General features: G+C 41.2%; 3 protein-coding genes and 1 non-coding gene across 17 annotated transcripts; 2 read left to right on the top strand and 2 right to left on the bottom strand.

Moving 5' to 3' along the window:
- Positions 1–56,256: 56,256 nt before the first annotated feature.
- Positions 56,257–66,983, bottom strand: KPNA2 (karyopherin subunit alpha 2). Its single transcript, XM_060081857.1, has 11 exons — positions 66,867–66,983; positions 65,419–65,516; positions 65,130–65,267; positions 63,000–63,088; positions 61,849–62,117; positions 61,484–61,578; positions 61,124–61,387; positions 60,692–60,925; positions 60,268–60,450; positions 58,021–58,170; positions 56,257–56,606 (listed from the first exon to the last, which is right to left on the bottom strand). The coding sequence occupies exons 2-11, from the start codon at positions 65,491–65,493 to the stop codon at positions 56,514–56,516; spliced, it is 1,590 nt and encodes a 529-aa protein (XP_059937840.1). The 5' UTR covers positions 65,494–65,516; positions 66,867–66,983; the 3' UTR covers positions 56,257–56,513.
- Positions 66,984–70,919: 3,936 nt separating this feature from the next.
- TRNAR-CCG (transfer RNA arginine (anticodon CCG)) lies at positions 70,920–70,992 on the top strand. The gene has a single exon. It is a non-coding gene; the product is annotated as a tRNA-Arg (tRNA).
- Positions 70,993–84,877: 13,885 nt separating this feature from the next.
- On the top strand, positions 84,878–90,423 carry C18H17orf58 (chromosome 18 C17orf58 homolog). The gene is made up of 4 exons (XM_060081782.1): positions 84,878–85,004; positions 87,301–87,837; positions 88,087–88,278; positions 88,950–90,423. The coding sequence occupies exons 1-4, from the start codon at positions 84,929–84,931 to the stop codon at positions 89,138–89,140; spliced, it is 996 nt and encodes a 331-aa protein (XP_059937765.1). The 5' UTR covers positions 84,878–84,928; the 3' UTR covers positions 89,141–90,423.
- A 3,708-nt stretch (positions 90,424–94,131) lies between these two features.
- BPTF (bromodomain PHD finger transcription factor) lies at positions 94,132–238,483 on the bottom strand. Of its 14 annotated transcripts, none has more exons than XM_060080477.1 (32): positions 237,665–238,483; positions 202,918–203,740; positions 188,519–188,742; positions 184,825–185,028; positions 184,083–184,271; positions 173,954–174,139; positions 169,910–170,097; positions 167,625–167,980; positions 167,350–167,481; positions 154,108–154,237; positions 153,555–153,693; positions 151,218–151,397; positions 147,834–150,144; positions 143,511–143,635; positions 142,619–142,747; positions 140,738–140,888; positions 139,886–139,928; positions 135,083–135,329; positions 134,561–134,722; positions 134,185–134,336; positions 133,182–133,290; positions 122,195–122,412; positions 119,186–119,408; positions 117,566–118,458; positions 115,869–115,951; positions 115,353–115,578; positions 111,475–111,803; positions 108,465–108,638; positions 107,517–107,709; positions 106,316–106,400; positions 100,377–100,563; positions 94,132–95,034 (listed from the first exon to the last, which is right to left on the bottom strand). In XM_060080477.1, exons 1-32 carry the CDS (start codon positions 238,275–238,277, stop codon positions 94,998–95,000), a joined length of 9,441 nt encoding a protein of 3,146 aa, XP_059936460.1. In that variant the 5' UTR covers positions 238,278–238,483; the 3' UTR covers positions 94,132–94,997. The 14 variants fall into 14 exon arrangements, with proteins under 14 accessions (XP_059936460.1, XP_059936469.1, XP_059936459.1 ...); XM_060080486.1 differs by having other exon boundaries at positions 117,992–118,458; positions 173,954–174,142; XM_060080476.1 differs by having other exon boundaries at positions 173,954–174,142.
- Positions 238,484–243,793: the final 5,310 nt, after the last annotated feature.

A 243,793-nucleotide genomic window follows, 5' to 3' on the forward strand; every position in this document is an offset into this window, starting at 1 on the left:
TTGCTGGATCATATGGCAACTCTATTTTTAGTTTTTTAAGGAACCTCCATACTGTTTTCCATACTGGCTGCACCAGTTTACATTCCCACCAACAGTGTAGGAGGGTTCCCTTTCTGGAGCCCTGTCTTAAGTTCTTACTTAGAGCTCCTTGCTGCCCTGCCTTAATCCTACTTATCAAGACAAGTCCAGTCTCCGCATGCTGGGAGCCCCGATACCCTAGAATTGCTACTCAGAATGCAGTGCTCTTGTCAAGATGTCCAAATGTGGTACAATTTGGTGATCTCCAATAAGTTGATGGTGTTAGCACACCACACACACACACACAAATTTGATTTCAAGAACTTGCCAATGGGCTAGGATCCAGTCTCCTTTCTATGGCTTGGAAACCAGATGGGACTAAAAATATTCATGTATTTATTCAGTCAATTGTCTTCATTCTTTCTTTGAGGGAATGAATTTCTAAGCCCAGAAATGTAGCTTTGAAGACCACAATAATCATTCATTGAAAATCCGCTCTATAGGTCAGTCCCTGTCCTAGACCCTATGAAAATGCAAAGAAATACAACTCCTACCTCAGAGCTAGCTAGACTATTTACACTCCTTTTAAAGATCTAAGCGTTCTTTTCTCAATGAGGGCGGGAACCATGTCTGGCTTATTTGTGCTGTATATTGCATTAATTCATCCAGTAAATATTTACTGAACACCTACTATGTGCCAGGCCCCGATTCAGGCACTGGAAATACAACAATGAATGAAAACAAAGTATCTATTCTCAATCTAGATTCTAGTAAGAGAGATAGACAATAAATTAATGAAGAAAGAAACTGTAATATGTAAAGCAGTGATAAATGCTTAAGCAAGATTAAGAAGGGTAAGGAGACAAAAGTGGTGGAGTACGTTATTTCGCAGAGGTTTGTCAGGGGAGAGTTCTCTGATGAGGAGAAGTTCAAGCAGAGACTTGATTAGGCTAGGAAGCAGGCTGTGTAGAGATCTGGAAGCAGAGGGAGCTGGAAGCACAAAATCCTCAAGGGAGGAACAACCAACAGTGTATGTTGGAGAACAACATATTGAGTGGAGTGAGCAAAGTTCGGGTGCAGTTGGAAAAGGGGGTTGGGGAGAGGGCGTGGCATTGCCCATGTAGGGCCTTTTAGATAGGACTTTGTGTAAGCTTTGTATAGAAATACAACACAGGTAGAGAAAAGTACACAAATTGTAAATGTACAACTCAACGAATTTTCACCAACTTGACCCACTCTTTTAAACCACCTTCCCAACTGAACTTCAGAACACTGCCAGCAACCCTGAAGCCTCTCTCATGCCTCCTTTGTCATTATGACCCCAAGGATAGCCACAACTTCAACTTCTATTACCGTAGATTAATTTTGCCTATTTTTGAACTACATGCAAATGGAATCATACAGTATTACCCTCTGGTGTCTGACTTTGTTTGCTTAATATTATGTTCGTGAGATTTGTCCATGTTGTTATGTATAGTCATGGTTTGTTTTTTTCGTTACTGTGTGGTATTGCACTGTGTGAATAAATTACCATTTCTCTCTCTATTCTACCACTGATCAACATTTGGATTGTTTCCAATTTGAGAACTATTTCGAATAATACTGCTATGAGCATTCTCGTTTGTGTCTTTTGGAACACGTGAGTATGCATTTCAGTTGAGGAGCTATCAGGGATGGGATCTGGGGGCATGGGTTTCTCTTTGGTAGACACTACCAAACTGTCCTCAGATTTTCCTTTTTAATCTGAGTGAAAAGGGAAATCATTTGAAGGTTCAAAGTAGAGAAATCGCATAATCTGACCTACATCTTTAAAGGATCACTTACTAGAAGTCTTTAAAGATTACATTTTTCAGAAGTTCAGCACATGAAGTAAAACCCAAGCTAGCTGGAGCCAGCACTAAAAGCATGACTCCACAGTTATATCTCTAGCCAGGACCTCTACTCTGAACCACAGACCCATGTCTGCATAGCCTACTCGACAACTCCACGTGGATGTCTAACAGGCATCTCAAACTTTCTGTGGCCAAAACCAAATTCTTGATATTCTGCCCTGGACCAGCTCCTCCTACAGGGGTCCCCCTCTTAATTAATAGCAGCTCCATTCTTCAATTTACTTGGGCAAAAACATGGGTGTTATCTTTGTCTCCTTGTATTTTTTCACACCCCGTATCCTATCAGCAGATCCTGTGAGCTCTATCTTCAGAATATTCTGGAACCACTGGTCACCATACCCCCTGCCCTACCTCTCTAGACCATCATTATCTCTCCCCTAGACTATTGCAGTGCCCATCTAAGTGGTCTCCTGGCTCCCTGTCACTCTTCTATTAAAATTCTCCTGTGGCATCCCATATCACAGAGTGACAACCGAAGTCCATACTACTACTCACAGGTTACAGCATGGTATGGCTCCCTTTACCTCTCTGACTTTGACTCCTGTGCCTTTCCCCTCCTCACTCCATTGTAGACACACTGGCCTTTCCCCTGTTCACCAAACATCTCAGGCACACTTCCACCTCAGGGCCTTTGCACATGCTATTGCCTCTGCCTAGAATGCTCTTGCCCCCCACTGCTCACTCCCTTGCCTTCTACCAGTCTTTACTCAAAACTTCCTCTTCCAACAAAGACTTCTCCAGCCACCTTGCTGAACATTTCATGCTTCTCTCTGTGCTCAGCATTTCATATTTGCTTTCCCAGCTTTGTTTTCTCCACTTAGCATTTATCACTATCTTACATGCCATAATTTTTATATGTTTTATCTTGTTTATCAGCTGTCCCTGCCAGTGGATTATACCTAATTGCCATGAGGACATTGATTTTTATGTTTTGTTTACCTCCGTAGCCCAGCATCTAGAATAGGCTTGGCACATAGTAGGTACTAAATAAATATTTATTGTCTGAGTGAATGAATGGATGGAAAGGATCCTTGCCCCAGGTCCTTTCTTGATTACCTGTGCCTGAGAAGCTGATGACAAATCAGAGGTGGTTTCTAAGCATCTCCAGTAAGTTGGAGTTGCCGATAGAAACATTTTCCTTCTATACTCTCCCTTCCTGGCATGCAGGGACCTGGGAAAAGCGGAGATGCTGATCGATATCTCTGACTGGGAAGGAAGATGGGATTAGGTACTAGAAATTAGAGGAAGGATGTCTCCGCCCGTCTGCTTCCAGCAACAGAGGCTGCGATCTGCCTGGCAAGTCGCCTGCTCCCAGAAACAGGATGTGTCCAGAGAGGAAGTGACTGCAGACATAGTTGGGGGGGAAATGCCCTGTGCCTGAGACAGAACACTTGAGGCTAGTCATTCTGGAGCCTTCCAAGGGTCCATTCCTGGGGGATGAGTAAATTCTGCTCCATGGTCTCATGGTGACTCACTGTATCTTGGGGAATGTGCAGCCCATCCCTAAGACAGGGCCAACAGGTGTTTCCTTCTTTGGGGTTCCCAGCTTGGGGACTGATGGCTGAAGGGGAGAGAATGCTGATTCTAAGCGCACAGCCAGCTCTGGTGGGCTGTGAGATTAACCTGCTTCTATGCCAGCATCTTCCTGGGGATGATATGAGTGAGGAAGGGAACAGTTGGCAAGGCAGCACGTCTTGGTGCCGTGTCTGCCATCTGGGGGAGGAGTAACTCAGTGGCAGAGAGGATCGAGAGCGGCTGGGTTAAGGCTCTGTAGGAAATGTCAATGACTTTCTAGCAAGTCATTTTACTAATCTTGATTTGAGGTCAGAGGTTAGACGGCCTAAAAGCCCATTGCCCAGGGATCTCTAGGAAACCTGCTTTCTGTGCCTTTCCCCAGAGTGGGCAAGGAAGCAAGCTTGGCCTGAACGAGCCCGGGGCCCACACTCAGGGGCCCCAGCAGAGGAATCTCCCAGCATTGCTGAGGTGGTCTAGCCTCAAGACCATGGAGGCTGTGGCCTGAAGTCTTATTTGGCAGCCAGAAGAGAGAAAAACAGTTCCTGCAGACTCTCCACAGCAGCTCTGCCCTGGTGGGCTCAAAAATTTGGACTCTGCATTTTGGCCAAAGGACATTAATGTCATAAAACCCGTACCAGGAAACTTTTGATGAAAAATAGCTTGGCTGTTTAAGAAAAGAACCACAGGGCTTCCCTGGTGGCGCAGTGGTTGAGAATCCGCCTGCCAATGCAGGGGACACGGGTTCGAGCCCTGGTCTGGGAAGATCCCACATGCCGCGGAGCAACTAGGCCCGTGAGCCACAACTACTGAGCCTGCGCGTCTGGAGCCTGTGCTCCGCAACAAGAGAGGCCGCGACAGTGAGAGGCCCGCGCACCGCGATGAAGAGTGGCCCCCGCTCGCTGCAACTAGAGAAAGCCCTCGTACAGAAACGAAGACCCAACACAGCCATAAATAAATAAATAAATAAATAAATTTAAAAGAAAAAGAAAGAAAAGAACCACAAACACAGCGCTCGGCATAAAAATGGGCAGATGCTTAGTTCCCAGAACAGAAAAAGCAAGAAAACTCTCTCAACACTTGGCGTGACCACGGCAATCTCCAGACAAGCTCTGGGCCTTGTGTTTATGGTGAAATGCAGTGAGCAGCTCAAAGCTTGGAATGTTATTATGAACATTATGATTATTATAATAAAAGCTGAGGTATTTTTTTTTCTTCCTCTCTGAAAACCAAAGCAAACATCTTTAAGCTTGCCTTTGATAAGACATTAAAGGTAGCAGGAGGTCTCATCCTGGCAGGCTTCTTCTAATACATTTATTTACAGAAAAGAGCTCATATGGTGCAAAGCATCTGCAACCTACTTTTTTTGCTTAAGCAATTTGTCATGAGCATCTTTTTACATCAATATGTAAAAATCTACATTCTTCTACGTGCTTCCTGTAGACTGAGAAACAAAGGGATCTTTCTTGATGGAAGACATGGAATCATCTTGGGAATGGCCTGGAGGTGGGCCCCAAAGCAGGCATCCATTCTGCTAAATTCTCTTTTAAATGCTCCCACAGGAGGAGCTCACCACCCCAGCCCTTGGTCACGTTTAGCAGAAACTGGTCCATCTTTTTTCTGAGCCCCCTCTTCTGTGTGACAGCCAGAAAGGTGGGGATACCTCTAGGTCGTTTTGAGTTCTCCTCTCCTGTAATTTCCCCTCACCTTACTGCCATCTCACTTTTTCCTTTCTAGAAGCTGGAGATGGAAAGCTAAGCAACCGATCCTTCTGGTAGCATGAACAACCCTTCCAGTTTGCCTGAGAATGAGGGTTTTTCCCGGGACATGGGACTTTGAGTTTTAAAACCAGGAGAGTCCCAGGAAAACCAGGAGGGTTAGTCACCCTATTCCCAGAATCATGGGGGGTGAGGGGAGACACGGTCAAGTTTGACTAAGTTGCTAGAGATCCCCTTTTCACAGTTCTACCCAGGTGAGGTTGGAAGTTTCTGAAAGGCACGCTCTCTGAGATTCCACTGGGCCTGCTTAGGTCCCATGTCCACCCTGGAAACAGTCGCCAGGACAGGGGGTGGATGCTTGGGAGGCAGAGGAGAACTAGCCACCAGGAGGGGGACCCGCTGAGGACGCTGACCCCTTCCACTCGGCAGAGGCTTCACGGGGCTGAAACCAGCCACAACCTCTCCCCAGACTCTCCCATTTGGCCTCACGTGAAATGGCTTAATCTCACTGAGCCTCTGTTTCCTCATCTGAAAGTGAGAAGAGGATTAGAATGCGGTAGCATGTGTGTGGCCCTTAGCAATATTGAGAAATCTCCAGTGACATGTGGAGGGTGCTCCAAGGTGCTGGAGTGGAGGTCAGGGGATGGTTCAGTAGAAGGTCATGCTGTCACCTCCCACTCAGCCGGGCAGTTCCCCTTGTCCTCCCAGAGCTAGCCAGCCATTCACTCATCCTCCACTAAAGGCAGCAAGGTCAAGGGCCATTCAGACCCTCTGGGTCAGTTTGGTTAGGGGGCGGTTTGCACAAAGCCTTGCTTGTTAACTTTATTGGGCCCAGAAGGCACACATTATAGAACACAATGTTCATGCCAGTGTCTCCGACCACAAACCCCAAGAGTCCAAATGTTGAGACACTCAGGAAGTCTAAAGGGTCCTCTCGTCTTCAGAGGCCCAGCCCAGCTCACAGGAATGGCATGCATCAAAAGGCAGGAAGTCCCTACAAGTCTGTCCCATCAAGCCACCAGACACTGGTCACCTTTCTGTGGCTGCACAAGAAGTCGAGTTCTCAGGGAGGGGTGAGGTGATCTGGGACCTTTGGGGCCAGGGTGGAACCCATGCCTGAGAAACGAGGCCACCACAGGAAGCGGGCTCCCCTCTGCCGATAGAGGGACTCAGAACTGGGCCTCAGCTCCCTCATGGTATAAGTGACATTTTGGTTCCTGTTTCCTTCCCTCTCTGTTTTTCTTCTTTTTTTTTTTTTTTCTGCATACATCCTCCAAGGAAGTATCAAACATGTACTGCAACTCCCAGGAACAAGCCCCCAGAGAAACATGGAGAAGAGTGGGTGGCCTTCCTTCAAGATCTGATGTATCAAAGGCCCGGGACAGTCCTGGCCCATCACTCTCCACTGCCAGCCGTGCCTAACCACTGACTTGGTGGCCCAGGGCGCCAGCTCCCTGTCCTGGGCTTCCTCAGGGGTAAGAGGGAAGGTAAAGGAAGAGAAAGGGGATGGCTTGCACCGACGGGATGGCCTGGCGGGTCACAAAGTTGGGCTTGGTCACGACAGCGCCGGGGGGATTTCTCTGCAGCCCATGGTCCAGTCCCGTGAAGAGAGAAAGAAAGAGAGAGAATCTCCTAGTGAGCTGAAGCAGCATCTTTGCAGAAGAAGGGAGAATAAATAACAGGTCGGCCAGGAAGACCTCCTGGCCTCCTGAAGGCATCTAAAGGTAAAACACACCAACTGGTCGTAGGAGTCCTGCTTAAGGCAGAAGCAACCCAGAAAGTGAAAGTAAAGAAAGCACAGGAGATCAAGAACAGGATGGGAGGAAAAGAGAGGCAGAGAGGGAGACAAATCCCTAGGGAGAGAGGGCAGTGGCGTGCAGCTCCTATTGGCTAAAGCCCTGTCTAGGCCACTGAATGCTGCTAGAAGATTTAGTTATCACAGCATCTTACACGTAAGAAAAATGAGCGAATTCCCTGGCCGTCCACTGTTTAGGACTCAGCGCTTTCACTGCCAGGACCCGGGTTCAATCCCTTATGGGGTAACTGAGATCCCACAAGCCATGCAGCACAGCCAAAAAAAAAAAAAAAAAAAAAAAAAAAAAAAGAACAAAGAAAAACAACAACAACCAAGACCCATGAAGTTAAATTCTTCACCCTAGGACCACAGGCAGGTATTAGCTGAATCAGAATTTGAACCCAGGGCTGTCTGACTCCAAGGTGCAGGCTTTTAATACAACTCTACACTTTATCAGTAATTGCCTCAGAACTGCCTGCTTTGGGTCCACACTTGATCCATGGCTGCTTCTCGTTGCTTGTAATTTTTAAAATAATCACCATGTAAAAGAAAATTTTAAATCATAAGGTTAAGCCAATATATACTGAATGGTATATTAAATAGGAAATGGATTTGGCTGCTGTGACAGAGAATCAAAATAACAGCGGTTTAAAGAAGCTAAGTTTCACTACCTAGCAGCATACACAAAAATAAACTCCAAATGGCTTAAAGACTTAAATGTAAGACCAGACACTATAAAACTTTTAGAGGAAAACATAGGAAAAACCCTCTTTGACATAAACCACAGCAAGATCTTTTTTGGCCCACCTCCTAGAGTAACAGAAATAAAAACAAAAATAGGGCCTCCCTGGTGGCGCAGTGGTTGAGAGTCCGCCTGCCGATGCAGGGGATACGGGTTCGTGCCCCGGTCTGGGAGGATCCCATATGCCGCGGAGCGGCTGGGCCCGTGAGCCATGGCCGCTGGGCCTGTGCATCCGGAGCCTGTGCTCCGCAACGGGAGAGGCCACAACAGTGAGAGGCCCACATACCGCAAAAAGGAAGAAAAAAATAAATAAATAAATAAACAAATGGGACTTAATTAAACTTAAAAGCTTTGGCACAGCAAAGGAAACCATAAACAAGACAAAAAGACAACCCTCAGAATGGGAGAAAATATTTGCAAATGAAACAACAGACAAAGGATTAATCTCCAAAATACACAAAACAGTTCATGGAGCTCAATATCAAAAAAACAAACAATCCAGTTAAAAAATGGGTGGAAGACCTAAATAGACATTTCACCAAGGAAGACATACAGATGGCCAAGAGGCACATGAAAAGATACTCAACATCACTGATTATTAGAGAAATGTAAATCAAAACTACAATGAGATATCACCTCAGCCGGTCAGAATGGCCATTATCAAAAAAGCTAGAAACAGTAAATGCTGGAAAGGGTGTGGTGAAAAGGGAACACTCCTACACTGTTGGTGGGAATGTAAATTGATACAACCACTATGGAAAACAGTATGGAGGTTCCTTAAAAAACTAAAAATAGAACTACCATATGACCCAGCAATCCCACTACTGTGCATCTACCCTGAGAAAACCATAATTCAAAAAGAGACATGCACCCCAATGTTCATTGCAGCTCTATTTACAACAGCCAGGACATGGAAGCAACCTAAGTGTCCATCGACAGATGAATGGATAAAGAAGATGTGGTACATATATACAGTGGAATATTACTCAGCCATAAAAAGAAACAAAACTGAGTTATTTGTAGTGAGGTGGATGGACCTAGAGTCGGTCATACAGAGTAAAGTAAGTCAGAAAGAGAAAAACAAATACCGTATGCTAATGCATATACATGGAATCTAAAAAAAAAATGGTACTGATGAACCTAGTTGCAGGGCAGGAATAAAGAGGTAGGCATAGAGAATGGACTTGATGACACGGGGTGGGAGGGCGAAGCTGGGGAAAAATGAGAGTAGCATCGACATATATACACTACCGGATGTAAAATAGTTGGCTAATGGGAAGCAGCAGCATAGCACAGGGAGATCAGCTCGGTGCTTTGCGATGACCTAGAGGGGTGGGATAGGGAGGGTGGGAGGGAGGCTCAAGAGAGAGGGGATTTGGGGACACGTGTATGCATATGGCTGATTCCCTTTGTTGTGCAACAGAAACTAACATGGTATTGTGAAACAATTATACTCCAATAAACATCTATTAAAAAAAAAAAAAGAAGTTAAGTTTCTCTCTCTGTTAGCAGTCCTTAGCTGTCGGGGCCAGCCTCTTTCTGTCTTGTTGCTCCTCCATCGCAAGAGCATGGTTCATGATGGCTCAACCCGTGACATTCACACTCTAGCCAGAAGAAGGCGGCGAAATGAAGGGGAAGGCACAACTTTCCTTTAAGGGCACAGCCTGGAAGTTGAACACATTATTTCTCCTCACATTTTACAGACTAGAACATGGTCATAATAACCACATCTAGGGGCAAATGGAGTAGAGGTGAGCCTGAGAGGGTGGTCCCCTCGGCCCTTCAGGCAATTGGGGGAGGCCGGCATGGTGGGTATCTCCAGCCACAAGCAGCCTGGTGGATTACCCCAGCACACCATGCAAAAGTCCAACTTTCTGTGTGTATCATGATGTGCAAATGTTGGGTTCCATTGACTTGTAAGGCTATAACTAGGTGGCACAGAGATCTGGAAAAGAAAACATTAAAAAAAAAAAAAGAACAGGAAAATATTCTCCTGGTATTGTATGGTGGGGGATGGATATTAAGGACAAGCACATTAGGACAAACCCCGTTGACTCTCACAAAAAGAAGAATCACCAGTACAAGGACATTTCCCTCAAAACTAATTGCAACTGGGGGAACGATCCTTTAGTTGGCTAGAAAATAAAAACAGAGAATTAAAAATCCCAAACAACATATTTGCCGAGTGGAGTCATTAGGGAATAGAAAATAAATTCAAAGGATCAAGTAAGATTGATCTCAGGAATTCAAGAATTGCTTAACATCAGAATTATACATATGATAATAATAACAGTCTTGCTGGACATTTTGACCCTTCAAATCCACTCTTCACCCTTCCCCATCCTGTTTTATGTCCCTGGTATCTAAGGGCCACATCAATGGGCTTCCTCACCCTGGCTTCTGATAGGCTCAGCCAGTGGGGGCACCAAGAGAACACCAGAGGAAGGGACCATGGTCGGGGTGCTCATTCCTCTAGCTGCCTGTCTGAGTGCTTGCCACTGGGCTGCTACATCCCTCGACTGAAGGTCACGGCTCCTGTCAGGCAGCCCTCTCCATCTCCGGATTTCAGTCACCACTCCTGCCCTTGCCCTTTCAAGACCAGGCACGGCAAAGCATTCCACTCTTCCTTGTTGTTTTCCTTACCTTCCTTTCATTAAGCTCTCTTCATATTATCCAATTTGAATGGGCTACCTGTTTCCTGCTACTCATTGGTACCAGGGGTGGCCCAGTACCAAGGGAAGCCCCTCAAAATAGAATCCTGTGATGGATTGCTTATATAATTGAGGAAAGCAGCAATAACCTCCTTGTAGGAGTGGTGGGCACAGATGGGTCATGTGTAATCAATGGCATTCGGTGGCATTATCATCACTCAACTTACTGGGGGTGGCATGGGATGAGGGGCAGGTAGAGGATAAGGCACTAGGATCTGGAATGACTTGGGCACCTTTATACTATGGCAATAATGGTCATTATAAAGACTGTGGAGTCACTTGGCTTCTACTGACATCACCAGAGAAAATATGTGGGGAAAGGAAAAACTGAAAGCTGTGAACGTCGAACTGAGAATCCAGTGGACAGTGAGAAAGGCTTGGTGGCAGCTTTGAAGGAGCCCTCATTTCCTGTCCTTGCAGACTGTATATGGCTGAAGACTGAACCCAGGACCTCACTCTATATAAAGCAGAAATGCAGCTCCAATTAAATGTTCAGAGAAGGGCACAGTGGGGAAGTGGTGGGACCCTGAGGCTTAGGATGGGGACATCTGAGTAGCTACGGAGAAGGGCGAGAAGTCTGAACTCTCAAACCCCCCTGAACTTCCCTCATCTTCTCAGGTAACCCTTCCCTGCCTTCAGTGATTGCGTTTAGCATGGTTGCTTCACAAAACGGATGTCCAATCTCCTCATTCCTCCAGGACCAAAAGGAGTGTTAGATTCCCAACTTAGCCCAGCTGGCCTGCTCCAGAAGGAGACGGCCTACACACGGAAAGAGCTGCAGGACCTTGCCAATTCACAGGAAGAGTCCTGGGAGCATATATGCCTGGGAATGGATTATCAGTACAGTAACCTAAGGAGGGTAAATCAAGGTTTGATTGGGTTGAATACACTGACGCGGATGTAGCCAGGTTCGGGCATTGGAGTTTGGCATGAATAATCTCCTACAATGGCTAATTCAGACTGAATTTAATTGTGACCTAAAGTTAATGAGGTTGAGATGCTGAACATTCCCTGGCATGCTGAGTGTAGAAGAAGCAGTCTGAAAACTCAAAGAAATAGGGATGTTTAAACAAGTCAATTATATGTGACCTCTCAGCCGACCATATCTCCCTTCCTCTACCTCAAGGCCTGGAGGATACTTCCTTTACCGAGACATTTACAGAAATGTGACGGGGGCACCAGTCTCCTTCAGGAGTTCTGTGGTGACTGTCGCTGTGGACTGGAGATGAGGTCAAGGGTGCCACAGAGGAATAGGAGTCTTTGATCTCAATGAGAATAGCCAGATGCCAGAAGGGTAGAGGCCAGGTGGGTGTCTGTCAGACACCACATGGCACAATTACTACTTAATAAACAACAGAGAGGAAGAGTAATCAGACTACACTGACCTGCGGGGATCTATACTGATGGCCAATTGATCACAGGGTTCCTGGGAATTAAGTAGGTGGGCGGCCTCATAAGATGCTACTTGACACGTAAGGAGGAAAAATTCCAGGTCTGGTGGGTAGAAATCCAACTCAAGTTTCCCTGATAGTTGCCATGGCCTCCTGTGCAGTTCCCAGAGCTACCATTTTACAGATCCAGGTCCTACTGACTGAGAGAGAGGCCAAGACCTTTTGAGACAAGGTCTGTAATGCAGTCACAGGTATGTACTGTGAATATTTCCCCAAACCCTCCACAGAGGGCCCCAGGGCCAGTTACCATGGTGGCTGTGCACTAGGGGAAAAGATACACCCAGACTTTCTCGGGGTTCTTAGATATTGGCTCTGAATGGATGTCTCTGGAGACCCCAAAGACCACTGCAGTCTACTGGTCAGAATAAGAATTTATGGAGACCAGATGTAAACGGAATCCTGGCCCAAGTCCAGGGCCTTGTGGTTCTTTTCCTAGTCCCTGAATGTATCCAAGGGAGACACACACTTCGCGTGGCAGGCAGAATAATGATCCTCCCCTGCAGAGATGTGTATGTCCTCATCTCCAGGACCTGTGAATACGTTACTTTACAGGGCAAAGGAAAATTAAGGTAGCGCGTGGAATTAAGTTCGCTAATCAGATTTCCTTGAAATAGGGAGATTATCCTGGAGAATGTGCTCCCAATGTAATCACAAGTGTCCTTAAATGTGGAGGAGAGAGGCAGAAGAGTCAGTGTCAGAGTGATGCAGAAGGATTTGACCAGCCATCTCCGGCTTTAAAAATGAAGAGGAGGGCTTCCCTGGTGGCGCAGTGGTTGAGAATCTGCCTGCTAATGCAGGGGACATGGGTTCGAGCCCTGGTCTGGGAAGATCCCACACGCCACGGAGCAACTAAGCCTGTGCACCACAACTACTGAGCCTGCGCGTCTGGAGCCTGTGCTCCGCAACAAGAGAGGCCACGATAGTGAGAGGCCCGCGCACCGCAATGAAGAGTGGCCCCCGCTTGCCACAACTAGAGATAGCCCTCACACAGAAACGAAGACCCAACACAGCAAAAATAAATTAATTAATAAACTCCTACCCCAACATCTTCTTTAAAAAAAAAAAAATGAAGAGGCCACAAGCCAAGGAATGCACACAGCCTCCAGGAGCTAAAAAAAGGCAAGAAAATGAATCCTCCCCTAGACCCTTCAGAAAGGAATGGAGCCCTGTGGACACCTTGATTTTAACTCATTGAGATCCATTTCAGACTTCTGACCTCCCAAACTGTGAGGTAATCACTATGCGTTGTTTAAAGCCACAAAATTTGTGGCAATCTGTTATAGTGCCATACACTCTGTAAAGGGCAGAATTCCCACATTGGTGCTCTGACCCACGCAGTGAGGATATTATGGTAGGAATGTCCAGATAGAAGCTATGGAACTTCCCTCTTACCCAATGCCCCACCAGGATGGCAAATCAAAACCAGGACCACACCCCAATGTTCACTGCAGCACCATTTACAATAGCCAAGCCATGGAAGCAACCTAAATGTCCACAGACAGATGAATGGATAAAGATGTGGTGTATATATACAACAGAATATTACTCATCCATAAAAAAGAATGAACTTATGCCATTTGCAGCAACATGGATGGACCTAGAGATTATCATACTTAGTGAAGTAAGTCAGACAGAGAAAGACAAATATCATATGATATCACTTATATGTGGAATCTTAAAAAAAAAAAAGATACAAATGAACTTATTTCCAAAGCGAAAAAGAATCACAGACATAGGAAACAAACTTATGGTTACCAAAGGGGAAAGGGAGGTGGGGGGAGGGCTAAATTAGGAGGTCAGGATTAACACATACATACTACTATATAGAAAAAAGATAACCTACTGTATAGCACAGGGAGCTACACCTGAATACATATATGTATGCATGTATAACTGAACCGCTGCGCTATACATCTGAAACTAACATGATATTGTAAATCAACTACACTTCAATGAAAAACAAAACAGGACTTCCCTGGTGGCACAGTGGTTAAGAATCCACCTGCCAATACAGGAGACACGGGTTCGAGCCCTGGTCCAGGAAGATCCCACATGCCACAGAGCAACTAAGCCCGTGTGCCACAACTACTGAGCCTGTGCTCTAGAGCCAGCAAGCCACAACTACTGAGCCCACGTGCCACAACTACTGAAGCCTGCGTGCCTAGAGCCCATGCTCCACAACAAGAGAAGCCACCGCAATGAGAAGCCCGCGCACCGCAATGAAGAGTAGCCCCCACTCAACGCAACTAGAGAAAGCCCACGCGCAGCAATGAAGACTCAATGCGGTCAAAAATAAATAAATAAATAAACAGAAAAATACAAAACAGGGAGTTCCTGGCGGGCCAGTGGTTAGGACTCGGCGCTTTCACTGCCACGGGCCCAGGTTCAATCCCTGGTCAGGGAACTAAGATCCCGCAAGCTGTGTGGTACGGCCAAACAAACAAAAACCAAACAAAAAAACAAAAACCAAACCAAGACCAAACCCCTAGGGAAACTGCAGTAATTAGTGCCACCATCAAAGACCTGAAATATGCAAGGACAGGCCCTATAACACCCCTGTCTGAATAGTGTAAGTCCCAAGTGGTTATGGAGAATGTCAGGAGATTTACCCAGATGTAATCAGGTGCCAGCTGTGCCAATTATAGCTACAATTCTAGGCACTTAATACATAGCTACTCACCAGAAAAACACTTTTTCCCTATGCCCATCAGGAAAGAAAATCACAGGGAGGGACCAATACAGATGATCTTCACTGTTTTGCCTTAGGGCTCCCTTAGCTCTCCTTTCTCCCTCATATTCTAGTCCAGAAAGCGTTGATAATCTTGATTGCCCACAGACATCACGTTGGTTCATTACAATGATGAGCTGCAAGTAGTAATCACCTTAGATATCTTAGTAAACCAACACATTCAGAGGGTTGAAGATAAACCCCATAGCTTTTCAAAGCCTACCATATTGTGAAGTTTTTAGGGTCCAGCAGTCTGGGGCATGTGAGAACATCCCTTCTAAAAAAATAAAAGATAAGTTTTTGCACTTTGCATTGTTCACCATGAGAAAAAAGGTGCAACCCTGGTAGACCTCTGAATTTCAGAGATGGCATATATCACATTTGGACATGCCACTCTGGGTGACCTGAAGTCTGCCAGTGTTGGTGGGGCATAGAGTTAGCAAGAGCTCTCTAGCACTCCAGGCTACGGTGCAGACTGCCCTGCCTTTGGGCCTTATGACTCAGCACACCTAATGAAACTGGAAGAGTGTCTGGCCAACAGAGATACTCTCTGGAGCACTGACAAGCCCCAACAGGAGAGTGATAGATTGGAGAAAGGTCATGTCTTCTTCTACCAGTAACTATTCTCCATTTGAATAGCAGCTCCTGGTTTGCTTCTGGGCCCAGGTAGAGCGTCAGCACCTGATCACAGGCCAAGTCACATGCACGGCAGCGTTCCAGCATTCCACTATAAAATGCAGTTGGTATACCTGGATCCAGGCCTCAGAGGATCCAGAAGGCACAAGTGTTCATATGAGCAGGTGACAAGGAATTCCTGCTGCTTCGTCATCTTTCCCTCAATCCTATACCTATGGACTCATGGCAGTTTCCTTATGACCAGTTAAAAGAGGAGGAAGAAGAAACAGTAGGCCTGGTTTCTGGCTGAGTTCATACTGTATGCTGGCATCAGCTGAAGTAGATGACAACTCCATCCCACTCAGGCATAGCCCTGGACAACAGCGGTGAAGGAAAATCTTCCCAGTGGGCAGAGCTTCAGACCAAACAACTGGTTTGTCCCCTTTGTGTGGAATGAAAGGTGGCCTGTGATATGGATCCACACTGACATACTGCCAGTGGCTAATGGGTTGGCTGACTGGTCAGGGGCTTAGAAAGTACAAGACTGGAAAGTTGGTGACAAGAAGTTTCTAGAGAATAAACCCACATACCTACAGTCAATTAATCTTTGACAAAGAAGGCAAGAATATACAATGGAGAAAAGACAGTCTCTCCAGCAAGTGGTGTCGGGAAAGTTGGACAGCCACATGTAAATCAGTGAAGTTAGAATACTCCCTCACAGCATACCCAAAAATAAGCTCAAAATGGCTTAAAGACAAATATAAGACGTGACACCATAAAACTCCTAGAAGAGAACATAGGCAAAACATTCTCTGACGTAAATCGTACCAATGTTTTTCTAAGTCTCCCAAGGCAATAGAAATAAAAGCAAAAATAAACAAACTGGACCTAATCAAACGTATAATCTTTTGCACAGCAAAGGAAACCATAAACAAAATGAAAAGACAACCTATAGAATGGGAGAAAATATTTGCAAATGATGCAACTGACCAGGGCTTAATTTCTAAAATATATAAAGAGCTCATACAACTCAATAACAAAACAAGAGAACTATATCCAATCTCCTGGGATAAACCATAATGGAAAAGAAAGAATGTCTCTATGTGTATAACTGAGTCACTTTACTGCACAGCAGAGATTGGCACAGCATTGTAAATCAACTCTACTTCAATTAAAAAAAAGTTAAAAGACAAAAAAAAGCAAAAAAAACCACCCTAAAAACAAACAAAAAAAACAACCCAATCAAAAACATGGGCAGAAGACCAAAATAGACATTTCTCCAAAGAAGACATACAGATGGCCAATAAGCACATGAAAAGATGCTCAACATCACTAATTATTAGAGAAATGCAAATCAAAACCACAGTGAGATATCACCTCACACCAGTCAGAATGGCCATCATTAAAAAAGCCTACAAATAACAAATGCTGAAGAGGGTGTGGAGAAAGGGAACCCTCTTAGGGACTTCCCTGGTGGTCCAGTGGTTAAGAATCTGCTTTCCAATGCAGGGGATGCAGCTTCAATTCCAAGTGGGGGAACTAAGATCTCAAGTACCGCGGTGCAACTAAGCCCATGTGCCACAACTAGAGAGAAGTCTGCATGCTGCAATGAAGATCCCATGTGCTGCAACTAAGACCCAATGCAGACAAATAAATAAATAAATTTTTTTAAAAAGGGAACCCTCCTACACTGTTGGTGGGAATGTAAATTGGTGCAGCCACTATGGAAAACAGTATGGAGGTTCCTTAAAAAACTAAAAATAGGGCTCCCCAGGTGGCACAGTGGTTGAGAGCCCGCCTGCCGATGCAGGGGACGCGGGTTCGTGCCCCGGTCTGGGAAGATCCCACATGCCGCAGAGCGACTAGGCCCGTGAGCCATGGCCGCTGGGCCTGCACGTCTGGAGCCTGTGCTCCGCAACGGGAGAGGCCACAACAGTGAGAGGCCCACGTACCGCAAAAAAAAAAAGAAACTAAAAATAGGGACTTCCCCGGTGGTCCAGTGGTTAAGACTCTGTGCTTCCACGACAGGGGCCGTGGGTTCGATCCCCAGTTGGGGAGTTAAGATCCCACATGGCTTGAGGCCAAAAAACCAAAGCTTAAAACAGAAGAAATATTGTAACAAATTCAATAAAGACTTTAAAAAATTGTCCACATCGGGCTTCCCTGGTGGCGCAGTGGTTGAGAGTCTGCCTGCCGATGCAGGGGACACGGGTTCGTGCCCCGGTCCGGGCAGATCCCACACGCCGTGGAGCGGCTAGGCCCGTGAGCCATGGCTGCTGAGCTGGCGTGTCCGGAGCCTGTGCTCCGCAGTGGGAGAGGCCACAACAGTGAGAGGCCCCCATACTGAAAAAAAAAAAAAATTGTCCACATGAAAAGAAAAAAAAGGTTTTTAAGTTTCTGGGGGAGACCTATGTGGATGGACCCTTTGGAATGGGCCCAGGATGTGAAAATATTTATGCCCCACATATATGCTTAATAAGAGCCACATATATGTCCATAAATGAGGTGGATAGGATGACCCACCCTGTGGATGTCATTTGGGCTCTTTTTCCATTCACCCCAGTGCTTCCTCAATGCCCATGGCCAAAGTGGCCATGGCAGCCAGAATGGAATCTATGCCTGGACTCAGCAACAAAGACTTCCCCTTACCCAAGCTAATCGGACTACTGCTACTGCTAAGGGCCCTTTCTGCAAACAGAGGTCAACACTAATCTCTCAATATGGCATCCTTCCCAGGGTGGAGAGACCAGCCAGCCACCTAGTAACATGTGGACTCCTTCCATCATGGGTAGGGCTGTGCCTTATCCTCACAGGAACAGATGTATATTCCAGGTTCAGATTATCTTCCCTGCTTGCAGTGCTTCTACCAATACCATAATTTGTGGATTTACAGAATAGCTTATCCATCACTGTATACTCCACAAGATGTCATCTCCAAACACTTTTAATGCAAAAGAAGTACAGCAATGGGCTCACATCCACAGAATTCACTGGTCTTAACACATGTCCCACCACCCAGAAGCAGCTGGTTTGGAAAAGAGAAGAATGGACTACAGAAGCCTCAGTTACAGGATCAGCTAGGAGATGACACCCTGTGGGGTAGGTGTGTTGGCCTACTAGGTGTGACTTTATGTTTTAAGAAGCTGCCAATACTTGGAGTTGTCTTCTTCAAAACTAGAAAGCATATGTCTAGGAAACAGGAGTCGCACAGGAATGGCCACTCTCACTCTTATACCTAATAATGCACTTGAAGAAGTCTTGCTTTACCTCCCTTTGGCCTTGGATTTGGGGGTTTGAAGGTTCTAGTGCCTGAGGTAGGGATTGTTTCCACTAGGTAATTGTTCCACCACACTCATGGTTCTAAGGAATTGGAAGCTTAAACTTCTCCCTGGCCATTTGGGGATTTTCATGCTACTAAACCAGTAGGCAGAGAAGGAGATTTCTCTACTGGATGGGGTGATTGATTCTGGTTTCAAGGGAAATTTTGATTTCTGCTGCAAAATGGAGGAAAAGAAGGACCATGTCTGGAACCCAGGAGATTCACTGAGGTGTCTCCTAGTTCTTCCTTTCTCAGGGATACTGGTCAATGAAAAACTGTGGTGCCCAATAAAGACCAAACCACCAAGGTCTCATCAAGCAAAGACCCTGTCCAATGGAGCTGGTAGAAGGTAAGGGGACAATGGAATTAGTGGTAGAAGCTGGTGGCTCTGGGAGCAACTTGGGCCTCATGACCTGTTACAGAGGCTGGGGCTGTCACCTCTTTTTTCTATCCTTAGCTTATATGAAGAAAAGCTGAAGTTTCAGCTGAGAGAAGTAGTAGGACCAAATTGACATCACTAGGCAATGACACAATATTAATGAGACTCAGTGGGCCCCCTTTACCAAAGCCACTCATTTCTCAATGGATGAAGCAAGAGTGTCTGCTGACAGGCAAAACTGCAGACTGGGATGGTATCTTCTGTTTGCCCTCTCCTCCAGATTCACTTTCCATCCTCCTTTGTGCCCTGCTCTGTGCCATAGGAGGATGCCCTGTGTGAACTACAACGATGGGGCCCCTCACCTCTGGTGACCACTCATGTTTGACCAAAGGGAGTGCTCACAAGAGATAGGAGAGTGGGTATAGAAGACCCATTCCCTTTTCTCCCTCCCTGAAGGGTCACTGTAGATTGGCTGCATCCCTTGACCAAATGCCTTGCCAAATGATCAGTCAAGGGACCCAATCCACACAGCCTTCTCTACATCTATATCCCAGTAACTGCCCCTCTTCTTACCCCTCCAGGTCTAAAGGTGGTAAAGGCTGCCCAATGTTCCTAATCCTGGCGACCTCTACAACTGCCCCACACCGTAATGGTTAATTTTATGCATCAACTTGACTGGACTTAGGGATGCCCAGACAGCTGCTAAAACATTATTTCTGGGTGCACCTGTGAGGGTGTTTCTGGAAGAGATTAGCATTTGAATCAGTAAACTGAGTAAAGAAGGTTGTCTTCACCAATGTGGATGACCACCATCCAATCCACTGAAAGCTCAAATAGAACAAAAAGGCAGAGGAAAGGCCAATTTGCTCTCTCTGTTGAGCTGGGACATCCATCTTCTCCCACCCTCAGACGTTGGCATTCCTGGTTCTCAGGCCTTTAGACTTGGACTGGGACTTACACCATTGGCTCCCCTGGTTCTCAGGCTTTGGGGTCTCAACTGGAACTTATACCACTAGCTTTTCTGGGCTTCCAGCTTGCAGATGGCAGATTGTAGAAATTCTCAGTCTCCATAATGCATGAGCCAACCCCTCATAATAAATCCCTTTCTATATATCTATATCTATATCTATATATCCTATTGGTTCTGTTTCTCTGGTTCTATATCTATATATCCTATTGGTTCTGTTTCCCTGACTGATACACACACCTATGGAAATAATCCCTTTATTAAACTCGCCTCTAATTTCAAGTGGGATCCTAACCAATATAATAGCTTATATAGCTTAAATAGCATTTTATATGCCAAGTATTGGTAATAAGATCTTTACATACATCAATACATTTAATCCTCCCTAGAACCCCATGAAGTAGCTACTATTGTTATCCATAATTTACAGATGGGAAACTAAAGTACAGAAAAGTGAAGTAACTTATTCAAGATCACACAGCTACTGACCTAATGCAAGTTGGTTCCAGAATCTATGCTCGTAACCACTGCACTAATCTGTGTCCCTTAATGACCAAGCTAGCTAGTGGGGACTTGAGTGTTATAATTATAGTGGGCATTTCTCATTCTTTTTGGCCACCCAGCATCTGAACCCACTTCCCATGTATCTAGGGTACAAGCATATGACCTAGGCTTAGCCATTCAAAAACATCCAGCCCAGAGTTGTATGGGCCATGAGTAACTCCACCTCTAGTGACACAGGAGAGAGTTCTTGGCTTAACTGTTGCAGTCCTGCTGGTGGATTCACCACCATTTAGTGCTTGAGGTGTCAGTGATGTATCTAGAACTCAAAGGACTGGTCCTAAAATTCTGAGAGAGGCCACTCTCCTCCTCAAGAATTGTTTTTCGGGCTTCCCTGGTGGCGCAGTGGTTGAGAGTCCACCTGCCGATGCAGGGGACGTGGGTTCGTGCCCCGGTCCGGGAGGATCCCACATGCCGCAGAGCAGCTGGGCCCATGAGCCATGGCCGCTGAGCCTGCGCGTCCGGAGCCTGTGCTCCGCAACGGGAGAGGCCACAACAGTGACAGGCCCGCGTACCAAAAAAAAAAAAATTGTTTTTCTGCCTAAATCAGCTAGAGTTGATTCTTGCATCCTGCAACCAGGAACTCTGATTGGTGCTCTTGTTTGTTCTCTATTTCTCTATGTTTGGTGTATTTCATAATAAAGAAAATGAATGTAATCTACTATATTAATAGATTAAGGAAGAAAATGATCATCTCAATAAAAGCAGAAAAAGCATTCAATAGCATTCAATATTTGTAAATAATAATAAACTCATAGGAAACCAGACTAGCTGCCAACTTCCTTAACCTGATGAAGTTTTCTATCAATGTGTTTAGGAAAAATAATGAAAATTCAGAAAGCCTTCTCTCTGAGACCAGAAAAAGAAAATGAAAGCCCATTGTCAGTAATTCTCTTTAACAGTGTATTGGAAGGCCTAGGCAATGCAATAAAGATAAGAAAAAGAAATTAAGAGGTATCAGAATTAAGAAAAACAGCATTTATTTGCAGAAGATATAATAACTACATAGGAAACTCCAAGAGAATCTTTGGACAAAATACTAGACTTAAAAGAGTTGAGAATGGTGTCTGGATATAATATCAGAATACAAAAACCTGACAGCGTTCTTAGACAATGGAATAATCAATTAGAAAAAAAATCCCTTGTACAATAACAACATAAGCTCTAGGATGCTTAAGAATAAATCTATCAAAATATGTTCAAAACCTCTGTGGAGAAATCACCTACCATTATTGAAGGGCATAAGAATAAGACCTATATCCACAGACAGAGAAATATAACCTGTTCACAGATGGCTCAATATTGTAAAGATGTCATTTTCCCCCAAAATTAATCTATACTTTATAATCTATAATGAAACTTCAGTAAAAATCTAAATAGTTTTTTCTTATTGAATTGAAAAAATTTTTAAAAGGCTAAGAAATAGCTGAAGAAGAACAATGTAGTGAGACTTGCCCTTCCAAATGCTGTAATAATAGTACAATAAAGACAGAGTGGGCGGGAGCGACGGGAGCGGTGGCGGCGGTGGCAGAGGCGGTGGCTCCGGCTCCGGCTCCGGCTCCTACTCCAGCTCGGGTGGCTGTGGCGGGAGTGGAATTCGGTGGCGGTGGCGGCAGAAGAGGAGAGGGAGCAGCGGCCCCAGAGGCTTTGGGGGGACATGCGGACCGACGGCCCCTGGATAGGCGGAAGAAGTGGAGGCCCCAGTGCCCTGCCCTCAGTGCTGGTTGTCCAAGAGTGACAGGCGTGAGCAGTCAGAGACCTGGTTGATTGTCCTGGACTGTGGCTGGCTGTGGTGCTGGAGCCCTGGATGGCCCCTGAGCCAGCCTCAGGGAGGACGATGGTGCCCCTCGTGCCCGCGCTCGTGATGCTTGGTTTGGGAGGTGGAAGATAAAATAGTGGAAATAACTGCTGCAGAGCAAAATAAAGAAAAAAGAATGAAAAGAACAGAGGACAGTCTCAGAGACCTCTGGGACAACATTAAACGCACCAACATTCGAATTATAGGGGTTCCAGAAGAAGAAGAGAAAAAGAAAGGGACTGAGAAAATATTTGAAGAGATTATAGTTGAAAACTTCCCTAATATGGGAAAGGAAATAGTTAATCAAGTCCAGGAGGCACAGAGAGTCCCATACAGAATAAATCCAAGGAGAAATACGCCAAGACACATATTAATCAAACTGTCAAAAATTAAACACAGGGCTTCCCTGGTGGCGCAGTGGTTGAGACTCCGCCTGCCGATGCAGGGGACGTGGGTTCGTGCCCTGGTCCGGGAAGATCCCACATGCCGCGGAGCGGCTGGGCCCGTGAGCCGTGGCCGCTGAGCCTGTGCGTCTGGATCCTGTGTTCCGCAACGGGAGAGGCCACAACAGTGAGAGGCCCACGTACAGCCAAAAAAAAAAAAAAAAAATTAAACACAAAGAAATCATATTAAAAGCAGCAAGGGAAAAACAACAAATAACACACAAGGGAATCCCCATCAGGATAACAGCTGATCTCTCAGCAGAAACTCTACAAGCCAGAAGGGAGTGGCAGGACATAATTAAAGTGATGAAGGAGAAAAACCTGCAACCAAGATTACTCTACCCAGCAAGGATCTCATTCAGAATTGATGGAGAAATTAAAACGTTTACAGACAAGCAAAAGCTGAGAGAGTTCAGCACCACCAAACCAGCTTTACAACAAATGCTTAAGGAACTTCTCTAGGCAAGAAACACAACAGAAGGAAAAGACCTACAATAACAAACCCAAAACAATTAAGAAAATGGGAATAGGAACATACATATCGATAATTACCTTAAATGTAAATGGAGTAAATGCTCCCACCAAAAGACACAGATTGGCTGAATGGATACAAAAACAAGACCCATATATATGCTGTCTACAAGAGACCCACTTCAGACCTAGAGACACATACAGACTGAAAGTAAGGGGATGGAAAAAGATATTCCATGCAAATGGAAACCAAAAAAAGCTGGAGTAGCAATTCTCATATCAGACAAAATAGACTTTAAAATAAAGACTATTAGAAGAGACAAAGAAGGACACTACATAATGATCAAGGGATCGATCCAAGAAGAAGATATAACAATTGTAAATAGTTATGCACCCAACATAGGAGCACCTCAATACATAAGGCAAATACTAACAGCCATAAAAGGAGAAATCGACAGTAACACAATCATAGTAGGGGACTTTAACACCCCACTTTCACCAATGGACAGATCATCCAAAATGAAAGTAAATAAGGAAACACAAGCTTTAAATGATACATTAAACAAGATGGACTTAATTGATATTTATAGGACATTCCATCCAAAAACAACAGAATACACATTTTTCTCAAGTGCTCATGGAACATTCTCCAGGATAGATCATATCTTGGGTCACAAATCAAGCCTTGGTAAATTTAAGAAAATTGAAATTGTATCAAGTATCTTTTCTGACCACAAGGCTATGAGACTAGATATCAATTACAGGAAAAGATCTGTAAAAAATACAAACACATGGAGGCTAAACAATACACTACTTAATAACGAAGTGATCACTGAAGAAATCAAAGAGGAAATTAAAAAATACCTAGAAACAAAGGACAATGGAGACACGACGACCCAAAACCTATGGGATGCAGCAAAAGCAGTTCTAAGAGGGAAGTTTATAGCAATACAATCCCACCTTAAGAAACAGGAAACATCTCGAATAAACAACCTAACCTTGCACATAAAGCAATTAGAGAAAGAAGAACAAAAACACCCCAAAGTTAGCAGAAGAAAAGAAATCATAAAAATCAGATCTGAAATAAATGAAAAAGAAATGAAGGAAACGATAGCAAAGATCAATAAAACTAAAAGCTGGTTCTTTGAGAAGATAAACAAAATTGATAAACCATTAGCCAGACTCATCAAGAAAAAAAGGGAGAAGACTCAAATCAATAGAATTAGAAATGAAAAAGGAGAAGTAACAACTGACACTGCAGAAATACAAAAGATCATGAGAGATTACTACAAGCAACTCTATGCCAATAAAATGGACAACCTGGAAGAAATGGACAAACTCTTAGAAATGCACAACCTGCCAAGACTGAATCAGGAAGAAATAGAAAATATGAACAGACCAATCACAAGCACTGAAATTGAAACTGTGATAAGAAATCTTCCAACAAACAAAAGCCCAGGACCAGATGGCTTCACAGGTGAATTCTATCAAGCATTTAGAGAAGAGCTAACACCTATCCTTCTCAAACTCTTCCAAAATATAGCAGAGGGAGGAACACTCCCAAACTCATTCTACGAGGCCACCATCGCCTTGATACCAAAACCAGACAAGGATGTCACAAAGAAAGAAAACTACAGGCCAATATCACTGATGAACATAGATGCAAAAATCCTCAACAAAATACTAGCAAACAGAATCCAACAGCACATTAAAAGGATCATACACCATGATCAAGTGGGGTTTATTCCAGGAATGCAAGGATTCTTCAATATACGCAAATCAATCAATGTGATACACCATATTAACAAATTGAAGGAGAAAAACCATATGATCATCTCAATAGATGCAGAGAAAGCTTTCGACAAAATTCAACACCCATTTATGATAAAAACCCTGCAGAAAGTAGGCATAGAGGGAACTTTCCTCAACATAATAAAGGCCATATATGAGAAACCCACAGCCAACATCGTCCTCAATGGTGAAAAACTGAAACCATTTCCACTAAGATCAGGAACAAGACAAGGTTGCCCACTCTCACCACTCTTATTCAACATAGTTTTGGAAGTTTTAGCCACAGCAATCAGAGAAGAAAAGGAAATAAAGGAATACAAATCGGAAAAGAAGAAGTAAAGCTGTCACTGTTTGCAGATGACATGATACTATACATAGAGAATCCTAAAGATGCTACCAGAAAACTACTAGAGCTAATCAATGAATTTGGTAAAGTTGCAGGATACAAAATTAATGCACAGAAATCTCTGGCATTCCTATATACTAATGATGAAAAATCTGAAAGTGAAATCAAGGAAACACTTCCATTTACCATTGCAACAAAAAGAATAAAATATCAAGGAATAAACCTACCTAAGGAGACAAAAGACCTGTATGCAGAAAATTATAAGACACTGATGAAAGAAATTAAAGATGATACAAATAGATGGAGAGATATACCATGTTCTTGGATTGGAAGAATCAACATTGTGAAAATGACTCTACTACCCAAAGCAATCTACAGATTCAATGCAATCCCTATCAAACTACCACGGGCATTTTTCACAGAACTAGAGCAAAAAATTTCACAATTTGTATGGAAACACAAAAGACCCCGAATAGCCAAAGCAATCTTGAGAACGAAAAATGGAGCTGGAGGAATCAGGCTCCCTGACTTCAGACTATACTACAAAGCTACAGTAATCAAGACAGTATGGTACTGGCACAAAAACAGAAAGATAGATCAATGGAACAGGATAGAAAGCCCAGAGATAAACCCACGGACATATGGTCACCTTATCTTTGATAAAGGAGGCAGGAATGTACAGTGGAGAAAGGACAGTCTCTTCAATAAGTGGTGCTGGGAAAACTGGATAGGGACATGTAAAAGTATGAGATTAGATCACTCCCTAACACCATACACAAAAATAAGCTGAAAATGGATTAAAGACCTAAATGTAAGGCCAGACACTATCAAACTCTTAGAGGAAAACATAGGCAGAACACTCTATGACATAAATCACAGCAAGATCCTTTTTGACCCACCTCCTAGAGAAATGGAAATAAAGACAAAAATAAACACATGGGACCTAATGAAACTTAAAAGCTTTTGCACAGCAAAGGAAACCATAAACAAGATCAAAAGACAACCCTCAGAATGGGAGAAAATATTTGCAAATGAAGCAACTGACAAAGGATTAATCTCCAAAATTTATAAGCAGCTCAGGCAGCTCAATAACAAAAAAACAAACAACCCAATCCAAAAATGGGCAGAAGACCTAAATAGACACTTCTCCACAGAAGATATACAGACTGCCAACAAACACATGAAAGGATGCTCAACATCTTTACTCATTAGAGAAATGCAAATCAAAACTACAATGAGATATCATCTCACACCAGTCAGAATGGCCATCATCAAGAAATCTAGAAACAATAAATGCTGGAGAGGGTGTGGAAAAAAGGGAACACTCTTGCACTGCTGGTGGGAATGTGAATTGGTACAGCCACTATGGAGAACGGTATGGAGGTTCCTTAAAAAACTACAAATAGAACTACCATATGACCCAGCAATCCCACTACTGGGCATATACCCTGAGAAAACCATAATTCAAAAAGAGACATGTACCAAAATGTTCATAGCAGCCCTATTTACAGTAGCCCGGTGATGGAAACAACCTAAGTGTCCATCATCGGATGAATGGGTAAAGAAGATGTGGCACATATATACAACGGAATATTACTCAGCCATAAAAAGAAATGAAATTGAGCTATTTGTAATGAGGTGGATGGACCTAGAGTCTGTCATACAGAGTGAAGTAAGTCAGAAAGAGAAAGACAAATACTGTATGCTGACACATATATATGGAATTTAAGAAAAAAAATGTCATGAAGAACCTAGGGGTAAGACAGGAATAAAGACACAGACCTACTAGAGAATGGACTTGAGGATATGGGGAGGGGGAAGGGTAAGCTGTGACAAAGTAAAAGAGCGGCATGGACATATATACACTACCAAACGTAAGGTAGATAGCTAGTGGGAAGCAGCCGCATAGCACAGGGAGATCAGCTTGGTGCTTTGTGACCGCCTGGAGGGGTGGGATAGGGAGGGTGGGAGGGAGACGCAAAAGGGAGGGGATATGGGAACATATGTGTATGTATAACTGATTTAATAAAAAAAAAAAAAAAGACAGAGTGGTATTCATGCAGGGAAAAAGAAAGAGACCAATGGAACAGAACAGAGAGGCCAGAAACTGACCCATATCATATGGCAGAGAGGACATTACAAATCAGTGAAAATAAGATGACTATATCAGTTAAAAGTGGTGCTGGAAGAATTAGTTATACAAATGGGAGAAAACAGATCCTTACTTCACAGAATACACAAAAATAAATTCTGGATGGATTGGAGACCTAAATGCTGACGCAAAACTTTAAAACTTTCAGAAAAAAATATAGAGAATAGTCTTTATAGCACTGGGTAGAAGATTTCTTAAATAAGACACAAACAGGATAAACTATAAAATTGGGAAAAAAGAAACACTTCTGTACCAAAAGAAAGAAAATAAGAAAGAAAGGAAAATAAAAGACCATAATCACAGCGAAAATAAAGCCACAGACTTTAGGATTCATTTTCAGAAGAAATAAAGAACTCCTATCAAAGCAAGAAGAAAATGACAAAAAACCCAAGTGGGAAAATGGACAAAGTATTTTAAAGGAAACTCAGAAATGGTCAAGAGTGTGAGGGAAGAGTTCCTAAACTCATTAACAGGAAAATGGAAATTTAAATCACCCTGAGAGACCACTTTACATCCTTCAGATTGGCAAGAATTTAAAAGACTGACAATGTCAAGCGTTGGCAAAGATGTGCACAAATAGGAACTCACGTGCACTGCTGGCAGAAGTGTAAATTGGTACAACCACTTTGAATAAAAAGTTGGCCACAGCTAGTGAAAATCAATGGTGAACAAATCCTTCAATCCAGCAATTTCCTTCTGGGTTTACACCATAAGCAAGCTCTCACTCACTTACCCAAAGAGGGAGAAACAAGAATGTCCACTGCAACTCTGTAATAGCAAAAACACTGCAAACAACTCAATTATCCATCAAAAAAATACTGGATAAGTAAATTGCAGTAGAATTGTACATGCACAAATACCATGCAGAAGCTAAAAAAAAACTAGAGCTACATATATCATCATGGATAAATTTCAGAAGCATAAATTTGAAAGCATGCTGAAATAGGGACTTCCCTGGTGGCGCAGTGGTTAGGAATCCACCTGCCAATGCAGGGGACACAGGTTCGAACCCTGGTCCAGGAAGATCCCACATGCTGTGGAGCAGCTTAGCCTGTGCTTCACAACTACTGAGCCTGCGTTCTAGAGCCCGTGAGCCACAACTACTGAGCCCACATGCCACAACTACTGTGTGAAGCCCACACGCCTAGAGCCCATGCTCCGCAACAAGAGAAGCGACCGCAATGCGAAGCCTGTGCACTGCAACGAAGAGTAGCCCCGGCTCGTCACAACTAGAGAAAGCCCGCGCTCAGCAGCGAAGACCCAGTGCAGCCAAAATATAAATAAATAAATAAGTAAATTGAAACATGCAGAAGTATAATATATACATGATGTAATTTAAATAGTTAATAAATAGCCCAAACAACAATTCTATATATTATTTGTGGTTGCCATATATGTTGTAGAATTATGAAGACATCATAGAAATTCAGGAGAGTAGTTACCTCTGGAGAAGGGAGGAAAGGAAACAAGATTGGTGAGAGTTACACTTCAGGACTAATGGTAGCAAACTCTATCTGTAATGCTTCATTTCCTTAAAAATAAAATTAAAAATTGGAAGCAAATATAGCAAAATGCTAAAAGTTACTCAGATAGTAGGTGCAGAGGATACTATGTTAAACTCTGAACTTTTGCTTAAAGTGTTTAACAGTTTTTTTACATGGAGCCCTTTTTTGCAGAAATTGACAAGCTGACCCTAAGATTCATATAGAAATGGAAGGGACACAGAATAACCAAAATAAACTCAAAAAAAAAAAAAAAGAACAAAGTTGGAGGACTCACACCTCCCAATTCCAAAACTTACTACAAATCTACAGTAATCAAGGCAGTGCCCTACTGGCATAAAGACAGACATAGAGATCAAAGGAACAGAATTGAGAGTCCAGAAATAACCCTTACATTTATGGTCCATTGACTTTCAACAAGGGTCCCCAGACAATTCAGTGGGGAAAGATTAATCTTTTCTATAAATGGTGTTGGGACAACTGGATATCCACATGCAAAAGAATGAAGTTGGACCCCCTACCTCACACCACATATAAAATTTAACTCAAAATGGATCGAAGACCTAACTGAAAGAGCTAAGGCAGTAAAACTCTTAGGAGAAAACAGAGACATAAATCTTTGTGACTTTCAATTAGATAATGATTTCTGAGATATGACACCAAAAGCACAGCAATAAAATTAAAAATAGATAAACTGTACTTCATTATAATTTCAAACTTTTGTGTTTCAACGGACACTATCAAGAAAGTGAAAAGACAACCTACAGAATGAGAGAAAATATTTGCAAATCATATATCTGATAAAGACCTAGTGTGCAAAATATACTAAGAACTCTTAACAAAAATAATCCAATTAGAAAGTGGGTGAAGGATCTGAATAGACATTTCTCCAAAGAAGATATACCAGTGGCCAATAAGCACATGAAAAATACACACAACATCAATAGTCACTAGGGAAATGCAAATCAAAACCACAATGAGGTACCATTTCACACCCACTAGATTGCTATAGTCAAATAGATGGATAATAAGAAGTGTTGGTGAGGATGTGGAAAAACTGGAACCCTCATACATTGCTAGTGAGAATGGAAAATCTTTGACAGTTCCTCAAAATATTAAACATAGAGTTGCCCTATAACCCAGCAATTCCACTTCTAGCTATATACCCAAGAGAACTGAAAACGTATGTCTGCATAAAAACTTGTACACAATGTTCATAGCAGCATTATTCATAATAGCCACAAAATGGAAATAACCCAAATGTCCATCGACTGATGAATGGATAAATAAAATGTGATATGTCCATACAACAGGAATATTATTTGGCAATAAAAATAAATGAGGAACTTATATCTCAAGAAAGCTGTTGAAAAATTTTTTAAATGTTAAAGCTCAAAAAATAAATAAATAAATGAGGAACCGATACATGCTACAACATGGATGAACCTGGAAAGCATTATGCTCAGTGAAAGAAGCCAGACATAAAAGTCCACATATTGTATGATCCCATTTGTATGAAATGTGCAGAAGAGGCAAATCCAGAGACACAGAAAGCAGATGAGTGGTTGCTTATAGCTGGGGAGGAGGGGTAAACGGGGAGTGACTGCTAATAGGTACGGAGTTTCTTTGGGGAGTGAAGAAATGTTCTGAAATTAGACAGTGGTGATGGCTGTATAACTCTGTGAATAGACTAAAAGTACTGAATCATACACTTCAAAAGGGTCAATTTTATGGTAAATGAATTATACTTTGATTAAAAAAAAATGCATTGGGGCTTCCCTGGTGGCGCAGTGGTTGAGAATCTGCCTGCCAATGCAGAGGACACGGGTTCGAGCCCTGGTCTGGGAAGATCCCACATGCCACGGAGCAACTGGGCCCGTGAGCCACAATTACTGAGCCTGAGCGTCTGGAGCCTGTGCTCCGCAACAACAGAGGCTCCGATAGTGAGAGGCCCGTGCAACATGATGAAGAGTGGCCCCCGCTTGCCACAACTAGAGAAAGCCCATGCACAGAAACAAAGACCCAACACAGCCATAAATAAGTAAATAAATACATTTTAAAAAAATGCATTGCAGATCCTACGTTGGAGTTTGTAAACTGCTCTTCCCCTCCCCTCCTTCTCCCCCGGAGAAGGCTCAGGACAGCATACAGGTATATGACTTAGAGGTTGCTCAGATGCCTGTCCTCCCTGGGAGACCATGAGGAAATGAAGCTGGAGCCCTGTGTCAGAAGTCCAGTCTTACAGGCTGCTCTGTGGCATCAAGAGTGTTTGCCACTTTATCCTATAGCCAAGCAAAACACACGCTCGATTGCCGGAAACAAATGAGCTCTGGAGTGCATGTGATGGCTTAAAAAGTTGCTCCATATTTAAGACGGCATCATTGCCTTGAACGTACATGTGAGACTGCTCTAGTCACATCATGATAATTGGTGGTGGTCTCTCGATGCGCAATCACTTTCACTCTTCTCATGAGCAGATCTGAATACAGTTGCATTTCAAATATCTAAACTATTTGTAAATAAAAATATGCGTATTTCATATGTGTGTGTATTCATTCACTTATCCATCCATCTAACAAATAGATGTACCTAACAAAGGAGCACCTATTACTTGCCAGGCACTGTTCTAGGCACTGGGGAGATGAGATGAACAGAGGAGAAAATGCTCTGACTCTAATGGAGATTACGTTCTAGTCGGGAAGACCGAAAATGAACATAGATCATATAAAGCAGGTGGTGATAAATGCTATACTGTCAGCGAGAGCAGGTTGAGGGGATCAAGTATCTGGATAGCAGATAGGACATTCATGGTTGGCTTCTCTGCCAGGGTGATGCTGAGCAGAGATCTGGATGAGAGGCATGGGGAGCAATGACAAACTGTGCGTACAACCAAAAGCACACACATCCCGAGGTGGAAGCAAGCTTGGTGAGTCTGAATCACAGAAAGGAGGCTAGCATGGCTGGAACAGAGTGAACGAGGGAGAGAGGTGGTAGAAGATGCAGCTGGGGAGGACGCTAGGTGCCACCCATGCCTAGATGTCACCATCTGGACTTGGCATAAATACAAGGTGACATGGGAGGTCCGGGGAGGGTTGCAGGCAGGGAAGCCATATGTTCTGCTTCGTATTAAGAGGCCGGCCCACTGTGACTCTGTGCAGAGGATGGAGTGTAGGGGGGCAGGAAGGGAGGCAGAGAGACACAGCTTTCCATGTACAAGCAGAGATAAAGGTCAGATGGATACATAGCCAACTCTCAGTGCTGTTAACATCCAAGTCACATTTAACTTTCTATCCTTTTTTTTTTTTTTTTTCGGTACGCAGGCCTCTCACTGTTGTGGCCTCTCCCGTTGCGGAGCACAGGCTCCAGACGCGCAGGCTCAGCGGCCATGGCTCACGGGCCCAGCCGCTCCGTGGCATGTGGGATCTTCCCGGACCGGGGCACGAATCCGTGTCCCCTGCATCAGCAGACGGACTCTCAACCACTACGCCACCAGGGAAGTCCCTAACTTTCTATTCTTTGATATAGTTTGGATTTGTTATAATGGGTATGCATTAATTTGGATGTTAGAATACAGATGTTTTAAAAGGTAACCTCTCATCTGGAACCCTCGTGCATTGCTGGTGGGGATACTAAATGATGCAGCCACTGTGGAAAACAGTATGGTGGTTCTGCAAAATGTTAAGCATAGGGACTTCCCCGGAGGTCCAGTGGTCAGGACTCTGTGCTTCCAATGCATGGGGCACAGGTTCGACCCCTACTCAGGGAACTAAGACTGCACATGCCGCGTGGCCAAAAAAAAAAAAAAAAAAAAAAACCAGTTAAGCATAGAATTACCGTATGATCTAGCAATTCCGTTGCTAGAGAACTGAAAGCAGGGACTCAGATACTTGTAAGTTAATGATCACAGCAGCATTATTCACAATAGTCCAAAAGTAGAAACAACCCAAATGTTTATCAACAGATGAATGGATAAACAAAATGTGGTGTATATATGCAATAGAATATTACAGCCTTAAAAAGAAATGAAGTTCTGATACACGCTGCAACATGGATGAAACTAGAAAGCATTATGCTAAGTGAAATAAGCCAGATACAAAAGGACAAATATATGATTCCACTTATATGAGGTACTAAGAATAGGCAAATTCATAGAGACAGAAAATATAACAGAGATTAATAGGGGCTGGGGGCAGGGAATGGGGAGTTCTGTTTAATAGGTCCAAAGTTTCTCTTTGGGATGATAAAAAAGTTCTGGAAATGGGTAGTGGTGATGGTTGTACAATGTTGTGAACACACTTAAAGCCAGTGAATTGCACACTTTAAAATGGTTAAGATGGTCAATTTTATGTTATGCATATTCTACTGCAATTTTAAAAATCTGAGCAAAAAGAAAGACGATAACCATTCAGGAACAGTTAGGAGACAAACCCCCTTTCCCCACATTTATCAAAGAAGGGCGACATTTAAAGACGGTGGGGAGAAATCTGCATAAATGCTGTCTAGAGAGCAGACACTCGGGATGAATACGCTTTTACAAGATAATGACATCATATGTCTAAAACTCTCCTCTATTAAGAAAAAATGCCTGTGATGTGGTCTACAGCAGCACTGTCCAGTAGAAATACAATGTGAGATGTGTGTAATTTTACATTTCTAGTGGTCACATTAAAAAAAAAAGCCAACTGGGAGGAGGATTTATTTTTCCAAAATATTTGTTTAACCCAGCATATACAAAATATCATCTCAGCTTTAAATAATATAAAAAACCAGTAAGGAGATATAGTACGTTCACTACTTTTTTCACACTAAGTCAAGAGCCGATGTGTATTTTGCTCTTGCCATCCATCTCAGTTCTAACCAGCCACATTTGAACGCTCAAGGGTCACATGTGGCCCCTGGCTTCCATACTGGAAAGCTCCAGGCTAGTTTGAGGGGCAAGATTCTGAACGAGCACTCAGTCCCCTGGCTTCCTGCTCAGCTCCACCGCTAACAACCATGGGACCTATGGAAAGTGCCTTAGTAGCTGAGAATCTCAGTCCTAGTCCTGAGAAATTCCTAATAAAATGGAGTTAAGAGTTCACCTGCCTAGACCATAGGGTTATTGGACGACTCCAGCGAGACAATATACAACTATAAAGGTTCATACAGTTGTGATGTCTGATTGAACCTATCTATCAATACCAAAATGCAATATATTAAAATTATAATCGTGACTTCCCTGGGGTTAAGAATCCACCTGCCAGTGCAGGGGACATGGGTTTGATCCCTGGTCTGGGAAGATCCCACATGCCGTGGAGCAACTAAGCCCGTGTGCCACAACTACTGAGCTCACATGTCACAACTACTGAGCCCGCATGCTGCAACTACTGAAGCCCAAGCACCTAGAGCCCGTGCTCCGCAACAAGAGAAGCCACCGCAACGAAGAGTAGCCCCCGCTCGCCGTAACTAGAGAAAGCCTGCGCACAGCAGCGAAGACCCAACGCAGCCAAAAAAATTATAGTCTTAGATAATCATAACCATAGGCAAGATCAATACTTCTGGACAGGAATTCCCTGACAGTCCAGTGGTTAGGTCTCCATGCTTCCACTGCAGGAGCATGGATTCGATCCCTGGTCAGGGAACTAGGATCCCGTGTGCTACGTGGCATGGCCAAAAAGATAAAAATTAAATTAAAAAAGTACTTCTGGACAAGTGAACTTGGGGGGAGGCATGCAGGGAGGGTAGAAGGAGAAGGTCATGGCAGTAAGCATCCGTAGACGACTCCAGACTAGTCTCCTCCAGGAAGAGAAGCCCCAAAGCCACAGTCACTGACTTGTGAGTGTGTGGAGCCTGAGAAGCACATGGTCATAATTGCTCTGCAAGTGGATTTTCTTCCAGGCTCTAAGATGCTATTTCTCAAAGGAAGGAGCTCAGAGCTTTCTTGTTTATGAATTTATTTTTCAGGGGTGGGGTGATTTAAAGAGCCGGGGCTGTTTCCTGACAGTGTATGCTGAGCCGGCCTGGAAGCCTCAGGCCCCAGCCAGGCTGACCACGAGCCAGACCCAGAGTAAGCTTCGTCCCACACTTCCTGTCGGGTCCAGCAGCCTGAGTTTCCTGGTGACCCTTTCCTGCACCCAGCTGATTCAAAGGCCTGGCAAGACCTGGTGCCAGCCAAGAAAATCTGAGGCAGCCAGGTTTGTTATTTCAAATCTCTAACCCTGCAGACCTCTGTGCTTGGCTGGTAAATAGAAAGTTAAAACAAGGATGCACGTGATAGCTGCAATTTATAATACAAGTGGGCAAAAATCCCTGCATGACCAGCCTTCATTAAATTCGAAAAGTGTCAGCCCATTTCAAATTTAATGAATTTAACTAGTATAGTAAAATAATAAAAATGATGAACAGTGGGAATGTAAAGATGATACAACCATTCTAGAAAACAGTTTGTCAGTTTCTTATAAAGTTAAATATACACTTAACATAAGATGCAGCAGTGGCACTCCTGGGAATTTATCCCAGAGAAATGAAAACATGTGTTTTCCTGTGTACCAATGTTTATAGCAGCTCTGTTTGTAATAGTCCTGTATTAGTCAGTGTTCTTCAGAGAAACAGAACAAATAGGGAGAGAGTTTGAGAGACAGAGAGATTTATCATAAAGAATTGGCTCACATGATCACAGAGGCTGACAAGTTCCAAGTTTCCCAGTTGGCGAGCTGGAAACGGAAGAGAGACAATGGTGTAGTTCCAGTCTGAGTCCAAAGGCCTGAAACCCAGAAAGAGCTGATGTTTCAGTTTGAGTCTAAAGGCAGGAAAAATCGACATCCCAGCTCAAGGCACATCAGGCAGGAGGATTCCCCCTTATTTGGAGGCAAATCGGCACATAAAATTTCATAGAATTACACACACACCCCAAAAAAGAATGCATGGTTTTTTTTTTTTAAATGATGATGAGTGTCTGTAGTGAGTTCATGTTCCCAGCACTACTCTTGCAATTTTACATACATAACACATGAAATTGAAAGTAACCATGTGAATAAACACTACTGACCCATTTTATTTTCTTTAAACTTAAAAAAAAAATTTATTTTATTTATTTATTTTTGGCTGTGTTGGGTCTTCCTTGCTGCACATGGGCTTTCTCTAGTTGCAGCGAGCAGGGGCTGCTCTTCATTATGGTACACAGGCTTCTCATTGTGGTGTCTTGTTGCTGAGCACGGGCTCTAGGCGCGCAGGCCTCAGTAGTTGTGGCACGCAGGCTCAGTAGTTGTGGCTCGTGGGCTCTAGAGTGCAGGCTCAGTAGTTGTGGCACATGGGCTTAGTTGCTCTGCGGCATATGGGACCTTCCCGGACCAGGGCTCGAACCCATGTCCCCTGCACTGGCAGGCGGATTCTTAACCACTGCACCACCAGGGAACCCTACTGACCCATTTTAAAGAGGAAGAAACATGCTCAGAGAATGCAAGTACCCACATACAATCACACAGCAGGGAAGCGGCAAAACCAGGACTTAAACCGAATCTGTGTGACTCCAAGCCTTTTGCTCTTTCCCCTGCCTGCCTCAAGTAACCTCCTAATCCATAAACAAACTCCAAAGAATGGAGCCTCCATTGCTCACACAGTAGATCATTCCAGCCCTGATGTCATCTCAAGCCACAGCTGAGCATCCTACACTTGTCCTTCTCATACGCCCTGAACCCCTCACAGCTGCAGCTGGGTCTTGAGATAAATGCAGAAAATCCTACTCTATGAAGAGGTGGTAAGAATTAGCAGAAAGTTGAGGCCACTGAAGAGTAAACTACACGATGAGTCCAGATAGGCAGATGGCTCAGCCCAGGGTCAGGGGTCCCCAAGTAAAGGGAGCAGCTTTCCTCCATAAACCTTACTTAGATGGTGACTGGCTTTTTAAGGGTGTGTGTGTCTCCTTCAGGATGTCTCCCCTGACCCCCTCCAGGCTGAGCTAGGAGCCCCCGCTTCAATGCTCTCATCAACAGGATTTATCAGGGACTTACCATATGGTTCTAGAATCACTAGTGTGTATGCTGATGATCTAGGAGCCTAGCACAGAACTTGGCCTGAGGAGGGGCTCAGTGAGTGTTTGTTGAGTGAATAAATAAACTATAAGAATCTAACACAGGGGTTGTGGACGAAAATGCCTTCAGAAGCCAGGCAGGATGGACCAAGACATCATCATACTGAGTGAAGTCAGACAGAGAAAGACAAGTATCTTATGATATCACTTATATGTGGAATCTGAAAAAATGGTACAAATGAACCTATTTACAAAACAGAAATAGAGTCACAGATGTAGAAGACAAACTTATGGCTGCAGAGGGGAAAAGTTGGGGGGGGATAAATTGGGAGATTGGAATTGACATATACACACTACTATATATAAAATACATAACTAATAAGAACGTACTGTATAGCACAGGGAACTCTACTCAATACTCTGTAATGAACTGTATGGGAATAGAATCTTAAAAAAAAGTGTATATATGTATATGTATAACTGATTCACTTTGCTGTACAGCAGAAATTAACACAACATTGTAAATCAACTATACTCCAATAAAAATCAATTTAAAAAAAAGAAGCCAGGCAGACAATACAAGTGATTGAGGTTGAGGGTGGTGAGTAGTAGGGAGTGGTGAGGACTAGACTGAAATGGAGCACATGCACCATGTCTAAAGAGGCAGCCACTACTCAGCTCCAGCCACTTGCTGCCATGGGAGAATGCGGACCACCTATTGCCTCATCTGATTTTTCAAGAGAAGCCAAAATCCAGACTTTTATGATGAGCTCCTGATTTTTTTCATGTTGTGAACTAATTTTACACTTTTTAAATTAAGTGAGGGCCAAACAAAACACATATGCTGGTTGACCACTACCCAGAAGACATGTTTAGAACTTCAACTCTGAAACTTAGGATGTTCTGTAGTTTCTGATGCAGTGATAGTGATTTTGCTGATAACTGATAGGCAAAGAAGTCAAGAGCAGGCAAAGGAAAGCCAATGTCACCATCATCCATAAGCCAATTCCATTTGGATGGCCTCCTCTGTAGGTATCCCACTGGGAGAGGTCCAAAGAGCAGGCAGAAACTCTGAAGGCTGGGAAGGAGGGTGGGGGGAACAGATGGCCTTGTGACTGCTAGCTGGTTTGGTTATAGGATTCTTATAAAATTCATGGAAAATGCATCTTTTCTGAATTATCAAATTATTTTCATTCTGGCACCAGAGGCACAAAGACCAGACAATCTCATCTAATGGACAAAAGATGGACTTGCCAGATCTATTTAAAGAGGACCCCTCATTGCCTCTTGCACCAGACACAGAGAATTTAAGACAAGACTGGACAGGGCTCTGGGGAAGAGACCATGGGTGGTGAATCACCCTGGCTGACAGAACTAATATGGATGTAAAGTCTCCCCACATCCCACCCTTCACTTCAATACCAGGGACCTTTTTCATCTCCCACACTGGCCAGTTCTTCTTCTCAAACAAGGCCAAGTGGCACAAAGCTCAGAATGGCGCAGTTTCAAATCCTCCTTCCACCATTTGCTGGCTGTGAGTTTAGGCAGGTGAAACCTTTGGAATCTCAGTTTTCTCCATCTTTAAAATGTAACTAACACGTGTGATATGACACACCCCTTGATAAGCTATAATAAGAAGGGCACTTCATCTCTTCGGTATCTGTTCCCAAAATCTACATCCTCAGTCTTACCATGAGAAAACATCTGATGAGCCCAAATTGAGGAAGGTTATACAAAATGTCTGAGTGGACTCTTTGGAAGTGTCAAGATAAAGAAAAACGAGGATCGACAGAAACCATCATAAATTGGAGGAGACTAAGAAGACGGGACAACTCAGTGCAACGTGGTACCTGGGATTGGATGCTGGGATCGGAAAAGATCGTGAGTAGAACTGGTGAGACCTGAATAAAGTCTGTAGTTTAGTTTTTCAATCATGGGACTAGTAGCTCTTCCTCTTCAAATCCCTTTCCCCTTTCTCTTCCTTTCTCAAACAATTCAGTCCTCAAACTTAGCTGGGACAGAGCAAGGTGGGCGCCCACCGTCGAAGGAGGTGGGGAGCTATGGTGACCCAGAGTGGGTGCCCACGTAGGGGGGAACCTGACATAAGGAGTCAGAGCCCGAGCAGGGTGGGAAGAGTGTCCATCCAGGAGTGGCCTGGAATGAGGGGTCAGAGGCCAACAGTGAGAGGAAAGCATGGCTGTTCGAGCAGAGAGTGACAAGTATGGAAGGGAGAAGCTGGAACGAACCCTGTGGTGTTGGATGGGAATCGGACGCATCAGTGTGAACTCATGGCTTGCAGGATATACAGAGAGATACATGAATCATTACAGAGATGAGTGTTTAATAGGTCGAGTTTCAGTTTTGCAAGATGTGGATGGATGGTGGTGATGGTTATATAACAATGTGAATGTACTTAAGGCCGTTAAACTGTACACTTAAAAATGGTTAAGATGGGGGACTTCCCTGGTGGTCCAGTGGTAAAGAATCCACCTTACAATGCAAGGGGCTCGGGTTCGATCCCTGGTCAGGGAACTAAGATCCCACATGCCGCGGGGCAACTAAGCCCGTGCACCACAACTACTGAGCTCGTGCGCCTCAATTAGAGAGCCCTCATGCTGCAAACTACAGAGCCCACGTGCTCTGGAGCCCGCACACCACGACTAGAGAGAATCCTGTGCACCACAACGAAAGATCCCGCATGCCTCAACGAAGATCCCCCGTGCCGCAACTAAGACCCGACACAGTCAAAAATCAATTTTAAAAAAATAAAAAGGTTAAGATGGCAAATTTTACATTATGTGTATTTTACCACAGCTTTTTAAAATGATAAATAAATATAGATGTAAATGATTGTGTATGTGTCATGTTGTATGTGTGTGTCATATTGTGTGTGTGTGTGTGTGTGTGTGTGTACACACCTACATTCCCTCCCTCTGTCCACTGAAAGGGACTGGGAGGCCTTGCCCTGGTAGCCATGAGCACAGTCAGTATTCAGATCTTGACTTCTAAATACCATTTTCACTAAAACCAACCCTGTTCCTTGGAGAAATGGCTGATTCCAGGGTTGAAACAGGAAAATACAAGATGAGCCTAGAACATCTAGTGCTAGAAAGCTCAAAGAATGACAGGTCATGGCCAAAGGACACAGCAACTAGCTTGAATGGGCTCCCACCAGCCACACGGGGGACAATTTAATTATCAAAGTAAGTAATGAGAGTAATGGACTGTAACCCACTGAATCCACAAGCCCATGCAGTTGTAAATAAAGTACTTGCCCAACATCATGAGGGGGTAAGGTGGACACTCACTCTCTTTTTCCTGTTTCATTTTTTCCTGTTTAAAAAAAAAATGCTTTGAGTGGAAAGGATATGACACATGGAGCAAACTAGAGGCCCATAAAATTCCTAGAGAGACAGTCCAGGACATATGGACTTCTGAGATCTGTCCAGTGTCATTTCCTGTTGGTGGGGAGGGAAGGGGCAGGAGGTGCCAGTGAGGCATGGGATGTGGGAGGGGAGTGGGAAAGAGGGGATGGGGCTGGGCTACCAGCTGCTGCTTCTGATGGCCCCCTGCAGTGGTCTCTGCCCTGCAGAGTGAGGTGCTCCACCTCTGGTACACATCGAAGGGTAAAAGCCAACGGGTTTCTGGGCTGGAAGAAGCCCAGAAGACTTGGCCAAGCCTGCTGCTTAGACACGAGGGCACAGCATCACCTCTTCTGTGGGTCACCAGGCCTGGCCAGCTCCCCGGGGCCTGCAAAGGGGCCGTGGTTGGAATGAGGCCATCTGCTTAGAACCCCATTATCTGGGCCCAGTTCTGCCTAATGTACAAAACAGCATCATCATGTGTACAGAGGGGCAGGTTCTATGACTTGCTGATGACTCATTTCAGGACCAGAATGAGGCTGGATCTATGCACACACCAAATGCAATCGCCTCCACCTACAGGGCTTGTCTGTGCCTCCCGTGGTAACTCTCTTGGCTGGGAAGGCACAACTGCTTGCTGTGGAATCTTGAGAGAAATTTCTTAACTTCTCTGAGCCCCAGTTTTTCCAACTGGAAAATGGGAACAAAAATTCCTTCCTCACGGGCCACAGTAAGCCTATTAGAGTCACGGGACAAAAGGCCCATTCAAACCCAGAGAGCTCTCCATCCGTGTCTGCCATTCCTATTGGTCATTTTGATACCAGTATTCTCACTTCTATTGGGTAGTAAAAATCTTAGGGGGGAAAAAAGGACTTTTTCTTCCAGGCTTTGTACCCCAGCAATTAGTACCATCTCTGACAGTATGAGGCAGGAGACAGACAGATGACATTTCATTTTCTGGTTTTACTATTGGGTGGCTGTGTGACTCCAAAAGGAAGCTTCCTTAACCTCTCTGACCCTCAGTTTCTTTCTCTGTAAAGGTGGAATCCTTGCCCCTGTGACCCACGTGTTTGTGAGAATTGAGAGAGGCAATGCATGTCAGGCTATATGTGCTATTTTCCTTCCCAGACTCATATTAAAGGCTCAAAGAATAGCTGTTGAGTTGAAGGAACGCACATCAGGAAAACATCTCTTAAAACCATCCAGCTTTGGCCCTTTCTCCGCCTGGCATTAGTTCTTTCCTCTTCAAAAATTGGCAGCTGCCAGAAAAGAGCTGATTCAGTCTGAGGAGAGCTCTGAGTCTCACATCCCAGCCAGTGGAGGTCTCAGTTTCCTACCTTGGTCTCGCCTGTTGCTGTCCTCAAATATATAGAAAGGACATCGCCTCTTTGCCAGATGCAACCAGCTTCTCTTCTCCGGTGCCCTCCTGGGTGTTCCCTGGGAGCCACGCGGCTTCAGTGGGACTCTCATTTGTGGCTAAGAGCCCCGGCCAGAAATCAGGTCTGCAGAGCAAAAGGGTCTGGGTTCTGGGGTACCACCTTCCTTGGTCCTTTGGAGAAGAAGGTGAAACCAGAGAGGCTGGTTACACCTTAGCAAACCATTTGGCCTCCTTGTGCCTCAGTTTTTTATCTGTTAAAAGGGCTCATAGATACTACCCACCTTACAGAGTTCAATGAGGCTTCCTCAGAGGTTCGAGTATGTAAGGGGCGTACTTAGTACAGTACCTGGCACATAATAAGTGCTCACTCAGTGATCACTATTATGAATGTTAGTTCTCATTTGGAATCTCTCCAGCCCTAAATAATTCCTCCTGAGTAGCTTAGAAGTTGCCAGGGTTCAAGCTCAACTCTGCTTTACCAGGGGAACTGTGGGAGAGAGTTAGTCTCTCACTTGGTTTCTCTCTCTTCCTTTCACAAGTGAGGAATCCAGGGACTTCCCTGGTGGTCCAGGGGTTAGGACTCTCAGCTTCCACTGCAGGGGGCACGGGTTCGATCTCTGGCTGGGGAACTAAGATCCCAGAAGCCACACCATGCAGCCAAAAAAAAAAAAAAAAAAGTGAATCATCTGATCACCCAGATCCCAATACACCCAATTAACCCCTCTCCTCCTCCAAAAATTATATCAATCCCTCAAACAATCACCCACTTAACTACCAGCCACAATCTAACTATACCCTTGAAACTTGGACACTGTTCAGTGTAATCAACACACAAAATTGAAAGCTTTTGCTTTAAGCTCTTATTTGAAACCTTGAAACAAGAAAAAGAGAAGAAGCAGCCTTCCCCTTCTCTGTGAAATCCTAAATTAAAAAAACCTCAAAATAAAAAACCAAAGATAAATTTTATACATAATTTAAAAATATAATTGCATACTATATTCCATAATATAATTATTATATATTAACAAAATAATTCTAGAATATACATCATTTCCATGTGTGTGTATACACTTAACCAAAGGCTAAGAGAAAGGCTGTCACACTCAAAAGCGAAATGGAACAAATTACACAGCCTTTGCATGACAATAAAGAGCTAGAGGAATAACTTTGTGGAGGGCCGCCAAGTTGTCTCTGAAGCAGCTGTTGAAATTTGCTTCATGATTACAGTGGGATGTGATTGTAGGTGAGGATTGGGGACAGGTTCTTTGAGTAACTGATTTAGATCATTTTGCACAGCCTTAAATATATTGTGCTCTCAAAAACATCTATTCACTTATCTGTCTGAAATTTGTCTCCCTCCATCCTTAAACTCCTGCTTTTTAAAATTAACACTAATTGAGAGCGTACTTGTTGAGCTGTTTAACTATTCACCCTTAAAACATCCCTAGGAGTCTGATACTAGTTTCAGCCGCAATTGGCTGACTTGGAAAGTGAGGCACAGAGCAGTTAAGTAACTTTCTGGAGGTCACACAGCTATGCAGTGCCAGAGTCAGAATTCAAACTCAAATCTGTCTGATTCCAGAGCACACACTCTTAACCACTAGGCTCTACTGCCTCCCTGTGGTGGGTTTTCCAGTCAGGAGGAAGCCACCAGCTTTCACAAATCCCTCCCTACCCGATAACACACAGAACTCAGTGCCCCCCTGTTGCTTCTCATGACAAGCCCCACACCTTGTGTTTACATTTTCAACACGCATAAAATATTAATCCACCAGGAGAAAAAAATACATTGGTTTGAGTTTTTTTAAACCAATAACTTCCACTTTCTCTGACTCTAGGCCATCGTAAGGAAAGCATTTTTTTCTCACCCTCCTATGTGAAACCAAAAGAATTCACTCACTGTCAACTCTGGATCTGGGGTAGGTTACATCTCCGAAGTTTTAGAAACATCTTATTCTTCACATCGGTGTTTCAGATACCTGCAGATGGCAGGGAGGCAGGTTTATTTTCTTCCTGTTAAAACTTTTAAAGTTTAAAGTAAAAGTTTTTGGCCTCGGAGGCTGGTTTTGTGCTACGATGGGTGAGGCTTGTGGTGGCGGGGAGGAGGGTCCTGGTGGGTGGGGCTGGTTTGATGTATCTGGTGGGATTAGGAACAAATGTGTAGAAGGTTAGAACAGAGCCGATGGGGTCTGTGTGAGATGGATTGAATTAAGGTTTGATTAGCTATTTGGTTCCTTACTATTTACCAAGTAATGTGGAGGGTGACAAAAAAGCAGCCCAAGAAAAGGGCAAAGAAGAGAGTAGGGGAAGTGATGCCACCTGGGATGTAGCATTCCCCTTCTCTGCGTCTTGGTTTACCCATTTGAGAAAGAGGAGGTGGAATTAGTCTCTTCTCTCCCTTGTGGATCTAATTCCATGACGGATATGTGCCTTCTCTTCATTTCTCCCAAATTGTTGTCCCAGTTTTCTGAGTTTTCACTGGTACCATCATGAAGGCACTTTGTGCCCATCTATTGGGAAAGTAAGTGTGTGTGTGTGTGTGTGTGTGTGTGTGTGTGTGTGCGCATTCAGTGTGAATGACTGTTTTATGCATATCATATGCCTGCCACCACTGTGGGTACTGTGATGAGTGCAGCAGACAAGGTAAAACCCTGTACACACAAATATCCAAGTCCTCCTCTTCCTGGACACACCACTGAACTACACTTCCTGGCCTCCTGGGAAGTTAGGCAGAATCACGGAACAGTTCTGGCTGGTGAAATGTGGGCAGAAGTGATGTATGTGATTTCCAGGCCTGGTCCCTAAGAACACAGCTGTGGTCGTCCATGCTCTGTCTATCTTCCCTGTTTGGTTGGTCAGATATTAAACCCTAGAAAATGACAGAGCCATTTGTGGATGGAAGAAACCTGAGTCCCTGAAAGAGCATGTGAAGCAGAGTCCCCCCACTCCCGCCCCCCACACAGACACACGAACCTGCATCAGAATGTGATGTGAGCAAGAACTAACCTCTTTGTGTTAAGCCACTGAGATTTTAGGGTTCTTGGGCCTATAAGCAATGCTTTTTCTCGGGAAATCAAAGCACTGCAAACAAAGTAAAGGGATAGTGATTAGGGAAAGGGGTGATGTCATGAAGGTTTTAGGAAGAGATAACATTTGAGGCAAGACCTAAGGATGAGAAGAATGAGTCACATGGAGATGTGTGGGGAGACTACCTCAGGAAGAAGGAACAGCACAAGCAAAGGCCCTGTGGCAGCAGCAAGGTTACAGTTTGAGGAATAGAGGGAAGGTCAGTGTAGCTGGAGCACAGTGAGCTTGGGAAAGTGTGAGAGATGAGGTCAGAGGGGTGGGTGCCCGACAGCAGATAGTTCACAGAAGGCCTTGCAGGCTGCAGTGGGTTTTATTCTAAGTGTGATGTGAAGCCATTGGAAAGTATGAAACTGAGGCGTGATAGGATTTGATTTGTGTTTTTAAAAGACCCCTCTGTGGCTGAAGCCAGATTGGCGGTTACTTCTGGCAGCTGGGGAGTGGGGACTAAGGGTTAAGGTTACGGAGGGGAGGGTTGAGGGAAAGATTAGTAGGTGACTGACTGTAGAGGGGCCTGAAGGAACCTTCTGGGGTCCCAGAAATGTCCCATATCTTGATCCAGATGGTGGTTACCTGGGTGTGTCCATAGGTAAAAATGCATTGAGCTATACGCTTAAGATTAGAGCATTTTATACACATTACTGTGTGTATATTTATCTCAATAAAATCAAATAAAGACAAATGAAGCAACCTGATGTCCATCAACAGATGAATGGATAAAGAAGATGTGGTACAGGGACTTCCCTGGCGGTTCAGTGGTTAAGACTCCATGCTTCCACTGAAGGGGGTGAGGGTTCGATCCCTGGTCGGGGAACTAAGATCCCACAGGCTGCACAGTGCAGCCAAAAAAAAGAAAAAAGAAGGAGATGCAGTACATATATACAATGGAATATTACTCAGCCTTAAAAAATGAAAAAATGCCAATTTCAGCAACATGGATGGACCTAGAGATTATCATACTAAGTGAAGTAAGTCAGACAGAGACAGACAAATATCATATGACATCACCTATATGTAGAATCTAAAAAAAAAATTATACAAGTGAATTTATCTACAAAACAGAAACAGACTCACAGACTTCAAAAACAAACTTACGGTTACCAAAGGGGAAAGGTGGGGGGACGGATAAATTAGAAGGTTGGGATTAACATATACACACTATTATATATAAAATAGATAGGATTTCCCTGGTGGCACAGTGGTTAAGAATCCACCTGCCAATGCAGGGGACACGGGTTTGAGCCCGGGTCCAGGAAGATCCCACATGCCGCAGAGCAACTAAGCCTGTGCACCACAACTACTGAGCCTGCGCTCTAGAGCCTGTGCTCTGCAACAAGAGAAGCCACTGCAATGAGAAGCCTGCACACCGCAATTAAGAGTAGCCCCTGCTCGCTGCAACTAGAGAAAGTCCGTGCACAGCAACGAAGACCCAACCCAGCCAAAATTAAATAAATAAATAAATAGATAAAATAGATAGCCAACAAGGACCTACTGTATAGCACAGGGAACTCTCCCCAATACTCTGTAATAACCTATATGGGAAAAGAATCTGAAAAAGAATGGATATATGTATATGTATAACTGAATCACTTTGCTGTACACCTGAAACTAACACAACATTGTAAATCAACTGTACTCCAGTATAAAATAAACAGTAAATTTTTAAAAAGCCATGGGAATTCCCGGGCTAGTCCAGTGGTTAGGACTCCGAGCTCTCACTGCTGAGGGCTCGGGTTCAGTCCCTGCTTGGGGAATTAAGGTCCCTCAAGCCGTGTGTCACAGCAGCGCCCCCCCCCCAAAAAAAAGTAAATTAAAAAAAGACAAATGAAAAGGAGAAATCCAGGGGAAGATGTTGTAAGAGTGAGCAAGGTTCGCCAAAAAGCCCCGGGGACTCCCTGGTGGTCCAGTGATTAGGTTGCGAGGCTTTCACTGCTGAGGGCCCTGGTTCGATCCCTGGTCGGGGAACTAAGATCCCACAAGCCAGGCGGCTCAGCCAAAAAACAAACAGAAAACAAGTCCCTTTGGCTGCTGCACGAACTGGAGGGGTACTTGCTGTTCCAGTTTTACTCTGTTAGGGAGACAGGGAGAAGAAAGGGAGCATGTCTTTCTCATTGCCACCGGCTTGAGTTTTACCTTTTAAAGGCAAATTTGTTTCATGTTCTTCTTTTGCCCCGTTCTATCTCAGGAGACAGAGTCTCTGCCTCTACTGTCCACATCCTGGCCCATCTCTGCCCTCCACTGCCACGCGCTGCCCTGCCTCTGTGCTGTTTCCATCCTGCAGTGCAGCAGCATCCATCCGGGAGGCCATATTCAAATGTTGCCAATGGCCTCAATAATCCCTTTAATGTAATTTTTCCCCCAGTCAAGGATCCAGTCCCAGATCAGGGACTGCATTTAGTTGTTGTTATGGATTGAATAGTTTCCCCTCAAAAAAAAAAAGATATGTTGAAGTTCTAACCACCAGGACCTCAGAATGTGACTTTATTTGGAAATACAGTCTTTACAGAGGTAATCAGGTTAAACTGAGGTTATTAGAGTGAGCACTAATCCAATATGAATGGAGTTCTTTTATTTTATTCTTTTTTTAAATTATATTTACTTTTTTTTTTTGGCCACTCTGCACAGCTTGTGGGATCCTAGTTCCCCAAGCAGGGATTGAACCCGGGCCCTTGGCAGTGAAAGCACAGAGTCCTAACCACTGGACCACCAGGGAATTCCCGAATGGAGTTCTTTTAAAAAGGGAAATTTGGACACAGAGACAGACACGCATCGAGGGACAATGACGTGAAGAAAGGCAGGGAGAAGACGCCATCCATCTACAAGTCAAGGACAGAGGTTTGTTACAGACCCCTCCCTCACATTCCTCAGAAGGAACCAACCCTGCTGACACCTTGACCTCAGACTTGTGGCCTCTAGAACTTGAGACAATAAATTTCTGTTCTTTAAGCCCCCCAGTTTGCGGTATTTTGTTACTGCAGCTCTAGGAGGCTAAAACAGTTGTCAGGTCATTTTAATAGCCCTTCTGACTCGACTAAAAATGAGCAGATGATCTACCATGGGCCCTGAGGCCGTAGGCTGCCTGGCTTTTGGAGCAAGTTTTCGGGCATCCATAGCACCCATCTGGTGAGATCGGACTGGACTTTCTGCCTTTAAATGTCCACCTGGGGTGTTGGGTGGGCCAGGGCCCAGGGCTGGGCCCTGGGGGAACCCAGGGGGCACCAAGACTTGGACGCTGCCCTCAGGCTGCCCATGGGCAGCAGGATGGAGGGGACACCCTTCCCCCAAGGAACAAGATAGACACAGCTTGGTGAGGGCGGCAGGAGGAGGAGGCCAAAGGGGGCAGCAGAGAGAAGGGAGGGGCCACATGGGGATGTCCGGGGGCTCCCTGGGGAGGTGAAGGTTTCTCAAGTTTTCTCCATGAGGGACAGTTTTTAAGGTTTTTTTTGTTTGTTTGCTTTGGGGTTTGGGGGCTTTTTTGGCTGTGCTGTGCAGCTGGTGGGATCCTAGTTCCCTGAGCAGGGATCAAACCCACGCCCTTGGGAGTGAAAACACAGAGCCCTAACCACTGGACCACCAGGGAATTCCCCAGTTTTTAAGTTTGCAAAAAAGAAAGATTGAAGTAAAATTCCTGGTCTGTCTATTGGCTGAATTTCCCTGTGGCTGCCTCTTGCTGAAGGTGGGACAAACGGTGACAGCCTGGGGTCTCCCTGGCAGCTGGGCCTTGAGGAAGGAGAAAAGAAATAGCTGCTTGCTGAATAGGCCCTGTCGGAGAAACAGAGCAGCTCATTCACTGCAGGAAAAACAGGACCTCAAAGCTCTGGGGCCTGACCAGGAACCGTGCAAAAAGTGGTTCCTTTTCCACAAAGATCGCTCACAAGATGCACAATGCACCCGATTCCCAGGGCACCTAGGTGCGGTGAGAGATGTGTCTTCAACACCCCATGGTTTGGGAGATTGTCATCACCCGCAGGGCTGAGCCCAGGAACCCAGGGTGCTTCCAGGAGCTTAGACCTAGATCTGAATGGGCTGAAAGTTCACCAATGTAAGATATATGGCCAAGAGGGAGGACACAAGCCAACACTGAGTCACTTTGAACCTTCAGACCAGGGTTTTTCAACCTCAGCACTATCGACATTTTGGACAAGATCTTTACTGACATTTGGACAAGATTCTTTATCGCGGGGGGTCTGTTCTGTGCATTAGAGTACATTCAGCAGGATTCCTGACGTCTACCCAGTCAGATGCCAGTAGCGTTCCTTTCCGCAAGATGCGACAACCCCAAACGTCTCCAGATTGTCAAACATCCCCTTGGGGGTTGCAAAATCACCTTTGATTGAGAAACACTGCTTTAGATAAAAATTCACCTTAGACTTGTTAAATTTTTTTGCAATTACCTGAAATCTACCTCAAAAGTCTAAATGACCCAATTTCAACACCAGTATTTGAACCCCACTGAATGCAACAGAAAGCAAATCAAGGAGGCAATTAATTACATACTGCCTAACTTGCTGCTTCCTCGTAGTTCCAGTTGCATTTGGCTGTTGGCTTTCCTTCCTCTCCACTGTTTGAATTGTTGCTGTGCAGGGCAAAAACAGCGTCGGCTCCACCTCAGAGCTGGCCGCATTTCAACAACGGCTGGGAGGACTCTCATGGGGCTTTCCAAGCTTAATTAGTTCATATTTGTCAAGTTCCTTAGGAAGCTCAGGCCAGGATGCTATGGGAAGTCCAAGTTACTGGGATTCTTGCCACACTCTTTAAAAGAACATTCCCACATAAAAAGGCTGGGGTAAGCCAGAAAAGAGCTCATAGGAGCGTGTGTGTGAATAGTGAAGGCGTCCTTGGGAAGTGCATTTGAGACCATAAAGAAAGAGAGTAATACTTTCCAACTTTCTGGCCCTCCTTCTATTCTCTAGAGCAGGAAATTATTTAAAGTATTTCCTGAACAGCTGAAGTATGTTAGAAACCTGCTAGCATTCTCTACATTATCTCCAGGAAATAGACCCCGAAGAATTTCTTTGCAACAAGAAACTATTTGGGCTGTTGCTCATTTCCACCTGAATGGGATGGATACTCTCATTCTGGGAACTGGAGATAGCAATCTTGTTAGATCATTTTGATGTCATACTCAGTGTCCGAAAGAACATTCCCTCAAAGAGAACTCTCAGCATGTGTGTGTGTGTGTTTGTGTGCGTGTGTGTGGAGACAGAAACTTTCTTTGCCAGGTAATTTAGCATCATCAGTAATAGCTCACTAGTTATCTAGTTACCCCCACTTAATCTCCAGGGTGGGGTAAGAATGAGGTCAACCTCTTCTGTTTTAGGCAGAATTCTAGAATGTGCAACAAAAGGAAACTGATTAGTCCCATCCCACCTCTAGAGATTTGCTCTCTCCAAGGCTTGAGCCCATAAATCTCTCAGGGTGGGGGTCCACAGGCATCCTGCCCCCCAAGCCAAGTTTAAGCCTCCCAAGCAAATCGATGTTGGGATGTTGGTGAGGTCACAGGACGGACAGCCATCTGGGAGCCAGCTGTGACTTTGGCTAGCAAATTCCCCCAGCCTCCTAGGAGAAGGGCAAGCGTGATTACCACAGCAGAAATACCAGGGGGAAATGGCATTCGTTACATCCAGAGCAAAGCACAGGGCCTAGAAACAAAGCCAGTTTCTGAAGAGAATGACAGATCTGATTATGCTGGTGAAGGCCAGGCAAGTTCCCTGCTTCCTTAAGAACAGTTAGGAACCGTTCCCCCTGTGGCAGCCGTGCTCAGGATCCAACCCTGGGAAGTGTGTGATTTGCCTCTCGGAGACCCGGCAGCAGGGTGGGGAGCCAAACAGTATTTTTGTTGCCGCCTGCACTCTGGGGCCTCCGGGGAAGCCAAACTTGAGGCCAAAGAGAGAAATACAAACCCCTGCCATCTTCTCTTGCCGGGGACAAAGGCACCACATTCTTTGTGTGCTTCATCATGCTTTTGGAATGAATGTCCACCAAATGCCATCTTTTAGGGACAGCAGTTAAAACTCCCGTTCAACCTGATCTCTTTAGTCAAATTACAGCTAAATTCTTGGCTTGGCCTGAGGTCTTAAAGAACTGCGTGAAGTGGGCTCAGATGGTGACGTTAAAGAAAATAAAGCACACCTCAAATGTGTAGAAAATAAATTGGAAAGATCTACACCTGAAGTTTCTAATATTTTGCAGGTGGCTACACCTTTAAGAACCTAATTTTCATCAGCGTATGAGCCCCTTTCTCAGAAAAGCTCATATCACATACCTAACAGTAAACTTTGCATACGATTTCAGGGGTTCAGGGGCCCCTTAAGGTGTATCTTGGATCTCACATTATTCACATTAAAAATTTCTATCTCTACAATCTACTATGTATAAAACAAATAAGCTACAAGGATATATTGTAGAGCACAGGGAATATAGCCAATATTTTATAATAACTATAAATGGAGTATAATCTATAAAAATTCTGAAACACTATTGTACAATTAGTTGTACACCTGAAACTAATATTGTAAATCAACTGTACCTCAATAAAAAAAAATCTAATACTGTTCGTGTGTTTAAGTAAATGCCTTGCGGTTATATTTTTTCCTTGTATTCTTTTTTTTTTTTTTTTTGCATTAAGCGGGCCTCTCACTGTTGTGGCCTCTCCCGTTGCAGAGCACAGGCTCCGGACGCGCAGGCTCAGCGGCCATGGCTCACGGGCCCAGCTGCTCCGTGGCACGTGGGATCCTCCCAGACCGGGGCACGAACCCGCGTCCCCTGCAACAGCAGGCGGACTCTCAACCACTGCGCCACCAGGGAAGCCCTTGTATTCTTTTTTAATAAAATTTAAAATAACTTGAAAAAAAGAATTCCTATCTATGAAAAAATATACAATCCAATGGTGGGACTTTAGGCTATTTTTATCTTTGTGGTGTTGTATTTTTTAAATTTTCCAAAATTAGCATTAGTTTTGTAACTAGGAAAAGTTATTTTACAAAGTTACCAAAAAGAAAGAAAAGAAAGAAGTTTCATATTCACTAAGTTAATGTTTCCTTGGAATGACAGACATTGGCTGAAAAGATGGGCAAAAATGTAGTAGGGGGATAGTCACTGGTCACCTAAAAGTTTGGTCCAAGACAAAGAGCTTGAAGAGGGCTTCTCATTTCTACGTGTTTTTCCACATTTCTCCTGTTGTCCAACAGTTTTGCTAAAAAATCATATGTGTCTTTCGTAGCTACAATCAGAACAGCCTTCTGATACTTAGATATTTATATTATCCTTCCACTTTTCATTCATTTTGAATGAATTCAGTTTTCTGATTCATCCAATCCTTCTTCAAGGTCCCTTGTTTTTGTGGTTAAGCTTCCAATATCTCTACCTGAACCTGTTTTCTAAACATTCAACCTTTTTCAAAGCAGAAAATACAGCTTTGTTTGGCTGTCTCACTGTGAAATGTTTGCTCACTTAAGGAACTTTATATCACTCTTAAGTAAAGGCCGATTTGTTGTCTATACTGACAAGTTTCTAAGCAAACCATCACCAAGTTGGCTTGGGTGGCTCAGATGGGGCTGTTCTCATGGCTGGTGAGACAATAGATGAGGAGGTGCCCCAAATAAACTGCTCAACAGAATTCAGAGAAAGGGGGATGGGGGCGGGGCACAGGAAGAGAACTCAGAGCTCTTGCAGGGTTTAGCTGCAAAGGCCAACCCGGAAAAAGCTGGTGAGCCTTGGGCCAGTTCCAGTTTGGAAAGCTCTGGCAAGCCTGTAACAAAAGTAAAGGCTGACAGAACATCCAACGTTGGGATAGACTCCTACCATTGAGTATAGAAACAAGTCATGTAATGTCTCATGTTGATGTATATCTGTGACTGATAAGAGGGGGGAAAAAAGGGAGAGTAATAACAAACTTAGTCTAGGAGATAAAATGTGCCAAAATAGAGGCCTGTGGAAGAACTGAAGGAAAACTTTGCTGTTAAAAGGTTGGGAATAGCTGTTCTATGACTACAATACTTAGCTAGGATATTAATACTATATAGTAATTAGTACCTGTACTTATATTTTACATCAGAGATTGTGCTACTTTAACAGCCCAAAGGTCACTCACTCACTAAAATATAGTAGAGACAGGTTTTGAACTCAGGCTGATCTGGCTCCTAATTACTAGTCCATTCCATAGCACTACCTCTCCAAACTAGGACAGGGAAAGACATTTTTGATTGTGAAAAGCGTGGGAGGAATGAACAAACTGATCAGTTTAAGAGGGTTTGTTGACTACAACTCCTACACAGTGTTATGAAACTGTCCCAAATATTTAGGAGGAACTGGGCATTTGTGGACACCAGAATTGTGCTTTCAAACTATGCCCAAAACATGCCATTTAACATACAAGTGCTCAAAATTAAAATGCTCTTCTGCCCTCAAAAAGCCCTACTTGATAGCTTGAGTGTTTTTTATCATCTTTATTAGCTAGGGTTACGAAAGGTAAATCAGCGATGTCACTAAAACACTTTCCACAAGCACTTTCCCTTGGGGGAGGGGAGCACCGCATGATTTGGCCAGGTTTTGTTAATCACAAATTAGGTCAACAGCCCAACCTCAAAAGAAAGAACCATTAATGACACATTTCAAGGGCTTTGCAAAATCAGCCAGCTGGGTCTTGGCAAGCTTCAGGAAGGGTGGAGGGAGGGAAGGAGTGGCCAGCTACACTTTCCTTAATGATCTTTTGAACTTGGGGTCCTGTAGCTCCAAGGTTTCCAACTGCCCATACAAACAAAACTGAAGACTTTGCTTCCACTGCTATTTAGAATGGAAAGGAACCTGCCACTTTGGTGACCACAATTTTGGTTTTAATTCTTGGTTCTGGAAAGCTCAAAAAAATAAATGAATAAACAAGAGCAATTTAAGAGGCCTAATGCTGAAGCAAAAATCCTATTTAACAATGAGGATTTACTGTAACAAATTATCCAGAATTTATTTTCAGTGATGCAGCCACAGAAAGGCTGAAGAGAGGGACAGAAAAAAAATCAAACATCAGTAAGAAAAGGAATGTTTATTTCCTATCTTAATTCTAAAAATAGTTAAGTGGCTTGATAGGATTTAAAGCCAAGATACAATGTAGCAATTTAAAGAATCAGGGACTTCCCTGGTGGCACAGTGGTTAAGAATCTGCCTGCCAGTGAAAGACACATGGGTTCGAGCCCTGGTCCGGGAAGATCCCACATGCCGCGGAGCAACGAAGCCCATGAGCCACAACTACTCGGCCTGCTTTCTACAGCCCGCAACACACAACTACTGAGCCTGCGTGCCACAATTACTGAAGCCCGCGCACCTAGAGCCCGTGCTCCACAACAAGAGAAGCCACCGCAATAAGAAGCCCGTGCACCGCAACGAAGAGTAGCCCCCGCTCGCCACAACTAGAGAAAGCCCACACGCAGCAAAGAAGACCCAACACAGCCAAGAAAAAAAAAAAAAAAAAAAAGAATCAATACTCCGGGAAATATTTAACACTGACGTTCAATCTTCTAATGATAATGTTAACTTTTTTTTTTTGGCTGCGTGGCATGTGGGATCTTAACTCCCCAACCAGGGATCGAACCCACAGCCCACTGCATTGGAAGCACATAGTGTTAACCACTGGACCACCAGGGAAGTCCTGATAATGTTAACTTTTTAAGGATTTTTGCAACAAGCAAAATAAGTGTCTGCAGTTTTTACTTTTATATTTCACTAAAATTTTGTGTTACCTTCCCACCCTTACTTACAACTAATACAAAAATCAAAGTTATAGGCAAAGGTAATTAAAATCTTAGATGAGATTTAAAACTGCTAGCTTAAAAATGTAGTGCATTAATAAAAGCAATTTAGACATTATCATTTTATGAAAGAGGGCAAAGTTGGTGGCTATAGTGTTTTATCACTTTTTAAAATCAAGCTGAATATAAAACCTCAAAAAATACCTCAGATTTTATCCAGTTAAGTTCAATAAAAACATACAAATGTCTCTCTGGATTTTAACTCCAAGGAAACTAGTATGTTAAGAATTTTATCTAAAATATGAAAATGTATTTTTAGAAATCAGCTGCCTCCTGTCCATTACTTCACTGAGTCATGCCTTTACCCTAACAAATTCAGGCCTTGTACTCTTATCAAAGTGTATATTACACTAGTCCCTTTAAAGACATAAAGCTCCACCTACCTTAAAGCAAAAGCCTAGGATGTCCAGGTTTACTTCCACATTTTCTCAAGTGAAAGACTTCTGGATGCAGCAACCAAGAAGGGACTTATGCTGGGGAAAGGGGAAGGAAGGAGGGGAGTGGAGCACGAGGTAGGCAGGGAAGGGAGGACGGGCTGCAGAGCCGCAGTCTGGTTACTTCTCTCCTCCCCCTCCCACCCACCCCCCACCCCGCTTTTTTAAAAAATTTATTTATTTTTGGCTGCGTTGGGTCTTCATTGCTGCGCGCAGGCTTTCTCTAGTTGCAGAGAGCAGGGGCTACTCTTCGTTGCGGTGCGTGGGCTTCTCATTGCGGTGGCTTCTCTTGTTGCAGAGCATGGACTCTAGGCACGTGGGCTTCAGTAGTTGTGGGTCGCGGGCTCTAGAGCGCAGGCTCAGTAGTTGTGGTGCACGGGCTTAGTTGCTCCGCGGCATGTGGGATCTTCCCCCACCAGGGCTCGTAGCCATGTCCCCTGCATTGGCAGGCAGATTCTTAACCACTGAGCCACCAGGGAAGTCCCAGCTTTTACTTCTGTGGTGGAAAAAGGCAGTGAAGGCTTTGCTCATCACTTTTCCACCAGTCAAAAAAGCAGCCATAAATAAACTAATTCAAAAAAAAAAGGCAGAAACTAACAGTTGTACATTTCGTTTTCCTGAGACTTCTGGGATACTGTAGCTAACACTCCACCCTCCAACCCCTTCCTTTTCTGCTAACAGCATAGAAACTCCTTCAAGTAGTGGCTTTCACAACCCAGGCTGCACAGATGGAGCACCTGGGGATTAAATTAAAAACTTAAGTACACTATTTCAACCCCACTCCTTACCAATTAAACTTTCCCAGTTGTTGATGCCAAGGTGCAGCCTTGAAACCACTTTCAGCCTTGAAGTTCAGAGGAATGAATTCCACTTGTAGCTCCAGGAGAAATTTATGATTAAATTTAAGATTTTTATCCCACCTCCCTGGCCAGTAAGCCTTGAGAAGACATTGGCTGAGGGCTTCTGCGAAATTTTATTTGTTCTTTGGTGAAAACTTGTGAAAAAAATTTTTCTGGCTGGTGTGAAATGGATGTGAAGACTGGAAGTGCCAATGGCCATTTTCACCAACCAAGAGGGCAAGCAGCCTGGAGCAAAGCCAGAATTCAGAAGTGGGCAGGAAGTCACCAATCTTGTATCCTTGATGACATAACAAACCTTACATTAAATGATGTCTGCAACCAAAACTACACCCCTGGTTAGAGTCACATCCGTTCAGTTCAGCTCCCCTTCATTTGCAGCCTTTAAGAGCTCTAAATCAGAAAGTAACACGTTGGCATGGTGAAGTAAAGAAAAGGGTGGAATTGAATCTTTATTTACAGGACACTGCAAGATATGAAATTCCACATAGAAATAAGAAACCCACTGAGAGGAGAAGCTTCATATAGTATGTACAGTTTGGAACTGTTCAAGTATAGTTTCTTTGTAAAAAGTGCTACAATAACAAACCACGTGTAAAGAGTTCTTAGTAGAGGAACAGTAAGACAAACTTCTACCAAACAGTACACAACAAACAACTTTATACCTCAGATGTACAATCTAAAAGTTGAAGGTCCCAGCAGTGCCATCCTGAACTTGGAATGTATACTCTTCAGAGGTAGTTTCTGGCACAACATTTTGATCTTCCTCTTCCTGGAAGTATTTAAAAACAAACAATATAATCCCATAAATATGGCACATTTCTAAGAGGTAGCTGCCTAGAAGTCTATATTTACTCTTTTTTCTTCTTTTATCTCAATTTATTTAGGCTAAAAACAAAAACAAAAAAAAGTTTACACATTTCTCCCACCTCTGGCAACCACCAATCTGTTCTCCATATCTATGAGCTTGTGTGTGTGTTTTTTAACATTCCAAATATAAGAGAGATCTCATGGTATTTGTCTTCCTCTGTCTGACTCATTTCACTTAGCATAATGCCTATAAGGTATTCACTCTTAAAGCCTTCATTTGTGTATTTCACCTTTAATCCTGAAACACTTCAATATCTCAAATAGTGGAGGGAGGGCTACTGAAACTTGCCTGAGAGGGGAAGGTTCTGAATGGGTTAAGAAATGCTACTACAACATGGATACAACTAGAGATTATCATACTAAGTGAAATAAGTCAGAAAGACAAATACCGTAGGATATTACTTACATGTGGAATCTAAACTATGACACAAATGAACCTATCTGTGAAACAGAATCACAGACATCAAGAACAGACTGGTGGTTGCCAAGGGGGAGGGGGATGGGGGAAGGATGGAGTGAGAGACTGGAGTTAAGTGTAAGCTATTATACATAGAATGGATAAACAACAAGTTCTTACTGTACAGCACAGAGAACTATAGTCAATATCCTATGATAAACCATAGTGGAAAAGAACATATACAAAAAAGAATATATATATGTATAACTGAATCACTTTGCTATACAGCAGTAATTAACACAACATTGTAAATCAACAATACTTCAATAAAAAATTGTAATATTAAGAGAAAAAAATTTTTAAAGAAAGCTTCTACAATTAACAGAAAAATAGAGATTTTTTTAACCTGTCACTTTTCAGTAGGCAAGAGCAAAACCGATTAGGCCAGAGGATGGCTGTGGGGTCGGCCTACTTCTCCAACTCCTACACAAACTTAGTCTCAAGATATTCCAAGATTCATGGGACTTCCCTGGTGGCGCAGTGGTTAAGACTCTGTGATACCACTGCAGGGGGCCCGGGTTCGATCCCTGGTCAGGGAACTAGAGCCCACAAGCATGCCGCAACTAAGACCCAGCACAACCAAATAAATTAAACAACAACAACAAAAAGATATTCTAAGATTCGTGAGGCTTTTCATTCGAAAGTAAATTGGTGACTTTTTAATATCTCAAGTTACAAAGATGGTATTATCATCAAGCCAAACATTAGAGGAGCAAATATGTATGTCATCTCCTACTACACTAATATTTTACTGTATTTATCAGGGCTCATTAAAAAAGTATGAGGAAAAAAAAATCTTACGGGCTTAATCCTAAGTGTGTATTTTCCCAGTGCTTATTAACATTACCAGGTTACTCACCTCCACAGAGAAATACTTCTCAATCAAGTTTAAAGAAGCTTTGTACACAGACTCATTTTCATGGTTTTGTAGAGCTTCAATTTTGTCCAAACCTCCACATTCTTCAATCATTATACTAAGTTTCTCAGTTTCACCTAGTTTCTCAGCAGCCTGAAAAAAATTTCCAAGTTTAGTATCTTAAACTTTGAATGTTCTGTTTTAATGAAGAAAACAATGTCTACGTTTGACTATCAATATATATCAGACAGAAATAAACACAACAGTTCCTTCCATAATCCTATGAGATAAAACTATCTACATTTTTTTTTTTTTTTTTTGCAGTACACGGGCCTCTCACTGTTGTGGCCTCTCCCGTTGCGGAGCACAGGCTCCGGACGCGCAGGTTCAAAGGCCATGGCTCACAGGCCCAGCCGCTCCACGGCATGTGGGATCTTCCCGGACCGGGGCACAAACCCGTGTCCCCTGCATCCGCAGGCGGACTCTCAACCACTGCGCCACCAGGGAAGCCCTATCTACATTTTTATCTACATTTAACATTTTTTAAAAATTCAAGGGAATCAGACCTGTACTTGCTCTTAGCAACTACTTCTGTAGCCTTCAGCCACAAAGATCTTAGTATAGTTCTCAACCTTTTCTGTGGATCAAAATCACCTTGGCAACTTTAAAAATGACGGCATAGGGGCTCCCCTGGTGGCACAGTGGTTGAGAGTCCACCTGCCGATGCAGGGGACACGGGTTCGTGCCCCGGTCCGGGAAGATCCCACATGCCGCGGAGCGGCTGGGCCCGTGAGCCATGGCCGCTGAGCCTGCGCGTCTGGAGCCTGTGCTCCGCAACGGGAGAGGCCACAACAGTGAGAGGCCCACATACCGCAAAATAAATAAATTAAATAAATAAATAAATAAATAAAAATGACGGTATATCCAGGTTCAATTGGTCTGTGATGGGAATAGGAAATTACTAGTGTAAAAGCACCCCAGATAATCCCAAGATGTATGTAGTCAAGAAAGAGAACCATTGTCCAAGAGTAAAGAGGGCCTACAGTTTGTAAAAACAAATTCCCTGGACTAGATTAGTTGATGATATCAAGAACCTATTAGGTGTTAAGAATGATATTGTGGCTAAATATGTTTTAAAGTTCTCAACTTTTAGGAGAAACATCAATTTTTACAAATGAAATTACTTACTTGCTTCAAAATAAAATTTTAGGGCTTCCCTGGTGGCGCAGTGGTTAAGAATCCGCCTCCCAATGCAGGGGACACGGGTTTAAGTCCTGCTCTGGGAAGATCCCACATGCTGTGGCGCAGCTAAGCCCGTGCGCCACAACTACTGAGCCTACACTCTAGAGCCCGTGAGCCACAACTACTGAAGCCCACATGCCACAACTACTGAAGCCCACGTGCCTAGAGCCCGTGCCCCACAACAAGAAAAGCCACCGCAATGAGAAGCCCGCGCACCGCAAAGAAGAGTAGCCCCCACTCGCCGCAACTTGAGAAAGCGTGCGCGCAGCAACGAAGACCCCATGCAGCCAAAAATAAATAAATAAATAAAATTTTAAAACCCAAAATTTTAGGTAAGGCGAGTAGAAAAAGAGGCCAAATGTTGACAATTATTTATGCTAGGTGATGGATACACTAGGGATCATTATTCTAAACTCAACTTTGATATGTACAAATTTCCATAATCTGAAGTTTCAAGTTGTTGAGTAAGACCTACCTACTACCAAACACTATGACAAGTGCCATGTGCTAGCATGCTTGGATCAATTAGGAATGGAACCAGAAGAAAAATATAATTAACTAGGTCATTCAAATTTAATTTCACCAAAATTCAGTATGAAACCGGGGAATTAAAAATTCTTGACAAAATAAATAGGTATGAATAGTGACCACATATGTACCTGACCTCAATTCAGGTGACATCATTCACCTGTCATCTCCTTTATCTCTCTTACAATCCGTTGTCACACCTTTTATCAAGAGTGTGGCCCCTCACTTTGTTATAAAGCAGAAACTAATAAAAATAAATAAATAAAATAAATAAAATAAATAAAAAATAAAAAGTATAACTGATTCACTTTGTTATAAAGCAGAAACTAAAAAAAAAAAAAAAAAGAGTGTGGCCCCCATAAATGTCTCTCTGATTCTGTGGCCCCCTGAGTAAGGTCAGCTGCCCCCACCCCCGTCACCTACATAGCAAACCAATTATCAAGTCCAAATTCAAACACATGCCACCTTCTTAAGACTTACCTGAAAGATATTTGAGATGGCATCCAGAATAACCAGAATAATTTTAGTGTCTTTCGTAGTCAGGAGGTTCATCAACGGTTCTATTATGCCACAATGAACAAGGTATACAATCTGCTCAACTGTTCCGCCGCTTGTGTAGTTGGTCACAGCCCATACAGCTTCCTTTTGTGTCTTAAAGTCGGCCTAATTAACATAAGGAAACAGGTTTATTTCAGAATGGTCATAAAAATAAGATTCCAAAAGTACTGTTATAGAAAAATGGTGACTAAAACTACCAACTGGTTCTATCCAAGTTTAAGTAAAAGAAATGACTATTATTTAGCAAAGGCAGTTAAGTAGAACTTAACATTAGTACATTAAGAATCTACCAAGTGCCTGTCCATAAACACTAACAATCCCTTATTAAGTCCTAAGACTTCATTACCTTAGAGAGAACGCCAACAAGGAGTGGGACTAATCCATGATTTACAACTTGCTGTATCTGGTCCTGGCGGCCAGCCGTGATGTTTGACATTGTCCACGTAGCTTCCTTCTGAATATTAGTTTTGGAGTTTGCTAGGAGGCTGGGAAAGATGGCAAGTGCTCCTGCATCTATTACAACCTGAGTCTGTTCATCTGTCCCAGTGACAATATTCCCTATGGCTCTTAGCGCGGGAGTCTGAAAAGGAAAAAAATGTTGACGCTGGCGGTTATCTTTTATCTTTTCCATTTTCCAGCACTGCTCAAAATCTCTATATCCTAAAAGTTTTGACAAGTAAGAGGCTCATTATATAGCCTAAAATAGACAAGATGTCAATATTAGTACCAATTCATTACGCTCCTTATACTTTATATTCTCACCTGAAAGTTAACTTACCACTATTGGCAATTCAGTAGCTCCTAAAAGCTTCACAAGTTGGGGTACAACCCCAGTTTTCACAACCATTTCAATCCGTTCATTTGGACCATCGGTAAGGTAGGAAATAGCCCAGCAGGTATCAGCTAAAACTTCTGGATCATCGTGATGCAGGAGACGAACTAAAGTAGGAAGAATTTGCTCAACAGCATCTAAGGGGGGTGCAGGATTCTTGTTGCGACAAAGATTTGAAAGTGTCCAGGTAAGATTACGTAAGTAACCACACTAGGGGAAAAGAAAAATGCAATGAAGTACTCTGTTTTTTGAGAAGGTGGGAAAATTAGAATCAATGAATAACTTGATGTATGTTAAGTAACTTACCGCTAAAGATGACAAATCAGGAACTGCCAAAAGTGCCAACAGCGGGTCAACTGCACCATACTTGATAACCAGGTCTCGGAAAACCGAGCCATCACCTTTAAAAAAAAAAAAAAAAAAAGGCAAAGTTAACCGTAACTACTTGTCTAGCACCATCAATTTCAGTGACTGAGTGCACCAGTGTCTTGACACAAAGAAAACACTCTCAGAAATTCCTTATATTACATGCCACTTCCACCCCTTATATGCACTGGAAGCAAGTAAGTTCAAAACCCAACACAGACGTCACTATTACTTATGACAAGGCACTTCTACCAACCTCAGTATGACTGAAGACACTCAGTCAAAAGAATTTTAAATCCAAGTACCTGCAATGTTTCCTAGAGCCCATACAGCTTGTTCACTGATGTGAGTGTGGGGAGATGCCAACAGAGAAATGAATGCTGGGATAGCACCTCCATCTACCACAGCCTTGGTCTGTTCTGATGTCCCGGAAGCAATGTTAGTGAGGGCCCAAGCAGATTCAAACTGAATGGGACTACAATCAGGTCTGCCCAAGAAGGACACAAATTTTGGAATCAAACCAGCCCGGATTATGCTGTCTATAGGGGGCTGTTTTTCCCTGGAAAGCAGCTTCCTAAGGGTAAGCAAAAAGAGAAACAAAAATTAAAGGTGATTATCAAAACACGTTCATATAGAAAAAAAATTTAAAACGCAACTCAAGAGTTTAGAACTTTAAAAAACCTTTTACAGTAAAGCACTAAATGCTGAGACATCCTGGAATTTAAGAGGAGCTGAGCAGACTGGCTGCATGGTACTACCATAAGTTGCGTCGTAAACTACTTTTTTTCCAAAACTGAGATATTACCAATAATGTAGAACCTTCTCTCTGCATCTCTGCAGAAATCTACTTTAGATCTTATCACTTTTTAAAAACTTTGACAATCTGATAGCATTGCACTCTCATTGTTAATTTAATTTGAATTTCTCTGACCACTAGTGAAGCTAAACATCTTTTCCATGATCATTTGTCAACTGGATTTGCTTTTCCCCACACTGTCAAGCTACAGAAATTATTAATCCTTTCTATTATGGATATCACATATATTTGCGTATGGTGGGAGATAAGAGTCTACATATATTTATTTCCTAAATGGATGGACCACTCTAAATAAATGGGATAGCACCTCCATCCCATTAGCTATTAGGGATAGCTAATCCCACTTCCTGAATAATTCCTCCTTTCCCTGACACTGACTTGAAATGCCACTCTGACAAAAACTTTGTAATTTTGTTAAAAAGTACACCAAAAGGTTAACAGTGATTATCACTGGAGGTAGATGGAATTTAGGCAATTACAGAAAATTTTACATCCTCCTAAGGGAAGATTCTAATGAAAATACGCCTAGGCCTGGCTTAACCTTTACTTTACACACACCACCTGCTCATCACTTTCCCACCAAAAAAGGTAAAAAGGCTGATTTCTTAGGTTACCCATGCTATAACAGACAAGGCTTACCTAGCAGCTTGAGTAGCTTGGAGCTGGCTTTCCAAATTGTTGCTATTTATGCCTTTGACAATGTCATCAACAGACCAATTTACAGTGCCCTACAAGAAAAGTGGAATTAATTTTGCAAATTATCATTTTTAAGATTAAATACAGTGTTTCCCTGGTGGCGTAGTAGATAAGAATCTGCCTGCCAATGCAGGAGACGTGGGTTCAAGCCCTGGTCCGGGAAGATCCCACATGTCGCGAAGCAACTAAGCCTGTGCGCCCCAACTACTGAGCCTGTGCTCTAGAGCCCGTGAACCACAGACTACTGAGCCCGTGTGCCACAACTACTGAAGCCCACGTGCCTAGAGGCCGTGCTCCACAACAAGAGAAGCCACTGCAGTGAAAAGCCTGAGCACCGCTAATGAAGAGTAGCCCCTGTTCACTGCAACCACAGAAAAGCCCGTGTGCAGCAACAAAGACCCAACGCAGCCAAAAATAAAGTAAATAAAATAAAATAAATTTATTTTTAAAAAAGGATTAAATACAAACAATAAAACCCCAACGTGAAGACATTCCTAAATTTATAATCAGTTACTAAGAGTTTAGCCCTACATTAAAATTTGCCTGTTAATGAAATATTCATTTTTAATACGTAGAACAATTCTCAAACTTGGTGTCATGATTAAACAAAGTCTCAAGTAATGGAGTATCCCAGCATTTAGTCACTAGGTAAAGTAGCTGTGAACAACTTTAAAAAAATGAATTAGGGCACTGTGAAGGTTATTCCTATCTTAGTCTAAATCACTTGTATTTAGATATGCTGGGATTTTTCATATCTAAGTTTGTTATCTATTCATTTCCACAGTAGTGTTGCAAATATAAATGTATAGGTTGTGATCATAGGTTTGAGTTAACTGTAGCATTGCTTTGAGAACCAATGCTACCGTTAGCTCAAAAAGACAGTGCCCCTTTCTCCCTATAGGCTTACAACTTAACAAGGAAAATGTGACAAGTAAACAACCATATAATAAATGGCTATGGGCTTCCCTGGTGGCGCAGTGGTTGAGAGTCCGCCTGCCGATGCAGGGGACACGGGTTCGTGCCCGGGTCCGGGAAGATCCCACATGCCGCGGAGCGGCTGGGCCCGTGAGCCATGGCCGCTGAGCCTGCGCGTCCGGAGCCTGTGCTCCGCAACGGGAGAGGCCACAACAGTGAGAGGCCCGCGTACCGCAAGGAAGAAAAAAAAAAAAAAAAAAAAGAGGCTATATGTATAACACTATATATATACATATATGTAGTGTTATATGTATATAGTGTTATACAGAATTTACTCCTTTTTTGGTGCAGAATGGCGTGCTACAGGAATTCTGAGAAGGGAGCATTTTTCCTGTTAGGCTAACCAAAGAGTGCTATAAGGAGAAGATGGGATTTGAGTATAAAACTCAAGAAACAGCGCATAGGTAGAATTCAATTAAAAAAAAACTGATAAAATAAGGAGCGCTAAAGCAAAGCATAACGTGAAAAAAAGTAGGAAAGTGCCCAATACCTTTGAAAGATGAAATACATAAATTTGAAAATCTAAGATGGGTCTAATTTACAAAAAACCTTCAAAAAATAAGGATTTAAAACCATAAAGTTTCTAAGATGTTTAAAGCAGTATTTTAGGAAAATTTTTAGGTAAGTAGTATGTGGCACAGAATGAAGGGAAAGATAAAATTAGGGGACTACTGAAAGTATTTCAGTACTGAGGAAAAAGACCTGAATAAAGCTGGTGACAAGTACAAAAAGTAGAGAAGAAAGAAAGGGAGAAAGAGAAAGAAAGAAGTAGAAATAAGATGGTTCTGGACACCATTAACTTTCAATTAACAGTTAAATGGCCAGGTCAAGGTATGAGCTCGCAACTGGAAATGCAGGGAAACTTGAAGGGAGATCAGAGCTAAAGACAACCTTAGAATCAGCTTCAGTAGATTACGGAGGGTGGGCAGGAAAAAGACAACTCATCAGAATTACTGACTGGGAGCACACAAAAACAGATGTTCACATTTGATAGTTAAAACCACAAAGCTAGGAATGTTATTTAAATTTAAATTTCTAAGAAAAGCTAATATTGATTTTTCTGGGTTTACCGTAATTCATAAGCTAAAATGTCCTTACCTGGTTGTTGCGGTTTTCCTGCAGTGGAGAAGCAGCATCATCTGGAAAAGAGCTGACATTTCTCCTTTTCAGCATCTGGTCATCCTTCTTAGCTTTCCTGAGCTCCACGTTAACTTCTATTCGGCGCCGCCTCATTTCCTTGAGAAAAGACAACATATCATCTCACCTTTTACATCAGTTTTTGTTGCCAAGTGAGGGCACTTTTTCAAATTCGCTCAAAATTTTGACCCCCTTTCCAAATATATTCCCGTTTAAAAAATACCATAGGAAAGCAACAGAAGGTACTCACTGTACTGTCTTTCCCCTTGTTCTTGAATCTGTTAAGGCGGGCAGCTGGTGAATTAGCATTCTCATTGGTGGACATGGTTATGAGACAAAGGGAGAAAGCTGTAAGATGAGGGAGAGAAAAAAATTTCCCTTTTATCATTTTGATGTGCAATAAGATGAACATTAATGGAATTATCAAACACATATTGAGTCTACATTTCTATATTAGAGGAAGAACTTCCTTTTTCAGCACTATTAAACAGCTTTGGCCAACTGATCTTTGGCCCCTCCCCTCTGAAGGGCTGCTACTTCCTGGAGCAGTACTGTCCACCAGAAATACAATGCGGGCTGCATAGATTTAAGTTTCCCAGTAGCCACATTTTAAAAAAAGCAAAAAAGAACAAATGAAATTAACTTTAATAATATATTTTATTTAACCCAACATATATTTTCTCATTTCAACACGTTACATCAAAAAATTACTGAGATATTTTACATTCTTTTTTCTTCGAGATCTTGCAGGGACTTTAAGCTTACAGCATAACTCAATTCAGGCTAGCCACATGCGTTTGGGGACTACCACATCAGACAGTGTGCCTCTAAACTCTATATTGGATCCATAAGTAGTTAATTGAAGACAAAGTAGGGGAAATGAGGTTACAGTTAAAATCTATGTCCTAGGGGCCATAAATTCCGATCCTCTGGAGCCTCTACTGTCTTTAAAAGGCCAAAACAGGTACATTCTCCGAGTCTGAAAATTTTTAAAAATCGGATTCATCATTACATTGTGGAGTCTTTCATAAAATTTCCTGCCCACCCACCCTGAACACCTGCGACGCAGTTCTGCATCTTCAGCATCTCGCATACATTTTCATTTCCAGAAATTCTGAGTGAATCCACTAAATTAGGCTGATATCAGCTGTGCTTCACTCAAACTCACCTACTTAAAAGCATTCTCCAAAAGAGCACAAAAGTAAAAGTCCTCCTTACAAGTGGCTATCTTTAATTCCATTCTGTTCCTTTACGAAACTGTGACACAGCCAAACCAGGGCCTACGTGTTAAGAGACAGAACTTGCAACTGCCACCTCCATCTCCAGTCCCTTCCCCTGCCCCACCCCCCCACCCCCGACCCCATTTCGGGGAAGCAGCAGCGGGAACGGGCGGAGGAGGAGCCAGAGGCCCTACCGCTAGGCCCCCTACCGAGGCTTTCCTCCTCGGGCCTCACTCTGATTCTCTCTCAAAGACGATCCGGCCGTTCGCAGGGCCTCGAGCCCTAAAGCCAACCACTCGCATCGTGCAACGCCCGTCTCGTCAACGAACTACGCCCCCGAGGCCTCGTCAACCAGAGAGGCCAAAGCCAGGCCGGGCACCTACCCTGGGCCTCCCCTCCCGCCACCTGCAATCCGAGCGCGGCCTTGCGGGCCAGCCGTTGCCGCTCGGGCTGGGCTGCGGCCTCAGTTCGTACTTACACAGCCGGCTCGAGCTTCCACAGGAGGCGGTGCGGGGCGCACAGGCTGCGGATCGACCGCGCTCAAGTCGTCCACCACGGTCAGCCAGAGGACGGTGTGGCTCGAGCAGCCGGCCGGTGCGATTTAAATTTCCCGGTGGCCCCGCATTCCGATTGGCTGGTTCGAGCTTACGCTATGCGCCCATTGGTGGATTTGAAAAACACGTTGGGGAGGGGGTCAGAGGGCCCCGAAGAAGAGAGGATAGCATCGCGAGATAAGGGAGAGGCCGGGCTATCCCAGAGCGCCTTGCAGTTCGGAGAGGAAAGACTCCAGATCCCGGCATGCAGCGCGAAGGGCCAGTTCCCAGTCAGCCATGCCTGGAGCGTTGGCTCTTAGCAGTGGGTTTATGCCTGTACGGTGGATGGTAGTTTCCCTGGATGTTTGCCTTAAACAAGTACCACAAATGATTCCCAAAATAATTCTCTTTCAAAATCTTGATATAGAAATATATTGCTATGCATTTTTCCCCTGATAGGACTCAGAAGGAACTTGGCTGGGGTTTCTGGCCATCAAGGAGGGGAGGGGTAAGGCAGATATGTGCTGCATTTTTTAGGTGGTGTTGATGTTGTTGTTGTTTAACTTGCGTCATAAAAGACTGCATAGAAGGCACAAATATGGTAACAAAAGGTTTATTATGCCTGTTTCTCCAGTCTTATTTTTAATAATTTCAAATACAGTAGAGCTGCAAATCTTTATCCATATTTGCCAAATGTTAACATCTGCCACATTTACTATTTCTCTCTCTATGTAAATATATATATATATATATATATATATATATACACGGCTTTTACATATTACTTTTTGAACCATTTGAGAGCAAGTCTGAGAAATCATGTCCCTTTACCCCTAAATATTTCTGCTCGTATCTTTTAAGAATTCTATTATATAACCACAACACAATCATCAAATTCAAGACAACTGAACTTCGATGCGATTACTTATAGTCTGTGTTCAAATTTTGTCAATTGTTATAGTAATGATCTATGCTATATTTTATACATTTCTGAATCAAATGTTTGTATTTTCTTGTAGTGTTTAAAAAAGCATCAATGATGGTTATCAGAACCTCAGGATTATGGGCCACTTTGTTGTCTTTTTGCAACTTTTCTGTATTCTAAAAAGGGTATTTTTAAGAAAAGCTGTATTGGCTTATTTTTTACTATAGATAAATTCAAACAATGATCTTCATCCCTTCTCGCAGGCACTTTTGCCAGCCTCACTCATTGTGTAGCAGCTATGAGAGTCATAGGAGGTTGATTCTACTCCCACCTGACCAATCAGCACAATCCTATCTCCCTAAATGCAAAAATGTGGAAGGATTTCACCTCCAAACCAGTCACTACAAGGCATTCTCTTGGCTACTGTGAATGGTTCTGGGGCAGTCATGTGACCTAAATTCATCCAGTTGGGAAGCCTGTGCCTTTTGTTTAATGATTAGAGGTTGGAAAGCAGGCTCTGTTCTTCTGAACGGAGAGATGTGAGTCCTAGAAATCTGAATTAGACAGTCGTAGAGAAACCAGGATCAACAGCCTGCCTTACCTCAGAAAGCTGCAATTATATGACTTTGAAATTACATCATCCAATACATTTCCTTTGTTGTTTAAGCTCGTTAAGTTGGCTTTTCTTTTTTTAATTTATTTTTTGGCTGCGTTGGGTTCTTTGTTGCTGTGCGTGGGCTTTCTCTAGTTGCAGCTAGGGGGGCTACTCTTTGTTGCGGTGCGCAGGCTTCTCGTTGCTGTGCGTGGGCTTCCTCTAGTTGCGGCTAGGGGGGCTACTCTTTGTTGTGGTGCGCAGGCTTCTCTTGTTGCAGAGCACGGGCTCTAGGCGCGCGGGCTCAGTAGTTGTGGCGCACGGGCTTAGTTGTTCTGCAGCATGTGGGATCTTCCCGGAGGAGGGTTCGAACCCATGTCCCCTGCGTTGGCAGGTGGATTCTTAGCGGTTGGATTCTTAACCACTGCGCCACCAGGGAAGCCCCAAATTGGGTTTTCTTTTGCTTGCAAATATTGGGTACTATGTGCCCAGAATTGTTCTAAGTGTTTTACCTTTATGAATACATTTAATCTTCACAATTCTGTGAGGGAGTAGTATTATTTGTTCCATTTCACAGAAGAGTGGGTGGTTAAGTAACTTGTAGAGGTTTGCACAGGAGTAAATGGCAGACAGGATTCAAACCCAGGCCATCTCATTCCAGGATCCGTGCTCTCTGACCACTATTCTGTGCTTGCACCTGAAAATAACCTGAAACAGAAGTAAAATGTCAAAAGTGAAAGTTGCCTTTGAAAGATACAACCTTGTCCTGGGAAAGCATACACCCCCAACTCTTCCTATTGTAGTTTGGATGGAGATTCAGGAGAGGGTCTGTCTGGCCTAAGCCAATCAGTACATTCCATCCCCCAGACACAGGAATTTGGTGATGAAGATGTAACACAATGCAGTAAAGTATTTACTGAGACTTTTGTGAGATATCCCCTCTCTTCCAGTGGACTGCATGCTGTGATGATGTGAGCCTGAGAATGAAGCTGCTCCAGAGAAGCAAACCCAAGTGTGCCCAAGTCTGAATAATTATAGTTTACCTGTCAGTCATTCTTTCAAGAACTATGTTCCACTGAAAAAGCAGCCAGTTTCACCTGCAACTCAAACATTGGACAAATGTTTTCCTCAAGAGACAACCATTGAATTCTGTGGTAAAAGTGATTTATGCATAATTCCCATTTTGTCACACAAAATATTAAAAAGATGTGTACTCAAGGGTCGAGATTTAAATCAATAATTCTCATAGTGTCATCAAGGATGTTCTTAAGTGAAGCTGGCCCAAATTCCCTCCCCTCCCTCCATTGCACAAAGGTGAAGAATAACGATTATTGCTAACTTAGTGTCACTGCCTTGATTCACTGTGTCAGTTTTACCCATCATTGCTTCTGCACCATCGTTGCTATATGATTATTTATTATTCACTAATAATGTCCTAGTTTTTGTGAAAAAGCCATTTCCTGGATGACTCAGGATCCACAGGTAATAAAACTGACACATGACACACAGACACATAAGATTTGAAAGATGCACACCAAAATGTTAATAGTGGTTAACTCTGAATGGTAAAATTATAATCAATTTCAATTTTTGTTTGGCTTACCCCCATTTTATACAATTTTAAAATGAACAGGTATTATGTGTCTAAGAAGAAAACGAAATCGTGTATTTTTAAAAATAACAAATGCAGCACCTTTATATGCAACAAGCATACAGATACTATACATGGAACCAGAAAATCTCTAAATCTATTGAAGACCTAGCTTTAGGATAAAAACAAAACAAAATGCATATTATTTTGTATTTAAGGACCTCGTTATATTTATTTTCCCTTCAATTCGGAGGGAAAGAAGGGATGGGGAGAAAAATGTTTGTAGGCGAGTGGGGGAGGAGGGCAGATTTGAAGAAAAGCCTGTTCACCCTGGAAACTCCCAACAGCCCCCAGCACATAATGTTATCCAATTAACGTACTTTGAATAAATGCAGGGGGAAAAAGGGAAGGAGGCAGATGTTAGGGGCGGGAAGGTTGGGGGGATGCGGTAGGACCTCACCCCAGAGGAAGGTCGCAGGAGCTCTGCAAAATGCAGAGGCCCGGGACCGCCCTGGTAATTAGAACGGGGAGAGGCCAGGCATTGGAATTTTGTTTAGAGTTCCCCCCGCCACAAAGTGCGCCTAGTATGCTGCCAGGACTGAGACCCTTCCGAAAACCCAAGAGGAAACAGCACCCCCAGAGACACCCAAATACGCCCGCGTGCGGGCCACGCAGTTCCAGGGCAATGGGGTGGGGCAGGCCCTGCGCATGCGCGCGGAGGCTCTGGCGGCGGGACGGGTCGAGGGCGCAGGAGTGCGCAGGCGCGTGCTGCAGGCACTGGGGGCGGCTCCCAAATCACACACCGCCGGAAGGGAGGCCGCAGAGCGCGAGGGCGGTGCGCGATGATGGTATTGCGTAAGGGGACGGTGTGAGAACCCGGATTCCGTGGTGACCCAGTGGCCTAATGGATAAGGCATCAGCCTCCGGAGCTGGGGATTGTGGGTTCGAGTCCCATCTGGGTCGCACGGAGATTAGTTTTGGTGGAGAGAAACGCAGTGATGAGCACGAAAGTAGATTTTGAAATGTAGTAATTTCGCTTTCTCTACAGCGATCTCGAGGGCTATCCTATTTACAAATTAGGAAATGCATCTCCGAGTTCTAACAGCGCTGGAATTGAGACCTTGAAAGTGAAAGCTAAAATCTGACCCAAAAGAGGAGCATGTACTCTTGCTTCGTTTATACTGATCTTTAAAAGAGAAAAGCCTTAGGAAACAGCAACTGCCAACTGGACAGATGGCATTCATTTCTTTTTCTGTCTTTTAAAAATTGGGTTTCATCATGGGCAGCCACACATGCAAAACTTCCTCCCCATTCTTATCCCAAGGGGTGTGTGAGCAGATTCAACTGTGCTGGGTCCAAACATTTATTTCCAGTACTAAGGAGAATATATCAGCAACTGTGTTTTTACCTGTGTTAAAACATACAAATATAATAAATATAATTTATGGTTTCTGCCCCTAAAGTATAATGAACAACAAATTGTAGTTGGAACGTAAGGTTTGTGTGTGTGTGTGTGTGTGTGTGTATTTAATTTGCAAATTAGTGTAATAAAAGAAATACAATCAGAGTTTAAGTTTGTCAGACTGGTTCAGTTGACTAGCTTGAAAAGTTTAAACTCTTCTTCTAAAACTTGTACAAGAGGAATATCGTGGAGTAAGTCCTACTTCTGAAAAACAACTTAAATACTAAGTGCGATGTGGTATCCTGGATTTGAGCCTGAAAAGGATAAAGGACGTTAGTGGAAAAACCAGTGGAATCTGAATACATTCTGGAGTTTAGTTACCAACAGTATGCCAATGTTGATTTCTTAGTTGTAACAAGTGTACATTGGTAATGTAAGATGTTAGCATCAGGGGAAACTGAGTGAAGGGTATATGGGAGCCCTCTGTTCTATCTTTGCAACTGTCATGTAAATCTGAAATTATTCCAAAATTAAAATTTATTAAAGAAAAAAACCCCTAAACAATCAATGGGGAAATTTAGCTGATACCTTTACCCCCCACCCTTCTTTTTTCTTTTTTGGCCACACTGTGCGGGATCTTAGTTCCCCGGACCACCCATCAAACCCCTGCCCCCTGCATTGGGAGCGCAGAGTCTTAACTACTGGATCGCCAGGGAAGCACCCCCCACCTTTTTTAAGATTAGAAATGTAGTGCTGAATTTAAAAACCGGAACACATGAACAAATAAATAAGCCCAGGACATAATTTCCAGCTGCATTCTTGGTACCTCAGGGCTGACGGCCACATTAGGTCCTTGCTACAGTAGGTGCTCAAAAAATCGGAGCTGCATTGTCTCCTGCCTCCTACCTGTAGGCAGCATCTGGGGACAACGGACAGTGACAATGTCTCCGTGGTCCAAAGGCAAGATTGCTCTCATACACAATACTCAGCCTGAGGACTGGGCAGGACAAACTCCTCACAGGTCCTCCGCTCTCTGGGCTTCTGACTGGCCTGCTCAGCCTCCAGCAAGCTCACCTGACCCTCCCACCTAATTTCTCTCCTTCAGCCTCTCCTCTCAGCCCAGCTCCTTCTCTCTGGCAGATGTTTTGTGACTCATTCACCATAGTTCATTTGGCTGAAGTCAATGCCTACTGAACACCCCACATTCAAGTCATTCCATGCAAATTCCACATTCTCCTCTTCCCTCACCTCCGCCATCTCCCCCATGTTTTCCCTCTTCTGTCTCACATGAAGAGATGTCTCTCCTCTGGTCCCAGGCCAGTCCCTCCCTCAGATTTTGCTTTGAACCCCTCTCTCCTCAGGAAACTTGACTGACACTTAGTAAACACTCAGAAGGTGGAAGCCCGTTAATTCCCCCCCTTGACTATGTCTTTCGTTTGCCTCTACTGGCTGTTTCCTTTGAGCCCCAAACATTCTACAGATTCTCCAGTCCTTAAAAGCTCACCCTTGGTCCTGGGCGCCTGGCATGAGTCCTGGGTACCTCCCTCCATGCAGTCAGGTTGCCTCAAGGGCGGCTTCTGAGTCCCCAGGGTCTCCTTCCCTCCACCTGCCATGTTCCCTTCATTCCTCTGTCACCGGCCACACTCCTCCTGGAGAGGGACCTCTTAATTGGCAAATTAAAGAAATACCTTTCAGTCCTTTTCTTGCTTGACTTTGACCTGAAGTTTGAAATTCTTTTTATTCTTTATTTATTTATTTATTTTTGGCTGCGTTGGGTCTTCATTGCTGCGCGCGGGCTTCCTCTAGTTGCGGCGAGCGGGGGCTACTCTTCGTTGTGGTGCGTGGGCTTCTCATTGTGGTGGCTTCTATTGTGGCAGAGCACGGGCTCTAGGCACGTGGGCTTCAGTAGTTGCGGCACGTGGGCTCAGTAGTTGTGGCTCGCAGGCTCTAGAGCACAGGCTCAGCAGTTGTGGCGCACGGGCTTAATTCCTCCGCAGCATGTGGGATCTTCCCAGATCAGGGCTTGAACCCATGTGCCCTGCATTGGCAGGCGGATTCTTAACCAATGAGCCACCAGGGAAGCTTCCGGTCCTTTCTTCTTGAAACACACACTTTTCCCAGGCTTCCAGAAAAATGTGGTTTTTCTCAGTCCTCCAGTCAATTTCTCAATCTCCTTTGCTACTTCCATCTTGTTTCCAACAATGGAAACAAACCAGCCCAACGTGAGCAAAGCAAATGAGAATTCATTGGAAAGACATGGGGAAGGGAGGTGCTACTGAATAGGGGGGCAAAACTGGAGGACCAGTCATGGGAACCAGCAAGCATAAGGACACACCAGTGGCCCCCCAAAAGCAAGAAGCTGGAAGCACAGTGACTCCCAGAGCCAGGGACACTTGTCAGGAGGCCACCACTGCTGCCATCATTGCCGCTTGTCATGCACCTAGACCTGCAATAGGTGCCTCTGATAGTTTTCTTCATCCTAGGGTCACTTGCTCCAGAATCAAATTTCCCAGGAAAAGCTTGCAATTGGCCCAACTTTCTCCTGTTGATTCATGGGGCCACAAAGGAATCACCCTCCCACCAATTCTTCCCCAAAAGGGGAAGAGGTAATTCCTTAAAAAGAAAAAGAGGCATGAATGCTAACTAGCCATGCAAAACACCAGCACCTATCCTCAGCACAAATGTCGTACATTTTATTTTGAGTATTCCATATTAATTGTTCCACCATGACTGTTGATTTTAGGTGATGTAGACTGGGTTTTTTTTTTTTTTTTTTCCTCATTCAACTTCGTTTTAATGAGTCTCAAAATCCTCTGACAGATTTTTGGTCCAGTTGCTTCCATTAAAAACTTCCGATTTTAAGAACTAATAACTGGGGCTTCCCTGGTGGCGCAGTGGTTGAGAGTCCGCCTGCCGATGCAGGGGACACGGGTTCGTGCCCCTATCCCGGAAGATCCCACATGCCGCGGAGCGGCTGGGCCCGCGAGCCATGGCCGCGGAGCCTGTGTGTCCGGAGCCTGTGCTCCGCAACGGGAGAGGCCACAGCAGTGAGAGGCCCGCGTACAGCAAAAAAAAAAAAATAATAAAATAAAATAAAAAGAACTAATAACTTAAAATTGCCACAGACAGACACACACACACACACACACGGTCCACAAAACGTTCTCCTTTCCGTCTGAAAGTTTTACAATGCATTGTTATCATCAACTAGGCTCATACTATTAAACTTAAATGGCCCACTGAGACAGTTCTGAGACCGTTCTTCCACCACTGATTAAGACTGGGGGTGGGGCTTCCCTGGTGGCGCAGTGGTTGAGAGTCCACCTGCCGATGCAACGGACACGGGTTCATGCCCCGGTCCGGGAAAATCCCACATGCTGTGGAGCAGTTGGGCCCGTGAGCCATGGCCGCTAAGCCTGTGCGTCCAGAGCCTGTGCTCCGCAACAGGAGAGGCCACATCAGTGAGAGGCCCGCATACTGCAAAAAAAAAAAAAAAAACACTGGGGTGGCAGGTATTGGGGATAACACTCATTTAGCCTCCTGCACTTCTGGGCAGACCTGGTAACCTTGCCATCTTACAATGCACAGGTTAGCCCCATAACGAAGAATCATCTGGCCCCTTGTCTAGGAACTGCCTTAGAAGCTTGACAAACAGGGATGGTATGACTATATTATTGATGGACCTCATGAAAAACATTTTAGGGCCTTATTAATTGTCCCCCTTTTTATCATTTTTCCTTTGTCCCCAAGCAATCTCAGGGGCAACGTGAGGAGTGGGTCAAAGGGTACAATATTAGTATTGTATTAGTCCAAATTTTCAAAACTCATTTAACAATGTCAGAAAGTACACCAGAATTATTATTAAAATACAAGCCAATGATATTAACATTCAGAATGATCATACGTTTACATTTTACCAGATTTCAGTATTAAAAACTACAGTAGGGGCTTCCCTGATGGCGCAGTGGTTGAGAGTCCGTCTGCCGATGCAGGGGACACGGGTTCGTGCCCTGGTCCGGGAAGATCCCACATACCGCGGAGCGGCTGGGTCCGTGAGCCATGGCCGCTGAGCCTGCGCGTCCGGAGCCTGTGCTCCGCAACGGGAGAGGCCACAACAGTGAGAGGCCCGCGTACCACACACACAAAATAAAATAAAAATACAAACTACGGTAAAGTTGCCATTTTTCTCCACTCCTCTCGAAAAATCCTACAAAAGCACAAGGGGAATGAGAAGCAGAACCACAAACAACACCATCAATGAAACTAGGAGATATCTGCAACTCCTCAAATAAAAGGAGAAGAAAGGGCTACCAAAAGCAGTGAGGAACCAACACGGATAGATGCCAATTAGAAGAGGATGCTCCTGGACGCAGATCTTAGGAAGTGCCAGCAGAGGGCGCTTCTCCAAGGGGAGGGTCGCACCCTGACAGGCAAAACAATAATCCCTTGTTCGCAGTAAGACTGGGATGTGCGGACAGCGTCCCGTCCTCACAGGGACAGACACGTGTTCTGGGTATGGATTTGTCTTCTTTGCCTGCAGGGCTTCTGCTAGCATGACCATTCCTGGACTTAGACACTGCCAGAATGCGCAGGTCCAGGAACCAAGGAGAGGAGGTAGGGGTGGCTTCTCCCACTATGACCCCTAATAATTCCCTGGAAGAACCTTTTTGCTTTCCTTGACAGTGATCTGAGACTCAGTGGGTCTAGAGGTTCTAGTGCCCAGTGGAGAGATCTTTAGGCCAGGAAATACTATCATGGCTCCATTCAATTGGATCGGAGGCTGCCCCTTGGCCATCTGGGACTCCTCAGGCTGCTGAATCAATAGGCAGAGAAGGGGGGAGGTCACTGTTATGAGCTGAATGTTTATGTTACCCCCAAATCGATGGGTAGAAGCCACAGTGTTATGGTATCAGGAGGTGAGGCTTTTAGATGAGGTCAGGAGGGTGCAGCCCCAGGATGGGATTAGTGTCCTTATAAAACGAAGAAGGGTCCAGAGCCCTTTCTATGTCTCTGTCCCTCTCTGTCTCTCTGTTGCACTCTGTCTGTCTGTCTGTCTCTCTCTCTCTGACGTGTGAGGAGACAGCAAGAAGGCAGCCATCTGGGAGCCAGGAAGAGAGCTCTCACCAGAGCCTAGCCATACTGATGCCCTGATCTCAGCCTTCCAGCCCCAGAACTATGAGAAATGAATGTTTGTGGTTTAAGCCATGCAGGCTGTGGTACTTTGTTATAGCAGCCCCAGGTATGACAGTCCCTGAACTAAGCCTTGGTGAACGATGTGATTACCAACGGGAAAACGGTCTGCTACTTAGTGGAGGATAGAGGAAATGTCTGGAATCCAAGGATTCACTGGGGGGCACATCTTAGTGTGCCCTTGTCCCAAAGACCCAGTTAATGGGAAAGTACAACAATCCAGTAAAGACAGGACCACCAAGAACTCAGGCCCTACAGGAAAAAAGTTTTGAGTCTCCTTACCAGGCATAGACCCCTGCCCAGCTGAGGGTAGGAGGAACAGGGAATATATGATGGAAGAAGGCAGTTAAGATGATCAACTTAGACCTCATGGCCATTTGCAGAGGAACCTTCTAACAGCTACATTTATGTCAATTGGATCTTTTCCCTTCTCTTTAATTTCTACCTTATATAAATAGCACTGGTAGTAGCTAATAGTTTTGGAATTCATTAATTACTAGCTGTATAACCTTGGGCAAGTTACTTAACCTTTCTCTTATCCCTAAACTGGGATAATAAAAGTATAAGCTCATATGTTTATACAAAGACTTAATACTTGGAACGGTGCTCAGTAGATGGCAGCTATTATTATTGTTATTAACAATAGATTTTCCTTTACATTTCATTGTAGTATTAGACAAGGCAGTTCCCAAATTGAGAAGGGAAAGATTTCCCAATTTTATTATTCATTTCAGAGATGATTTATTGAACTGGAATTGCATATTTATATGGAATGTTCCAAAATATGTAATTATAATTTTTAAACCCCTCAAAATTAATTTATAAGATATCTTTTTACTATAGTTGACAAAATCATAATAGGAAAAACATCCAGGAGAATGGTAGAGACCCCAAGTTCAGCATAATGATTACCTCTGGGAAGGAAAAGAAATTGGATGAGGGAGGAGCCTAAGGGGCCTTCAACTGTGTATTAGTTATTTATCGCCACAAAATGAATTACCCCAAAAATTAAGAAGCTTAAAACAATGAACATTATTACTCACACTTTCTCTGGACCAGGAATCTGGGAGTGGTTTACCTGGTGGTTCAGGTGTCTCAGGGGGAGGTTTCATCAAGCTCTGCACTGGGGCTGCAGTCTTATCTGGAGGCTCAACTGGGAGAGGATCTGCCTTCAGGCTCACTTACTAGCTGTTGGCAGACCTCAGCTTCTCACTGACTGTTGGATGAAGACTTCAGTTGCTTCCTTGCTGTGGGCCTCTCACAGACTGCCTGAGTGTTCTCCCAACATGGCAGCTGGCTTCCCCCAGAGGAAACGATCTAAAAGAAAGAGGTGAGAGTTCAGTCTTTTCGTAACCTAGTCTTGGAAGTGTATATTATCACTTTTTCCATATGCTCTTGGTCACTCTGACCAGTCCTGCTACAACTACAGGGGACTTGTAGTGGGAAGGGACTACACAAGGTATGAATACCAGGAAGTAGGGATCACTGGGGACCAGTCATCCTGGAGACTGGCTACCACTAACTATATATGTAATATTTTAACATTAAAAAAACATGAAGCAAATATGGAAAAAATTATTAAGATTTAATAAAACTGGGAAACTGGGTCATGCTTATGCAGGTATTCATTATATTATTTTCAATAGCTTTCTCTTTTTTCTTTTTTCTTTTTTGGCCACCCTTCATGGCTTGTGGGATCTTAGTTCCTCGACCAGGGGTTGAACCCGGGCCCACAGCAGTGAAAGTGCTGAGTCCTAACCACTGGACAGCCAGGGAAGTCCCTCAATAGCTTTCTGAATGTTATTTTCCCCTTAAAAATGCTCAGAGGAAGGCAAAGCTCAAATAATGATGACAAAGAATCCCGAAGACAATTTCAAGAAACAGACATTTTCACAAAAGCACAAGAAATGGTCTTTGTGAATCAGGAAATTATAAGCAGGGAGTAGACAGATGAAAGAACAATAGGATGAACAACAAAAAAGCACTAACTAATAATAATTTCTTAGGATTAAATTCCTTATTGGAAGGAGCCAAATGCATAGTTGATGCTCTGAAAATGAAATCAGGATGAAAAGGAAAAAGATAAAGATAAAAATGATGAGTGAGAAGATAAAATACGTGGAAGACACAATCAAAAGATGAGTACTGGGCTTCCCTGGTGGCGCAGTGGTTGAGAGTCCGCCTGCCGATGCAGGGGACACGGGTTCGTGCCCCAGTCCGGAAAGATCCCACATGCCGCAGAGCGGCTGGGCCCGTGAGCCACAGCCACTGAGCCTGCGCGTCCGGAGCCTGTGCTCCACAACGGGAGAGGCCACAACAGTGAGAGGCCCGCATACCGCAAAAAAAAAAAAAAAAAAAAAAATCCGCCTGCCAATGCAGCGGACACGGGTTTGATCCCTGGTCTGGGGAGATTCCACAGGCCTCAGAGCAACTAAGCCCACAAGCCACAACTACTGAGCCTGCATGCCACAACTACTGAAGCCTGAGAGCCTAGAGCCCGTGCTCTGCAATGAGAAGTCCATGCACCACAAGGAAGAGTAGCCCCTGCTCGAGGCAACTAGAGAAACCCATGAGCAGCAATGAAGACCCAACGCAGCCAAAGATAAATTAAAAAAAAAAATTAGTAGATCAAACTATACAACATTTCAACACCACAGAACACCTCCCCCTCTGTATTCTTTCCAGTCACTACCCATCCCCAGGATAACCATAACCTGACTTTTAACTCCATAGATTATTTTGTCTATTTGTGAATTTATAGACATGAAATTACATAGTATATAGTCTTTTGTGTTGGACTTCTTTTACTTGATATCATGTTTATGAGATTCATCTATACTTTGCTTTTGTAATTGTAGCTCATTTAATTTCATTGCTGTCTAGCAGTGATTATCGTTCACAATTTTGTCCCCAGGAGACATCGCAATGTCTGGAGACAGTTTAGATCGTCACAACTGGAGGTGGGGGGCGCTACTGGTATCCAGTAGATAAAGCCAGAGATACCAGTTAACAACGCATGACAAAGAATTATCTTGCCCAAAATGTCAGTAGTGCCGAGGTGGAGAAACCCTGCTCTAGAATACTTCAGTATGTCTCAATACATTCATTCCTTTGTTAACGGGGACACGGAACGTTTTACAACAGCAAAAATTGAAAACAGCCTAAAGTGTTCACAAGTGATGGTTTGTCTAAATGAGAACATATTATGGACTTATGAGATTTCGTATCTACAAAGAGTTTGTAATAATATTTTAATTTTCATTGAATAAAAGCTGAATACAAAATTGTATACCTGACAGGTAAAATGGGGAGGTGCCCTTGTCATGGTGTCATGTGAACAACACAGGATCCAAAATAGTGTTGGTCCTCTGATGGCATCTGTGTGAAATGGTATCTAAGAAAGATCCTGGAAGGAAAAACATGGGAATATTGCAGTGATTGTTGTTTTTTTTTCCCTTTAATTAATTAATTAAGGCTGCGTTGGGTCTTTGCTGCTGCAGGTGGGTTTTCTCTAGTTGCGGTAAGCGGGGGCTACTCTTCATTGCAGTGCACAGGCTTCTAGGCACACAGGCTTCAGTAGTTGTGGCATGTGGGCTCAGTAGTTGTGGCTCGTGGGCTTAGTTGCTCCGCGCATGTGGGATGTATCCCGGACCAGGGATCGAACCCATGTCCCCTGCATGGGCAGGCAGATTCTTAACCACAGTGCCACCAGGGAAGTGATTGATGGTGGTAGTTCTTGTGTCTACTCTATTTTTATTTTCCAAATTTTTCATTAGCGTAACGTAGAGTGATAGGAAAACAAAATCAAGAATTAAAAAGCATCTACTTAGGGAATTCCCTCGAGGTCTGGTGGTTAGGACTCGGTGCTTTCACTGCCGAGGGCCTGGGTTCGACCCCTGGTCGGGGAACTAAGATCCCACAAGACGAGTGCCATGGCCAATAACTTTTAAAAATTAAATAAATAAAATTAAAAAATAAAAAGCAGCTACGGACCATTGTCTGTGGAGAGTCCACCTATAGGGCATCGAGGCTCTCGGCATCTTCCCCCACTGGGCCTCCTTCCTTGGCGTGCCACCATGCCCCCTGGGCCTGGGTACATTCCCATGCTCTCTTGTACCCCCGGTGCCACTGCATGTGCCGTTGTCTCAGCCTGCAATGCCTGCCCTCCTTGGTCTCTCTGGTGAGTCCCAGTCATTCTTCAAACCAGAGTTTATATGATGTCTCCTGTAGCCTTTTTTAAATTTATTTATTTATTTATTTTTTTGTGGTATGCGGGCCGCTCACTGTTGTGGCCTCTCCCATTGCAGAGCACAGGCTCCGGACACGCAGTCTCAGCAGCCATGGCTCACGGGCCCAGCCGCTCCGCGGCATGTGGGATCTTCCCGGACCGGGGCACAAACCCGTGTCCCCTGCATCGGCAGGCAGACTCCCAACCACTGTGCCACCAGGGAAGCCCTCCTGTAGCCTTTTAATATTGCACTTAACACTATAACGGAACGTTATTCCCCACAGCAGTCTGTCAGCCACTTGAGGGGAGGATTTATGTCCCAGTATTCCAGGATCTAGCCTGGTGCCTGTGGGAGTAAACCTAGCAGCTATCTGTGAAAGCCTGAAGAATCTGGGGAGACCTCGGCCCCAATCAGGATGGTCCTGAACTCGAACTAGAACATGACCCTAATTTACCTACTGGGAACCAGAGCAACAGTATTGTACTCTTTTTGAAGAAAGATGATGACGATGGGTATTTCCAGCTTCTAAAACGCCTGGCACATGGTGTTTCTTTGTTTTTGTTTTTCCTTGGCCGTGCTGCGCAGCTTGTGGAATCTTAGTTCCCCAACTAGGGATTGAACCTGGGCCCTGGCAGTGAAAGCGCCAAGTCCTACCCACTGGACCGCCAGGGAATTCCCGGGGCACATAGTGTTTTGATACCAAGTGGTGGGCTGCAATTCAGTTCTGACAGTAACCACTCAGAGTTAGCGCAGGCCTCACTAGTTAAAGGGCAGATGACCCAGAACAAGACTGCTCTCATTTCAGACAGCTGGGTATAAATCTAGGGGTTCTCAAGATTCCTCTCAGGCTTGATAATTCTCTACAACAACTCACAAAACTCGGGAAAGTGCTCTACTTATGATCAAAGTTTTATTATAAAGGATACAAATCAGACCCAGCCAAATGAAGAGACACAGAGGGCAAGATCTGGGAGGGTCCCAGATGCTTCAGGGTTTTCTCTCCATGGATCACAGCGCATCACCCTTCTAGCACATCAATGTGGTCACTGACCAGGAAGCTCCACTGAGCTGTCAGTGGGTTTCATTAAGCAGGCATGATGGATTAAATCATTGACCATCTGATTGAACGCAATCTCCAGACTCTCTCCGCCCCCTGGAGGTCAGACAGGCTCAAAGTCCCAACCCTCTAATTACATGGTGGTTGGTCTTTCTGATGACCAGCTCCCAGCCCAAAGCTATCAAGGGGCCCTCCAAGAGTCACTGCATTAGCATAAACTCAGGTGTAATCCAGGCAGCTCGTGAATCATTAAGACGCTTCCATCACTTGGGAGATTCCAAGAGTTAGAAGCTCCATGCCAGGAACCTGGCACAAATCCTTTACTATACAACGCACAGTAGATGCTCAACAATTATTTGCAAAGCAGAAAGATACACTCAAAATGCCAGAAATTGGCAGGGGAGAGGGAGGCAATTAGGCTCTTAGGTTCTTCCACCTGACACGTGGAAGATAGGCACGTAAAGGTGGACATATTAGGTTATGAGAAACAAATACCTTTAAACATTCCAGTTGTAGGACGAACTCCCTGTGCTCTGGCTTACCAAGCACTCTGATGGTAATTTGGCTTCTCAGGTGACTTGTTTTTAGAAAGAGAACGCTAGCCAGGCTGACACGAGCCTGCAGGTCTGCCTGAGTCGATTTCTTGTTGTAAATTAATAAAGTGGCATTCTGACTTACGTAGTTCAGTCTCTTCGAGCTCTCTGTGCTTTCCACCATGAATATGGCTTCTGCTCCTGCAAGCCATGTGCTGCCCAAGACACAGCCTTGGACCCTGGCAAGTTCTTCCAGGCTGGTGCCACCCTGGGAGCCTCGAGGAGTCTTCCAGTCAGCTCTCTGCCTCTACATTTCAGGGTGTGGGCTTCAGGGCATTCACAACATTCCTGCAACAGAAGAGTTTCGGGAACACCCCAAACTGGATCTGGGTGACTTGAATAGTATCTCAGGCAGCTATGTCTGAGATGTGGTTGTAACTGAGAAAGCTTAAGCCTAGTTAATTTTATTCAACTTGACTTAAAGAGTACGTCAAAGAAGGGGATCTAAGGACATCTATAAATTATAAACCCCAAAGCACGAATTTCAGTGTTTTTTGGTCTTGGCCAGAATCTGGAGACACTGACTCTGGTGTACCCAAGCCTTGCAGTGACTGAAGAGATATACTCTTTTGGAGGAAATAGAGAATTTGCTCCTCTAAAACTCAGATGAGGGAAGATTAGCCCACCTTCAACTGCAATTTGATTTAGTGCTCAACAGGCAATCTCCTGATTAATAATTAGACCTCTGAATCACCTTTGCTATATCCTATTACAAATTAATAAGTGACATTCTGGTTTATACATCTTCTTTTTATGAGTTTGGTTAACATGAGTTGGTCCCACAAATCTAATCCATTGACAAAACTGAGTTTCAAGCTGAGGAAAGTTGAGAACCAGACTACAGACATAGTGACCCCCTCCAACATATTGTCAGCCTGTGACTAGACAGCCAACTCCTCCCTAGAACACATTTATCTCACCACATCCCTCAAACCAACACACACCGGATTCAGGAACCTGTTCTACAGTATCCCTGAGTCACGTTCTCTTTGGATACCCCCCCCCCACCAATGCCCAGGACCTCATTGTCACAACACCTCAAAGCAGCCTGCTTTCTTGGAGATCTCAGTTGTTAGAATATTGTTTCTTAAACTGAAATTAAACCTGTCACTTCATAACTTCTACTTACTGATTCTTTCCCAAAATATAACAAATGTTTTTCTGTGCCTAGGCTGCCTATTCTCAGTTCCTCCAAAAGAACTTGACCATGATGGATTCCAGCCCTCTCACCACCCAGTTGTTTTCCTTCTACCTTTCCAGTGTCTTTCTTGAAAACATGATCCCCCCCACCCCAAATCTGATCGGTCCATTAGCACTATTATCTTTGAGACATAAGATATTAGTGCAGCAAAAGTTTGTTATTTCTTTTAGCAGTTGCATCACTGTTGGCTCACGTGCTTCAGATAAAAATGCCTTCATCTCAATGCATTTCCCCTTCCTTTTGGATTTGAAGCTGTTGAAATGAGATACATGTTGGTAAGGCTGTGGGTTTACTATGGTGAGCTTACTTCCCCCTTTGGTGAATGCTGTTTCTGTTCAGTCTGAGGGACAGGGTCCTTAGCTCAGGACAAATATACAGAGCCATTTCAAGAATTCAGACCTAAGTAGTGAATGAGTTTTTCTTAGAAAGAAAGAAAAAAAAAACAATCCACCTTTCTTGAGGAAATGAGCCATCATTAGAGAGCTGGGAAGGATTTTTACTTTTTTATTCTCTAGCTCCTGGTGGGTAAAAGACACTCACATGGGCTTGATGAATCTAGCCAACCTGCTACCAATTTCAACCGGGGACAGGGGGAGGGAAAAGAAAAGCTATTTTACTGAGGCTTTTTTCCTTTCTGATTCTAGAATACAAATATTGTATATATAGTAAAACAGTGTAACCAGACCTAGGATGTAGTGACTTGGTTCCTCTCAGAATCCCTGAGACAATCTGGGATGAATTTTCTGTCATCTGGAATCTCCTCCTTTCCACAAGCCCAAACTGTCTTAAGCTCTAATTTGCCTATTTGTTGTTGACTTAATCTAGACAAATCTCCCTATCACTCACACTCCCCCATCCTGTCCCTCAGCCCCTCAACATCCTTCTCCTCTCCACTGGCCACCCCACCCTCTCCTCCACCCAACCCCGGCCCGCAAAACCCACACGGGTTTAAAGTGTAGGTTTTGATGCTCTCATTGCCCACAGATCGCAGGACAGACGTTCCCAGGGACAACTTTGAGAGGCCACGTGCTCGTCCCCCTAAGGAGGTGGGAGAAATCCCTGCAGCTCGGTTTTGTTCCAATGGTCTGTTCAGTGAGTGATTCCCGTTTCCCCAAAGGCTGCCCCTCATTAGCATGAACGGGGGTTGGGGGGTGGAGAATGGGTGGGGGGAGAGAAAGAGCAAAAGCCCAGGCTCAGTTTTAGAGCCTGGGAACCGTGTCTACAAACATGACAGCTAGAGCTTTCTGGCTCCTCTGTTTGATCGTTGGATCATCTCCCGAAGCCCCAGTGGCGGAGAGAAAAGGTAAGATCGATGAAACGCTGAGCCCTGGGAGAGGGGCTGGGATCCGGGGGCGAGCTGGGGAGAGGGCGCGATGAAGGGCGGGACGAGAAAGGGGTCAGGGCTTGCCAGAGAGGAGATTCCAGGTCCGTGTTCGTGTTCGAAAGGAGCAAAATGTGTCCCCAAGATTGTGTGTGTCTTGGCAGCCTTTATCGGAATGAAGCCAGTTGTTCAGCTACTGAAATGATCTCGAGCGAGCCGGGCAGGCTGGAGAAACTTTGCATGTTAAGTAGTTGCTCCATCACAGAGGAGGGAAAGTGTCAAAAGGGGTCGCGGCGCGCCTTTCGGGAGCCGTGCGGGCCGGGCTCGCGGGACGCGGCGGGCGGCGGGCGCCCGGAGGAGCGCGGGGTCCGCCCAGCGCCCGGGTCCCCGTCCCGCCGGCGATCCGAGGAGCTGGGTGCGCCCCACCGGGGCTGGGAGCGGAGGGAGCCGAAATCGGACCTTTCTCCCCTCTCCCTGCAGCCGCAACCAATGGCCTTGGGACACTTGAGTCTTTAAAACACACACACACACACAATTTCATGCCTGAGATGAAAATTACTGAGGGAATGAAGAAATAAGAGGTTCTCTGCGGGGAGGTGTTTTTGTCTGGCTTTTATTTGGATGTTCTGTTTGATTCACTATCTCTGGGAAAAATAGCTTCCGCACCTCACAGGGTAATTTACTTTGGGTTATTTTTCCACATGGAAACTGAATGACTTCAGTGGCATTTAACCCAAATATCAGACAATCTTTCCCATGACAACAGATGGTGATATCAATGGGGAAGCAGTTGTGAGGTCAACAGTTGACAGTCAGGAATTGGATATCCACCAGAACTTTATTCAGCTGTGTATGGGCAAAGTTGAACATAATGAGCCAGAATCAACCTCTCTGCAAAAACATGAACTATAACCAGCTATTATTGCTGGGTGAAAGCTGATTTTAAAGGAGACTGTCAATTTGGCAAGATAAATCACTTTAAATGAAGTGTTGCAAGAACTGAAAATGGGCAGACCAAGCTCTTCGATGCCAGAGAGAAATGCTGAAAACCAGCCGTTAAAATAATAGGGAAAAAAAAAAAAAAAAAAAGGGGGCTCTTGTGCCCGTCTGGAGGGCACTGGGACCCAGGCAAACGGAGAGGTGATATTGTGTAACTGGGCATGGAAATTGGCCCAGATTTTAAGCTTGCTGAAGTTTGCTCACCAACCTGCCTGCAGAGCTGGGGAAAATCACGAATAATTTCAAAAATTTGTTTTCATGCCGTTTGCCATTCAGGAGCTTTTCCTCCACCTTGGGAAGGGGTGGGGGTCGGGCAGTGTAAGCGATGCGGGTGCTTTTACACTTAACCAGGGGCCTCTGCGCCCAGCCACGCTTTAAACCTCCTTCTAAGCTGTGGTTTACAACTAAGTGGTGTCCAAGAAGCCAGATAAAAATCCACTCACAGATGCTCGACTCTGCACAGACCAAGATGACAGTGTAAACACGGATGGGAAAACCAAATAGTTCTGTTGTCAGGGGCGCTTAAACAATTAGGAGAACCTGTAATATGAGACCTTTCCCCCTGGGGTTTGCTCTTGGTACTTTCTCAACAAACTGTACATAGCAAAAAGGCGGATGTTTACATATATATTAAAGAAAGGGCAAAAGAGTTTGTTATTTAACCAAAGTTGTCAGTTATCTTTAGTCCTAGAACAAATAGGTGGTTGTAATTTGAAAAGCTATTGATTTGCAAAGCTTCCTTAACAAAATGAAATGTTCCCATGTGGTGAGAAAAATGTTCTTAGTTGCCCTCATTCTTAGAGGGCAAGACCCTCATCTCCGTCTTCTTGGGGCCTAGGAAACCTGTGCTCACCACAAGCCGGGGCGCCTTCCTCTTCCTCCTCCCGTTCTCTTTCCTTCACTTCCATGTCTGCTGCCCTCTCCACGTCGCCTCTCGCAGGTGTACGCTGCGTTTACATTGTCCCCCATCTCCTCTCCCCTCCCAGAGCCATTTCTTCTTCCCCCCTGTCGGCCTCTCCTCCCCTCCACAGCCTCATCTCTGCCCACCTTCCCTCCTCTCTCAGCCTCCCCGGCCTCGCCTCCCCTCCCCTCCTCTCGGCCTCCCTCCCCTCCTCTCGGCCTCCATCCCCTCTCTTCTCTGCCTCTCCCCTTCTCCCACCCCCGTCCCCTTCCCTCCCCTCTCAGTCTCCCCTTTCCCCACCCCTCCCCTCTCCTCTCAGCCTCCCCGGCCTCTCCTACCCTGACGGCCTCCCCGGCCTCTCCTCTTCTCTCCCTACAGCCTCGCCGCCCCACAACCGGAAGCCCGACCCCGGCGGCGGCCCGAGTGCGGAGACGCCTGGGCCCCGGCCGCAGCCAGTCCCCGAGACCCCGCGGCGGCCGCGCGCAGCCGAGGCCGCTCCCCGCGCCTGGTCCGACCTGCGGCGCCGGAAGCCCCAGCCGGCCGCCGAGAACCGGGCCGGCTTCCGGGAGGCCGCGCGCGCGCCCGCCGGCCCGCCGAGCCCGCGCCTCTCTCAGGCCGAGAACCGTGCGTCGCCGCGCCGCGTGCCCGCGCTGGAGGACTCCCCGCGGCGCGCGCGCGCCCGGGCCCTGCGCCTCCCGGCCGCGCGGCCTCCCACGCGCGCCGCCGAGGCCCCCGCCGGCCCCGCCCACCCCAACCGGCCGCGCGCCGCCGCGCCGCCCCCGGAACCCGCACCCGCGCCGCCGCCGCGCCTCAGCCCCCAGCGGAGGGAGGATGCGGAGCCCGGCGCCGAGCCCTGCGCGCGCGCCTGCAGGGCGGACTTGGACGAGCGCGAGTCCTACTGCGCCAGCGAGTTCGGTGAGCCCCGCCCGCAGCTCCTCCCGGGCCCGGGCGGCCGAGCCCAGGCCGCGGGGCGAGCCTTTCCGAGCCGAGAGCGCCGGGCTGTGCATCGGGACCCCTAAACCAAACCCTAGAGAAACCCACCCACTCGGTCCTGCAGCCCCAGAGCCGTGTGGACTATTTTGTGATTTGTTAGAAACGCACTGGGGAGAGAAAGAGGATGTGAGCGCTATGCATTTCTCCAAACTCTTTGTTTTTTGAAAGCAGCAGTCAACGGAATCGTGCATGATGTGGACGTCCTCGGTACAGGGATCCGGCTGGTGACTCTGCTGGTGGACCGGGACGGGCTGTACAAGATGAACCGCCTGTACATCACTCCGGACGGGTTTTTCTTCCGAGTCCACATATTAGCCCTAGACTCCTCTAGTTGCAATAAGCCATGCCCAGAATTTAAACCTGGTATTAAAACTGATCTAAGTGATCATTTTATATATGTTCTTTATGTCACCATTGTAACTTTGACATGCCACAGCCCGGTCTCTATCGGTTACCCCAGTACCTTTTTTTTTGGGGGGGGAGGGCTATTCTAAAATGAATAGAATTTAGAAGACAGGTATTATTTCGGCCACTCTGTGATTTAAATTCCATCAGCGCCTCCGGTTAAAGATGGGAACTGAGCGGATTGGCACAAAGCAAACACTCAATATTTGTTGACAAGTGGAGTGAATGACGAAACACCGTTGCCAGACAGGATGCCTAAGGGGCTTTTAAAACTGAGTTTAGAGACGTCTTTTGCTGGGCGCGTGTGTTTGGGGGGGGGGCGGGTAATGCCCACTCCCACGTCTTTCTAGAGATGTTCTCTGTAAAATACTGCTGGCACTGTTGTGATTAGGACCTTTGTTTCTAGTGCTGGCTGTTTACAGGCTGAGTAATCTGATTATCTTATAAAGGTCACTAGGCTATTTCCACCTGCTGTCTGAGGTTTAAATGTCTGAGATTCAACATGTGCAGCAAGATAAGAGAGTCAAGCTTAGGCATTTCTTAAAAGCCTTACATTTTCTTATTGTTACGTGGTATTTGAAAGATAACTATGAATTTATATTTTGGCTTTTTTTTTTTTTTTTTTTCAGGCAGCAGGTATATTGTGATGGGCCACATCTACCATAAGAGAAGGCAGCTACCTACAGCTCTGCTTCAGGTCCTGAGAGGGCGCCTCCGACCAGGAGATGGACTTCTCAGGAGCAGCAGCAGCTATGTGAAAAGATTTAACCGGAAAAGGGATGGGCAAGTGCAAGGGGCAATTCACACCCAGTGCATTTGAAACATACCAGCCTGGCATTTCTGGATCATAAGAGACTTGGAATTCAGCATCAAGACAGGAAAGGCCTATCATTAAGTAACTGGATTTTCCTTTAGAACAGGGCACACAGCTCCTTTAGGAACTACTTGCAAAGTGCCAACTCTCATCTTCAAGTTGGCACTTTTTTACAAAGTTCTTCTTAAATGGTTATGCTTCTGAGGTCTGTGGTGAAGTTATTCAACTGGTGTGCCAGTTACTCACACAAGCTCAGATAACTGACCTGTCCACTTAACAGATCACTGCTTCATGTTGTTTATTTTTAATTATTTTAATTTAAATACATTCTTCAGTAGAAATAGTTCACAAAAACATTTCCTTGATTTTAAATATACAATTTTGAATAGTTTATATCATGTATCAAACCAAATTTTATACTAAAACCATCACATTTTAAATTCTGTACATAACAGTAAGTGCACTAGTCAGACGTATGAAATGTCATTTAGAACACATTTAGATCAAACACTAAAGTCAGAGCCCGAGACAATTATTAAAGTTTTACATTTAGAGTACTGAAGGGCTTATTCAAGCAAACAAATGTGTGTTCAAACAAGTGTTCCTGATGTACCAAAATATAAGATACAGTTTATTTTCATGACTCCCTGCTTCTAAAATCCTATGTTTTGTGCCATACTGGCAGCTATCCCAATACCAAACATATTCTGGGTGTATCTGATGTCATTTTTCTATTAAGACCAAGTATCATGTTTGTGTTTGTAAAGCAGTAAATCTTTCTGTGAAGTCAGATCTTGGATGCACCTGGTTTTTTCAGCCTCACTGAGCCCCAAAAGGTTTGGGAAAAAGCATTTCTCAAACTTACTCCAAAAACCCTGGAACCAATATTTAATGACGGCTTGCAAGCACGTGAATTTTAAACGTTTTCCAGTTGGCTTTAAAAAGATTTAATCACGAACTGAACTTATTATTGATTTTATATCTCAGCCCACAAAGACATTAACAATTTTTTTTCAGAAGACCAAGCTGTGCTTTAATTTGAAACGCTGTGAATAGAGACACTGATAATCCATGGTTGAAGATTACTGCCTCAAGAAAGATAGAAAAAAGAACTCCACTGAAGAGATAAACACAGTCCATTTGGTCTCAGATGAGATTCACTCTGGAGCTCAGGATGTGTCATTAGTCTGTAATGGCACAGAGTCTTTAAAGGCCTCACAGAAGCACTATATACACACAGGATGTCAGGACAGCACAGAGAGACTGTAAGACATAACAACTGATTGTGATGGGAGATACTGTTATCTTATTTGTCCCAAACGGGGCAAAGAGGTAAAATAAAAGTTGAGAGATTCTGACTATGCCGTGATAAAGCATTAACTGAGGGATTTTTTAGAGGATTTGCCAAGAATGAGTTGTGCCCAAGCTTATTAAAAATTATCTTAGAATTGCTTCTTGGGAATCCACTGCATTATTACACAAAACCATTGGCAGTAGATTAGAGTATGCAGTGAATGAAGAGCTTCTGGGCTAGTTTTCTTTAGGATAAAAATTAACGAAGACAGAAGTAGCACCAGTCACAAAAACCAAAGCCAAATTTTTAAATGTCAGATGGCTAAGTGGTGATCCTGAGTAACATGGTGGGGAAAATTACAAAATGGCCAAATAGATAAATTATTAGTTGGATGGTCAGATGTCAGAGCATAAAGGGAAGTGTTATAAATAGCTCTAGTTTAAAAGATAGAAAAAAAGTCACTTTGATATAAGCCTGAGGGTTAGGGTTTGATTAGATTGCTTTGATAATACTGTTTCTAAGAAGTTTTGGAATCACACAAAAAGTGCCAAAACTGTGATCTGTGTGATACTGGGAGGTTAGTATGTACACCTTGGCAAACACAAGCAGGCCAGTTTCTTAGAAACGTTGTTAGACTTAAGGCCATCATTCAAGACCAGGTTTGCAATGAAAGATGAGCGAGGCTCGGGACTTCCTTGACGGTCCAGTGGTTAAGACTCCGTGCACTCCCACTGCAGGGGGTTCGGGGTCAATCCCTGGTCAGGGAACTAAGATCCTGCATGCCAAGAGGCACTGCCAAAAAAAAAAAAAAAGTGATTGAGGCTCAAATGAGGTAGAAAAGTGGTGCATATGGGGATATATGCACGGGAGGTGGTGCACAACAGACTGGGAATTCCAGGTAAGGCAAAAAAAAAAAAAAAAAGTATAAGAAGAATCCTCTCAATATTCAGTCGGTACCTTCAGTACAATCTTTTAATTTTATGGAAAATTTTAATTCCCAAATTCACTGTAGTTCCGAATCCTTTTCTCCTGTTGATAGATTTTCCTTAGCACATGGTTTGTGCTCCAAAGACTAAAGGATCATGGGCACAATAAAATACCCTGTTGCCTTCAAGAGGAGCTCAACACACCCCTCCTTCCATTAAGCTGTTGGAACTCAAGCGGAAAAAAGTGTTTTTCTTTTGGTAGGGAAAGGTCTATAAAACATCCATTTTTTTTTTGTACTAGCTTTTAACTGTCTTTGAAAGGTATCACTTAGCACAGTTTATATTTCTCTGAAAATCATTTTTAAGGTTGATCAAACACAGGTATATGCAAACACCTAAAAACTGACCCACTACCTACAATGAGTAACTTCAATTTCGGGTACAGGACTCTATCATTTAAAAAATATAGCACTTATTTCCTTTAGTTGAATTTGGTCCAAATTGGATCAAGCGGGGTGTGATCTAGGAAATGTCTCTTTCGGTGTCTTGTTCCAAGTATCCAGAAGTACTTCAGAATATTTCAGTTTATTAAAAATCCTTCCCCCAAGACATTACTTTGCTCATGAGAGATCACCATTCTCATTTTAAGGACAAGAAATCTGACACTTGTGGGTAATGGCCTCAGTCATGAGGCTAAGTGTGTAGATTTAAAAGGTCACCACACTGGCTCTTTAGTATCAGAAACACACAAAGATGCAGGGAGTTTGCCTAACAAATGAACAGAAATAGGGAAAGAACTTTTATTTGCAGATTCCAGGAAGGTAGATTACAAACAGCAGCAAATCTCAGAGTCTCTTAATAACACTCCAGGCCACTTGAAATATAAAAAGGTAATTGTTTTACTTTAGAAAATATCTCTGAAAGTTCACAATTTTTAAAAACTACCGCAGGACATTAAGTGCAAATCCTGCAGAATTTGGGTAGGAGAAAAAAGCCTTACCAATATTATGAAAATACTTTTTATGAGATGGTTTCAAGGATTGTGAACCTGGCAGATGAAATATAACAAGCATTGAAAATACTTTTAGCAAAGGAAATCTGTTGATGCAAATTAAACATATATACAGGCCCAAAGACTGTGTAGAAAAATCCTAACAGTATAACAAATGTGCATTCTACTACTTGGATTATTGAAAGCAAAATAGCTGTAATATGTATATTTTATTGAGTAGCAGAAGCTTGTCAAATACTCGTAGAAAAGCAGCTTTTGAAACTCAGTATGTTGTAAGAATGCAGGTTTTTCCAAAAATTACTTTTGAAACACTAAAGCTCTGTAGTTGATAAAACTATAAAATGTCTATGTATTTTTATGGTGATAGAAGCTGCAAAAGGCTTTATACTATTAAATACATATATGAAATTAACATATTCCTGGCCTGAGGATTTCCACAAAATTTACCTTTTTTGTACAATTTGGCAATGCCAACACCTACAGAAAATGTTAACCAACCAACCACTGTTTCATTAGAAACCGCACCAAATCCAATGTCAAAAACATTACTTTATTTTTCTAGGATGAAATGTCCTATTACGTACAAAAAGAACTGCTGTTTAAATTTGCCACAATCTCGTAAAAACATAGCAATCTATTGCCTACAGGTAGGAAAGTTCTTGCTGCAACAAGTTTTAAATGATTAAGCCCATCTATATCCATATATATGAATAAATAGTACAGAAATACTGTGACATGATGAGATGCAGAATAATTTTATAATTCATTAAAATGTAGGATTCTTGCATCAGCACAGTGCATACAATATGTAACATTTTTTAAAAGTAAAAGGACAAAATAACCTATATTAGACTACTTCCATGTTAGTATTTTAAGCAAAAACTGTTTCCATGTTTTCAATATTGAGCAATTAAGTCTCTTTAGTTTGTAAGCGTAAGTTTAAGTGATTATTTTTATGTACAAAAAGGAATGGGCTTCATTAGATAAAATTAACCCAGAATAACTTGCACACCTGAGCCTGTAAGAAGAAAGAACTGGGAACTGTTAGCAACGTCTTTCTTTTAAGAAACTAAGGTCTGGGAAAGGTTTTGCATAGCAGGGTGATATTAAACAGAAAGAAACTTTTAAAAAACAATAATTGGATAAATTCCAGAACTTGGTAGGACAAAGCTAATACGAATTAGTGCAAAATCTAGTAAAATTTTTGCAAAGCTGCATAAACCAACTATGGCAGATCTCACAGAAGCTATTATTACAATGAAGAAATACAACATGTAAGATTAGAACACTGAAAGGAAAAACATGCAAAATACGCCTTCCTCTGCTGCTTCCATTTTTTCCCCCTACTGCTTACACTACTTCTTCTTATGTGGGAAAAAAACCCAAAAAAACTCAACCAACAAACAAATACAAAAAGGATGAAGTCATTTTAAAAAATGCCCTTCATAAAATATAAGTAGTGGTCTGTAACTGATAATTTGCCTGGTATCATATAATGTACAGATGAAGGCAATGTGTATTTTGTCACATTACCTTTTTTATTAGTCTGATCAATTGATGCAACAGGATTAGCACCCTTGAATATTTTTCTTCGATGTGATGACAGTGGGCTGGGAATTATAAAATGAAGGACCACTACTACCCTGGAGAAATCCAGGTACAATCAGATCCTTCTGCCTTTTATTTATTTATCTTGCTTGCAGCCCTCCCTTTCCCCTCAATGGCTTACACAGAATCATTAGCGCACATTCAAAGACACCGTCTGTGGGAGAAAAATTATCTCCATTTATTTTGTTTCATATACATCCATAGTTGAATTTTAATACAAAAAGAAAAAAAATTAGAATCTGACAAATGTTTACAAACAAGATACCTTCAAATAGATTTTACTCATTTTAACCTGGTGCAGAGTAAATGACAAATTGTACTGTTATATTCAAGGCAACACAGTCTGTAGTCCAGGACCACTTAGCCCAACCTTTATGCAAGCTTAATTTTTATCTACTATGAACAATAAACTCATTGTTGATTCCCAGTTGTGTGTGTGTGCACATGTGTACATAGCAGCTCCTTTCATAGAAAGAAAAGACATCTAGAGGTCATCTTGTACTTTTACCTACAGGAATCATGATAAGATATAGAATGGATTACATGTAACCAGGGCTGGATTTTATAAGAAAAAATAATTAGCTGACAAATGAGGGCAGCAATAAAAAAGCGTCTTTTTTGCAACAATAAATAAATACAGTTGAAAGTTTTCTGTGAGACTCTAAACCAGCTTCTTCACTGAAGAGCAGACGTGGCATTTCCATGGAGTTACACTTGACCCCATATTATCTTTTTTTCTTTCTTTCTTTCTTTTTTTTTTCTTCAATAAACAAAGTTTTCCCGCTTCTGCCACAATAGTAAAACCATTTGATCTTGACAAGATAATGGTGTCGTTGACTTTGCTTTTTCCCTTGTCCGTTGGACAAAATTGGCCAAGAATATAATTGGACTGTTATGACCAATAAAAACGAAGTTTAGGTCAAGTCTTGTCAGGATAACCTGACTAAAAACATCTGGCTCCTTAATTTAAAACAGTTCAACCAGATTCTTGCTGTGTTTTATGCTAGGTTAACACGCTGAACTTTAAGAAGCTGTAGACTGCAGTTTGTTGTTATGAGACCTACAGAATACAGAAAAAAGGGAACAATTAAGCACCCTTCATTTTTGAAAACAGTGATGCTTTATGTGGATGCCAAGGTCAGTCTGTCTGGGGAAAGCAGCCATGTTCTTTCATTCACCCTTGGCAAGCAAATATGAGAACAAGTAAGAAATTTTTACCCTATAAAATTAAAAATTTTTATTGTACAGTAAACATGATAATTCACTGGAAAAAGCCAATATTAAAAAAAGAAATATAAATATATATACATATATATATGTCCAATACAACATTTTTAGTCAAAGGAACAAATAGAGACATTTACAGAAGCATTACCATTGTGGTAAAAGGTGTGTGTGTGTGTGTGTGTGTGTGTGTGTGTGTGTGTGTGTGTGTGTGTGTGTGTGTGTGTGTGTGTGTACGTACGTACGCGCGCATTTATTTACATTGAGTTGGGGAATATGAAGGAAAAAAATATTAAAAGGAGAGAAATAACAGTATTAAAATCACATTTTTCTATTAAATTTCAGAAAGTGTCCTCTCTAGTTTCACAGTTTTATTAACAACTTTTGTTAGTAAACCAAGTTACTGTACAGTTATCAAGTATGTTCTATTGCAATAGTGTATATAAATACAGTCTTCTCGGAGTTTACAATTCTTAAATACATTGTTCAACATGGCTGCTAGAATAAATTGTTTACTACTATACATCTTTTTTTAAACATTAAAAAATTATATTAACTCATCTGAACTCTGGGGGGCAATTTTGAATTAGGTAATCAAGTGGTACAATAAAAGAGTGACCCCAACATCCAGTTCTGATTCCAGTTAAAAATTCAGACTAAAGATATCACAATCTGTAAGAAAAGAAAGAACATGGATGATATAAATGATGAATTATAACAAAGAACAGTTATGAAAATAATGCTGGAGATCACAAATTAAAAATGGGGAAAATACGGCAAAGGAAACCCTGGAAATCCATAAAAAATAATATTTCAGTGACTGGCTACATATATGTTCATTCTGCTCTAAATTTGGAAATCAACAAAAATCCCCTAACATCTCTTCACATGTCATTTTATTTACATAAGCAGACTTGAGCAAACTTCTCAGTTGGCTCCCATGTTCTTTAATAAAAATTACATAAACCAGAATATAATAAAAAGCTACATGAAACCACCAAATGGCAAGCTCTCCCGAGCAGCCCCTTCACCGTGCAGACCCAGCCTCTGGGCCTCCTCTCCTTCCCCCAGTCCCTTGGTTTTGCAGCAGGCCCACCTCAGCAGCTGCCGCCACCATCCCCCCACTGCGTCCTGCCAGCAAGCCTGGCAGCAGGGTGGGATTCAAATCCCCCAGCTTCCACTTCCACCAAAGGCTAAAGCCTTTTCAGCTGAAAAAAGCAGTTTTAGAAATTTAGTTGGAGTAATAACTACAAGAGGTACGAAGCAAGAAGCAAAAAAGCACGGAGGGCTTGTAATAAGTTGTGGTCCTCTGACCTATCTTCACTCAACCTGAAAACCATGCTCTCTAGGATGAATTACTTGGAACTTTCAGTTCTTAAGTAGTTAGATTTCTTACACTGCTATTTCTTATTTTATCAACTTTATATTGTTTAAATCCTGCTATGGCAAACGAGAACTGAGCTCATGTAACCATTTTCCCTCCTCCCTTCTTGAGTACAAGTTTTATTTCTCTGTAATTTAAAATTAAATCTTTCCATGCTTTGTCTGCAGACATTCCAAAAGTTGAAAATCAATGTACTGTTTACATGACTATGTAAATATTTTTCTCTGTAGCACCTAATCTTTCGCTAGGAGGGCATTCTTAGTAACCTATACAACTTTTTGCCTTTCATGGAGTTTCTAATTGACTTTCATTTCCCCCCTTACATTCTTAAGTTATCTAAGGTATGAATCAATTTTTTTCCTCCAGACGCATCCCTCTTGGGAGTGCTCCATTCTCCTGCTCCAATTTGAACTGCCTGCTGCATGGGCCTGCTGTACAAATGTCACTCTGGGTCAGAGTCCTTCTCTTTGCTTTCTTGAAATTCAAGGTCTTTTGTTTTCTTGATTTGCTTATATTGCTACTGCATATCTTAAAATAACTTGGTAAGAAAGTATGCAAGGAAAAGAAGCCCTTTCTGAATCCTTATATGACTTGAAAATGTACTTATTCTGCCTCTATGCTTGACTGGCTAGACACAGACTTCATTTTTCCTCAGACTTTTGGATTTATTCTTCCATAATCCTCTAGCATTCCACGTTGCAAGAGAAAAGTCTGATACCAGTCTAATTCCTGTTAATTTATAAGTTGTTATAAGCTCTTTACAAGCTTTCAGAAGAGCTTCCGCCATCCTTAGCCTCTGGAGATTTTACAGTGATGTGTATGTGCGGTGGACCTTTTCCCACTTGTCCGGCTGGCTTAGTCGTTTGTTTATCCACTCCACTCCACGACCCCGGACCCAGTCCACCTCCCTATCCCACAGGAACATGAGCTCCGTGGAGAGCGGGAACTTGGTTTGATCTGCTGCTACAGTCAATTCTGACACACAGCCGGGGCTCAATAACCATTTTTTGAATGAACAGTTTTGCTTGGATTTGAAGTTGTGTGCCTCTCACTGGTTTGGAAATTTTTCTTATATTAGAGTAGTCTTTTGATATTTCCTCTCCTCTGTCTTCTCTGTTCTTTCTTTCTGGAATTTCCATGAAATGAATATTGGATACTTTATAACATTTTTTTCTTTCCTATTTTTCATCCCCTTGTTGTTTTGCTCTTTACACTGAGAGTTCCTTGATTTTAACTTTCAATGTGTGCAATAAGTTTAAAAAAATTTCCAGTTACTCTCTTTTTCTCAGGTTGTTCTTTATTTCTAATATCCTGTTCACTATTTTGCAGATGCAGTATCTTCTAAAATTTCTCTCGGGACATGACTTAGAGGCTTGTTTTGTTTTTTTAAAGCTCTCTTTTGTTCTCTCCGGAATCTATTTTTCGGTTACACCTTGACCTTTTTCTCCTTTACACTGCAGGCTTTCCTTACCTATCCGTCCGTCCCTGTCTGTTCCCACTTATGAAGAGTAAGTTAACAGCCTAGACGGGTGCCTGGAGAACCCTGTGCCTGTGTGCAGGGCTTACTGACTGGCAGGCTTTGCTTTAGATCAGAGTTTTCAGTCTCAACACAACTGACATTTTGGAGCTGGATAATTCTTTGCTTTAAGGCTATCCTACGCACTGTGGGATGTTTAGCAGCATCTCTGGCCTCTACTGATTAGACGCCAGTACCACTAACCACCTCCAAGTGTCACAAACAGCAATGTCTCTAGGCATCGCTAAATATCCCTTACGGGGTGAGGGTGAGTAAATTATCCTGTTGAGAGCCCCAGCGTTAGAATGAGGGAGCCGATCCTTCAGAGATCAGGGGATTTTCCTCTGGGTCGCATTCTCTTCTGTCTACTCTAGTTCTCGGCAGACGGTTTATTCTCCTTCTTTGGAGAAGAACCCTGTGTTCTTCCAGTTCTTTGGGCTTCCTACGCAGGCTGCACACTGGGGTTAAAGGAGGGTGTGACTGGCCCGGATTTAGATCTTCAGTTAGCCCCCCTCTCCTCCTACTCTCTAGAGCCTTCGATTCTATTTCAGAGGCTCCGTGTTGGAGGCTGTCTGGGGTCCTACTGGTCGGTGGGCTGTCGCGTCTGCTGAGGAGCCCGCGAGGAGGAGTCTGGCTGCGCGTTGCCCGCCTTCATCGGTCAGTCGCCGTCCATCCGCTCCGCCTCACAATCTGCTGAAATCTCATCAGCTAACTGACTTCTACCATATTCCTTTCACCACTCTGAGTTCACCCCTCTTCCTTCCTTTATGATTATTTTCCTGCGGACTCTGTTATATTAAGTAAGTCCTCTTCCATTTTAAGTTTTACAGCTAACGGGTTAACAGAGAGGCAACAATAAAAATGGGGAAGTTTTAGAGATGCTGTGAAGTCTCTTGGTTGGTGGTCTATACAGCCTGCCCGCCCACCTGCTCTCCTTCCCTCTCTGCCTATAGTTTCTGACTCCTTCGCTGAGAAGGTGATTGGATACTTCAGTTGTGCTTGTCTTTCACTTTTGGTTTACGCAATCTGACTCTGAAGGACAGTTCTGGATCTACCTTGTTACAGGAGAAGGAGAGAAAATACCCTGAGGATTTTCCTCAGAGAAAAATGACTAGGTCGAGCACTGATTCTTATGCTTTGATCTGCAGAGTCTCTTGGGAGTTCATTGGGTAATACAGATGCCCAGACCCCAGCCCAGCCAAGATCTACCCAATCTGACTACGGAGGATCAGGCTTGCGGGCTGGTGGATGGGGGATAGTGAGCAATGAATCTCAGGGCTACAGAGCAGTGGCAGCTCTCAGAGAAAAGGGAAATAGGCTTCCGTTGAAAGGAAGAAAGTCATGGGCTTGGGAAGGAGCAGGTGCGGAAGGTCAGAAACAGAAGGCGCGAAGGTCACGGTACCTGAATAGCATGCAAAGCTGCTCAATGTTTTTATGTCACTAGAGGTTCAAAGAAAAGGTCTGTGGACTTGGATTAAAGTTTAGTCCACAGAAAAAATCCAGGAGAATAAAACAATTTATGATTTCAAAGATACAGCAAACAGGGCTTCCCTGGTGGCGCAGTGGTTGAGAGTCCACCTGCCAATGCAGGGGACACGGGTTCGTGCCCCGGTCTGGGAAGATCCCACATGCCATGGAGCGGCTGGGCCTGTGAGCCATGGCCGCTGAGCCTGCACGTCCGGAGCCTGTGCTCCGCAACGGGAGAGGCCACAACAGAGAGAGGCCCGCGTACCTCAAAAAAAAAAAAAAAAAAAAAGATACAGCAAACACAAATGAAAGAGAAAGCGCTTAAATCCCCACTTCGTGGTCTTCCCCTTACTCTACCCTACAGAACAGTCCTTTTTTTTAAACATTATTTTGTTGAATTCTACCAGTCTTTGAGCATTTCACCTACTATATGCTGTGTTGAGTATTAGTCTCACAGTTTAAAAAAAATTTTTTTTGGCCACACGGCTTGCAGGATCTTAGTTGCCCGACCACGGATCGAACCCCGGCCCCCTGCAGTGAAAGCGTGGAGTCCTAACCATTGGACCGACAAGGAAGTCCCAGAACAGTCATTTTTATACTTCTGTAAACTCAGTGAGAGCAAGAACTCTTACTACTACTATCTTTGTATGTGCCCCATGGTATTTAAGACAGCATCTTACATCCTGTAAGCATTTGATAAATGCTTTTTGAATTTTAAAAAGTGACTATAATTTTAAGCAGATCATAAACAAACCCAGCAATTTCTCATTAGGAGCTGAATTAGTTCAGAGCGCTGAACACATCTGCTTACCTGCTAGCCTTGAATCCTTTCAATTTCTGTACAAAGAATGACTCAAGAACTTCTGCACACTGGTAAAAAGGAGAGTCACTTGGATTGTAGTAACGACAATTATCAAAAATTTTGGTCATGTCTGCTACAAATTCCGTCAACTTTTCATAGTATCTTCTTTGTACTCTTTCTTCCATGGTGGCAAGGTCTTAAAAACAAAATGTAAAAGATTTTCAAAGCTTTAAGGTTGTTCCACTGTGAATACTGCCTGCAGTTCTGACAAATAAGAATACATAACATCTTGCCCAAGCAGTCCTGGAACCAGGCTGGTTAACCAGTGAAGACTACATAGCAATTCTTGAAGAAAACAGAAGCACTTTTCCAATTTTGTTTTTGATTCGGGGTCTAAAAGATAAATCTTGGCTACCGTTAAGAAGGGTCTTTTACTTTCAATTAACTACAGAGAATAGCTCTTTATTCAATTGGTTTGAAACAAAGGAAACACTACAACAACATGAACAATACATATCTAAGTATAACACATTTTCACATGCAAACAACTGATTAAATACCTTACATGTACAAAGAGAAGGAGGAGTCCAGAATTAAGAATAAAATCTCTGTGGTTTTGTGATCCTTGTATTAGGCTTTAATAATATAATTTTGTTTCCTTTTAAATTTTTATTGTTACCTTTTATTGGTGACAAGTGATACTGACTTACCGATTATGTTGGTAATGATATAAAGTGTCTACTTAAAATAAACTTAAGGGAAAAATATTAGCTGATATGAATAAAAATAGTAGTACGTAATAGTAGAGGTAGTATACAGAAATGAAAAAAATTACTAGGGTGGTACACAGGTAACTGCTTTGGAATACTGAGCTAAATCCACCCAAAATAACAGTGGGTCCCAGGAGACAGCTGTGCTTGAAGGAGAATTCCATATACAATATGACATAAAAACCTGGGAGAGTAAAAGGTCAGTGATCTCAAATCAATCTAGGATTGATAGATAACACAATTCCTAACTAAATCTCAATAATTACTTTAGAATTTGAGAAAATAATTTTAAAGTACATTCGAAAAATAAAAGTGTAAGAATATCTAAGAAACATTTGAAAAATAAAAGTAAAGGGAGAAAATTTAATCTATGAGACATTAAAAAAAATTATAGGGACTTCCCTGGTGGTGCAGTGGTTAAGAATCCGCCTGCCAATGTAGGGGACATGGGTTCGAGCCCTGGTCCGGGAAGATCCCACAGGCTGTGGAGCAACGAAGCCCATGTGCCACAACTACTGAGCCTGCGTGCCTAGAGCCCATGCTCCGCAACAAGAGAAGCCACTGCAATGAGAAGCCTGCGCACCGCAATGGAGACCCAATGCAACCAAAAATAAATAAATAAATTTATATGAAAAAATTTATAAAGCTGTGATAACAAAACGTGTGGCACTGCACAACATGATACAAACATTAATGGAACTGAATTCAAAACAGGAACAGACCTAACTGTATTCAGCGTAAGAATTTCACCTATGTTGAGGATGTCATTTCAAATAAGCAGAGACAGGAAGAATTCATTAATAAATTGGGTTGAGGCAACTGCCTACCTATATTTGAAGAAAAATTCTACCTCATACCATATGCCATATATACCAAAGTAATCCGAGGTGGATTAAAATTTAAGGACAAAAATGAATGTAGTTAATCACTGAATTGTGCATATAAAAGTAGTTAAAATGGCAATTTTATGTTATACATATAATATTTTAACACACAAACACGTCTTTGATAGTTCCAGTTTACGCAGGTAGGGGGAAAACGTGTAAACAAGAACAGCTGCAAAAATGCACCCAGTCTGATTAAATTCCACACAAGACTTGGGCACATCCATTCTGTGTAGGTCACATAAGCTGTACAGGTAGGCAGAAAGCTTAAACACAGCCTGCCAGAATATCACCATATTCAGACTTAAGTTCTGGGCACTTCCTGACTAATTGTAATGAAGTATGTGAGTAGTGTTTGGACATTTTATGATTTCAACTTAATTAGTATCCCTTAAAAAAAAAAAAAGTACTAGGAGAACATACAGGTAAGTATTTATATATCTGGGGTAGGGAAAAAGGCTAAAAATACAACTCTTAAAGGTAGAATTCATAATAATTAATAGATTTGAATTTAAAAAATGTTAAAAACTATCATATGACCAAACAATTGCCATAAAACATTAAAATATCCTTAGTTTATAAATAACCCTTAAGTAACACTGACAACAGTATGAATATATCAAGAGCAAAATGGCAAAATACATAAATAGGGAACTCATGCAGAAGTACAAACAGTAATAAGCACATCACTAGTTACTGAAGACAGGCAAAGCCTAACAGTCACTTCCTTTGCCCAAATTAGCAGAAATTAAAAATTATATAACATCAGCCTATTAACAGAGGCTACCTCTAAAGGTGGATGAAAGTGGTGGTAAATTTTACATTTTACTCCCTATATCTCTGTAACATCTGCATTTGTACATCAAACATATTCTTTCGAAATAAGTCTTTACAAAGAAAAATTTTTCTCCTCGAAAGAGTGATAATGCTCAGGGTTTTCAAGTGTGCAGAGAAAAGGGTACAGATATATGCTATCAGTGGAAACTGGTTCAATCTGCTGAAGTGCAATTTGAAAATACTTACCAAAAGCCTAAAAAGTATACATACCCTTTGGTACAGAAATTCTATTTCTAGAAATTTTTTCTAAGAAAACAAACAAGAACAGGGCAGACGCACAAGGATGTTCACAGAAGTGTCATCTATAGCAGCAAAAACTGCAGACAGCCGAAAAATCCATTATGGAGGGGTGATTAAATAAATTACCTTAACGTCATACAATTAAAACGATGTAGGGGGAACGTCCCTGGTGGTGCAGTGGTTAAGAATCTGCCTGCTAATGCAGGGGACACGGGTTCGAACCCTGGTCTGGAAGACCCCACATGCCACTGAGCAACTATGTCCGTGTGCCACAACTACTGAGCCTGTGCTCTAGAGCCCGTGAGCCACAACTACTGAGCCCCCATGCCACAACTACTGAAGCCCATGCGCCTAAAGCCCGTGCTCCGCAACAAGAGACGCCACCACAATGAGAAGCCTGCACACCGCAACAAAGAGTAGCCCTGCTCACCGCAACTAGAGAAAGCCCACGCACAGCAATGAAGACCCGACACAGCCAACAGTAAAATAAATAAATTTATAATCAATCAATCAATCACGTTAGTCTGTATCTTTCCAGACATTTGCTATGCATCTCTAAACACATGTACGTACCCTTAGAAAACATACAACTGTTTACTGCTTAAAACCTAAGAATTGCTCTGCAACTTTCCTATTTCTTTCAACAATATGCTTGGGAGACCTGTATCATCTGTATGTACATACCCACATAAAATGCTGTTTATCTTGGTGGTATTAAGAAAAGAAAAGAAAAAGACAGGAAAACATTCTAGCTCTTCAAGAGAAGAATTTTGGCTAAATAAGTTAAGGCATATTCAATTTACAGACTATACAAAGCCATTAATATCATGTTATTGAAGATTAATGACACAGGAAAATGAATGCCAGACACAAACATTTACTATATGATCTCAATATTTTTCTTTTTTAAAAAAATGTTTTTAATTTACACACACACACAAACACACCAAAATGTGATACCATTCAGTGAGAAAAAGATCAAAAGTGCATTTATCTTTTCTTACTTTTTTTATTTCTTAAATTTTCTATAATCAAGTTATTTTTAGAAGCAAAAGACATCTATTTATTTAAATAAACACCTCAGGTACTTTCTCAAAGGAGATTATTCAAATCTGAAATGTGTACAATGATTAGTTTCTTCTATCTTAGACATGAGGAGGATAGAGGTAACAGCGACTTACGTATTTATGGTTTTTCTTCCCAAAGATAAGCCCTCATTTATCTCTTCTTCATGGTTCTGCATCTTTGAAGTTGCCATCAATACAACCCGTCTTTTCTATTTTTTTTTTTTAAAACCTGGTTGAACTTTAATTCCTTTAATTTTTTCCTTTTATTTTTAAACTGAGGTATAACTGACACAGAACACTGTGGTACCTTTATGTATACAATGCGATGATTTTTTTAAAAAAATTATATATTTTTGGCTGTGTTGGGTCTTCGTTGTTGCGCGGGCTTTCTCTAGTTGCAGTGAGTGGGGGCTACTCTTCGTTGCGGTGCATGGGCTTCTCATTGAGGTGGCTCTTCTTGTTGCGGAGCACGGGCTCTAGGCACACGGGTTTCAGTAATTGCAGCACGCGGGCTCAATAGTTGTGGCGCACGGGCTTAGTTGCTCCGCGGCATGTGGGATCTTCCCGGACCAGGGATCAAACCTGTGTCCCCTGCATTGGCAGGCGGATTCTTAACCACTGCGCCACCAGGGAAGTCCCAATGGGATGATTTGATGCTTGTATATATTGAGAAATCATCACCACAATACTTTTATTTAACATCCATCACCACATATAGTTACAAACTTTTTTTTTTGGTGATGAGAACTTTTAAGATCCACTCTCCTAGCAACTTTCAAATATACAATAAAACCATACCCATTTAAAAAATGCTTAGCTAGCCGTTTGGAATATTTTCATCAGCTAGAGCTAATTTTTTGGCAGTTTTGGAAGCTTTTAGCTATGTTTTAATTTCTATAACTTCTTTCGTAGATAAAGTATTTTTAATATAATCACCGGTAGCTGTTCATCTTAATACAGTAAATCCCCTACATATGAATGAGTTCTGTTCTGAGAGCACGTTCGTAAGTCTGACAAAGTTAGCCCAGGTACCCAACTAACACAATCAGCTATGTAGTAATATACTATAATAGGTTTGTAATACTTTTCACACAAATAATACATAGAAAACATTTTTAATCTTACGGTATAGTACTGTATACTTGAAAAGTATACAGTAGTACCAGCCACATCACTGATGCTTTTATGCTTGCTTCCAGACATCCTGGGCTTGAAATAAAGATACTGTACTACTGTACTCTATACAGTACTGTACAGTAAAGTACACAAAAGCACAACCACTTGTAGAGGATGCACACATGTGACAATGGACACCAGACCCGTGAACTAACTTACATGACTGGACATGCGAATGCACATTCGCATCTTTGAAAGTTCGCAACTTGAAGGTTTGTTATGTAGGGGACTTACTGTACAGTTACTTGTAGCTGTTATTTAGTACCATTTTTATTTTCTGGGCAATGAGGCTATATTCTCTTGGATTTCTTCCTTTGCTCTCCTTCAGGAAAAGATGAAGAAGAGGTGACAGGAAAGATGAGAGGCTCACAAGGACCCCAATCCGTTCACTGACTTCATTCATTATACAGTAGAGAATACTCTGCTCATCCTTTGATTTTTTTTTTTTTTTTTTTTTTTCTTTTTGCGGTATGCGGGCCTCTCACTGTTGTGGCCTCTCCCGCTGCGGAGCACAGGCTCCGGACGCGCAGGCCCAGCGGCCATGGCTCACGGGCCCAGCCGCTCCGCGGCATATGGGATCCTCCCAGACCGGGGCACGAACCCGTATCCCCTGCATCGGCAGGCGGACTCTCAACCACTGCGCCACCAGGGAGGCCCTCATCCTTTGATTTAGCTACTCCTCTACTGATGGCTATTTATTTCATTTTCAGTATTTCTGCAATTATGAACACTGCTGTGATGAACACCATACCTGTGCACATGTAAATCCTAAGAGATGAGATTGCTGGGTCCAAAGGTACACATACTTGAACTTTAATACATACTCCCAGTTTATCCTACAAATGACCATATACCAGTTTGGACCCTCACCAGTCTTGCTCAGCATATCTTCATGATATATCAATTTTTTGGATGATAAATGAAGTAGCTGCTGAGACTTCTGAAAAAACTCTGTGTCCAACTCAAGCACTTACCCATAGGTTCCTTAATAACACCGTAATAATCTGGCGCATCATTAGGATCCACTGGTTCAAGGAAAGGCCAGGCCATCTTATGGGCCTATAATGAAACAAAAAGAAGACATCATTATTGTCAGGTGGAAATGACAATTTCACTTAAGTTTCCCATTTGAGTTCTTTCATCCATCGACCTTTAAACTGGAAAAGTCAGTTTTAAACTTGAGAGATGAAATTATTTATACTTAGATGATTTTTGCTGTAGTCACAGATTATCTCAGATGAGCATGCTCTGTAATAATGGTTCTCAAAGAGAGGTCTGGGACCTTGGCCTGGAGCGGGGATGGCGGAGCACTAGCTTAGGAGTCAAGGAACCTGTACTGTGGTCCCTTCACGATAATCTGCCAACTGAGCGATGCTGGCACTGCAATCACACCTATTAAACTGGAGTGGGATGGGTTCCAAGTGTGGAATGGTTACCTCTGCAGGCTAATGATGTGGCAGAGGTGTGATGGTGATGTTAAATAACATCCAACCACATATTGAGCTATTGTTCTCGTTCCAGTTCTTTCAACGCTTCTAATTATGATTACAACAGGAGGAAGTGTCAATCTAGCACTCCTATGTCTGGAATACATCTCTAATACTTGCTCATCTTAGAAGCCACCCCCACCTTCCTTCTTATTTTTAATAAGGGAGGGAAGGCTTTGGCCCAGAGCCTTAGATAAGCATTTGTATCTCACTAGAATTTAATCAAATTGCTTTTCAATCAATGGTGGTAAGATAGCTTTCTTTAAAAATAAAATTTAGGTTAAAAATAATGAGTCAGGGCTTCCCTGGTGGCGCAGTGGTTGAGAGTCCGCCTGCGGATGCAGGGGACACGGGATCATGCCCCGGTTCGGGAGGATCCCACATGCCATGGAGCGGCTAGGCCCATGAGGCATGACCACTGAGCCTGTGGGAGAGGCCACAAAGTGAGAGGCCCGTGTACCGCAAAAAAAAAAAAAGAAAAAAAAATAATAATGAGTCATTTTAAACATGAGCATTAGCTAAACAACAACAGTCGGCACGGGAAGGACTGAAGTCTGTGGAGCACTTCAGCTGGGAGTCACTAAATAGTCAGGTGCTCTAAGACTGTAACGGTCAAACCCCAGGCGTGGTTCCAAGGTCACGCTGACTGACTTCATCTTTAAATGCTGCACAGAGAGCGGTTTCTCACCTGTAAAGAACGCAGCACCCTCTTCAAGCCCTCATAGTCTTTCTCTGTTAGTGGCGTGAGCACTGTCATGGCATCCTCTGTTGACTGGCACTGTGGACAGACATACTCGTCAATGAGTTCTGCCTCACTTTGCAAGATGCCAACGCAGCGCCCATGGTACCAATTCTGACACCGATCACAGCCAATATAAAATCTGCAAGATCCGAAATGGAAATGTGAGTTCAAAACAGATGGGATCACGTTACTTATAATTTACTTTAAAAAGTAATAAAACATGCATCGAAAATATTCTAACCCTGGGATATAAAATAGTTTTAGTATTATAATTGTTTTAATACTTTTGAAGATTGACATTCCAATGAGTTACTTTAGTATTTCTGATGTTAAGAACAAGCATTAAAGGTTTAAGAACACTGTCAAAATTGGAGAACCAATATGAAGAAAAATGTAAAACATTTAATTGACTTTAAAGCTCAAAACAAAATAAGGACAAAAATCTTTCAACTAATGCCATATCAAATGGGAAGCTGATACTGGCCACCCAACTGGGAGTTCAAAATCCTAAAGCTGTTTAACAGAGTCTTGGAGCTTGTACCCAAATTAGTGTTTTTCTAACCTGCAATAAAGCACCATTTCAAAACACTGATAAAGTCCAAACGAGTCAGGCTATTTTAATCTCATTAATTTCGATGTTACATATTGAAGAATCAAGTCTACCATTAAACCACATTTTTCCCAATGTATCTCAAACATTCACTATGAAGCAACATAAATTTTGAAGGGGAGGTAAAGAGGGAAGAAGAGAAAAATATTGGAAAAGAATTTGTAATGTAAGTGTATAATATATGCAGAAAAATACCTTGCTTTTTATTTTAAAACAAATAAGTAACCAGTCAGAGCAATTTGGCTTCCTAAATTATTAAATATGATGCTCTTATCAGAACTCACTGTGACTCATCATAAGGTGTTCTGCAGATACAGTACAATTCCTCACTGTTGCCCTCTTGTGCCCGTTTACAATCATTACAGATGTACACATCCATTTTCTTAGCCTCCTTTTCTGTGATGCCAACACATTCTCCATGATACCAGTTAGTACAAAGATCACAGCCAATATAGAACCTAAAAGCATTCACAATGAAAATGACAATGTAAATTGTCATTTTGAGCTGCATGGTACGTAAGTCTGTCTTCCCTGTCCTGATTCACGTTCTTACAGGATAACTTTCTGCAATGAGTCAGCTAAACATCCTGAATCCAACCATTCTAACCCTGACAAACTACAGCATCTGATACTATATCAAGTGTGGGGACACAGAGTCGCTCACATCAATTTCAACAAATACACTATTTAGTGAAACGTGGGTCTTTAAAAACACACTGGAATTTGAAAAAATAAACAACACGCTGATGGTAATGTCTCCCTCTTAATGAATGTGTGTAAAACTGTAACAGGCACAAAAACCAAAGCCAAAGAATCAAAGACTTACATCTGTCAAACCTATGCCACAGAAGCCATTTCAAAATCAGGGCTATTTCTTAGATAGGTTTGAAAATGTATCTCACGATTTAAATTTGAAAACAAAGCAAAGCGCAAACACCAAGTAGAAGTTACACTACAAGGAACATGCAGGAGGTCAGCCAGTTGTAGAAGATAAATGGTAAAAACATGGTATGAAGAAGAAAACTAAAAAAGGTACATGTAGTAATTCAGTTTCTACCAAGTTTTCTAAGTAAATATTGGAATTTAATCTAATTTTAACAGACTATGACATGGGCCAGTTTTTCAGTTAATAGAATGTGTGTGACGATGTGGAGTGGCCAGGTTAATTAGCTGGTGAGGAACTACTTCAGTTCAAAAACAGGGACACACGGTGTGGAGTGATGTAAGGATAGTTAATCTAAAACCACAAGAGGGTCTACAAGATGGGGCCGTATGAGTGTGTAATTGTGGGTAATCAGTTAATTAATCCTCAAGTCTTTTGTAATGTAAGATCCCAAATGGTAAAGTGAAAAGCATCTCTATGACAAACACACAGTGTATCAAAGTGTTGACGAATGCTCTGGAGTAACGCCTTGTCAAAGTCACGGCAAGAATAAGTGTGAATTGCAGGGAACGAGACTGGCCTTGCTGATACCATTGGTTCTACGAAGGTGTTTCTTGGCAGACGCGCCTACAGGAATCGAAATAGTCCTCAAGCTTCCACCTAACCTGCTTTTGAACGTAAAGGAATAATGGTTGTGTGGTGTATCCTATTGCCACTAACTTTTTTCTTTTGAATTATGACTCCCGCATGATTTTCACTGCCGCATGTGGAGGCCTTCAGGGCATTTTGGTATGCTGCCTTCACCAGGTGGTGGGCTGTGTGTTCTGGAAGTGAGCTCAGGACTTGAATTTCAGGTTTTAGTCACTCTCACTAGATTCCCAAAGCAGCCTACTTTGGAACAAGAGATCACTAAATACTCCTTAAAAACCACTAACTCTTCTCAACTATAATAGGGAATGAATGAAGCCAGTATACTGAAATGTGAATAATGAAAAACTAAAAAATATGAAATATCCCCCAAATAATGAGGCAAACTCAATAGAATGAGCATATGTACACGTGTGCCGCATTTTATGCAATTTAGGTGTTAAAAAAAGTTGTGTGTGAAATGAATTTCTATGATCTGAATATTTTAAATAGGCCAAAACGTCCTGTTATTTAAGGAAATTCCATAAGCAGATCTTTTTGTAAAGAAAGAAAATCTTTTGTAAAGAAAGTAAATTTACAAAAATTGTATTGGACTTGTACTGGACTAAGGAGAAAATCAATCAATAGGGTTCTACTTTTTATATCATGTCTAACTTGTTATAAATAAGACAATGAAAAGTGAAGATGCCTACACTGATCTGTGTTTGATTCAACACACAGCTAAATCTACCAACAAAAAGTTTTGATTTAGCACTTGCAAACAGACTGTAATTTAAATAGCACCACTAAAGCAGCTTCAATGTTACAGCTTAAACATCATTAAACAATTTTAGTTTATAAATTGATTAGGCATCCACTTACAGTAGACATTAAGCATTCCTAATTCTAAATGATCATACTTTTTTATCACAATCAAATAAACTTTTGGGTACTGTAAAATTAACACTGTGGTTAATTTTTGGCTTTAAAAAGTTGGCCTGCATTTGAATGTTGCAAATGGAAGCTAAATACCTAGTTGAGTGATAATAATGATAGGAAAAAAAAAAGTGTAACCACGTTTATAGATTACTGTCTCTAAAATCTTGTATATATCACCAAATACAAGGTACAAGTGTCAAAAGCAGCTTCCAGCTGCCATGCTTATCAAATTTTTGAGTGTAGTACTTGAGGAATGAGTGAAAGAATTACTTTTTGTATTTTTCTGACTTTCGTCCCCAATAAGAAAGTGGGAACTTTGACAAAAATAATATTAGGTTACAGTATTCTAATACAAAAAACATAGAATTTCTTAAAATTAAATGATAAAAATCCAAAACCAGTCAAACTCAAAAGCCCCTTGACACCATTCGTATGTAGGTGGTCTTTAGGATTGGATGTAATCGTGGGGTTGGGAAGATTCCAGAACAGATGATCTCAACTCTGGGCGGTGACAGTAATACACCTTTCTCCAGACAGCATTACTAACTGATCTGGAGTTGATCCAGAGAGAAGAGGAGACAGCAAAGGAGCAACAGAAAGCTTATCTGACAGAAAAGAATATGATGAAGGACAAACACGAATCATGAACACATGGAAAAAGAACCAAACTTTTATTCTAGTGTCAAGGTTAAAAATATCAGCTGCGAAACCACAGATGAAATATTATTATCCTTATTTTTAACTATTTTTATTTACATTGCTACTGATATACTCATTTTCTTCAAAACTGGAAACTGAGCTAAACTTTTAAGACAATAAACTAGAGCTCAAAAAGATCTACTCACTTAGATTCATCGTAAGGCGTTTTACAAATACAGTAAAGCTTCGTGTCCTTCTTCGTTTCCTTTGAGGTAGTAGAGATCATTTTCTTCTTCTTCGACTTGGAGCTTGAGTCTCTTTCCTCTTCTCGCTTCCTCTTCTGGGAAGCCACAGGCAGCGTGGCCGTGGCCGTGGCCGTGGCTAGGGGGCCTGAGTGCTGCGGCGGGGGCGGAGGCGGCGGGGAAGGCGGAGGGGCTGGAGGTGCCGGTGCTGCGGCGGGGGAGGTGGCAGCGACAGCTGTGGCCTGCACCATGTCTTTTTCCTTCTTAATTTTCAGGTCCCTCTTGAGCTCTTCCTGTTGTCAATCAAAGAATATAAGACCATCAACTGACTTATGTAACGTTCTGGCCAGAGGACGTTACATCACCTCCCTTGTCTGAGTAGCTCCACGGTTTACTCTAAAGTGAGGGGGTCTTGCTAACTCCAAACAAGAGGGTTCTTACTACACCTTAAACCCAATTAAAACAACTAGAAACAGAAGATGAAGATTACACAACAACTAGAAAACTGTTAGCTCTCTTCAAAGGAGGTCTGACAGCAAGATGAGCACGTCTGTAGAAAGAACGGCCCCTCCCGCATGCTAGGGTCCTGGCCTGGTCATTGCAGTCATCACTCAGGACATGATTTCAAGTGTCCTCCTCGCCCACTGGCTGCTTCCTTCCGGCCAATCTCCTTGTGTGTCCTCAGAGTGAGTCTCGACATGAACTGGACATGATACTCCAGATGTGGCCTGACCAGCCCAGAGCAGAGTAAGACAGATGTGCCTTATTTACTGTGCTCCTGTGGCTAGAATTTAAGACTGCAAGGAGAGCTATTTTCTCAATACAAATTTTGCATAAATTAAAACACTTTTTCCCATGTGAGGTATTTTACAGACACACCTCTACTACCTAGTGCTACAACTTATTCTTAGAAATGATGATGAAAGAACTTGGACTTCCCTGGTGGCGCAGTGGTTAAGAATCCGCCTGCCAATGCAGGGCACATGGGTTTGAGCCCTGACCCAGGAAGATCCCACATGCCGCGGAGCAACTAAGCCCGTGCGCCACAACTACTGAGCCTGCGCTCTATAGCCCGCGAGCCACAACTACTGAAGCCCGTGCGCCTGGAGCCCAAGCTCCACAACAAGAGAAGCCACGGCAATGAGAAGCCTGCGCACCGCAACCAAGAATAGCCCATGCTCGCTGCAACTAGAGAAAGCCCATGTGCAGCAACGATGACCCAACACAGCCAAAAGTACATAATAAATAAATTTAAAAAAAAAGAACTTTTATTTCCCTAGAGAAAAATCACTGTGATTGGCATTCATGAACAAGCTTGGTGTAATTAAACCAGAGCTATGACCAAGTTTTTGAACATCAAAAAAATTCTAGCAAATAAACCAGAATGATCCTGGTTTAATGAACCTCTGTCCTCTATCTGGAGTCTAAATAGTCTTATAACTGAGAAGATGTGCTGTGTGACAATTCTACAGTCCTTCTCTATTTAAAAACAAAGTCTGAACTTTTTCCTAGGGAAGAAAGTAAATCTTGAGTTTCATTTTCCTAATACTATGATGTGTTTATAGCATAAAGAGATGGATTTTAGGAAAATCAAGATCGTCAAGGCAGTGTAGTAGGTACATACTTTGACATACCTCTTCAAGAACATTCCCATGGTAGTAAGATATAAAAAAGAGAAAACTGAGAAGACAGCCATGCTTGAATAAGATATAAATGTCTCTATGGAACGGAAACACAAAACCATGACCAGGGCTAAAACTGCAGGCCTCCTGGGCTCCAGATTCAGAACTGGGAAGTGCAGGCTCCCTGCTGGATGTTAAAGGCTGGCTGTGCTACACTAGGCTTCTCGAGGGAGGAAACCAAAACAAAACTGCTCTCACTTAAAATTCCAAATGCAAAATCAAATGAAAAACAATAAAAACATGTAATGTAAAAACAAAAAAAGAAAAAGCAACCAACAAAAATCAATAACCGAATCTGAATTTACTCCAAGTGAATCTTTATGTTTTATAGAACAATATGACAACAATATGACAAAAAACTTTATAATATGTATGATATTCAAAGAGTTAAGTTCTATTAAAAATGAGCAAGAAATATTGAAAAGGCAAGCAGAGGGGGATGGAGGAGGGAGGAAAATGTAGAAGCCAACACATTTTTAGGACGGTGAAACTATTCTGTATGATACTGTAATATGATTCTGTATTCTGTTATGTAACGATTATATGACATCACACATTTGTCAAATGCACAGAACTATACAACACAGAGTGAAACTTAATGTAAACTATGGACTTTAGTTAGTTAATAATAATGTATCAATACTGGCTTATGAATTGTACAAATATGCCACCCTAATGCAAGATGTTAATAATAGGAGAAACTGGGGTTGGGGGTAGCACATGAGAACTCTCTGCTTTCTGCATAATTTTTATGTAAATTTAAAACTGCTCTTAAAAATGAAGTCTATTTTTTAAAAAGGCAAGCATAAATGATATAAGAACAGGTAGATATAAAGGACCAATCACATATGTTGAAAATAAAAAATAAAATCTTTATAATTAAAAATAATTTTTAAAATATGCTAGTACATATACGTTTGAATGTTGTTCCTCAAACTAAATCTTAGCAATAAATTCTATAGTTAAAATAATGCTGAACGTTTCCTTTAAGTATAATTTTTCTTCCTCATTAGATAAGCAATACACTGTCAGAAACAACACCACGACTGTATACTAGAGTATTTGCAGTAGTTGTTAACATTTTAAAATGGCTGCATAGTATGTACAGTGCAGAAAAAGAAAAATGTTCAGTATATGTTGTCTCCAGCGTGATTCTGATTTTGTTTAAAATGTATTTGTATGTGAATACATTTATTAAAAATAATATATATAAGCTATATCCTAAAATTATTTTAAAACGGTCATCTTTGGAGGGGGGATGATCAAAGATTACCGACTCTTATTTTTGTTTACTTGGACAATGGTCGTGATCTCAGTATTTATCTAGCAGTGACTACCTTACTGAACTCTCTCTTAGATCTTAATAATTTTTCTTTGGGGTTTTGATATAATAATCATAACATACACAATAACAAATTTTACCTCCTTTCTTTCTTTGGCTTAACCTTATCTAGAATTTCTAGAGATGCTAAGCAATAATGTTGATTCTGGGCACTACCGTCTGGTTTCCGACTTCAGTGGGAAGATCTCTAATGTCTCAGAATTATGTGCAGTGTTTGTTAGTAGGATGATCAGTGTTTTCTTAACATCTCTCACCTTCTTAAAATGTACAAGGCACTTCTAGGGATGCTTTATATAGCCCACTTCTCTTTTAAAAAACTGTTTAAGTATGTATGAATAGATGTCTTCTTTCAATTTTCAACAAATTCCCTAAGTAAGCAGAGGATTAGCCATGCCTGCAGATCATTTACAAGTCAAGAAAGAAATCTGGTCCTATTTAATGAGCACATTTTATTTTTCTTTCAACATTATTTTGCAGTTTCTCTGTCTACCTTTCTCAAGAAACGTGGCTCCTGATAACTTTTGGCAAGACTGCGTCACAGACAATAAGGGCTATTGCCAAGAGGGTCCTCGAATGTTATAATCAAAAGACTAACCTTCCCGAGTGGCTAGTTTAGAGATTACAATATACATGTAGATACAAAAATCTCTGTCATGTTTTAAAAGACATATGTCCCACTGCCTCTCACTCTAGGGACAAAAATGTAAAATCTAGAAAACAAGCTCAAATTTTAAGCTTAATCGAAATTTCAAGGGGAAAAGAGGAATAAAACTTGATGCTGAACACTGGACACAGGAGGATAGAAAATACCTTCTTACCTGCACTTCAATTTGTAGATCTTTGTCCAGCAGCGCCCTCTTTTTCAGTATTTCGGCTTTGAGTTGCTCTTTGTGCTTGAAGAGCAGTGCAGAGAGCTTGCTGGCATTCTGTTTGCTACGTTTCTGTTCCACACTCTCCTCTCGCTTCCGTTTTTTTGCTGCCTGTTTTTCTTCTTTATCTATCTTATCCAAAATATACTTCATCACCTGGTTACAGACAATCATTCTAGAGAGAAATATACAATCTATGTAATGCTGGGCATTTCATTCTGAAAGGCTTAAGACACAATTTTTCTATGTCTTTACAGTTGGTACAAACTTTCTGTGACTGGGAAGCTTCAGAGCGATTGGAACCAGTTATGAGCATCTATTAGTACTGAGTGTTCTCATTTAATAAACTTCAATCAAGATAAAAACAACACAAACTCAAAACTCCTGTGTGTGTATGTGTGTTAAAGAGAAGAGACTGATATACAGTGAGACCCAGTGTAATGGGTTATAAACATTTCTCCTTACCTTTGATTCTCTTCTCTTTCAGCTGGAGTCATGGTCTTTTTCTGTTTTAAATGTTCTATTACAGCATTATGCTTCATCACCACCTTCAGGACAGAACAAAATCCAAAAATGCATATTTTATAATGACTACAAGTTGGTACACAGGTAACAACAGTAGAAATCTGAGCACATGTATGTGTTTCCCAAAGAAACTAAGAATTTTACATTGTAATACAAATAAAATGAGAGCTACTGTGTGGCCCGGGTGCTTATCACGTACCCGGCACTGTGCCCAGGGAAGCAGCTGACATTACCTTGTTTATTCACCGTAACAACGCTGAAAGGTAGGGACACTTTTATAAATGAGATAGTGAGACATAAAGAACTTACTAACTTGTTGGAGATTAAAGAATTAATACAGCTCTAATTTTAACCCAGCTATCATCCTCCAATAACCATGTTTTCAACATTATGCTCTCCGTCCCAGGCATTCATTTTAAAGATCACCCCACCCCTGCCCCACTGCCACCTTGTACAGAGATTAGGGTAAAGACAGACATTGTAATAATTCTCAGTTCATGGACCATACAGTGCTAAAAGCTGGGTAATAATGCATTTTAACACATTATATATGACGTTAATTTTTTAAGAATATTACTATACATCTTCAAAATCCCTCTGCTGCTGAAAACACTTCTAACAACATTACAATCATCAAAGTTGCTAAGAGACTAGATCTTAATTATTCCAACCACTAAAAGGAAATGAAAGTTCTGTGACATGATAGGGGAGTTAATTATTGCTACAATGGCAGTCATATTACAAGATGTGAATGTATCAAATCAATAAGACATATACCTTAAATTAAATTTATACAATGTTATATGTCAAATATATTTCAATAAAAAATAAAATAAAAAGTGCTTCTACATACATGACCTCATTTAATCATTACAGTAACCCTGTGTGGCTGCAAGAGAGAGAGTTTTAATGAGGATATAGCTCAGGGAAGATCAGTGGGTTTCACAGACTGTAAACAGGAGACCCAGGAACTGGGTTCTCCTGACTTGGGAACACTTGAAACCCACACAAACTCCTGACTAGTGCTGAGCGCTGCACATTCTCCCACAATGCTATAGAGGATGTCACTATACGTGTGGCTTCGTTTCAAGCAGAATAATTCTAACTCATCTAAATTGCCTTACTTCACTACAAAGCTACTGCACAATGCCACTTTTTATTTATGCTATGGAGTCATACTATTTAAAGCTTTTTTTTTAACGAAGGTGTGGCTGGAAACACAAATGAGTTTAATCTGTCTATAAAATTTGCTTAGCCTACGTGCAAACTAAGGAATGACAACTGCAAATAACTTCACAAAGAAATTGCTGTGATGCCTGAAGTGGCTTCAAAACTTAGTTAAACCTTCAGGTTTCATATCAATGATACTTAAACTTCCTAAGTCCACTCTTTCCAACTTAGTTCTCCCAAAATACACGCCGTTTTTCCAGTAAGCACTGACTGTCTACATCCAACAGAGTTCCAAACCGTTAACAGTCATTCAGTACGTTTTGGTCAATCCAGTGCTGCTTCTAACTTGCAGCATCAATGACTTTTGTGTCTTATTTAAGGAAAGCTAACACAACCAAACGCTAAGTCTAATGCACAGCACAATAATTCAAGCTACTGAACATGCTGCTTTTACTTAATAACTTTACCTGTTTCTGAATGATTTCGCTTTGATTAGAAGCTTGGAGAGTGTGTTCCCGCTTAATTTCTATCTGTTGCTGCTTCTTCTTTTGCTGCTGATCCCTGAGTTGCTGAACCCTTTGCAACTGCTCTTGCACACTGGCTGCCTGCACTGTAACCACATTCTGAATCTGGTGAGTCTGCACAGGGCTGCTTTGCTGCATCTGAACGGGTAACTGGAGTTTGATCTGCTGGGGCACACCACCTTGCTGAGCCTGTATCTGAGCCACAACCTGTGACTGAATCTGGGAGAGAACCTGGACTTGTTGCAGCTGCGGCACAGCAAGGACTTGGGGCTGAGGCTGCTGTACTTGGAGCGGAGGATGGGATGGGGACGAAACAGTAACTTGGCTTAACGTTTGTCCTGATGAAAGAGTTTGAGTTGAAGACTGTACCTGGGGTTGTGACTGTGGCTGGCCCTGGGAAGGTGGCTGAAGAGATGTGTGTGGCTGAATTGGAATCGGCTGTGAGGCTGTAGTCTGACCCTGGGACTGCTGTCCAGGAGACACTTGGGATGGAGTTGATGGACGCATTCGAGTCTGTGGTGGACTCTGGACACGAGCAGGAGACTGTCCTTGGACATTACTCTGAGGCTGACACTGTCCTGCACCTTGGGGTTTGGAGGACTGTGTTTGGGTGGGCTGTGCTTCAGGTGGGACGTGGGAGGCAGCAGTTGCTTGGGTCTGGGCTTCAGGCTGAGCTGGGGACGGGGGTTGGGTTGGGGGCTGGGGCTGTGCGGGCTGAGCAGTCTGAGGCTGGGCTTCTGCAGGACTCACGCTCGACGGCTGAGCTGGAGGCAGGCTCTTGGCTGGCTGCACCTGTGTCAGGGGCGATAATTTACTCTGTCTTTGTTCACTTGTACCTGCGAAAAGGAAAGACCAAATATTTCTTACTCTAGAACATGAGACTGGTTTAAGAAGAATTTGAAGGGGATTTTCTGAAGGTGAGAATTCTGCATTTCAGTACAGAAGACTGATGCCCTAGAAATGCTCCATCTAGAAACACCTAGGTCAGGACTCTCCTAAATTGGGGAACATGGGCCCTGTTCATGGCTGCCCTCCGCACATTTCGCTAAGTCTCCAGAGGGCTGGCTTCCAAAGGAAGGCGCAGTCTCTGGAAATCAGCCAGGTCTTCTGGCCCAGGCTAAGGCCAGCCCACATTCCTCTCCTATGGCGTAGCGCCAGTGAGTGACGGCCGCTTGCAGCAGGAGGCTCACCGAGTGCTCTGGTCCTGAAGCTCCCAATCGTAGGTTATGAGCTGGAAATACCCACCTGCCCTGAGAGCACGTCATGACTCAATCAGCTCCTACAGGCTTGGTGAGGAGTTAGGAGTGGGCACAGTCACCACGATACTTTACTATTTTGTGCCAACCCCCCGCTTTCTATAGTTTTTAATGGGGGATGGTGGTGACAGGGAGGCTGTCAGAGCAAGAGATCTGGTCAAGCTCTTGTGAGGCTGACCAGTCAGCTGCGACACTCACCAGCTTGAGGCACATCCTCCCAAAGACAAATACCGGTCCTCTGGCCCCCTCTGTCACCCAGCTACCCGTGACACTACCATGCAGCATTTCCGACAAGCCCAGGTTCTACCTGCTGCTGTAGTGGAAACAGTGGTGGTGGTGGTGCTGGTTGCCGTGGCCGTTGTTGCCAGTGGGGTGAAGAGGAACCGCTGGACGGTACCGTTCGGCATTGCGGCTTGCATCAGCTGCTGTCCTGGACCGGGAAGTACAGTCACCCCTTGAGGTATCAACTGCAACTGTCCAGTAGTTTGGCCTTGTCCTTGAATCACTACTGTCAAACCTTGATTGCCACCCTATGGAAAAAACACACAACATGTGAACAGTGTTCAAACCATCGATCTGCAAGTATACCATTTTTAGGTCGAACAGATCCTTTAAAATAATGAACATATGTATCTGAATGTCTATGGAATGGTACCAAGAAAAATTCAGATAAGCTAAAATAAGAATATTTATTTTAAAAGATTGATGGTGTTTAGTGGAAAAAACATGAACTAACAATCCAGAGTTCCAGTCCGAGCTCTCCAAATGGACAGCCAGGTTATCTGTCTATAAGTAATATCGCTCCTCTGGATCTAAATTTCCCAATCTATAAAATAAGGGTGTGAAGTGAATAACTAAGGTCTGCACAAAATTCTGATTTTAAATCATCTTATTTATATTCATATTATTTTATAACTTTCAAAGCATCTTTAGACATACTTTAGACATGCCTCATTTGATTCTCACAATAGACTTGTGACTTTGTGGATTAGGGAGAGAAAATATTACTACAATCTTCCTACCAATTAGGAAACTCAAGTTAGAAAGTTCAAGTCTCTTACCCAGAGTGAGAGAGCAAGTTCAAGGTGAGATATAATGAGAAGCCCAGGCCTCCTAGTTTCAGTTTTTTCATTATGTACCAAATGACCTATGGCGTGTGTTGGTGTGTGCCAACATATAGAAAGCTTAGGGTTCTGACATGGAATGCAAACACCATGTGAGGAAGGTCACTAATGTCTGAGTAATCATCCAAATGGGGACTAGGAACTAAAAACTCCATCTGCACTGCCTCTTCTGTCCAGGACTTCTTAATCCTCAACTATCAGGAACATGGTGGAGAATTAGAAAGCAAACGTAAAAACAAGCCACCCTAAGTTCCCAACAGCCAAAACTGATGCTACAAAGTTCCTACAGTGAGGCTAAGCTCCATGCCTCCATGCACTTTACTCAGGAGTCCCTTACTACAGCAGTCCCCAACCTTCTGGGCACCAGGGACTGGTTTCGTGGAAGACAATTTTTTCACGGACGGGGTGGGTGGGTGATGGTGCAGGCTGTGATGCGCGGGACGGGGAGCGATAGGCAGCGGCAGATGAAGCTCCGCTCGCTCGCCCACCCCTCACCTCCTGCTGTGTGGCCTGGTTCCTATCAGGCCGCAAACCGGTTGAGGACCCCTGCCTTATTCACTGTTGCTTTTCTAAAACATTTTTGTGCACAGTCAAAACTACATAAAACACCAAGTATAGTTTAAAGAATAATTATAAAGTGAACGTCTATAAAACCAGCATTCAGGTCATCACTGCCAGTATCCAAGAAGGCCCCCATGTGACCTGCTCTGATCTTAATTCCCCTCCTTTGCCCTAGAGGCAAGCACCACTCTCACTGTTACAATAACTGCAGTTCTTTATAGTGCGACCACTAAGCCCTCTAAGGGCCACAGACTCACAACTTCAGGAGCACCATTCAGGAAGAATTCAAATGGTGTCCCTTCCAGGTAGGCGATGCAGCAGGCCCATAACCCTACACATGTAGCTAGTTTTGCCTGTTTCTGAATCTTATGCAAATAGATCATAATGTAATTCTGTTTGTTGCTTGCTTTTTAGTTAGCTCAGCAATGTAGTTCTATGTGGCTGCTGTTTGTTCATTTCCATTGCTGTAGGAAGGCAACTTATTTATCTAATTGACTGCAGATTGACATTTGGGTTGTTCCCAGTTTTTGACTCTTATGAACAATGCTGCTGTATATATTCATGTCCATCATCCTGGTGCTCAGACGAACAAGAACTTCTCCAGGAAACACACCTAGAAGGAGAACTACTATATGACGTGGGGCATGTGTCTTCAACTTTGCTACATAGTGTCTACAGTTTTCCAAGGTGGCTAAACCAATTTATACTACGACCAGGTGTGTACGAGAGTTCATTCTGCTCCATGTCTTTGCTGTCTCTTGATTTTGTCTGACATTTTAGTTTATACCAATCTCTTAGATATATGGTTTTAATATGCATTTCCCTCATTACTAACAAAACTCAGCAGCTTTTTGGATTTATGGACGTTTAGATTTCCTCTTTTCTCGACAAGTTTGTTTGCTCTTTTTTCCTACCGAGCTATCTGGATTTTTTTCCTTCTTAATCTGTAGTAGTAATTCTTCATGTATTCTGCAGAACTGTCCTTGGCTGGTTGTATTTATACCTTCCCTCATTCTTTTCACTCTTTTATAATGTTTGATGAACTGAAGTTCTTATTTCTAAGGTTGTTGAATTTAGAAATCTTTTCCTTTATGGCTAGTATTTTCTGTCTTTAAGAAAGCTTTCCTGGGCTTCCCTGGTGGTGCAGTAGTTAAGAATCCACCTGCCCATGCAGGGGACATGGGTTCGAGCCCTGGTCCCGGAAGATCCCGCGTGCTGCGGAGCAAGTAAGTCCATGTGCCACAACTACCACACGTGTGCTCTAGAGCCCGTGAGCCACAACTACTGAGCCCGTGTGCCACAACTACTGAAGCCTGCGTGCCTAGAGCCCCTGCTCCACAACAAGAGAAACCACTGCAATGAGAAGCCCACGCACGGCAATGAAGAGTAGCCCCCGCTCCCCGCAACTAGAGAGAGCCCGTGCGCAGCAACGAAGACCCAACGCAGCCAAAAAGAAATAAATAAAATAAATTTATTAAAAAAAGATAAAAAGTATTTTTGACTCTAGGAACCAGCCATTTAAAAAAAGTAAGTACATTTTTAAACGTCCAAAGATAAGTACGTGTCTTAAAGCTTACAGCAAGAGTAACTAAGATCACTTGTAAAGTTAAAATGGAAGTCACATTACTTACGTGGCCCTGTGTCAACTGGGTGAGTTGAGCCATGGTAAGCTTCACCTGTCCTTGCTGGGGGCGAGGGGGCTGTGAGGTTGAAGGCTGTAGACTTGCAGTGGGTGCTCCTGAAGTTAATCCTTTCTGTGCAGGTGTTGAGGAAACTGTACTAGGGGCAGAGATCGCAGTGGAAACAGGTTGCCCTCTGATGATCTGCGTCACCACCTGCTGAGGAGTACCTATGTAAAGAGCAAAACATTAGAATGCTTCTATGCCCTAAGCAATACTCTGAGTTGAAATGTCGTTCAACACTTCAGATGAATGTATTCTTCTCAACTTTCAAAAAGACTGACGGGATGCTGACATACTGATGCACTCAGCCATATACCCACACCCAAAGGACGCACCTGGTTGTCAGTGAGCCTGTTTCCACTCAGCTCACTAACCACCACTCTCCCATTCCTGCTCTCTGCAGTAGTCAAAAAAAAAAAAAATAATAATAATAATGCTCTTCCTATGAATCTAAAGCCAAGATGACAATAGGGAAGATGGAAGAGCCTATGTAAAATGTACATTAGGCTGCCTTTCCTTAGGAATATAAATGAAAAGATAATAATCTAATATATAATTAATTTATGTGACTTTTAAACAAAACATATAGAATCTGGAATATTCTGGGACAATTATATTTATAAATGAGTTTTTCTTATAGCTATTTGCAAGTTAGTTTGAGAGAACCAAGAGGGCAAGAACCCCTGTATCCTCAATACTAGAGCAAGGTGCTCAACAAACGCTTCCATAGTTACTGCTGAATAAACATCTATAGAATGAATGAAGTTTAACTGAAATGGCTCCATAGTCTTCTAAAAACTTCTGTTTCTCATTTAACCTGATGAAACTAGAAGAAAAAGCAGGTGGTAATTATTTGGCAGCTAATTTTACACTTATAAAATCTGAATTCATTATTAATTAGTAAATATTATATTTCTGAAATTTTGTATTCACTTACTGTTTTTCCTCATATGTCTACATATATATTTCTGTGTATATTTTTTTTAATGACCGGTGCTTAATATTATTGCATTATGTATAAAATTAAACCTATTTTGACATTTAGAACAATTTCCCTTTTTCTTTTTTTAAATAATACCCTGGTGAAATCCCTGCTTATAAATTTTTATGTGCTTCTAATTATTTCCTTAGAATAAACTCCTCCCAAAATTACTGGATTCATAGCAGGAACATAGTTTTAAATTGAATTTAGAAAGGTTATACCCATTCATACTCCATAACCACTGGGTGCCCATTTCACTGAACCCTTTCCAACCCTATCACTAAAGTATCACATTCCAGCAATCAGAAATAGTATGATAGCATCACAGTGTCTGCATTACTTCAGTTGGTCTACTTTCCTTTGGTATCATGCTCCTAAATTCTGGTGGCTTGTAAATATGCTATAGAAACTGGCAGTGTAAGTTTTTCATCATTACTCTTTCTTCTAAACTTGACTTGGTTATTGTTCTCCACTTATTCTTCAAGATGAATCAAAAAACAGTACAGTGGGGCTTCCCTGGTGGCGCAGTGGTTGAGAGTCCGCCTGCCAATGCAGGACACACGGGTTCGAGCCCTGGTCTGGGAAGATCCCAAATGCCACGGAGCAGCTGGCCCCGTGAGCCACAATTACTGAGCCTGCGCATCTGGAGCCTGTGCTCCACAAGAAGAGAGGCCGAGATAGTGAAAGGCCCGCGCACCACGATGAGGAGTGGCCCCCACTTGCCACAACTAGAGAAAGCCCTCGCACAGAAACGAAGACCCAACACGGCCATAAATAAATAAATTAATTAATTAATTAAAAAAAAAAAAAAACAGTGCAGTATATATACACAAGTGCTTGAATTTGAAAACTTCTGGACCCCAACACTCTGTCCTTGTACTGCAGTTTGAGGAATAGTTAATGAAAAGTTACTTTCTTTTATCACCTTATATTTTCTTTTTTCCATCTTTATTGGACTATAATTGCTTTTCAATGTGTTAGTTTCTGCTGTACAACAAAGTGAATCAGCTATATGTATACATACATCCTTATATCACCTTGTATTGATATGGTGTCATCATAAACACAGATGGATAAAAGGGCTCGTATTGACTGATTATATGATGGTCATTCAGATGATCCCCAATATGTACATGTTCAATTATGTCTAGATTATCATCAAAACACAAATGCAAAAATTAAAACACTTTTTATTACAACCTGGGAGTGTTCAACTTTGGGAAAGGCTAGCGTGGTGGTAGGAATAGGGATAAGTTGACCTGCACACACTCAGACACACACTACACACATCCATCCACCCTCTACCTCTCTGACCACAACTCCTATGACTCTTACTGTCTTCACTGGGCCCCACCAGCCTCACTGGCCACCTTGCTTTTCATATGACACACAAGACACACTCATATGTGAAGCTATATATTCACATATGCAAGTCTAAGTATATTACCATTTATCATCCATAAACTTTTCTTCTTCTTTACATTAGTTTTATCTTTCCTTTTAGTTGGCTGCCTAACTGACAGCTATTTTTAAACATGAATAGATACTGAATTTTACCAATTGTCTCTGTAGCATTAACTGAAATAAGGAATCATACTTTCTTCTCGGGTAAATTTTGCTTAGGCATTAGGATATTTCCTTTAAAAAAATACTATACTATGTTTCATATTAGAATTATGCTAAATTTGTAAAATGAATGGGAAAGAATTTATCTACTCCTTTCCCCTTATGGCCTGCAACTATTTTTTATAAGAAGGAAATTGTTTCCTAACCACTTCAAAGAATTTTATCCATAAAACCATGAGGTCTGGAATTCTTTTTTGTAGGTAATACTATGGCAACTTTCCAAATTTCTTTCCTTGATGTGAGTCATTAAGACTTGAAATTTATAAGCATAGTATATAATTATGCCTTGTTATTCAAACAGATTTAGTTCCTTCTATTTTTATTGTACTTTCTCATTCCTACATTTTGTAAACTAGCATTTTGTTCCCCTTTCTCTAGACTTGCAAAAAAATGGTTTAATATTTGCCTTTTCTGTCTTATAATCATTACTTATACTTTACTTCCTTCTTCCTGTTTTCATTTAAGACTTGTAACAATATATATTTTTCTAACTTCTGGTTAAGATTTAATGTGGGTTTTTTTTTTTTGTCTGTTCACCAATGTGTTTCAACTGCCTAGAGTAGGTGCTCAAAAATATTTGCTGAATGAATGAATTTGCCTCTCAGTTTAGCTTTGCAGCCTGGCTTAGCTGCTACTTGATAATCTGTTTGTAATGACACATTTGATGTTTCTTTAACATAAAAGTTACTTTTGAGAACATACTTTTGAAATTCCAAGCAAGTAAGCGTTCTTAGTATAATACCTTAATGTTAATTTCTAGCTTTACTACAAAAAATGTAGCCTATACACATTCTACTTTTTGGAATTCATCAAGGTTTTACCTATGGCTCATTATAAGACCATTTTCACACAAATAGCTCATAAATATTTAAAACTAATGTGTATTCCTAAAGGTACAAAAGTTGATACAGTCTGTTTCTGGTCTACTATACTCCTGTTAATCCCTCCTTGATTTCAAATAGTTTTTGCTTTATACACTTCAATGACATCTTATTTTAAAGATCCAAGATTGCACCTTCACTGCAATCTATATCTTTAAGCCAAATATAAAGTGACTTTCTAAGTAGCTCTAAGATGGCGGAAGAGTAAGACGCGGAGATCACCTTCCTCCCCACAGATACACCAGAAATACAGCTACACGTGGAACAACTCCTACAGAACACCTACTGAACGCTGGCAAAAGACCTCAGACCTCCCAAAAGGCAAGAAACTCCCCACGTACCTGGGTAGGGCAAAGCGGAGAGATTCCCGCACAGAGGATCGGTGCTGACCGGCACTCACCAGCCCGAGAGGCTTGTCTGCTCGCCCGCCTGGGCGGGCAGGGCTGGGAGCTGAGGCTCGGGCTTTGGTCAGAGTGCAGGGAGAGGACTGGGGCTGGTGGCGTGAACACAGACTGAAGGGGCTAATGCGCCACAGCTAGCCAGGAGGGAGTCCGGGAAAAAGTCTGGACCTGCCGAAGAGGCAAGAGACTTTTTCTTCCCTCTTTGTTTCCCGTGTGCAAGGAGAGGGGATTAAGAGCGCTGCTTAAAGGAGCTCCAGAGACGGGCGTGAGCCACGGCTGAAAGCGCAGACCCCAGAGACGGGCGTGGGACGCTGGGGCTGCTGCCGCTGCCGCCAAGAAGCCTGTGTGCGAGCGCAGGTCACTGTCCACGCCCCACTTCCGGGGAGCCTGTGCAGCCCGTCACTGCCGGGGTCCCGGGATCCAGGGATGGCTTCCCCGGGAGAGCGGACGGCGTGCCTCGGGCTGGTGCAACGTCACGGCGGACTCTGCCGAGCGGCTCGCCCCCGCACTCCGTGCCCCTCCCTCCCCCGCGGCCTGAGTGAGCCAGAGTCCCCGAAGCGGTTGCTCCTTTAACCCTGTGCTGTCTGAGCAAAGAACAGACGCCCTCCGGCGACCTACACACAGAGGCGGGGCCTAATCCAAAGCTGAGACCCGGGAGCTGTGAGAACAAAGAAGAGAAAGGGAAATCTCTCCCAGCAGCCTCAGAAGCAGTGGATTAAAGCTCCACAATCAACTTGATGTACCCTGCATCTGTGGAATACATGAATGGACAACAAATCATCCCAAATTGAGGAGCCAGGAGTCAGTGCTGTGCCTCTGAGGTGGGAGAGCCAACTTCAGGACACTGGTCCACAAGAGACCTCCCAGCTCCACATAATGTCAAACGGCGAAAATCTTCCAGAGATCTCCATCTCAACACCAGCACCCAGCTTCACTCAACGACCAGCAAGCTACAGAGCTGGACACCCTATGCCAAACAACTAGCAAGACAGGAACACAACCCCAACCATTAGCAGAGAGGCTGCCTAAAATCATAATAAGGCCACAGACACCCCAAAACACACCACCAGACGTGGACCTGCCCACCAGAAAGACAAGATCCAGCCTCATCCACCAGAACACAGGCACTAGTCTCCTCCACCAGGAAGCCTACACAACCCATTGAACCAACCTTAGCCACTGGGGACAGACATCAAAAACAACGGGAACTATGAACCTGCAGCCTGCAAAAAGGAGACCCCAAACACAGTAAGATAAGCAAAATGAGAAGACAGAAAAACACACAGCAGGAGAAGAAGCAAGATAAAAACCCACCAGACCTAACAAATGAAGAGGAAATAGGCAGTCTACCTGAAAAAGAATTCAGAATAATGATAGTAAAGATGATCCAAAATCTTGGAAATAGAATAGACATAATGCAAGAAACAGTTAACAAGGACCTAGAAGAACTAAAGATGAATCAAGCAACAATTAGAAACACAATAAATGCAGTTAAAAATACTCTAGATGGGATCAATAGCAGAATAACTGAGGCAGAAGAACGGATAAGTGACAAGGAAGATAAAATAGTGGAAATAACTACTGCAGAGCAAAAGAAAGAAAGAAGAATGAAAAGAACTGAGGATAGTCTCAGAGACCTCTGGGACAACATTAAACGCACCAACATTCGAATTATAGAGGTTCCAGAAGAAGAAGAGAAAAAGAAAGGGACTGAGAGAATATTTGAAGAGATTATAGTTGAAAACTTCCCTAATATGGGAAAGGAAATAGTTAATCAAGTCCAGAAGGCACAGAGAGTCCCATACAGGATAAATCCAAGGAGAAATATGCCAAGACACATATTAATCAAACTGTCAAAAATTAAATACAAAGAAAACATATTAAAAGCAGCGAGGGAAAAACAACAAATAACATACAAGGGAATCCCCATCAGGTTAACAGCTGATCTTTCAGCAGAAACTCTGCAAGCCAGAAGGGACTGGCAGGACATATTTAAAGTGATGAAGGAGAAAAACCTGCAACCAAGATTACTCTACCCAGCAAGGATCTCATTCAGATTTGATGGAGAAATTAAAACGTTTACAGACAAGCAAAAGCTGAGAGAGTTCAGCACCACCAAACCAGCTTTACAACAAATGCTAAAGGAACTTCTCTAGGCAAGAAACACAACAGAAGGAAAAGAACTACAATAACGAACCCAAAACAATTAAGAAAATGGGAATAGGAACATACATATCAATAATTACCTTAAATGTAAATGGACTAAATGCTCCCACCAAAAGACACAGATTGGCTGAATGGATACAAAAACAAGACCCATATATATGCTGCTACAAGAGACCCACTTCAGACCTAGAGACATACAGACTGAAAGTGAGGGACTGGAAAAAGATATTCCATGCAAATGGAAATCAAAAGAAAGCTGGAGTAGCAATTCTCGTATCAGACAAAATAGACTTTAAAATAAAGACTATTAGAAGAGACAAAGAAGGACACTATATAATGATCAAGGGATCGATCCAAGAAGAAGATATAACAATTGTAAATAGTTATGCACCCAACATAGGAGCACCTCAATACATAAGGCAAATACTAACAGCCATAAAAGGGGAAATTGACAGTAACACATTCATAGTAGGGGACTTTAACACCCCACTTTCACCAATGGACAGACCATTCAAAATGAAAATAAATAAGGAAACACAAGCTTTAAATGATACATTAAACAAGATGGACTTAATTGATATTTATAGGACATTCCATCCAAAAACAATAGAATACACATTTTTCTCAAGTGCTCATGGAACATTCTCCAGGATAGATCGTATCTTGGGTCACAAATCAAGCCTTGGTAAATTTAAGAAAATTGAAATTGTATCAAGTATCTTTTCCGACCACAAGGCTATGAGACTAGATATCAATTACAGGAAAAGATCTGTAAAAAATACAAACACATGGAGGCTAAACAATACACTACTTAATAACGAAGTGATCACTGAAGAAATCAAAGAGGAAATTAAAAAATACCTAGAAACAAAGGACAATGGAGACACGACGACCCAAAACCTATGGAATGCAGCAAAAGCAGTTCTAAGAGGGAAGTTTATCCCAATCCCATCTTAAGAAACAGGAAACATCTCGAATAAACAACCTAACCTTGCACCTAAAGCAATTAGAGAAAGAAGAACAAAAACACCCCAAAGTTAGCAGAAGAAATCATAAAAATCAGATCTGAAATAAATGAAAAAGAAATGAAGGAAACGATAGCAAAGATCAATAAAACTAAAAGCTGGTTCTTTGAGAAGATAAACAAAATTGATAAACCATTAGCCAGACTCATCAAGAAAAAAAGGGAGAAGACTCAAATCAATAGAATTAGAAATGAAAAAGGAGAAGTAACAACTGACGCTGCAGAAATACAAAAGATCATGAGAGATTACTACAAGCAACTCTATGCCAATAAAATGGACAACCTGGAAGAAATGGACAAACTCTTAGAAATGCACAACCTGCCAAGACTGAATCAGGAAGAAATAGAAAATATGAACAGACCAATCACAAGCACTGAAATTGAAACTGTGATAAAAAATCTTCCAACAAACAAAAGCCCAGGACCAGATGGCTTCACAGGCGAATTCTATCAAGCATTTAGAGAAGAGCTAACACCTTTCCTCTCAAACTCTTCCAAAATAAAACAGAGGGAGGAACACTCCCAAACTCATTCTACGAGGCCACCATCACCTTGATACCAAAACCAGACAAGGATGTCACAAAGAAAGAAAACTACAGGCCAATATCACTGATGAACATAGATGCAAAAATCCTCAACAAAATACTAGCAAACAGAATCCAACAGCACATTAAAAGGATCATACACCATGATCAAGTGGGGTTTATTCCAGGAATGCAAGGATTCTTCAATATATGCAAATCAATCAACGTGATACACCATATTAACAAACTGAAGGAGAAAAACCATATGATCATCTCAATAGATGCAGAGAAAGCTTTCGACAAAATTCAACACCCATTTATGATAAAAACCCTGCAGAAAGTAGGTATAGAGGGAACTTTCCTCAACATAATAAAGGCCATATATGACAAACCCTCAGCCAACATCGTCCTCAATGGTGAAAAACTGAAACCATTTCCACTAAGATCAGGAACAAGACAAGGTTGCCCACTCTCACCACTCTTATTCAACATAGTTTTCGAAGTTTTAGCCACAGCAATCAGAGAAGAAAAGGAAATAAAAGGAATCCAAATTGGAAAAGAAGAAGTAAAGCTGTCACTGTTCGCAGATGACATGATACTATACATAGAGAATCCTAAAGATGCCACCAGAAAACTACTAGAGCTAATCAATGAATTTGGTAAAGTAGCAGGATACAAAATTAATGCACAGAAATCTCTGGCATTCCTATATACTAATGATGAAAAATCTGAAAGCGAAATCAAGAAAACACTCCCATTTACCATTGCAACAAAAAGAATAAAATATCTCGGAATAAACCTACCTAAGGAGACAAAAGACCTGTATGCAGAAAATTATAAGACACTGATGAAAGAAATTAAAGATGATACAAATAGATGGAGAGATATACCATGTTCTTGGATTGGAAGAATCAACATTGTGAAAATGACTCTACTACCCAAAGCAATCTACAGATTCAATGCAATCCCTATCAAACTACCACGGGCATTTTTCACAGAACTAGAACAAAAAATTTCACAATTTGTATGGAAACACAAAAGACCACGAATAGCCAAAGCAATCTTGAGAACGAAAAATGGAGCTGGAGGAATCAGGCTCCCTGACTTCAGGCTATACTACAAACCTACAGTAATCAAGACAGTATGGTACTGGCACAAAAACAGAAAGATAGATCAATGGAACAGGATAGAAAGCCCAAAGATAAACCCACGCACATATGGTCACCTTATCTTTGATAAAGGAGGCAGGAATGTACAGTGGAGAAAGGAGAGCCTCTTCAATAAGTGGTGCTGGGAAAACTGGACAGGAACACGTAATAGTATGAGATTAGATCACTCCCTAACACCATACACAAAAATAAGCTCAAAATGGATTAAAGACCTAAATGTAAGGCCAGAAACTATCAAACTCTTAGAGGAAAACTTAGGCAGAACACTCTATGACATAAATCACAGCAAGATCCTTTTTGACCCACCTGCTAGAGAAATGGAAATAAAGACAAAAATAAACAAATGGGACCTAATGAAACTTAAAAGCTTTTGCACAGCAAATGAAACCATAAACAAGACCAAAAGACAACCCTCAGAATGGGAGAAGATATTTGCAAATGAAGCAACTGACAAAGGATTAGTCTCCAAAATTTATAAGCAGCTCATGCAACTCAATAACAAAAAAACAAACAACCCAATCCAAAAATGGGCAGAAGACCTAAATAGACATTTCTCCACAAAGGATATACAGACTGCCAACAAACACATGAAAGAACGCTCAACATCTTTAATCATTAGAGAAATGCAAACCAAAACTACGATGAGATATCATCTCACACCAGTCAGAATGGCCATCATCAAAAAATCTACAAACAATAAATGCTGGAGGGGGTGTGTAAAAAAGGGAACACTCTTGCACTGCTGGTGAGAATGTGAATTGGTACAGCCACTATGGAGAACAGTATGGAGGTTCCTTAAAAAACTACAAATAGAACTACCATATGACCCAGCAATCCCACGACTGGGCATATACCCTGAGAAAACCATAATTCAAAAAGAGTCATGTACCAAAATGTTCATAGCAGCCCTATTTACAACAGCCCGGAGATGGAAACAACCTAAGTGTCCATCATCGGATGAATGGATAAAGAAGATGTGGCACATATATACAATGGAATATTACTCAGCCATAAAAAGAAACGAAATTGAGCTATTTGTAATGAGGTGGATAGACCTAGAGTCTGTCATACAGAGTGAAGTAGTCAGAAAGAGAAAGACAAATACCGTATGCTAACACATATATATGGAATTTAAGAAGAAAAAAATGTCATGAAGAACCTAGGGGTAAGACAGGAATAAAGACACAGAGCTACTAGAGGATGGAATTGAGAATATGGGGTGGGGGAAGGGTAAGCTGTGACAAAGCGAGAGAGGCATGGACATATATACAGTACCAAACGTAAGGTAGATAGCTAGTGGGAAGCCATAGCACAGGGAGATCAGCTTGGTGCTCTGTGACTGCCTGGAGGGGTGGGATAGGGAGGGTGGGAGGGAGACGCAAGAGGGAGGGGATATGGGAACATATGTATATGTATAAGTGATTCATTTTGTTATAAAGCAGAAACTAACACACCATTGTTAAGCAATTATACTCCAATAAAGATGTAAACCCCCCCCAAAAAAGTGACTTTCTTTGTCCTAGTTATTGTTTCTTTAAAATACTGAATTCGACTCTGTTCAATATTAGTAGGATTATGCATGTCTTCCCTCCGCCTCTCCCTTCTTTCTTTCTTTTTTTGTCCTTTATTTCATGTGTCTTTGACCATCTTTTTATGTTTTACCTTCTGTGGTAATTTGCTTTTAGGAATGTTTCTCATAAATTCACAGTTCGTTTTCACTCAATCTTTACAGGCTTCAACTTTTACTATGGCAGCTTTAACTTATTTACATTAAAAAGGGCAGGCACTGCCTCTGTAATCTTGTTTTATGCTTTCCATTTAAATGCTCCTTAGCCATTTCCTTGATTTTATCTTTTGCCACACAGACTATTTTCTTTGCTTATTCTCTTTACTCCAATGATCTGAATGTATATATCCCATTTACTAGAGGTTTTAAGAACATTTTTAACAAGCATACTTGGACCTGCTTTTCTCTTATTGACAATCCCAGAAATGAAATAAAATCTTATGGCTGTGTCCCATGATGAATCAGAAATTTAGTATGCTTCGAAATCTTAATTCATATTGGTATTTTCCAGTATGTAGAGTGCCAAATACAGAATATTATAGATTTCCTAGAATGAATCTTTAGATGTAAAATGATAATACTGGATGGATGAATACCTGGCTGTACCATCACAGGTGTTCGAATAATTGCCTTTCCTAGTGTTGACTGTTGGAGTGGTGTTCTAATCACCGTCATACCAGGGCGGATCTGAGGCCCTGTGATTACCTACAAATAACACAAAGGACAATGAATTAAAATGTTTTTAAAAGACTAAAGCATGATGGACTTAGAACAGAGATCTTTAAACATTCCATATTGATAAACATGTCTACAGAAATTACAGAAGCTCTTGGACAGTACATATTAAATTATATTAAGCATCAGAATAAAGATAGAACTTTGAGGGGAGAAAACGTAATTTAAATGAGATCGCATGAAATTCCTTGTCACTGATACCAAGAATAGCCTACAGACTAAAAGCAAGGATACAAGACCCAAGAAAGCTCTGCTCTATAACCACCACAGTTGCTCACAGGAAAATGATAAGTCCTATTTTCCCTGAGCTCCAATCCTTATCTGTAACCCAGAGAACACAGGTGCAAGATCAGAGACCAGAAGTTCTTTCATAATTTAAAGGAGAGACTACACAGCATATTATTTTCACTGTTAGGTTTAGAACATTCTCAAGTCTGCCTAACATTAAACTTTTTCCATAATACTAGTGCCAAGGAAATGATGTATCTAATATGTGTGCATATCAGCTGATAGACTAGTTAATGCTGTGGATTATGTTTTCACTCTACTCCTTGGCTGCATAGCACGTCGTTTTCCTGGGTGATCCAGTGTTGCCCATTGTTTTCAATAAAGACATTTTCTTTGTAAAATCCTGGAGAGCAATTCTTATGATTCATAAACTATACTAATGTGCTATTAACTAAATGTTAAAAATTAACGGTTCACTTGAAATATAAGTAACAGATGTTTTTAAAAATCAGTACTTTGTCACAGATTAAGTAAAAAGTAAAGAAAAATTAGAAGTTGGATTAATCCTGGAAGAGGCCATTCTAAAAACTTCAACCAATGTGGTTAACACCAAATAAACCTGTAAAGAACTCTTACTTGGGAAGTGCTTGTAGTTCCTCCAGAACTTGAGGTATTGGGCCTAATCGTGACTGTTGCTGTCCTGGGCTGGAATGAAGTAAAGGTTTGCTGACTTGTACCTGTACTGGATGGAATGATACCCAGGACTTTCTGCTGTACTTGAACAACGCCTTGAAAAAAAGATGAAGAAGTAATTAATTGATAACTGCCCTTTTCATAAAACATCAGGTATTGATTGCTTGGTTCCTGAGGAGAAACCAGGTGTGGCGAGGGTTTATAGTGGGCTACATAAAATGTGAGATCCGAAGACTGAAATCAGTGAAAAGGAAATGAAAAATAATGGCAACAGTATGATCTGGCAAATGTGAATTAAAACTCTTCACATTTCCCTTACCTCCTTGCGTTGCTGGCACATTTACAGCGACAATCTTGCTGTTTGCAGGAAGTGGCAGTTTGGTAATTACTTTTCCTGCCATAGTGACTGGATTGCCTGTAATTTGGAACGTCTGACCTGTGCTGGCAATGGTTGTAGCAGATGTGGCAGCTGTGCTGGTGGCTAATGGGGTATAAGACATTTAATAAGCTTCAGATTTAAAATAACCAGCAACGTAGTGACTTCTAGGAAGGCACCAATGCATGAAATGTGGCTCATTTTGTATTTTTAAGAAAAACATTCCTCTCCACTCAAAGTAAGTGAACCATGTAAATGCTGAAAGTGAAATAATGTAAGAGAGGAGTTTCGCTAATGTAATATTATGAATATTATCTGTAACGAACCTACTGTTACAGTTTGTTTGCTCAATCAGCTGCAGAAGAAAAATAATTTTCTAAAGAAACATTTCATTTCAGTAGGTAAAGGACTGAAATTTCTTTTTCTTGAATGAAAGCAATCTTTCATTTAATCACAGTTGTGTACCTGAATTTGACTGGCCTTGCTTAACCCAGGTAGCAAAGGTCTGATGAAAGTTCTTGTTCTGCTGGAATGTTACTGTAGCTGGAGATCCAACTTTCGTAGTTAGTACCATTTTAGTGCCAGTTGTAACTGAGCCACTTATGGGGGCCACCATAACTTTCTGTGCTGGAGAGATGGTACTAGTTGTACTGTTTGTTGGGGAAGTAGTGGAAGCTGCAATTACTGTAGGCTTCTGCTGTTCCAATCGTTTCTAGAAAAGTCAGGGAGAGAAATCATGAACCAAAATCGTTCCAAATAAAAACACCATTCTGCATCAAGTCCAGCCACAATTCCTCTCAATCTAAGAAAGTGCACCAAATTTCTAAAATATTTAACTTCTGAAAATATGCCCAAATTTACACTTGAATTTAATTTCTTGAGGGAGGCAACACTTTTTATGACTCTAAATCACATATACTTTATTAAAAGCAATAAGGTTTTGGTGACAGAAATTTGAAATGATCAAGTTTTTCCAGTCTGTGCAAAGGTCCAAGCTTTCAGACTGAAAGTGCAAGAGACCTGGGTGATCTTACTGGAGACAGGGATACCTTGCGATTCAGCGGAGGGGTTTAGAACAGACAGACAGCAAATGATGGGACCTGTCATGTTAATTTACCCAATCATAAAGAACATGTCAATATTTAAGTATCACTATTCAAGTTGGCAAACCTGCAATCAAACAAGCTGAAAATAATAAACAATTTTTCTAGACTTATATTTTTCAGTTCAAGGATTTTTACAGAAAAATCCTTTAGACTATTTTATACCGAATGGTATAATCGGATCTTTCAGACTATAGTGTTATTAAAGACAATTTGCATTTCTTTTCCCAGAGATTGCTGCCTTTTCCTGACAGCTTATCGATATGACAGTTTAAGTTTACACATGTAAAAACTACAACTTGATCTTTTTGAATTATGGTTTCCTCAGGGTATATGCCCAGTAGTGGGATTGCTGGGTCGTATGGTAGTTCTATTTTTAGTTTTTTAAGGAACCTCCATACTGTTCTCCATAGTGGCTGTATCAATTTACATTCCCACCAACAGTGCAACAGGGTTTTTCTCCACACCCTCTGCAGCATTTACTGTTTGTAGATTTTTTGATGATGGCCATTCTGACTGGTGTGAGGTGATACCTCATTGTAGTTTTGATTTGCATTTCTCTAATGATTAGTGATGTTGAGCATCCTTTCATGTGTTTGTTGGCAATCTGTATATCTTCTTTGGAAAAATGTCTATTTAGGTCTTCTGCCCATTTTTGGATTGGGTTGTTTGTTTTTTTGATATTGAGCTGCATGAGCTGCTTGTAAATTTTGGAGATTAATCCTTTGTCAGTTGCTTCGTTTGCAACTATTTTCTCCCATTCTGAGGGTTGTCTTTTCATCTTGTTTATGGTTTCCTTTGCTGTGCAAAAGATTGTAAGTTTCATTAGGTCCCATTTATTTATTTTTGCTTTTATTTCCATTTCTGTAGGAGGTGGGTCAAAAAGGATCTTGCTGTGATTTATGTCACAGGGTGTTCTGCCTATGTTCTCCTCTAAGAGTTTTATAGTGTTTGGCTTTACATTTAGGTCTTTAATCCATTTTGAGTTTATTTTTGTGTGTGGTGTTATGGAGTGTTCTAATTTCATTCTTTTACATGTAGCTGTCCAGTTTTCCCAGTCTGATGAACCTAGGGGCAGGACAGAAATAAAGATGCAGACGTAGAGAATGGACTTGAGGACACGGGGAGGCAGAAGGGTAAGCTGGGACAAAGTGAGAGCGTGGCATGCACATATATATATACTACCAGATGTAAAATAGACAGCTAGTGGGAAGCAGCCACATAGCACAGGGAGATCACCTCAGTGCTTTGTGACCACCTAGAGGGGTGGGATAGGGAGGGTGGGAGGGAGACGCAAGAGGGAGGAGATATAGGATACATGTATATGTATAGCTGGTTCATTTTGTTATAAAGCAGAAACTAACACACCTTTGTAAAGCAAGTATACTCCAATAAAGATGTTAAAACAAACAAACAAACAAAAAAAAAAACTACAGCTGGCATTGACTACAAACCTGGTGGCAAACCCTCTACCCTTCATTATCTTATTTAATGCTTGGACCAACCCAATAAAGTTGTTGGTACTGTGATTTAAAGATGAGGAAACTGAGACTTAGAGAGGTTGTAAAACTAGCCCAAGGTCACAGAGGTAGTAAATGCTGGAGCTGAGTTGTGTACGAAGATCAAATTCCAACTATTTCTTGCCATCAAACACTGCTCACCAAAGACAGCACACCTAGTCTTTTTACTGTTACTTTTGTATATGTCCTCTATGCCTTAAAATAATGTGAGGTATTTTACATAATTTCTCATTCCTCAGAAGAAAAGGAGGGCCCCCCTGGTGGCACAGTGGTTGAGAATCTGCCTGTCAATGCAGGGGACACGGGTTTGAGCCCTGGTCTGGGAAGATCCCACATGCTGAGGAGCAACTAAGCCCGTGCGCCACAACTACTGAGCCTGTGCTCTAGAGCCGTCGAGCCACAACTACTGAGCCCATGTGCCACAACTACTGAAGCCCATGCACCTAGAGCCCGTGCTCCGCAACAATAGAAGCCACCACAATGAGAAGCCCGTGCACCACAACGAAGAGTAGCCCCCACTAGCTGCAACTAGAGAAAACCTGCATGCAGCAACAAAGACCCAAGGCAGCCAAAAATAAATAAATAAACAAATTTATATTTTAAAAAAAAAGAAGAAAAGGAGCTTAGTTTTGGATTCTTGGAAATGTCATCCAATTGGATCAGTTAAAAAAAAAAGGAGGCAAGAAAAACAAAACAACTAAACACATAGTTATTTTCTGGGGCTATGCCTTCAAAAATTGGAAATGTTGACTATGGGAAATATAGCCAATATTTTGTAATAACTGTAAATGGAGTATAACCTTTAAAAATTGTAAAAAAATTTTTTAAAAATTACAGGGGGGGGCTTCCCTGGTGGCGCAGTGTTTGGGAGTCCGCCTGCCGATGCAGGGGACACGGGTTCATGCCCCGGTCTGGGAGGATCCCACATGCCGTGGAGTGGCTGGGCCCGTGAGCCATGGCTGCTGAGCTTGTGCGTCCGGAGCCTGCGCTCCGCAGCGGGAGAGGCCACAACAGTGAGAGGCCCGCAAACCGCTAAAAAAAAAAAAAAAAAAAAAAAAAAAAAAAAATTACAGGGGGAAAAAAATCACAGGTTTGACATGTCCACAAAATCTGCTGGGTTTGTACACATGTTCAAAAAGGCAAGTTTGTCATTAAACTCTAGCTGTCATTATTTCTCAATTTTTGCATGGAAAAAAAGTTTCGATCATCTTCATTGCTAAATTTGGAAAATATATTAAAATGAACATTGACTTGTTTCAAGAAAGATATTTTAAATAAATTTTTTTTTTTTTTTTTGCAGTACGCGGGCCACTCACTGTTGTGGCCTCTCACATTGCGGAGCACAGGCTCTGGACGCACAGGCTCAGCGGCCATGGCTCATGGGCCCAGCCGCTCTGCGGCATGTGGGATCTTCCCGGACCAGGGCACGAACCCGTGTCCCCTGCATCGGCAGGCGGACTCTCAACCACTGCGCCACCAGAGAAGCCCCTAAATAAAACTTTTGAAGAAATATATAGATTAAGTATATACTGCTCTGTTCAGCTATATACAGGTGGATGTCCATCACCTCAGAACTGACACACATAGGAAAAGCAAAGAATACAGTGTTCTTGGGGGACTTAGAGAAGTAATATATCACCAAGTTCAGGTTCTGACTTTCAACTGCCAGAGAAAAGCGCATTATCAAATTAAAGAAATTGACCCCCTGCCCCCCCAAAAAGTAATACCTTGGGTTACATTGTAGAGATGACAAAACACATCCATAAAATGAAAAACAGAACAACTAGCCAGTCTTTCTAGGACTGGAGAGAGAGACATGACAAAACCCAGAAGTGCTGCTATCTCAAACTTTGATCTAAGTGAAGATGACCTATAGTAAACCACCGTAAAAGATCCAAGAACTTGAAAAAACATTTTATAAAATATGAGGAAAAAGGTAAAACATGAGGAAATGAGTCTGATTTATTTATGTAATATGTAATTTTTAAGTAAGTTACGTGTAACTAAGGTAATGATACCTATTTTATCTATTTCTATTTTATCGATATCCTGAGAGTTTATATATTCAAGTTTGGCTAAAAACTTTCATAGTATCTTCTTATTAGAATGAAGGGGTAATTATCTTTTATTTGGGTCCGTAAATAGTCAGGCACATATGATACATCACAGTATGGAAATACTAAGACACCATAGTAGCTTGGTGACCACCAATGACAACAAACTCTTATACTTTTAGTACAACTCACTTTTTCGTAGACTACAGAGATTTTACGGATTGGAATTTTACAGGAAAAAATTATCTTTAGAAACTACCCTTTGAATTATAAATATAATAAATAAGAGAAATTATACTTCAAACATTGTTCTTCAAATGTGTACATTTTTTGCAAAACCAAAGCTTGGTATATCCACAGAGCTATTTTCAAGTACTGAAATTAAGATATATATAAGATACACGTAAAAATAAAACCACATGAATATATAATTACTGTGCTTTTAGTGTGCACGCATTTGGCTAAAAATGTCAATTCGCTGCCAGGTGGGACTGGTACCAACTCCCCCACCTGCTGGGCAGCCAATCGCTGCTGTCTGAGGTGAGCCTCCATTTGGGCCTTGAAGTCCTCTGCCTTCTTCTGTTCACTAACCTTAGCCTGTTGCTCAACTGCTTGTGCCTTTTCTTTCTCCACTCTGCAGGGGAAGAAAGGAGGAATTTATCAGAAACTACAGGCATGCCTCATAGATATTGTGGGTTTGGTTCCAGATCACTGCAATAAAGCAAATGTCGCAATAAAGCGAGTCACATGATTTTTCTGGTTTCCCAGTGCATATAAAAGTGATGTTTAAACTATACTGTAGTCTACTAAGTGTGCAATAACATTATGTCTAAAAAAAAAAGTACATACCTTAATTTAAAAAATACTTTATTGCTAAAAAATGCTAATAATCATCTGAGCTTTCAGTGAGTCGTAGTTGTAACATCAAAGATCACTGATCACAGATCATCATAACAAATATAATAATAATGAAAAATTTTGAAATACTGTGAGAATTACCAAAATGTGACACAGAGACACAAAGTAAGCAAATGCTGTTGGGGAAATGGTGCCTATAGACTTTCTCAATGCAGGGTTGCCACAAGTCTTCAGCTTGTAAAAAACGCAGTATTTGCAAAGCGCGATAAAATGAGTATGCCTGTATCTCACTAGGCATCTGGTATCTAATATTAAGTGAAATCTGGTTAAGTTCCACATCATACAAAAAGTATAAAATTATTTCAATTTAAAAATAAAACATTTAAATTAAGGTAATTCAAAATTGACAAGTAGATAATAACTCATAAAAATTAGAAAGAGGACATTAATAAATGATACACAGCTAGAGAATCAAAAGATGGAGCAAAATTAGGACATACCAAATAAACTATTAAAGGGGTAATTCTTTAATTCTGAAGTGATAAAAATCTTCAGCATCTGATCACATATAAACCATTTCCTTACCTCTCAGCAAACGCCCTGATCTCCCATAATTCCAACTCTTCCTCTGCTACCCACGTTTCAATAATAACAGGGCCAGTTTGCTTGGGCGTTTCTGGTCTCTTTGGCCGCAATGCACTCGATCGAAGGCCTTTCCTCTGAGGCGTAGGTGTTTCTTTGGAAAAGAAATCGGAGTATTTTAAGCAATATAGCTTCTAAATTATAGTACTTCTGGCATCTTCTCTTATATCGTGAAAAGCAGGGATTGGCAAACATTTTCTTAAAGGGCCAGATGGTAAATACTTTTAGACTATGCAGGCCAGATGGTCTCTGCTACAACTCCTCAACTCTGTATCATAAAAGGAGCCAAAGACAATACATAAGTGAGAAAGTGCGTCTGTGTTCCAATCAAACTTTATTAACAAAAGCAGATGGTGGGTCAAAGCTCATGGCTTGCTGGCCCCTGATATAAAAGCCCTATTAGCCTTTACACAGCCTGTTCCCTCTGCCTAGAACACTACTCCTAGCCTCCTTCTCCCTCATCTGACTGGTGCCTAATTCATCCTTCAGACCTCAACATGGATACAACCTTCCTCAAGAAGCGTAGCTTGTTCCTCTCAGCTGGGCTGGGTGTCCTTGAAATGCACAACTCTGGAGATCTGTACTTCCCTATCAGGGCACCGAGAAGAGGGACTGGAGAGTTACTAACGTAAAGGAGGGATCGGAAACTATTAAGAATAGATATAATCTCCAGTGATAAGATTCTAAAAATAAAAAGGAGGGACAGACAAGCATTGAACCTTCCCATATGTTCAGGAAAGAGGGAAGCAGTAGAATCACAGGCAAGCAACAGAAGGAAACTGAAACAGCAGCAGGACCTGGATTGTATGAAGTGATGTAAGAAAAGAAAAGTGATTCAAGGGGACAGCAGTGGTTTGCATCAACAGCTGTGGAGTCAAGACTGACGACTGGTCAGGAACGCCTCCTTCCATCTGTGTGTCTTTGCCTATCAGCTGAGCTGTCTATTCCTGTTCCAGGACAACATTGTCTTAATTATACTAATATTTCATCATCTATTAGGACAGCTACCCCCTTATTGGTACTCTTTTAAGATTCAAAAAGTTAAATTTATCCATTTGGGGACAATTAACTTCTATAAAATAGTAAGCTTCTATTTATAGACAGCATTTTCTTTTTACACGTTTCTTCATAGTTGTTCCCCTAAGTATTTTTACTACACATGTAAAATAAAATTATTTATTTTTGTCTAATTTTATATCTTGAATCTGGACACCTTACTGGACTCTTTTTAGTGTTAATAGTTTTGATTCTCAAGTATAGAATTATTATACCTTTTCTTTGCTTCCTTTACAATAGGGGCTGGATCCCATTCTTCTATGTATTTGCCACCTAGGGCCTATCATGTAGGTGTCTATAAATGTTTCCTGAGTAACTCTTTATGCCTCTTAGGTTACTTCTACCCTGACCACTGAAGTATTACACAATAGCTTGAACCCTTGAGTCAACAAATCTTCACTGACCACTTATGTGTCAGATTCTGCAGCAGGTTCCAGGACTACAACCAGACAGACTCAAAGGCTTGAGTCTTGGAGCTGACGGTCTGGTGTCAACCACTGCTCCATATCTTTAATTACTGATAAAAGAGGCATTTGTACCCTTCCTCTGCCTGGTACCATGACTGTAGGCATCACTGTGTGTCTAGTGGAATTTCCCTATGTTTATTGATTAAATATCATTTTAAAAACAGAATAGTTTGTGATGAAAAAGTATTTTTTTCAAAAGTTGAATAAAGAGTTAAAGAAACAATTATAATCAAACTTCAATTCATAAAAGATATGGCTAACAGGTAAATAATAAAAGAAAAGAATTCTTTCTATTCCTTACCTTTTGGTGCTTCTGGAACTCCAATGGGGCAGATGATTTTCCTGATACAATATTCAGATCGAATGCCATAAGGACCAACATCTCGCCTCTTAATTATTTCTGTTGTTGTGATTTCAGTTTCAGATGTTTCTATGGTGATTTAATTCACATAGTATTAATAACCACCTAAAATATCCAGACAATAAAAAGGTACAACATCTGGTACTTTAAAAAAGAGACTAGGGACTTCTCTCGTGGCGCAGTGGTTGAGAGTCTGCCTGCCGATGCAGGGGACACGGGTTCGTGCCCGGTCCAGGAGGATCCCACATACCGCAGAGCGGCTGGGCCCGTGAGCCATAGCCGCTGAGCCTGCGCGTCTGGAGCCTGTGCTCCGCAACAGGAGAGGCCACAACAGTGAGAGGCCCGCGTACCACACACACAAAAAAAGAGACTAAACCTTTGGAAACATTTGCTTAATGAACAGCTGCAGGACCATCACTAGACTGCAACAATACTGAGTTTCTTCGTCACTGAAAATTTCTAAACTGAGCAAAATGCTGTTTGGGCATAGCTTAGTTCCTGGTGGCAAAATTCGGTCAAAATAATAAAAACCCTAGGAGAGCAGCAGCAAGCACAGGGGTCCAGATGTCCCAATTTAAATGATTTATACTGTGCGGTAAGAAATATCTTTTAAAAATTCACACTGGTTCACACATTAGTGACTCCCCTTATAATGTGAAACCCCCCTGCCCGGCCCCCAGGATTTTATAGCATGTGCTGCTAAACTTGACCAAAGCCTTGTTTTTAAAATACTAGCACTATATTTTAATAAATAACAGATATGCTTAAAATGAAGTGAACTGCAAGAGATTTTTCTCTTTTAAACTTAAATTAGAAAATAAAAAACCGCTACCTGTCCGTGTAGTCCCTCCTCCTGGAGGAGCCTTGGCTGCCATGTCATCCCATCTCAGACTTGCCCACAGTAACCGCAACATAAGACTCACTCCAGCTAAGGACCTCACAGTCTGAAGTCTATACCTGAAAGAAAAACCCAAGAAAAACGATGTATGTATACACACACACACACACACACACACACACACACACACTCTACTAAACTGAAGGATTTTTTGTCCTCATTGTGACTTCAATATTTATCATATGGCTTTATAAGCACTTCGGTTATTATATGTCCCTTAATAAAAGAACTTTTTTGTTCCCAGGCATAACATGCATCTAACAATTCACAAAGGGGCTGTAGTCACCTCAAATGCCATATAAATATGTAAAACAAAGCATGTTTCATTTTAAGACTGATATGGCAACAATTTACAAAGATTTTATAAATTTAGCCTAATTCTAAAATATGTGTTAGAAAAATTATGAATGAGAGCATATATGGAGAAATAAATAATTGTGTGACAATGTGATAAGTGATCTGAAGAAGAATAAAATCTTAACTGATTTTTGCTGATACAAACTGAAAATGTTTCAATTTTCTCAAAAAGCAAAACAAAAAGACCTCACAAGTCCAGTAAGACCTTTCCAGATGGACAAAAATTTTGTACTGAAATGGTGGTTCTGCAAAACACGAGGTACTGGATGATGAATGCTGCTAATAGTAACGTTACTTTAACAACATTAGTGTAGTTTTAGAATCCTATGATACAATGAATAATAAAAAAGGACATTACTATGTTAGTTACTAGTCAGGAGACAAAGGAATCTCTGTGTTCAGGTTTTTTCTAAACACTGTATACAAAGTTATTGAATATTTTAGATATTCTTTTAAAAATATTAAAAACACATTTCAGAATGAATTTACAACTGCAATGAATATCATACCTTAAAATGGAGTTAACCATAGAACATTTTAAAGCAGCCCTAGGCTGTCAATTCTCTATTAGTGGTTTTGTATAATTAAATATTTTATTGACGTTTCCACATACGTAAATGAGTATACTGATTGATTGTACTGTAGGGAAAGCCTATGAAACGAATAATTTCCTCCTCTAATAGAGGTATACAAGGTAAGTCTTAGACAATTTATATTTGAAAAGCAATGCTTTCTATTCTTAACGTTAAGTTAGAAAAGCAAACAATGTGAGAAAGAGAAAGCTCTAGCCAAAAAGTTGCTGCAACTTCTTAACTTCCCCTCTCCAGCTGTGACACCATTATTTTCTTTGTTGTGCTATCACCCTGTGAATCCTCTGACCTGGACAGACGGTTCTTAAATTAGGGGGCAAATATTAATCAGTGCAAGGATGTCCTGAGAGGGGGAAAGTGTCTGTCACTTTCAGACCACACACCCTAAAGAAATGCCTAGGGAACTCTGGACTCATGGGAGAAAACAAATGAATATTTATTTGGAAAGAGAGTTGTTTCTCATTCTCTCTCTTCTTCCTCCAATCACTCTCAACAAACAACAACTTGAAAGTATCTCTATTTTACAATGGAAACACCACCAGGTGGGGAACACATCTCATGCATTAGAGCGTGTTCATTCATTTATTCATTCAAAAAACACTTGAGCGTCTTCTATGTGTTAAACTAAGTGAAAGGAGCTGGGGACACAGAAATGAATGATAATGTCTTCCTGCATCCTCAGGAGCTGTAACAGAGGAAAGCACAAGGGAGTGGTACCTGACTGGGCCCAGGGATGGGGATGAGGGCTTTGCTGGAGTCTCAGAGGACAAGGGCGAGGGGGCAGCTGACCAAAGGCAAGGGGGCACACATGTGCTGAGGAGGAAGGTGTACAAAAGCACACACTTCTTCCTGAAAACCGCATCCGGTGTACTTTGGCTGGAGGGAAGGGGTGTGAAGGTGCAGCGAGAGATGAAGCTGGCTCGAGAGAAGAAGGCAGAAGCCAGAATGTGCTGCACCCAATGGAAGGATTAAGGAGCATCAGCAGCCATCTATAAGGAGATCTCTGAAATGTACCCAGTTGTGCATGGGTTATAAAGGGGAGCACTTCTCACAGACGTGGTGGACAGGTGACAAACGCTTTCCCCTTCCCAGTCCTGTGGTGGTTAACACGTCCTCTTTAAATGCCTGCTCAGCTCAGTCAGAACATTCACAGGATAGATCTGCATTTTAGGAGGATCCTTCTGACAGCACCATGGAGAAAACTACTGGTTCAAAGTGATCATGAAACACAGAATCAGGGCCTGGGGAAAAGGGAGTAAGGGAATGGACAGTGTGGAGGGAAAAAGAGGCCCTAATGAGTCAATGAGACAAGTTTCACTTTTTCAATACTGCTCAGCCTTAATGTTAAATTTAATAAAGACCAAACATGCGCCTTTGGCATTCTTAGCACCTACTCTAAGCATCAGACATATTTTATTCAAGTGTGAGTAGAAAAATGCATTTCACATGCATGGTTTTTATAGCGATACATTTAAAAAAAATGCATTCTAAAGTCAAGAATAGTTTACATTTTTACCCATGCCTCCGTTAGGTAGAAGGGATTATGTTTCTCTCAACCTCAGCAAATTAAGACGTTAGCATATATCTGAAGGCAGTATCTGTTTAAAACATACAGGAAGGTACTTCCTTCCATTAAAAAATGAAAAATTAACTAAACAGATAAAAACTGTGCCCCCAGTGCATATTAAAACATAACAATACAAGGTTTCTGAAACCCAGCCGTGCAGAAAAGGGCCCTGGGCAACACGTGAACAGAATTGGTTCAGAGAAAAGTGCTTCGCAGTCAAGCCTACCTTCCATTTACAGAATAGAAAAGAGCAGAAAGGTCGGCCTCCACAACTGCCAGGTCACTTTAATTAAAGTATTTGTACATAGTAACTTTTCCAGTGGGAAAGAAGTTACCTGCAGGACAGTCAAGGATACATTTTGGGACCGCTCTCAATGAAGAAAGCAGAAAAGTGCAGAGTAATCCTACAAATCCATGAACTGTAATGAAGAGTTCCTTGATTCCCTGCAGGATTCTGCAAATCCTTCATTGCAGGCCCTGCAGAGAAATTGTACTTTTCAGCTGTCTCTATTGAATGTGTAATGGAGTGATGATATTTTAATTCAAATCAAAAGATGAGTTATTAAAAACTTGGTCAAACCAACTATGACTGGTCATATTAATTAATTCCTTTAAAAGAGTACTCATTTACAGTCTTTTTTTTTAATACTAGCTAATTGTAATATAAAGAAAACAAGAAAAGTATGATTTCAACTTAAAGGAACCATACTAAAGACACACAGAAATGAAGCCTAAAGTGAAATGGAGTCTGCTCAGGAACTTGCTGACATCATGAACTTCAGGATCCTAGCGAAATCTCACTGCAAACAAGACCGTTCCTAGTTTCTGAGCGTGTCCCACTGAACTCTTATGTTTTCAATGTTCATGTTCCATCCTTTTCAATTTTAAGGGTGAAAAGATAAAAAGACAAGGACATGGAAAAGCACAAAGCAAGGACAAATATGTGAAATGTGATATAGGAGATAAAGTACTGGACTGGGATTTAGGAAAAGCAGGCACTATTCCTAACTCAGTCCCTCTGGGACCAGAGGCAAATTATTATGCATCTAAAAAAGATGAATTTCTAAGATCTTTTCCCAATTTAAAACTATATGATCTTACAACTGCCAACTCTACGTACTTATAATTTATCCCCAAAGCTTAATGCCCAGAAAATTTTAAATTAAGACTATTTCTGGGTTTAAAGAAACTCTCTAAGGAATCTCAGACTACCTTTTCTCACATAAATAACAGAGAACTCCAAAACAAATGCCTATCATGCAAACAAATTACATTAAGATTTCTACATTATGATGAACCTTGTGTGATTTACAGGCATGTTTCCTATGTCTTATGTTTTTATGAATTACCTAATAGAAATAAAATACAAACATTCCAGAAAGTTGGTGATTATCCAATTCTGTGATTATCTCACTCCCAAAGCAAACACATGGCAACAACTTGGAGGTTAGACCACGAAAACTACGTTTGACACATTTCTTTTGTCTTGTGCAAAGTGAAGCTGAATTTCATTTTAAAGGATTCCCTTACATTTTCAGTCTTGAAACATTTTTCCCTAAGTAAACTTTAGTACCTACCAGCTGGCCGAGTTAAAAACTCTCTGTATCTTATTTCCGTTACTAACTTTGCCCATTAAATATATATTTCCCTGTCTTATTTCTGTTATCTCATAAATGAGATATTTTTAACAGATAATTCTTTAAAAACTTTCTCCCTCCCCCAAATGCATTTTAAAGTACATACCTCCAAGTGATACCAAAGGTTGGTCTAGGAGAAGGATATGGCCATATATCCAAGGCAGGTTTTGCATTGTAATTAAAATAAGGGACTTCTCGGATTCCTCCTTTTCTGGCCAATTTTTTTAGGTCATCATTGGGCAAAACAAATATGCTCTTCTTGCTGCTCTTGGTGACAAACTTTCTGTACGATGGCAGAGCGGTACCTGAGCGAGTCTTCTTGGGTCTTGAAAACTTCATGAGTTTCACTTTGTCTCTTGTGGAGTATTCTTTGCTCACGGTCATAGCCGTCACCAGAGTGCCTCCGGCGGTGGTCAGGGAGTCCGTCACTGTCGTGGTGACCACGGTTTTACTCTGCTCCTTCACAGAGATTATGTCCACACTGCTGCCTGTGGAGGGCGTGGAAAGCTTTGTTACCGTTGTGGTGGTGGTCGTGACAGTGGACTTGGCACAATTTTCTGTGGAAGAGACCACAGTCTGCTTATCAACTTTTGCTACCTTAATTACGGTTTTTGACTCTGTGGCTACTGTGGACATCATGGTGGTGACTTCTGTGATGACTGTTTTTCTTTTAGATTCTCCATTGATAGTTTCATCTTTGTTGGTGGGCGGGCCATTTTCATCAATGAAATCATTACTGAAGTTAGAGTCTTCTCCAGAAGTAACAGGAGACGAAGTAACTTTCTTAACTTCGCAGGTTTCAATTTCCATATCTTCTTCCTGATGGGCTGAACTGCTTTCTGGACAAGATGGCAGAGGCGTGGTGGCTTGGGTACCCTCAGACTCTTTGGTTGATGGCAGGGTCACTAGGCGATCTCGGTAGTCGCCTTCAGTATCCGAAGACCTCAGTAAACATGACTTTGTTTCCGAGTTGTTTTTTTCATTAAAATCTTCCATGATGACATCACCATTCATGAATGGCTTTACAGCGGATTCTTTAACAGTCAAAGACTTAATATCATTTTCAGGAATTATTTTATTTATATTATTAACCTTTGGTTCAACGTCACAACTTCCTACTTTACTCTCAGAAATGTCTTTCAAGCATTCACCTTTCAAATATATTTTAGGTTTATTATCTTTTCCATTTATTTGAAAGGTACTTGCTTTCTGTCCTTTCTTTTCAGACTCTCGGTTTTCATTATTCTTTTTGTCAGTGACACTTTTCAGATTGATTTGATCGATACGTTTATTAAGTGGTCTCTCCTCTAATTTCTGATCTTGACTTGTTTTTTTACCATTTGCTTCATTTACCTTAGCCTGCAGCCTGTCGTCACAGTTTCCAGTGGTCTTATCTGAAACAAACTCATGTTTCAATGGTTCTAAGCCTTCACTACCTTGTTCTTGAGTTATTAACTGCTCAGAAATACTTTCATTGCTATTCTGAACAATCATATCTTCTTCACTGCTGTCTTGAATAGACATAGTATCAGAACTATTTTCCAAAGTGCTATTATATTCAGAATCACATCCCAATTTTCCTTCAAAGTCTATTGCTTTTGACAGAGATGGGATATCTCTATCATCAGTACTTTTAGGTACTGATGGAAGTAAAGGGCTCTGGGAAGGAGACACAATGGTGTCATTATCTTCCTGTATGAGTGGTTTTTTGTTCTTATAGATCAAAGTACCAATTTCATCTGCACTGGCTAGTTTAGCGTCATCCATGAGAAAATCACTTCCTTTTGTTTTAATCTTACTGGGTTCCCGGCCTTTACTGGCAGGGTCAGAGAGACTCTCATCTACGTCATTTCGAATAGAATTTTGTTTCTGACAGTTTGTCTCTGCGCTCTGAATGGAGGCATCATCTAGCATTTGATCTTTTGAATAAAGTTTGTTTGTTGTATGATCAGGATCACTGATTCCAAGAACTGAGGAATCATTTTGTGAACATCCGCGAATCAAGTCTTCAGATTTGTCGTTACTTGCATTAGAGCTCTGTTCTTGTGTAAGCAAGTCACTTTGACACCCTTCTTTTACTTTTGTTATTACTGGTGATTCAGACAGACTTTTCGAAGAACTTGTGGAGGTCTTTCCTATACCCTTAATTCCACCCTCCAACTTCATTTTCTCGTGGCGTTGTTTTTCTTCCAGTGTAAACTGTTTAATTCTCCTTTCAAGAAGTCCATCTAGTTTGGATGATTTGATTTTCTTTTTATAACTAGTCCTTAGATGAAAACCCTCACTGACATTGACCACATCTACTTGAGAACTTTCCTGACAATTTATATGTGACTCTGTTTTCACATCATCATCTATTTCCATCGGTTCTTCCTTAAAGGATTTATCATTGTCAGAGTCTAAAACTTCTTTTACGTCTGTGAAACAAAGACATTTATATAAATGTAATTTTTAGTCTGAAATGTGGAATTCATGATAATATTTTCACTTTAAAAAATACCAGTTTTTCTGATTTTTACTCAAAACCTTAACTATAAATAGCTATATATTTAAAAGTTCCTGATATGATTAAAATAGGTCAATGGACGGGGCTAAACTTTATAAAAGGTTAAAAAACACATACATTCCAAATATTTAAATATTCTGATTCCTAGTATCTAAAAATGATGGAATGCCACAAGGAAAAATAACTTAGTATGTGATAGCTATTGCATATACCAGTACCTTCACATAAGATTTTGTACAGAGTATTTTATGGTTATAAAACATATTAAGGCTCATGCATTATCTAACTTATCTAGTTTTTTATAAAACAACTTTTTACAAAAGTCAATGTAAGTTCCTCAAAAGGCTGAACATAGAGTTATCTCTTGATCCAGCAATTCCACCCCTACGTATTTACCCAAGAGAAATGAAAACATATGTCCACATAAAAACTTGTACATGAATGTTCATATTTCCATTTTTCTTAATAGCCAAAAAGAAACAACCCAAATGTCCACCATGAATGGATAAACACAACATGACGTATCCACACAACAGAATATCATTTGTAAATAAAAAGGAATGAAGTATTGATACATGCTACAACATGGATGAACTTTGAAAACATGCTAAGTGAAAGAAGCCAGACACAAAGGACCACATACTACCTGATTCCATTTATATGGAATGTCCAAAACAGGCAAATCCATAGAGACAGAAAGTAGATTGGGATTTAGGGAGGACTGACTGCTAGTGGGTATGAGGTTTCTTTTTGGGGCGATGAAAATGTTCTAAAATTGAGTATGGTGATAGATGAACAACTCTGTGAATATAGTAAAAACCACTGAACTGTACACTGTAAGTGGGTGAGTTACATGGCATATGAATCATGTTTCAATAATGCTATTATCAAAAAGAGACACTGCAGTACCTTTCCTGCTGTGCGAACTAGATCCAGTGCTTTCTTATCACCCCCAGGCTGCCCTCCACACTTTTCTCTCCTTACCTTGGTCCTTCTTCTCAGTAACCTTTGAAATGTCCATTTCACTTTGGTCTGCTCCTTTTGTAGCATCTGAATCTTTTACCTCGCCTTTCTCAGAATCAGACTCTGTTTTTATTTTTTTTGGACTTCGTGGACTTTTTCTTCTATCTGATTCATCCATATTTTCATCCATATTATTTTTAGCTAAAAAAAAACCCCAAGTATATAGTAATTACAAGTATGTCAAATATTAGTAATTTACTTTAATACACCTAGTTTAGTGGAAATTATCAAGTATATTCCAGCGATTTATACTTTTTTTTAATTCAAAAAACCCAAAATACAAAAGTTGAAGCTATTACATTCTTTCTTATATGCTCAGCTGACCTAAAGCATAGAAGTAATGACTACAGTTTAGATGTACTTCAGAAGCCTTCACATATGAGACTATTTCAACCTGTTCACTGACTTCAGAAAGTCTGCGTCAGTGGTTTCTAACATACTTTGTATTACAGAACCATATGAGAATTGGATAAATGCTATGATCCCCTACCCAGAAAAAAAGTACACACACAAACTTTTGTAATAAATTTCAATGGATTCTTGAATACAGTTGAAGTTTATCTATAGATTCCAAGTTAAGAATACTTAAGTCTGTATCACAGAAAAGAGAAATAACCAAATACAATGTGTAGCCTTGTTTGGACCTGATTTACTACTGGTTTCTTCCCTGCTACCAACTGGGAAGAAAAGACTCAAAAGATGCTCCAAGACCAACTTGGTAGTACCTGTTAGATAAAGGCCCAGCATTTGGACAATAGAAAACCCCATGCTAAGGAAAGTGGATACAAAATAAATTTGCAAAAGCCTAAATATTTTGCATATTGATAATCTGGATTTTATTACATAGGTCAAACACAATTAAAGAAAAGCTCTCTATAATTCCTTTCTAAGTGCTACACGGGTAACTGGAACAATGAAATAGTAATAAAAATTATAACAATCTTTTAGAATTTATTATAATGGACATTTAGCTTGAATATAATCAGATAATGTAAATGAATACTGAATATTTCTATTTAGCAAATAGAAACAGTTATTGAACATCTGCTATATGCAAGACACTCCTAGTCTATAAAAAATAAATTCCAGTGAGCTCTATAAAATACATGTTTTTTTCTGTTAAAAGGTAATTCAATGACAACTTTCCCACATTAACAGTTTCAAAAATCTACTGGTTCAGGTTTCATGAGAACCATTCACAAGGAAGCCAAATCAGTTAGCTAGGTGTGTACATAGCACTTATTTGGCACTACAGAATGGGCTTCACAGGAAAGACCATATCACACCATAAATTAGCAAATATGCTGCTGAGTGAACAGAACTGCTTTTGAAAATTGCTTAGACAACAAAGGAGAGACAACATGGTAGAGTGCAAAAAGGGCAACAGAAGCACTATCTGTGTGACCTTCAGTATGGCACTTAACATCTTCATGAAATAATTTGTTTATGTAACATGAGTTTCAAAATATTTACCTCCTAAAAGGGCAGTTCACCTCTAGAGTTCTGTGATTCTAAACACTAAAGTTGGGACTTCCCAGGTGGCGCAGTGGTTAAGAATCCGCCTGCCAATGCAGGGGACACAGGTTCGAGCCCTGGTCCGGGAAGATCCCACATGCTGCGGAGCAACTACGCCCATGCACCACAACTACTGTGCTTGCGTTCTAGAGCCCACAAGCCACAACTACTGAGCCTGCGAGCCGCAACTACTGAAGCCCGGGCGCCTAGAGTCTGTGCTCCGCAACAAGAGAAGCCACCACAATGAGAAGCCCACGCACCGCAACAAAGAGTAGCCCCCACTCGCCACAACTAGAGAAAGCTAAGGCACAGCAATGAAGACCAAACGCAGCCAAAAAAATAAATAAATAAAGCCATTAGCCAGTAGCATAAACTGAGTTACTATCTCCTTTATGTGATAGTGTTATAGAAGCCTCTATCGCTTTCTTTCTGGTTTTGTTAAACGTTACAATGCTGAGGTCACCAGACTGTGTTTCCTCAAGAAGTCAGGCAGTACTGAATTTAAGATTTTAGAAAAACAATTATGTAGCTGAGGCCTTCTTTCTTTTAACGAGTTCTATTCTATCATCTTTTTAAGTTAAAATCCTAGATATCAAAATCCCATGAAAAAAGGTAATTTTAAAAACTTAGAGTTTATAATTATTAAACTACATTAGTAATTTTGCACATTCTAGTAAGAATTGCAGAAAAACACTTTTATCCAAAATATAGTCAATATAGTACAAATTTATAAGAATACAAGTCAGAAACAATTATGCAGGAAAAACAGCTTAAATTACTTACTTTCTTCTAATGACTTTCTGTAATTCACATTAGTATTGCCTGGCAATTTAGGAACAAACCTATAAACATGAGTTTTACTAATCCAGCTCCAACCACCATATCCTGTTACTCTGTATTCCTCTCCTTTTTGTTTCCAAACCTGGTGTAAGTGAAAACATGCTGATTAAACAAGAATGAGAATGTTTTATAAAACACGTGTGGTTTTACACATTTTTACTGAATAAAATCAATGGTCAGGCAAATTAATCTACCAGTCCATTTTATTTTCACGAGAATCAAAGATTTATGAAGAAACTTAATATTCCTTTCTAATATGAAAAATGTAAAACAATTTTACATTTATAACAATTTCTACAAATTGGTCTAATGACTCACCTATATTCTACTAACATAAACCTATGCTTATAAAATTGCCAGAAAGAATTACTTCATTCCAACTACGTTAATTAAAAGTGTGTCAAAAGTAAAAAAAAAAAATTATTAAGTATTCAAAACTGCAGAATCAAAGTCTCAGAAATGGCTAACACAATTTAAAAGATCATACCAAAATTACCTGATGTTTAACTGGAAACGTATATTTTACCCATGTAGCTTGTTGCATTGTTTCTTCCTCTTCTTGTTTTTTCTCTTTTTTTTTGACTTTCTCCTTTTCTTCTCTTTCAATTGATGTCATTCTATGTAACCTAAGAATATATGGATAGAAAGACAGAATTACACTCAACTATAAAAAATAAACAAAAAAGATAAAAATATAGTACTGAAAATTAGGAAGACAAAAACAAAGAATGGTTAGCTATAATCCCACAGCCCAGAAAACCCAGACTCATAAAAATAAGTAGACGTACAATTCTCTAATAGGAAAAAAATCAAATAGTACAAAAAGGAAAAAAACAGAGCATGCTATCCTTCTCATATGGCTCTCCATAAGAAATATACTCACTTATGACTTATTTATGCATACACCAACATTGTAATATAATATCCTTTTTGTGTAATTATAAATACAATTACACAGTCTTTAATCAATGAAAAACTGCACTAGATCTTTCCATACCAGAAGATACATATCTTCTTTCCTTCCCCCAAAAAGACCAACAAATCCCAAAACTCTTATTTTATCAACCAATATTCCTATTTCTACTAGTACTTGGGATTTTAATATCTTCAGAGGGTCCACTAACATAGAACTCAGGTTTCCTACAACCACACAGAAAGGGACCCACAGGGCTCCTGCTTTTGGATGACGGGAAGGATTGGGCAGGAAGAACCACATTGACTGGGCATTAATCATTAGGCATAGGGCACAGACCACACTCTTTTTTCAGGTAAGAAAATAGATATCACTGCACCTACCAGTAAGGAGATGGGCAGGTCTATGGTGAGGTTCTACTTTAAGGTGATTAGATTAGATTTTCATGAATGGGAATATTTCCCATAAAGAAGAACATTAACCAAAATCTACGAAGAAAGGAGCTCCGGTCTCTAAGAGCCCTAGTGGTAGAAGAATTGCTTTTATCATACCCTACCCAGATGTAGCCAATTTCAAATGCACAGCTATGTGAAAAGAATAAAGAGATCTTCTGTTATTGGGGGAGCGGAAGAAAGATGTGGGAGGGGATTTAATTCTTTTCACCTCTGTCCCTCCACCAAAAACTTCCTATTTATCTATCTCCACTTTGAATAAAGTTTTGTGTCCTTGTGATTACAGCACCCTAGAATCTAGTGTCCCCAAGGCCAAGAGCTCATGCCTGTTAACTGCACACAACTAGTATAGCAAAGATTCTTCATCTCTCACTACTGATGGGAGAGGAAAGGGAGTGGATTCTCACTGGGGACTAATTTAGTCTCAGATACCATAATTTGCAACCAGGGAGTGGGGAAAGCTCTGTAGGCACAACACAGGGGATAACCTGCCAGCCTCAGCTCTCCAGAGTAAAGAAGTAGTGACTGAGTTACGACCAAGTAGTATTTCTCAACAGGGTTTTTGTGGGTTCAGCTTTAAACACCGATAAAAGGCCAGGTCTGGCACAGCAACTGAGCCATCTTCGCAGATGGTGGCCAGGAATGGGGCACTGTCTGGGGAGAACACCAGTACAGAGACACTCTGGGAACGCACAGCTAAGCTGGGTACTCAGCTTGTGCTCTTGGTGTTCACATGGGGAACAGGTCCATCTTCATCATCAAAGACAAAGGCTTCACCTTGCTGACGCCAGGCCAGTGAGGTAGTATTGTAGCTAAACTGTGATGTCCGCTCTCCCAGAATAGATTCTACTGTTCTCACTACCTCCAACACAATCCTTATGGGAAAAGGCAGCAGGAAAGGTGAGCTCTGCAGGGGTTCAATTCCATTTAGTTGGGCAGAAACCCTGGCTACTGCTGGCAGCCTGACGCTGGTACCACGAGCCTCCAGACACCACTCCGTACTGGTCAGTGCACTGGGGGCAGGGGCTCCCTCCACACGTCCTCGGTTCAGGGAGCTGGGCCAGGAGTGGGGACTGAGCCTCAACTCCATTCCCCACCTCCACAGGGTTTTGTTGTGTTTCTCTTCCTATTACAAACAAAGCTACAGGAAACCATGTTTTACGTGCTTCTTAGCAAACTTGAGGAATAGCCCTTTATGTTTCCCACTGGTAGAATGGCTGAGTCCAAAGAGTATTATATTTAAAGTGCTGACAGATGGTGCCCAATTGCTCTTCAGATTTGTACGCTTCACACTGCCATCAATTAAAAAGCAACCCTGCTTTCCCACACCTTCACTCGTTAGTACAAAAATTCTAAATTACTAGCCCAATTGAGAGGGAAGAAATACTATCCCATTGTTTTTATTTACATTTCTTGAATTATGAGAGAAGTTACCACTTTTTTATGTCTACTGGCCATATATATTTATTTTTCTGCCAAATGCCTGTTCAAATCCTGTGTCTTATCTGTAATGGGCTTTTCATTTATAAAAGGTCTTTTTCATTTATAAAAGGAAAGTTTCCATTTGTGGTACACATATTTTTCCTCAGTGTGTCATCTGTCTTTTGGATTTGATTATAATATTATTTTTCCACTCAGAATTTTAAATACATATATCCCCTTTTTTCATCTATGGCATCTGGGTTTTATATCTGTTTGAAAAGAAAGTATCACAACAAAAACATAAATTAATCCACGCGCTCTTAAGTTTTTTGTTATAGTTTTTAACAATATGTTGGGTATTTGTCAATCCTCATTTGTCTGAATGTTTTTGCTGAGGCAGGAATCTGCGTGATATTTTCCCCAAACACGCCCTCTTTTCCTTCTCTGACAGGCAGAGCTATCACAGTGGATTCCCACATGTGTTTAGGTCTATTTCTGGATTCTCTGTTTGATTCCACTGCTCTACTTCTTCTAGAGTACAAATTATTCTGATTATCATAGCTTCAAGATACATTCTAAATATCTATTCCCTTTTTTTGTAATACCTACTTCCCTTTTCCTACACATTTTCTAGAGGAAATATTAGTATCATTTTGGTCATGCCTCCCTCTCCCACCAGGAAGAAAACTCCTATTCACAATGCAAATGAGTATTAAATTTGATAGATTAAGTTAATATAAAATATACTGCATGGCATCTTTAGAAAAATGCAACATACATATGTAAGCATATAATGTATCTTTTCATTTACTCAAAGTATCCTTTATATCTTTTTTTTTTTTGGGGGGGGGGCCACTGCACGGCAAGTGGATCCTAGTTCCTCAACCAGGGATTGAACCCACAGTGGAAGTGCATAGTCCTAACTACTGGACTGCCAAGGAAGTCCCAAAGTATCCTTTATATCCTTAGTAAAGTTTTAACCATTTCTTAACATGCTCCTAAATATTTATTAAATGTATTCCTGGTTTGAGGTGTTTTGTCGTTGCTGGATGTTTTCTTCATTGTAATTTTTAAAAATATGTAAACTGTAACCAAGTTAAGAAACAGAACCTTATCAATAACCACTACATCCAAAACTAGTGTGTCCCACCCCCAGGCAGCCATTATCCTGACTTTTGTGTTATCATTCCCTTGCTTTTCTTTACAGTTTTACCACCACCTATGTGTATATCCCAAACAATATAAAGTTTGGCTTTTGAAAACTCAGCAAGAAGAAAACTAGCTGCATGAGCAAGAGCAATATTGTCACTATTAAAAGACGGTTCCCAGAAAAAAATAAATTTGTCTCCAGGTCACCTTTCACAAGTTAAGAGCCTCTTGTGGTGCAATCAAAGGGCGCAGTCCTAAGCAACGCCTAGAAGACAGTACGCTCACCACACTCAGGGTACCTGGCAGGACCATGTGTAAACAGGTGCACTGCAGAGACAGAATCATGCATTGCTCTGCTCTTCCTGCTTTTGTGCCTTTTGAGGATTCTATGGTGTGACTGGTGAAAATTCTCAGTTCTCCCCGCCGACTTGGGATGTGGCTTTCCTGGGTAGGGCACCACTCATCCTCCTGCAATACTGCTTGCAGTTTTACTGGTGCTGTCTTCTCTGTTGTTCCCCTTGTCCCTGTGGGTTTATGCTTTGAAAAAATCCCTTTGCCATAGTTCTGGTGGAGGTCAGTGGGGAGCAAAATTAGATGTGCTCATTCAATTTGTTATTTTAACTCAGAACTCCCGCTGTATTTTCTTCATGGTTACTATCTGCATATATAAAACCGAATGTTCAGTATGGGGGCCACCTTAATTAATTTTCATACTGTTTTATAGTTTTTCAGTCAATTAAGTATATAATGAGATCAACTATATATAACTGTCCCTACATTTACCTATTTATGTTTTATTTCTCTCGGTATATTGCATTAATACTTTAAAGAAAAGTTAAAAGATAACAGCAACAGTGGGTATCTCTGTTTTGTTCCACCTAAATGTTAATGGGAATACTTCAAGGGTTTCATCAAAACACATGACGGTTTGGTTTGAAATACATCTTTACCAAAAAGGGGAGGGGGCATTCATCTATTTCTACTTACCCAAGTTTTCTTTTTTTTTTTTTTTTTTTCTTTTTTCGGTATGCGGGCCTCTCACTGTTGTGGCCTCTCCCGTTGCGGAGCACAGGCCCCGGACGCGCAGGCCCAGCGGCCATGGCTCACGGGCCCAGCCGCTCCGCGGCACACGGGATCCTCCCAGACCGGGGCACGAACCCGTATCCCCTGCATCGGCAGGCGGACTCTCAACCACTGCGCCACCAGGGAGGCCCCCCAAGTTTTCTTTTAAACCAAGAATTAATAATGAACTTAAATCTTCTTAATAAACAAATACCTTCTTAACATCTAATGAGAAAATCAAAGTTTTCTCTTTGACTTCTTAAAATAGCAAGGTATTAATAATCTCCTAAGAACAGACAAATCTTCCATACCTAGAGGAAGTCAAATTAGTCATGATTTATTATTCTTTTAATTTACTCTTGACTATAGTTGCTAATGCTCTGTTTAAGATTTCTTGCATACATTTCTATTTGCTATTAATTATTAATCAATGGTAAATATTAATAAATGAGACAGGGCCATGATTTTCTATTTATCTATTTAACAAGTTTTAGAACAGTTTTGTACTAACAGAAATAATACTGAACCGGATTTCCTTCTTTTTCTATTTTATGGAACAGTTTAAATAGAATTATCTGTTTCCTAAAATTTGAAGAACTTCCTCATGAAATCATCTGGTCCTGCCCATCTCCTTACTACTGACAGGTGCAGTGATATCCTTCAGACTGAACCAGAAATCCTTTTCTTGCCTAAGAGTGTGGCCTCTGCCCTACTGTCCAATGATTCAGATCAGTGGGACTCCTCCTCCCCAACCCTTCCCCCACCCAAAAGGAGGAGTCCACTGGGGCACTTTCTCTATGGATGTAGGAAGCCTGAATGCTATGTTAGTGGACTCCGTGAAGGTTTGAAATCCAAAGTATCAGTGAGAGAGATTCAGAAATATTGTTTGTTACGTCCCCTTTTTCATTCTTGATATTGGTTATTTGTTCTTTATCCTTTCCAAACCCCCACCCCGTTCCTGATAATCTCATCAGAGGTTTGTAAATATAATAGTATCTAAGGTATACATCTGTTTTCTATTTCATCAAATATTGACATATTTCCCATCTTTGGTTTGACTCATTGAGATGCATGCCTAGCTAATTAATTTGTAGTTTTTCTTGTTTAGTGTAAGCACTGAAGGCTACCCATTTCCCCTAGGTACTCTTTAGCTGTTTCCCACAAATTTCAATTTATGTCGTATTCTTTTTTTTTCTTTTTTTTTATGTCGTATTCTCATGAACATTCAATTCATAATGTTTTCTAGTTTCCATTATGATTTTTTGACCTATTTAGAAGCATATTTCTTAAGTGTCAAGCACATAGGCCTTACACGTCTTTAAACTTTTACCACAAATGTCTACATCCCTAAACAATACAGCATTATATTAGCATACATTCTTTTAACCTTTACATAAATAGAATCACACTACATATATTTTCAGGCAAAGAATTGTTTCACTCTGTTGTACATTTCTTTTTTTTTTTTTTTTTTTTGCGGTACGCGGGCCTCTCACTGTTGCAGCCTCTCCCAATGTGGAGCACAGGCTCCGGACGCGCAGGCTCAGGGGCCATGGCTCACGGGCCCAGCCGCTCCGCGGCATGTGGGATCTTCCCAGACCGGGGCACGAACCCGTGTCCCCTGCATCGGCAGGCGGACTCTCAACCACTGCGCCACCAGAGGAGCCCCTGTTGTACATTTCTGAGTCAATCTCATTGACTCATGTTGCTCTGGTTTGCTTTTTTACTGCTGTACAGTATGCTATTAGAGAACCACACCATAATTTAAATATGCCTGATTATGGGCATTTAGGAATTGTTACTAATTTTCACCATTACAAAATATTATAAGGAACACCTTTCTACATGTCTCTTCATGTACAGATACAAGGTTTCACTAAGGTTTTTAGTTAGGAACAGGATTGTATTCTCAATATTACTTTTACCAAATTGTTCTCTAAGACGGTTGTAGTATTTAGCTCTTTTATCGACAACGTATCAGAATTCTCTTCCTATTATATCACACATTTGCCAATACTCTTTAAATTTATGACAATCCAATGGATGTGAAATAATAGCACCTAGTTTTGGGTTTTTTTTTTTTAATATTTTGATTGTATTTAGGATCTGTTACTCCAAAGACACCAAGCGTCTTTACACAGTAAGATTTTAAAGTCTGGCAAAGATGCCTGCATTGTGAGTGGTACGTAGGGACTGAAACTGTTTTCAAACCAGCAGAATCACCTCTACAAGCCCACATTCATCCTGGAATATATTCTCAGACCTTTTTTTTTTTTTTTTGGCCATGCCCTGTGGCATGTGAGATCTTCCCTGACCAGGGATCGAATCCATGCCCCCTGCAGTGGAAGCACAGAGTCTTAACCACTGGACTACCATGGAAGGCCCCAGCCCCTAGTTTTGTGGGGGGTTTTTTTTGACATCTTTATTGGAGTAAAACTGCTTCACAATGGTGTGTTAGCTTCTGCTGTATAACAAAGTGAATCAGCTATACATATACATATATCCCCATATCTCTTCCCTCTTGCTTCTCCCTCCCACTCTCCCTATCCCACCCCTCTAGGTGGACACAAAGCACCGAGCTGATCTCCCTGTGCTATGCGGCTGCTTCCCAGTAGCTATCTATTCTACATTTGGTAGTGTATGTATGTCCATGCCACTCTCTCACTTCGTCCCAGCTTACCCTTCCCCCTCCCCGTGTCCTCAAGTCCATTCTCTATGTCTGCGTCTTTATTCCTGTCCTGCCCCAGTTTCTTCAGAACCTTTTTTTTAAGATTCCATATATATATGTGTTAGCATACGGTATTTGTTTTTCTCTTTCTGACTTATTTCACACTGTATGACAGTCTCTAGGTTCATCCACCTCACTACAAATAACTCAATTTCGTTTCTTTTTATGGCTGAATAATATGCCATTGTATATATGTGCCACATCTTTATCCATTCATCTGTCAATGGACGCCTAGGTTGCTTCCACGCCCTGGCTATTGTAAATAGAGCTGTAATGAACACTGTGGTACATGACTCTTTTTGAATTATGGTTTTCTCTGGTTTTCTCAGGGTGTATGCCCAGTAGTGGGATTGCTGGGTCGTATGGTAGTTCTGTTTTTAGTTTTTAAAGGAACCCCCATACTGTTCTCCATAGTGGCTGTATCAATTTACATTCCCACCAACAGTGCAAGAGGGTTTTTCTCCACACCCTCTCCAGCATTTATTGTTTGCAGATTTTTTGATGATGGCTATTCTGACTGGTGTGAGGTGATGCCTCATTGTAGTTTTGATTTGCATTTCTCTAATGATTAAAGATGTTGAGCATCCTTTCATGTGTTTTTTGGCAATCTGTATATCTTCTTTGGAAAAATGTCTATTTAGGTCTTCTGCCCATTTTTGGATTGGGTTGTTTGTTTTTTTGATATTGAGCTGCATGAGCTGCTTGTATATTTTGGAGATTAATCCTTTGTCAGCTGCTTCGTTTGCAAATACTTTCTCCCATTCTGAGGGTTGTCTTTTCGTCTTGTTTATGGTTTCCTTTGTTGTGCAAAAGCTTTTAAGTTTCATTAGGTCCCATTTGCTTACTTTTGTCTTTATCTCCATTTCTCTAGGAGGTGGGTCAAAAAGGATCTTGCTGTGATTTATGTCATAGAGTGTTTTGCCTATGTTTTCCTCTATGAGTTTTATAGTGTCTGGCCTTACATTTAGGTCTTTAATCCATTTTGAGTTTATTTTTGTGTATGGTGTTAGGGAGTGTTCTAATTTTATTCTTTTACATGTAGCTGTCCAGCTTTCCCAGCACCACTTATTGAAGAGGCTGTCTTTTCTCCACTGTATATTCTTGCCTCTTTTATCAAAGATAAGGTGACCATATGCGTGGGGGTTTATCTCTGGGCTTTCTATCCTGTTCCATTGATCTGTCTTTCTGTTTTTGTGCCAGTACCATACTATCTTGATTACTGTACCTTTGTAGTATAGTCTCAAGTAAGGGAGCCTGACTCCTCCAGCTCTGTTTTTGTTTCTCAAGACTGCTTTGGCTATTCGGGGTCTTTTGTGTTTCCATACAAATTGTGAAATTTTTTGTTCCAGTTCTTTGAAAAATGCCAGTGGTAGTTTGATAGGGATTACACTGAATCTGTATATTGCTTTGGGTAGTAGAGTCATTTTCACACTGTTGATTCTTCCAATCCAAGAACATGGTACATCTCTCCATCTGTTTGTATCATCTTTAATTTCTTTTATCAGTGTCTTATACTTTTCTGCATACAGGTCTTTTATCTCCTTAGGTAGGTTTATTCCTAGGTGTTTTATTCTTCTTGTTGTGGTAGTAAATGGGAGTGTTTCCTTAATTTCTCTTTCAGATTTTTCATCATCAGTGTATAGGAATGCAAGAGATTTCTGTGCATTAATTTTGTATCCTTCTACTTTACCCAATTCATTGATTAGCTCTAGTAGTTTTCTGGTAGTATCTTCAGGATTCTCTATGTATAGTATCATGTCATCTGCAAACAGTGACAGTTTTACTTCTTCTTTTCCAATTTGGATTACTTTTAATTCTTTTTCTTCTCTGATTGCTGTGGCTAAAACTTCCAAAACTATGTTGAATAATAGTGGTGAGAGTGGGCAACCATATCTTGTTCCCGATCTTAGCAGAAATGGTTTCAGTTTTTCATCATTGAGAACGATGTTGGCCCAACCCCTAGTTTTAATGTGCTTTTTCCCCAACTTACTAGGGAGGTTAAGCATCTTTTCATATTTCTTGGCTATTTGTGTCTCCTTTTCTCTAAATTATGTTTGTACCTCTGGCCTTTTTTCCTACTAAATAGTTTGATTTTTTTTCTTACTGAACTGTAGAAGTTCTTGAATATACTGTGTATACTAACCCTTTTTTGATTATAGTATAATAAAACAATAAAAACACCTTCAACCAGTCTAGGATTCAGTCTTTTAGGATGACACATTATTATAAAACTCAAACAACAGAAAACCATTGTCTACTGTTATATACATATGTGATAAAACTACACAGTAAAAGGAAGGGTGTAACAAAACACAAATGTAAAAATGATGGTTATCTCTCAGGAAAGGCAAGGTAATATGAATGCAAAGTAAATACAATAATAATTTTCTTATTTTTAAATTGGGTGGTGAATTCACAGGTGTTCATTTTATTATTACTCATTATAGCTTATATATTTCACACAACCTTATGTATATATCACATATTAAAGGTGAAGAAGGAAAGTCACTTTTAGTACGTGCACACACACAGGCATACACATGGACACTCATTCAAATCTGACAGACAGCACTCTTACAAATGAAATAAATAAAGCCTGCCTTAGCTATGTTAGGGGAGATACTGAATGAATCAAGAAGGAAATAAAACAATCAGAAGAGAAAAGGAAGGAAGTATGGCAGGAAGAAAAGCAGGAAGAAGGAACGAGTGAAAGGAAAGAGGGACAAAGAGGGAGGAAAAAGGGAAGGAAATGGAGAAGGAGAGAGGGAGGGAGGAAGAAGAGAACTTTTTTTGCTGCAGAGTCACAAAGATAATCTCTTATATTCTCTTCTTAGAGTTTTAAAGTTTGTTTTTCACATTTAGAATTTACTCTACCTGGAACTGACTATTGTGTATAATATAAAGAATGAAGTTCAATTTACCACTGTACGGACAACTCATTTCCTCCTCATCTTCTATTGGACAGTTCATCCTTTCCAATACTACTTCCATCACATACTGTATTTCCATATATGGGCTGGTCTCTTTCAGAACTGTTTATTCTGTACCACTGGTCTATTTGTTTATACCACAGTATTATAGCTACCAAGTAAGTTTCGCTACATGGGAGGGCAAGTACTTCCACCTCGTCCTTCAAATTTACCTTTTCTATTGTTGCGCCTTTCCATAAAAACTTTTTAACCATCTTGTGAAATTCTACAGAAAGCCCAACTATAATTATTAATATGTTTGAACTTAATCTGTATATTAAGGTGAGAAAAATTGACATTGTCAAGACACTGAGTCTTCCTATACGTGAACAGGAGATATATTTTCATTTATTTAGGTGTTCTTTAATGTTTTTCAACCAAGACTTCATAACTTTTTCAAAATGATCCTGCCTTCAAACCTTTACTATTGAATATCATAATAAACAAACATTTTACAATAAAATATTTGGTTGAATTTCTAGATACTGCCTTAGGATCAAGTCTTAGGAGTCTGTCACCTAAACATCTGTGACCATACTACTGACAAAAGTGGAAGTCCTATTATTAATTTCTAATTTTCATGAGTCATGGTCTCTAATTTTTTAAAAATTCAGAGTATGCTATTTTATATCACCTCATCATAATTTTTTTAAAAAGTTCTTTCTTATATATTACCAGATGTGTCATACTAATACAATTCATGATACAATTTTATAACTCTAGTAACAGGTTTAAAAGACTAGTCATGGGAATTCCCTGGCTGTCCAATGGTTAGGACTCCATGATCTCACTGCCGAGGGCCTGGGTTCAATCCCTGGTCAGGGAAAGAAGATCCCACATGCCACTCAGTGTGCCAAAAAAAAAATTTTTTTAATAAAATAGGATAAAAGACTAGTCATAATGACATACCAGGAGGGGAAAAAACCCTAACTAAAAAAAAAATGAATTGCATTTTCATTAGAATGTTTAATATTTAGAAACGAATTTATAAAAGCTTTGACTTAGTCATTTTAAGTTACATTTGAGTACTGAAGTTTTCTTTAGCAACATTTAGCTTTGCTTTAGTTCTCAAAATATTGGTCTCTGCCACCAGAGACCACCAACACAAGTTTCAGGATGAGCACTGAATAGGAGACTGTTGGGACAGAAGAGTTTGGGGAAAGTCTGGAAGTAAATGCAAGAAGGAAAAAGAGAAATATAGGCCTCACAATTGCCTCTGACTTTCCCCTTGCTCTCCCTGCCCTGAGAAAAGGCGGCAGTGAGAAAAATACCGGCATGCCACCCATTTAGCTCTCCTCTCCTGGGCTGCACCGTTCGTAGCAACTTAACTTAACCCTGTTGTGTTTTTTTTTTTAATCCTAGGAAGAATTAAGTCCATTCCATTTGTGGAAGCTTCTACCAGTAGCAGCAATTACATTCAAAATAGGAGGGAGAGAGAAAAGAGTATCCATAAGATTTATGGGGGGAAAACACTAGAGAAAACTGAAAGCAACCCTTAGCAGATGAAAAATATTTAGCAGGCATATTTACTTTTCTTAAAATTTTTTATTATAAGATAAAACACAGGGAACTTTCCTGGTGGTGCAGTGGTTAAGAATCCGTCTGCCAATGCAGGGGACATGGGTTCCAGTCCTGGTCCAGGAAGATCCCACATGCTGCAGAGCAACTAAGACCATGCACCACAACTACTGAGCCTGCGCTCTAGAGCCCGCAAGCCACAACTACTGAGCCTGTGTGCCACAACTACTGGAGCCCGCACACCTAGAGCCCGGGCTCCGCAACAAGAGAAGCCACCGCAATGAAAAGCCCGCGCATCACAACGAAGAGTAGCCCCCACTCGCCGCAACTAAAGAAAGCCCGCGCGCAGCAACAAAGACCCAATGCAGCCAATAAATAAATAAATATATATATATATATATATATATATATATTTTTTTTTTTTTTGCAGTACGCGGGCCTCTCACCGTTGCGGCCTCTCCCTCCGCAGAGCACAGGCTCCGGACGCGCAGGCCCAGCGGCCATGGCCCACGGGCCCAGCCGCTCTGCGGCATGTGGGATCCTCCCAGACCGGGGCACGAACCCGCGTCCCCTGCATCGGCAGGTGGACTCTCAACCACTGTGCCACCAGGGAAGCCCTAAATTAATTTTTTTTAAAGATAAAACACAGGTGTAGAAAGCAACACAAAATATATTTAAATTAAAAAAATACAGCATTATACCTTTGGAATGGGCCCTGTAGAAGGGCAGGGAAGGTAGAAGGAGCCTTACTTTTTACACTGAATAATAATTTACGTTTTTTACCATAAGCTTATATTAGGTTTATAATAAGAACTTTTGAAAAATTAAAGTTAAAAAATAAATCCATTAGGGCTAAAAAGTAGATTCAAGTCACAAAATTTATCTTTTTTGTTAACCGTCTGCTAAAGCCACACAACTCTGAGTCTACTTAGGAGCTACATGATCTTTGGCCAGATACTCGACTCTAAGTAAATCAAGATGTCTAGCACATTCCAGAATAAATATTCAAAAAATATAAGCATTCTTTCTATTCAATAAAAACGCTTTTTACTTTAGAACTTTTTTTTTTTTTTTTTTTTTTGCGGTACGCGGGCCTCTCACTGTTGTGGCCTCTCCCGCTGCGGAGCACAGGCTCCGGACGCGCAGGCCCAGCGGCCATGGCCCACGGGCCCAGCCGCTCCGCGGCACGCGGGATCCTCCCCTACCGGGGCACGAACCCGCGTCCCCTGCATCGGCAGGCAGACTCCCAACCACTGCGCCACCAGGGAAGCCCTAGGACATATTTTTAATTTTCATATACCTGATCTCTTCTCATCTTCATTATAATCCTATATCCTAAATAAGAACTAATGTTTATTCAGGTTTACATCTTACATGTTTTCCTCCATCTTATAGGAGGAAAATGAGGTCAAGAAGAGTTAAGTCTTTATTATGGCCTTTCCAACACATTAACTTTCATTATTAATAGACTCATATTCCAAAAAGGAGACTAACACACCATTCACAAGGCTCAGAATTCACTTACCTGGTATGTCCTAAAGATTCCCGCCAGATTGGGAGCATCACAACTGGTTTAACTGCACACTCCAAAATAGCTAAAGCCAACGCAAATTCTCTGGGTTTGCTACACATCTGAACGGCCTTGATCCAATTTGCCCTAAATTTCAGAAGGGAAAAAACAAAATTTCATCTTGTTGATCTTAAATTAAAAGCACAAGAGCTGTAATTTATGAAGACTTCACCTCATTTTGTAAATATTTACTATATTTACAGCAATAAATAAACCTTAGTTTCCTTTACCTGTGTGAAGCCCAGTTGGGATGAAGAAAGGAGGAAGGGATATTGTTTTCCAACTGGGTGATAGTCAGTCTCAGAGTAGATATGGTAAGAACTTTGGATCCATGGACAGAACCATTCCATTTGAACTCTCCAGCTGGAGTCAGACAGAATTTATGTGCAAGATGCCTTCTCTTATCATGGTCTTCTCTGTGCTGGTGCTTATTCAAAGCAAATGAATTGGTGGAGTACTGATTGTGGTAGACGCGATACTTCCCCTCTTGACCCAACTTAAAATAATTGTTGATATTTCCCTTCATGACCACTTCCTTTTTGGTGCTCAACCGTGAAATTTCTCCTTGAGAATTAACTACCAGTACCTGACCAAGAAAATAAAAAGACTCCATTATTTATGTCAAATATGTAAATTTGATCAACTATCTTTCAATAATTTGTAATTTATCATTCAAAATAAGTTAAGATACATCTTATCACTGAACTTTTGAAGTTTAAAGATTTTTTTTGATGTGGACAATTTTTTAAAGTCTTTTATTGAATTTGTTACAATACTGCTTCTGTTTTTCTATGCTTTGGTTTTCTGGCAGAGAGGCATGTGGGATCTTAGCTCTCCAATCAGGGATCAAACCCGCACCCCCTGCATTGGAAGGTGAAGTCTTAACCACTGGACGACCAGGGAAGTCCCTAAACTTCTGAAGTTTAAAAGCTGAGTTAAAAGCTAAAGCTAATTGTTTATAATTAAACAACCAAGATATGCCTGCAAAAAGAAAGAAAACTAAGCTCTATTAAAGTGCCTATTATATGTTGGACATTATTAAGTACTTTCATGTATCTCAAATATACACATGAAACTAAATGTGTGATATATAAATCATTCACCAATCATTCTCTCAAGCTTACAATATACAGGGGTTAGAGACAAAAGAGGGCATGAGGGCATTACATGTACTCAAACATATATTCCTAAAAATACCTTTTCTTCTGCTCCTTTTATCATTCCAGCTTTAGATAAGAGCTCATGGATACGTTAAAATAATGTTTCAGGAGCTTGCCTGGTGGCGCAGTGGTTGGGAGTCCGCCTGCCGATGCAGGGGATATGGGTTCGTGCCCCGGTCCGGGAAGATCCCACATGCCACGGAGCGGCTGGGCCCGTGAGCCATGGCCGCTGGGCCTGCGCATCTGGAGCCTGTGCTCCGCAACAGGAGAGGCCACAACAGTGAGAGGCCCGCGTACCGCTAAAAAAAAAAAAAGTTGATTCCAATCCTTTAGTGGACTGTGAAATCAATAGTGAGGCTTATTCAGCTTTTAAAAAAATGAAATATAATACAATAGACTAGAAAAGAAAATACCAGAATGCTTCCCACATAGTAAAATACTACTTCAGGAAACTTTTTTTTTTTTTTTTTTTTTTTTTGCAGTACGCGGGCCTCTCACCGTTGTGGCCTCTCCCGTTGCGGAGCACAGGCTCCGGACGCTCAGGCTCAGCGGCCATAGCTCACGGGCCCAGCCGCTCCACGGCATGTGGGATCTTCCCGGACCGGGGCACGAACCCGTGTCCCCTGCATCGGCAGGCTTACTCTCAACCACTGTGCCACCAGGGAAGCCCTACTTCAGAAAACTTTTGATGTATGTACTGGGTTGCTATGAATAATGTCTTAGTGAGGGTCAGAGTAAAAAAGTCTGAAAGCCACTGCCTTAAAGACATTTCTTTGATGTTAAAAACACTGCATTAAAAAACAAAACACTGCATATCTACCCTGCAAATAATTCTCAAATCTGAGAGACACAGCTGTGGCCCTTATTCTATTATCATGGCTTGCTGGGAGACAGAAATACTGAGTCCTAGCTTCAATCTTTTTGTTCACAGAGTTGAGATGCTGTGCTGTTCTATACACTGTTCTCTGCTATCAAGGGGTAAGTCTTATCTTTTAGCTGCAGGTTCATCTAAAATGACTACAGCCAGAACTGAGCATTAAATCTTCATTAAAGCCCACAAATAGCCTACCTGTTCCCACATGTGAAGAAGCAGCCTCTATCTCTTTAGAATTATATACAATAAAACTAACCATATAGTAAGAAAGAATACTACCCATTTACAGCATTTCTATGCATGGATTGAAATTTGGGTGTACAGCTATACTTATCATAATACAAACCTAACACTTTTAATCTCGTTACACTCTCGGAAGTGAGGAAAATACAGTTCAAAAGTACCTCTACAAACTTCCTGCCCCTATTTTAAAAATTATTTTACATTCCAGAGATTTTTGTTTTAAACAGGAAAAACACACCTCTTTCCCCTCCTTAAATAATTTATTTGCTTCATGGGCTGCAGCTGCCACCTGTTGGCTCTTCAGCTGACTCAGTTTGCTGTCTGGATTCCGTAACCTGGTAATAATCCGAGTTGAACCAGACGCTCCTCTTCCACCTCCAGGAGACTCACTTATTTCCCCATTAGACTTCTCTGATTTGAAATCACCTGTTATTAAATAAAAAGCCAAAAGTAATTGCTAACAGTAAGTAAATTACATATAGTAATAACACCTTACTTATCCAAAACTTCTATCTGGTAGACAACTAAGATCCAGAAAATAAAAAGTCCTTGAACAGCCAAAGCAAATGCATTAATTCTTAAAGTTTTACTCCAAAGAAAGTATGTCAGAACTTTACTGTGAGTCATTTATCATTTTACAGAAAATTCAAACATGCCAGGTTATCTGTTTTAAAGCTCAGCTACTAGAAAAGAGGAAGGGCTGCTACAGATTTACAAGTAACAAACATAACTCAAAATGCACACTAATAAAATATTGCCTTATATATTCCACATGGATTTCTGTATTAAAAGTAAAGGATATAATTAATTTTAGAAGGATTTCCACTGAAATTCTGTTTAAATACCTAATAACTTAAAGCTTATAAACGTAAATGTCAAGTGAATTTTTTCCTAAAGAATCTAGATAATTATCTGTGTATGCAGATAACTATACATGTGAAAATCAACTACATTAGTTTTTTTAGATATAATAAAGGCCTCTCACATTTTCATTATATCTTAATTTTTTAAAGTGACAGATTCAACTGCCAAGGAGCAATTTCTGCTTTTCCATAAATCTCACTTCAGCTGAAAATTTCTATACGTTCTAAAACGATTGCATCAGTATCCAATTTCCACTGGCCGGACAGCTGAACAAGATCTCATTTTTCTTTCTTAATTTAAAGCTTTTAAAAACTAAGACAGTGTGGCACTGGCAAATGAAAAACCAAGCAGAAAATATGGCACTGACTAAATCAAGATGGGGTAGGGGTACTGGGTATCTTGCCATCTCAGGCTGGAAAGCTAGTAACCTTCAATGTGTGGTAGCAAAGCAGTTGGTTAGTTAGACTAGCCACGATTTTCTCTCGGCTCTCAGACCATGATTCTACCCATGCTAGAGTTCTGTGCCAACATGATGAACTATAGCGGCAACTTTATTTTTTTTTGGCCACACCACGCGGCTTGTGGGATTTTTAGCTCCCCAACCAGCGATTGAACCCGGGCCCTCAGCAGTGAGAGTGTGGAGTCTCAACCACTGAACTGCCAGAGAATTCCCGATAGTGGCTACTTCTTGGGACTGTCTTTGAAGTTCTACAATAAAGACTTTTTAGACATCATTTAGTCAAGGCCAGACTTCCTAAAAGCAGAAAGGGAATGGCACAGTACTTTTAAATTAAGCGCCTCAATTTAGAGCCAACAATCCCACAGGTGAGAGTCAGTCCTTTGCCACTTGCTAAGTTTAGTGCAAATAAGGGAAAGGAGGCAGAAAATTCATCCCTGGGGGTACGACTTGAAGGAGCAGAGAGAGGGAACAAGGCTAAGAGTGGAGGTCATTGTCTAGCACACCTTGCCCAAAGGCCACATTCCTGTTTAAAGGAGTGAATCACTGTGATGCAGCCTGGAGGCTGAGTACAGAGCTGCCTGGCCCTAGCCTCCCTAACTTACTGTTTAATGAGTCAAGAGGCAGGAGCCTAGACAGACTGCGCTCACCTGGGGGCTGGGGCAGACAAACTGGGCCAGTAGAGGGGGTTTACCCTCAGGGACTCTGAGCCAAGTTTCTGGGCATTAGGTTAACTAGCTGGGTATTCAGGCAATCTACAAGGGGGTGTTACTGCCAGAAAAAAACCCAAACCTGTCACACTGGGATGTGTAATTATTCAAACCTACAGCAATTTCCAGCAGGCCATCCCTGACAGAAGTCAGCTGGATCTAGGCTGTTAAAGAAGAATGGCCTCCAGAAGGGGGATCTTCCCGTATGCTTCTCACTTCTCATCCATATCCATTCTCCCAGAAAACCTCCCAGAAAAGGGCAGCCAGGTTTATCAGAGAATACCGTCCACCATCAGGTTAATGAGTGTTACAGGTAGTTAAGTTCATAATTTGGCTCATGGATTGTAAGATCAAGATAAGCCACAACCAGACGTAATCAAAATAATACACACAATACACAGAAATCCTAGATACAGTTAAAATTACCAGATGTTCATTTTGGGAAAGAAGTTTTTGAAAAAATTTTCAGTTGTGGGTGAGATCTTTCCATTATGTTAGGCAGAGGCATTTTTTAATTTGAATACACATGTTTGTATTGAGCTAGGGTGGAACTGTGGATATTTGCTGTTTCCTATCTTCACAGCATCTCTCCTTCTTTGGAAAACCATTCCTACCCCACTCCAATTATATACTTTTGCTGGAGCCATCAATCATAATACCTTGCCTGCCCTGGCCACAGGAGTAGGAACAATATGTCCAAGATAGGCCACTCAAATTCCTTCCTCAAGGACTTTTGATTTGGAGCAGGAGTAGGGGCCTTGCCTTTGGGTCACAGACCTTGGAAAGATATGAATACAAACCGCTGATGCCATCTTCCCTGCCACTTGGGGAAAGCCTGTCTGTATTAGGAGAGAATGAGGTTAACACACAAACATATGCAGATCCAAAAGGTGAGACAGAAAGAGGAAAATGGAAAGAGTTTTGATACCTGGAGGTCCAGTTATGCCTGGTGATGGCTTGGACTTCCCAATTATATGAGCTAATTAAATCCCTTTTCACTTAAGCTAGTTTAAGCTGGTTTGGTCACTTGCAATTGAAAAGGTTCTAATTAAGACAGATCTCCATCTCATATCATACACAAAATTATACACCAGAAGGATTAAAAATGAAGTTATAGAAGTATTATATGAAATTACTGTAAAATATATGTATGTTCTTGGGATAGGGATGGTCTTCCTTAGTAAGACACAAAATCCAGAGAAATCCTAAAGAAAAAGACTGATAAATTTAACTGCATAAAAAATGTAAAAATTTATTTATAAAACAACAGAAAGGGTTAAAAACAAGCAATGACTATATAAATATATAGGTAAAATCAAAAATTAATACTCACAATACATAAAGCATTCCTAAAACTCATTTGGGAAAAATATCAAAATTCAGTAGGAACAAATCAGCAAAAAATATGAACAAGCAATTCACAGAAAGTTCAGCAAACACATGAAAAGAAAGTCAACTACATTAGTAAGCAGGGATATGCAAATTTTAAAATGAAATACTTTTCACCATTGGCAAAAATGTAACAGATAGATGATGTCAAATTTAGCGAGAATATGAAGAAATACACATACATGTAAATGATTAGTATAAATTCCTTTTAATGTACAATTAAGCAGTAGCCATCACTATTTTTTAAATGTACCTACCATATGATCCAGCAATTCCATTTACTGTATCTATACTGCCAGAAATACAAGTACACAGAGATATATGATGAGGATGTTAAAAAGCACCACTAGTTGTAATCATGAAAAAACTGTTAGCCTAAATGTCCATTAATAGAGAAATAGTAAATGAATTATGGTTCATCTGTACTGTGGAGTACCATGCAGCAGTTAAAAAAAGAATAAATTTAATTTATTACATGAAAAGAACCCCTACATGTATTACTGAGTGAAAAAAGCAAGATGCAGAACAACACATGCAGAATGATCCCGTTTATATTTAAAAAAAAAAAAAAAAAACAACTTTTTGTCAACATACATACATTAATGTAACTGCACGGAGAAAGATATAAAATGTTACACACCAAGTAACGGTGGTTACCTTTGGGGAGGGGGGTGTGAAAAAGATGTATGTTTTTCCCAAGTGCTTTTTTATTTTTTTAAAACAAAAACACGGAGTGCACGTGTCGCTTGTGTTTAAAAAAAAGAAAAAAGAAAATCCAAATCTTCCCACCCCCATCAAACTTTTATTTAAAAAATTAAAAAAACTAAAAAAGCTCCTTTCAATGTATGAAGTGTATTCTTACCTATCTCTTCTTGAATAGAGACAGGTGTATGAGATTCTCTTTCTCCATTTTCAGGATCATCAGCTGCCTGAGCAGATTCACTCTGGGAAGAATTTAGTTCACTGCTGCTGTTACTGTTTTCCAGATTAGGCTGGGTGGAGGTAGTGGTGGCACTAGTGTTACTGCTGTCACGTGTCTTGCTAGGTTCTTCTAGAAAAATAGAATATCTGATTTTTAGATTGGAAATCACATCAAAAACAACTAATTGTCAGAAAAGACATTTAATTGTTTTAGGGTTGCATTACAAAGCTAGATGTTAAAAAGCGGCTCATGTATGAATAATGCAATGTATGAAAAAAAAATTGTAAACAACACCCTACGACTTGGTTTTTAAGTCGCCCAGTATTAACTCAGGCTCTTATCACCTTCGTGTATAGTACAAAGCAGACAATCTTTCAGAATAATAAAGTGATATAACAATCTCACAAAATTTATGATGTGCCAGATACTGCAGAAGTGATTTTGTGAAGAAAATCCCTCAAAATCTGAAATTTATATTCTTACTTTTCATAAAGTATTCAAACAGTATTTGAAACAGAATTAAACAGAATTATTTATCTCTAAGGTTTTCTGCCTGAATTCTATACCCCCAAATTTAACTAGATGGTAATGCCTAAGTGATTGCTAATTTTAAGACCAATATAATAGTATCACTAAGAGTACAGTTCCTGAAAGTATATCAAAATGAATGCTACCATGAACTGAAAGCCTAGGTCTTTCCTCGGCAGTTCAGAAATCTAGAGCCTCCCTGTGCACTTCATTTTGCCACTATTAAGATACCTTTTAAATCAAGTTCCTAAATTAAAAGTCGTCGACAGTATATCACAAAGGCTATCTGTAATGCATCATGAGCTCCTAATTTTTTTTTTGACTGAAAAAACCAACAACCTGATAGAAAAATGGGAAAAATATATGAACAGTGATGAAAGAAATGAAAATGGCGGGAATTCCCTGGCGGTCCAGTGGTTCAGACTCCGTGCTCTCACTGCCAAGGGCCCCAGTTCAATACCTGGTCAGGGAACTAAAATCTTACAAGCCATGCGATTCAGCCACAAAAAAGAAAAAGAAAAAGAAAAATGGCCTTTAAACATGGAAATATGCTCACTTAATTCAGAGTAAGAGAAATACAAAGTAAAATCGTATAGAGAAACTACCTCTCAGCTACCAGACTGGCCAAAAATCCAAGTCTCACGATACACTCAGGCAGAGAGGCAGTGTGTTAAGAGGTACTGCCACACATTGTTGTAGGACTGTAAAATGGTGCAAACTGGATAAAAGGGAACTGACAATATCTAGAAAAATTACAGATGCATCTACTCTTAACCTAGCAATCCCATGTCCATAAATCTACCCTGAAATACACTGGCAAAAATACTAAATTACTTACTGATATTTACAGAGGTATTCACTGTAGCACTATTTATAATGGCAAAAGACCAGAAAAAACAAAATGCCCATCAATACGTCACTGGCTGAATAAAAGGTGGTACATACAATAAAATATCATGCACCATAACAAGGACTGAGGAAATCATTATACCCACATATTGAAATGATCTCAAGATTAAATATAAAAAGAAAGATGCAGAACAGTACTTAGAGTATGCTAACTTCATATAAGAAAGGGAGAGAGGGCCTCCCTGGTGGCGCAGTGGTTAAGAGTCCGCCTGCCGATGCAGGGGATACGGGTTCGTGCCCCGGTCTGGGAGGATCCCATATGCCGCGGAGCGGCTGGGCCCGTGAGCCATGGCCGCTGAGCCTGCGCATCCGGAGCCTGTGCTCCGCAACGGGAGAGGCCACAACAGTGAGAGGCCCGCATACAGCAAAAAGAAAAAAAAAAAAAAAAAAAGAAAGGGAGAGAAATATGAATTTATGCACATATTTTGCTTTTCTATACGAAAAAAAAAACCAACACTAGAAGAATAACCAAAACTTAATAAAAAATGACTACCTGTAAGGGAAAGGAAGGACATGGTTACCTAGAGAAGGAAGGGATGAAAGTGAAAATTCTCTGAATAGATAATAGTTACAAAGTTTGACTTTGGAATCATGTAAATGTTTTACATTTTTAAAAAATTCAAGTTAGAAATGCAGCCCCTAAAAACTGAAAGAAAACAGCCTAATCGTGTATCAAATTGTTGGCATAACCACACAGAGAAAAAGATTATTTCAAGTGACTTTGGAACACGGAATTTTGACTATACATTCTTATTGGAAATATGGTATAAAGATAAAGAGCTGCAAAAAAATCTTAAATGCGGTTCAGCAGTCTTACCGTGAGCAATAATATTGGTATTATGAAATTATTATGCTATTTAAATCATTTCTTCCTATTACTATTATTAATGCAATCAGGATATTAACAATAATTATAAAAATAATATATATTATTAATGGACATCTATAACAGGATAAAGCAAGTATATAATTAAGTTACTGTTGTTAGGAACTAAGGCATTCAGCATAAAGGAAAAGAGATACAAGTGTAAAAAAAGAAACTAAGTATGCAATCCTCAATCTGAATTTGAAATGTCAACATGAATTGGTTTTTTTCTTTTCCAAAATACCTATTTCCTAACACTACCCAATAAAAAATCCTAGAGGCAGTGAGAGCCCAAGAGCAGTAAATATTCTTGGGCCCAGATGATGGTCTCTAAATATCATTCCCCACAAAAAGGAACCAGGGCTTCTTGCAGGAATTACTGATTCCAGGTCTGGGGTAAGAAATGTATAAGACAAGCCGCATACATCTTATTCTGCCAAAAAGCAAAAAAGCAAAAGAGACTACTGGGGTCATACACAGCAAAAAGGACTCAAAAGCCAACATAAAGGGGCTCCTGAAAATCAATATAACCAAATTAATGACAACTACAACTGACTGAAACAAACTGCATACATAAAGACCCACGAGTTCAGATACTTAAAATGAGAAAATCATGCCCCTCCCCCCAAAGTTCATAACTCAAAAATCACCACTGAAGGTAACTGGACACCAACTCCTGACTCTGAAAATCAGATTTTAACAGAAATAATTAAGCATTTATTTCTGCTCTAATTATATTTCAAGGTATTCAAATAGACTTAGTTAATGAGGGAAAATTCTTTACAAAAGAATTCCAGTTAAAAAAATACTGAAAAAATTATAGAATTAGAAATCATATACTATAACTTCCAAATAGACAGCTGATTTTGAACTCACTGATCAATCTTAGAATTTGTAAAGGTAAAACATACAGACATCATGATGAGCCTTTTGATGCAATATGATGTGAAATACCCAGAACACAGCTTATGAAGTATTCTTGCCAAAAACAGTTGAAAATGAATTTAATCAAGCCTTTAGAACAAATTAAACACTAAGAAGAAGGAAAGAAAATCCTGGATGTGGGATATTCCACAGTAGGATATACTAGGATTCTTTAAAAAGTCAGGGAAGGGGAGAATGCTCTAGATTAAGAGACTCAGTAGATATAAAACCAAATGTCATGTCATGCGGGGATCTTATGTGGAGTTATTTAAAACACAGCCAATGTTTAAAAAAATTTAAGTGAGGAAATTTAAATTGACTGGATAGTAGATGATAGTAAGGAATTGCTGTCAATTTTATTAAAATGATAATGGCACTGTAATTATACAAGAAAATGTCCATATTCTTTAGAAATGTATGTAGGACTGATATAACATGATGTCTGGGATTTGCTTTAAAATACTGCAGTAGGGCTTCCCTGGTGGTGCAGTGGTTGAGAGTCCGCCTGCCGATGCAGGGGACACGGGTTCGTGCCCCGGTCGGGGAAGATCCCACATGCCGCGGAGCGGCTGGGCCCGTGAGCCATGGCCGCTGAGCCTGCGCGTCCGGAGCCTGTGCTCCGCAACGGGAGAGGCCATGACAGTGAGAGGCCCGTGTACCGCAAAAAAAAAAAAAAAAAAAAATACTGCAGTAAGGAAGCAACCCAAATTCACATCATCAGGAAAGGGGATAAAGTGTGGTATAGTTACACAGAGGAGTATTGTAATACAGTTAATGTGAAAGAGCTCCAGCAACATACAACATTATATTAGTAATATAAAGCGAAAAGATTAAGTTCCCCGAAGTTATACTTAACACATACACTTAATAAGATACACTTAACACAACATACTTGTTACACAGTTTAAAACAACCAAAACAGAAATACATAGTTTTTAGCAAACCATGTAGATCAACTCAATGAAGCAACAGTTATGTGGGTTATACATCACTTTGACCTCTAGTATCAATAGTCTTAATTCTACTGGATTTCTGTTATAAAAAGGAAAGAAAATATTAGTGAACACAAGATTCAGGGTGACAATCACTTCAGGTAGGGTAGAAGGATGCAGGCGACGAGAACAGGGAGATGGCTCGATACAGGTGAGTTTCAAAGCAGGACTTAGACGTCTGTTTTGGGTGATAGGTTCCTAGGTGTTTATTTCATTAATAAAGATCATTGCAAACGTGAATGAATAAATGAAGGGGGACTATGCAATGACCAATGATGAGTGCAATTAGCTAAGGATTATGATTTATCTAATAGTGTACACCTGGGGTCAAAGGGGGGCGATTTTTAAAAATTTGAGTCCTCCCCACTCAAAAAAGCAGTTAAAAAAAAAAGAAAAGCATGAGTAAAACTAGTATGACAAAATATTGATGATTTTCTAATCTAAGTGTTAAAATATGGGGGAGGGGTCACTATACTATTCTCTTAACTTTTGTGCATGTTCATAATAAGAAAATTTTACATGAAAGATAGAAATGGCAAACTTAAAATCTGACAGCTGTAAACCAGTAATATAATCAACTAACTCATGTTGGAAAATGCATATATTTGGAAGAAAAGAAGTCTCACATGAATAGCATCAAATTCCTCACTAATCATTCCTTTCACATCTGTAGATCTAGTTTTGAAATGTGCTGTATTCTTAATTTATAACTGTCTAAAAATCATCTTCTCAAATAATGAAACAGTAGATAGACATCCCCTCATTTATGAGCTCAGAATTCAGAGTGCATTTTCTCACAGAAGTATAATAAAAAGTGATTGGGTTCTAGACTAGCCCACAAAAAACTATTTCAGCATACAATACACCCCAAGTATGGTTTTAACCAAGACAATAACTCTGGGATAGGACTTAAGAGATTCCACCTCATCATATCTTAAAATACTTCATAGAAAAATAGGCAATCAATCCCATCCCAAGGTATTTTGATCTTAAAAAAAACTATTACCCCACTGAAAGCAAACTGAATTCAGAATCTATCCATTTAAACTTTCAAGGTGCTAACAAGCTGAGGACTACCATAACTCACAATACATAGCTTTTTTGTTGACTTGTCCCAAGTTAAGTTGTCTTAAGTTTTCCTCCATTTCAGTTGAGAGGAATTGTTCTAGAACTCTTTACATCGTTACTTCATTAGGATTAAGGAAATCTCAAGCATTTGCTTTAAAACACCACAAAGAAGGTATTACCTACCAATAGTCCTCACAGTTCAAATATTCCAGACTAGAAGCTAAAACCAAACACATTTAAAAGAATAAGAAACAAAAGAGTAATATTTAGCTGCAGAACCTCCAAAAGCCATTATCAATCAACTCAATGAGGTAAAAGTAAACGAGAAGCACATCAGTTCAGCATCCAGTATCAACAGCCTCTTACATCCACTTAATTTCCTTATAATAAAATCCATACCTAAAGCAAAGTACTATCTTTTAAGATGTCATTATCCCAAAAAGTTAAGAAACAGGTTAAATTAATATGTTCTTATAGTTCAACTTCACAGATGTTAGACTTTCAATATGTCCATGGAAACACTTTCAAAGCAATTATAAATAGTTATGGAAATAAAGCTGGTTTTATCTACTGCTGCTATTTTCTTAGTCCCAGGCATTAAATCTAGAGGCATAACTTTAATAAAACAAATGCTGTCTGCATTATATGTTTGAATACAAATTCTCAATAGTACATTTGAGGTTAAGATGCTAGAAAGACACATGCCCTGTCTCTCCTTATATACTGAAAAACTGACAATCCGGTACAAAAGTTTCTAATCTAAAATCCAGAACAAAAGTGTAATTCTGAAATTGAGCTATTTGTTAACTAGAAAGAAGTTATACTGAATAATAAACAGTACACTTTCTATAAGGGGTCATTTTTGGAGACATAACCATTTTCATGAACTGAAGTGAAGTGTCTGGAATACAGATGCAGCGGGGGAAAATCTGAGGAACAGATATTCAGAGATTAACTTTTTTAAGTGATGTCTATAAACATTTCCCAAAACATGGCCCAACTTTTCAGTTTAAACTTCAATCTCAGCCACATAAAATCTTTCTGAATCACACCCAATTTGAAATCATGAAATCTGCCCATTTTTCTTATGTTCTCACTCCTTTAGATTTTCAGACCACAGATTTATAATTTTTCCTTTGCATAATGTCATCTATCATAAGAAAATGATAGTGCTCTCTGACGGGACTTGACAAAATAAAGATTGAAATAAATAAATATGCATATCCATATATATGTATACATATGTGTGTATATATTTCTAAAGAAATTCTAAAGTAGATATATTTTGAAAGGGATTTTAAATTCTCGGGTTATTTTTAAGTATCTTTCTATTCCAGAAAAGATATAAAATACAAACGCTAATCAAAAGAAAGTTGCTGTAGTTTAGTAGTATTATTAAAGATAAAGGACATTTCACAAAGATAAAGTTAATTCAACAATATAAAAATTATGTGCACCTAATAACACAGGCTCAAACTATATAATGCAAAAACTAAAAATATTTAAAAGATAAAAAGGCAACCCCACAGTAAATAGAAGTAACTTAGAAGTATCTTGCATATGTTATAAAGCAGAAACTAACACACCATTATAAAGCAATTATACTCCAATAAAGAATATTATCTTGCATAGAGGGAAAAAAAATAGCAAACATATAGATTTCAACAACACAATTAAAACCCTGACCTAGTTGTTCTGTACTGCACCCCAAAACTAAAAATAGATATCCTCTTCAAGTGTATATGAGACAGTTTATCAACATTAACCAAATGCTGGACCACAAGACAAGCCTCAACAAATCTTAAAGGACATAAATCATGTACAGAATGTTCTCTGACTACAGTGTGTTAAACTAGAAATCAATAAAAAAGATAACTAGAAATCTCTAGGACTTCCCTGGTGGCGCAGTGGTTAAGAATCCGCCTGCCAATGCACGGGACATGGGTTCGAGCCCTAGTCCAGGAAGATCCCACACACCGCAGAGCAACTAAGCCCATGTGCCACAACGACTGAGCCTGAGCTCTACAGCCTGGGAGCCACAACTACTGAGCAGCGTGCCACAACTACTGAAGCCCGCGTGCCTAGAGCCTGTGCTCCACAACAAGAGAAGCCCGTGCACCGCAAGGAAGAGTAGCCCCCACTCACCACAACTAGAGAAAGCCGGAACACAGCAATGAAGACCCAAAGCAGCCAAAAATTAATTAAATAATTAATAATTAAAAAAAAGAAAATCTCTGAATGTTTGAGTATTAAACAGTATATTTCTAACTAAGCAATGGGTTAAAAAAAAACACTTCATAATAGAAATTAGAAAGTATTTTAAACTGAATGATAAAGACAAAATAACACATTAAAGTTTGTGAGATGCAGCTACAGCAGTACATAGAGGGAAATTTATAGCCTTGACAACAGACATAGAAAATTAAAAATAATCAAAGCATCCATCTTAAGAAGCTAGAAGAAAAAAATAATAAAGAGGGTATGAGATATATCTATATGTATAACTGATTCATGTTGTTATAAAGCAGAAACTAGTACACCATTGTAAAGCAATTATATTCCAATAAAGATGTTAAAAAAAAAAAAAGAAGAGGGTATGAGAGGGACTTCCCTGGTGGTCCAGTGGTTAGGACTTTGCCTTCCAGTGCAGGGGGTGCAGGTTCAATCCCTGGTCAGGGAGCTAAGATCCCACATGCCTCATGGCCAAAAAACCAAAACATAAAACAGAAGCAATACTGTAACAAATTCAATAAAGACTTTAAAAATGGTCCACAACCAAAAAATAAAATAAAAAATAAAAAGAGGGTATGGGAAACTTCTGGAGGTGATGGATATGTTTATGTCATAGATTGTGGTGATGGTTTCACAGGTATATCTTTATCTCCAAACTCATCAAGTTGTATATATTAAATATGTACAGCTTTTTGTATATCAATTATACCTCAATAGAGTGGTTTTGAAAAAAGACAGGTAAGAAAAATTCACAAAAATGAAAAAAAATAAAAGGAATGAAATAAAAATAAGATAAAAAACGAGAAAAAATATAGAGGACAAACAAAGCCCAAAGTTATTTTTTTAAAGATTCATAAAAATTGTTAATAGTCTTATGAAATGATTAAGAGAAAACAGATAACCAATTTCTCGACTGAAAAAAGAGATCACTACAGATGCTATAAACATTTAAAAAATAGGATGTTATTATGTCAATAAAATTTTAAATTTAAATGAAATGGTAGATTCCTAGAAAAATAAAATTTACTAAAACTGACACAAGAAAACAACAGAAAATATGAGTAGCCTACTATCTACCAAAGAAATGAAATCTACAATTAATAACTTTCCCACAATGAAACTCCAGGACCAGAAGACTTTAGCAAACATTTAAGGAATAAATAACACCAACCCACAGAAACTCTTGCAGACAAAAGGAAAAGTGGGAACTTGTACCAACTCATTTTATGAGGCCAGCATAACCTAGGCATCAAATCCTGACATAGACATTATCACAGAAAGAAAATTGCAAGTCAATCTCATTCATGAAAGTTGACACAAAAATCCTAAACAAAATATTAAAAAATGAAATGCAACAATACATAAGAACAAGAACATATCACAACCAAGTTGTATTTATTCCAGGAGTATGATGAGATTGGGTTAACATTTTTAAAAATATCAATGGAGAAACTTTTGCTTCCAGTCAGGATGGAGTAGAGGGACTGGACTTAGCCCAGCCAGTGAAACAGCCATACACACAGAAAAGATACCACTTGATAGAAAATGAACAAAAGAACTGACAGGCAATTCTCAACAGAAGTTATCCAAATGACTTAATATATAAATATATATATAGGCGCGCGCACGCACGCACGCGCGCACACACACACACACACACACACACGCACGAAAGGTGCTCAACATCCTTAGTCACCAGGGAACTACAAGTTCAAATCACAGTAAGATATCCTTACATTCCTACCAGAATGGCTAAAATAAAGAGGGTGGGGGGAAAGGAAAGAACTATATGACATTCTTATAATACACAGAAAAACTCTTTAAGGATTTCCAATACAGTATTAACTATAATTATTGACTTTTGATAGGATTACCAGTATTTCTTTTCTTGTTTTGCTCATCTAAATTTTCTAATTTGTTTTTCAAAAATATACACGCAGCTCATATAATAAAAAATTTTTTTTCATTTTTAGAAAAGGCAAAAGGAAAGGCATAATAACATTCTTGGTGTGATATAACTTATTTTGAGTATAATTTTAATTTTAAAAAGCTTAAAATATTTACTGGTTAACTTACATTTTCACGTCAAAATATATTGTGACAATGGTTTTCTATTATAACATTATGGTTTGAGATGTTGTTAAAAAAAAACTTACATGACCACATGCAAACATAAAATTAATCTGTTAGTACATACAGAATTGGAATGGTCAAATCATTCAACACTGAGCCATTAGTATGTGAGTACTTAAAACCAAAATATCTGCCACTATGGTCTGGTGATAAAATATAAAAATAAGTCTATTAGACAAAAACAGCTAAATGAACTTTAAAAAGCATGAAGATTATGATGAGTTTCAAGCACTAAATGCAAGAACATCTGTCAAACTCCAAATGTTAGGTGACAACTTAGCAATCAGGGATGGCACTTATGTAAGCAAGCAGCATGAATGAACACATACTTTAAAGTTTTAGGTGACATTCAGCTTTTACTACTAAAGGGAAGGATTTCCCCCCCATTACAGAGGCATTGATACACTGCCCTCTGTACCTGGCACATCCTGGGGGAGCTCAGATGCCACCTTCTTCTCTGCCATGTTGCTGCTATCATGGGTTTCTGAGAGACACCCCACGGGACTCCTCCCTTCAGAGGGACTAGTCTCTTCTGAAGAAGCATTTGTTGTGTTGTCGCCAAGATTTGCTGACACAGAGTTACCTTTATCCCCAACTTCTGTTGGCTCTACAGTAAAATGCACAACAAAACTTTAAAGATATCCTTTAAAATTGCTTTAGGACAAATGGCCACATTCAGTCAACTACTAAAAATGAATGATCACCAAAAAACCTGGCTTCTATTCGATGGCCATTTTGAAGCAATTAGATTCTGGGATAATTCTGCAGCAGGTAATCCAAAGGGTATTTAAGAATATTTGATATATTAAGAATGTTTAAGTAGTTAACATAAAAAGGAATGTATTATATCACATACAAAAGTGTATATTCTGTTATAAAAACAGTGATTTTCACCAACAAATCTTACAGAGAAATGGCACCTTATTAAGAAGTATAAATAGAGATATGGGTATAACATTATAGCAAATCCACCAATATATAAAACTCATTACAATGACTGTACATGTTATAAGGAGGAAGGGTATCCTAATCTCTTCAGAAATGTAAAATTAAATAGCTGTTTGCAATAAAAAAGATTCATTTTCATTTTGCAAGTAAAACTGGAGTTTTCTTAAATAACACTGATGAAATATTTCTTTTTAACCAAATAATGTTTTTACCCTCAGATTTTCCTTGCTCAGGATCATCTGGTGTTTTGTCATCACTGTCTTTTTCAAGACTCTGGTCTTCAAACTCCTCTCTGCTTTTCTCAGCATCTTTGGAGTTATTATTCTCAGTCTCATTCTTCTCCTTTTCTATTTCTTCTGGACTTTTAACAATATCAATGTCTCCTTTTTTGGCTCTTATAGTTTCCAAAATTTCTTCTGTAATAATACAAATAAAAATTATGTTTCCATATATACCAAGTATAAAAGTACTACAAATGCCACTTAAGAGTTTCAATACAAGTTATTAAAGATAAATTTGCTAAAAGCATTAAGAACTATGAAATAAGGATCAAGATTACCAGTAACATTTTGATGTTTAGAGAACTCAATCGATTTGGTTATCTTCACTTCTAGAAAATACATGCTAATATAGGCTCTAATTTCTTTTTTAAAAAAGAAAGAAAAATTAGTCTATCTTTTAAAATTGAGATTGATATAGATTACTGTGATATCCTCTGCCATAGGAGAAAACCTGTTAAGCTGACACAGACCCACAGTCTGGGCAGTGTGGTACAGTAACAAAAACCTAGAGACCCAGGACCTAGCACAGATCTGACCTGAATTAACTACGTGAGCCTGGGGGTAGGCTACTAAATCTTCAGGCCTCCACTGTAAAATGAGAAAACAGAGCCCCATTTGGAAACATTTCTTTCTGAAGTCCCATAACTTTCTGCAAGTCACTAAACCCCTAATGGCTCTAATTTTCTTTCAACTTGGGTGGAGTGATACTACAGCACGGGTGCAGACCACAAGTTATATCAGCATAGACTCCTGTATATTAATAATATTCTTTGGGTTATGATCGAATACTATCATTTTTACTTTGTTGCTCAAATCGGTCCAGCTTTTGGCCATTGGGAGCTTTTCCGGCTAAGTCCTGTATCCTTTAAACACATGAGTCCTATATCCTTTAAACACACTTCCTTCCCTCCTTCCTTCCTTCTGTGCTTCCTTACTTTCCAGCACTGCAAGATATTCCAGACTCACCTTGTATTTTCTCTGCCCCAGCCCTAGAATTCTCAAGGAGTCTTGATTCTTTTTTTAATTGGAGAATGAGATTTTTTTTTTTTTTCCGGTACGCGGGCCTCTCACTGCTGTGGCCTCTCCCGCTGCGGAGCACAGGCTCAGGATGCACAGGCTCAGCGGCCATGGCTCACGAGCCCAGCCGCTCTGCAGCACGTGGGATCTTCCCGGACCGGGGCACGAACCCGCATCCCCTGCATCGGCAGGCGGACTCCCAACCACTGCGCCACCAGGGAACCCCTGGAGAATGAGATTTAGAAGTCGTGATCTGGGGCTTCCCTGGTGGCACAGTGGTTGAGAATCTGCCTGCTAATGCAGGGGACACGGGTTCAAGCCCTGGTCTGGGAGGATCCCACGTGCTGCAGAGCAACTAGGCCCGTGAGCCACAACTACTGAGCCTGTGCGTCTGGAGCCTGTGCTCTGCAACAGAGAGGCCGCGATAGTGAGATGCCCACGCACCGCGATGAAGAGTGGCCCCCGCTTGCCGCAACTAGAGAAAGCCCTCGCACAGAAACGAAGACGCAACACAGCAAAAATTAATTAATTAATTAATAAACTCCTACCCCCAACATCTTAAAAAGAAAAGAAGTCGTGATCTGGGCACTATGTGTACTTGGTACTACTGGGGCACCAACAGACCTAGAAAATGTATATATGTACACTAACCTACGTATATATATATGTATATATACATCTTTATTGTTTCTGTATCTATCTGTGTGTGGCAGGGGGTACGTGTGTGGTTCATTCAAGCACTGCTCTCTTGTTTTTTTGTAACTTCTCTGACAGAAGTTCTGTTTTCATTACAACATATTTATTTGGTCAATCCTGTTATACACAGTAAACCAGTTTCAGAATTGCTAAACTGTACTCTCATGAGAAATAAATCTACCAACTAGAGTACAACGTTTGTAAACAAGAAGAAACATCTTTAATGCCAATGCCATGCACCCATGGTACTTCTTTATGGATTTTTTAATTTCCTTGTTTACATTTCCTTTCTTTAAATGTTCTCTACCTTCACTTTCATCAATATTTCCTAAATTGTAGGTTTCCTAGGATTAGAAAAACCTTGTAAAGTCATCACTGAAAAACACTGACCTCTCTGGTAAAGTGATTAAATTGAGGCAGTTGGAGTTAATTCCTTACTCTCGCTCACCTTCTCTACTCCTAATTCCTGTAAGAGTTCTAAGTCAATGATTATATGAACATCTAAGGACATGTGTAGGACAACAATTTCAAACAGAGGAATCCTAATTGGTATATTTTCTGTCTTCTTCGTCATCCAAGTCACCCCAGATCCTTTTTTACATCGTTTCCTTATATCCTTTTACCTATCTATACATCTATACTGTTTTCAGTTCCTATTTCCCCAAGCTGCATTTACTCTTGCTAAGTACACTAAACCTATCAATGGAAGTATCTCAATCACTCTTTTTTTTTTTTTTTTTTTTTTTTCTTTTTGCGGTATGCGGGCCTCTCTCTGTTGTGGCCTCTCCCGTTGCGGAGCACAGGCTCCGGACGCGCAGGCCCAGCGGCCATGGCTCACGGGCCCAGCCGCTCCGCGGCATATGGGATCCTCCCATACCGGGGCACGAACCCGTATCCCCTGCATCGGCAGGCGGACTCTCAACCACTGCGCCACCAGGGAGGCCCCTCAATCACTCTTTTTTAAAGAACTTTTTATTTAGAAAAAGAAAATTTATAAACCAATTACTTGCTTTTCTTAGAGCCATATTATTTCTTACTTTCAAACATAGCTCCCCGCTGATCTTCAACTGCCAGCTTTTCCAAACCAAAATGTTACACATTCATCCCAACTTCCCTCATGCCATTTAATGGGGATTAAACTTTTTTTTTAAACCTACAAATTAGATCATCTAAATTAGATAAAAAGCACAGGTAGGATGATCAAAGATCTCTGATTTTCTATAAAGGTTCTAATTTCAAATATTCTATCTTGTTGCCTACTCTATCAAGTATACAAATATTTGTCAGTCTATATGTCCGTATTTTCAGTTCAAAACCTATGGCACTCATAGCCGTAAGAAAAATAGACCAAAAAGGTCAGGGGGAGAAAAAAACATTAAGGGATGAAAGAAAAAATAATCAATTTAGGTTGTATCTGATCTGTAATAAATATGCATATTCTATAAACATGTATATTCTATACTCTGCAGGAATATTTCAAAATTAAACAGAAAGAATTAACCTACCAAACTTTAAAAACCATCTCCTCTCAGAAAAATGTATTCCAAAAATAAACTTCCTTCAAATTAAAAGTTTATTAGAAAAAAAGCAAAGAGTAAATTTTAAAGGAATACCATTTCTCATAATTAAAACTAGGACTCCCTAAAAGGTTTATTAATAAAATTCTTGAATTAAAGAAACAAACAAATATAATTTGGGGAATCTCAGTAATGAGCAAGGCAAGGTACAAAACACTAAAATGCATAGGATCCCTAATTTATGTTAGGATGAACAAGGTTCTCCTGAGAAAATGAAATATAGAGAATTAAAATAAAATAACCATACTTGAAAATTTTAATATATTTTCATATTTTGTAGTGATTTCATACCAAGAAATGTAACAAAAAGTAAAATAAGAAAATTTTCCTCTCACCATTAGCTGCCGCCAGAAAGGATTTATTACTGCCCCGAGCCTTATTGGTCAGGTCTTCAGTTATGTCCATGTGCCGGTGGATTTCTTCACGCATTTCTTCTAGAACTTTGCAGAGTTCTGCTTCCCAGTAATCTTTGTCTAGACAGTCAATTAATTCTGCAAGCTGGACCTTTGTGCTGTAGTACCAAATTTTCTTTTCATTTTCATTTTCTGTATCTTCTTCTCTGTTTAAAAAAAGCACAAAAACACTGTGATGTTAGACAAAATGGCACTTACCTGACAATTTTATCTATCCAGTGGAAGTTAAAACACACAAAGATTGTGCGCTAAAGCTCAGTATATTTGCTCATAAGAGATCCTGTCAAGTTTCATTCAAACTCAAGGTACTCATTTTATTTGAACCTCTAATTATTTTGATTTCCTAGCCCATAGCAGCTTAGGATAAAATAATTTGCTTGTAGTAGTGGCAAGAGAGGAATTCGTATAGCAGCAAAGAAAGATATCTAAAAACATGACATGCAGAAACAGGACCTTAAAATTCAGAGCGTGTGAGTACTTGGTGGAGGACAGTCTTGGTTACACTTCAATCAACTTTAAGCTCATCACTGTAACAATACGAGGAGCAGAACTTTAACCAAAAATATTTAAACTATGTTCAGTACTTGGCAGGTACAGAGCAGGTTCACATTACAGTATAGTTTAGAAACATTTCCATCCAAATGGTGTAAATGCTCTGCTAAATTCTGGTCCCTGAAGGAGTCATCTCAATCGAGTAACAATGCCTCATCTCTCTTTCTTAATGGACAATCAAAGCTCAAACTGGAAAGAAGAAGAGCACAGCAGCTTCTTTTCCTGCTTAAATCTCTCTGAAGATGCCAGTCACTTGTAATGGAGGTGGAGACTTCAACACTAGTAACTAAAAACACAAGGCAAATTAATGTCTAGGACCAGACTTCGAGAAACATATGTGACTCAGTTCTTCTCACATTCAGAAGAATTCAGGAGTGTGTGTGAGGTACCTAACAAGAAAGAGTCTAACATTCCTGTCTGCTCAAAGGCAAACTCACGAAGCTGAAAGAAGAGCACCTTAAGAAAGATATGGCTTTAAATGAGATATGTGAACGTGGACAAGACACAACTCCTCTGAGCCTCTGAGACATTTTATTCATCCCACTGGTAAAATGGGGATAACTACCTGTCTTGAGGGACCCTGTAAGATATTATAAGGTAAATAAAGGTATTATAATAAAGCATCTATCATAGTGTCTGGAAAACATCATTAGTGATCAATAAATAGAAAATATTATTGTTACTAGTAAGATAGTAAATAAATTAAAATGTAGCAGAATTCCAGGAATGAGACATTCAATAATTCTGAAGAAGGGATATATTAAATCATGGATAAATAAAAAGATATCAAAATTATCAAACATTTTAAAGAAAAAGAGAGTAATAAAGGGTCCCTGTTTTCCCTCTTTCAAATCAGCATCTGCTGACATATGATATTAATATATTTCTGTTAGAAGCTTTTTACAAAAATTTCTGAAAATCATTTTTTTTAAGCTACTCTAGATTTCACTCTACAGTGGGTATTTCTACTGACTTTTTATGACTGAGTGGTAACAATGGTCTACTCCAATTTAAAACGTTAAAGATGTCAGAATCCTCTAAATAAAAAGATTAATAGGGGGCTTCCCTGGTGGCGCAGTGGTTAAGAATCCGCCTGCCAATGCAGGGGACATGAGTTCGAGCCCTGGTCTGGGAAGATCCCAAATGCCGTGGAGTGGCTGAGCCCGTGTGCCACAAGTACTGAGCCTGCATTCTAGAGCCCGCGAGCCACAACTACTGAGCCCATGTACCACAATTACTGAAGCCTGTGCACCTAGAGCCTGGGCTCTGCAACAAGAGAAGCCACCGCAATGAGAAGCCCACGCACCGCGACGAAGAGTAGCCTGCGCTCGCCGCAACTAGAGAAAGCCGCACGCAGCAACAAAGACCCAATGCAGCCAAAAATAAATAATAAATAAATAAAAAGTACATAGTGAGCTTTGACGGAGCACAAGAGTTACAGGCCAGCCTAATTCTTTGTTTTCTAAGATTTCAATCTTAAGGATTTTTCCTCTGTTTAAAGATATCAAATTCTTTCCTTGTTTGCTTTTTTCCTCTTGATTCAGAAATATCTACAAATTTCAATGGAACAAGAAAAACATTCTACATAAAAACGTTTTTTGGGTAGAAAACAATTTATACGCATAAGATTTCTACATGAAAGTGAGATGCTATGGGAACAAATTTAATTAAATGGACATTCTGTCCAATTTTTCAAGCAACTCACAGGCTACTGAAAGCATCCTTATCGGTCGACTGACTTAGCCCATGCTGGCATCTGCATCATTTCCATCTTAACAGAGAACACTTAATCTTAATTTTAATCTTAATTTCCATCTTAACAGAGAATTCACAACTTCATATGGTGGTGGGCCATTCTAGATTGGAACTGCTCTGTTAGAAAGTTTTTTCCTTTTAAGAGATGACACACACCTAGTGTTTCCACCAATCCATCCTGATTCTGCCTGCTAGAATTCTCTGAAATAAACCTAACACCTCCTCCACACACAGTCCTTCAACTCTTTCACAACATCTATAATTTTACCCCTTTTTTTTCTTTTCAGGCCAAACATGCTCAAATACTTTATTCCTCATACAGCATGTTTTCCAGTCGTCACTACTCTGATATTCTTCCCCTAAATGTACAGTTTTGTCAATGTCCCTCTAAAAACAGCTCTATTTGGGGACTTCCCTGGTGGTCCAGTGGTTAAGAATCCTCCTTCCAATGCAAGGGACACAGGTTCAATCCCTGGTTGGGGAACTAAGATTCCACATGAAGCGGGCAACTATGCCCGCGCCCACAACTACTGAGCCCGCATGCCGCAACTACAGAGCCCATGCACTCTGGAGCCTGCATGCCACAACTAGAGAGAAGCCCACAAGAAGCAACGAAAGATCCCACATGCCGCAACTAAGACCCGATGCAGCCAAAAATATATATTAAAAAAAAAGTAAAAATAGCTCTATTTTTTATTCTGCTCATCAAAGATAATACTCAACAATGACCTTTTTTTTCTTCTTGAAGCTACAGAAGGATAAATTCATCAAAAGCATAAAGCAGCAAAACTGAGTGAACAATAACAGCTAATGCTTTCAAAGAAGTTTTAATATTGATATACTTGGGCACATTTACACAGTTTATATAACCAAGATTATTTGTTCTAATTGTAAAAGTGACAACTGCTTTCTTAGATGACTATACATCACTTTGTAAGTACCTTTGTTTATGGGGTTAGAATTTGGTTTCTACAGAAGCTCTGTCTCCACAACGTTCCTTCTGCACACCCAAACTGGCCTGGCTTCCCTGAAGTCACTGCTCAGCTCAAGGAGTTGACAGGGTGGCAGGGGAGGACAGAATGGAATGAAAATATGGGCCAAAAATACAATTAACAGCAAACTTACAGATTATATGCCTACATTTTAAAGTCTGTTTGGCTTTTACTTAGGCAAGATAAGTAAGAGGTTAATGACTAACAGTACGTTTTGAGTTTCATTTCTAAACAAACCCACAGAAACTAAGAGTGAGGAACGCTAGTGTGGTGGGTTGACAGAAAGGTATGTCCACCTGAAACCACAGAATGTGACTTTTTTTGGAAATACGGTCTTTGCAGATATAATTAGCTAAGGATCTTGAGATGAAATCATTCTGGATTTAGGGTGAGCCCTAAATCAAATGACTGCTATCCTTACAAAAGGAGGAGAGGATTCAAAGAGACACGTGGAGAAGGTGATGTGAAGGTGGAAGCAGAGATTCGAGTCATGTGCCTTTACCTATGAGCCAGGAGACGCCAAGGAAGGCCAGCAACCACCAGAAGCCAGGAGACAGGCATGGAACAGAGTCTCTCTGAGCCTCCAGAAAGAAACAATCCTGCTGACACTGGTTTCAAACTTCTAGCTGCCAGAATCGTGAGAGAATAAACTCCTGTTGCTTTAAACAACTCATTTTATGGTCAATTTGTTATGGCAGCCCTAGGAAACTAAAACAGATTTTGATTTCATGCTTTTTTTTTTAAATGATTTAATTTTTTAACTTATTTTTTTGGCTGCATTGGGTCTTTGTTGCTGCACATGGGCTTTCTCTAGTTGTGGCGAGCGGGGGCTACTCTTCATTGTGGTGCACGGGCTTCTCACTACAGTGGCTTCTCTTTGTTGCAGAGCATGGGCTCTAGGCACGCGGGCTTCAGTAGCTGTGGCTTGCGGGCTCTAGAGCGCAGGCTCAGTAGTTGTGGCATGAGGGCTTCAGTAGTTGTGGCACACGGGCTCAGTAGTTGTGGCTCGCGGGCTCTAGAGCACAAGCTCAGTAGTTGTGGCATGCAGGCTTCGTAGTTGTGGTCCACGGGCTCTAGAGCACGGGTTCAGTAGTTGTGGCACGCGGGCTCAGCAGCTGTGGCTCACGGGCTCTAGAGTGCAAGCTCAGTAGTTGTGGCATGCAGGCTTCGTAGTTGTGGTCCAAGGGCTCTAGAGTGCGGGCTCAATAGTTGTGGCACGCAGGCTCAGCAGTTGTGGCTCGTGGGCTCTAGAGCGCGGGCTCAGTAGTTGTGGCATGCAGGCTTCAGTAGTTGTGGCACGTGGGCTCTAGAGCACAAGCTCAGTAGTTGTGGCATGCAGGCTTCGTTTGTGGTCCACGGGCTCTAGAGCACGGGTTCAGTAGTTGTGGCACGCGGGCTCAGCAGCTGTGGCTCACGGGCTCTAGAGTGCAAGCTCAGTAGTTGTGGCATGCAGGCTTCGTAGTTGTGGTCCAAGGGCTCTAGAGCGCGGGCTCAATAGTTGTGGCACGCAGGCTCAGCAGTTGTGGCTCACGGGCTCTAGAGCACAGGCTCAGTAGTTGTGGCATGCAGGCTTCAGTAGTTGTGGCACGCAGGCTCAGCAGTTGTGGCTCGTGGGCTCTAGAGCGCGGGCTCAGTAGTTGTGGCATGCAGGCTTCAGTAGTTGTGGCACGTGGGCTCTAGAGCACGGGCTCAGTAGTTGTGGCATGCGGGCTTCAGTAGTTGTGGCACACGGGCTCAGCAGTTGTAGCTCGCAGGCTCTAGAGCGCGAACTCAGTAGCTGTGGCATGCGGGCTTCATAGCTGTGGCACAAGGGCTCAGTAGTTGTGGCTCGCAGGCTCTAGAGCGCAGGCTCAGTAGTTGTGGCATGCAGCCTTCAGTAGCTGTGGCACACAGGCTCAGTAGTTGTGGCTTGTGGGCTCTAGACCGCAGGCTCAGTAGTTGTGGCACACAGGCTTAGCTGCTCCACGGCATGTGGGATCTTCCCAGACCAGGCTCGAACCCGTGTCCCCTGCATTGGCAGGCGGATTCTTAACCACTGCGCCACCAGGAAAGTCCCCTAAAACAAATTTTTGATACTGGGAAAGGAAGTGCTGCTATAACAGATACTTAAAAACGTGGGAGTGGCTTAGGAACTGGGAAATGGGAAAAGGCTGGAAGAATTTTGAGGCACTTGACAGAAAAGGCCTAGACTTTCTTGAAGAGACAGAGGTTGGCAGAGATTGGAATTATGCTGCCAGCAAGCCAAGGAACACTTGGGGCACTAGAAGCTGGAAAGGGCAAGGAAAAGAATTCTTTCCTAGAGCCTTTGGAGGGAGTGGACCCACCTTGATTTTTTACTTCTAGCCTCCATAACTGTGAGTAAATTAATCTCTCACTTTGCCTTGTTACAGCAGCCACAGGAAACGAATGCGGTTCAGGAGTCAGAGATTAAAGGCAGCCCAAGGAGGTTAAAAGCACACATTCTGGAGTCACAATGCCTGGGACTGAATTCTGATTCTGCCACTTACTAGTTGTATGATACTGGATAAATTACTTAACTTCTCTCTTGCCTCAACTTCTCCATCTGAAAAATGGGGTGACAGTACTTACATCAAAATGCTGTTGTGAGGATTAAGCAAGTTAAAACATATAAAGTGCTTCGAACACTGACAGCACGTAGTGGGTGCAATCTGCAGGGTTGCTATTATGTTCTTCATCTGATGAAGTATATGATATTTACCTTAAAATAAATAATTACAAGTTTAATGGGTGTTTTAAAAAAAAGATGTGTTTCACAGTGCAAGAGGGAGAGAAATTCAGGGGAAAAAGCCCTAGGAAATGGCATAAATAGGCTGACTTGAAGGATAAGTTAGTTGAAACACTTTGCGAGTTTTTAGTTTGCTTTTTATTGATTTTGTTTTGGGTGGTGGGAAGCAGAAGAAATAAATACACAAAATTAGGGATCTGTGAACTTTCTGTTAAGAGCAAATGGAAGTATGTAATTGAAAGGTTTTTCAACTTGGGGGGAAAAGACCTGATCAGAATGGCTGTTTTAAAAATAATCCAGCTATGGGCATTTCCCTGGTGGTCCAGTGGCTAAGACTCCACGCTCCCAATGCAGAGGGCCCAGGTTCAATCCCTGGTCGGGGAACTAGATCCCACATGCTGCAACTAAGAGTTCGCATGCCACAACTAAATGATCCCGCGTGCTACAACAAAGACCTGATGCAGCCAAAATAAATAAATATTTTAAAAAATAATAATAATAATCCAGCTATGGAACAGAGAATAGAATTGGGGAGCTACCTATACACCAGTTTGGAGACTACTAAACTAGTCTAATCAAGATGATGTTGACAGTGAGAATGGAGAGAAATGGATTCAATATTTAAGAGGTAATTAAAAGGTGTAACAAACAACATAAGACAAAAGACTATTCCCAGGTTTCTAGCTTGAGCAGCCAGTAGGATGGTGATCCCATTTACTAAGATGGCAACACTGAATGAAGGGTACATAATGGGGGCAAGTGATGCATGTAGTGTTAGACATGTTGTATCTGAGGTGCCTGCTATGTGGACTTGCCCAGGAGGCTGCTGGTATGCAAAACTGGACACAGGCAGAAGGATTACAGGCGTAGGTCTGATGGCAACTTGAGTCAGCGAGTAAATAGGTGGCTTATGGCTAGAATGTGGAGGTGCAGGTGGAAAGCTATACAGGTTAAAAAGCATAAATTAGTTCATCTAGAAAATGAAACAATGCAGAGTTTTAAAATGCTGTGTTCAAGGTAATTTTATTCAGAACAGACAGTGACAGGAAACGGTGCTCGTCTAATCTGGCAGTTCCTATTTTACTAGAAGTCCCAATTTGAGAGCAAAGGATTGACAGAATGAAAGCAATATTTAAGAAAGACTGGCCCTCTTACATAACAGGTTGAAATTGATCTCTAAATTGTTTGCTCAGTAAGTATCCTGGTTCCTCAGGCAGACTATAAACTGATGTGTAAGAACTTTTCTTTTAATCCCTAACCTATTCAAATAACATATTTTTAAATGAGTATTAAACAAATAAAAGCAATAAGAGGAAAAAAGTTTCTATAAACTATTAGCATTACAATTAAAAAGTGTTCACTGCCCCAGACTTTGTTTTAGACATAACCCTCTTGGGCAGTAAGTCCACTGATTTATCATTTTAAGCTTCTGGACTTCCAGGGAAAACATATACCAGATCTCCACATAACATAAGCTGAGCAATTTACATGGTTTCAAAACTTTCATCAGGAGTCCACATATCATCTACCACAAGGGGGCGCTTAAACGGAAATTGTTTTGATCTAAATTTTTTAAGGATGTAAAATCTTTCACATTTACTCAAATTATTCACAAGGAACAACTATTATTAACAATGATATTTAGGGACTTTCCTGGCGGTGCTCCGAATGCAGGGGGCCTGGGTTCGATCCCTGGTCAGGGAACTAGATCCCACGTGCATGCTGCAACTAAGAGTTCACATACCACAAATAAGGAGCCCACATACTGCAACTAAGGAGCTGGTGAGCCACAACTAAGACTCAGCGCAACCAAATAAATAAATAAATATTTTTAAAAGTTGAAAAAATCTTTGTATCTGACTTTTTACAAAGAAGATAGTCAAAATGTCACAACACATGAAAAAAAGTATCATACTTGTTCATCTGAGATTTTCATTAAATTCCATGTACTTTATTATGCAATAAGAAAGGCAATTTGAGAGATTATGACTAAAGCTTTTAAAGCAAATAAATGTAAGTGAATAGTTTCCCTGACAAACATGTAATTTAAAGAATTTGTGCAATTTAGAAAAGTAGATTTTTTCATTTCATTGGTAATGTACCACAAATCCATGCATGGGTACCTTCTTAAGTCCTTTCACTCCTGTAATTTTAAAGCTTTGCACCTATTTAACCACATTCAAAAGGTCTTCTCTTCTACTTGTCTGAGTGTTGTTTTATATACTGATATTGAATTATCAAGAAACAGAACTTTTTTGAAACACCACTTAATTTATGTCATATTTTCTAAAAATGCCTGTGTTTCAAATTTATAAGATCTCAGAAAAACCCAGTCCCAATAGAGCCCAAACGATTATACTATCTTTCTCCCCCCAGTTATAAGCATTGCTTTTAACAGCTAAAACAAGGCAAATTGCAGACTTCTCAAGATGATGGCTTGGAAACTAGACTACAGTATAAAATTAGTTATTGAAAATATTCTTGGGAGTTCCCTGGCAGTCCAGTGGTTAGGACTCCATGCTTTCACTGCCATGGCCCGGATTCAATCCCTGGTCAGGGAACTAAGATCCTGCAAGCCACATAGTGTGGTCAAAAAAAAAGAAAAGAAGAAACAAGAAAAGAGACTATTCTTATAAATAGGTCCTGAAAAAAAAATTCTAGGTCCTACTTCCTAATAGCCATAGAGTCTTGGGCAAGTCCTAGAGCAAGTTATTTAACTTCTCCGAGTTTAGTTCTTCATATATAAAATGTACAAAAATAGTACCCACATTACTGGGTTGTTGTGAGGGTTAATGAAAAAATGTACATATAAAATGCTTATTAGAAAACTGTAAGGCACACATTATTCTAAGTGAAAGAACTGAGATACAAAATAACATTATATGTTTCTTTTTATATGAAATGTTTAGAAAAGGCAAATTTATACAAACAACAGAGTGATTTTCTAAGGCTGAGAATGGGAGTAAGATTAACTGCAAACAGATATGAGACCACTTTCAGAATGACTGAAATGTGGAGTAACCAACCACTTGGATTTGTCTCAGAAGAAAATGTTTCCTGGGATGTGGGACTTTCAGTGTTAATTTACTAAAATTACAGAACTGTACATCTACAACAATAGAATTTTATAATACATAAATTAATAAACAGTTCAGGGAATTCCCTGGTGGTCCAGGGGTTAGGACCCTGTGCTTCCACTGCAGGGGGCACAGGTTCGATCCCTGGTCGGGGAACTAAGATCCCGCAAACAGCACAGCACAGCCAAAAACAAAAAAACAAAAAAACCCCAGTTCAATAAAGCTGTTAAAGTAAATATCAGAATAATAAAAATACTAGGTATACTTCACAAATAGTATCTTGATTACTAAAGTAAACATACAGGGGCTTCCCTGGTGGCGCAGTGGTTGGGAATCCGCCTGCCAATGCAGGGGACACTGGCTCAAGCCCTGGTCCAGGAGGATCCCACATGCCGTGGAGCAACTGGGCCTGTGTGCCACAACTGCTGAGCCTGCGCTCTGGAGCCCACGAGCCACAGCTGCTGAGCCCACCTGCCGCAGCTGCTGAGGCCCACGCGCCTAGAGCCTGTGCTCTGCAACAAGAGAAGCCACCACAATGAGAAGCCCGCGCACCGCAACAAAGAGTAGACCCCGCTCCCCGCAACTAGAGGAAGCCCGCGTGCAGCAACAAAGACCCAACGCAGCCAAAAATAAATACATACATACATTTTATAAATAAACAAACATACAAGCATTCACAATTCATGAAGCAATGACAATTCTCATTTTATAGGTGAAAAAAATCCGGCTTAGAAGGGTTGTAGGTGCTTTAATATGACAAAGAACTTGTAATTAACAAGGCCAGGAATGCAAACCAGGGCTAGTTTCAGAGCTTTAATATTTAACCACTCTGTATGACAAATGTCTAGTAATAAATGACCTGGATAAAGACCAAAAAAAAAAAAAAAAAAAAGTAAACATACAAATTTAAGATATATATTGTGAAACCGTAAATGTCAAAAAGAAAGAAAAAGGTTCTTATATACTGAAATAACAAACATTTATAAACATAATTTGATTTTTTATTGCCATTTTTGAAGGTTAGAAAATTGTGTATAAAATTTTCAGAGAAAAGGCAAATTTACTATTTAGGTTATATAAAAATGAACTTTTCAATCCAATGATAAATTAAATCTGTTACTGCCTGTAGGGCAAGTTGACAGTTTAATAAACTCCTTGAGGCTCTCTCTAGATTTACCCATTTTCCTGGCTGGGATATACTTTTTGTTTAAAAAAAAAAAAAAAGCTGTTGAAATTTTAACTTCCTTTTTTTCTACGTAAATATAATATGTAAAAAGCAAAAAACAAACAAACAAAAGAACTGTACAGCATATATTAAGTGCTCAATAAATGTTGATGTTGGCTATTGTTATTACTAACCCATCAGCAACTAGTTCCACCTATAGGTCCCTAACACCAAGGCCTACACCATTGACTATTGTGTGATAAGCCTTACATTACAGATGTCAAGGCCCACCTATATGTGGACAAAGCACCTTTGGCATGTCTGGGGCCCAAAACAGCAGCACAGGCAAGGAAGTGAGAGGCAGTGAGAATGAACATCCAAAAAGGGTGAAGAAAGGCAGGACAGGGAAGGGAACATAAGAATGGGATAACAGGAGCACAGAATAAATTTCATTTACTTCCTGATTTGTTCACAGCAATCCTGATGACTCTGAGCCCTTCCGGGAAGGCACATGAGACTGAGTGGATAGGGTCTGTAAACTGCTGTGCGGAACATCTAGAGAGTACAAGCACCAGGCTCCCTGAAAGGCAGTCTCACTGACTTTTCACATAGAATGAAAGACCGCATTAAACTTCAAACCAAAATGTGGTTACAGTTATCTTTCCATTTGTAATGACCTCGCCAACACAAGTTTCCATGCTACATCTCCACAGCACGATATGAGAAAGATGGCACAATAAAAACCACAACCAGATATTTGGGAGATACGGGGGCAAAAAAAAAAAAAAACTTATACAAAATTTTAAAATAACTGATCTAAACCAAAACATACAAAATATACTTTGTATATTTAAAACTTTTAAAACTTCATATACTGTTTCTCATATCAGTTTCTGGATTAAGGTAATAGACTGAATCCACACATCCCAGTTTGCTCCCTCTTGAAACCCTCTTAAAACCACTAAAGAAATATTTTTAAAGATCTAAACTTACAAGATTAGAGAAAATAAGAGAGACAACAAAAAATTTTTTGGAAGCAGGAAAGCAAATGGACAAGTGATAACCATCTTTAACCAGAGCCAAGAAAGCCCAATCCGAAACATAAAGGGTGGAGCTGAGAACCAACAATCACCAAAATGAGGAGGGGAGTATCGACAGCAGAGAAGTGCTTGAAAGCTGTTTTAGGAGCAGATCCCAAGGCCACCTATCTATCCACTTCAAGCCACTAAAGGTTTAGTCTCTACAGGAGGTAAAAGTGAGGTTCTCTGCACCAGGGGACACCAGGCGCAGGTGTGAACAAAGGTATTGTACAGAAAACCAAGGTACCGAGTGGCTAAGTACACAGTAAATGCGGTGTGCATAGTAAATGCAGCCCGCCTCCACAACCCAGCGAGCCAAACCCTCATGCTCCAAGCATAACACCAGAAAAGGCCTCTCTGGGCCACCTGACCAGCTCAGAAGGAAGGACTAAAGATAGTGAGTGACATCAGGGACCACCAAGAAAAAAGATTAAGAAAATCACCCAACGATTAAGCTCAAAACTGATATGGCCTACACACTTGCTCAGAACTTCCAATCAGCTGTATAATCCCGCAGTGTTTATCAGGAGCAGAAAATTAAGGATTAATAGACATCTGAGGATGGAAGAGACAGACCAATACACACAGCAGGAGGAAGCAGCCTGGAAGAAACAGCCCATTCACAGTGGGGAAAAACACATGAAAAAACTATCAATAACATCCTCGAAAGTAAGAGAAATTATTATTTCCAGAAAACAAAAAACTAAGATTTTATTTTATTTTTTAAAAAGGAGTTTGATTTTAAGAACAAAAGAGCTCTTAGAAAATAAAAATGTTATAGAATAGAAAAAATAATAGTAGGGCTTGAAGACCAAGATAAGGAAATCTTCTAGAAAAATTGAGCAACACACATGCACAGACACACACACACACACACACACACACACACAAGCGCACGCGCATTCCAAAGAGGACAAAGACAAAGAGGAAAACTGGAGCGAAAAGATAAAATCAGAAGACCAAAATAGGAAGCCCAACATTCAATAAAGTAATAGTTCAAGATTAAAAAAACAGGCAAAAGGAGAGGAGGAAGTCCTCAAGGGAAGTTCTCAGAACTGACTCAACTGTCAGATAGCAAGTGCCCACCACACACACAATGGATGAAAACAGACCCACACAAGGCCCTATCACTCTAAAACTGCAGAAAACACTGAAGGCAAAGAGAAGATTCTACAAGTTTCCAGGTAAGTCCAAAGTGGTTATATACAAAAAGAATCAATGAATGGATTCAGATTTCTCAACAGCAACACTACAAGAAGACAACTGTACAAAATTCTGAAATTCGCTGTTTATTCTGTACCATCTTTAAAAACTAAGGGTGGGGGCTTCCCTGGTGGCGCAGTGGTTGAGAATCCGTTTGCCAATGCAGGGGACAAGGGTTCAAGCCCTGGTCCGGGAAGATCCCACATGCCGCGGAGCAACTAAGCCCGTGCGCCACAACTACTGAGCCTGCGCTCTGGAGCCCGTGAGCCAAAACTACTGAGCCCGCGTGCCACAACTACTGAAGCCTGTGTGCCTAGAGCACATGCTCTGCAACAAGAGAAGCCACTGCAATAAGAAGACCGTGCACCGCAACGAAGAGTAGCCCCTGCGCGCCGCAACTAAAGAAAGACCATGCAGCTACGAAGACCCAGCACAGCCAAAAATAAATAAACAAAATAAATAAATTTATAAAAAAAAAAAAAAAAAAAAAAAAAAAAAAAAAAAACTAAGGGTGGACCTGGCTAAGATACTTCTCTGGACCTGGCCTGGCCTGACCATGTGCTGATGAAGTTCCTTCTCTCCTCTCCATGCCTGCTCTTTCATTTCATCTCACCACAAATTTTCTGATTTGACCTAATTCTGAGAGCCTGAAGAAGGCTTTGAAAACTTTAGAAGCTGAGGACTTTCCTGGTGGTCCAGTGGTCAACACACCACGCTGCCACTGCAGGGTGTACAGGTTCGATCCCTAGTCGGGGAACTAAGATCCCACATGTCACACAGAGCAGCCAAAAGAAAATAAATAAATAAACGAATGAATGAATGAATAAATAAAATATCTAAAAAAGAAAAGCTTTAGAAGCTGAAAATACAAAGTAACCCACTCCCTCTGACCATACTTCTACAGGACGTCCAAAACCAAGTCCACGCTACAACCCTGCCAAGCACCCTCACTTTCCCAGTCTTCCTCCCGCCCTTCCCACTGTCCTGCCTGGAAGAATCTCGTGAAAACCCTCAGGAAAGCACAAGCCAGACTATGACCAGGAGTCTGTTGGGCTTAACTTCTCCTGGGAGGCTGCAACCAATCATGGCAGCACGGATCTTTTTTTTTTTTTTTAATTTGCAGTACGCGGGCCTCTCACTGTTGTGGCCTCTCCCGTTGAGGAGCACAGGCTCCGGACGCGCAGGCTCAGCGGCCATGGCTCACGGCCCGGCCGCTCCTCAGCATGTGGGATCCTCCCGGACCAGGGCACGAACCCGTGTCCCCTGCATCGGCAGGCGGAGTCTCAACCACTGCGCCGCCAGGGAGGCCCACGGATCTTTCCTTAGACAGTTTCTTTGTTCTTGCTGCTCCATTTTATATACAAATATAGTAAAACTAAAAAGAGAAGCAAGAAAATCCTAACACCGAAGTTAGGATGCAGATTACCTCATGGTGGGCTGCAGGGAATCTAACGGGGGAAGGGCCCACAATGGCATGTGGCATCCCACCTAGTGAGCAGCGTTCTGCTTTCCATCCTAGGCATTGAGTACCGTGGTGTGTATTTCGCTTTTTTTCATACACCCTTCTTCCCTTACAATTTTAAAAACTGTTTTAATGTACATATTCTTTCAAGTTAGAAATTATTAAACTATACAACTCATTATTAAATCACCAAGGTTTACATCACATCAGCAGCACAGCTCTACATCAATCATGAAGCAAGTTGGCTTAATTTTAAATACATACAAACATTTAAGACCAGATTTACTCACATTATGAGTCTTCGGTTTAAGAACCAGTATTTCCTCCGACTTCTGTCATATCCAATAGGTTCATGTCGAATATACGGTTTGTTTTTTTGGATTTCAGCAACGCAGTCAGTCACACCAGGAACCTTATGTGCTACACAGACTTCACACTGCCACTCATCCTCTGGCACCTCCTCGAGAGGCGGCTTCACACATTCCAAATGGTACACTGCTGAGCAGGTCTCACAGCAAAGCAAATCCCCGAGTTTGTGACACACCCTGCAGTGGTCATCGTACTGGATCACCCCTTCAGACATCAACTCCTCACGAGCAATGTTTGTGGTAAGAAACTGATCAACTAAGAACTGCAGAACTTTGATTTTGTTCTCTACTGGTCCATAAGGATAGTCCTCTGCTTCTTGGTAAGGAAGAACATGATGGTACTCCTTGTCACTCTCACAGTACACCCGCAGCACCTCTGGCCACGTCATGCCGTCAATGAAATACAGCGTGGAATTCACGCTATCTTTCAGATCGGCAGGTCCAAAGGTAGTATTGGAAGTGTCTTCTTCACGCAAAACGGCTTTCAAAAGCACGACGTGCATCTCTGCCATAAGTGTGCACTGCTCTTGACTCACCAGAGCTGCACAAAAGTCCTCAAAGCGGAAAGGAGATAACCTTAAAACTGTACCAAAGTTCCGCAGTACCTCATAAATGGCAATAACATTCATTATATGCTCGTTAGGCACCATTAAATCCTCAGAGGACTTGGGAAATTCAAGGGGTGGGATGTCTTTTTCTTCCAATATTGGAGAACGAGGCCGATGTACTCTCGGTTTTCGCCTACCTGTAAATAAAGAAATGGTATAATTACACATCAATACATCATTTCTACAAACTAAGGATTTTCCGGTTTTTCCTATTTGGACATATACCCCCAAAAAGAGATAAGCATACTTCTATTTTTCTAATAACTGTCAAGTTAAAATAATACCAAGAAGCAATGATTTAGCTCCAATCTTTAAGTCTATAGAAAATCTAAAGTTTTGGGCTTCCCTGGTAGCGCAGTGGTTGAGAGTCCGCCTGCCGATGCAGGGGACACGGGTTCGTGCCCCGGTCCGGGAAGATCCCACATGCCACAGAGCGGCTGGGCCCGTGAGCCATGGCTGCTGAGCCTGCGCATCCAGAGCCTGTGCTCCGCAATGGGAGAGGCCACAGCAGTGAGAGGCCTGCGTACCACAAAAAAAATAAAAACAAACAAATAAATAAATAAATTTAAAGTTTTCCCATTATATCCCAAACTGGAAGTAAAAAAAATTACAATTATAATCAGTTCTCAATTACCTAGAGGGGTTAACTGGTTTACAGGTAACCATGATAAAAAATATAAGTGCATTTGTGAAAGATCTGACAAGAACATAAATAAGAAAAAGACATCTCCAAGGAAGAGAACAGGCGTAACAGATCTCACATGGTGCCAGCTGCACTAAGAAATGCCTCTCAGCAATCAGACAGGAAGTTCTCTGGTGCAGCACACCCTTTCCTTTGCCAGTTCTTCCTGAGAGCTATGTAATGGGGAGTTCCACAGTGAAGCACAAGGTTAGGGCTGAGACAGAAAGGAAGAAGGAGTAAGGAAGAGAGAAGAGAAGCAGGGTTCCAATACTGGGAGAAAAAGGGGGGCGGGGCTCACTTAGGAAAGAGACAACAGATTATAATTTTTAGCTGTAAATTAAGCAACAGGAGGCGTGCCTGTTCGCCAATTTATGAAATGTACAGTCCAGGAATATATATGTATGTAAATGTATCAATATATAGCATTTGAGAGCTTAGTTCATAACAAGCAAGCAGATCTCATTTAATCCTCTGAACAAGTCTATGAGGTATTTTAATAAGAAACTTATGGAAAGAAATAATTTTCTCCAGAATTGCCATGCCCATACCTGCATTATTATTACACTTTCCAATGATATTTACAGAATAGGAAATGTACTTTTAAATAGCAGACTTTTATGAGATCAATTAACAATAAACTTATTTTTGTGCAATTGTTTTATTAACTATGCTTTTGGGTTGCTGGTCACCTCTTAACTGCCTCCTCCCTTCCCCATTGCTGCACCCTCCTCACATCTAGTTAACTCTCATCATGTACGAACTAAAAGGGTACAGGGCACCAGGAAAAGAAACTATGCTAAAGAATATAAAAGGTCGGGTCTCCCTGGTGGCGCGGTGGTTGAGAGTCTGCCTGCCAATGCAGGGGACACGGGTTCATGCCCCGGTCCCGGAGGATCCCACATGCCGTGGAGCACCTGGGCCCGTGAGCCATGGCCGCTGAGCCTGTGCGTCCGGAGCCTGTGCTCCGCAATGGGAGAGGCCACAACAGTGAGAGGCCCGCGTACTGGAAAAAAAAAAAAAAAAAAAATATATATATATATATATATATATATAAATAAAAGGTCAAGATCTTTTATTTTATACAATGCACCCCCCCATATTCATTCATTGGAAAGATTTTCCAAATAAGATTATATCCATTAGTTTCTGCAGAAAAAAGTCCAAGGGATCACTCTGGGCCAGACTTTGCTGGTGAGCCTACATCCTAAGAAAGAAACCTCCTCCATCTCAGCAAATATCCATCTACTACAAAGATGCAGTTTTCACAGATTCAATTAAATCACAGAATCACCATGCTAGTAATAAGCATCACGATGGTAATCCAGTCCATTTCACTGTCTTCTGGAAGTTATTTGGGCCTCATCTGCATAAGTATAAATGAGAGAAAGCAGAAAAGGATTAAAGGGAAGACTGAACCTGGAGGAATACCCTCAAATGCAAGAGAAGAAACACAAGGCACCATATGAGACAAACCTGCTTATAGAAACAGTCCCTGTGTTCCTTTCAGCTGTTTATGCAAAATGCTGTCAAACAGAGTCCAAGTAAAGGATTACACAAGGAAAGGCTGGAAAAGTAGTTCTAGGATCAGAACATGGATCCTTAAATGTTAGGTTTAGGCATTTGTACAGCACTTTATTCTGGCAGTAATGTAGGTTGATGGCTTTGAATGAAGTAATGAAGACTTTCTGAGCAGGGCAGGGACATGAGAAGAATGTTCCAGAAAGACTTCTCTGGCTTCAGTGTATACAATGAATAGGACAGGGGGGAACAAACCAGACACAGGGCATCTTCTGCAACTACCCAGAAGATAAAGACCTGGATTCAGAGTCTGGCTGTGGGAATGAAGAAAAAGATGAATAAAAGCGACGTTATGAAGAAAGAAACCAACTGGTGTGGAACATACCACCACCCTAAGATTTAACTCTGGTACCATTTCCTCCAAAAGACTATTCTAACTCCCCCAAACTCTTCTGAATTCTCGTAGCCTTCTTTGAATCATTTGTTACCCTACAATTTACCTATTCATGGTATCCATTCCACCTCCATAGCTGAACACCCACCTCTTATGCCAAAGAAAGATCTGGCACGTTTGTTTTATTGGAAGCATTTGCTAGCATCATTCCCTTTAGGGAATTACCCTTCCCCTACACCATGTGATTCTGATGGGGCCCCCAAACACAGTATTCCACCTCTTGATCACTGGCAAGGCAGGCCAGTGAGAGTCTTGCCTGGGATTTTATATTCAGATGCTGAGTGAGAAGTGCTCTGAAGCTCGTTCTTTCCATGAAGGTGGCCAGAGGATGTATGTGGCTAACCCACCTTTACCTCCCTTGTGGAAGAAAGGAATAAGGACAAGAGACAGAAGCAGAAATGGGAGATAAGTATTGATAACTCACGAGTACTGACAGAACCTGTCAGTCAAATTTCCCAGTCAGGACTTCCCTGGTGGCACAATGGTTAAGAATCCGCCTGCCAATGCAGGGGACACGGGTTCGATCCCTGGTCCGGGAAGACCCCACATGCTGCAGAGCAACTGGGCCTGTGCGCCACAACTACTTAGCCTGCACTTGAGGGCCCACGTGCCACAACTACTGAAGCCCGCGCACCTAGAGCCCGGGTTCTGCAACATGAGAAGCCACCACAGTGAGAAGCCCACGCACCACCACGAAGAGTAGCCCACGCTCGCCCCAACTAGAGAGAGCCCGCGCATAGCAACAAAGACCAAATGCAGACAATTAATTAATTAATTAATTAATTAATTTAAAAAACACAAATTTCCCAGTCACACAAACCAAAAACCACTCCCCTTTTGCTTAAGTGAACATGTTGGTTTTCTGTTGCTTGCAAATAAAAGAGTACTGATTAAAACAGTAGCTAACACTGTATACAAGCCTTTTATAATGAGAAACTCGGTAAATTGCTACTTAAAGACTATCAATGAGAGCAGTTAATGTATAAAAAAAAGACTGTTGATAGTACTCTTTTGTAGTAAATTAACTTAGTAACAGTAGTCTAATTTAATTTGATATCTAATTTTAAAATATCAGCTTTCCCAGATTCTGAAAGATTCTGGATAAGCATGTATTATTCTAATATTTAACAAAGTTCATTTAGCTTTATATTAAGCTAAAGTCTGTTAGCTTTCTATTAGTTTCAGAGGCAAAAGGAAGAAAGGCAAAAAAAGGTTCAGAAATTCTACATTCTATTATCTAGCTGGAAACCACAAAATAGCATCTATTCAAACTACAACTACATACATAATGAACAATGTGAGCACTTTTACAAGTTAACATTAAATACTGGCCAGTTCACTCTGAAGCATTATTGGGAGTTTAAATCGATTCAATTTTTTTAAATTTATTTATTTAGGCTGCGCCAGGTCTTAGTTGCAGCACAGGGGATCTTTTAGTTGCAGCACGCATGCGGGAATAAGGTAAAATTCATGTGCTGAAATAAGAAATCTTTAAGATATATTATTAAGTAGAGGAAAAAGCCAGCTACAGAACAATGACTAGAATGTCCTTTGAGATACAAAATTAGAAACAAAAAAAGAAAAGAGAACAATAATAAAGTATATATATCGAAGAGGTCATATATGAATCTTTTTAAAGTAGTTGTTCCTGGGGAGGAGAAATGGAGGGAAAAAAAGAAAGAAAGACTAATTTTTTTATCCTTGTATATTCTTAAATACCACATGCATATATTTTTATTATAATATTTTATTTTATTTTATTTTATTTTATTTTTTATTTTTTTTTGCGGTATGTGGGCCTCTCACTGTTGTGGCCTCTCCCATTGAGGAGCACAGGCTCCGGACGCGCAGGCTCAGCGGCCATGGCTCACGGGCCCAGCCGCTCCACAGCATGTGGGATCTTCCCGGACCGGGGCATGAACCCGTGTCCGCCTGCATCGGCAGGCGGACTCTCAACCACTGCACCACCAGGGAAGCCCTATTATAATATTTTAAAAGAAAAATATTGGGCAGGTATCTATACAAATATATAAAAATATTAATATTTAAATCAATAAAATGATGCTGCTAGTTATGGCTACTGATGGTCTTGTATGAATACAAATATGAGGTCATTTTGCCAAATTCAAAGATTTGGGTTTACAGAACTGGGCACAGATTACAGTGTATAAAGAGAAAACTCATAAAATTAAACCACTTAAGCCCCTCAACTGTCAATCATTAGTATTAGTAGCAAGTCAAGATATTTCAACTATTCAGGGAAATGTATTTATAATATACCATTGAGGATTATTACACTCATTACCATTTTCAACACTGATCTACTATCTAGCAGATGAAGTATATTAATTTTCCTGTATTAAAAAAAAAGGGATTAACGTCAACCTCACTAGCCATCAGGAAAAGGCAAATTAAAACCACAATGAGATACTGTTTCATACTCATCAATGGACAAAAATTTTAAAGTCCATCCAAACAAACTTTTGGGAAGAAAGGAGAACAACAGAGACACTGGTATACCACACTCGGGACTGTAAGGTGGCATCACCACTTTGGAGAGCAATTCAGTAACAGTCAGGTTAAGGTTGTGCACACAACCCTGAAAGGGCGGTTTGAAAATTTTTTGCCCATGACCCAAAGTAAGAAATACATTTTACATTTAAATCTAGTACACACCTACCCCAAAACTAAAGTTCTACAAAGCACTACTCTTACATTAATATCTTCTCTTCCATCCCATTCCAATACCTTCTATTCCATGCTCTTTCTGCTTTTAAACTATGCTGGTTGCAGCCCACAGTTTGAAAAACACTTCTCAAGAATTCCCCGGCAGTCCAGTGGTTAGGACGCTGAGCTTTCACTGCCGAGGGCCCAGGTTTGATCCCTGGTCAGGGAACTAAGATCCCACAAGCCACACCCCAACCCACCCCCCCAGAAAAAGAAAACACTTCTCTAGAGAAACTCTCCTTATACATATGCAGAACACTGAACATTGCGCATAAAAGCAAGAGGTCAATCAAGCTGGAAACAACCAAAATGTACATCAACAGGGGAACAATTAAATTGTGGAACATTCATCTGATAGAATCCTTTTTGGGGGGCCATGCTGCTTGGCTTGCGGGATCCTAGTTCCCTGACCAGGGATCAAACCCGGGCCCTCGGCAGTGACAGCACGGAGTCCTAACCAGTGGACAACCAGGGAATTCCCCATTTGATAAAATTCTATAGAGCAGTCAAGGGCTACATATGTCGGCATGGACCAATCATAAAAACACCATGAAACAAATGAAATTGCTACCAAAAAAAAATTGCTACAAAAGGATAAACAATTTGGAACCATGCGAAACAGTTTCATCTATTGCTTATGGATGAATGGATGTATATATTTAATATATATATGAACTAGTAGTTAACATCAACACTAGAATGTAATCTCCTTAAGGGCAGGGAGTTTTGTCTGTGTATTTTTGCTGCTGTGAATACTTAATAAATACTTACTGAAAGAATCAGGAGTTTAGTAGGCACACAAAAAGATGCTCATCATCACTAATTATTAGAGTAATGCAAATCAAAACTACAATGAGGTACCACCTCATACTGGTCAGAATGGCCATCATTAAAAAGTCTACAAACAATAAGTGCTGGAGAGGGTGTGGAGAAAAGGGAACCCTCCCTACACTGTTGGTGAGAATGTAAATTGGTGCAGTGGAAAACAGTATGGAGGTTCCTCAAAAAACTAAAAATAGAGTTGTCATATGATCCAGCAATCCTACTCCTGGGCATATACCCAGACAAAACTATAATTCAAAAAGACACATGCACCCGTATGTTCATAGCAGCACTATTTACAATAGCCAAGGCATGGAAGCAACCTAAATGTCCATCCATCGACAGGTGAATGGATAGAGAAGATGTAACACACACACACACACACACGCACACGCACACGCACACACACACACACACTGGAATATTACTCAGCCATAAAAAAGAATAATGCCATTTTCAGCAACATGGATGGACCTAGAGATTATCATACTAAGTGAAGTAAATCAGAAAGAGAAAGGGCTTCCCTGGTAGTGCAGTGGTTAAGAATCCACCTGCCAATGCAGGGGACATGGGTTCCAGCCCTGGTCTGGGAAGATCCCACATGCCACGGAGCAACTAAGCCCATGCACCACAACTACTGAGCCTGCGCTCTAGAGCCCATGAGCCACAGCTACTGAGCCCACATGCCACAACTACTGAAGCTCGTACGCCTAGAGGCCTTGCTCCCCAACAAGAGAAGCCACTGCAATAAGAAGCCTGCGCACCGCAATGAAAAGTTGCCCCATTTGCGGTAACTAGAGAAAGCCTGTGCGCAGCAATGAAGACCCAACACAGCCCAAACTAAATAAATAAATAAATTTTAAGGAAAAAAAAAAGACAAATACCATACGATATCACTTACACGTGGAATCTAAAATATGACACAAATGAACATATCTGTGAAACAGAAACCGACTCACAGACATACAGAACAGACTTGTGGTTGCCAAGCAGGGGGCAGGGGTGGGGTGGAGGAGGGAAGGATTGGGAGTGTGGGATTAGCAGACACAAACTATTATATATAGGATGGATAAACAACAAGGTCCTACTGCATAGCACAGGTGACTATATTCAATAGCCTATGATAAACCATAATGGAAAAGAATAAGAAAAAGTATATATGTAAAATTGAATCACTTTGCTGAAACAATCAGTAGTTTCAAACTCTAGCCTATGCAATTACACAAGAAAATGATGTCTTGACATTATTTGCAGATGTTAGAAATGTGTTTTTACTCCTCACTATGTAAATAAATAGAGGGCTACTGTGAGAAGTCCTAGAACAGTGGCCTTCACATTTTGTGCATCAGAATCACCTGGAGAGCTGATTCTAATTAAAACAGCTTCTGATTCAAAGGACTAGGAAAGTGTCTCAATTTGCATTTCTAACAATTCCCATGCGATACTAACTCTGCTGGTCTGAGGTCCACAGTTTGAGAACCACTGCTCTGGAACTCTAAAAGGTTATCCCTCTGAGATTCAGTTGAGTAAAAATTAATACACATCAGACGAAATTCACTAATTCCAGTTACCTTCAAAGCTTGCCACTCAAAATGTGATTGGCATTATCTATGAGGCTTGAAATAAAGTCAGAATCTCAGGCTTACTAAATTAGGATTTGCAGTTTCTCAAAATCTTTGGGTGATTCATGCACACATTAAAGTTTGACATGCTGCCTTGAAAACTATCCATCCTAAAACTAGAAGTGCAGCAAAATCACATGGTAAACTGTTAAAAGTAGAGTATCAAAATGCAATTCAAATTTACAGAACCCCAGGTGAAGCTCAGTAATCTGTATTTTTATCTTTCTCCCCAGATAATTCTGATGTGCAGCCAAGTGTGAAAATCACGGCTTTACCGAAATTGGGTATTCCCACTACCAATCAAAAAGTGGGGCTTTTTTGTAAACTCAAACAAGAGAATCAAGAAGCTGCCTAAGAAGGTATGATTAGAATAGGACAGGTGTGAAAGGAAGCTGAAGCCTAATCAAAGACATTAATAAGCCTACAAGAAGAAAATGCTATGGATGGAAAGTGGTCTGCATGGGGGTGGGGAGCAGGTACGGGAACCAAACAGCAAGAATTTGTCAGTGAATTTCCAACACAGTCTAGGTTAAGGGAGAGAGTTTCTTTTTTTTAATTTATTTATTTTATTTATTTTATTTTTGGCTGCGTTGGGTCTTCGTTGCTCCATGCGGGCTTTCTCTAGTTGAGGCGAGTGGGGGCTACTCTTCATTGCGGTGAGCAGGCTTCTCATTGCGGTGGCTTCTCTTGTTGTGGAGCACGGGCTCTAGGCATGAGGGCTTCAGTAGTTGTGGCACGTGGGCTCAGTAGTTGTGGCTCGAGGGTTCTAGAGTGCATGCTCAGTAGTTGTGGCGCACGGGCTCAGTTGCTCCGCGGCACGTGGATCTTCCCGGACCAGGGCTCAAACCCGTGTCCTCTGCACTGGCAGGCGGATTCTTAACCACTCTGCCACCAGGGAAGCCCAAGGGAGAGTGTTTCTTGAAACAAGGATTCTGGCCCATGTGACAGATTATTACCTTAATAGAAGAATTATGCTACTATGTACATTATTTGAACGACCTGACAGTTGCTAAAGCAAAACTTTCCACTCCTTTGAATTCCACAATAGCATTCTACTTCATAGGGTCTGTAGGGATGCTCTCTTCTCTGAGCTCTTTGGAAGAACTGACAACAATACTCACCAAGTGTTAACTGTTGCTTGGGGTCCTTCTCTACATGCCCGGGTTTTTAAAATATGCACCGTGGAGCACAATCTGTATTTGTTAATTTCTCGCTTTTTTAATTTAAAATCTTCTCTATACATTTTAAGCAGATATTGCCTTAATTTGCTGAAGCTGCAAGAAATCCTAGACCTTTTCCAAGGCCCCGATCAAATGTCGCCTCTTCTGTCCTCTCCTGTGCCTCCAGGCACTGTGCTTCTCTGACACTTTGTACAGCTCTCCATTATAGTGTGAGTGCATTTATATTACAGGCAATTACTCATGTGCCCCCAGCTCATTTGTTAACTCCCTGAGAGCACAGACCATGTTTTATTGTAATAACCAAAAAAAAAAAAAGTGTTCAACAAATGATACCCAGAAGCAAAACTAGAGGTCCCGGGGTGAGGTCATGCCAAGATTAAAATCCAGACTCCACAGTAGATTTTTCAGTTTGGCTCATACATTTTTATTGTATTAATTCTAAGAAGAATATTTACAGTGTTTTCATACTTCTAGACCCCATAACTCTCTATATAATGTGTGTTTCTATTGGAAACAATCAAATAACCCCAAACAGTGAGACATTCTAAAGACAGCTGGCCTGGACAATGAAAAAATGTCACTGTCCCAAAGAACCCTTCCCTCTCCAAAAGTGACAGAAGAGCTCTAGATTAAAGGAACAAAAGAGATGTCAACTAAAAGCAATACATGACCCTTGACTGAATCTTGGATAAAGAAACAAAACAGCAATAGAGGGCGATTGGCGAAATTTGAAATGTAATATTATATGCATGTTAAATTAAATGCCTTGAGTACACTGAAGTATTTAGAGGGGAAGGTGCTATTATGTCTGCAACTTACTATTCAGTGGTTCAGCAAAAAGAAAATTTTAGAAGACTGAGAAACCAAATATGGCAAAAATGTTTTTAAAAATTGGTGAATCCGGGACTTCCCTGATGGTGCAGTGGTTAAGAATACGCCTGCCAATGCAGGGGACACAGGTTCGAGCCCTGGTCCGGGAAGATCCCACATGCCATGGAGCAACTAAGTCCGTGCGCCACAACTACTGAGCCTGCGCTCTACAGCACGCGAGCCACAACTACTGAAGCCCCCGCACCTAGAGACTGTGCTCTGCAACAAGAGAAGCCACCGCAATGAGAAGCCCGCGCACACAAGGAAGAGTAGCCCCCACCTCGCTGCAACTGGAGAAAGCCCGTGCACAGCAACAAAGACCAACGCGGCCATAAATAAATAAATTTACAAAAAACAAAAATTGGTGAATCCAAGAGAAGGGTATACTGGGTGTTCATTGTACGATTCTTTCAGCTTTTCTGCATATTTGAAATTATGTAAAGTAAAAGCAAAAAGTTCAGAAAATCTGTTCTAAACTTCCTTACTTCTAATTGTTTCAATTCTTTGTTTCAATTCTTTCAATATATATAGCTAACAGAATATATCATGTTACAGCCTAAATACAGAGTGAGATTAAATAAGATTATTAAATTAACTGCAAACTTGTGAACATCAGCCGATACCTGGGATAGAAAGTGCTGTAACATACCACCTGTTTTACCTAGCCTCTCTTTGAAAACATCTGACATATTTGGCCACAATACCCTTCTTGAATTTCCTATGCCACCCAGGACTCAATTTCCCTGACCAGCTGTCCCTCTGCCAAACACCTCTCTTACACGTGCAAATTCCCCAAAGTTTAGTCCTCAGCAGATTCTCCTGCTTTCCCCCAGTTATCAGTGGACTCAATTACCACCCAAATATCAATGACTTCTAAATGCATTTCTCTACCCAGACCTCGCTTCAGAACTCCAGAGACATTATTTCCAACTGCCTACTAGCTATTTTCAACAGGATGTCCCAGGTACACTTCACTTTGTAGGAAATGGAAATAAAAAGGAGTTACAAAAGTTTAATTCAAAGCAAAAATTTTTAAATCCCTAAATGGAACAAAGATTTTGTAATGATAAAGGATGCAGTCTACAATGAAGATATAACAGTTACAAACAACTTAATAAAAAGTAAATATAGGGCTTCCCTGGTGGCGCAGTGGTTGAGGGTCCGCCTGCCAATGCAGGGGACACGGGTTCGAGCCCTGGTCCGGGAAGATCCCATATGCCGCAGAGCGGCTGGGCCCGTGAGCCATGGCCGCTGAGCCTGCGCGTCCGGAGCCTGTGCTCCGCAACGGGAGAGGCCACAACAGTGAGAGGCCCGCGTACCGCAAAAAAAAAAAAAAAGTAAATATGATTGTGCCAGTCCCCAACTTTAAGCCTTTCAGTGAGTCCCCACCATACTTGGATTAAAATCCAAACTCCTTCCTGAGGCCTACAGGGCCCTCTGTGAGGTACGCCCTGCCTACAGCTCCAAACTCAGCCTCCCCCTCTCCTTTTTGCTTCAGCCACACTGGCCTCCTGGATCATGCAAAGCTTGCTGCCTCCCCACAGCTGTTCTCTCTACCTAGAATACTCCCTCCCACTCTGTCAAGTGGCCAGCTCCTCATTCATTCAGCTCTTTTCCCTTATAGTATTTTATCACACTTAAAAGTCTTACAGTTTCATTCAATTAACATATGCCTCCACTAGACTGCAACTTCCACAATGGCCAGGACAATTTTCTTTTTTTTTTTTTTAATTTATTGGCTGCGTTGGGTCTTCGTTGCTGCGCATGGGCTTTCTCTAGTTGTGGTGAGTGGGGGCTGCTCTTTGTTGCGGTGTGCGGGCTTCTCATTGTCGTGGCTTCTCTTGCTGCGGAGCACAGGCTCTAGGCGCGTAGGCTTCAGTAGTTGTGGCACGTGGGCTCAGCAGTTCTGGCTTGTGGGCTCTAGAGCTCAGGCTCAGTAGCTGTGACACACGGGCTTAGTTGCTCCGCGGCATATGGGATCTTCCTGGGCCAGGGCTCGAACCTGTGTCCCCTGCATTGGCAGGCAGATTCTTAACCACTGCGCCACCAGGGAAGCCCAGGACAATTTTTGTTTGGCTTCTCAGGCCTAGTACTTATTACGCTTCCTGGTACATGGCAGATTCCTGAATTAGTTGCTGCATGAATTAATAAACCAAATAAATTGGCATCAAACAATATAAAGCAAAACTATAAGAAATCCAAGAAGAACTGGACAGAAACAGAATAGTAGCAGGAGACTTTAAGACACTTCTTTTTTTTTTTTTTTTTTGCGGTACGCGGGCCTCTCACTGTTGTGGCCTCTCCCGTTGCGGAGCACAGGCTCCGGACACGCAGGCTCAGCAGCCATGGCTCACGGGTCCAGCCGCTCCGTGCGGCATGTGGGATCTTCCCAGACCAGCGCACGAACCTGCGTCCCCTGCATCGGCAGGCGGACTCTCAACCACTGCGCCACCAGGGAAGCCCAAGACACTTCTTTTTAACCTTAACAGCTCTAGTAGACTGACTAAATAGCTAACATGAACACAGGTCACAAATTCACATGTCCACAAAGAGGAGGTAGAAGAGTGAGTAAAGAGGACAGACAGGCAGTCTACAGGGCCCAGCTAGAACTCACCTAATCAGGAAAAGGTGGGACCAAGCACAATAAAGAAAACTGGGGACGATAAAGGGGAACTTGCCATAGGTACAGAAGCTATTAAAAGAATGCTAATAAAGTCCTGAGTGAAAGGATGACTGTCAGAGAATTACTAAACACCAAAACTAAATCAAAAAACGGAAAACAGGGCCTCCCTGGTGGCGCAAGTGGTTGAGAGTCCGCCTGCCGATGCAGGGGATACGGGTTCGTGCCCCGGTCTGGGAGGATCCCACATGCCGCGGAGCGGCTGGGCCCGTGAGCCATGGCCGCTGAGCCTGCGCGTCCGGAGCCTGTGCTCCGCAACGGGAGAGGCCACAACAGTGAGAGGCCCGCATACCGCAAAAAAAAAAAAAAAAAAAAAAAAAAAAACGGAAAACAAACCAATAATTATGGGAGAAACGGAAGATGATGTCAGCGAGCTTACCCCTAAAACAGCACCCAGCCAGGATGGTTTTCAAAACATTCCAGAGGACAGAAAAAGAAGAAAAGATTCTAAAAGTCCTCTTAAGAAAGCCAGGATAACAGTGACACCAAAACCTAATAACAAAAGACATGCACCCGCCCCTCCACAAAAGAAATGATGGGTCAATCATAGTTATTAAAATAAAGTTAAGGGCTTCCCTGGTGGCGCAGTGGTTGAGGGTCCGCCTGCCGATGCAGGGGACATGGGTTTGTGCCCCGGTCCGGGAAGATCCCACATGCTGCAGAGCGGCTGGGCCCGTGAGCCATGGCTGCTGAGCCTGAGCGTCCGGAGACTGTGCTCCGCAACGGGAGAGGCCACAACAGTGAGAGGCCTGCATATCGCAAAAAAATTTTTTTTAATAAATAAATAAAATAAAGTTAAAAATAGCAAATAAAATCCAGAAGCATACTATGTGTAAATATCTATGAAAAATTACAGAATAATACATACCTTTTAATCTATCAACCCCCTTTCTAAGAATTTACCATATAACATAACTCACATGTACATTCATTTTGGCACTGTTTGCAACAGTGCCAAAGCTGTAAATAACCTAAGCGTCCACTAGTAAGGAACTGGCTAAAACAAAAAACTATAATATTGTACTTCCACACAAGGGAACACTATGCAGCTCACAAGAAGAATGTGGTCCAAAGCCAAGTCAAGATGGAGTAAGCTCACTGGAGCTAATGGCTCCACTAAACTGCAACTGAAAACTCTGGACAAAATACAGGAAAAGCAACCACCAAAGGATTATGGGGGCGGGGGGAGCAAAGGCACAAGGACCAGGTAGAGGAGTCGAAACTAGAAGAAGCAACAACAAACAACAAGCAGAGGTCTGTTTCCCTATTTTCTCTCCTGGAATAGAACAAGCTCACAGTGAATCTACGGCAAAAAGCATGAACAGAAAATACTCAGAGAAGCCCTGTCTTTCAGGCAGAGGACTGAGGAAAGGGTCCCCTGTGTGCTGAAGAGCATGAGGGAAATCCCGTTTTGTTGTTATTTTACTTTTTTCCCCCCTCTTCTGGCCCCTGCCTCAAGGGAGGCTCCAACTACAGAATCTACAAGAAACTCACATCTTTCTAGCCAGTAGATCAAGAAAAGGGGCCCCTGCAAGCCAGAGTATGGAAGGAATTCCAGAACATATAGCTAAAGAAAAATCTACAAAGCAGCAAGAGAAAAAACAACATTATATATGAGAGAACAATAATTCAAATAACTGCAGAGAATGGGACATCTTTAAAGTGCTTAGAGAACTATCAACCCAGCATTCTATATCCTTCAAAAATACTCTTCCACAATTCAGGCAAAATAAAAACATTTCAGATGAAGGAAAACTAACAGAGTTTCCTAAAGCAAACCACTTACTCCTTGATCTTGGCTCTCCTGGTCAGAATTTTGTGTACTCTGTAACATCTTTGGTCAAGGTAGTCCAATTCTTCTAGTAACTTTGTTAATGTGCTGTAGACGATTGACAGTATGATTAGTATGTAGTGTATGTGATATTAAATTGTGAATTAGTGGGACTTAACGATGTAACAGCATATCAATATTTGAAGATACTGGCACTTGATATCCTGTCAAGGAAAATTTGCCTTCAAATTTTAAGCTGGAAAGTCACTGGAATAACTGTTCAGAAAAGAATCACAACTACATGATTTTTTAGAGTTTTGGTATGTATGTTAAGAATTGTGTACAAATTGAAATGTCTGTGTACTGATCCTCAAAACAGCCAATAAAATCTCAATTATGAAAGAACAACAACAAAAAACAAATGGTATAAACAGTAAAAGAAACAGAAATGATACCAGAGTGAAAACTGGACTTTCAGGAATAAAGGAAGAACAATAAATTAAAAAACAAACAAAAAATGTTTCAACTCTTAAGCACTTTAAAATATGTACAGTGGTTGAGAGCAAAAATTGTAACATCATCTAGTGGAGCTTTAATGTATGTAGAGTCTGATACAAAGGGCCGACTGTACGGTGCCACTTTATACAAGGGATCTGACATCCAGAGATTTTTGGTATCCACAAGGGTCCTGGGAATCAATCCCCCACAGATACAGAGAGACAACTGTAGATATATACGACACCTATAGCATTGGGGAGGGGGCTAGGTAAGGGAACTTCTAAGGTTGTGACACTTTTAAATTTTACTAAAGGGATAAAATGCTAACTTAAGTAGATAAGTATTTTGTAATTCCTAGAGGAACCACTAAAAAGTTAGCACAGAAATAAACCAAAAAGCTAATAAATTAAAATAGGGCAATATTCAACTAATCCAAAAGCAGGCAGGAAAGGGAAACAGAGGAACCAAAAAAAAAAAAAAAAGAAAAGAAAAGAAAAAAAAGATGGGAATTTCCTGGCAGTCCAGTGGTTAGGACTCCACACTTTACTACCAAGGGCACGGATTCAATCACCGGTCAGGGAACTGATCCTGCAAGCCAAGCCGTGAGGCACAGCCAAAAAAGAAAAAAAAAAAAAAAAAATTATATTAAATGTAAATAGTCTAAATTCACTGTCAGAAGACTGGCTTTTTAAAAAAACAAAACAAGGAACCCCTTTAAAATCTGACATAGTAGGGACTTCCGTAGAGGTCCAGTGGTTAAGACTCTGCACTCCCACTGCAGGAGGCACGGGTTCGATCCCTGGATGGGGTAAGATCCCGCATGCCACGCAGCATGGCAAAATATATATATATGAATATGACATAGTACAAACTAAAAGGAAAAGGGTGGAAAAAGATACACCATACTAACACTATTCAAAAAGAAAGATGCTGAACTGGTTATATTAATATCAAACAGTAAATTTTAAACAAAGAATATTACCAGAGTAAAGAAGGTCATTTCATAATGATAAAGGGGTCAAATAATCAAAAGACCAACAACCATATATGTTTATGAACCTAGTAACAGAGCCACAAAATATATGAAGCATAAACATACAGTATTGCAAGGAGACAGAGAACAAATCTATAACAATAGTTGTAGATTTCAACACTCCTCTCTTAGTAATCAACAGAACAAGTAGATGGAAAATCCGCAAGGATATAGAAGACTTTAACAACACTATCAACAACAGTTAATCACATTTATGGAACACTCTACCCAACAGCAGCAGACTCTTCCTTCCTAGTACACATGGGATATTCACGTAAACAGACAATGCTTTGGGTCATAAAACAAATCTCAAATGACTTCATTTTTTAAACATTTTTAGTCATACCCAGTATGTTCTCTGACATATGAAGTTAAATTAGAAACCAATTTTTACGATTGCCAAGACGTGGAAGCAACCTAAGTGTCCATCAACAGAGGAATGGATAAAGAACATGTGGTATATATACACAAGGGAATATTACTCAGCCATAAAACCACAACGAAACAATGCCATTTGCAGCAACATGGATGAACCCAGAGATAATCACACTAAGTAAAGTTAAGTCAGACAGAGAAAGACAAATATTATATGATATCACTTATATGTGGAATCTAAAAAAATAGTACAAATGAACTTATTTACAAAACAGAAACAGACTCATAGACACAGAAAACAAACTTATGGTTACCAAAGGGGAAGGGGGGGCAGGGATAAATTGGGAGTATGGGATTAACAGATACACACTACCTTTACATAAAACAGGTAAACAACAGAGATTTACTGTATAGCAGAGGGAACTGTATTCAATATCTTATAATAAAATATAATGGAAAAGAATCGAAAAAAAGAATTAAATAAAACTGAATCACTCTGCTGTACACCTGAAACTAACACAATATTGTAAATCAATTATACTTCAATAAGAAAAAGAAAATCCAGCTTGGAAAAGGAAAACATAAAATCATCTCTATTTGCCAGGCAACATGATTACCTATGTAGAAAATCCCAAGAAATCTACCAAAAAAAAAAAAATCTACTAAACTAACAGTTGAGTTTAACAAGGTCACAAAGATCAACACACAAAAATCAATTACATTTCTATTATAACAATAAATAACTGGAAATACAAATTCAAATTTAAAAAATAAGTACTAATTGTAATAGCACCAAATACTTAGGTACAAATGTAATAATATGTACAAGACCAGTATGCTGAAAACCATAAAACACTGATGAAAGAGATCAAAGACTTGAATTAACGGAGAGACAAAATGTGCTCATTGATTAGACAGTTAAGAGAGTGAAACACAAGCCACAGACCAGGAGAAAATACATGCACATCACATAGGCAACAAAGCACTTAAATTCCAAACCAAAATGAAATATCCCTTTATGCTTATTAGGATAGCAAAAAACAAAACAAAACAAAAAAGTCAATGGTCAGCATAACAATTAACAGTGAAATATTAGCATCAGTCCCATTAACTTTAGAAAGTACACTAAGATGCTTCTCATTTCAACTAGTATTTAACATTGTTTTAGAGGTAGTAGACAATGCAATTTAAAAAGAAATAAAAAGGAGGTATAAATATAAGAAAAGCAGATGTATATATATGATTCATGTTTGAAGCTGATGAAATGTTATTCCTAGAAATTCCAACCCAATCAAAAAATAAGCTATTAGAAACTATTAGAAAAGAGTAGAGGTGGCTAAATATGAAATTAATTTTTAAAATCCATGAGCTCTCCCCTAGAAGCTCCATGACAGCAAATAATTTTCATAGACAAATTATTTAAAGATACAGTAAGATTTCATGGTATAAGGGAAAAGATTTATAAAACCAATTATGCATTATCCAATTTTATAAAAAATATGTACGTTTCTACACATGTAAGTACTCCTCATGAATACACACACATTCACACAAAGCTGGTTATCAAAGGAGAGTGACCAAAATATTAATGTTATCTTCTGAGTTTTCTAAATTTTCTATATTTCTTTCCTGATAAAGAGAAAAAGCAAAAATAAAATTTGAAGTTCTTACTAGACTTTCAAAAGTGTTATTTTAAAAATTCAAAGCTTTTTTCCTAACCTAGTTATCCAAATCACAGATTAATGAATGTCAAGACCTCAGAAAGAGCTTGGCAAACTATGGCCAGCCACAGACTGTTTTTACAAATAAAGTTTTATTCAAACACAGCCATGCTCATTTGTCTACTTATTGTCTCCAGCTGCTATCATGTTACAGTGGCAGAGTTGAGTAGTTGCAGCAGAGACAGTGTGGCCCACAAAGACTAAAATATTTACTACAGCACTTTAAGAGAAAGTCTGCCAATTCCTTGCCCATTACATCATCTAGTCCAATCTACACTTTACAGGTGAGTAAACTAATAAGGCCCACAGAGGAATGACGTCTCTAAGGTCAAATTCAAGCTAAGAAGCAATAAAAAAAAATTCCATTCCCACTTGGCCAGAAAACTCTGAAAAGAGACATCTGCCCCCTAGTTTAGGAGCTAAACCTCAGGCTTTCATATTATAAATAAGTGTATTTACCAATAAATTGATGAGGAAAGGATTTTGGGCCTAGTCTATATCCAAAAACACCCGCTAAAGGTCTGAGTAAACTTCCATTAAGTTCCAGAAAAAGTCCATTTAAAAGCCACATAAACACAGATTAGGGAAGGTCTAAGAACAATAGTAATGAGAGTATAACCTGGTTCAGCCTATTAAATGTAACCCAACCATCCTACTCTTAGGAATCTACCTTATAGAAACACCAGGCTGGGTGACTAAAGATACATCTCTAGCACACTTAGAACAGCACTGTCTGTAAAAGCAAAAAGGGACTAAAATTCCAATAGGGTTAGTTTTTCAAGGCAAATAAACTTTAACAGCAAATGCAGTTTTGTATTAATACAGAAAAAAAAGGCCACTTCACATCTTTAATTTACTTGGACCCTGTAGCACTTGAGTTTGTGTCCCCTGCCATAAACAAGCTCCCATTGTTAGGTTTCTCCTGAAATGCAGGGAGATTTTATAACTCAAGCTGTTTAGGCAATTAAGGATAATAATATATCTGGATAAAGGCAATCTTCCAAGTTTACAGAGAATCAGAAATTTGAGGCACTTCACCCAGATAATTCAAACTAAAAAGTTCAAATATGTATCTGAAATTACAGTAAAATCACTTTTTAATTTTTTAATTGTTTGCATAACACTGTGAAAGCAAATTATGGTCATAAGTTGGAGAAAAGGGTAATTTACTAATAAGACTGAAAGGAGTGTGTGAAATAATTTTGATGTCTAAAAAAACAGGGAAAACTGTGCTGAAAGGAAGGGCTAAAATTTTATTAGCTACTTTAAATGCTGGACTATTTCCTCAGACAAGTCTCAATATAGCTATGCAAGCATTAGAAGGAAAAAAGACAAGAAGAGAAATTCCACACAGATTAATATGTGCGTTTCTGAAATGCTTTTTAAGTTCCATAAATAGAATACACTATAAACAGACCTCAAAGGAGGCAATGTTAACATCCTGAAATCAAGCAGGAAGCCATAGCAGCAAAATGTAGAAATTGCACCTACTAAACACTGTTATTCAGTATGAATCACTTGGCCATGCAGTCTCCCAAGTGTGTGAATTCTAGAACACATCATAGAGAAGAGTGTAAGCATGAGCTTTCTTAGCAAATCTTCTGAGGTTCCATAATTGCAATTTAACATTGGTTAAGTAACAAAAGAATTCCACTCAAAAAGTGATGTCTTTTCCTTGAAAACTACTGAAGTAATTAAATCATTTGTCCAGAGACTCCTGAGAAAGAGGTTTTATATAGAACTCAGAAAACTGAAACGACACACCAGTATGTGACAATTCAGTTCACATACCAACTTTTACAATATAGGAATTCCCTGAGTTATCAAACTAAATTTCTCACCTAAAAGTCTCTGAATTTTAATTCTTCTTTCCCTTTTGTCCTGCCATCTACGACTTAGCTTAGTTTTGTCAGGACCGTGGCAGATTTTCTAAAACTGAAGGTTAGCTGACTACCTCTTCCCCTACCCCGAGAACAACAAATGATGCCATCATCGCAAAGATGAGCCCAAGTCTCACTGCAGAAATTCAACACCATCACATCCACAAATAACGCTGGGCTGACAGGCTTAACAGAGAAGAACCACAGCCGAGTGCTGGGGCTACCCAGGCCGCACAGGATTCAGAGCAAATAAAAGGCTAGAGGAAAAGGGATGCTAGGTAAATTCTCACAGTTTACCAGAAGCAGACTGACGACAGTAACACGGTCAGCCCGAGAGAACTTTCTGTGATGATATGAAGTGACCCAAATGTTCTACATCACACATGGCTACTGGGCACTGGAAATGTAGCTACGAGTGTCAATGAAGAACGGAAGTCTGAATTGTACTTAATTTAAATTTAAATAGCCCCACGTGGCTAGTGGCTGCCATACTGGACAGGGCAGAACTAAGGGTGAAAAGAATCGAGAGATTTTTTTTTTTGACTCATACACTCAGTTCAACAGTTACCTGTGCCGCCTACTGCATGCTAGAGACTGAGCGGCACGAAGGAGAGGGAGATGAATGAGAGCCTCCCTGCCCTGAGACACGTTCGGATGAAGGAGACAGTCAGAAAATTAGAGTCCATTTCAGTACGACGTCTTAACAAATAAAGATATAATGATGAAATGTAAGGTAGATAGCTAGTGGGAAGCAGCCGCATAGCACAGGGAGATCAGCTCGGTTCTTTGTGACCGCCTGGAGGGGTGGGATAGGGAGGGTGGGAGGGAGATGCAAAAGGGAGGGGATATGGGAACATATGTATATGTATAACTGATTAAATTTGTAAAATAAAAAAAAAAAAAAAAAAAAAAAAAAAGATATAATGATGAAGGGGTCAAATAATCCTCCCTAAATGTTTAGTACTTAATAACAGAGCCTCAGAATACATGAATACTAACAGAACTCCAAAGAGAAATAGGCAAATCCATGACAATGTTTGTAGACGTCAACAATTCTCTCTTGGTAATCAATAGGACAAGCAGGTAGAAAATCAGCAAGGATACAGAAGACGTTCATAATGCAACCAACTTGACCTAACTGACACTTATGGAACACTCTACCCACCTGCAGCAGAATACACCTTCTTTCCAAGTACACTTGGAACGTTCACCTAGACAGACAACATTTTGGGGCACAAAACAAACCTCTAAAAATGTTTTACAAAATTAAAAGTCATACAAAGTATGCTTTCTGAACACAATGAAATTAAATTAGAAATCAGTAACAGAAAGAAAGAAACCTAGAACACCTTCAAATACTTGGAAACTAAACATATAAATGCACATGGTCCTGGGGAGTTAGGGAGAGGTAAAGGAACTTAGTCTCACTTAAGGAAAAGGGAATGGTGACCAGAAAAGACAAGCTGGAGAAGGTGATGGATGGGTGACTAGGAGTTAATCATCACAGCAGTGAACAACTATGAGGTGTTTTTTTTTTTAATAAATTTATTTATTTTGTTTATTTATTTTTGGCTGTGTTGGGTCTTCATTGCCGCACGCGGGCTTTCTCTATTTGCAGCGAGCGGGGGCTACTCTTCGTTGCGGTGCGTGGGCTTCTCACTGCGGTGGCTTCTCTTGTTGTGGAGCAAGGGCTCTAGGCGAGTGGGATTCAGTAGTTGTGGTGCGCGGGCTCAGTAATTGTGGCTCGCGGGTTCTAGAGCACAGGCTCAGTAGTTGTGGCGCACAGGCTTAGTTGTTCTGTGGCATGTGGGATCTTCCCGGACCAGGGACCGAACCCGTGTCCCCTGCATTGGAAGGTGGATTCTCAACCACTGCACCAGGGAAGCCCCACTATGAGGTGTTTAAGGGGAACTTTTACAAAGAATTCAGTATTACTTGACAATCAAATTCAAGGTGAAGAGAAGTAAGTTGTGAATAAAGAGAGAAATAAAGGAGATTTAGAAGTCAATTCAACCTTGACCATATCCCAACTCACCAATCTATCACTAAGATGTGACATCCTAAATACTAAATTATTTTTTGAATATTTCTCTCTAAGGTACAAAATCTGTCACCTGGTCTACTTCAGCAGCCTAATTCCCTTCATCAATTCTTATCCCACTCCAATTCATTCTCTATTCTATAGACAGAGGGACTTTTTTTTAAAAAACACCAACCTGATCACAGCACTGCTGACTTTGAAATCCTTCATGGTTTTCCCTCCAGTCCATTGCATGTGGTGATCCTATGGCCTAGAATCTTCTTTCCCCTCCCCTCCGCTGGCTACTTCCATTTGGAGCTCACCTGTCACCTTTTCAGGGAGGCCTTTTCTGACACTCCCCCCCCCCACACGCCCATGAAGTCATTCTTACTTGCCCCTTTTGGAAGCACTTCTCTCACTGTTACACTGGCTACCTTCCCTGTTTCAGGGCAGGGGCCATATCTGCTTTGTTCGTGGTTGCATCCCAAAGAGTCCCTGGAACATAGTAGGTTCTTAACAGGTATTTTTAAAATAAGTGAACAAATAAATGAAGCAACAGAAGATGAGGCTGGTAGAGGAAGCAAAAGCCAAGTCAGAACTATCCACCTACGCTAGAGCACATAATCATTTTCCCACAGAAGATTTTTAAGAAAGGGCATAACATGGTCAGATTTGTCTCAGAGCAGAGCAGTATGTACGTGGAAGATGGATATGAGAGATGAATGGACAAAAGGAGGCCAGGTGGGCAGGCAGGCTGTTTCCTTAAGAGGCCAAGTAAGGGATAAAGAAGGCCTGATTTAGGTAACCATTAGCACGGATGGACAAGAGAGCTGAAATATATTTAAGAGATATGTAAGATGTAAACTTCCCAGGACCTGGTGACAAGCCTGCACATGGAGGGTGAGGCATGGGGAGGAGTCTGGTACTTCCTCACTTCTGACTTGGGCAATGCAGTGGGCGGTGCCATTATTCACTGAGCAAGGAAATGGGAGGTTAGGAGCAGTCTCTAAAGCATGAATTCTATTTGGAACATGTTGAATTGGATGTGCCTACAGGACTTCTAAGTGGAGGGGTTCAAGAAGTATTCACTCATCCATTAGTTAAAACACAGGAAGGAAACCATGACTACAGAGATTTGGGTGTCAGAGGTCATGAAAGCATTAAATTTTATTAGTCAAAAAATGCAAATTCAAACAAGAGAAACAAGAGAGCTTTTAACCCATTGGATGCAAAAATGGTTTATAAATAACCGGTGCTGGTGAAATGGGCACTGCTGGTGGAAATATATTTCTAATATTTATAATATAATAACACATATTGTATTAGTTTAATATGTATATTATACATTACCTTATATGTTATATAATTTTTATAATATATTAGTATTACATAGTAAACGCCTTAAAAAAAAACAGGAATGTGAACCAAGATTTATCTAAAGGTTTAGTCACTACAGGTAATCACAGCAAACGCAAAAAGTCAGCCCTCCGTATCCACAGGTTTGGCATCCAAGGATTTAGAGGGCGAACTGTAAAACACCATTTTATATAAGAGTCTTGAGCACCAGCAGATTTAGGTATCATGGGGTGGAGGGGGTCCAGCCGCCAACTGCCCGCAGATACCAAGGAATGACTGTACAGCACAGCTTAACTACTTGGTAAAGCCTTAGGATGGGATCTTATGTAGCTATGAAAAGTTATTATACCAGCCCCCTCCTATTCCAATAAATCCTATACACCAAAGCCAGATTATTTTTCAAAAAGCTCAGCTTTCTTTTTTTTTTTTTTTTTGGCTGCACCACATGACATGCGGGTCTTAGTTCCCCAACCAGGGATCGAACCCATGCCCCCTGCAGTGGAAGCGTGGAGCCCTAACCACTGGACCGGCAGGGAATTCCCCCCAAAAGCTCAGCTTTATCATGACATATGCCAGTTTTAAAACATTCAATGACTACACACTACCTACTAAGTTCAAATTCCTCAGACTGGCATTTATTCAAATTGCACCAAAACATAATCTCCACTTCTCTACAGTCTCGCCTCCTCCACACTCAGACCTCAAGTACGCAGTCCCTGAACGTTCACCTTCCTGTCATCTGTTACCTTTCACCTCCTCCTTTCTCTTTCTGTTCAACCTCCACTTGGAGAAATCCTACCCAATCTTCAAGAAATATCTCAAATTCAACCTTGTTCTTGACACCATTTCTGATCTCCCAAATATATAGAATATGATCTCTCTCCCTAATTTAATTGTTTTTCTTACAGCACTTAGCACAGCCTGCCCTATATTATTTTATATTTATGCACTGTGTTATTATTCCCTCTTGAAAGAATAAAGACCTGAGAGTAGGGACCGTTTCTTATCCATCACTGGATCTCTTTGAAGGTTTTAACACAGTACCTTGCACGCTGAATAAGTATTAGATAAGTTGTTTTGTAAAGAAATACTTAATGAGACTTCACTTTATATATGATAAATATGTAACATGAGCTAATATCCTTTTCCTCTCAACACTTGGTAAATTGACAACAAAGAAGTACAAAAGGCAAAAACATACTAGAACAAAGAGAAAAGAACCACAATGAGGTACCACCTCACACCTGTTATTATGGCTATTATCAAAAAGACAAGAAATAACAAGTGTTGGCGAGGATGTGGAAAAAAGGAAACCCTTATGCACTGCTGGTAGGAATGTAAATTGGTGCAGCCACTACGGAAAACAGTATGAAAGTTCCTCAAAAAATGAAAAATAGAATTACCAAATGATCCAGCAATTCCACTTCTGGATATATCCAAAGGAAAAGAAATCACTATCTCAAAAAGACATCTATACCCCCCACGTTCACTGCAACATTATTTACAATAACCAAGACATGAAACAACCTAAGTATCCATTGATGGATGAATGGATTAAAAAAATGTGGTGTATACACACACACACAAAATATGGAATATGATTCAGCCATAAAAAAGAAGATAATCCTGCCATTTGTGACAACATGGATGGACCTTGAGGGCATTATGCTAAGTGAAATAAGTCAGACAGAAAAAGACAAATACCATATGATCTCACTTATATATGGAACCTAAAAAACAAGCCAACAAACAAGCTCATAGATAGAGAGAACAGACTGATGGCTGCCAGAAGCAGGGGATAGGGGGTGGGCAAAATGGGTGAAGGGGGTGAAAAGATATAAACTTCCAGTTATAATATCAATACAAATAAGTTATGGGGATGTACTGTACAATATGGTAACTATAGTTAAGAGTGCTATATTGTATATTTGAAAGTTGCTAAGGGAGCAGATCTCAAAAGTTCTCATCACAAGAAAAAAAACATGTTTTTGGAACTATGTACGTTGACAGATGTTAACTAGACTTACTGTGGTGATCATTTGGCAATGTATATATATATCAAACCATTATGTTGTACACCTGCAACTAAGATAATGTTGTATGTCAATTACACCACACTTAGAAAAAAAAAAAAGTTGGCTCAGGGTTCGTAACAGGGAAATTCAGTGAAGTGTGCCTACTCCAAGGTGGGAGCCCTAGTCACCCTCCCTCATCTGGCTTCACAGGATACTGGTCACGCGCCCTCGGACCCCCTACTCCCAGCCCCAGGAAAAAAGATTTAAGAAATCTTCCCTTAAGAAACCAAATAGACTCACAGGAGGAAAAAAAAAAAAAAAAAGAGTGAAAGAGAAAACAAAAATACACAAAAACAAAAACAAATATTGATACCTGGGGTTCCACTGCCCAATTAATCTGCAGTGAAACCCACCAGCTGACAACCCATGGCCACCCACAAAGTGCTACTCAGTGCTTCACTCCTAAATATGAACAGCTGAGGATCACAAGGCACTTGAAAAAAGTCTCCAATATCAAAGAGAAAAAACTAAAACCTAAGAAAGGAATCTGAGGAAACAAAAGAAACAGAAGAAATCTTCAAAAAAAAAAAAAACCTATAATAAATATCCTTAGAGAGATAAGTCAGGGTGTTGCATCCAAGAAGAGAATACTCTGAAAAAGGAACAGAGAAAAGAGCTTTGGGAAATTATATATCATAAATAATTATTATGTTAGCTGAACTTTCCAAATTCAATAATAAGAAAACCACCCAATTAAAAACTGGGCAAAGGGAGTTCTCTGGTTGTCCAGTGGATAAGACTCTGCACTCCTAATGCAGGGGGCCTGGGTTCAATCCCTGGTCGAGGAACTAGATCCTGCATGCATGCTGCAACTAAGTAGTCCACATGCTGCCACTAAAGATCCATATGCCACAACTAAGACCCAGCACAGCCTAAATAAATAAATAAGTATTTTTCAAATGGGCAAAATATTTCAACAGACACTTGACCAATGATTTTCTTCACAGACAGCAAATAAGCACATGAAGAGATACTCAGCATTACTAATCATTAGGGATGATTGACTGATAAAGATACAGTGATATGGGAAAACCTTGCCGTATATCAAGGAAAAACAGTTTAGTGTCATCCTAGTTATAACTTTTAAAAAATGTGTAGATAAAAGCAGGTTACAGTAAATGGAATAAAATATATATATATATACAGAAACATGTCTAGTGAGTATCTTTGGTTGGTGGGATTACAGATGATTTTCATCTTTATATTATATGTATTTTCCCAAAGGAGTAAATCTACACTATTTTTAAATTTTTCATTGCAATTTTTAAAAACAACTTGAGAATAAATGAGATCTCAGGGGAAGGAGGGAGACAGTGAGGGGGCCAGGGGCTGGTTTGAAAACCTGGAAACCTGGTGTTTAAGGAATAGGCAGAGGAAAATTGCATGGAGGAGAGGAACTACCAAAGAGCTGAAATTATCAAGAGCACTATTTCTACTTTAACTGACCCCTGTAAATAATAAGTAAATGTATTATTTATTATAGTTCTAGAATAAATCAGATGTTAGGTAAACTGAATGTTTTGAATCGGTAAGTTAAACATTTAGTAATTCTTTTAAAGGGGGGGGGGAATAAAGCTCTATTTTCATGTACATTTTTATTTAATGTGGTCCTTAAAATATTTTTATACCTCGTGAGTCAGTTGACAGCTTTCGACAGAATAAAATACTACCTCGCTACATTGTAAGAAAGGTCCCTATATCCCTACAGAATATCCACTTTCAGTTCAGGAACAAATCAACAGACAATAATAGCTACTATTTATTTAATCTTCACTATATATATGCCAGGCACTGTTCTAGGCACCTCACATGCATTAACCCATTCAGCCTTCACAACACCCTGAATTCAGTACTATGATATCTCCATTTACAAAGGGGGAAAGTGAGGTACAAAGAGTTGAGCAAAATGCCCATCATCACAGAGCCCAGATTCAAACCCATGAGGACTGGTTCCAGATCCTTCACTCTTTAAAACTCTGTGCTACATGCTACCTCCCTAGATCCTTGACATTCATAAAAGATTTATCTAAAATCCTGAGACTCTCACATATCATGACAGCCTAAAATTCTGTGGTGGGCTGACATATGTGGGTGCCTCCGAAGCCTGCCAGACACCCTCACACTGACTATGTGGAAAAACGACTCCACTTACACTGCTCCTTCTCTGACAAACCCTGGTATAAATTCTCCAAGCTGACCTAAAGCAATCCAAAAATCTTAGATATTTTGGAAGATTTACAAACCAGCTCTCATTCATCCTAAGAGAAGTATTTTAAAACTACTGTAATGAACAAAATAAGTCTGGTTATAAAGATTGTATTAAAATTGTATTTGTAATAATCCAGCTATTCCACTCCTAGGATATACCCAAGAGAAATAAACACATCTTGTCCAGACAAAAACCTATACACGAAGGTTAGCAGAAGTATTATTCATAACAGCCGAAAAGTAGAAACAATTCAAATGTCCATGAAGTGAGGAATGGATGAGCAAAATGTAGTATATCCATATAATGGAATATTATTTACATATAGCGCTGTTAGATGCTCCAAGATCCATGAACCTTGAAAACATTATGCTAAGTGAAAGAAGCCACGTATTTTATGATTCCTTTCATAAGAAAGTTCCAAAAGAGACAAATCAACAGAGAATGAAAGTAATGGTTGCCAGGGGATGGAGCAGGGGAGGGAGAGAACAGGGAGTGACTGCTATGGATATGGGTTTCTTGTTGGGGTGATAAAAAATGTTCTGGAATTAGGTAGGGATGATATATTCACAACTCCGTGAATATACTAAAAACCACTGAATAATACACTTTTTTTAAAGTGTGAATTTTATGGTACGTATACTGTATCTCAATAAAACTGCTATTTTAAAAATGCAAAAGTGTGTGTGTGTGTGTGTGTGTGTAATTAAAAAAATTTTTTTTTTTGCCATGCCAGCTTGTGGGATCTTAGTTCCCCGACCAGGTACTGAACCTGGGCCCTCGTCAGTGAGAGCTCAGAGTCCTAACCCCTGGACCACCAGGGAATTCCTAATTTTTTGCTATTTTTTAAGTGCAATTTTTATTAAATACTGCTCAAAAATAATTCAGTAATTTAGATGTCCAATGTTAGCTCTTACTGTTACTATTTTTAAAAATCAACCAGCAATCAAAAAATACTTGAGGAATGTAACTTAGTATCTAGAAAAATATATAATCTGATACACACCAGTAGACAAAACGATTAAAACATTATATTTAGCTATATGCATTTTAATACCATCTGCATTTTACTGTCTATCTTTTAAAGTGCATTTTTTTTTTTTTTTTTTTTTTTGCGGTATGTGGGCCTCGTGCTGTTGTGGCCTCTCCCGTTGCGGAGCACAGGCTCCGGACGCGCAGGCTCAACGGCCATGGCTCACGGGCCCAGCCGCTCCGCGGCATGTGGGATCTTCCCGGACCGGGGCACGAACCCGTGTCCCCTGCATCGGCAGGCGGGCTCTCAACCACTGCGCCACCAGGGAAGCCCCTAAAGTGCATTTTGTAAGGTTTTTTTTTAAAGAAATGTTCTGTCTCCTGAAGCTTATCATTTTAAAGAACTGAAAGCATGAAAAAAATTAGAATAATGAGGGTCAGTGCTAAACGAGTGCTAAATTATGAAGGTGAGGCTATAACTGCTCTAAGAGGCATTCAAAGAGAAGAGAGGACTTCCCTGGCGGTCCAGTGGTTAAGACCCCGTGCTTCTACTACAGAGGGCGCGGGTTCGATCCCTGGTCTGGGAACTAAGATCCCACATGCCAAGCGGTGCAGCCAAAGAGAGAGAGAGAGAGAGAAGAGACCAAGGTGAGCAACAGAACTCTGTGAAGACTTCTAGGAAGAGATCCCCAGAGCATGGCTAAGGACCAGGGAGGGAGCAGTCTACCCAATGCAAAGAGGGCATCTACTAGGATTTGCTCCTGTCTATGTCACCCAGACTACCGGTCTGCCACCACTACCACCACCTTCTCACCCCTGGCACACACACACCCCCACCAAGGATCTGCAGTCACAGGGAGGACACGAGATCTTGAAGAGGGAGGAAAGGCAGACCTAACGGAACAGACCAGAGCTCCTGGCCTTAATAGCCTCAATCCTGCTGCACACACACATTTCAATACCCAGCTCCACTTCCAAATATACACCAGAAGAGTACTGGGCCTGAGCTGTACAAAGACCATCTATTATTGCATACCTCAGACACACCTCTCTAATACCCACAGGTCATGTTGTCCAACTTTTTAATAACTCTTTGGGGCCCATATTTTCTTTCTTTTAATTCTCATGTTTAACCTCTTCAGGTACCAACACCTGAAAACAGATCTCATTAATTTCCCTTATAATCTTGAGTTCCTGTTCCTACTGAAAGCACTGCCACTCTTACAGAGGCATATCTGATGCATTCCTCTGTCTACACTTCTGATGCTGGAGAATTCTGAAGTACCTCCTGAACTGATCTTCCCATCCAGGGCTACAAAACCCATCCAGATCCCCACCAGTTATCTGTCCCCTTCCAATCCATCCTGCAGAACAGAAGTAATGCTAAACTTCCTGATGTCCCCCTGAAATCATATCCCGCTTGTTTCCAGATCTTCTGATTGATCCCCAATACCCACAAATGAAATAGATCTGAAATAAACAGGAGGGTGGGAGGGGAAGAGACTTCAGAAATCACATCTTCCATTAATTCTCTCAATTTGTGGGGGAAAAAACTGGCTGCATCGGTGATTTAACAGTATCCACGATTTGATTTGGTTTGGTTTCATGCTCCCACATGGTGCTGACAGGAATACAGCAAATCCTTTGGGGGTTCCAGGAGTGAAAAATGACTGAGGATCACTGATCTACCCCAACTGTTATCCTACAAATGAGGGAGAGAGGAGATGCTATAGCCTGGTTCTCTAAGTACTGCCCAACAATGGTGCTTTATTTTTTTATTCCCTATTCGCATACTCAGGCTCTTGCTAAACCAGGTTACTTAAGACTGCCTGCACTTTAGAATCAGTGCCTTGCTTCATGCTGCTCCCTCCCTTCTTCTGTCCGTCCTCACTAGCCACATGCCCATCCAGGAAGCATACGCCCACACCAACTCCCCCAAATAGGGTATGATCTCGCCCTCCTTTAAATCTCCAATGCACTTTGTACCTCATTTGTAGCAATCAGGAATTCCAAGCACAATGAAAAGATATTTGGCTGACACCGGTGAGAATAAATGCTGCCAGCAGGTAACAAATTTTGCTTCAGATCAATCTACAGTTCATTCATGGCACCTACGCCACCCATCTCCACTCTCATAATCCTTAGAGCACAGGTCCCCAACCTTTTTGGCACCAGGGACCGGCTTCACGGAAGACAATTTTTCCATGCACGGGGGTGGGGTGGGGGTGGGGGTGGGGTGATGGTTCAGGTGGTAATGGGAGCGATGGGGAGCGGCAGATGAAGCTTCACTCCTCGCGTTCACCACCTGCTGTGCAGGCCTGTTCCTAACAGGCTGCGGACCAGTACCGGACCCCTGCCTTAGAGGACATAAATCACTAACTCTCCCAGGGCAACACCAGGGCTTTTGCTTTCTGAAGTCATCAGATGTTCAAAATACCACCTAGGTATCCTCAGCAGTTCCACACAAGTTAAATGCAAGAACTATTCTGTTTAAAGTCTGATTTAACGTTTTGAATTAGAAAATGCTTGATTTCAAGGTGCTGTCAGAACTTTACCAAATGCCTATTCAAAATAGATTTTCTACACAATCCTTCTCAATGTCCTGGCAAACTATGTCATAAAACCTACAGGCTGAAATAACTCTAAATTTTAACAATAAAAGTAAAAGCCTTATTCAACCAAATGCCTTGAATTTAAGCAAAACTAGATGCTTTCAATTTTGTATTAACAAATTGTTATACCTATAATAATATCTGTCATGTGAGTACCTTACGTACCCATTTAAAATTTCTCTCCATTAAAATGAAAACATTTCACCTCCAGTGAATAAACTTAAAATATATGTTTTTAGAAAATTAAGCTAGTAACATCAACCAATGTCTTCGCATCAACAGGTATATTACCTACAAAGTACTCAACATATGAATAGATGAATGAGTAATTTCTTATACTAGGAATTGAATATTTAGTGCTTAAGCCAACATTCTAGTTTACAAAGCTTAATCATCTTCTCTAAATTACCAATAAAGTATATTCTTCTCTGAGCCCTGACAATACAGCTGGATTCAAATCCACCAAACATATTTATTTATGAGCTTTGGGGTATCTTAAACCATCTAGAACATATTTCCTTCCAAAGCACATACATACACATTTACCTAGAAGTACAGACAATAAAACTAATGAAACAGGTGCTTAGCCTAAACAACTCACTGTCATGCATTGTTATTCTAGGCAAGTAGACATATTCTAAAAGTTTAGAATGCAAAATGTATCATCTCTTCCACCATAATCTTGAGAAACAATGTTTCAAAAAGTAAAACATCTAACACGTTAACACCACATCCAATAAAGAAAGGAAAATGCCTGGCAAGCAATATGAAACAGCAGCTCAAAACACACTAACTCTGCTACTAAAAACATTCCCTGGTCAAAGTATCAAAATCTAATTAGACCAATATTTAGTTTCCCAAATCCAAAATATTTAGGAATTACGGCACCCACAGTAGAATTAGCACAACTTCATCTATTACAAGTTCTCACCTACTAACAATCATCTGTCCAACCAATCTCTGATGAGCACCGGCTGTGTGCGAGACGCTGTACTAGGAACGGCAGGGGGTGTAAGATTAATATAAGGATATATAATCCATAATTTCACGTAAGGATAGAACAAGCATACACAAGGTGGACTACGAATGTCATCAGAAAAAACGAAATGTCATGCAAGTACATAAAGATTTAAGCATCTTTTTAAAAAAGGAAACCTAACCACAAACTGTAATTTAACTCAGCATATACACGGCTCTCAACCCTAAATATTATTTTCTAGGCCTTCAAAGAGGAGTTAAAGTTAGCTGAACCACCCTGCCAAAACGCCTTAGCTCTCTGTCTCATCTGAGAAGACTTCCTCCAATAGTGTAATTTACTCTCCACGGGTCTTTCCATTCTGGGCTCTTGGTAGAAAAGACCACATGTGATTTCTTAAAGTAAAAACTATTACTATAAAAGATGTACTAAAATTAAGTTGGCAAGAAATGAAGAATGGTGTGTGGTCCCTTCTACATACAGGACACAAGCACTTGACATCTGATTCATTCCCTTCATTCTCCTGCCAGCTCTCCCCACACCCGACCCCAAAGACAGGCAGATATTCTGTCAGGCAAAAGAAATTACCTTTTTCATGTGCTGTTAGGACAATCTAAACAGGTTTACATCTGACTTAATACTCATACTCCTCCAATGAGTATTTAGGCATTTATAAAAAAAAGACACATTTAAATTTAACAACTTCTACTATCCTAGTCTCTTTTAAAAACAAGTGACACACCTTTATCACTTTGTTAAGATCCTATTGCCTCATGAACTTTACTTTTTAAATGCTCTGAAAACTGGATTCTAATTTAGTTAATCCAGATTAACAAAACTATAAAGGAAAAGTCTTGTAGGTTATCGCTATAAGTTATGTTTTTTTTTCACAATTTAGTAAGCCGCAAGTACGTATTTAATACAAAGCCGCCATTGTGTGTGTTTTTTAAATAAACAAAATGTATCTCAGCACCAGCCTAGAGGAACTCTGAGAAAATAGGAGAGGAGTCACCATAGAGAAATTCATTACAGATCACGGAGGACTATTATCCTCAGAAACAGAATGAAAATAAAAAGTCATTTTGCAATAAATCTCCCTATACTTCTGCTGTGTGACTTCGGAGTTGGTCCAAAAGTTCATCTTCAGCAATTGCGTCTGCATGATCAACTATACGTCTCTGCAACAGGTGACAGCAAACTGCATTTCTCAGGCAAAGGGATCAAATTAGTTAAGACGCATGTTCCTGAGGTCTCTTATTTTATTTTGCATTTTACCGAAATGACTTTGAATAAGATGAAATACTAAATTTGTTTTGGTTTCCTTAGGTTTTTCTGCTTTGCTTTTTAATCGGCCATTTACCCGCAACTGTTGCACGCGCCCATTAGCACTCAAGAATAAAAACAAACACACAGGACCAGATAACGCTCCCCTGCTAACCCAACTGATCTATTTCCTTAAGACACTTTTAAAACCACACAGCTCGGGGTGTGAAGAGAAGCATGTTTTGTGTGTGTTTGTATGGCACAATCTGTCTAAATCCTGAATTCCCTTTTCAGGAACAGATATAGAATAAAAATCTAAAAGAAACCACATTAGAAATGCAAAGAGGTTTGCAAAAACAAGAGGCTTCTTTCATTCCAAAAAACCAAACCAAAACAAGGGGAGAAAAATGAATGCAATGGATGTGTGTGTGCCAAAGTTTCAACCCTGCCCGGTGGAGACACTGAACTGGCACAAATTTTTAAGAGGAAAAAGAGGGGGTTGGTGGGGGGAGAGGGAGAGAGAGCGCGAGTGTGTGGCCTGCGAACTGCAACAATGCAATCTCCATTTTGAACAATGCGCCTCTTTCCTCTTGTAAATCTAGTTTTTTGCCACTTGATGTGCCGTCGCATTTCCCCTCTGTCGGGGGGGGGGGGGGAGGAGGGGGGGGAGACCAGAGAGGGAGTGAGCGAGGGGAGAAGGGGGAGGAGGTGGGGAAGGAGTCTGCAGCAACTGGGCTGGGTGGGTACCTGGAGTGCTGCTATAGGTGCTATGGCTCCTGAAGCTGCTTTCCGTGCAATAACTGGCGTCGTCGTCGTCGTCGTCTTCCATCTCCTCCGGATAATCGGAGTCATCGTCGTCCTCTTCCATCTCATCCTCCTCGTCGTCCTCGGAATCCTGGGTCTCCTCAGCCTCGCCGTCCTCCTCCTCCTCCTCCTCCTCGGAGACCATGTCCTCCTCCTCCTCTTCCTCCTCACTCTCGTGGTCATCGTACACCACTTTGTTGACGGCCCTCCGGGCCGGGGTGGTCCGGGCCAGGTGGCCGCCGCCGCCCCCGCCCCCCGTCCTGCCGCCCCCGCCTCCTCGCCCCCCCCGGCCCGGGGCGCTGGTGCTAGGGGGGGCCGGCGGCGGCGGCGGCTTCCTCCGGCTACTGCTGCCCCCCCTGGGCGAGCTCAGCCGCGTCTTGGGCGCCACCTCAGCCTGGGCGGCGGCCCACCTGCCCCGGCTGCTGCCGCGGTGCCGCGAGCGGAGCCCCCCGATGGGTCCGGACGTGGGCGGCGGCGGCGGCGGCGGGGCCGGGGCGCAGCGCTCCGCAGCGGGAGCCGCGGGCTGCTTGGGCGGCCTGCCCCGCCGGCCCCTCATGTCGGAGCTGAGGCGGGGGGAGAAGGGAAAGCGGAGGGGGGAGGGGCGGGCGGAGGGGTGGCGGTGGGGGGCGCCGGGGCCGGGTGGGGAGGCCCGCGGGGCCGGGCGGGAGGGGCCCGGCCGGCGGAAGCGGGTGGAGGGAGAAGGCTCAATCCGAATTGCTGGGGCCCCACTCCGGATCGCCTTCAGCCGCCATCTTGTTTCTTCCCTCTCGCTCGGTGACTGGGGGAACCGACAGCGGCCGCAGGCCCGGAGCGCGGTCACGTGAGCTGCGCCGCCGACGAGCCTGGGACGGAGCGAGGCCGCACGGCGGCCGCTAGGGGGAGCGCGGCAACGCCGGGTCGGGGGCGGGGAGCCCCGGGCCCCCTCGGTTCGGCGTGGCTGGGCTGCAGCCGCTGGCGGCTCCGGGGAGAGGGGCGCTCCCTCGCGAAGTGCCCCGGGCCGAAGGCCTCGGGAGCCGGCCGCCGAGCGTGAACTCACAGGACCTTCTGCTCGCATCTCCCCTTCCCCGGCTCCAAGACGAGGGCAGGGAAGCCCCCAAATTCGTTCCCGTCCTGCCCCCTTGGGGAAACGGATGCTGAAAGAGTCAGAGAGGGTGTCGGGCAGGGGGGGAGACTCCAGCGACCGAGGAGGCAGGGCAGCGCCAGCAACAGCAACGGAGGGAAATTACCTGGGGGCGGGGAGACGAGCCCCCAGAAATGTGAAACTCCGAAGGCTGGGCTCTAGAGAGTCCTGAAATTGATCCCAGTGACAACTACTCGGGGGCTGTGCCAGAAGCCACGCCCAAAGCTGCCAGACCCCGAGCGAGGGTCGCTCTGAGACTCTTCGGATAAAATTCCCACCCAAAAATCCTTCGATAAACTTCAGAATGCAACTACATTCCAGTTTCTTCCACCTTTCCCAGGGTCCCAGCTAGAAACTTGACCACCTCTGAAAGAACTTTTTTATTTGCTGTGGAAAGGGTAACTTCCCACCTCATACCTACTTTAAAATGTTGTATGTTTGTGTTATCGGGAAATAATTTTAATCTCTTTACCTGACAAGTAACCAGGTCTCGGCTGAACCCAGGGAACGAATCATAATGATGAAATTTTAGGCATCCCCAGACCAAGCGCAGGGAGACTCAACTTGCAGTGGTCTGGGGCTAAGAGCAAGGTTTTATAAACATATTAATATTTATTGAAGCACGTGACCACCAAAAAGTGATTTAAGGAAAAATAGTTAACAGGATTCTGTCCATCAAGTGGCTTATTATAATGGAGTTAGAAGGATAGAACGCATATGTGAAATGAAAATGAACGTACAAGCATTAACTGCCAAATTCATTTATTCAATATAGTTCCATTGAGCAGCAAGGGTGGCAAACTTATATGCCTTCAGTGACCAGGTGACTAGTGAAAGTAAATCAAGTGAGCAAGGTGAGGACTTCGGCGGATGGAAATGCCTGTTTTGTTTAAAGAGCGCAGCTTTGGGAATGTGGGCCTAAAATGGCCAGATCTTCGAATTTTTCAAGAGAAGGTGGAAATGTGCATTTCACATGAAATCTCTTGATTTTTAAATGTTGGCAACTGTCAGTTTAAAAAAAACTTCAGATTGATCAAAATGAATGCAGTTCAGATATAGCCGAGAATCTACAAGTTTGCAACCTGTATCCTGCACTATATAAAGTACAACCCTATGTACTTAAATAGAAAGATATTAAAAGTGGTGACAGCCTTCAGAGTTTACAATCTCATAACGGAGGAAACCTACTTTAAAATAGGTTCTCGGGACTTCCCTGGTGGTGCAGTGGTTAAGAATCTGCCTACCAATGCAGGGGACACCGGTTTGATCCCTGGTCCGGGAAGATCCCACATGCCACGGAGCAACTAAGCCCGTGCGCCACAACTACTGAGCCTGCCCTCTAAGGGTCCGCGAGTCACAACTCCTGAACCCACGCGCCTAGAGCCCGTGCTCTGCAACAAGAGAAACCACCGCAATGAGAAGCCCGCGCACCGCAACGAAGAGTAGCCCCCGCTCGCAGCAGCTAGAGAAAGCCCACGCGCAGCAACGAAGACCCAGTGCAGCCAAAAAATATAAAATAAATTAAAAATAAATAAAATAGGTTCTCATTAGGTATTATAAGTGATCTAGAGATGATTTAAAGTATATGGGAGAATGTGTGTAGGTTATATGCAAATACTATGCCATTTTATATAAGGGACTTGAGCATGCTTGGATTTTGTTATCTGGGGGTGGGAGGGTACCCGAAGAGCTGTCCTGGACCAACTCCCCGAGGATACCCAGGGACCATTGTAAATAGAATCCAAGCTCTCAAGCTCTTGTCTTCCAGCTGGCTCAGTAGGCGTGAATTCCCTGGGTCATTCCACTATTCCTTAAAGCCAGCTGCTTCTGGTTGTCGGGGTCCACAATACAGGGCTAGTGAATCTGATAGGACAGCCAGTTTCTTTACTTATTTCACTGTAAAGTTAATTCCTTGGTCAGATGCTGTTATGGACTAAATGTTTCTGTTGCTACAAAATTCGTAAGATGAAATCCTCCCCCCAATGTGATGTATTAGGAGATGGGGCCTTTGAGAGTTAATTAGGATTAGGTGAGATCATGAGGGTAGAGCCCGCATGAATGGGATTCCTGCCTTTATAAGATTAGGAGAGAGCATGCTTCTCATCTCTGCTCTCTGGGTGAGGATATAATAAGTCGGCAGTCTGCAACCCAGAAGAGGGCTCTCACTAGAACCCAACCACACTGGCAACCTGGTCTCAGACTTCCAGCTTGTGAGAAATAAATTTCTGTTGTTTATAAGCCCCACAGGCTATGGTAATTTGTGATAACAGCCTGAACTAAGACATATACCATGATGTGTAAGATACCATGATGGTGAATAAGGTATTTGGTAAACCCATTTAGGATGAGGATGGGTAAAGGCATGGCTGATAGGAATGGAAATCCAAATTCAGTATAAACCTCATCCCAATGAGGTTGACTCACTTAACCACCATGAGAGAAATGATACATGATAATGATTCCTTCTAAAACAGGCACTCTGCAGTGGCAACAGATTAGCCTTGCTGAGGAGAAGCCTGTGATGAGCTCATGACCCCAATGAGCAGGCACTGGGTTGACTAGGAACAGGTCTTCATCCACCTGACCACTCATCTTGTTCACTTATTTATTTATTTATTTATTTATTTATTTTTGCAGTACGCGGGCCTCTCACTGTTGTGGCCTCTCCCATTGCGGAGCACAGGCTCCAGATGCACAGGCTCAGTGACCATCGCTCACAGGCCCAGCCGCTCCACAGCATGTGGGATCTTCCCAGACCGGGGCACGAACCCACGTCCCCTGCATCGGCAGGCAGACTCTCAACCACTGCGCCACCAGGGAAGCTCTTGTTCACTAATTTATTAAAGCTTCTTTAGCAGTGGGGACATTTTTTTTTAATTTATTTTATTTTTGGCTGCGTCAGGTCTTCATTGTGGCACGCGGGGTCTTCGTTGCAATGTGCAGGCTTCCCTCTAGTTGTGGCCTGTGTGCTCAGTAGTCGTGGTGCACGGGCTTAGTTGCCCTGCAGCACGTGGGATCTTAATTCCCCAACCAGGGATTGAACCTCCGCCCCCTGCATTGGAAAGCAGATTCTTAACCACTGGGCCACCAGGGAAGTCCCAGCAGCGGGGACATTTTGATAAATATTCATATAGGATACAAGTGCTCTCACTTTCCAGGTCTATTCTGAGGTTCATCTACAGCTACATCCTCTCTCCCAAACCTCCTTGTCACCAGCCTAAGTCCTTACCCACCTGGCCCGTGAATTGGTGTAGAGTCTTTCTCAAAGCAAAGAGAACCACAAGAGTACAACTCAAAGCTCTGCCCACTGGGAAGACTTCCTTTTGCCACTTCCAAGACCATTTTCAAGACCACCTCCAAGTGTAGCTAGAACACCTTAGCAGTCCACTGCCAGCTGATACCATCTGTTAAACCAAGCTCAAATGTCTTCCTTAGTCACCTAGTCACAGGAGTTTTCCATGAGGCCATGGTGTGAATTGAGGGAGGAGTGGCAGTAAAATGGGAATAAACATACAGGCATACCTCATTTTATCATGCTTCATTTAACTGCGCTTTGCAGATACTGTTTTTTTACAAATTGGAGGCCAACGTGGCAAGCAGCTGGCATGTCAGCTCCCATAAAGTGGAGTGTTCCTTCAATGTGAGAGGGAACGTAGGTTGGGTGAGATACGACAGAGAGGGAAGTGAACATGAGTTGACTTGAATTTGGGTAACTTGGAGAATGATGTATCACAGACCTACAGGTAAGACGCAGAAAGTCAGCACAGGAGCTGGTTTAGGGAGGAAGTGATTAGCTCTGTGACCTTAGATGAGTCACCCTGATTGGGCCCCAGTTTCCTCACAAATAAGTGCTGGGTTAGATCTGTACTTTCCAACCCTTTCACATTATAGCACCCAATGAAAACTAGAGGAGCTTATTGAATGTGATAAAATGTTTTCTTTATAGAATATGATTATAATAAAAATTAAATATATAGCATTAGAGAAGATATTAAATTGTGAATTTGTTAACACTTTTCAAAAAGTCATTTTTATTAAATGAGGAACTTGAACTTGAATCCTAGTACCTAATTTTATATTCTCAGCTTTGTGTTTTAAATAGCTTGTTCCTGACTGAGACTCTTGAACAGTGATCTCTTTAAATGACAAGAAACTGTATAGCAGTAGGTGACGCAAAGAAATTTAAACCATCTTTGATAACCGTTCAAAGATTTACAACAGTAGAAATTATATTTAAGTTATATTTAAGGCTCTTCCTCTTCTTTCACTGACAAATGTGCTTATAAAATTTCTTGTGGATTTTTTATCCAATCAGACTTGTTCATAGCTAGTATTTCAAAACAATGATTGAAGCCCTAGTTTACAGAACACAGACACTATTAGAATAGTCAGTTCACAGTTTGGACATCATTTGTGGCACATCGGCCACAAACAGACAAAATTATCCAACATCAAAGTTTGTGAAGATGGAGTTTCTGAGCTGCCTGCACAGAACCCCCGCCACACACACACACTCATTCACAACTTCCTGCCCACTGGTTGCTCCTTGCATTCCTTGGGCACCTGGGACACAAACTCCTCCAGCATCTCTCCATAGGCAACGATGGGCCCTGCATCTGGCTGCCAGTGGTGGCCTCTTGCTCACTCTCAGACCCCGCCCCCCTCTCTAAAGGTCATCAGAGGATGAGGCTGTAGTGAACAGAAGTGACTGGTCCAGAGGCTCCAGCCACGCTGGGGGCTGGGAGGATGAACATCTCCGCCCGCCCATACCTCATTCACTGTGCACTAGTGTGTGTCATAGCTCCCTGGTTCGGCAGGTCTGGATTAGATCATCTCTATGGTTCCTTCCAGTGCTAGCATCTATGCTTATGATCCTGTGATGCTTCTTATTTAGGTAGGCTGGATTTGGCTTACTGATGGGAAGATGAGGTGGAAATGTCTAGGAGACAGTT

Source organism: Mesoplodon densirostris, chromosome 18 (genome assembly GCF_025265405.1).
Source record: "Mesoplodon densirostris isolate mMesDen1 chromosome 18, mMesDen1 primary haplotype, whole genome shotgun sequence".
NCBI lineage: Eukaryota > Metazoa > Chordata > Mammalia > Artiodactyla > Ziphiidae > Mesoplodon > Mesoplodon densirostris.

Bases quoted from the DNA above. Each gene is read 5' to 3' on its own strand.
- KPNA2 (XM_060081857.1), bottom strand. From the start codon at position 65,493: ATGTCCACCAATGAGAATGCTAATTCACCAGCTGCCCGCCTTAACAGA. The intron at 65,268-65,418 runs GTGAGTACCTTC...TCTTTTCTCAAG, and splicing joins ACAAGGGGAAAGACAGTACA to GAAATGAGGCGGCGCCGAAT. The intron at 63,089-65,129 runs GTAAGGACATTT...CTTTTCTTGTAG, and splicing joins AGGAAAACCGCAACAACCAG to GGCACTGTAAATTGGTCTGT.
- BPTF (XM_060080475.1), bottom strand. From the start codon at position 238,277: ATGAGGGGCCGGCGGGGCAGGCCGCCCAAGCAGCCCGCGGCTCCCGCT. The intron at 174,143-184,082 runs GTACAGAGGGCA...CTATTTTTCTAG, and splicing joins GCTCCCCCAGGATGTGCCAG to AAGAACCTAGCAAGACACGT. The intron at 134,337-134,560 runs GTAAGGGAAATG...CTTTTTTTCAAG, and splicing joins TGTGCCAGCAACGCAAGGAG to GCGTTGTTCAAGTACAGCAG.
- C18H17orf58 (XM_060081782.1), top strand. From the start codon at position 84,929: ATGACAGCTAGAGCTTTCTGGCTCCTCTGTTTGATCGTTGGATCATCT. The intron at 87,838-88,086 runs GTGAGCCCCGCC...TTTTGAAAGCAG, and splicing joins CTACTGCGCCAGCGAGTTCG to CAGTCAACGGAATCGTGCAT. The intron at 88,279-88,949 runs GTATTAAAACTG...TTTTTTTTTCAG, and splicing joins ATGCCCAGAATTTAAACCTG to GCAGCAGGTATATTGTGATG.